Source organism: Drosophila persimilis, unplaced genomic scaffold (genome assembly GCF_003286085.1).
Source record: "Drosophila persimilis strain 14011-0111.01,24,50 unplaced genomic scaffold, DperRS2 tig00000191-arrow-pilon, whole genome shotgun sequence".
In the NCBI taxonomy this organism is placed as follows: domain Eukaryota; kingdom Metazoa; phylum Arthropoda; class Insecta; order Diptera; family Drosophilidae; genus Drosophila; species Drosophila persimilis.
Window position 1 is genome coordinate 4,442,126 of NW_020825298.1, and position 283,364 is coordinate 4,725,489.

General features: G+C 43.5%; 24 protein-coding genes across 28 annotated transcripts; 10 read left to right on the forward strand and 14 right to left on the reverse strand.

Annotated features, from left to right (window-relative positions):
- The first annotated feature begins 19,721 nt into the window (after positions 1-19,721).
- Positions 19,722-20,958, forward strand: LOC6589040 (putative gustatory receptor 22a). The gene is made up of 2 exons (XM_002015316.1): positions 19,722-20,729; positions 20,797-20,958. Exons 1-2 carry the CDS (start codon positions 19,722-19,724, stop codon positions 20,956-20,958), a joined length of 1,170 nt encoding a protein of 389 aa, XP_002015352.1.
- A 157-nt stretch (positions 20,959-21,115) lies between these two features.
- Positions 21,116-22,328, forward strand: LOC6589039 (putative gustatory receptor 22b). The gene is made up of 2 exons (XM_002015315.1): positions 21,116-22,123; positions 22,176-22,328. Exons 1-2 carry the CDS (start codon positions 21,116-21,118, stop codon positions 22,326-22,328), a joined length of 1,161 nt encoding a protein of 386 aa, XP_002015351.1.
- Positions 22,329-22,577: 249 nt separating this feature from the next.
- Positions 22,578-23,783, forward strand: LOC6589038 (putative gustatory receptor 22d). Its single transcript, XM_002015314.1, has 2 exons — positions 22,578-23,573; positions 23,631-23,783. Exons 1-2 carry the CDS (start codon positions 22,578-22,580, stop codon positions 23,781-23,783), a joined length of 1,149 nt encoding a protein of 382 aa, XP_002015350.1.
- A 4,327-nt stretch (positions 23,784-28,110) lies between these two features.
- LOC6589037 (gustatory receptor for bitter taste 22e) lies at positions 28,111-29,350 on the reverse strand. Its single transcript, XM_026988199.1, has 2 exons — positions 28,331-29,350; positions 28,111-28,263 (listed from the first exon to the last, which is right to left on the reverse strand). Exons 1-2 carry the CDS (start codon positions 29,348-29,350, stop codon positions 28,111-28,113), a joined length of 1,173 nt encoding a protein of 390 aa, XP_026844000.1.
- A 21,489-nt stretch (positions 29,351-50,839) lies between these two features.
- LOC6589643 lies at positions 50,840-51,315 on the reverse strand. The gene is made up of 2 exons (XM_002015311.2): positions 51,240-51,315; positions 50,840-51,185 (listed from the first exon to the last, which is right to left on the reverse strand). Exons 1-2 carry the CDS (start codon positions 51,307-51,309, stop codon positions 50,938-50,940), a joined length of 318 nt encoding a protein of 105 aa, XP_002015347.2. The 5' UTR covers positions 51,310-51,315; the 3' UTR covers positions 50,840-50,937.
- A 6,934-nt stretch (positions 51,316-58,249) lies between these two features.
- LOC113565763 lies at positions 58,250-58,962 on the forward strand. Its single transcript, XM_026988849.1, has 3 exons — positions 58,250-58,354; positions 58,413-58,661; positions 58,719-58,962. Exons 1-2 carry the CDS (start codon positions 58,274-58,276, stop codon positions 58,644-58,646), a joined length of 315 nt encoding a protein of 104 aa, XP_026844650.1. The 5' UTR covers positions 58,250-58,273; the 3' UTR covers positions 58,647-58,661; positions 58,719-58,962.
- A 5,878-nt stretch (positions 58,963-64,840) lies between these two features.
- LOC6589642 lies at positions 64,841-65,348 on the reverse strand. The gene has a single exon (XM_002015310.2). The coding sequence runs from the start codon at positions 65,338-65,340 to the stop codon at positions 64,900-64,902; it is 441 nt and encodes a 146-aa protein (XP_002015346.2). The 5' UTR covers positions 65,341-65,348; the 3' UTR covers positions 64,841-64,899.
- A 290-nt stretch (positions 65,349-65,638) lies between these two features.
- Positions 65,639-67,027, forward strand: LOC6589641 (glucose-fructose oxidoreductase domain-containing protein 1). The gene has a single exon (XM_002015309.2). It carries the CDS (start codon positions 65,683-65,685, stop codon positions 66,835-66,837), a length of 1,155 nt encoding a protein of 384 aa, XP_002015345.1. The 5' UTR covers positions 65,639-65,682; the 3' UTR covers positions 66,838-67,027.
- A 456-nt stretch (positions 67,028-67,483) lies between these two features.
- Positions 67,484-89,813, reverse strand: LOC6589640 (ATP-binding cassette sub-family G member 1). 2 transcript variants are annotated; one of them, XM_026989175.1, is made up of 12 exons: positions 89,749-89,813; positions 77,644-78,072; positions 77,461-77,578; positions 76,043-76,238; positions 75,814-75,959; positions 73,984-74,222; positions 73,767-73,907; positions 73,051-73,373; positions 71,001-71,169; positions 69,463-69,563; positions 68,589-68,747; positions 67,484-68,522 (listed from the first exon to the last, which is right to left on the reverse strand). In XM_026989175.1, exons 2-12 carry the CDS (start codon positions 78,020-78,022, stop codon positions 68,178-68,180), a joined length of 2,316 nt encoding a protein of 771 aa, XP_026844976.1. In that variant the 5' UTR covers positions 78,023-78,072; positions 89,749-89,813; the 3' UTR covers positions 67,484-68,177. The 2 variants fall into 2 exon arrangements, with proteins under 2 accessions (XP_026844976.1, XP_002015344.1); XM_002015308.2 differs by lacking the exon at positions 89,749-89,813 and adding an exon at positions 83,117-83,782.
- Positions 89,814-90,497: 684 nt separating this feature from the next.
- Positions 90,498-91,534, forward strand: LOC6589639 (rRNA-processing protein UTP23 homolog). Its single transcript, XM_002015307.2, has 3 exons — positions 90,498-90,624; positions 90,685-90,885; positions 90,939-91,534. The coding sequence occupies exons 1-3, from the start codon at positions 90,505-90,507 to the stop codon at positions 91,350-91,352; spliced, it is 735 nt and encodes a 244-aa protein (XP_002015343.1). The 5' UTR covers positions 90,498-90,504; the 3' UTR covers positions 91,353-91,534.
- LOC6589638 (dehydrogenase/reductase SDR family member 7) lies at positions 91,524-92,658 on the reverse strand. The gene has a single exon (XM_002015306.2). It carries the CDS (start codon positions 92,578-92,580, stop codon positions 91,615-91,617), a length of 966 nt encoding a protein of 321 aa, XP_002015342.1. The 5' UTR covers positions 92,581-92,658; the 3' UTR covers positions 91,524-91,614.
- Positions 92,659-93,002: 344 nt separating this feature from the next.
- LOC6589818 (exosome complex component RRP40) lies at positions 93,003-93,800 on the reverse strand. Its single transcript, XM_002015305.2, has one exon. It carries the CDS (start codon positions 93,739-93,741, stop codon positions 93,043-93,045), a length of 699 nt encoding a protein of 232 aa, XP_002015341.1. The 5' UTR covers positions 93,742-93,800; the 3' UTR covers positions 93,003-93,042.
- Positions 93,801-94,189: 389 nt separating this feature from the next.
- LOC6589817 (enolase) lies at positions 94,190-96,960 on the forward strand. Its single transcript, XM_026989006.1, has 3 exons — positions 94,190-94,312; positions 95,055-95,778; positions 95,848-96,960. Exons 2-3 carry the CDS (start codon positions 95,062-95,064, stop codon positions 96,430-96,432), a joined length of 1,302 nt encoding a protein of 433 aa, XP_026844807.1. The 5' UTR covers positions 94,190-94,312; positions 95,055-95,061; the 3' UTR covers positions 96,433-96,960.
- Positions 96,961-97,400: 440 nt separating this feature from the next.
- On the reverse strand, positions 97,401-118,170 carry LOC6589812 (serine/threonine-protein kinase grp). 2 transcript variants are annotated; one of them, XM_002015303.2, is made up of 7 exons: positions 118,014-118,170; positions 108,283-108,609; positions 107,600-107,823; positions 101,656-101,833; positions 99,987-100,129; positions 98,990-99,199; positions 97,401-98,358 (listed from the first exon to the last, which is right to left on the reverse strand). In XM_002015303.2, exons 2-7 carry the CDS (start codon positions 108,405-108,407, stop codon positions 97,682-97,684), a joined length of 1,557 nt encoding a protein of 518 aa, XP_002015339.2. In that variant the 5' UTR covers positions 108,408-108,609; positions 118,014-118,170; the 3' UTR covers positions 97,401-97,681. The 2 variants fall into 2 exon arrangements, with proteins under 2 accessions (XP_002015339.2, XP_026844448.1); XM_026988647.1 differs by lacking the exon at positions 118,014-118,170 and adding an exon at positions 114,000-114,660.
- Positions 116,565-117,701, reverse strand: LOC6589810. Its single transcript, XM_002015301.2, has one exon. It carries the CDS (start codon positions 117,553-117,555, stop codon positions 116,719-116,721), a length of 837 nt encoding a protein of 278 aa, XP_002015337.2. The 5' UTR covers positions 117,556-117,701; the 3' UTR covers positions 116,565-116,718.
- Positions 118,171-118,547: 377 nt separating the features above from the next.
- Positions 118,548-119,190, forward strand: LOC6588883 (mitochondrial import inner membrane translocase subunit Tim9). The gene is made up of 3 exons (XM_002015300.2): positions 118,548-118,690; positions 118,781-118,876; positions 118,946-119,190. Exons 1-3 carry the CDS (start codon positions 118,631-118,633, stop codon positions 119,072-119,074), a joined length of 285 nt encoding a protein of 94 aa, XP_002015336.1. The 5' UTR covers positions 118,548-118,630; the 3' UTR covers positions 119,075-119,190.
- Positions 119,191-119,271: 81 nt separating this feature from the next.
- Positions 119,272-122,033, reverse strand: LOC6588882 (RE1-silencing transcription factor). Its single transcript, XM_002015299.2, has 3 exons — positions 120,561-122,033; positions 120,064-120,501; positions 119,272-119,997 (listed from the first exon to the last, which is right to left on the reverse strand). The coding sequence occupies exons 1-3, from the start codon at positions 121,992-121,994 to the stop codon at positions 119,674-119,676; spliced, it is 2,196 nt and encodes a 731-aa protein (XP_002015335.1). The 5' UTR covers positions 121,995-122,033; the 3' UTR covers positions 119,272-119,673.
- A 3,724-nt stretch (positions 122,034-125,757) lies between these two features.
- On the forward strand, positions 125,758-138,145 carry LOC6588881 (transient receptor potential-gamma protein). Its single transcript, XM_026988646.1, has 16 exons — positions 125,758-125,797; positions 132,642-132,820; positions 132,880-133,248; positions 133,313-133,645; positions 133,704-133,886; positions 133,952-134,186; positions 134,274-134,569; positions 134,636-134,904; positions 134,963-135,079; positions 135,146-135,341; positions 135,412-135,606; positions 135,672-135,897; positions 135,977-136,327; positions 136,389-136,667; positions 136,726-136,847; positions 136,905-138,145. The coding sequence occupies exons 3-16, from the start codon at positions 132,898-132,900 to the stop codon at positions 137,133-137,135; spliced, it is 3,384 nt and encodes a 1,127-aa protein (XP_026844447.1). The 5' UTR covers positions 125,758-125,797; positions 132,642-132,820; positions 132,880-132,897; the 3' UTR covers positions 137,136-138,145.
- A 3,112-nt stretch (positions 138,146-141,257) lies between these two features.
- LOC6588880 (fibronectin type-III domain-containing protein 3A) lies at positions 141,258-184,575 on the reverse strand. 3 transcript variants are annotated; one of them, XM_026989060.1, is made up of 6 exons: positions 183,586-184,575; positions 170,056-170,106; positions 151,154-151,326; positions 145,630-145,930; positions 142,099-145,569; positions 141,258-141,999 (listed from the first exon to the last, which is right to left on the reverse strand). In XM_026989060.1, the coding sequence occupies exons 1-6, from the start codon at positions 184,529-184,531 to the stop codon at positions 141,596-141,598; spliced, it is 5,346 nt and encodes a 1,781-aa protein (XP_026844861.1). In that variant the 5' UTR covers positions 184,532-184,575; the 3' UTR covers positions 141,258-141,595. The 3 variants fall into 3 exon arrangements, with proteins under 3 accessions (XP_026844861.1, XP_026844862.1, XP_026844863.1); XM_026989061.1 differs by lacking the exon at positions 170,056-170,106; XM_026989062.1 differs by lacking the exons at positions 151,154-151,326; positions 170,056-170,106; positions 183,586-184,575 and adding an exon at positions 146,002-146,276.
- A 12,317-nt stretch (positions 184,576-196,892) lies between these two features.
- LOC6588879 lies at positions 196,893-198,907 on the reverse strand. The gene has a single exon (XM_002015296.2). The coding sequence runs from the start codon at positions 198,840-198,842 to the stop codon at positions 197,019-197,021; it is 1,824 nt and encodes a 607-aa protein (XP_002015332.1). The 5' UTR covers positions 198,843-198,907; the 3' UTR covers positions 196,893-197,018.
- Positions 198,908-198,995: 88 nt separating this feature from the next.
- Positions 198,996-200,395, reverse strand: LOC6588878. The gene has a single exon (XM_002015295.2). It carries the CDS (start codon positions 200,377-200,379, stop codon positions 199,003-199,005), a length of 1,377 nt encoding a protein of 458 aa, XP_002015331.1. The 5' UTR covers positions 200,380-200,395; the 3' UTR covers positions 198,996-199,002.
- Positions 200,396-207,036: 6,641 nt separating this feature from the next.
- Positions 207,037-255,444, reverse strand: LOC6588877 (transcription factor mef2A). Its single transcript, XM_002015294.2, has 2 exons — positions 253,263-255,444; positions 207,037-207,155 (listed from the first exon to the last, which is right to left on the reverse strand). Exons 1-2 carry the CDS (start codon positions 255,283-255,285, stop codon positions 207,037-207,039), a joined length of 2,142 nt encoding a protein of 713 aa, XP_002015330.2. The 5' UTR covers positions 255,286-255,444.
- A 10,823-nt stretch (positions 255,445-266,267) lies between these two features.
- LOC6589490 lies at positions 266,268-266,987 on the forward strand. Its single transcript, XM_002015293.2, has 2 exons — positions 266,268-266,484; positions 266,539-266,987. The coding sequence occupies exons 1-2, from the start codon at positions 266,301-266,303 to the stop codon at positions 266,790-266,792; spliced, it is 438 nt and encodes a 145-aa protein (XP_002015329.1). The 5' UTR covers positions 266,268-266,300; the 3' UTR covers positions 266,793-266,987.
- Positions 266,988-274,212: 7,225 nt separating this feature from the next.
- On the reverse strand, positions 274,213-274,681 carry LOC6589489. Its single transcript, XM_002015292.2, has 2 exons — positions 274,545-274,681; positions 274,213-274,492 (listed from the first exon to the last, which is right to left on the reverse strand). Exons 1-2 carry the CDS (start codon positions 274,653-274,655, stop codon positions 274,313-274,315), a joined length of 291 nt encoding a protein of 96 aa, XP_002015328.1. The 5' UTR covers positions 274,656-274,681; the 3' UTR covers positions 274,213-274,312.
- Between the last annotated feature and the right edge of the window lie 8,683 nt (positions 274,682-283,364).

Below are 283,364 nucleotides of genomic sequence, written 5' to 3' on the forward strand. Positions count from 1 at the left end.
CCTTTCCCACTCTCCAACCCTCTGCCAACTGTTTGAGGAACCAACAAACCAATCCCCATCCTGGTGCCCACTTTCTCCTCGGATCTCTTCCCCTGTTTCACATCCGTTTTATGGTTTTGCACTTAGCAATTAACGAGTTTACTTTTTTAGTGCTGCTCCCAGAACCCGCATGAAGTGGACATCTCCTCCTCTTCCATCCTCATCCTCAACCACATCCCATCCCCGTCTCTACACCACACCATCAGCTGCTGCTTCACCTCTCTTTCCCTCTCTGCCAGGAACATCTCCCAGTTGGCTCGTTGCTCTCAATTAGAGTGTCACTTCCGTTTGGAATTTAGCTCGCTGCTGGACAAATTTACCTATGTGCAGGTGCCACCACTTGCTCCACCTGTATCTACTGCACCACCTTCTCCTGCCTCTCCTCCTCTTGGCATCCCTCTCATCTGCCATATAACAGAACTCGGACACGAACTGCATTGCGGTGTTTGCCTCTTTGGGGGATGTCCCACGAGGATGCGGATGGGGATGGAGATGTGGATTTTGAGGGACTCCAACTTGGAATCCTCTTTGGCATTTTACTGAGGAATTATCACAGTTCAGGGAAGGATTTAGTGCGTGGTTTCCATCAAGTTCAAGGTTCAAGGAAGGACGATCCCTTTGCACACCTTATTTCCTTCCCTTTGAGAACTTTGTCCAGTTGGAATTCCCTTTTCAATTGCATTAAATTCTGCTCGCGAATAAAGAAAACTTTTCACTGTTTTCTCCAGAGGTCTCCTGGGTACAAATGAATGCACATCACTCTTAGGAGAGCTTATTCTTTTCTCAGATTTCTCTCTCCTGTCCTTCCACTTTTGAGTTGCTTTCCTTCTCGGTGGTGCAGAAGCTGGTGGAAGAGAGAGGGCGATGGCGATGGGCGCAAAGTGCAACGGAAATTATTTCTAAATATAAATTGCACGGCGATAGCAAATGGGAAAATGTCAAAGAAAATTTAAGAAGTGGAAAGCAGACGATGATAGGGAAGGTGCTGAGAAGTCAGGAAATACCGAATCGGACTCTGATTGAATTGGCGTCAAGGAATCGAACGACATGGCCCTGGCAGGAGAGAGGGAGGCAGCGTAAGAGAAACGAGAGCAGATTCTGCGAAATGCCTGTGGATTCCAGTGGCATGTTTTTCCTTCCACTTCCGGCTAGAGTTGCAAACACATGTCGGCCTTCACCTTCCCATTTAATTTGTTTTGCGGCTTTTCTTGGGCCTGGCTGCCTTAACTTCCTCCTCATCCCTCTGTGAGGTTTCTCCCCGGGAAGTTCCCATTAATTATAGGAAAAGTGCTTGGCAAAACATTTTCACATCATTAAAAATTATTTATGTGGGCGGACCTCAAGGATAACAGGAAGCCAAGGATACAACTCAAATAGAATTAATGTCTGTCTTCAGCTTTCTGACTCCCCGCTCCTCTGGTACGTCTGATTAAGGAAAGAGTAGGAGGAGGAGAAGAAACTTTGGGAGGAAATATTTCTGCAGAGTACTACAAGGATCTTAAAGATCGTTCCATTCAAATTTACATAATTCGTTGCAAGTTTTGGGGCCAACATTTAACGAGCCCCACAATTTGTCAGCGGACAGCGGACAAGGCATTCCACAGTCCTCGAATTATTCATGGGAAAAGGAGGGGGACAGCGGGGAGACAGGTGGAACAGGTGTGAGTGTGATGGAAAGGGAAAGGCACTCTGTCTGCGGCAGCTTAAGAACAATCAACTTTTGGGTCTATGAATTTGTAATTGGAAAGCAGACAAAAGTTAAATGTCTGGAAGCAGAGAACAATCCTTCAAGGAATGAGGATGGCTATGGGTGGAAGTGTAGGGGGTATTTAAGGGTATATTCTTTGGATAAATGAAGCATTTTAGGCAAAAAATCAAATGTAGATATCATGCGTTAATGGAATGGTAAAAGCTTCAGGCTTTATCATTGTCGACTTTGAAATAAGAGACTCGTATGTATAGGAACCTATTCTTGTGTAATACCTTTGATATATCTATGAATTTTGAATTACTAAAGGATAATATATTCATCAAGTGTAATTTCTGTGACAATACTTGTGCCCACTCCTCTATCTCTTCGCTTTGTAGTTTCCACCCTCCCAAGAATATTCAGCTCCATGGCAGGAGTAAACCGAGTGTAAATTCTAAACAATCAAAAAGCGATTTATGGCCAATTAGAAACGACATTTAACCAAGCCAAAAACACAAATGGGGATTCGAATGGAAAGAAGAAGGGTGCGGTGTGTACCGAAATGCGAAAACAATTTCCGAATTAATTGGGAAATACCAACAACCAACCGTCGGATGGAGGAAGTCCGCATTTCATTTGCGGCCATCGGTAAATAATTGAGACCTGCTGCAGTTACCGCCAAAGTGGGAAATGTGTGTCCACCCCCTCATGATATATTCCGGTATTACCGACCTAGTCAGAGCTATTTAATCACCAAATGATATGGGCAAACAAGGCAGACGGCCGATATGGATACAAAAAGGGGCGTGGCAGCATTGACGTTCAATGAAAATTGTCAGAGAAATGTGGGATGAAGGAGATCTATGACAAGGAGCTTCGATTGCCGCAGGACTTTCAAATTTGTATCAATTTCGTTGCCGCTGCTTGGATCTCGTTTTTGGCATTTTTGGCAACTTTTCGTGGTTTTCCGCGCGCTTTTCCAATGCGATTCAGACAATATCCTGTCACAATTGTCGCTGTCTCTCAGCCTTGTCTCTCTTTGCCGCGGGGCCTTTTGTTTGGTTCACGCAGGTATCGATTATTTCATTCGATAATAGAATGGGATAATAGAGGCTAAAGTCGGTAAGAGGAATATTCACTATCTGGAAGAGATGTTGTGTCCCATGTCTCTTCCATTTTGCGGACTGCAAGGACTGCAACTCTTCAAGTTTCGCGACTGTAGCCAGAGACGTTCCCCACTTTAGGATCCGAATGTAAATTTGCAAGAGGAAAGATGTTTAAACAATCATGATATGTTCCCTAAATTCCCTTTTCTTCATCCTTTAGATGGAGCAGATGACAAAGTGACTTTGAAAGCATTTATTTCGTCTCATTCGGGATTCTTGCTGGATTCCCGCTTTCTATTTAAGCGCTGAGTAATTGTCTTCAAGCATTCGGCAGTTCAATCCACGCATTTTTCGGCATTCCACAGACAACCTCCACGTCATCATCATCATCCTCATCGATGAGGTCGCACGTGACCCAGTGCCACATGGATCCCCTCGTTTACCCTCTCTATCCCTCGAATCGGAAACAAAAGACCCGGAAAATGTCAACAAACAGAAGCGAAGAAATCGAGAAAAGAGTGTGGAAAAAGTGTCAGGAGAAGTGGAAGGGAGAGGCTCCTCAGTCAATTCGCCAAGTGAATATTTTGTGTCGCTTTGTATTTTGCATGCGTATGCCACAATCCCCAATCCCACTGTCAATATGTTCACAAGAGAAAGATAGAGAGAGAAAGAGGGAATGCGAGAACCACATGGAAGACTTGTTCCTCACGTAGCCGTAAAACATTTTTGGCTCGACAACACCCAAGCGGAGCGACGCGTAAAGCGAAGGACAAGCAGAAACTACAAATTTTGCATGAAGGATGCCAAACCGTGCCCTGCTCTGCCCTGCCATTCCTCCCCTCTCTAACAATGCCTGCCGTCCATACTCAATAGGGATAGGCGCTTTCAGGACCTGATGCGACTTTATTATTGCCAATTCTTCCCTCAGGGAGAGAGTCATGAAAATACGGAAGAAGAATTCAGATGCACGCGACATTTCAACGAAATTAAAAGAAGGTCGAATGCTCAGAATGTCTTTCAACCAGAACCGTGGGGAGGAGCAGGCTGTAGTGGGGACGAGCCACTGAGGCTGCCAATTTAATTCGTTTCTGAATTCCGAATTCAGTTTCTTGGCCTTCGGCCAAAATAATTTACAAGATTACGGCGAAACAGCAGGAGCAGCAGCACAAGGAGATGAGTAACGAGACCGATGGGAGGGAGAAAATATGGGCAGAGGAAAGAGGAAGAGCGAGTGTGGAGGGAGTAAATATGAAATTAATATGGGAAATGGAAACATTCATGGGAAACTCGCATGCAAATCGGAATGAGAATTCGGCTGAATTATAAATTCGAACAGGAAGTAAGGAAGCAACGCAGTCAAAACAAACTCAGAGACAGATTTATACTCTTAAAAGTACAAATTGTGGACTATTTAAGGATAGACTGCACCAATAGAGCATAAGGGGAATGTTGAGGCTGGATGGAAATTTTCCAAATTTTTGATTCGATTATTCCATGATCTTAGTGGAGAACACAGATAATATCTGCAGAGAGAGCTGCATAAGAGCTATAGTTGGATCTGCCCGATGTTTTACTTAACTATCTTAGGCAGGTAGCACAGACAAAAGCAAACGAGGCTGGAAATCCTTCTGAATTCATTCGACTTATGTATGCATGCAGGGAGCTTCAGTCTCCACCTGACCCCTGGGCATTATCCCTCCCATAACATTTCCTTTCCTGGCACTGAACCAGCCTTAGTTCATTTGAAAACTTTCGACGCAACTACACTAAACTACGAGTAGAACTGGAACTGATGGCACTTGAGCTTGAGCCTGATGAAAACTAATTTGTGATTCAAAAGAACCCAGACGGTGATTACTACTGGCCCCATGCCCCAAGCCCTGTGCCCCATGCTTCTTCCACATTCACTTCCCTTCTCTGGGACAACCTGAGCAGCAGATTGTCAACGTTTTGAGTTTCGGCCAGAGGCAGTTTCCCAGCTCCATTTAGGGGCATCTATCCGAAGGATTCTGGAACTTGGATAGGAAGTGGGAGGTGGGAGTGGAAGGAACCGCAGACAAATTTGAAACTTGCACCGCGAAATTACGCGGACTGATGAGCAAAGTTTGCCCAGAGAGACATTCGGATTCAAGACGGTTCTATTCTCTCATTTGTAGAGAAGAGAAATTACACGCAGAGAAAGCAGAAGGTATGGAATGGGCATGCGAATGGGGAGGACGATTCGTTTCGTGCTCAAGTATCGTGTAAATGGTAACAATTTACTCTGAATGCCACAGCAACAGCAACTTAGCATCAAATTTGGAATACCCTTACTTACACGCATGCAGAGACGCCATACATAAACACGCACACACATACAGGAAACACACACCAACACAAATGCGGTTTATGGCGCATTATTTAAATTTTCATGCTTTCAAATTTATTTCGCCGCAGACTCATAATTTAATTCAACTTTTTCTCTGGGATGTTAATGCTCCTCTTTATATCTCCTTCTGTGCGTGTGTGATTGTGCTAATGTGTTGGTGAGCGTGTGTGTGTGTGTGTGTGCTGCTTCCTTTTAGCGGAAATTTTTCGCTTCCTTTTCTGTGGCTTTCTTGTTTTTGGCTGCTGCATATTATTTGGTAGCTGAAAGTACCCAATGGATGACACGGGGGACGAGGTAAGAGTCAGTCACCCACTACCACCCCTCCACAGGAACCACAACAGTTACCTTTCGGCTTAGAGGCCCTTTGTCTCCGACCCACATCGCTGTAAGCCCTCCTCTCAGCATACAAAAGCAATTACGATGCGTCCTTCACTGTCGCAGGAGGAGGCCCCAAACGGTTCCCCTATCGGAGATGGCGGAGGGAATCGCGAGAAAGTCAAGGGATTGGCAGTACTCCGCTCCTCTTTCCGCAGCCTCATTCCACTCCTACTCCCCGGACGAGGCCAAAATGTGTTAAAGTGAAGGGAAATCTTTGGCAGAGCCACAAATGTTGGCTCGTCGGCTGCCTGACAGATTTGTTGTTAGAGGGGAAGCTGCAGGAGGAACACAATTGAAAACTGCCGGCTCCCCTCGTGCATTTCATAATTAAGAAGAGGAAGCAGGAACTTTGTTTTTCCATTCGGGGAAATCCCACAAATCTGTTGAAGGAAAAAAACTGTGACGCGACCTCAAATTCGGGGATGGGGAAAAGTATTAAAAAAGTGAAAAGGGACCAAGAAGAAACGGAGAAGGGAAAATTACTGCTGACTTTGTTTCCATTTATCGCAAACTTTTTTTTCATCCGCTACTTTGTGCAGAGTGTTCCTTTGTCTGTCCCGTCGGAAAACCGATACAAATGATGGAAAGTGACCCCGAATGAAGAGGCAATTCAAAGAGAAACCTCTGCTCTAAGCTGCTCAAAGGAATATCAAAAGAACAGCAATAGCGATTTTAAAAAATATTTGTGACATGAGCAATAAATATTTCCCAATAGTAGCAGCATTTCATATCCCTCTCGTGTATTTAAGCCATTCTTCCTTCTTATCCTTAAAAAATAAACAAAAATAAATTCTGCACATTTCCTTTCTCCTGTTTTCATTCAGATTTTCCTGTAAATATTTTTCCAGGCAAATGAAAATATTTATTTACTCGATAAGTTCTGTTTCCGCTTGGAGAGGAAGTAAAACTTTGGCTAAAAATCAAACTAAAAGTTGGAAATTTTTTGTGGCAGTCTCAAAGAAAGGAGAGGGAAAGAGAGACAGGATAGGCAAAATATTAAATACAATTACCAAATTAATTTACATCTCAGAACTTGAGAAACAATTAAAAAGTTAAGAAACTATCAGCCCAAAATGGTATAAATTGAACTATAAATATTCCCGTGATACGAGAATGTTTTGCATTGGAAAGTTTGCCAATAAAGAGAGATGTGTTTGCGGAAATCCTATCCTAATCCTATGTAGAGCATCCCCGCATTTCACTTTTCCGATCCCAAAAATATTTCAATTGAATATTCCGTTTGCTCTGCGGATTCTAGGAATCAAAGAACCAAAGCAAAAGAACCACAAAGGTCTGTGTGTAGCGGAGTTTTCATTGGGGCTTTCGTGTTTTCCCGGAGTACTTCCCAGGGAAATAAACATGGAAATTGCGCAGTTTTCCTTCTGTTTGTCTGTGGATTCTTTGTCTGCTTCTGCATCTCTTCTATTCGGGGGCAAACAAATTAACAGAAATGTTGAACAATATTGTTCGACGACAGACAACAAAAGGAAAGCAGAGAGAAAGAGAGCGGAAGAAGTTTTCCTGCCACACAAATCAATTAAAAGTTTGCCCCAAGCTCAGACAGAATCTCTTCAATCTTCCATCTTCATCGGGATTTAAAGGAAACTGTCTCCTGGTATGGAAGGGGATCGGGATGCCTGTCCATGGATGGGATAGGATGGGATTCGAGCAGCTGATGTAAAGGCAAATCGAACATTGATTGATGTCAGGATCCACTCGACTCATTCTCATACTCATCTACTTTTCATCCCACCATTTCTAATTGACAATTAAATTGAGACTTTTGTTATCTTGAGGCACCGATGGGCAAGCAATCCCATTCTCTAAACAAAATATATTTAAATTTCCTTCCATTCCACCATTAATGTGCGAATCGTTGATATGAATAATAAGAGCATTTCGGACAGAGCCCTCGACTCGCGGCAGACTCCTTTCGGAGGGCCACTGAAAGGACTACTGACCTCCCCCAAATGGTGGCCCTCGAACGGATGTCGGGCATCCTCAGCCAACAAATTTATGGCAACAGCAGGAGAGAGGATAAATGAGAGTGAAAGCTCCTTCTCCGAATTATCAGAGAGACACTCCCATTGAAAGAGACACAGATAGAATGTTGCTGGCGGCATGCCACCGTTGTCTGGCAACATTTGTTGCGTGCGGTGTGGTCGAAGGGGCAGGCAGCATCCCTTGGAGCTCCCTTTGCGAGTCCTTCATATTGATTTCTCGCTCTGTTTGGGCTTCGATTTTGTGGTTGAAAGAGGCAGAAAAAAAGGACAATGTTGAAAGGTAGCAGGAGATGAATTTCTGGGTCAATTGCTTTTCGTGAGCGTATTTTTGTTCTCAGGAAAAGCCACATGGTATGGTGTGTTCAACATGGAGCTCTCCCAGTCATCCCCCTCTGACAACACTTAAATCCAATTACGAACTTGGCCCAAACTGAGCATCAAACAGGTTATTGAGTTTGAGGCCTTGGTATAAAGTTTTACCTGGCACTTAGATGGGGATCCCAATGCCAACACAGGACTCACCCACAAAATATGTATGTTATTTTGTTTGTCGTTGAGAATATCCAACAGCAATCCGCAGACAACGCCAAAATTTAATGAGCAGATGCAGGTCAAAGTGCAACGAAGAATGTCCTCTCTCTTCCCACGATGGATCTGCTGCCATGCCCCACCATCCATGATAGATGGAGCTGACTGTTTTTGGCACCCATTTAAAATTCCGTGCACGCAGAACGTCAGCGCTGCTCCTCATTCGCATTCCCGTCCTCGTCCTGGCTGTGGTCCGGCTCCGGACTCGTCCTTTGCTAAACTGAAGGGAGCTGTGGTCGCCATGGATGGGGCTCCGGTTCCGTATCAGGGATCAGGGGAGTGGCAGGGGGCGGATTGTGCAGGAAGCCGACAAGGTGCAGCTGCAATTTGGGGCCTGGGCTCGGTTCACATTGTCAGCACTTTCATTATTGCCCGCATTTTCGACGAGGACGGGGGCGGTGGCGGATGAGAGAGGGATAGGAATAGAGATGGCAGAGCGGCAGCGTGCAGCTGAATTCAGTTGATTGGAACATTTTTCCACGCCATACGTTTTCCTTTGGGCCAAAGCGAGTTCCAGCGAGATAGCAAACAAACCATTTTCCAGGCATCGGATGATGAAAGGCATCCAAATTGAGATGAAATCCGAGCTGGGCAATGGAACATCCAAGAGAAGGACGTCCATGTCAGATGTGGAACAAAAGATTTGATCGATTTACTTAATTTGTTTTAAGGTAGATTGAATAGAGAGCTCGAAATCATGAGATTTTATTCAGATAAACCATTTGATAATCCTCTGGGAGTGGATGGTTACAATAATTTGTTATCCCGAGCTTAGCCCAATCTTGTTGCAATGGTACATGGGGTTACTCATACGCAGCGGTGTCCACATCGCATGCTCCCCAGGGGAAAAGCTTTTCCATCTGATTGGGAACTGCTTTCGGTTGCCGTTCTGCTTCTGCTCTCACAATTTTTAATGAGTTTTCGGTCCGAGACAAGTTCGGACAAATTCGAGGAATGTATTCCCCATCCTCTGCCTTCACTCCAGCAGAGTTCAAGGTTTCGTCCTGTCCTTGAACTCACAGATGAAGAAACTTAAATGGAAATTGGAATGGGAATGGGAGTAGCAGACTGGGAAAGTATTTCTATGAAAGAAACTATGCCACAGAGGCAGAGGAGATGTCCCCACTTCACACTTTCCATTTCTAATTCATTTCCCGTATTGTTTTTCTTTCGGAATTTTCTTGGCCTACAAATGCAAATGGAAACTCTTAAATAGAGTGGAAAATCCTCACGATATTCCGCCCCACGCATGCCCGCGGTTCTGCCAAGGAAAGCGTGATGCCTCCATGCTTCTCCCTGAACATTCCTCTCCTGAAATGGCCTGACCCCAATGCATGACTAGTTGTGGTTCTCCTTTCCGCTCTCCCTCTCCATGCAACTACTCATTCTCCCACTCGGATGTGCCTTCAACGTAGGGTTGGGTCTGGGGTCACATAAATTTGAATGTTTTGCCTTGTTTGAGATGCTAATGTTGGCTATGGAGAAGGAGTACAGCATCGGAGTATGGATGGAAGTCCGGGAGAAGGTGGGCAACGAGGCAAGGAAACATATCTCAGTTCTCGAGAGGTTAACAGGAGGCCAGAGGGGAAATTCAAGTTGCAACAGCTTCAAAGTCACGTCTTGCGGCGCTCAATTGTGCGACAGACTCGGAGAACTTCACAGAATGGGTCGAAGGTGCTGCATGATTTATGGAAGGATGGATGGATAGCGGGGGAATATAGTGAGCAGGGAGAGGGGCAAAACTGATGCACTTGTTGTAGCTGTTTATCTTCCAGTTGGTTAATATCCTCCGAGAAGGGAGACACAACACAGCGACCAGAACCCGGGAAAAGGACAACTCTCCTGAATGGCATCATTATTTGCATATGCCACACTTGTACCTGCCCCTGCCCCACTGAGCCACTTGCCGCGACTTTGCACAGAATCCATGCAAATGCGATGGAGATATATTTCATATCCCCCAGTCTCAGTCTCAGTCCCATTCTCCCGTTTGCTCTGCTGCTCGGAGAATTGTTCAGTGAGCGCCCAGTGGGGCATGCATAAAATATGTTACAAGGCAAACCGACCAAGCCCACATCAATGCACGGGTAGGGTAATGGAAGGGTGGGAAATGGGAGGTAGCAGAGGAGGATGTCATCCATCCATCGATAAATTCGTTAAAATCTTCCCTTCTTTCAATTAAAAAGAGGAAAACAGAATAAACCGAGAAAATTTAAAGCCAAGCAAGTAAAGGCCATGTAAAGTGAAATGTCATCAGAGATGGGGAAACAGCAGGGATGGGTGGCGAGAGCTGGAGAGTAAAAGAAGGCGGATGGCAAACGATATGCCACGACTCCACGCCTTCTGTCCAGAAGATCAGATGATGGACAGAACGGAGCTGGAGCTGCCATAATGAAGATATAAATGTTTCGATTTACAGATTGCGTGGAATGGAATTAAGGAATCGAAGTCTGGAAATGTACAGGGAGAAGGCCAACTCCTTCTCCTTTACATTTCCCAACTGCGACTGTTGCAATGAAACTATATAAGAGGAGAACCTCTCTCTCCCTCATCTTCCAGAGTTATTTCATGCGAAAGGAGAAGGAGGTTGAGGAAGTGTGACTGAATGTTAATTAAATGCAATTTCATCGCAAGTTGAAAACTTCTCCACGACCCACTGGAGAGAAATTTATACGTTGGAGCGAAGGATGATAAAATGGAGAAATGGCAGAGTTTTCCTGTCTATATTTCAGTTTCAATTGCCCTTTCCTCTGCCTATTTTCTTTCTCTCTTTACCGCATCTTAATCATTTCTCTATTTCTTTTTTTTCTTGTTTCTTATTCACCATTTGGCAACTCCTACAAGTTGAGAGGTCTCTCTCCCTGATAAATCGCAATAAGTCGCAATAAATCTGCTTCAGAATTGTTTTCTTCTCTCAATCATAGAGCTTTTCCATCAAACCTTGTCGTACCATCGCCTTGACTTTCGCCCTTTTTTCACCTCATCAAAAGAAAATATATCACTTCGACCCCAAATCAGGCCAAATGGAGTCTCGAGCCTCAATTCATAGGAGGAGGGGATCCAAATGTGATTAAAATTAGAGCCGCTGCAGGCGCTGGAACGCTGGATTGGATGCAGCACATTACGGAAATTAATGGGTGCCGGTAGCGTATGAGTAATTTAAGACGGTTTCTCATTCCTACTGCTGTCGAGGCTGTCGAGCCGGGTGGAACACTTTCTCGTTTTCAGTTTTCTCTGGGAAATGTGTGAAGAGGTTCCTAATTAATATTGTATGACTACGCAAATGTAAAGGAGACTAGGGAAGGAGGGAACATGGTGTTCCTGGTGGGACTGGGCAAGTCATGTGAACTAATGATAAACACTTTCGGAGGGATTCAGTTCCGGAAGGGCAGGGGAAGTGGCGATGGGAGAGGAAACAAAGCAGAAGCGGAAGCTCCGATAACGGACAGAAGAACATGCAACGCTGACAGGAAGTGAGGAAGGAGGGAGGGGGAGCAGTCACAGTTACAGGATGTTGATGGAGTACCCTATCCGATGTGGGGTCTGCATTTGTAGAGCTAAATATTCGAGAGTTTAATTGAAAATACAAATAATTTGCAAATGTTTTCCCCAGGTTCAACTTCAACTGCAGTCGAACCAGAAATGGATAAGGGAAAAGGGATCCAAAGTGGGTCAAAATGTATAGAAAAATGTATAAAAACAGTTCCAATTGATTAAGGGCTAGCGAACCCACAGGCTGGCTAATGAGGCATCCACATGGAACACATTCCAAATGCTGTAAATGATGTAATTCTAATTCGAATTGAAACAGAAATGGAAATCGACTGGAAATGTAAGCAATGCTAACGAGGGAAAGCAGAACAATCAAATGGTGCGCCTCATTGGAGCTGCCAAACGGAAAATGGGAAATGAAGCTGTCAATTATGAGTCGGAGGATCCATCCCCCATCGATTCTCCTCTGGAGAGAGCACCAGAGTCTCATGAAGGGAATCCCCGATTGAATATGCAGCCAACTTTGTCCAGGATAAATATTTGGAGCTGGCCAAATGAGGCGGAGGTGGCAAAAAGGGGTGAAGGCGGAGGTGGAGCGGGGTAAACGAAGCAAATGAAAAGGAACATGAAAAGCTGCCGCAATTTGTTGCAAAAACAAAGAAAACTTTTCCAAACTGGAAGGGAAATGCAACAAAGTGAGTGCCAAAGAGTGGGGGAGAAAGAAGAAGTGAAATGCAGCTTGGGAAATATTCAAATGCCTTCCTCTTGGCCCCCTTTGGCCTGTGTCTTCGGATCTCCCTTTTCTTCCCTCCGATGTAACTGCAATCAGCCACGCCTTTTGCAGTTGCCTCCCCCTTTTGATGGGGCTTTATAAAAAAGGAGCAGGGAGCGTTGACAGGAGTAGGCACAGAAGAGAGAGAGAAGGTAAAGAATAAATATATTTCTCTTTTCTCTGAACTCTTTCTGTCTCGCTTGCTTTGTCTGGCGAATAATGACGGTGAGAGAGGAGTTGGAGGAGACACTTGCCCCATCTTGTTTACAACTTGAGAGTGACTTTTATTGCCTCCCATTTTGATTTGCATTTCGGGGGAGTCCCCAAACGGCACATAATTGAATGTTGAAGGAGGGAGAGTGTCGCAGAAAGGAATAAAATGGGTTCTAAGTGATGCTGCATATAGAGATCGATACATGATCGCACTTCCATTCAAATCATACACATCCAAGGAAAGAAGCATCTTCAGAGTAAATGAAATGCGTTTCTCTCCATGCGATTCTCCTCGAATCAGTTTGCTTTGGCTTCATTTGCTTCTGCCACATGGAACAGTAGCTCTGAATGTGGAATCATAAAACTAAGTGCTCCCATTCATCCCTCTCCCTGTCTTTATCCCTTAAACTATTCCCCCCTCCCCCTCGCCCCTTTCCGACTGTCCTGAAACTGTACTTCCTGCGATGCTTGTGTGAATCCTTTCATATCATATTCAACCAAAGGAAAACGCAACTGAAAGGAAAATGCGGCTAGACGGGAGCCAGGAGGTGGGAAAAGGGAGCAGCAACAATGAAGACGACGGGGAGAGAGGTTAGTGGGCAGCGGGGAGTGTGGCAGGCAGTGAGGCGAATGACTCCAGACGGGGAAGGGGAGATGTGAGGCAGTGTCAGGATAGTAGTCAACATTTGCTGACTTAGCTGCAATTATGGCAGATATTTTTATGAACTTGATGTTAACCCGAACCCACACTGAGATACAGATACATTCTCACACATGGAAAGATATAAAGAGAGAGACAGAGTGAGAAGAGGAGAGGGGAGATATGGCAAGTGTCCTGAATGGGAGATAGGAGTGTGGCTAAAGGCGAAGCGATGCATGGAAAATGAAGATGGAAATGTCAGTTGGAAAAACATCCTCTTCAAAAGTTGGTGGAGTTGCTACAGACCTTATGAACATGGCGAAAGAAAACATTCTGTAGTCTTGCCGTTAGAAACATAAAGGATAACAAAATAGGATATATTTTAGGATTGATGACTCTTCATATTCCTGATTGATCCCTGCAACAATGTAAGAAGCGAAATCTCTGTAAAGATTAACCAAATTATCAAATGACCAACATTTCTGTGGTGACAAAGTCTCCTCTACATACATGTAAGACATTGTTTAATTATGTAAATGTTTATTGATAACAGAAGATCGCGGTCGACTGAAAAGTGCAGCAGCAGTCAACGTTAAAGGCACGGCTCGATCGCGGCTGATTTCTGCCTATACTAGTGCTGACTGCTGCGATTCCTCTTCTTCTCTGCTGTTGTTCTCCTTCTGCTGTTGCTTCCGATCTGCTGTTGGTGTGCTGCTCTGGTGATGCTCTGCTGCTCTGGTGTTCTGCCGTTGATATTGTCCTGTTGTTGCCGCTGTTCCCCGGCGCCAATCGCTGCACCCTTTTTAGGCCAACTGACCCCATCCTTCTATAATGCATAATGCATCTCCTTTTCATTGAGGCAAGTATTTTCAATGTTTCATCATTCCACAAACATAATGGGTAATTTTCTCATTTCCCTATGCTCCTTCTCACCTCCAAATTGCATAATTAATTCCACTTTGTTGCCGTTTTTCTTGTGATGGATGTTGCTGTTGTTTCTGCTGTGGATTCTGGTGGCATTTCGAATGGAAATAAAAGAGGTGTCCACCGGAAAAAACCACACAAATTTCCGCCAGCGGCCGCCAACAAAAAAGCAAAAGTTAATTGTTCAAATATTTCCAGAGCACACATGCAACGCCCTTTGACCTGCTGCCACCCTCTTCCTCTCAATCCAACCTCCAAAAGCAACAATGAAAAGAGGAAAATCCGAGCTCCGCTTGCGTGTGCCACAAAATGTTGCACCTCTCCTCCTGCGTCCGCTCCTCCTCCTGGAATGATTCACGTACCCGTTGAACAGCGAAAATGTTGGTTGTTGTTTTTGTGCTCATAGAGGAGGGGGGATGAAAATGAAGGGGAAAAGGCCTCTTCCTTTGTGGCACACTACATTGGAGAGAGAACAACAAGTTTGGAGTGGGGTTTCATCTCATTTTCCATCACATTTTCATCGCTTTTAATTCGAGTCTCAATAAAAATCATCAGCAATTCATTTTCACGGCGCTCCAAACCGGCGACCGAATTTCTGGGAGTTCTCCAGTTTTATTCCTCTTTAAGCGCCGCTGAGAGCAGAGCAGAGCCATGAAATTCCGTGTCATAAAATTAAATTTCTCTGCTATTAATTCCATTCTACAGGACTCTTCCTCAGGTCCTTGGCTATTGGACTTCTTCAAGGGAGAACTTTTGGTGGAATTTTATTCGCTGACCCGGAATGACCTTCGCTTCGATTTCTCCGCCTCTCTCTCCTGCCCTCATTTTGTTGTATTTTCTTTTAAATTATTTATCTTTTTTCGGCCATGTTTCTCCACATTCTCTTTATCCCTGTCTCTTCTTTTCTGTTGAACTTTTCTCTATTCTTCGTCGCACTTCCTGTCGCCTGTTAATTGTCTTTAAATTGCTGTTGAAAATGTAGGGAGGAGAGGGAGAAAACTTCGATTTCTGTTTATCTTTGGCCATTTCAAATGAATTTTTCTCGGAAATTTATTGCAGCGGAAATTAAAGGAAGTTTTCCACGGGAAAAAGGGGCTCAGAGAGGGTGTCTAGCTGGGGGAATTTCAGGATTAACGAGAGTCATCTCTTATATAGAAATAGTTCGCCATTCGAGGATTCATTGCTCATCTGCAATCATCGAAATGAACCACCCAGCAATTGCCAAATTATCCACCAGAGTTCCCATAAATATATAGGATCCATTTATGGTTCTTCCTCTCTCTTCTCTAGTTAGAGTCCCCGTCTCTGCGCATAAAACACTCTCCGAAAAACAACAAGGAGAGGTTCTATATATTTCTATTTCTTTGCTGCGTTTTCATGGCCGATTTTTATCATCACGAACATTGAAAATTTACGAGTTTTCACAGAGCATAAATTCTGGGTTTTTTCTCGCAGCTTTTATTATCTGCAAAATATTTTATACGCAGCAAGTGGCGCATCGTAGGGATACTAGAGAGTGGGGGGTATCTAATGGATACATGAACCCAAATTGAGTCACTTTGCATAGACCAAAGCAATCATCATCCCCGCGTCATCTCGATGGAAAGCTTCATTTGGAAAAAGCAAGGAAAATGTGCGAACAAATAATGATAAAAGGTAAAAAATGCACTCAGAAGGGAGGGGGGCAGGGGCAGGGGTAGAGGAAATGCTAAGTGTAACTTATTATGGGAGAGGTTTCTCCCCCCTCAGAGATGGAGGAGTGGCAAACTTTTCGCTCAACTTTCCCAGCTCTCAGCTGCATGTGTTGCATGCTTTGCGGCGGTCGAAAGAAAGCATGAAAAATGGCCCCAAGGGGAGGACGAACTGGGAGGAAGGCAGGAATATGATGGGAATCTTTAGAGCCAAGTAAACAGGCAAAACAAATTTTTAATGTCCTGCATAGAGGGAGGAGAACTCTCTCTGTCGTTTGATAGCGGTGCAAAATGTTGGCACTTTGTCTCCTGACAGCCCGGATCATCAATTCCCGCAACTGCTGCACTCGCTCATCTCTCTCTGAACGATCTCTGGGAGACTTCTCCCAAGTGAAGGTGGAGAAACACCCAAGAGACAGAGTAAGTTCAAGGAGCAGCAGTAAGAGTGGAAGGAGGAGGGGACAACCGTTAACAACTTTTTCTTTTGCCAATAAATTTTCAATTTCCGCCCTGAAATTTGCAATTTACTTCACTGCAGCAGAGCTAATTTCCCCCTGACCCGTCACCCACAGTCGCTTTTCTCCTTTGTAAGTCAATTTCTGAGAGTTTTCCGTGTCGGACTGTACGCCTTGCCATCAGATTTCCCACACGAGTAAAAAGGGGCTTACCGGGGGAAAAAAAATACACCTGCAAATTGCATTGTTTGCAGAGGGGATTGCAGAATGTGGAGATCCCAACAGGATGGAATATAAGGAGGGGGAGTCCCGTACAATCCTTTGCCAAGTAAACAACTGCAGGGGGGCCTTCGCTGTGGCACTCCAAATCCCCCTCATTCCTATCATAAATCACGCGGACAGAAATTTGATTTGATTTGCAGAATCTGCGAAAATATTTCGTAAATATTTACCATCGCACTTTTTCACGCTTTTCCAACAGTTTTCTGGCATCTCCCGCTTCAGAGAGGGAACTTTTCCAACTGTGAAAATATTTTTCACGTTTCTCGTTTGTTTTCTTTTTGCTACTTTGTTGTGCAAATATTTTCCCACTTCGTTTTGCCCCGTTTTTGCACTTCATTTGTGTTTGAAGGGGAAGAGGGGAGTGGCTGTTTGCTTTTCTTTGATATGCGAAATTTATGCACCGATTGCATTTGAGACGAGATTTCCCATCCCTGAAATTATGAAGAGGTCACTTCTCGAGTGCCATCTATAGAGGGGAGGCACGATAGCAGTGGGCGGAATGTCTTTTAGCTACTACAACTCTGAAGAGATCGTCCTTCTCCGCTACGAGCACAAGAACTCCCTCCAGGAGGCAGTTTCCATTTGATTTTAACGACTTCAGAGTTAAGTTTTCCCGCAGTCTCCGGGAATCCGTTTCCAAGCGAAACATTAAACTTTGGCCCTACAGAGGAGGAAGCAGCAACAGCAGGGAACAGGGCGTACAGCAGCTGGGATAATGGCAAAACAGAACTCGACAGCAATAGGAGAAAACATTTCCAATAACGCAGTGGAAAAGGTTAGGGACATTATACTGCTCCCCTCTGGTGGTGTTCTTTGGCTCAGGGACATTAAAAATAACATTCTGAGAATATAAGCCCCGAATCACTCAGAAAATGTTGATCCTAAGCCAAAAATGGGAAAGAATAAAGAAGGAATTATAAATCGTATTACATTGCTCCATAGCCACGCCTACTACCCCACCCACCTCTAACCCTTTGCTAACTCAATTTCTCTAATTAACTTAATTTTGGTTTGGCCCACCCCCACCCTCGAGGAGCACCCCTCTCCGGCTGAAGGCCTTTCTTATCTTAAGTCAAAGTTGGAGATTGGAATGGGAATCCCTGGGATCCTCCATTCATATTCCTTTCGGGTCGTGTCTGCCTGTAATTATGTGGGCGGCGTTGCCTAATTGCAGGCGACAGTCTTGGGGGCGGCTCACGTGGCGTATGCGCAACGCGGGACAACTTATTCCCGCATTTTATTTTCCCTTTGAGATGATGGTATTTTTTCGCGCCTTATTTAAAAGAAAATCACGCACTTGGGTGGAAGAGGGTTGCAGATGGACGGAAAAGGAGTCTATTGCCAGCATTGTCAACGGAGGAAGGGAACCCCAAGGTAGAGACGTGCCTAGATATGTGCGTTTGACGCTTCAATGCTGCGTTTAATCAGGGATTTATACGTAGATGAGAACGAGGATGGAGAGGGGCTAACAGATATCTGACAGATAACAGATATAAATGAGGTGGAGACAGGAGCAGAACCCTCAACCAACTCTGGCCACAAACATTTCCACGTCTCCTCTCAGCTGCAATCGTTTTGTGGTTTCTAAGAGGTGGAAGGAGGACTCCCACAGTTAGGTGATGGCGAGATACCAGCCACAATTGGAGACCATTTCGTGTTAAATAAAGCTGCAAATGCGAATGGTTGAAGCTATTTTCAGGCTCCTTCCCCACGCCAGCAATAGAAGTCCTTGCCAGAAGTCATTCCAATTATGCAGCGATGCAAATTGGATGAGCCGCAGGATGTCCTCCGCCCAAAAGGATCCTCGCAGGTGCGCCTGCCGTTTGCAGTTTGTTTGTTGTGGTCAGCAATTAAAAATTTAAACTGCAATTGTGTCGTGCCGAGACTCCGTATACTAATTCCAATTGCAAATGGTTCAAAGGATACCCCCTTGGGCACAGGATGCAGCTCACTTGTTATGAGTATGCGGTTGGATAATGGATTGAATGAACTGGCCAGAGGGCAAATATGGAGAGTACTTGAATCCTAATTGAATTCCTCTTGGACAACACTAAACAACGATTTAATGTGACTTAACTATTCCCCCTGACGATGGAGTGGACCCAGCTTAAAATGTTACCAAAGGTTCTGGTTCCAAGAGGAAGAGAAACCTCTTGCCTATCACTCGTCGAAATGCTGCCAAAAACAAACTTCGAAAGCAGGAAAAAGCACACAAAATTAAGAGTGAAGCGGGAAAGGAAAGGAAAACGGCGTTTACAGGTGACAGGTGCTAAAAGTTTTCCAGCAAACATAACTGCCACAAAAAGAGGGGGCAGGAGCAGGCTAAGAAGTGTTAACTTTGCAACAGTGTCAAAAACTGTTGTCGCATCGGCATCGGGGGAACAAGTTGAAGCCATTTGAAAGTTTGTTGCAGCCATCAGCGGCCAGAGGAGGTACCAGTCCAATCGAGTGACATCGATGGGATGTCTCGATGGGGGGTACTTTTTCTTTTTCTCGAGGGAAATGCAGAGCGCCAGCTTAGCCTGAGGTCATCGGATGCCCTCTCAAGCCCGGCCATCAATCGAGCCTAATTAAGCGAATATTTTCTAAGAGCTTCGAGGATTTAACTGAACTAACATTCTTCTGCTCTCATCTCTGTTCGCATCTCAGCTGCTCAGTGAGGCATCAAAATTGTCATCTGATATGTGAGATGTCAAAAGCGATATTAATTGAATGGCATTTAATTTGCACAACTTCAGAGACTTACACAGCAGTGCAGGCCATCAATTTTCCACTTGAGAGGGAAATCATCTTCTTTTGGTTTCTGCTTGTGTGCTCCAAGAAATCTCCCAATGTGGTGTAGTGGACATGGCGGGGAAAAAATCCCACTCCAGTTTTATGTTCTGTGTTTTCGAAATATATTCTGATGTGGAATATGAATCACTCTTTATTAAATTTATCCTCGAAACTAATAAAATGGGAAATTAATTTAGTGTAATAGTTTTCTTATCAATCTCTTTCATTTGCTATCCCATCATCAGCACTCGACATCGAACATTTCTCAGCACTGTCAGCACTTTATTTGGATTCGAACTTCAACAATGCCACAACAACCGCATCGCGGCTATCGCCAGCGAGTGGCTCACTTCACTCTGAAGTCGACTCTGTACGCGTCCTGGGCTCTGGGCCTGTTCCCGTTCACCTACGACTCCCGGACGAGGCAGTTAACACGGTCCCGATGGCTCCTATCCTATGGCCTAGTCCTGAACCTGGGCTTGATGGGGGTGGTGCTGCTACCGGGCACAGAAGACCACAGGGACGTCAGGATAGACATGTTCGAGCGGAATCCAATTATACAGCAGGTGGAGAATATGGTCGAAATTATCAGCTTCCTGACAGCCGTCGCTATGCATCTGGGAATATTTTGGAAGAGCAGGGAAATGGTCACCATCCTAAATGAGCTCTTTCTTCTGGAGAAACGACACTTCAGTAACCTAATCCTAGCGCACTGCCACCAGTTCGACAAGTATGTAATCCAGAAGTGCATACTGGTGGTATTAGAGGTCGGCTCCTCCTTGCTGATCTACTTTGGAGTTCCCGACAGCAATCTCGTGGTCACGAGAGCCTTTTGCATATACCTGGTGCAGGTGGGCGTGCTCCTCGGCGTGACCCACTTCCACCTGGCCGTGATCTACATCTACCGCTTTGTGTGGACCATCAACGGACAGCTCCTCGAGTTGGCCAATCAACAAAGGCGGGGCCAGAAGGTGGACCCGGCCCGGATCAAGCTGCTGTTCTGGCTGTATAGTCGCCTCCTGGAAGTAAACTCACGACTGGCTGCCATCTATGATATTCCGGTGACCCTCTTCATGGTCACCCTCATGTCTGCCAACATCATGATCGCCCATGTGCTCATCATTATATGGATCAATCAGTTCTCGCTCCTGGACATTCTTCTGTTATTCCCCCAAGCCCTACTCATCAACTTTTATGATCTTTGGCTAAGCATAGCCTTCTGCGAACTGGTAGAGCGCACCGGCAGACAGACTTCTGACATTCTGAAGCTATACAATGATGGGGAGGATATGGACGAAGAACTGCAACGAAGTGTAAGCTATGAGACCTATCTTTAATGTTGATACTTAAGGGTTTCCGTGTCCTTCATTCGTATTGCAGCTCTCGGACTTTGCTCTGTTCTGCAGCCATCGCAGACTGAGGTTTCGCCACTGTGGACTGTTCTACGTGAACTACGAGATGGGCTTTCGTATGATCATCACCAATATCTTATATCTTGTTTTCCTGGTGCAATTCGATTATATGAACTTGAAGTACAAATAAGAATATCCATCAATCGATATATCAATACAGTTTTTGCTCTTCTAATTAGCTTAAAAGCTTTTCAGCCAGATGGTTAAACTTTGATATAAATATTAATAGCATAGCCAACACACGGGGCAATGTCACCAGAAATTACATTTGGGGTAGGCAGTCAGAAATGTTGCGGCGACGTGAGGGTTTCGCCCCTAAACTGTGTCGGCTTGTCCTGCAGGTAACACTGTACGGCTCGTGGGCTTTCGGCCTCTTTCCATTCACCCTCGACCCGCAGACGAGGCAGCTGAGGCGGCACAGATGGCTTCTGGTCTATGGCGTGGCGATAAACCTCTTCCTGCTGTGCATTGTTGTGCTCCTTAGTGAGTACAGCGAAGAAACCGCGCAGAGTCTGGAGGTCTTCCAGCGAAATCACCTACTAGGGTTGATGAATGTTATCATAGGGGTCCTCGCCCTAATTGCCAGCTGCGGGATAATACTCATTTCCTTCTGGAAGAGCGGACAAGCTCTGTGTATTTTCAACGAACTGCTTGGCCTGGAGCATCGACACTTTGGCTGCCTAGATGTGGAGGATTCCTCGAAATTCAATTTGTATGTCATCCAGAAGGGTATGTCCGTTGTGGGGGAATTGATGGGCTTGGTGGTGGTGAACTATGGAATGCCTGAATACACTATGTCGTACCTATACCTGGCCCTCCTTTGTTTGACACAGTTCTGTGTTAATTTGGTGGTCACGCAAATCTACCTCGCCATCCTCTACATATATCGCTCTGTGTGGCTTATCAACCGACAGCTCCTTGGTGTAGTGAGTCGCCTAAGAGTCGACCCTTTGTCAGACTCTTCTCGGATTTGGTTACTCCTCTCTTTATACGGGCGCCTTTTGGCGCTTCATAAGCAAATGGAGACCACATTTAACGGCCAGATCACACTGATCCTGACATCAGCACTGGCTGGCAATATTGTGGTCATCTACTTCCTGATCGTGTACACCGTAAGCCTCGGCCAGCTTTCGATTTCCTTGGCGATCTTCCCATACTCCTTGATTATGAATGTGTGGGACTATTGGCTAAGCATTTCAGTCTGTGATCTCACCGAAAGAACGGGCAGGCACACTTCAACCATCTTGAAGCTCTTCAGCGACCTCGAGCATACCGATGAGGACCTGGAGAGAAGTGTAAGTAAGTCAAGTCCTACTCTAAATGATCTTATACCATTTTACCCAGCAGATTAATGAGTTTACGTGGCTCTGCAGTCATCGTAGATTTCAATTTGGTCTCTACGGACTGTGCTCAGTGAATTCTGAAACGGGTTTTCAGATGATCGTCACCAGCTTCATGTATCTGCTGTGTTTGGTGCAGTTTGATTTCATGAATTTGTAGGAGAGTCCACGGTCCATGAACAAATATGGACAGAGGCCTATCCCTGGATTTTATCACATTAAATATTGATACAGAAACAATCTTACAAATATAAAAAATTAATATTGATAGTGCTTCTTCCCCTACTTATTTGGGAAAGCATTCATGCATCAGTAGTTTATTTCAACAAGTCCATACGTGGCTACTCTTCATAGATTTTCAGCTTTTTTGTGGGCCCCCGGTAGGATGGCAGTCAACAGTTGCTTTACGATGTTCCGACCACATCGAGGCTGTCGTCATAAGTTGGTTTATATTATCCTCTATTCGATTCTGTACAGTTCCTGGGCTCTTGGAATATTTCCATTTACGTATGTCTCGAAGGAAAGAAAATTGCGGCGTTCCAAATGGCTCCTGGTCTATGGTATTGCCTTCAACGCAACTCTGGTTGTCCTGATGCTGCGGCCTCATGGGGGGGAAGGTGAATCCATGGCGAATGACCCCAAGCTGGACGTGTTCCAGCGGAACTTTGTGTTAAAGCAAATCAGCCTGCTCCTGGGGATTGGCGGCGTAATCACAATCTGCGCGATGTATCTGCGAACCTTCTGGAGGAGCAGAGACTTGTGCAGGATCTACAACCAGCTGCTGCATTTGGAGGTGACATACTTTAAAGATTATTCAGTGGAGTGCCCAACCTTCAATCGATATGTGATCCAAAAGGGATTGCTCGTCATCGGAGGCGTGGCATCCACATTGGTCATCCATATGGGAATGCCCAACGAGTCCGTTTCCCTGGTAAAGCTGGGCAGCTTCCTGCTGGCCATCCACTTCCACCTGGGTGTGGCATTTATCTACCGTTTTGTGTGGCTCATCAACCGTGAACTTCTGGACCTGGCCAATCGACTAAGGGTCAGGCTGGAAGGAAGCTCCTCTCGTGTCCGCCTCCTCCTCACACTCTACGGTCGCCTCCTGGACCTCAACACACGACTCACCGCCTGCTATGACTACCAGACTGCCATGATGATGGCCATCTTTTTGGGCGGCAACATCATCGTCTCCTTCTACATGATCGTCTTCAGCGTCAGCCTCAGCAAGATGTCCGTCTTTGTAATGTTGATCATGTTTCCCCTGGCGCTGATCAACAATTTCTTGGACTTTTGGTTGAGCATTGCAGTGTGTGATTTGGCAGAGCGGACTGGCAGGCAAACCTCCATGATCCTGAAGCTATTTAATGATATGGAGATATTGGACAAGGAGATGGAACGAAGTGTACGTTGGCAGGCAATATTTTGTGCTGATCCTTAAAGGTTTTCTTTGGTATTTCAGTTCGCTGAATTTGCTCTATTCTGCAGCCATCGCCGGCTAAGGTTCCATCACTGTGGACTGTTCTACGTGAACTATGAGATGGGTTTTCAAATGCTCGTCACGAGTGTCTTGTACTTGCTTTTCCTGGTGCAATTTGATTATATGAACTTGTAATTCCATCTAAGCAGGACACATCATTAAAAGTAACAGCCAGGCATTATGCCTCCCCAGTCAACGGGAAATAAACTCTAAGCCCTAAGCTGTAAGTTGGCTCAAAGTGAATGACTTGCAATCAGAGCCCAAGCTAGGATATGTAAAGAAATCGGAACATGGCCGCAGGACAGCAATAAAAGAAAAACTCCCTTTCAAAGAACACTTTGTAAGAAGCCAAAAAGAGGAACACAAGTCAAAAGAGTCTAAAGTCTAAAGAGAAGCATGGAAAAGCAGTGCAATTAAGGCCAACAAATGAACGAGTTTTCAGCTTTCAGTACTTTTTGGCTAGCTAAGGCAGTCCATGAAGGCAGTCCTCTGGCGATTCCCTTCCTGCTTTCCTTCTCTAGAGAACAATGCGGAGAAGAGCGTGCACAAAGCAGAAACTAACATGAGCAGCCCATGAGCAGTGCATTTTCTCCGCTCTCCACTTTCCTTTGTTGGCCAAGTTGTGTACTGGCTTTTCTTTGGATGTGTGTGCTCGGTGCTCTGCTAATTTCCATGACTGCGATTTTCCAGTTTCATACGCTTTGCCCTCTCCGCCCGGTCAGTGCTTGATTTATGCTTTTCTATCTGTTATTTTATTCTTGGTCTAAGTGGAAGATTCAATTTAACATTTGTCCAGACATTCGGCTACATTTAGGACAAGCGGCTACACGAAAATACTCGAACAACTGACAGCAACAATTAGGCCAACAATGGGAGACACAGTTCTGGACTGAAGCCACACAATGGCAGACACAAGCACACAGACACACACTCATACTCATACTCATACCCATGCCCTCTCCCAGATAGAGAGAGGATACATACGTTTGTATGTGGGTCCTTGGCAGGAGGCAGCCATTGCTGTCAGTGACAGGCCTCTGGTCCCCGTCGAGGGACCCAGCCCCATTATCTTCGATTATTGGGAGAGCACAAAGCCAGAGGCGATAAGAGAAGCAGCAGCAGCAGAAGAACTCCAAACAATCGCGTAAATTGATTTTTATTATCCTGTGTAGGGGATTCTCTTTTCCACCCATTCAAAAGGCTGCTCTCCTGCCAAGTTTCTGGCAAATTTCCTGCTCATCTGCACGGCGGGCAAACAAAATATAAGCCATAGTGTGCACAGGCATTTGATTTATTGCCTTCGTCCAGGACATCCGCCAATTGTTGGGCCACGTGGCCTTGCTCCTGCGCTCCTGCTCTCTTGCTCTCCCGCTCCTGCTCCTGTAATCCTGTCCCGCTACTTCTGTTTCCTCCGCTCCCTTGTGTTCACAATAAATTCCCCTCCATGGGTCAACATTCTGGCTGTTAGCAACTCGTCAAATGTTTCAGATAATTCGATTCGATTCGTTCCTTCGTTGATTTCTGCCAGCTTTCAATATATTTTTATTAAAATGACAGCATCTGGTTATGGCTCTCGTTCCGAAATGAGATGAGAGAACAATGCCGAGGACAGCAGTTTCCCCGGGGCCAAAAAATCATAAAAATATTTTCTTTTATGATGATTTGCCCTGTCATCAGAAATATGTACATAGGTCTGTTATGACACCTATGTACTCCACTCATAGTTATAATAGTCGTCGCATAGTGATAAGTTCTGTAATCGGCCTTGCAGGGGGTACTATCATTTTCAAAATCATAAAAGAAACATTTTCGTTGCTATAAGGATCTCTCTTTTTTTTTTAAAGGTCAAGGGAAGTTCTTTCAACAGAAAAATAAGTATGTCCAGTTGCAGTCCAGTTTTTTGAACTGCTGGAACCTTACAAACTGTATGACGGAACGACATAACATAATGGACCGTTGATTAAAACACTCTCCAGCCTGATGGTTTCGTTTAGAGCAGATAATAAATATGTGGTTCACTATCAAGGACTTACTGTCAGCCGTCCTTCGTTTTCTTCTTTCATTTCCTTTCGATTAAACTAAAGTTTTTCCAACAAAAATTTCTCATTAAATAAATATTTAAGCAGAATTTGAGACTTGCCACTAATTGCTTTGCTCCTCTTGACTTTTCCACTCCCCTTCTCCCAACTGTTTCTCTATTTCTCTACCGCTGGAGACACACAAATCGGCTTTTGCTCGTCGCTGGATTGTTGTTTAAACTGCCAGCAACTTGCAGCAAATTGCCAATTATTTAATTTCGCAAAACTTTTCTTTGGAGCTGAGCTCAACTTTGGTTTCCAACTCTTGGGCCGATCGGCTTATATAAATTGATGGCAGGGGGCCAAATTATAACGCATTGGCAAACTAATTAAGGCAGTTGGGTTGATTCCATGGAACAATTGGCGGGCATTTATCGTAATTAGAGAAAGGGCTGCGGGCTGAGGGTCGCCTTTGTTGCTGCTCCTTTCATTACGAGTACTCACTCACATCCCGACCGGCCCCAAAGCTTGGTTCCAAGTTCAAAGGAAGTGTACTGTACTGTTCCCCTTTCTCTCGCTCCCCTCGAGAGTCAATCAAATTTCTGCCTGTATTGGGCTTCTGTGAAAACATATAAATTTAAATTAAAAATTCGCTGATAAACTTTGGCCTTTCGTGCGGGCCCGCAGCAATCCTTTGGGTCATTGAACGTCCAACTGAGAAACCTCAAAAAAATACGAGTACGAGGCCAAATTTGGGCTGCCGTCTAATTACAATAAATGGCCAGTCAGCTCAATTTCGTGGAAAGCCCTGTGGCAAATTTTAATTAATTTTCTGTACAAATTGTAATTTGAGGTGAACTTGATCTCCGCAAACGGGAGGGACGCGATAAAGATAAAACCCCAGCAGGGAAAGTCTTATCAGATAGAAAAGAGAAAGCGAAATGTTCAAAAAATGTTTCTTGCTTAAATACTGCTTTTTAAAGATAGCAAAAATGTTCTTTCATATTATAAAATAATTCCAAAGATGAATATCAATTTGCAGTACCTTAAACCAATTTCGTATAATCGTAAAATAAAAATAATCCGTCAGTGAAAAACAGAACAAAACGGAAGCGAGATGAAATTATCGATGGAATTTACGAGCGCTAGAAGGGAACATTTCGGGGAACTAATGCGTTCATCAGGATTTTTATGGTGTAAACAAAGCAATGAACAATTTCAGGCCCGTCCGGATAAAGCCAATAAATCAACTATATTGGGAATATATTGCAGATAAAAGAGAGCAGAGTGAGAGGGAGAGAGAGGAAATGGAGAGTGGCCGAAACTTTTTGCGGAGCCAAGCAGAATGAATCGACGAAGTGCTGTGGGAGGGCTTGGGGGAAGGAGAAGTTTTTCTGCCTGGGATAATAAAAATCAATTTACGCACTTTTGCTGTGAGGGACGAGGCCTTTATTGCTGCTCCACTCGATGTTGTCGATGTCCCCTTTGGCGTTGTCTTCCTGGGGTCTAATCGGGGCTAATGGGAGTAGCTCCGGGGGGAGGGAAAGTGCCTGGCTTTGACAGCGGTTGGCCCCTGTCAATGAGTGGGTAGGATGCAGCTTATCTCTGGCCTTGAGTGTTGATCCTTCACAGGACTTTTTGGCACAGCCCACATTAATTGTTGCTTTCAATTGGTTTTCTTTCCCCGGGGTTATTTCTGCCTCTATCAGGCTAATAGAATTATGAGCAGATATGTATGTATTTCTGTGCGTGGTACAGACTTTTGTTTATTTGAAAGGAAAAAGCCAAGCTAGCTGGAAAATAGTAGTCATGCAGATCAGCCAACACAGCGAGTCCCTAGTCAACAAAGGAAGGTGGAGAAAATGCAGTGGGCTATTCCTGTTAGTGGCTATTTTTGTGCATGCTTTTCTCTTCATTTTTCTCTAGAGACCCTGTGGAGATTACAGCCAGAAAATCCATGTATTCTTAGCCAGCTGCAAAGCAGAAAACTCGTTCATTTGTTGGCCTTAATTTCAGTGCTTTTCCGAACCATTAGTGCTCCCTTTTTGACTTTTGGCTCAGCCTTATTTTGGGAGAGCAAGAATTCTGCTTTTATTTCTGAAACTCGTTCTCCATTGAAGCACAGCTGCTGATGGCCTGCGGCTGTGTTTGCATTCCCCCCGCCACATGCAAATCTCACCCGGAGATGGCTTCAAAAGTCAACAAGGCGTTCACTTAGACACGACTCCTTTCGCATCTCTCGTCGCACGTGTGTTCCCCCCGAACATGGAAAAGTCGCGTGTCATCCCCTACAGACATCCCCCAGTCACATCCTCAGTTGTCACTTGTAAGTCCTTTTCATGGCAGCAGTGGTAAGTCCTTTTCCTCGCGAGAAGGAGAGCTCTCGACTCCAGACGACACAAAGAAGTGCGAACCAATTAGAGGGCTTCTTTAATATTCATTCTTCAGAGATTACTAAAATCAAACTGGATAAGAAACAGAAGGTAGAGGAAGCTGGTAATGGCCATGCGGAAACCCATCTCATAGTTCACGTAAAACAGTCCGCAGTGACGAAACCTAAACCTTTGATGGCTACAGAATAGGGCAAAGTCCGAGATCTACGAAAGAGAAGTATATAAATCTTGAGGATCTGTACAGTAGAAACCCTTGGTAGATTAAGCTTACACTTCGTTCAAGTGATATATCCATGTTCTCAATGTCATTGAAGAGCTTGAGGATCGTGGAGGTCTTCCTGCCCGTTCGTTCTGCCAAATCGCATACGGCGATGGCCAGCCAGAAGTCGTACATGTTGATGATCATGGCCTGAGGCACAATGAACAATAGGATGGCGTTCATCTCCTTGTGCAGGCTGATGCTGAAGATGATATAGTAGTAGATACCTAAGACGTTGGCGGCCAGAAAGCTCACCATCACCATAACCATCTGGTAGTCGTAGTTGCCGGCCAGGCGATGGTTCAGCTCCAGCAAGCGACTGTACAGGGAGAGAAGTCTGTCAACCTCGCAGGACTCGACTGTTTCGCCCTCTGCCAACTGGTTGGCGAATCGAAGCAGCTCTCGATTCACGATCCACACACAGCGATATATGTAGACCACGGCCAGGTGGAAGTGCGAGGCGCCCAGAAGGACCACAAGGACCATAACGCATAGGCCAGTAGTCCCTAGAAACAGCTGCGGGCTGTAATTGGGAGACATTCCCAGTTCCATTACGAGCATGGAAAAGAGCTCCAGCACCACGGACAAACCCCTGTGCAGGACAAAGTCATCGAAACTGCAGCAATCCTCCAGGGGATAATGTCGAAAGTGGCGCCACTGGAGATCCATCAGCTCGTTGAGGATCTTGGCAATATCCCCGCTCTTCCAGTAGCACCGCAAGAGCATTAGGGCAACCATAACGAGGCTGTGATAATCGTGAATGGAGTTGACCCGCTCAGCCAGAGGATTTCGCTGAAAGACCTCCATCCGCACTGGTGCCTCCGACTCCGTGTCGTTGGCCAGGATCAGAGCAACTATGCCCACATTCAGGACGATGCCATACCCAATTAGCCACTTTGAACGATGCAATTTCCTCGTCCAGCTGTCGTAGGTGAACGGGAACAATCCCAGGACCCATGAGCCGTATAGCGCTCCCCTCAGGGTGACGTGAACTAATTTCTGTCGGAAGCCACCATCCCGACGGCGAAACATCCCGGTCCGGAGAATCAACCTCGAATGGGAAAGGCAATTTCCCTCGTTTCGGGCAACGAATGTGAGCAGCGATAAGGATGGCTGGACAGATGGATCGGGGTATATCGTTCGGGTTGGGTGGTGAAATGCTGATGAAGGGCTTAATTACACTGGCCAACAAACATTTTCCCATCACTCCATGTGCGGGCCTGTATGTCTCCCTGTTTTGCTGGCGAGTATATAAACACTTTCTATTCCGAAAAGACCTCTTTGGGTCCTGGCTCATAATGCGTACAACGTTTGCTGCGATTAAATCGTTTAATTAATTGGATGGACACGGAGTTGGAGTTCCTCCCCTCCTGCCCCATACTCGTAAATGTCTTCGTGCTGTCATTCCTGATGGTCAGCTCATCAAAATAGTTTCAAGAGGAAAAAGAAAACGAGAATTATTCTTAGAAGAGGCATAAGTACCCCAGCAAAAGCACTTAGATCAAAAATCTGTGAAAAATACGTAGCATAAGGCTTCGAGTGCGATTTTATCCCCAGCGATTTCCACTTCACATTTGGAGTGTTCTTTGAGCACACAAGCAGAAACCAAAAGAGGAGGATTTCCCCCTTAAGAGACATCCCAAATTGATGGCCTGCACTGCTGTGGAAGTCTCTGAAGTTGTGCAAATTAAATGCCATTCAATTAGTATCGCCTCTCACATCCACATCTCAGACGACACTTTTGATGCCTCACTGAGCAGCTGAGATGCGAGCGCAGATGAGGGCAAGAGACTGTGATGAGGCGAATGTCAGTTCAGTCGAGCGATGGAAATCCTCGAAGCTCTTAGAGAATCTTCGCTTAATTAGGCTCGATTAATGACTGGGCGTGAGAGGTTATCCAATGACCCCAGGCTGACCTGGAAATCTGCATTCCCCTCGAGAAAAGAAAAAGTACTCCCCATCGAGACATCCCATCGATGTCACTCGATTGGACTGGTACCTCTTCTGGCCGCTGATGTCCGGAGCAAGCTTTCGAATGGTTTCAACTTATTCCTCGATGGCGATGCAACTGCAGTTTTTGACACTGTTGCAAAGTTAACACTTCTTCGCCTGCTCCTGCCCCCTCTTTTTGTGGCAGTTATGTTTGCTGGAAAACTTTTAGCACCTGTCACCTGTAAACGCCGGTTTGCTTTCCTTTCCCGCTTCACTTTTAATTTTGTGTGATTTTTTCCTGCTTTCGAAGTTTGTTTTTTGGCAGCATTCCGACTAGTGATAGGCGAGAGGTTTCTCTTCCTCTTGGAAACAGAACATTTAGTAAACTTTAAAGCTGATTATTTGGGGAGTCACTGTCTCCTTGGTTCACTCCATCGTCAGGGGGAATAGTTAAGTTCACATTAAATCGTTGTTTAGTGTTGTCCAAGAGGAATTCAATTAGGATTCAAGTACTCTCCGTATTTGCCCTCTGGCCAGTTCATTTATAAGCAGATTCAATCCATTATCCAACCGCATACTCATAACAAGTGAGCTGCATCCTGTGCCCAAGGGGGTATCCTTTGAACCATTTGCAATTGGAATTAGTATACGGAGTCTCGGCACGACACAATTGCAGTTTAAATTTTTAATTGCTGACCACAACAAACAAACTGCAAACGGCAGGCGCACCTGCGAGGATCCTTTTGGGCGGAGGACATCCTGCGGCTCATCCAATTTGCATCGCTGCATAATTGGAATGACTTCTGGCAAGGACTTCTATTGCTGGCGTGGGGAAGGAGCCTGAAAATAACTTCAACCATTCGCATTTGCAGCTTTATTTAACACGAAATGGTCTCCAATTGTGGCTGGTATCTCGCCATCACCTAACTGTGGGAGTCCTTCTTCCTCCTTCCACCTCTTAGAAACCACAAGACGATTGCAGCTGAGAGGAGACGTGGAAATGTTTGTGGCCAGAGTGGGTTGAGGGTTCTGCTCCTGTCTCCACCACATTTATATCTGTTATCTCTCAGATATCTGTTAGCCCCTCTCCATCCTCGTTCTCATCTACATATAAATCCCTGATTAAACGCAGCATTGAAGCGTCAAACGCACATCTCTAAGCACGTCTCTACCTTGGGGTTCCCTTCCTCCGTTGACAATGCTGGCAATAGACTCCTTTTCCGTCCATCTGCAACCCTCTTCCACCCAAGTGCGTGATTTTCTTTTAAATAAGACGCGAAAAAATACCATCATCTCAAAGGGAAAATAAAATGGGGGAATAAGTTGTCCCGCGTTGCGCATACGCCACGTGAGCCGCCTCCATGACTGCCGCCTGCAATTAGGCAACGCCGCTAACATTTTTATCCCGCTCACATAATTACAGGCAGACACGACCCGAAAAGGATATGAATGGTGTGAAGTATCCCAGGGATTCCCATTCCAATCTCCAACTTTGACTTAAGGCAAGAAAGACCTTCAGCTGGAGAGGGGTGCTCCTCGAGAGTTGGGGTGGGCCGAACCAAAATTAAGTTAATTAGACAAATTGAGTTAGCAAAGGGTTAGAGGTGGGTGAGGTAGTAGGCGTGGCTATGGAGCAATGTAATACGATTTATAATTCCTTCTTTATTCTTTCCCATTTTTGGCTTAGGATCACCATTCTCTAAGTGATTCGGGGCTTATATTCTCAGAATGTTATTTTTAATGTCCCTGAGCCAAAGAACACCACCAGAGGGGAGCAGTATAATGCCCTAACCTTTTCCACTGCGTTATTGGAAATGTTTTCTCCTATTGCTGTCGTGTTCTGTTTTGCCATTATCCCAGCTGCTGTAAGCCCTGTTGCCTGCTGTTGCTGCTTCCTCCTCTGTAGGGCCAAAGTTTAATGTTTCGCTTGGAAACGGATTCCCGGAGACTACGGGAAAACTTAACTCTGAAGTCGTTAAAATCAAATGGAAACTGCCTCCTGGAGGGAGTTCTTCTTCTCGTAGTGGAGGAGGACGATCTCTTCAGTGTTGTAGGAGCTAAAAGACATTCCGCCCACTGCTATCGTTCCTCCCCTCTATAGATGGCACTCGAGAAGTGACCTCTTCATAATTTCAGGGATGGGAAATCTCGTCTCAAATGCAATCGGTGCATAAATTTCGCATATCAAAGAAAAGCAAACAGCCACTCCCCTCTTCCCCTTCAAACACAAATGAAGTGCAAAAACGGGGCAAAACGAAGTGGGAAAATATTTGCACAACAAAGTAGCAAAAAGAAAACAAACGAGAAACGTGAAAAATATTTTCACAGTTGGAAAAGTTCCCTCTCTGAAGCGGGAGATGCCAGAAAACTGTTGGAAAAGCGTGAAAAAGTGCGATGGTAAATATTTACGAAATATTTTCGCAGATTCTGCAAATCAAATCAAATTTCTGTCCGCGTGATTTATGATAGGAATGAGGGGGGACTTGGAGTGCCACAGCGAAGGCCCCCCTGCAGTTGTTTACTTGGCAAAGGATTGGACGGGACTCCACCTCCTTATATTCCATCCTGTTGGGATCTCCACATACTGCAATCCCCTCTGCAGACAATGCAATTTGCAGGTGTATTTTTTTTCCCCCGGTAAGCCCCTTTTTACTCGTGTGGGAAATCTGATGGCAAGGCGTACAGTCCGACACGGAAAACTCTCAGAAATTGACTTACAAAGGAGAAAAGCGACTGTGGGTGACGGGTCAGGGGGAAATTAGCTCTGCTGCAGTGAAATAAATTGCAAATTTCAGGGCGGAAATTGAAAATTTATTGGCAAAAGAAAAAGTTGTTAACGGTTGTCCCCTCCTCCTTCCACTCTTACTGCTGCTCCTTGAACTTACTCTTTCTCTTGGGTGTTTCTCCACCTTCACTTGGGAGAAGTCTCCCAGAGATCGTTCAGAGAGAGATGAGCGAGTGCAGAATTGATGATCCGGGCTGTCAGGAGACAAAGTGCCAACATTTTGCACCGCTATCAAACGACAGAGAGAGTTCTCCTCCCTCTATGCAGGACATTTAAAATTAGTTTTGCCTGTTTACTCGGAGCTCCAGTTTCCCAACATTTTCCTTGCCTTCCTCCCAGTTCGTCCTCCCCTTTCGGGCATTTTTCATGCTTTCTTTCGACCGCCGCAAAGCATACAACACATGCAGCTGAGAGCTGGGAAAGTTGAGCGAAAAGTTTGCCACTCCACCATCTCTGAGGGGGGAGAAACCTCTCCCATAATAAGTTACACTTAGCATTTCCTCTACCCCTGCCCCTGCCCCCCTCCCTTCTGAGTGCATTTTTTACCTTTTATCATTATTTGTTCGCACATTTACCTTGCTTTTTCCAAATGAAGCTTTCCATCGAGATGACGCGGGGATGATGATTGCTTTGGTCTATGCAAAGTGACTCAATTTGGGTTCATGTATCCATTAGATACCCCCCACTCTCTAGTATCCCTACGATGCGCCACTTGCTGCGTATAAAATATTTTGCAGATAATAAAAGCTGCGAGAAAAAACACAGAATTTATGCTCTGTGAAAACTCGTAAATTTTCAATGTTCGTGATGATAAAAATCGGCCATGAAAACGCAGCAAAGAAATAGAAATATATAGAACCTCTCCTTGTTGTTTCTCGGAGAGTGTTTTAGGGGGAGAGACGCTGACTCTAACCAGAGAAGAGAGAGGGAGAACCATAAATGGATCCTATATATTTATGGGAACTCTGGTGGATAATTTGGCAATTGCTGGGTGGTTCATTCCGATGATTGCAGATGAGCAATGAATCCTCGAATGGCGAACTATTTCTATATAAGAGATGACTCTCGTTAATCCTGAAATTCCCCCAGCTAGACACCCTCTCTGAGATCCTTTTTCCCGTGGAAAACTTCCTTTAATTTCCGCAGCAATAAATTTCCAAGAAAATTCATTTGAAATGGCCAAAGATAAACAGAAATCGAAGTTTTCTCCCTCTCCTCCCTACATTTCCAACAGCAATTTAAAGACAATTAACAGGCGACAGGAAGTGCGACGAAGAATAGAGAAAGTTTGGGAGAAAAAAAGAGACAGGGATAAAGAGAATGTGGAGAAACATGGCCGAATAAAGATAAATAAATTTAAGAAAATACAACAAAATGAGGGCAGGAGAGAGAGGCGGAGAAATCGAAGCGAAGGTCATTCCGGGTCAGCGATTAAAATTCCACCAAAAGTTCTCCCTTGAAGAAGTCCAATAGCCAAGGACCTGAGGAAGAGTCCTGTAGAATGGAATTAATAGCAGAGAAATTTAATTTTATGACACGGAATTTCATGGCTCTGCTCTGCTCTCAGCGGCGCTTAAAGAGGAATACAACTGGAGAACTCCCAGAAATTCGGTCACCGGTTTGGAGCGCCGTGAAAATGAATTACTGATGATTTTTATTGAGACTCGAATTAAAAGCGAAGAATATGTGATGGAAAATGAGATGAAACCCCACTCCAAACTTGTTGTTCTCTCTCCAATGTAGTGTGCCACAAAGGAAGAAGCTTATTTCCCCTTCATTTTCATCCCCCCTCCTCTATGAGCACAAAAACAACAACCAAAATTTTCGCTGTTCAACGGGTACGTGAATCATTCCAGGAGGAGGAGCGCACGCAGGAGGAGAGGTGCAACATTTTGTGGCACACGCAAGCGGAGCTCGGATTTTCCTCTTTTCATTGTTGCTTTTGGAGGTTGGATTGAGAGGAAGAGGGTGGCAGCAGGTCAAAGGGCGTTGCATGTGTGCTCTGGAAATATTTGAACAATTAACTTTTGCTTTTTTGTTGGCGGCCGCTGGCGGAAATTTGTGTGGTTTTTTCCGGTGGACACCTCTTTCATTTTCATTCGAAATGCCACCAGAATCCACAGCAGAAACAACAGCAACATCCATCACAAGAAAAACGGCAACAAAGTGGAATTAATTATGCAATTTGGAGGTGAGAAGGAGCATAGGGAAATGAGAAAATTACCCATTATGTTTGTGGAATGATGAAACATTGAAAATACTTGCCTCAATGAAAAGGAGATAATGCATTATAAAGGATGGGGTCAGTTGGCCTAAAAAGGGTGCAGCGATTGGCGCCGGGGAACAGCGGCAACAACAGGACAATATAAACGGCAGATCCTATTTTGTTATCCTTTAAGTTTTTAACGGCAAGACTACAGAATGTTTTCTTTCGCTATGTTCACAAGATCTGCAGCAACGCCACCAACTTTTGAAGAGGATGTTTTTCCTACTGACATTTCCATCTTCATCTTCATTTTCCATGCATCGCTTGGCCTTTAGCCACACTCCTATCTCCCATTCAGGACACTTGCCATATCTCCCCTCTCCTCTTCTCACTCTGTCTCTCTCTTTATATCTTTCCATGTGTGAGAATGTATCTGTATCTCAGTGTGGGTGTGGGTTAACATCAAGTTCATAAAAATATCTGCCATAATTGCAGCTAAGTCAGCAAATGTTGACTACTATCCTGACACTGCCTCACATCTCCCCTTCCCCGTCTGGAGTCATTCGCCTCACTGCCTGCCACACTCCCCGCTGCCCACTAACCTCGTCCCCATTGTTGGTGCTCCCTTTTCCCACCTCCTGGCTCCCGTCTAGCCGCATTTTCCTTTCAGTTGCGTTTTCCTTTGGTTGAATATGATATGAAAGGATTCACACAAGCATCGCAGGAAGTACAGTTTCAGGACAGTCGGAAAGGGGCGAGGGGGAGGTGGGAATAGTTTAAGGGATAAAGACAGGGAGAGGGATGAATGGGAGCACTTAGTTTTATGATTCCACATTCAGAGCTACTGTTCCATGTGGCAGAAGCAAATGAAGCCAAAGCAAACTGATTCGAGGAGAATCGCATGGAGAGAAACGCATTTCATTTACTCTGAAGATGCTTCTTTCCTTGGATGTGTATGATTTGAATGGAAGTGCGATCATGTATCGATCTCTATATTCAGCATCACTTAGAACCCATTTTATTCCTTTCTGCGACACTCTCCCTCCTGCAACATTCAATTATGTGCCGTTTGGGGACTCCCCCGAAATGCAAATCAAAATGGGAGGCAATAAAAGTCACTCTCAAGTTGTAAACAAGATGGGGCAAGTGTCTCCTCCAACTCCTTTCTCACAGTCATTATTCGCCAGACAAAGGAAGCGAGACAGAAAGAGTTCAGAAAAAAGAGAAATATATTTATTCTTTACCTTCTCTCTCTCTTCTGTGCCTACTCCTGTCAACGCTCCCTGCTCCTTTTTTATAAAGCCCCATCAAAGAGGGAGGCAACTGCAAAAGGCGTGGCTGATTGCAGTTACATCGGAGGGAAGAAAAGGGAGATCCGAAGACACAGGCCAAAGGGGGCCGAGAGGAAGACATTTGAATATTTCCCAAGCTGCATTTCACTTCTTCTTTCTCCCCCACTCTTTGGCACTCACTTTGTTGCATTTCCCTTCCAGTTTGGAAAAGTTTTCTTTGTTTTTGCAACAAATTGCGGCAGCTTTTCATGTTCCTTTTCATTTGCTTCGTTTACCCCGCTCCACCTCCGCCTTCACCCCTTTTTGCCACCTCCGCCTCATTTGGCCAGCTCCAAATATTTATCCTGGACAAAGTTGGCTGCATATTCAATCGGGGATTCCCTTCATGAGACTCTGGTGCTCTCTCCAGAGGAGAATCGATGGGGGATGGATCCTCCGACTCATAATTGACAGCTTCATTTCCCATTTTCCGTTTGGCAGCTCCAATGAGGCGCACCATTTGATTGTTCTGCTTTCCCTCGTTAGCATTGCTTACATTTCCAGTCGATTTCCATTTCTGTTTCAATTCGAATTTGAACTAGAATTACATCATTTACAGCATTTGGAATGTGTTCCATGTGGATGCCTCATTAGCCAGCCTGTGGGTTCGCTAGCCCTTAATCAATTGGAACTGTTTTTATACATTTTTCTATACATTTTGACCCACTTTGGATCCCTTTTCCCTTATCCATTTCTGTTTCAACTGCAGTTGAAGTTGAACCTGGGGAAAACATTTGCAAATTATTTGTATTTTCAATTAAACTCTCGAATATTTAGCTCTACAAATGGAGACCCCACATCGGATAGGGTACTCCATCAACATCCTGTAACTGTGACTGCTCCCCCTCCCTCCTTCATCACTTCCTGTCAGCGTTGCATGTTCTTCTGTCCGTTATCGGAGCTTCCGCTTCTGCTTTGTTTCCTCTCCCATCGCCACTTCCCCTGCCCTTCCGGAACTGAATCCCTCGGAAAGTGTTTATCATTAGTTCACATGACTTGCCCAGTCCCACCAGGAACTCCATGTTCCCTCCTTCCCTAGTCTCCTTTACATTTGCGTAGTCATACAATATTAATTAGGAACCTCTTCACACATTTCCCAGAGAAAACTGAAAACGAGAAAGTGTTCCACCCGCCTCGACAGCCTCGACAGCAGTAGGAATGAGAAACCGTCTTAAATTACTCATACGCTACCGGCACCCATTAATTTCCGTAATGTGCTGCATCCAATCCAGCGTTCCAGCGACTGCAGCGGCTCTAATTTTAATCACATTCGGATCCCCTCCTCCTATGAATTGAGGCTCGAGACTCCATTTGGCCTGATTTGGGGTCGAAGTGATATATTTTCTTTTGATGAGGTGAAAAGTGGGCGAAAGTCAAGGCGATGGTACGAAAAGGTTTGATGGAAAAGCTCTATGATTGAGAGAAGAAAACAATTCTGAAGCAGATTTATTGCGACTTATTGCGATTTATCAGGGAGAGAGACCTCTCAACTTGTACGAGTTGCCAAATGGTGAATAGGAAACAAGAAAAAAAAGAACTAGAGAAATGATTAAGATGCGGTAAAGAGAGAAAGAAAATAGGTAGAGGAAAGGGCAATTGAAACTGAAATATAGACAGGAAAACTCTGCCATTTCTCCATTTTATCATCCTTCGCTCCAACGTATAAATTTCTCTCCAGTGGGTCGTGGAGAAGTTTTCAACTTGCGATGAAATTGCATTTAATTAACATTCAGTCACACTTCCTCAACCTCCTTCTCCTTTCGCATGAAATAACTCTGGAAGATGAGGGAGAGAGAGGTTCTCCTCTTATATAGTTTCATTGCAACAGTCGCAGTTGGGAAATGTAAAGGAGAAGGAGTTGGCCTTCTCCCTGTACATTTCCAGACTTCGATTCCTTAATTCCATTCCACGCAATCTGTAAATCGAAACATTTATATCTTCATTATGGCAGCTCCAGCTCCGTTCTGTCCATCATCTGATCTTCTGGACAGAAGGCGTGGAGTCGTGGCATATCGTTTGCCATCCGCCTTCTTTTACTCTCCAGCTCTCGCCACCCATCCCTGCTGTTTCCCCATCTCTGATGACATTTCACTTTACATGGCCTTTACTTGCTTGGCTTTAAATTTTCTCGGTTTATTCTGTTTTCCTCTTTTTAATTGAAAGAAGGGAAGATTTTAACGAATTTATCGATGGATGGATGACATCCTCCTCTGCTACCTCCCATTTCCCACCCTTCCATTACCCTACCCGTGCATTGATGTGGGCTTGGTCGGTTTGCCTTGTAACATATTTTATGCATGCCCCACTGGGCGCTCACTGAACAATTCTCCGACCAGCAGAGCAAACGGGAGAATGGGACTGAGACTGAGACTGGGGGATATGAAATATATCTCCATCGCATTTGCATGGATTCTGTGCAAAGTCGCGGCAAGTGGCTCAGTGGGGCAGGGGCAGGTACAAGTGTGGCATATGCAAATAATGATGCCATTCAGGAGAGTTGTCGTTTTCCCGGGTGCTGGTCGCTGTGTTGTGTCTCCCTTCTCGGAGGATATTAACCAACTGGAAGATAAACAGCAACAACAAGTGCATCAGTTTTGCCCCTCTCCCTGCTCACTATATTCCCCCGCTATCCATCCATCCTTCCATAAATCATGCAGCACCTTCGACCCATTCTGTGAAGTTCTCCGAGTCTGTCGCACAATTGAGCGCCGCAAGACGTGACTTTGAAGCTGTTGCAACTTGACTTTCCCCTCTGGCCTCCTGTTAACCTCTCGAGAACTGAGATATGTTTCCCTGCCTCGTTGCCCACCTTCTCCCTGACTTCCATCCATACTCCGATGCTGTACTCCTTCTCCATAGCCAACATTAGCATCTCAAACAAGGCAAAACATTCAAATTTATGTGACCCCAGACCCAACCCTACGTTGAAGGCACATCCGAGTGGGAGAATGAGTAGTTGCATGGAGAGGGAGAGCGCAAAGGGGAACCACAACTAGTCATGCATTGGGGTCAGGCCATGTCAGGAGAGGAATGTTCAGGGAGAAGCATGGAGGCATCACTCTTTCGTTGGCAGAACCGCGGGCATGCGTGGGGCGGAATATCGTGAGGATTTTCCACTCTATTCAAGAGTTTCCATTTGCATTTGTAGGCCAAGAAAATTCCGAAAGAAAAACAATACGGGAAATGAATTAGAAATGGAAAGTGTGAAGTGGGGACATCTCCTCTGCCTCTGTGGCATAGTTTCTTTCATAGAAATACTTTCCCAGTCTGCTACTCCCATTCCCATTCCAATTTCCATTTAAGTTTCTTCATCTGTGAGTTCAAGGACAGGACGAAACCTTGAACTCTGCTGGAGTGAAGGCAGAGGATGGGGAATACATTCCTCGAATTTGTCCGAACTTGTCTCGGACCGAAAACTCATTAAAAATTCTGAGAGCAGAAGTAGAACGGCAACCGAAAGCAGTTCCCAATCAGATGGAAAAGCTTTTGCCCTGGGGAGCATGCGATGTGGACACCGCTGCGTATGAGTAACCCCATGTAAAGCTGTTCATTGGCAGAAAAATAAGTTAATAGTATGCAAATGGACCGAGAGTATGGATATGTACCATTACATCAAGATTGGGCTAAGCTCGGGATAACAAATTATTGTAACCATCCACTCCCAGAGGATTATCAAATGGTTTATCTGAATACAATCTCATGATTTCGAGCTCTCTATTCAATCTACCTTAAAACAATTTAAGTAAATCGATCAAATCTTTTGTTCCACATCTGACATGGACGTCCTTCTCTTGGATGTTCCATTGCCCAGTTCGGATTTCATCTCAATTTGGATGCCTTTCATCATCCGATGCCTGGAAAATGGTTTGTTTGCTATCTCGCTGGAACTCGCTTTGGCCCAAAGGAAAACGTATGGCGTGGAAAAATGTTCCAATCAACTGAATTCAGCTGCACGCTGCCGCTCTGCCATCTCTATTCCTATCCCTCTCTCATCCGCCACCGCCCCCGTCCTCGTCGAAAATGCGGGCAATAATGAAAGTGCTGACAATGTGAACCGAGCCCAGGCCCCAAATTGCAGCTGCACCTTGTCGGCTTCCTGCACAATCCGCCCCCTGCCACTCCCCTGATCCCTGATACGGAACCGGAGCCCCATCCATGGCGACCACAGCTCCCTTCAGTTTAGCAAAGGACGAGTCCGGAGCCGGACCACAGCCAGGACGAGGACGGGAAAGCGAATGAGGAGCAGCGCTGACGTTCTGCGTGCACGGAATTTTAAATGGGTGCCAAAAACAGTCAGCTCCATCTATCATGGATGGTGGGGCATGGCAGCAGGTCCATCGTGGGAAGAGAGAGGACATTCTTCGTTGCACTTTGACCTGCATCTGCTCATTACATTTTGGCGTTGTCTGCGGATTGCTGTTGGATATTCTCAACGACAAACAAAATAACATACATATTTTGTGGGTGAGTCCTGTGTTGGCATTGGGATCCCCATCTAAGTGCCAGGTAAAACTTTATACCAAGGCCTCAAACTCAATAACCTGTTTGATGCTCAGTTTGGGCCAAGTTCGTAATTGGATTTAACTGTTGTCAGAGGGGGATGACTGGTAGAGCTCCATGTTGAACACACCATACCATGTGGCTTTTCCTGAGAACAAAATACGCGAACAAAAAGCAATTGACCCAGAAATTCATCTCCTGCTACCTTTCAACATTGTCCTTTTTTTCTGCCTCTTTCAGCCACAAAATCGAAGCCCAAACAGAGCGAGAAATCAATATGAAGGACTCGCAAAGGGTGGTCCAAGGGATGCTGCCTGCCCCTTCGACCACACCGCACGCAACAAATGTTGCCAGACAACGGTGGCATGCCGCCAGCAACATTCTATCTGTGTCTCTTTCAATGGGAGTGTCTCTCAGATAATTCGGAGAAGGAGCTTTCACTCTCATTTATCCTCTCTCCTGCTGTTGCCATAAATTTGTTGGCTGAGGATGCCCGACATCCGTTCGAGGGCCACCATTTGGGGGAGGTCAGTAGTCCTTTCAGTGGCCCTCCGAAAGGAGTCTGCCGCGAGTCGAGGGCTCTGTCCGAAATGCTCTTATTATTCATGTCAACGATTCGCACATTAATGGTGGAATGGAAGGAAATTTAAATATATTTTGTTTAGAGAATGGGATTGCTTGCCCATCGGTGCCTCAAGATAACAAAAGTCTCAATTTAATTGTCAATTAGAAATGGTGGGATGAAAAGTAGATGAGTATGAGAATGAGTCGAGTGGATCCTGACATCAATCAATGTTCGATTTGCCTTTACATCAGCTGCTCGAATCCCATCCTATCCCATCCATGGCCAGGCATCCCGATCCCCTTCCATACCAGGAGACAGTGTTCTTTAAATCCCGATGAAGATGGAAGATTGAAGAGATTCTGTCTGAGCTTGGGGCAAACTTTTAATTGATTTGTGTAGCAGGAAAACTTCTTCGGCTCTCTCTTTCTCTCTGCTTTCCTTTTGTCGTCTGTCGTCGAACAATATTGTTCAACATTTCTGTTAATTTGTTTGCCCCCGAATAGAAGAGATGCAGAAGCAGACAAAGAATCCACAGACAAACAGAAGGAAAACTGCGCAATTTCCATGTTTATTTCCCTGGGAAGTACTCCGGGAAAACACGAAAGCCCCAATGAAAACTCCGCTACACACAGACCTTTGTGGTTCTTTTGCTTTGGTTCTTTGATTCCTAGAATCCGCAGAGCAAACGGAATATTCAATTGAAATATTTTTGGGATCGGAAAAGTGAAATGCGGGGATGCTCTACATACGATTAGGATAGGATTGCCGCAAACACATCTCTCTTTATTGGCAAACTTTCCAATGCAAAACATTCTCGTATCAGGGGAATATTTATAGTTTAATTTATACCATTTTGGGCTGATAGTTTCTTAACTTTTTAATTGTTTCTCAAGTTCTGAGATGTAAATTAATTTGGTAATTGTATTTAATATTTTGCCTATCCTGTCTCTCTTTCCCTCTCCTTTCTTTGAGACTGCCACAAAAAATTTCCAACTTTTAGTTTGATTTTTAGCCAAAGTTTTGCTTCCTCTCCAAGTGAAAACAGAACTTATCGAGTAAATAAATATTTTCATTTGCCTGGAAAAATATTTACAGGAAAATCTGAATGAAAACAGGAGAAGGGAAATGTGCAGAATTTATTTTTGTTTATTTTTTAAGGATAAGAAGGAAAAATGGCTTAAATACAGGAGAGGGATATGAAGTGCTGTTACCATTGGGAAATATTTATTGCTCATGTCACAAATATTTTTTAAAATCGCTATTCCATTTCTGTTATTTTGATATTCCTTTGAGCAGCTTAGAGCAGAGGTTTCTCTTTGAATTGCCTCTTCATTCGGGGTCACTTTCCATCATTTGTATCGCTTTTCCGACGGGACAGACAAAGGAAGACTTTGCACAAAGTAGCGGAAGAAAAAAAAAAAAAAGTTTGCGATAAATGGAAACAAAGTCAGCAGTAAATTTCCCTTCTCCGTTTCTTGGTCCATTTTCACTTTTTTAATACTTTTCCCCATCCCCGAATTTGAGGTCGCGTCACAGTTTTTTTCCTTCAACAGATTTGTGGGATTTCCCCGAATGAAAAAACAAGGTTCCTGCTACCTCTTCTTAATTATGAAATGCACGAGGGGAGCCGGCAGTTTTCAATTGTGTTCCTCCTGCAGCATCCCCTCTAACAACAAATCTGTCAGGCAGACGACGAGCCAACATTTGTGGCTCTGCCAAAGATTTCCCTTCATTTTAACACATTTTGGCCTCGTCCGGGGAGTAGGAGTGGAATGAGGCTGCGGAAAGAGGAGCGGAGTACTGCCAATCCCTTGACTTTCTCGCGATTCCCTCCGCCATCTCCGATAGGGGAACCGTTTGGGGCCTCCTCCTGCGACAGTGAAGGACGCATCGTAATTGCTTTTGTATGCTGAGAGGAGGGCTTACACCGATGTGGGACGGAGACAAAGGGCCTCTAAGCCGAAAGGTAACTGTTGTGGTTCCTGTGGAGGGGTGGTAGTGGGTGACTGACTCTTACCTCGTCCCCCGTGTCATCCATTGGGTACTTTCAGCTACCAAATAATATGCAGCAGCCAAAAACAAGAAAGCCACAGAAAAGGAAGCGAAAAATTTCCGCTAAAAGGAAGCAGCACACACACACACACACACGCTCACCAACACATTAGCACAATCACACACGCACAGAAGGTGATATAAAGAAGAGCATTAACATCCCAGAGAAAAAGTTGAATTAAATTATGAGTCTGCGGCGAAATAAATTTGAAAGCATGAAAATTTAAATAATGCGCCATAAACCGCATTTGTGTGCGTGGGTGTGTGTGTGTGTGTGTGTGTGTGTATGGCGTCTCTGCATGCGTGTGAGTAAGGGTATTCCAAATTTGATGCTAAGTTGCTGTTGCTGTGGCATTCAGAGTAAATTGTTACCATTTACACGATACTTGAGCACGAAACGAATCGTCCTCCCCATTCGCATGCCCATTCCATACCTTCTGCTTTCTCTGCGTGTAATTTCTCTTCTCTGCAAATGAGAGAATAGAACCGTCTTGAATCCGAATGTCTCTCTGGGCAAACTTTGCTCATCAGTCCGCGTAATTTCGCGGTGCAAGTTTCAAATTTGTCTGCGGTTCCTTCCACTCCCACCTCCCACTTCCTATCCAAGTTCCAGAATCCTTCGGATAGATGCCCCTAAATGGAGCTGGGAAACTGCCTCTGGCCGAAACTCAAAACGTTGACAATCTGCTGCTCAGGTTGTCCCAGAGAAGGGAAGTGAATGTGGAGGAAGCATGGGGCACAGGGCTTGGGGCATGGGGCCAGTAGTAATCACCGTCTGGGTTCTTTTGAATCACAAATTAGTTTTCATCAGGCTCAAGCTCAAGTGCCATCAGTTCCAGTTCTACTCGTAGTTTAGTGTAGTTCCGTCGAAAGTTTTCAAATGAACTAAGGTTTGTTCAGTGCCAGGAAAAGGAAATGTTATAGGAGGGATAATGCCCAGGGGTCAGGGGGAGACTGACCGAAGTTCCCTGCAAGCATACATAAGTCAGCAGGATTTCCAGCCTTGTTTGCTACCAGCTCTGTCCTACCTGCCTAAGATAGTTAAACAAAACATCGGGCAGATCCAACTATAGCTATTATGCAGCTCTCTCTGCAGATATTATCTGTGTTCTCCACTAAGATCAAGGAATAATCGAATCAAAAATTTGGAAAATTCTGATCTGAACTTTGGAAAACGTTCAGTTCCATCCAGCCTCAACATTCCCTTATTTGTGCAGTCTATCCTTAAATAGTCGACAATTTGTACTTTTAAGAGTATAAATCTGTCTCTGAGTTTGTTTTGACTGCGTTCTTTCCTTACTTCCTGTTCGAATTTATAATTCAGTCGACTTCTCATTCCGATTTGCATGCGAGTTTCCCATGAATGTTTCCATTTCCCATATTAATTTCATATTTACTCCCTCCACACTCGCTCTTCCTCTTTCCTCTGCCCATATTTTCTCCCTCCCATCGGTCTCGTTACTCATCTCCTTGTGCTGCTGCTGCTGCTGTTTCGCCGTAATCTTGTAAATTATTTTGGCCGAAGGCCAAGAAACTGAATTCGGAATTCAGAAACGAATTAAATTGGCAACCTCAGTGGCTCGTCCCTCCTACAGCCTGCTCCTCCCCACTGTTCTGGTTGAAAGACATTCTGAGCATTCGACCTTCTTTTAATTTCGTTGAAATGTCGCGTGCATCTGAATTCTCCTTCTGTATTTTCATGGCTCTCTCCCTGAGGGAAGAATTGGCAATAATAAAGTCGCATCAGGACCTGAAAGCGCCTATCCCTATTGAGTATGGTGGGCAGGCATTGTTAGAGAGGGGAGGAATGGCAGGGCAGAGCAGGGCACGGTTTGGCATCCTTCATGCAAAATTTGTAGTTTCTGCTTGTCCTTCGCTTTACGCGTCGCTCCGCTTGGGTGTTGTCGAGCCAAAAATGTTTTACGGCTACGTGAGGAACAAGTCTTCCATGTGGTTCTCGCATTCCCTCTTTCTCTCTCTATCTTTCTCTTGTGAACATATTGACAGTGGGATTGGGGATTGTGGCATACGCATGCAAAATACAAAGCGACACAAAATATTCACTTGGCGAATTGACTGAGGAGCCTCTCCCTTCCACTTCTCCTGACACTTTTTCCACACTCTTTTCTCGATTTCTTCGCTTCTGTTTGTTGACATTTTCCGGGTCTTTTGTTTCCGATTCGAGGGATAGAGAGGGTAAACGAGGGGATCCATGTGGCACTGGGTCACGTGCGACCTCATCGATGAGGATGATGATGATGACTGGGAGGTTGTCTGTGGAATGCCGAGAAATGCGTGGATTGAACTGCCGAATGCTTGAAGACAATTACTCAGCGCTTAAATAGAAAGCGGGAATCCAGCAAGAGCATCGAGAATCGCGAATAAGACGAAATAAATGCTTTCAAATTCACTTTGTCATCTGCTCCATCTAAAAGATGAAAAAAAGGGAATTTAGGAAACATATCATGATTGCTTAAACATCTTTCCTCTTGCAAATTTACATTCGGATCCTAAAGTGGGGAACGTCTCTGGCTACAGTCGCGAAACTTGAAGAGTTGCAGTCCTTGCAGTCCGCAAAATGGAAGAGACATGGGACACAACATCTCTTCCAGATAGTGAATATTCCTCTTACCGACTTTAGCCTCTATTATCCTATTCTATTATCGAATGAAATAATCGATACCAGCGCGAACCAAACAAAAGGCCCCGCGGCAAAGAGAGACAAGGCTGAGAGACAGCGACAATTGTGACAGGATATTGTCTGAATCGCATTGGGAAAGCGCGCGGAAAACCTATGTGAAAAGTTGCCAAAAAATGCCAAAAACGAGATCCAAGCAGCGGCAACGAAATTGATACAAATTTGAAAGTCCTGCGGCAATCGAAGCTCCTTGTCATAGATCTCCTTCATCCCACTTTTCTCTGACAATTTTCATTGAACGTCAATACCGCCACGCCCCTTTTTGTATCCATATCGGCCGTCTGCCTTGTTTGCCCATATCATTTGGTGATTAAATAGCTCTGACTAGGTCGGTATCCCCGGAATATATCATGAGGGGGTGGACACATATATCCCACATTGGCGGTAACTGCAGCAGGTCTCAATTATTTACCGATGGCCGCAAATGAAATGCGGACTTCCTCCATCCGTCGGTCGGTTGTTGGTATTTCCCAATTAATTCGGAAATTGTTTTTGCATTTCGGTACACACCGCACCCTCCTTCTACCCATTCGAATCCCCATTTGGGTTTTTGGCTTGGTTAAATGTCGTTTCTAATTGGCCATAAATCGCTTTTTGATTGTTTAGAATTTACACTTGGTTTACTCATGCCATGGAGCTGAATAATCTTGGGAGGGTGGAAACTACAAAACGAAGAGACAGAGGAGTGGCCACAAGTATTGTCATAGAAGTTAGAAGAATAGGTTCCTATACATACAAGTCTCTTATATCAAAGTCGACGATGATAAAGCCAGCAGCTTTTACCATTCCATTAACGCATGATATCTACATTTGATTTTTTGCCTAAAATGCTTCATTTATCCAAAGAATATACCCTTAAATACCCCCTACACTTCCACCCATAGCCATCCTCATTCCTTGAAGGATTGTTCTCTGCTTCCAGACATTTCACTTTTGTCTGCTTTCCAATTACAAATTCATAGACCCAAAAGTTGATTGTTCTTAAGCTGCCGCAGACAGAGTGCCTTTCCCTTTCCATCACATTCACACCTGTTCCACCTGTCTCCCTCCTTTTCCCATGAATAATTCGAGGACTGTGGAATGCCTTGTCCGCTGTCCGCTGACAAATTGTGGGGCTCGTTAAATGTTGGCCCCAAAACTTGCAACGAATTATGTAAATTTGAATGGAACGATCTTTAAGATCCTTGTAGTACTCTGCAGAAATATTTCCTCTCAAAGTTTATTCTCCTCCTCCTCTTTTCTTTATCAGAAGTACCAGAGGAGCGGGGAGTCAGGAAGCTGAAGACAGACATTAATTCTATTTAAGTTGTATCCTTGGCTTCCTGTTATCCTTGAGGTCCGCCCACATAAATAATTTTTAATGATGTGAAAATGTTTTGCCAAGCACTTTTCCTATAATTAATGGGAAGTTCCCAGGGAGAAACCTCACAGAGGGATGAGGAGGAACTTAAGGCAGCCAGGCCCAAGAAAAGCCGCAAAACAAATTAAATGGGAAGGTGAAGGCCGACATGTGTTTGCAACTCTAGCCGGAAGTGGAAGGAAAAACATGCCACTGGAATCCACAGGCATTTCGCAGAATCTGCTCTCGTTTCTCTTACGCTGCCTCCCTCTCTCCTGCCAGGGCCATGTCGTTCGATTCCTTGACGCCAATTCAATCAGAGTCCGATTCGGTATTTCCTGACTTCTCAGCACCTTCCCTATCATCGTCTGCTTTCCACTTCTTAAATTTTCTTTGACATTTTCCCATTTGCTATCGCCGTGCAATTTATATTTAGAAATAATTTCCGTTGCACTTTGTGCCACCAGCTTCTGCACCACGGAGAAAGAAAGCAACTCAAAAGTGGAAGGACAGGAGAGAGAAATCTGAGAAAAGAAGAAACTCTCCTAAGAGTAATGTGCATTCATTTGTACCCAGGAGACCTCTGGAGAAAACAGTGAAAATTTTTCTTTACTCGCGAGCAGAATTTAATGCAATTGAAAAGGGAATTCCAACTGGACAAAGTTCTCAAAGGGAAGGAAATAAGGTGTGCAAAGGGATCGTCCTTCCTTGAACCTTGAACTTGATGGAAACCACACACTAATCCTTCCCTGAACTGTGATAATTCCTCAGTAAAATGCCAAAGAGGATTCCAAGTTGGACTCCCTCAAAATCCACATCTCCATCCCCATCCACATCCTCGTGGGACATCCCCCAAAGAGGCAAACACCGCAATGCAGTTCGTGTCCGAGATCTGTTTTATGGCAGCTGAGAGGGAAGCCAAGAGGAGGAGAGGCAGGAGAAGTTGGTGCAGGAGATACAGGTGCACCAAGTGGTGGCACCTGCACATAGGTAAATTTGTCCAGCAGCGAGCTAAATTCCAAACGGAAGTGACACTCTAATTGAGAGCAACGAGCCAACTGGGAGATGTTCCTGGCAGAGAGGGAAAGAGAGGTGGAGCAGCAGCTGATGGTGTGGTGGAGAGACGGGGATGGGTGTGGATGAGGATGAGGATGGAAGAGGAGGAGATGTCCACTTCATGCGGGTTCTGGGAGCAGCACTAAAAAAGTAAACTCGTTAATTGCTAAGTGCAAAACCATAAAACGGATGTGAAACAGGGGAAGAGATCCGAGGAGAAAGTGGGCACCAGGATGGGGATTGGTTTGTTGGTTCCGCAAACAGTTGGCAGAGGGTTGGCGAGTGGGAAAGGAACTATAATGCGGGTCTGGAGTCGGACGCTGTCGAGTGCCACAAATTGACTAAAATTATATTAAGGAATATGCATTCCAGAAATGATTAAAACAGTGAAATTGCTGCACAGAAATTTTATCAATCCTATCCAATCAGAGTGAGAGATCCAATCCATATCACTTACATCGATTGTATCATATTTTATATCGGTGGATATTGGCAGAAAAGGCCAACTCATTTCAATTCAACTGATTTGCATAGCCTGAAGTCTCGGCGAATATTCGTGGAGATGTGTTCCAACTGGATTCCCACAGAGATTCAGTGTCAGCCACACCTTCGAAGCATTCTTCTTCGACAAGTCTGTGCTCGCATTTTCTTTCGCCTGTCATAGACTGTTGGGGAACATTTTCCACAGAGCCCAGAACAAGACGGCAAATGCGTTGCGTATTTATGAATAATTCAGCAAAAGGACATCCCACCCTTCCATCCTTCCTCCTGACTTTCCTATTTGTTTACCACAAATTGTCAAAATGTTGCCGGAATGACATTGGCAGCACGTGTAAGCCCACATCCTTCCTTCTCCTCCCATTTGCCTTCCACACCTGAAAGTTTATCCGAAATTGTCCATTGGAATTTATTCATGTGGATGCTGCAGGAGAGAAGAGCAGCATGTGAAGCATCATCATGCAAATCACTCACTCGGATCCATCACCCTTAAAGCTGTCGGTTGGTCAGTTCTCCTCTGGAGTCCCTTAGCTGGAAAACTTCCCCCAGTGACAGCTGGAAAAATTACTTCAATTTCATAATTATCGCGGGTGGCCATGTCTTTTCCCTTCGTCTCACTTCTGACATTTTTATTAAATTTCTGCCCCTGTCGAGCTCCCCGCTCAGCGGGAAAGCAACTCATGTCCGATGCGAGGCGACTTTAATTAAAGAAAAATCAAGGGGAGCTTGCGCTTTGTAATATATCAAGATTTCCTTCTCCACCAATATAACTTTTTGGGCGTGACAAATGTGGGTGGTCCGAGGGGGGATGTGAATTGATTAATGAATGGAAAAAGAAAGGCGAAAGGTTGACCACTTATTGGGAGAAGCATACTGGACAGGGTCGCATTAAATCTCTGAGTTCTGTCCAATTAGCAATCCCAACACAATCCTTCCTCTTCACTAATACCCGTACTCACATATTACATAACATTTTTCTGGGAAGTGATTCTCCCTTCTTCCTGCGGCACATTGCCAGATGAAATTTTTGTTAGCCTCCGTTTTATGATTTGTCTTTCGAAATTTTACGACTGCGTCTCCGGCGTATTTAAAATTTATGTCGGAATATAAACCAAAATCTGCTCTCAGCCTTCCTTCCGACGGACGCTCCTTCCCATTATTACCGATAAAAGTCGGAGCTAAGGGGGAAAGAGTGCCTTTCCGTGGCCAAATCATCTCGATTGGTGCATTTTTAAAGGTTTAATCAGTGGCTGAGAGCAAACAATGTGGAAACGTTGTCCATTGGCAAGAAGAATAAACAAAACTGGAGCAAGAAAACAATTAAGGAAACAGAACCACAAAAACAAAGTCAAAGGAAAACCACCAGGATGAGAGAGAAGATAAGGAATGCAAATTAATTAACAATCGAGGCTTTGAGAATGCAACGACAATGGATGAAATAGAGATTGCAGATCTCTTTCTTCTCCGTTATTCTTCTTCGTTATTCGCCGCTTTTAGTGCGCTTTAACAGCGCCAATAAGCATTCATTCATTCAAAGCATAAAGAACACGATGTAGAAATGTTTGAACAGTATGAATTTAATAACAATTTGTAAATAAGTTTTTCAAGAGATGTTTAGGTGTAATTGTCGCCGACACAGTCCACACAACGCCGCCATTTAGTACCAGAAACGCATCGTAAAGTCATATTGTGGAGCCGAGATAAGTCGACGCCGAATCTGACGCTCAATCTGACGCCCAATCTGTTCGCCAATCTCACGCAACTGGCTTTGAGAATATCGATATCTCTGTCCGTGGGTCCCTTCTGGGCCCTGCTGCTCATCCGAATCGGAATCTATGGTCGCACTGGATCCATCTGTCTCAGCTCCATCTTGTGTTGCGGCTGATGCTACTTCTCCACCGGCCGCTGCAAGTTATATAAAATTACGAAATGGAGACACGCACATCGATTTACACATACCTTGTGGTGGATTGCAATGTGCATCTTGTTGGGTGGATCCAGACATGTTTCCTTCGGGTTGAGAGTTCATATTTACTTCGACTTTTAATGTAGTTTTGTAATTTGACTTTGCGAACAAAATCAGGGCCTCTTGATTGTTTGAAAAGTCCGATCGACAGTATACATATGTCTATCGGAAAAAATCTAAGGCGTGTCATAAAAAAATCGAAATTAGTTCGGTGGATCAGATGTTTCGTATGAAGATTCAACTACCAAATGGCTATCCAAATGGACCCCAGCTATCAGGCGAAGCGCAAAGGAAGCCGGCAGCCAACGAGCCTGACCTGGAATATACCGCTTGCTCTCCTCTCCCATACCTCCCAACACCTCACCTATTATAATAATTGTGACTACAGTTACAGCACAGGCTCGAACAGTTTCCATCACAGCGCTCTCCCAATCGGAACCACCCAACCAGGTCAAGTGAAATGTGCTCCACAAACTTTTCTTTCCTTCCCTCTTTCCTTCTTTTCCTTATCCACACACATGCATCAAAGGAGGAACATACAATGAGTGCTCCGCCTGCACAAGAGAAAGTGGAAACTGTGACCCGATTCCTCGGCCTCTCCTACTTGGACACGTTCCAATGCAGTGGCGTTGGTTGCTTGTATCTGGACATTAGGGATTTATGCCACGCCTCCACTCAGAAATGTATGCAGAAACTCCCAACTTTGCAATGAAATTTTTGACAAATGCTTCCAATTAAGTGGAGCTCGTTGGACGGACGGGGAGCCGAGTGGGAGTGGCAGATTTCCCATGATACCCCCGAAAACACAGAGCGCTCACATGATGTGGCCAGGCATATTGATTCGGATTTGGACTCGGATGTTGGTCTGCCATGGGGATTTGGCCCTAAATGCTTCTCATTTATTTTAACGCCCAGCGAGAGTCGAAAGCCCAAAGCTCAAATGTGATACGGGGACTGTGCGGACTGTGGATGGTGTTTCCAAGGAGGCGGACCTGTGCCGCAGGATACATTTCCGACTTGAAGCCGCCGCCTGTGGCGTAAATATCTGATTAGGCTCCTGCCCACGAAGCCTCCTCCTCTTCCTCCTCAGCCATTCTCCTTTTCTAGGCAACCGAACAAAGGGAAGCAGGAAAATGGTGAAAATGAAAATAATCTTGGGCAACATCTGGGGGAGCATGGGGCGGGAACACTGCACGAGTTGACTGCTCCCTTTTCGATTGGGGACAAGGTTAAGCATTCGGCAGTAAAATGGCAACTTATTGTTTGGAATTGCCTGGAGTTGTGTTTGTCAAAAGGAAGACCATGGGATGGTGGAAAATGCTAGAACCTTGAGGTTTTCCATTGAGAAATTTGCTTGAGGGGAGGATGAAAACTGTTTTCAGGACGTATTGAAAATGATTCAACCAATCAAATAGATAATCTTGGTCTAAAGCTGAACAATTAGTTGCATTATTGATATCTGTGGTTCCTCATCCTATGTCTTTCTCAGCCTATGGGCTTTCAATCCTGTAACATGTCTTTTATCCTTTCTATCCGTATCAGCTGCTTTCTCCCTTATTCAGTCCCTCGTTTCAGACCTGTTCACTGCAAGGAGTCCTGCTCTGGAGAGCATCCTCATCATGAGCTGGCTGTGGTTTCTGTGGTCATACTGTTTACTCCTTCATGTTCTTCCTGCCACTGACACTCCAGTCCATTCAAGCTACCGCTCTCCTCATTGTCTAGCTCCGTAATTGTCCTTGCAGCAGTCCGGCAGTGTTCTGTGTCTGTTATCCTTTTGATGGCTGTCCTATCCTGGCCTGACTGTTGCTTCTTTGTGTGCTTCTCTAATAACTGACGAATGTAATTTGCTCATTTCATGTCTGCAAAGGGAAGAATTTCATTTAGTTTAATTGGCAAAATATAAATTACAATAAAGAGGAAAACTAATTGGAAGATGGAGACCAACAGAGTGGAGAGATTATTAAAGTTGCATCCTAAAGAAAATGCTTTCATTGCCGAAGCCGATTTGCCGCATGACATTTATTACTTTTTAATGAGCAATTTTCCCCCGAAACACGGAAACTTCTGTGTTTCAAAGTAGGACCAAAACCAAAGGAAGGAGCAGCACCGAGCACTCCACGTGGCTGGCATTAGGTTGCCCCGAAAAACCTTGGCCATGCCAAGTAAAACTTGCAACACTTACACAAACTTTTCAACAAGTTCAAAATGAACTCGATAAAATGGCCAAATCATGGCCCTATACAGGACACTCTTGGCCAGATTAGTGCAGAAGTCATAAAGGCAAATGATGGCTAAATAAAAATGGTAAATGCGAGTTTCCTGCCAACTCATGCAAACGTTTTGTCAGCGTCAGGGGACGAGCGAAACTTGCCTAAAATTATGTCTCAGCGCCTCAAGCCTGAGGTTAGGCGAGTGGCAGTGGCATGCCCCACAAGCACGTTGCAACATGGCTCCAAGTCAGGCTGTGGTTGGGCCCACGCCTCGTTTCTTGAGGAACTTTAACCGAGGAAAAACTTCCACTGGAAAGAAACTTCAGTTTTTGTCAACATGTTGCGGCTGGCAGAATTTCCACAAGAGAAGAGACAAAAAATAAACTTTTAGTAAAGTGTGGAGTAACATTTGGATAACATTTTTAACGAGATATGAAAACGGGAAATGGAAAACCATGTGATTCTATGAAAGTTTAACAGAATTAAGTTTGGTCTTAACTAAATTAAGAACAGATTAAATTGTTTATCTACAAGTATGTATATGAGTTTTGGACAAAGTTTAATTTCTTTCCTTTGATTCTAGTGAAACCTACTAGAATAAGACGGTGGCCTTATATACTCATAATGGTTCTAATGAAATCTATCTACGACGAAATCTCTCTTTCCAACATGGCGTGGATATAAGGTCTGTCCAAAGAGTAGCCTGAAAAGGATTATATTAAGCCCTTTGAAGATCTTAGATTATTTCCAGCAGTAGAATATGTATATATTCTTTTCTAATATTTACGATGCATAAAGAAGAAGGATCTCAATTCCATAATCTTCCTTGTAATTCCATAATCATAATTTCATAAAAAAAATTTCTTAAAACTATTCTCAATTTAAACAAACAAAAATCCTCAACAAAATGGAAACAAATCAATTCAAATCCACGCTGAAAGATTTCCTCTTACACATATTCCAATCCCGTATAACTTAAATCCATTTAAAAAACATTTTTATCGCCGATAGAGTCTGAATGCATTTTGGGATAAGCGACGCTCAACAGAACAAACTGAACTTTTTGTGAGAAGAGAACAATTTCCATTCGGGGAAAAAACAATTTCTCTATTGCACTCAATATAAATAACTATTCTCTTTTTTTGTGGGATTTCCTTGTTAACTGAAAGCGTTGGCAATAATCCTTTGTGCATATCCGAGGCAAACAAAACTAATTTCGTGTTTGTTTTCCGAGCTTTTGCTCGCAGCCAGGATTTTCCTACCCTTTCAGAGCGAGTCGGCCATAAGTGAAGTCGGTAAATAAATCATTTTATGCAACTGCAAATGGAGTTTGTAATGCAAATCCTTTTGCCATGCTGAAAGGGATTTTCCAAGCTCCTTAAGCTATTCCTCTCTGTTTCCCATTTTCCTCTCACGTATCCCTGTGGCTGGGGCAATTGGAGCGCTAAAGAGACCGCGGGGAGAAATTAAGACAATTGTCGATCCGCATCGACGCTTCCAGCGTTTGAAGCGCCACGCAGCCGGAAAAATGCTTCTCCCTGTCCCGTCCCGTCCCCCTTTTGACAGAGACTTCGACTTCGACTTCCAGTTCCACTTGGAGACATCTCCAGTTGCATGCGAAATGAAGCTCTTGCTCCATGGATGGCTAATTGGGGGATAGACCAGACTCAAGTCGACAAACTCAAGTCTCACCAACGCGATTAGCTGGCATGAAAGTTTAAAGTTGTTGAAACTTTTAAGCCAAGCACTAGGCAAAAACTTATTCCAAAGACAAAAAATCTACTATGCATTGAAATATACATAAATAAATAGGGGAAAATGGGGAGACGGTACCAACTGGACTTCACAAATTGGTTGGCAAATTTCAGTTTTCCAAGTTTAAGTGCAAAAAGAACTGGGGCCATTTCGCTAGACTACAGCTTTAGAGGACTAGGAAGCTGGAATCCAGGTTGTTCTATGATTTCAGGATTACAATTTTGTGATCTACTATTCTTGATATACCAGTAAAAAAAATGTAAGTTACGAGAACTTAAAGCGCAAAAAACAGTCCAGATCTCAATGTATTCAAAAGCAGATTGAATATATCAACACCTCCCCGGGCCACTGCAACCTCATGAATATCTCAACGATTTCCCCCAAGTAAAAAAGAACAACGCAACGCATCGCATGACAGAGTTTTCCTTCAACCCCGAAGGCAGTCATGGCAACTAATCCAATAAGTTCCACTTGCACTATCCTAATGAGCCATTTTATTTGCCTAGCCCTCCTAGTGAGCCCCATGGAACTGCTTGGATGGCCCTATCCCATCACCAATCCCCTATCCACATCCTGTTGCTGGAACAAAAAGTTTTCTATGCCGCCTTCCGAGACAGGCGACAAAAGTTACATTTAATGAAGCATCAGGACACACACAACGCTGGGGCTTCCTGCAGATTCAGATAGAGGGAGAGGTGATAGAGGGGCCAGGACTTTCAACTTGTTGGCTGGCAATTTTCCATGTCGCGCAATTAGGCAAAAAGTTAAATTGCTTGTCATAAATGTGAAATTTGCAACACAAAAATTGACTTAAGTGAGTGCAGTGCAGCGGCAGCTCCAGCTCCAGCTCCAGAGCTAGGGCCAGGACCTGGACCAGATCTATCTTGAGCAGCAGCTCGAAATAAATTTAAGCGGCTTTTGAATTTAAATTGCACTCATAAGCGTCGTAACTCCTTGAGCTGTAAAAAGCGCTGAGCTGGTCTGAGCCAAAACCCCCCATAAAGATTACAAAAAGTCGTAAAAGGCCAGAAATATGAATGCGATAGTCATACTCTAGTACTAGTCCTCGTTCTCCGCTGCGAGGGCACCGAAAAATGGCTTAAATAAAATAAAACAGCAGACTCATGCGGAAAAGTCAACGCTGCCAACATTTTCCTGACATTTTCCGCTGTCAGCCAGCGGGGTATTGGTAGGGGAGAGGGTTGTCTCCACCAAATGAAGCCGGGGGGTGGAGGTTTGGGGTCTCTCGTGTAGTTGTTAAGCTGCTTGGGGAGGAAGGCTTAAAATATGCGCCGCTGGCTCAACATTTTGTCATATTTTCCAGCGGCTACAAGAAGCTGGCTTCATTATAGAACAGCTTGAAGCAGCGCCCTCCCCTCTGCCAACCCACCACCCCTTGCATAAAATATAGAATTAAAAAGCTCGCCAAAAAGTTGGGGCACAAAAAAAAAACAGAGCAAAAGTTGAAAAGCGACGACAAAAGCGAAAAATAGAAACAAAAATGTTTGTTGACTTGTTGGTCGCTCGAGTAAGTGTATTAGTGCGGGGTAATGGCGAAGAGGGGAGGAGTGTGTATGGTTAGAAGCTTAAGTCACACCTGCTCTGTGTCTCTCTATCCCTGTCCCGTCTATGGATGTGTGTGTTATGTTAAAGTTGCAACTTAATGGGCAGCATGTCCGGGTTATTTTGTTGCCCAAAAGTCATGGCTAGTTGAACCTTACGTTATGGCCGAAGACAGTGGTATAATTGGATGGATTCGTGCGTAAAATGAGTTGAAAGTTCGAGGAAAAGTTTTATTCAAGATAAAGATACAAATTAAAATAGGTTCTAAACATCGAAAGACACATTCTGTGTCCGCTTAGTTTTCAGTTGAAGCCCACAGCCCTACATGTACCTGCCCTTCGAAAAGATTCCATTGTTGCTGTTTGTTGTTGCTGGCCGCAATTCAAGTTGACATCTCTCTGACCCCTTGGAGACCACTAGCATGTTCCATGTAGCTCTTACTAGCATTTCTCCCGGACAGCACACACACCGAATATGCAGGAGGCCCGATGGAAGCACCAACACTATCCAGCACAAACAAGGAGTGGTGTGGAGTGGCAATAAAATGCAAAGAGGCAAAAAACAGTGAGGGGAGACGAGACGCATCAACAAGCCCGGACAGCTTTTGAGTCAACTCGAATTTCAGATGGTTTACAACTTTTGTTTATTTATGGAGGCCCTCGGCTACGGGACTGCCTTTCGTTGCTCCTCCATTTGGGCACTCAAATTAAAGGACCGACAAAAATGTGATTTTTCGAAAAAACATTTATAGGCGTACTCCCCTAAAACCCTACACACTTTAGGGAAAAAGCTTTCACCTGCAATTTAGTTTGGCTGCACTTGCCATAAAACGAAAATTTCATTAGGCCCCTAACCCCAAAGAGAGAAAAACATAATGGAAAAGGAGACTTTCCCTCCGATTAGTACTGGACCACTGGCACAGCTCCATTTGCAGTTTGGCTTTTCTCTCAACTTTCCCACTTTTTCTATTTTTTGCTGTTTCTTTCCTGTTGTATTTTGCCGTAAATTCCAAACCATTTCCATTTTCCACAAAACGTGACTGAGTTTCCGGGCTCTACCCACGCTACGGCCTGCCCCATTTCGTTCGTTTCGGGGGAGCCTTCGGCAGAGGAAACTGTAAATAAATTTTATTTTTTGGCCGCCTGCAAAGTGCATAGAGGAGGTCTGGAGTCGGCCGGAACGGGCTGGCTGGCGGCCGTACGGCAAGGCCTTAAAATTGGAAACTTTATCTGCATTTAGTACATAAATAATCGAGGGGCCTTTTGGATGGGGCTCGGAATGGGAGGTGCAAAAAGGCTTTTAACTGCAGCGGGATCAGCCTTCCCTGGATCTAGTTTAGTTCGGTCGGCAATTTGGATGGTAATTTGTTTTATCATCCCTACGTTTAATTTGTCTCGATAGATATTAGAGCCAGTTATCGATTTGATACCAGCACTAAGGGACCCCTGAGTCGACGAAAGAATATACAATTTACAAATATTCGTAGAAAATTGCTGTAAATGTCCACGTTTAAGTTTACGGAAAGCCATTTCAACTGTCGGAAACGCGCTCACAATGCAGAGCTTCAAACAAACTACGAGGTAGGAACAAGTTAGCTTTTTACTCAAACCGTTTACTAAAGTTACCTTCGTAAATAAGACTCCGGTTCCAGCTCCCGAATGGGATCGCATTCCAACTGCAGACTTTGATACTTTCGATGGATTGTCGAACTTGAATGCGCCTCTGGACAATCTATCCCTGCAGGAGCGTCATCGCACCAAGCTGACCAACCGTAAAAAAGTGTTGGCCTATCAGAGTAGCCACCACCAGCGCCTCGCTGAACTTTTGGCCTCGCAGCAGGCTGCTGGCAAATGTGATACATCCGAAGCTTAGCCCCATCGGAGGCACGTAAGTGGATTGACGCACAGTCGGGCATAAGTGAATTATCCTCTTCTATTTCCCCAGCTTTGTCCGTGTCCCAGGGTGTCTCTTGTGATAGCGTATAAGTGTCTCCACATGGCACGAGGCTGCCGACATTGATTGATGGTCGACATGAGACTCTTCCAAGGACCAAGCTATGACGGATAGTGCGATTCGTTGGACTAGCATCTCTACTGTAATAATATCAACAATTACCAACACAAAAATACACAAAATGTAACAAAATACAAACAAATTTCAGTGCGCTTCAATAAAAGTGGCTGCTGTGGCACACATCCAGCGAATTCGTCTACGTCTGCATGTGTGTATCGATGATGATAACGATGGAGTGAAGCAATGGCATTTTATTAGTTTATTTTCTTAAAACTACGCGAATTTCACAGAGCAAGCTAGGGATGCGACACGATAAATGAAGCTGTTAGATCAGCTGTTACGTTAACAGCTTCTGGATTGAACCTGGCTGCGGCTGTTAATGCACTATATATTTGCAGATTTTATTACAACGGCTGCAGAACGATATTTGTATTGATTAACAAGTCTTAATAATATTTAGTCCTATGGGTAACTTGTAACAAAATTTTGTTTGTTTTTATGCATTTGTGTAAATAGCTTGCAGAGCCGCCATCTTACATTAACATGCGCAGCCAACTTTGCACATTTCGTGCTGTTGGCGCGCAATCAGTCGAATTGTATAATTTAAAATTAGTATTAGCAATTTTACAAGAAAAAAAATCCAATGAGATCGCCTTCTATGTCTAGGGGGCTCTAGATCATTTTGTTTTCCAGAAAATCGTACTCTAGTTTGCCGTTTCTGGGCTCATGCAGTAGATTTTGGCGAACTTGTGAGATTTAGATCAGGTGGAAGGCTCTTTAGATGTGCGCTTGGCAACGACAATCTGCTGCGGCTTTATAAATCGTTTCACAAAGTTGGAGGAGCAAAAAGCAAAAATGTTTTCTACTTCCTGATCGTCGAACTGATAGCGCAACATGATGAGGGCGCCTGCGGCTTCCACTTCCAGGGCCCCGTACGTGACTCCGGAAAACTCAGGGTGAGACATCAAATTGCTGGGTAGAGAAATTCCTTCGGTTGTATTTTTATAAGGTGTTACGATTAATTGGAAGGATAGTGAATTGATCTTCTCTGCTGTTACGTTAAAAGCGTGTCAACCAATTTTGCCAACCGATCACATACATTACTGTAAGGTGGACGGGGCTATTGAGACAGCTGATTTTTATTGTGCGTGCGACGATTCTTGTCAGAGAACTGTTACTCCCAGTGGATGCTATCTAATTTAGCTTTGAGCTAATTGTTAACAGGCGAATGAATACGTTTTAAGCAATTGCCGTTTATGCTTTCAAGTGATTAAAAGCCTACTCCGTTCAGTGGATTGCTTTTAGCTTGTGTACACACAATATGCACATGTCACCAGCATCAACAGACACACAGCACACTCAGAGAGGGAGAGGGAGAGGAGAGGGGTAGTAGAGACAGGACGAACCATGACAATGTCAGATGCATTGAAGGCAATGAAGCACTTTAAATGCAAAACTCACTCAAAATGTGTGCCTACAGAATTGTCATTGAGTTTCCATTTAACGAGCTTGGCAAATAACCATATGCCAGAGGGATCCATAGAGCTGCAGACAGAGAGTCGTCATCTCTGGCCAGGCAGGATGTACAATTTGTGTCAGGATGCATTGATTTATGTCCAGCACGAACCTGAGAGTGGGAGTGAGCTGGGAGACTGACTGCAGAAACATGAATCTTCGTTTGTGAATTACATTTTATATGGGTGTGCCGTGCCGTGCAGCCGGCAGCCCTGCATATATGTATACATATGTTTCAATTAGTGCACAAATGAAGGGTCCACCAAAGGAACACATCTCCTTTCGCCTGGAGCTTAATTAAAGCCAGCCTCACAGCTTTATATATGCAGATCCTGTATCATACGGCATAGGACAAAATCAAATCCATTCGACTGTAAAATTTCCTGTTTATGTGGCCTCTGATGTGTCTGCCTGTGGATTCTGTAAATGGAATTTTACAGTTGCCAACGAAAGACAATGGGCAGACTATTTGGAATAAGTATTGGTTCTTCAGCACTTTGTTTGCATCTCTCTCTCTCAATTATTTAATGAAGATGTCTTTTCTTCATGGAAATTGTTTTGAGAAATTGAATTCAATTTTATTTGCTAGCAAAACGGCAAACACAGCTGGTGAGAGTGTGTCAGACAGAACATAGCTCTTAATTAAGACTAGAGTTGAGTGTAAATAAAAGAGATAAAAGAGCTGGGAATGTACTAAATGCCAGGTGCTGTATACTTTCTTGTAATGTTTATTTTGCAACAGCTTATAAAATGTATGTCCGTCTGTGCCGTACTAGCAGTAATTGCTATTGAAATTGAGATATTTGACTTCAACAAGTCCTGACAGAACTTATAATCCAATCTTGATGAAAATGTGATATTTAAGCAAGCTTCCGAAAAGTTCTAGTTCCTTAGCCCATAAAATGCTGTACAAATATGGCCCCCTTCTTACAATCGCTTTTAAACAGTTTCTTCCTTTCCCATGAAATATCTCTCATGGTAGTCCTGCCTGCATTTCTGAAATATTTCACAAACCCCTGCATGCGCAATTTTGCGCCAGAAAAGAATCTGAAAGTTGTTGAAAATTAGCCGGGAATGGAATAAGTTGGCTGCCGTCGAGGCTGGTCGAGGGAGGCACAATTGAAATTCATAAGACTCGAAAAATTCCATTCCCCATGCAGTTAACTATGGAAGGTAACTTGTTCATAACTTCATGTTATTTCCTTAATGAAATTCCCCCGTCTGCAGCACAGTCTGCTCGGGGTGTACCCCCAATTTCAGCAGTCCCCTTTCAGAGGCCGAGCCGGAGCTTTAGCTTATTGAAATACTGAACGTTGAGTCCCCCCCCATCCCCATTGCGAGCCCCAGCCCCAACCATACTTAAGTCCCCCCTTTCAGCTACAACAATGCAAATATTATTCCTTGACACCAGCTGTAGCCGAGGAGGCTTTGGCAGCGGCTGTCACAGCCAAGCACCAGCCAACGCTTCATCTCAGGAGGGTGGCCTTCACCTTCCCTTCACCCGCCCCTTGCTTGTGCCCCACCCACGTGGCATTTCCATTTTGCTGCTAATAACTTGTTGCATAACCAGAAATCCCTGACGCCTGCCATAAAGCACTTAATCAAGTTAATAAAAATTGATGGCTGGCACGCAAGCAATTTGTATTTTATCTGCCAAAAGGCGAGACATTGGCCTGGGGCTTCTTTAAATATTCGGTAATATTGGTAGAAGATCTAATCGTTATTGACTAATGGTATTGCTAGCTGATAGATAGTATTTTTAATGGCACGATAACTTTTTTGGAAAAATTTGGAAAAATAAAATATTGTTGGTGAACCCTTCTTCATACCTCCTCGGGATTGATTCTCCCATCTTAAGGTAAGTTATTGTTTCTAAATTAATGAATACTTTTTATGATTTAATAGATTAAACAATTCCAATAATGAAATATTGTTTTTGTTTTATTTACAATTTTCGTCCGGAGCTCTGGATCTCTTAATTTTGAAATACCAATCTAAAACACATGTGGAGAATAACAAAGGGACGACAAATCGAATATAGGTATCCTTGTACACCTGTAACCACGGATGGACCCATTGAACAGATTGTTATTGCATTGGATGCTCTCGGGACATCATCAGATTGAGTGAGTACTTCCATCTTGATTTACGATTCATTTAAGACTTCGAATGAGTATTTGCTTGATTGTGCATCCATTGTTCGTGAACGATGTTGACGTCAATAGAAACTGTTGAATGCATTACCATAAGTGATATTATATTGTCAGCAGCTTTATGATTGTTCCCCACTAATTCCTGAGCATGACTTATGCGTGACTTATGATTATTTCGCTTGTAGTGCGCGACAGGAGCGTGACTGTGACTGCCTTGACCCCTTCACCATCCCCATCCCTGAAACCCCTTCGTGAGTGATACGTGATTGGAAATAATTTAAGCTCTTCTCTTCGGTGCTGTTCTGCTGCGTTGTGCTGTGCGGCTGTCTTGCCTATCAGCGCATGATAAACCAATTTGCGCAAATTTAAGATGAAAGAGAAGACAGGACCACAGCAGCCCCATGCCATGCCGCACCAGGCCACACCACGCACACATACTCGTTCGTATTCTCCTGAAATGGAAGCATTTTCACAACTGTCATTGAAATGTCAACATAAATCTACTGACAGCCACTGCCCCCCCCCCCCTGATTTCGCACGCTCACTCGCTCATCCCAGCCTTTTCTTCTGGATCTGCCTCTGCCCCTCTGTGGCTCTGGCTCCCCTTTCCCCAGCGACTTTTGCGCGCTGCGTGACGTAAATGCTGATGAATATTTCTCATCTGTTGTCTGTGGTTCCCCGTCTGATGCGGGGCATCGAGATTGTGGGCCAGCTCGATGCTGGTGGCTGGGTGGGTGGGTGGTCGAGGGTATCCTCGGTTTGCCCTGCAGTTTTGTTATATGTCGTGGATTTCAGAGTTGGCTTCGGACTAGGACCAGGACGAGGACGATGAGGAGAACTCCTCATTCTACAGCGAAATGGGCTTGTCAGTTTTGATGAACTATCTTTGGGTGCTCGCCGCATGGCATGGTCCTTGCCGTCCGCGCCGTCCTCATCGTCCTTGTTCATTGCTAATGCTAATGCCTCTGACAGAGATCTATGTGCGGTCTGATTCATTCGAGTCGCAGTCTTAGTCTCAGTCGCAGACCCACTCCTAGTCCCAATCCCAGCCTCAGGAGCACCACAAGATGAGGTCACGTACAATTGCGTCGACGCTGACTAGGACTCTTGTTTGGCTTATTATATGTTTAGTTGTATTTTGCAATTCCAGACAGTTTTTGGTCCTGTCTTGCCCATGCATTTAGTATTAATCTGGCTTAAATGTGATTAATGTCTGGCCGAAAAGGTTCCCATCCGGCAAGAGTCGTGCGGTCAGACACCCAAGTCCCTGTTAAACTAAGCCTCGCTTAGCAAATCTAATCAATATCACCCCCCCTCCTCCCATCAACATACAGTTTTCAATTAAAGAGTATGTTTTGTGGGACAGCTGGAGATTTGCTAGATGTTTAGGATTTAATTTAATTTGTTGGAGACCAAAGGCAGCTGCTGTGGGAGGTTCTTAAATCGGTGCGATTTATGCTGCTTGAGAAATAGGAATGTACTGTTTTCTAGATGAATAGCTTATTTCACGATCTTTTATGCCTACATTTGCGCCACGTTTAAAAATGATCCTTTGATGGTTTACAAGATATAGTTTGAATCATAATTGTGTCCTATGAGTTCGCTTCGTCCTTCGATCCTTCTGAAGCACGACCCTTTCTACAATTCCCTTATATGAATCGACACCCAATTTAATATTCCATCTAGAGAACCTAATCAATATCGCCCTTAGCCGATTCCATCTTCGATAGCTCTATCGCTACTACCTTTGCAGGCGTTGCCATAACTTAATGATATCGTAACTTGCGAGTATGTATGGCTGTAGGGTGGTGGTCCATGGCAACATTCATTAGCTGTTTGCTGGGGCCAGCGGGTTTGCTTTAAAGTTGTTTGCCAGCTGCTGCTGCTTTTGGTGCTATTCGTGCTGTTTGTACTGCTGTGCACTTTGTGTGGTTTAATTAAAGCTCCGCAAGCAACACAACACAACTCCACACCAGTGGGGACACAGAGTGAGATGGCAGTCGACAGGCGGCAGCTGCCTTAAACCAAATTACACTAATTGGGTTACCATATGACAGGGCAATGCGTCGACTGTGACATTTGTTTGCCATGGCTTGCCAATGCGTGCATTATATCCTGCCATATCCACCTCACAGTTGCGACACCCACAGCGCCGCCCACATGTGTGCGACGAGGCGTGGCATAAGCCCAGTCGCCAGTAAGTCCTTCACTTCCTCCCTGCTTGTAATAAGCTGCAAAATGATTTTCCGCATGCCGGCTGCTTTGACAGCTGGAATAACACCCATATGGCTCAAAGCAAAGGCAGTGGCAGTGGCGGTGGAGTGCGGAAATGCCGTCTGAAAGGAGCTTCAAAAGGGAGAACCCCACGAAGATCGTGTGGTCTCATTTGTGTGTGGATCAACCAGGCAGAAACTTTAATTTATTCGAATTCCTCATCTTGAAGTTTAAACATTTGCAGGCGGTTCAAAGGACACTCGCTTGCTGGGGACCCCACCCGATGGTGTTTGTAGTCCCTCCAGTATGCGATTGAGTGCCTCCGAGCCGAGGGTATACTCCTGTTTATTGGCATCATTGTGCATGGCATCGATGTAGACACTGCTGCGATCCACGCTCCGATTCTCTTTGCTACTGAATAAGCGCTGCAACGCCGCATTGACCGCCTCCGAGCCAAGAACTGGCGGTTCGGTCAAGTCGGAGTGGTCTATTGCTGCGAACTCCTCGTTTGACGTGGGCGAGCTGTCGATTGCCGCCGTGTTTTTAATGCTGACAGTCCTGGGCACAGTCTCTTTATCGTTTGCGACATTCACGTGACGCACCACATTGGTCACCGTCAGTGCACCCATGGCACAAGACACCAACCACTGAGCAATTGAATTCATTGCCATTTTAAATGGTTTTGATCTGTTTTAAAATATAAATTTCCAATATTAAGGCTAAGGGATTAGCAGCGTACTAAGCGCATACTTATAAAATCTAAAATTTTTACGAAATTCAAATTTAAATTTAAATATCCGCCTCAAGTGCTCACTGACGGAAGCTGTATTTTCGACGCACATCGCTCTTATGCTTTTGAGTATTTTTCGGTATATTTTGAAACCGTGACGTATATTTCGGTATATTTCTGAGGGTCAGACCGTATATTTTATCTGCGGGCACACTGAACATAAACTTTGTTTTGGTTGTTGTTAACACAAAAAAAAGAATTTTTTTGCAACCGCAGCTGGAAGATGCTGCCGGGCGTGGGTGTATTCGGAACGGGCGAAATAGCCAATGTGCTGGTGCCCCTGCTGCGCGAAAAGGGCTTTGAGGTGCGCGCCATTTGGGGACGCACCCTAAAAGAAGCCAAAGAGACAGCCACCGCACAAAATGTTTCGTTCCACACGAACGTCATCGATGACGTTCTTCTGCGAAAGGATGTGGACTTGGTGTTCATCGTGTGCCAGCCCTTCCTGCATGCGGAGATCTCTGTGAAAGCTCTGGGCATTGGCAAGCACGTAGTGTGCGACAAGCCCGCTGGACTGCATCAGCAGGATGCCTTGAAAATGGTGCGGGCCTCGCAGTACTATCCCACTCTGATATCGCTGGTGAATCATCCTCTGCGCTTTTTGCCGGCCTTCACGCATATGCGGCGCTGCCTGCAAGAGGAGCTAATAGGACCGCTGCCCGAGGTGGTGCTGATGGATGTGCGCGTGCAGATGGGCACACTCTTCCCGGAGAAATACAACTGGATGTGCGATGCGCAAATGGGCGGTGGAGCCCTTAATCTGGTCGGCAGCGTCGTGGATCTGGTTACCTTTCTGCTGCAGCAGCAGGCGGTGCGAGTGCATGGCGTCCTTAGAGCCTACACCAAGACGACGCCGGCCATCAATGGTATTCGGCAGATTACGGCCCCAGACTTTTGCAACTTTCAAATGGAGCTGGCCAGCGGCACCCTCGTCACGGTGGCCCTGCACAGCCATACGGTGCCGGCCAAGGCCTTCTCCCAGGAGGTGCTCGTCTATGGCAGCAAAGGACACCTTGTGGTCCGCGGCGGAGATCTATTTGTGCTGAAGGAGGGCCAGCCCAAGGAGGAGGCCGTCTATGTGGATGTACAGGATCTGCATTTCGCCACAAACAACTCCCTCCTGCCCAGACCCTATATCAAGGGACTCTGTAAGATGGTGGGCGCACTAAAAGAAGCTTTTGGTAGCAAGGAGTCCTCGTGGGTAAAGGCGCCCGTCTCCACGGCCGCTACCTTCGAGGATGGGCTCTACGTCCAGGCCGTTGTGGAGGCCATACGCAAATCCAACGAATCCCGGCAATGGCAGCGCGTTCAGCTCTCCACCGATGCGCCCCTCAATCATGACCAGATCATTCGATATGCACGCATGTCTACCATGTAATGTAAAGCGGGATCTGTGCAATCTCCATAAATCACTAATATATATTCATATATATTTGATGTGTTTAATCTATAAGCATTTACCTGATTTGGGGACTATCTATCGGATATATTCCTTAATCGCATCCATCAATGTATTGTATTTAACTTATTTTCTTTGGCATTTACATTTTTGATACTAATAAAATCGTTTTATTTAGTTTGCTAGACTCTTAAATATGGAACTCTTCTGATATGCCTTAGTACAGTATACGATTGATATAGTTTTGTTGTAAAAAGTTTTGATTTCTTAATGTAGGGAAATGTTTTGATTATTCGTATAGTTTGGAAACCTTTACGGGTCTTTGGTGCTCACTTCTTTGATCTATCATCAATATCTATCAATACAGTTCATTTTAATCAGAACAGTACACAGTTTCCTGTTCTGATATTCCTGTAAATAATAGTTCTTCTTTCTCATATATAAATTGTTCATGGCTTAACTAGTACGCATTAAAATGCAATCTTCCTTTTGTACTTCAAAATTCCAGTCTTCAGGAACAATACCTTATGCATATTAACCTTATAAAAACTTTCCCAGAATTTCTTAATTTGATCTATATTCCCAAAAAAAGCCAAAACAAAATCGAAATGAAAACCATATAAAATTATATATCAAATTTACCAAAATGTTTTTATTTAAGAAACTAAAACAAATCGAAATGTAATGTAAAAGATTTGCTATAGAATTTCGATCATCATCAGCCGTTTTAAGCATACAACTCGAACTTAAAGTAAAACTAAAGCTAATCACTAAAGAGACAAAACAAAAATGTTGATCACAAATGTATCTTTGTTGTGCAGAACCTTACGTACTTAGATGATGATACTCAAGATTTGGCATAGCCCGAATTCCAGCAGGAATCCCAGCTCGGTTGATGGGGGGCTGTTGTAAGGAAATTTGTAAATCGTAGGAAAATGGCAAGTTTTGATTGCTATGATGGAAACTGGGCGATTGACATTGTTTATGGGTAATTTTCGTTGATTTGTTTTTTTGGTATTCAGCACTTAAACTGGAATAAGCTACCCTAAAGCCTTCTTGCATACAATATTTCAATGAATATTTAAATAAATAATTAAGCTAGCTTCAACATCTACGATTGGGTCGATCAGTAAAATATAAGCAAAGATCTCGCAGACGAAATATGTAGATGCAAGACTTAACCAAAGATACGATACAGGGAGATACAGAGAAATAAAAACAGAGACTTGTTGATGGACAAACCCAACTATGTACATAGGGAATAAAACGTAGACTTAAGAACGTAAAAGAATTAAACATAGAATTTGTAGGACTAGCTCCTATCGTTTGTTCAGCTTGCGCCAGAGCGTGAGGATGGTCAGGACATGCATCACCCCGATCACTATGCCCATGAGCAGCAGACAGTCGGACATGTGCACGTCCGAGATCATCATGTACTTCAGAAACACTTTGGGACTCCTGAAATGACAGTACATCGCATTCTCCGGACACTCGAGGAAAGCGCGATCCATCCCATAGATCGCATTCAAAGCACCATGGAATCCGGCCCGGAAATAGCTCAAATGCCACATCCAGCGGAACAGCGGTGTGATGTCTATGTATCGTGTACAAAAGCCAAACACAGAGAACATCACCGCTAATATGGGTCCCAGAAATACGGCAAGCTGTCGGATTAAGATAATATATCAATTAACTTTAGTTTCATTAATTTTGAGGTGTGATTAACCCACCTTTGTTGGCAGCGTGGCTCCCACGAAGAAGCCCCAGGCCTGGGCACTCAACGAAGCCATTATTCCCAGCAGCATAAAGTAGTATATGCGAAAAGACTCTACGCTATCGTTACCCGTCAAATGAACGCTGATGATGATGTACAGGGCGGTGCAGAGGCTCTGTAATAAAACCACGAATACATAGGAGGTTAAGTAAGAGAATAAGAAGAGATATGCCTAATGTAAGGCAGGTGCATGATCCGTAAGATCATATACTTTAGCTCTACTATTCTTCTACTCCTATAACTATTTATAAATTCAAATGATCATCTGATCAGTGCATCTATTTTCCTCCAAGCAGCACTGCAAAATCTTCATGTCGGTATAATTACCCGTAAAATGTAGCTCTTTTGATTTGATTCCCTCGTTGATTTCTAGCATGACTAAACCTATAGCTTGCAAGCTTGGATTGCATTCATGATCGGAAGCAATTGAGAATGCTTTGATTACTCATTCTACAGCGATTCTTAAGATTCTCGGACCAGTAGCAATCGGAATCAGCAATCCATTAAGAATAACGAAAGCAATTCTTTTGAAATCGAAACAACAGAACGTGGAAATTTCTCTCCGTCGGTGAACAATCGTTTCGGGGAATAGCTGGTAGCCAAATTGTCAGTGGAGTCCACTGCACGGGGCCACTTACGCGAGTCTGTCACGCAAAACAAACCTGAAAATCAGCGATTTCACGTCGCTAATTTGACTTAATGACCGGACCAGCAATTCATTAAACAAAAGCCCACCACCATCTATGATTGTTAAACATTAAATAATGATTGATGATGTCCATCATGGTGATGGGCGATGCGGAATGACGATGCGGGTGGGGATTACTAACCTGAAAGGGTATCTCGAAGGAGATCAGCGATAGGAAGTACGGCCCGAGTTTATACCAGCGATTAAAGTGCTCCCTTGTCAGCATGTCTATTTCCAGCGGAACTGCAAATGAAAAAAATTAATTGAGAAATGTTATTTATTTATTAAATTCGATATGTGCACGAAGGTGATATGTGTATGTGCATACACATGTTTGTACCGTACCTATGTAGGTCAGGTCAGTAAACCGAAACCGGTAAAGATCTTAACTCGTATCCCCCTTATCCCGTTGATCTCTCTCTCTCTCTCTTTCGTAAGAGAGATCCCCAGACCCTGACACGGACTCATTTATTGTAAAAACGCTTCGAGAATCGTTCATATACCGGTTTTATTATACAATAGCCGTAGCCCCCAAGCTTGTGTCGCTTGTCCATACGCTCATCGTCTGGTACTTTACGATTATTTACATTTTAGGCTTCAGGATTGGTTTTATAAAGGTGAGAAACTCATTTTGGGGTAATTTACATGGAAATTATAAATGATAAAGTGGTTCGACATTTTACATTTTATCAGATCTCCGACCTTGCTACGAGGTTAATGTGCGAAATCGGTGTGGATATAATCTGCGAGTGATACATATCATTCCGCAAATATTTCCCTAAGAGACTAATATCATAAGAGCTTTGAAGATTGTAGATATTTGATGTCAATTTTTCTGTTCAATTCCGTTATGTCAAAAGTTATAGAGTTTAAAGTTGAATGATTTGTTTGACTATTCTTTTCTATTGCGAAACGAGTTTCCGCTTTTGGCTTTAAATGCATATTTATGCATATTAATTTGATATATTAATCCCTTATAAATTGTATGATATTCATTTTAGATAATTATTTTCCAGTTCCCAAGTTGGAGTACCTCTCCTCACTTCCACCCGTCGATATCTTCATTATTCGTATATTTATATGTATATTCATAAGTTCTCCAGTTTTGCCAATTCTCTCGAACAAGCCTTAAAATTCAATGATATCTTCAAACACTGATCTCCAGATTTAAGCCGACTATCTTGTCCACTAATCTTCGCTCTTTTTGCCAATTAAAATTTAAAACTTTTGTGCAAATGTTAAGACAAATGTGTACGTGTATAGGCCAATCCGCATTCCGAGAAATACAAGCAACATAGTAGATACATACAGAAACAAGACAGTTGACAATATACACATAGAATTGCCGAAAAAAACAACAAGAGAGACAAAGCAAAGCCAAAGGTGGCCAAGAAAGATAAATAGCCATTGCACAAGACCCACCAAAGAACAGCAGCAGCAGCTGCAGCTTCGTCCAAATTTGGGGACAACTTTTGCATATTTTGTTGGCCACATTTTGTGGCCACAAGAATCAATGAATAGGAAATGTTGGCCGAAAATGGGAGAGTCTCAGTCTCTGTCTGAGGCTGTTTGCCAGTGGCTGCCTCTGAAACACGCGAAATACTTGAACAGACCCCCATTGACCAGCACCATTGACTATACATATGTACTATCTTGGCGATACACAATCCCACTACTTACATGTCAAGACCACAGCCATTTTGCCCGTGTAGACCAAGAGCAGTGTCGAGCCGTACAGATAGACGTAATTGCCCAGCACGCTCTGTGCATTATTGCCCACGTTCAGGTAGAGATAGCCAAAGACGACGCCAATGAAAATGTGCGAAAAGATCCGAGCTAGAAGCAGAAACTGAAAAAGATACAAGGCGTACATTAGATATATTCATGTGGGGGCGGGGCAGCAAAAGTCGTGCCAAAACGACTCATTGATACCTGGGAAACAGGTATTATAAGATTTTTGGCAGTTTATAAAATAACTAGATATATAGTAGGCACCTTCCCCAGAAGACGATGACATCTCAAGGATTGTGATTTCTTTTCCCGTTTAGTTAACTTTTTGAAAGATAATCTTCTTTTGCTAGAGCTTAGTATTCAGCATTCTTCTGTAAGTTTTGGTTTGCCTGATAGATGCTCTTACATCTCCAATTCTACTCGTATCTATGCCCTTCGTTTCCGCCTGGTAGCTCATACCAATCTTCGAGTCAACGTCCTTGTAACACAATATACCCTTCCCTGCACCTGCAGCTGCACAGGGTAAGACACATGCACTCGTGCAGTCCGAGTGATGTTGGTCATTAGAACTCGCTAAAAACCGAAATCTATGTGAAGGTTAGAGCTGTGGAATAGCTCGTTGAAGTTATGGCCCGGTTGAGTGGTTCTCTGCTGCTTGGAGAGATCTTGAGATTCTCTATCGTCGGTCTACGGTCTTCAGTCTGCGGTCGGGGTGTTTGACAAGTCAATAGCATATTGGCAAGGTGCTAAAACATTCACTCAAACGCAATTGCAATCTATGCAAATCTGTATTAATCATTTTGTGCAGCGGTCGGTGGGTTGCAGGCAGCAACAAAATTATGGCCGGATGCTAATGCTAATTATTCATTAAACAATTTGTTCAATTTCACATTTAAAACAAATGCCATGTGCTAATTGCTCACATTCAGATGATAAACGTCATCCATCAATCTTGTGAGAATCGCTTTTAGCCGCTGCCGCTGCCGATGCCGCTAGCGCGGTAATTGATTCATTTGCCATGGTAAATATTTAAACTTTTGCCCCCACTCAATATTTATCACACCTGCAGTACAATAAGCGCAAATAGGCAAAGAAATAAAACTAAACGAGCTCTAAACTGTGACATATAATGGGTAAATAATTCTAATTAGGTATAGGGCCTTTGATGAGATTTATTCACGTGAATCCGATGTGAGTATCTGTTGAGTACTTTCTGGGGAATAAGCTCTCAAGAGTTTCATTAGAGTTGAACAAATATTTTTGTATTAAAATGAAGCAGAATACTTCAAGTAGTTTGCAACTTCCTAAGCCCCGAAAACAGCTTTAAAATATTAAAAAATTAAATAAATTGCTTTGAAGCCACGAAACGCACCATTATATTCTCTTAATGTGCGCACATATGGCAATAACAATTATAATTATGATATGATCATAAGGCCACGAAGAGCCTCTGGAAACCTTCAGCAATTACCTGCTAGTAACATCTATGGATTATACCCGCATATTATATCACTTGAAACCTCAGACTTTAAATTAAAGCCACACATAAATCTCATTTTTTGTGGTTTTGTTTTTCCTTTTATTTTTTTTGTTTTTTGTTTTTTTGCAAAATCCGAAAGCGTTGCAAAGTGCCAACCCTCCAAAAAAAAAAATACCTTTGCTTTGGCAATAAATTAAAATGGCAGCACGACAAATGACAAACGACAATTAAATGAAATTAAATTATAAAGTAAAGCAACAATAATTTGTCACCAAAAACAAGAGATACAAAAAAATTAAATAAAAGTAAAAACCAGCTATTAAGACAATTAGAAAATTAAAATGAAAACAAGATAGGAACTGGATTTCACTTTAATTTCGAGGACAAATTACCAGAGAGACAAATTACCAAATCAAAGTGACAGACCATCCAGGCCTGGCCCTAAAACCGGCTTATAAAAGCAATGGCTAACCATATTTTATATAATTTATTTTATTTATGCGTTCAAGTATAACTCACGTAGCTGCGACGGGCACAGATCAAGATGCGTTGCATCAGGAGGAGATATTGCATGAGGAACGAGGCCGAGCTGGCGGCATTCGGTGCAGTGGCAAGCTCTTTGACGGTTGCTTTGACATTGGCGAGTGGCAGCTGCTGTTGCTGATTCTCTGATTGCTCTTGATCCACCAGCTCCAGCTCCGAGGGGCCACTGAGTGCCTTGATCTCCTCCAGCGCCAGTTCCTGCTGTGCCGGTTTCACATAGTCGTAGCTGGAGAATTGCGCCAGCGCAACTGTTGGCAACATTTGACTCGAAGTGCTCAGCTCTTTGCCGCCAATGTTGTCTGTAATTAAGGTGGAGAAACCAAAAAGCCGGTTAAAGTGTTTATGCTTAAAGAGATGTAACATAGATCACACTTAAACTGAAATGGTACTTTCTTAGAGCTAACCGCCGCTGTATCGGATTTTTTAAAGCAGCTCCAGATGCTCCTAAATACCATTAAAGGACCTAAGGTCATATATCAAATGCCTGACTGACAAATTTCTTTAAAATTTCTCAAGCACAAAATATGTTTGGTAATGCTCAATTCAAATCACAGATGGAGATAATTACATGGGCCTTTAAATAGGAAAAGTACCAAGTAGACCTATTTATAAATTCAAAGTGTATCTCCATCATTGAACGAAAAAAAGCTTCCCCCAATTCTCGACAAGAAAGCGACACAAAAAACTCTTACCATTTATTGTTGCCATGAGCCGTGAGACATCCGCACTGCTCATATAACGATATCGATCAACATCCTCGTAATACTTTTTATTCGCAGCATGGATCAATTCATTCAGATCACGTTGATGCTCGCCGACGGCCACCTCCAGCACTGGATACAACATACAAATGAGTTGTACAAAAAATATATGCATATAGATTAGAGATCTGTATAGATCTCGACTTACGGTAATCAGCTGGATTGTGATAGCTGGGACAGACGAGCTGCTGTTCGGCAAGGAATGGCACGAGCTCTCGCACTGGGCCCTGGTACATGCAGTGACCATCGACCACCGTATAGAGCTTGTCGAACATCTCAAAGATCAAAGCACTGGGCTGATGAATGGTGCAAACAATGGTGTGGCCCTGGGAGGCCAGTTTTTTCAGCAGCGCCACACAAGAACTGCACGACGAGCTGTCTAGACCACTAAAAATGAGAGAAAACAAATTACACTTTAAGTATGGTATGACTCAACGGCTTTTAATGAGTGTTCACCTGACCTATGGCAGCAAATTCGCAAGTCGGTAACTCATTAAAACGTATTATGGCGAGAGAAAGAGAGAACAGAACCCCTAATGCCAAAGAAAGACATTACGAAATTCGGCAATTTCTTACTTTTATGGGCTGTGCACGAATGAGCGATTGTTGTTTGAACTTGATTTCATAAAAGTACAAAACTCGTTTGTACCCAAAAGCCATTAACCACTGCAAGTCGAACGGCAAATCGGCCTGATTGGCATTGCAAAGGTTTGAGGTGTTTGAGGTGTACATGGAATATAATTTATTGATCCGCATCAGGCGAGACAGACTAACATCTATCAGTGGCTCTGCGGCTCTGTGGCACGCTGGCTCTGTATATCGATTAAAACTGGTCTCTCCCGCAGTGTTTTGAAGCCATTTACGATGAAATGTTAGACAGAGTCTGCCCTTTAGCTGAGCTGATGATTTATATACAATAACAAGTCGATAAGATCTGTGCACTATTTAATAATCATATGTACATACATATATACTCGTAGTAGTCGTTGTGGAAATCTGATTGCTTGCAACAGCAATTTTCATTATGAAAATCGACATCTAATTTGCAGTTCAAAGTTTTCCATTCCCTTAGGTAATATATGCACAGTCAGCGAATGACTTGAAAGTTTATTTCGGAGAACGAAAATCCGGGGAGTCATTAGAGTACATTAACAGGAACAATTAATTGGACTAAGTCTCTGTCTAGACGGGTCGGAATGCTACAAATAGTTTATGTCCCCAGACCCAGACAAAACTTTCATAGAGGGACTTTGGTAACAGCTCTCTACAAAAAAGAGCTTGATTGGATTGAGAGTAAACTTTGATCTACTAAAAGCTAATAAAAGAACACTTGCCCCAGTGTGAACCCGGATCTATCTCTCTACAGGGTAGACTTCCAAATTCCTTGGAATCGAAAAGGTATACGACTGTGTGGCCCTAGAGATGTTTTCAGTCAATGAGTAGGGCATTTTTCTTTTGATTATTCAAATCAAATTGCATTAAAACATTTATTGTGTTTAATAAACGACTCCAAACCATTAATTGTGCACTTAACTGTCAGATAATCCAATAATTATAAGATTGATAAACTCATCAGCCTACAGATATTCAGCATATAAAACAGAAAAACTCAATCGGTTCTAAATAATTAAACGGCTTAAACGTTTGCCGCAGCTTCCTGCTCAATGAACCCAACCGATCAAAACAAAAACTAAATAAGTAGCTACATAAAATATAAATTGTATAGAAAACAGATAAGCCCGAAGCAATATAGACATGCACAAACTTGACTTGTGGGTCAGGCATTGGGTGGATTTTTTGCTGAGTTTCCGCTAATAAGTACGCACATATGTACATATGCACATATAAATATGTATTCTATAAAGAACTTCATCAGATGACGATCATTATCATGGCTACTTCAATTACATAAGTGTAACCATATTTAGCCTATACGTGTATATAGTACACTCATACTTGTATTCGTATTCATACTCACGTCGTTGGCTCATCCAGATAGAGTACTGGAGGATTGCTTATCAGCTCCAGGGCAATGGCGAGACGTTTCTTCTGTCCACCCGAAAGCTTTGCCGTATGCACATTATACCGATGCTCCAGACCCAGCAGCGATAAGATGTGTTTGATCTGTGAGAAAGATAGATGATACATGCGGAAAGTATTTGTTAAAAAACCACTTAGGTAGAGATTTTTTGATTGCTTTTACTCACCAAATCCAATTTGTAGGTCTTGCTGAACTTAAAACCGAGTTTAAGATGTGCAGCCAGGAGCATTATTTCGCCCACCATTAACTGGGGACGCAGCAGATCATCCTGATGGATGTAGCACAACAGTTGACGGAATCTCTCGGAGCTGGGAGCCATGGGCTTGCCATTAACTCGTATATTGCCCGACACTCCAGTGGCACTGTCAGAGAAAATGAGTGGAAGAAATCACAAATGAAAATCAGCAACAAACAAGCAATTAAAGTAATTATTATAATTTTAATGAGCTCACGAGTCCACGAGCCTTCAAAAAAAAATCAGCAAAAAATAAATATCTCCGTGAATGTCTGGAAACAGAGGCGAGGCACTACTCTCAACTCGAAACGAACCGAACTTAAAATAAATGTATATGCGTACATATTTCAAGTTCATAGTTTACTGACCGATAACGTTTAGCAATGAAAAGCTGTGGAAACGCCTCGCAGTTCCTCTGGCGGTGGCTCTTTGCCGCCCAGCATCCACATTATGATACTTTAATTATGATACTCTACAGAGATTCGATCCGTGCGATTTCCCTTTCGACACGTGCATACATTTATTTATTAATTATATAGCTGAAAATGTTATATGCTGTAATAGCTGTCATTTAGCCATCAAAAATATAGAGAGATTACATTCAGAATTCAGATTTCCTTTCAGTTGCGTCAGTGGAGGGTCGTTTCCATTCCGTTCAACGGACAGGGAATGAATCACTCATCAGAGTGCATTCGAATCGGTCTGAAGTTCTACTTATGCAATGGCATATGGGAACTTGAACTGTTTTGATGTCAGCTGATGTCTCGACAGTGGGAGAGGAAGTAATGCGATTACGTCCGGGATGGGAGGCCAAGTTTCAAACTACATAAACAGCATTTTATTCGAAAATACACGAAAGATTGTGAATCGTTTTGAGAAGAGTAAAGGGATAAAAAAGAGCATATTTTATTTCTGCATAATTTTATATGCTCCATTTTTATGTTTGCTGCTGCATTCCTGAGGTTATAAAATGCCGAAAATCTAGGACCTAAGGCAAAATCTATTGCTGCTCTAGTCCCTCTTTAAATTGTATAAATCCATTAGACACCACTTAACATGCCGCCCCTTCTATATCCTATATCTATATTCTATATACATATTCATATTCAATCGTGCCATACAACCAAGAGCAATTTGCCCGGCATTGCTGACATCTGAACAATGTGTTGATTGATGGAACGAATGCAGCGTCTGCGCTTTATATTCCGTTGCTCGTACGATATGAACAACATGTAATTAAATCGACGGAAACTTGATTGCATATTCAGCGATACATCAGTCACAGCAGAGCTCAGAGCAGTAGGAAAATATAATTTTCAAGTTCAAGTGCGAGTGCGAGGGAAACTCACCAGAAGCCAGACATGACATTCAACAGCGTGCTCTTGCCCGCCCCCGAGGGACCCATGATGGCTGTCAGTTCTCCAGAACGAAAACTACCATTCAGACCATGGAGGATTTCCTTGGTCACTGCAATTAGATAAGGCCATAATTGAGTAATCCTCTTTAGCATATCCTTTCTAATGGTTACTCACCAAATTTCCTTTCTGGAAATGAGAACTTTTTCACTTGATATCGCACATCGGAAAACTCAATATCAACCTTCTCGCAGTGATCAAAATTAGCATGGGACATTCCCTCATGATAGTTTGGCCTCTGGAAGACGTTCAAATTGTTGTTCACCTTCTCTGCCAGGGCATCCGAACCCCGGGATGATGTGGAAGATGTCTCATCGATGGAAAGCGCCGAACTGGCGGCTGTGGTGCAACAATTTATGCCGAGGCAGCCACTATCCTGGTGCTTGCCATGGTGGTGTCCCTTGTGACTGGCACCGGAGGTGCTGCTGGCATCACTGTGTGCCCCACCGCCACAGCAGGCGGCATCTGTGGGTTTTATATCGGGCAAGAGTGTCATATTTATGGGGATATTCTACTATGTGCTTCTTCGGGAGAGGTTCTATAGCTCTGAAAAGGAAAGAAAAGAGAAATATAGATATAGAAGGCTTTTTGAATGGTGAAAATATGGGTTAACAGTATCACAAATTTGTCATTATTAGTATTTATATAAATTTAAGTAAAACTCTCCCTTAAATCCATTTATATAAATAACATCCGATATCTTCCCATATTTTCATTCCATTTGTGGAGTTCCAAAGATCAACGGAACAGCCAAGTGATGAACTTCACATATTATCCCTCCCCATAAATTATTTTGCAATTTTCCTCACCCTAATATTCAGCTTTAAGCAATCATTCCCTTTCCCAGTTTATTCTCCAGATGTTGTAAGTACTGCCTTACGATAATAATAGTCAGAAACCCTAACGACCTGTTGGCGCTCGTTAGGAGGGGCGTTAGATGGTGTTTTTTTTATATATTTCAAACAACAAAAGTAAATGGCGAATTGTACATATTTGTGGGGCGTTCTATCGCTTAGATTTCACAATTTAGAGCTGCGGTACACTTTATTAAGTCTACATACATATCTCTCTGCTGCGACAGATGCGTCATTTAATGATTGTATGTACATATATATAATTTAATGCTTTGTTTCTTACGAACAAAGAAAGTTATTGTAATGTGAGAATTCTGTGAGTAATGTGAATTATAAATACTCGTACTATTGTTTTTATGGGAGAAGTCTGCCCATATTTTGCGGAATTTCAAGCTGATGGATAGACAATCTTCTGTGGACTTTTCTCTCCATTTCAACGATATTCAATCAGATGGATAGACAATCTTCTGTAGCCTTTCAATCTTATCTAATATTCTTTGGACTTTCAAACTAAGAAATGGGCGGACAATATGCTGATGTATACACAATCTTTGGTACATCTGATGGATCTGATGGATAGACAATATTTGAAAGACTTTCAATCTGACACCAATCGCTGGAATTTCAAACTGATGGATAGACAATATTCTTCAGTATTCGGTATTCTAAAGATCTGTTATCTAGACATTCTGTCTTGGAGTCTTGGAGGCCATTATTTTAATTTAATGTAAATTATGCACAGACTTTGGTCTATCGGGAATCACTTATCAGCCGACTACCCAAAAATATGTATTCTCGGCATGTAACCAAAATTCAAATATTTCAGCTTGTCATTTTTTATGGATTCTTTTTTGTGGTCATAGGATGACTGGACACTATGCAAATGTAGTGAAATTCGTGGCTTAAGTTCTTACTTAGATCATTTCTGGAATTGATTTTATATAAACCATAAACGCTCTGATATAAATAAGGTAAATATTTGTCAATTCAGCTGTCAAATTTTAATTAGGATAGAGATAGATTTTTTGTTATTTGCCGTCCGATTAGCTAAGCTCTGTTAATTTGTCAAAACCTTGTCATAGGTCAGGTTCGAGGCCTATGTTCAAACAAATCAAATAAACAAATATTGGGAATACTATGTAAAAATGGTCTATGCACCTCTAAAGTTTGTTAAATATTTGTTTAAAGCGGGATACTGGTATTTTTAGAGCATTAGAAAAGAAGATAGAAAAAAGGTTTTCAAAGTGAATTAGAATCTAGATCAAAGAAAACTATCCCAAATAGTGTAAGAGAAGCATGAAATATTTGTCCAGAAAATATCATACTTCCAGGAGTCTATTTGATGTAATTTTTCTTAAAAAAGTATTGCCAAAAAATGGCCTTCAACATGTCATTCAACCAACCAAAGAATATCTAGGCTATACCGCCGATAAGTCTGTCCATAAAACCATGCAAATTACCGCCACAAAGTGCTGTAAAGTCGTTTTACATCTTTTGCGGCATATCTCACTATACTCGTATGTATTTTTTGGCCAAGTATAGATATTTTGTTGTTGATGTTTGCCAAACAACTCCTCGAGTGGTAAACTGATATTGACTTTGATGTAAAGAGGTTGGTGTCTGGCGGCCCGGCCCGGCCGCCCCTCAACAGAATGTCAGCCTCAAAAGTAGGCAAAGACCGAGAAAACCAGTTTACAAGAAAATACACCAAAAGAAACTACAAAAACTGCCAAATCATTTTCTTTAGAGACCGAAAATTAGCCAAAAATCAAATCAAGATCAAGTCTGGTATGATCTTGATTCAACTATCATACATAGTTCTCTGTTTCGAGTGCATTTCGAGTGCAGTTTCATTGAGCCTGTGGCGATATACTGGTATACCATTGATTGGGGCAGGGCACGACAATTGCTGATCAATTTATGGTGTTCGCCGTATGACATAATTATTTAAATATGTAAATACTCAGACAGACGGGCATACATATGTATAAGTATATATGTATGCATTTATGTGAACATGAAACTGAAAGAATGTTAGCTGAATGAGTGAGAATATTACGTGAAAGGAATGTTTGCTCTTAAAGATTGTTTACTCTTAAAGAATTTCTTGCATAAATTATTGAAGCAAACTTGATGGATAGGTTACATTATGGATATTAGATAGAAGTTATGGTTGTTATTCCATTCTTCAGCTCGATATGTGTGTTTTTTAAGTGGAGTTTGAATATGATTCAGCAAGATTCTTAAAGAGTAGATAGCAGGATATTTTCAACTTATAACATTATGGAATTCCTCACGGAAATTATAGATACATATATGTATACTTTTTTTGCAATGGTTTCCAACTGTTATTTATATCCCTGACATTATAAGATTTATGTTGCTCAAACGCCACATAATTTTCAACGAAAAAACCCCCGTAAATTGCTTTCAAAAGTAGTTCAGAAGCACCGAACCGAAACGTATTACTGAAAGACCCCTCACGACGTCCACGAGTAAGTAATTCACGTAATTTAAATTTTGGCAAACTCTCAACAGCAAACTCTCAGAGGTAGGTTGTTGTTTGTGGGACCTTTAGACTCTGGGCCTGGCTCATAACTCACTCAATGCAAATTGCTCATTTTCTGCCGTTCTCTGCCGTCTGCTGTTTTGACATGCAAATACATAAAACTCACAGAAGGAAAAAACACACAAACGAAAAAACGATCACCATTTCCATTAAAGTCACGAAACTCGGAGAAAACATGAAACAACTTCAGAACACTACACAATAAATAATACTACTGAAACTGGAAGAGTAATACTCGGCACAATAGAATGAGGCAATTGATCGTCTCAGAAAGCACGATAAAAAAAAACTGAGAAGCATATTTTTACGAGCACTACGACAATACGACCCCAAGAACCACGTTTGGCAAGCGATAAGGAAAAGTGACATGGTCAGGGTCAGCACGTGGTCAGCACGGATCAGGGCATATACATAGTATACATATATTTATATACTTGTTAGTACTTTAGGGGGGCGTGGCTGTAGAGGCTGACTCAAAAGAACTCGTTCCACGAAATGTCGCAGTAGCCGGCACACAAATGTTTGTTTGGCTTTCTGAAAGCCAAATATTATTCTGATCTTCTCTCTTTTCGCATTTGTTGATTGTGTAGTCGATCCATCAGTCAGACAATGACCGCTATATTCGGTTTGTATATGATATATGATACGTATTGTATGTGTATATTAGTTCTCAATTTGTTTTCATATGTATTTACAATCCGTAAAGGTATGGTATGTGCGATCACGTAATGAGACAAAATTGGTGAAAATTAAGATGATTGAGTGGAAATTTAAAGGGGAAATGAAGCTACTTTAGAGATGGAGCTAGAGATACTACAAAACACCAGCTCAAATTGGTTTAAAGCGAGATAAAATTTAATTTACATTTTGTTTAAATTCCGAAAAAAGGCTATAATTAGCTGAAGTGGGCTTCCCTGTCAAAAATAATTATCTTAACCGCTACTGCGCCCAATTAGAAACACATTTTAGATTAGCCACAAAACTGTATACATTTTAGCTGGGATTTGCATCGGAGACAATCCAGTGACTGCTAGAAGTGCGCCTGCTCCTCCCGCAACAAATTGTAAATTGTAATTCCATGCACATGTCCCATACCCCAACCGTCCAGTCATGAATACGTTAAGCGAAACACCAGATCGAATGATATAACTGGAAATGTGCCGACTAGTCGAAGATCGGATAATCAAGTCGATGTCCATTGTCCGAGTAGTCGCACTGTAGTCGCACATTTGTGGCCTACATTTTCAAGTTCTTTCTAAGAGTGAGAGTGAGAGAGCGAGAGGAGAGGATAGAAGCTTTTCTGCCCCATCCCATCGATCGGGCAGTCGATTGAGCAACCGATGCCCAAAGAACACATGTGCAGCAGGCATGGAAGCTATATGGCACTTACTTAGTATTCACTCCACTGTGAGAGGCAACTACTTACTATGCAATCAAGAAAATATGACTAATTTGATTGTGGAATAATTAAACAAGCGGGAGACTTATGTTTGAAATTGTTTAGCATTTTCTAATTAAAATATAATGGTTGAGAAATATAACACCGTCCATTGCTTTGAAATCAGCTGTTTTGTGACTTGCAAAGCAATGCGCTTTACAACTGAAAGCAGTTCATGTAGAAAGCAGCTGATTTTTGGTGACCAACAATCGAATATAAAGACTAGTTTAAGCGGTACGTATGTACATACATATGTTTGTACATTGTTTCGTTCAGTCAGTTTTTTATTTACGAAATGAAAAGCAGCTGAATCTAAAAGGCAACTCATTTTATTTAATTTCCTCTAACCACTACGCTTTTTCTTGGAAGACTAGATTTTTTGCTCTTGTTTGGGGTAGCAATAATACTTAAGAACTCCTTCTTCAACTTATCTTTTTCAACCATAAAAAAAAGTTTATTTTTTCGAGGAATCCCCTGTTTTTTCAGCGTTTAAGGCCATTGACGAAATCAGTAAATGTCATACGGGCTGGGCAGGAGTGCACTCTCATACGTATACTTTCGTTCTCCCATACGTATCGTTCTTTCCTGCACACATTCATACGCACATACATATGTACATACATATGTATGTGCTTTAATTCGGTCCCTCTCTCTTTTTGGTTTCAACTCTTCTACATTCTCACACTCACTCTTTTGTTAGTGGGTCAGAGGTGGGTAATGTTAACGAACCTGTTGACTGCACTCCCGAATGACGATTCTCACACACGCGATGCACTCGGAAAGTTCTTTCTTTCTTTCGTTTCGTTTCGATTCGATGCTTCAGCTGGTCTTTGTTGTTGAAAGTTTCCTCTTCTTGTGACTGCTATAGTTACTAATAATATTGTTCTCTTTGAGACGCAGAATACGAGTGCGCATATGGACCAAGACAATGCGACGTAGCAATTGACAAGTGGAAAAGCATCGACACAGAACGCAATTCATGAATGAACACACATCACTGGGAAAATTTAAGAAAACTTGAGCCCAAGAAAACTCATTTCCAGTCTTCGATTTGCATGAACACGCGATTGTTTTTGGATTCTTCTTTAACTCTTTTGCGGTTTTATTTTTTGTATTTTTGTGCAATTGAATTCGATTTGGTATTGCACTTTCTTCCTTTTCGGACTGACATTCACATGAGTGGAAACGAGAGGGACGACGACGACGACACTGTATGTTTGCGCGGTTTTGTTTCACTCTGCTTTTGCCTCCTTCATTGAACTTATGCAGATGGGCAGCGGCGCGTAAATTAATTTCAATTGTTTTTTTTGCCACTGTGCATTATATACTTTTTTCGATTTTGCTTTATTTTATCTCTTTCTAGGCCTCCCCCTTTCGCTACTGTTTCGCTTACACGTGCGCTCCAAACGCGACGCTCGCCACAAATAAACGGTAAAGTGCTCTCCACATGGCTCTTATAAGACCCCAGCCAACTCGAACAACAGCTGCTCCAGCGCACAGCTGATGATCGCTTGCTCTCACTCGCCTGGTCTCTCGCGCACGCTGGGCTCTCTCTCTTCGAAGATTATTGCGCTCTTGCCGGCTGCTTACGTTATTACATTACGTTAGGCGGTTGGCTTTCTTATTGTTGTAATGAATGCATTGTGCATTTCCAGGCCCTGACCTCCATATCTGTACCGTTAACTGTTATAATCGGATATCTCGTAAGCCCTCTCTCTCTCTGTCTCGGACTGGGTAATTCTCGCCTTTTCTTGGGGCTTGGCTCCGTGCGTGGTTTGGCATAAGTTTCCCTGGTGACGTCGCTTGCATATTTGATTCGCAATTTTCTTTCTTTGTGATTCATTCATTTGCGGTTTTAACAACTAAAATTCCTTTGATTTGGAAAATCTCTTTGGGATGTGGGTTATTAACCATATTGGTTATTAAGTGTTATTTGGATTTTATTGATGGCTGAATCGGAAACGTGTGTTATAAATAAATTAATTAATTATTGGCTTGCAGCAATTAACTTTCAGCAGTAATGGCCTTTTAATACTAGGTTTTGAGGAGGGTTTCGTACCTAATAGGGTTTGCGGAATTTACTCAAATCATCAGTTCGTTAAGGAATTCATTTGGAACGAGGTAATTGGCGGGGAACACTTTCTGTACTCCCATTATAGACTATCTTCATCTGTAACTTTTTCTTGTTCTAGTTTTTATTTGGGTTCTATAAAATTAAGATAAATTTCCTATGCACGTGGTATCTTTTTGTAGAATTGTATGGGTGGGATACCAGTAAGATAAGATAACAACTCTTAAAACTAATATATTTTTTCTTTAGGATGGTCGTTCCATTTTGGGTGAAAGAAGAATCCTCTAAAAAAAACATTTTCCCTATTGCTTTGGGAAACATTTTCTTTTAGCTTTATCAGCTATCCTACATACATCTCCAATGCCACACCCCTTGACATCAACTTCGAATACATCGCATATTGGTTCCATTTAAGCATCTTTAAAATGCTGCTCACTCAGGGCTAAACAATCCCTATAACCAATCAATTAGTCAATCTATTCCTGACACGAATTACTCAAAGATTTGATCTGAGTTCATAGTACAACTCGCAACCCTACCCTAGCGCTCTATAGCACCTGTCCCCATCTCAGGAAACATACCTTTAGCCCTAACACTCTGCCCAACGCTTGCCGCGTTCATCTCTCCACCTTTCTGTCGACGACTGGTTCTCATCCCGAATCGACTTACATTGTACACACAGACAATTCCTAACTGGCAATTAGACGATAGGCAAATCGCGTTCAACGTATCGTATGAGCATTTTCCGTCGATAATTGATAATTACGTGATCTGCAAGCCGGATGGACTCTAAAGCCAGTCGGGCAATCGATTTTTATAACATCAAATTATGGTGATTGAGTTGGGTTCGTGAACCCAGCAATTGCAATCCATAGCTCGGATAAATGGCGCAGTTTCCCTCTGGATGTTGATGCGGATGAGGTGGCCTTGGATGCCGACGGAGGGAATGCGAGTAATTAATTTCCAAGCTACAGGCGGAAGATAAGCCTCATTGGATGGGACAACAAGATAGCGATCCACCGCCCAGATAATTTAGATATTTGGCCTGCTTATCAGCACCCCAATTATGTGGGTTTTCCAGGCGATGATGCCAGCGATGATAGTAATGTGGTAGATAGGATATATTCTCTGTACATCAAATGATTAGGCTACCAATTGCGTATGCTCCACCCCCGACTCAACACCCCAACATTTGTAGCGATTCCCACGAACTTTGGCCAATGAAAATTTACTTGTTCATCGTCAGCTCGCAATATTACTCAATCCTCTTCAGATGATTTATCTCAGTTACGTGGATTCCCTCCGAGCTGTGGGAGCTGCATTTGAATTTCTAATTCGCGACTCGCGACTCGCGAGACAACGTCGCGATATTTTCCCCCCTCCAATAATTCTCGCTGGAAAAACTACAATAACTCAAAGATCTTGTGGGAGTTGCTTCAATCTCTGGTTGGGTGATTCACATATTGATTTCACGTTAAACGTTTTTGGTTAAACATTTCAGACATCTCAGAGTTCACAGAGGAATTTCCGGAAATTTTGTATACCATTTCGCACTGCTGATTAGATCTTCTTAAGTGTTGCTTTCCAAAAAGATTTGCCCTTTGGTTTTTACGAACCCTATTTTTGTACCAGTCTGAGTAAGTAACGACTAATTAAGCGATTAAATGATTCCCTGAAAATATAATTTGGTGGAACCCAGGGCAACCTAGGGGAATATAGCTTCGAAGAAAGGAATGGGACTAAGGTCCAAAGCTTATCAGAAGGGCCCCAAAACCATTAAGCTGATTTAATTGAATAGGAAATCTATTTGCTTATTCAATTCGGTTGACAACTTAGGCTTTAATGCACTGAAAGCTAACGAACAAATTACACTTTGTCGTCGGAGGCAAACTACGCAAGCAGAGATCACGTTGACGGTATGATGATGATGATGATGATGATCGTCATCAAGGGGCTGTTGATTCCTGTTGTAAGCCCGACCGTTAGCTGATTAGACAAAGCGTGTCGCTCCCCGATTAAAGGTGACAAATTCATTTGGGTTCTTTTCGATCTATGTATGAACTATATAGAACTTATTTTAAATACTATAGATTCCAAAAATATAGTATAAAAACCTTGATAGCAATCCGGGGACAGCACATGAGGATAGAGCGTGTTCGACGGGAAACGAACCCAAATAAAATATGAAAACTTACCCCACGATTCAGTGCAAAACTGTGCTAAACAAAGGGTCAACATCTGGGTTCAAGATCATTTATTTTTCCAGGGCGACACTTTTACGCCAGAGAGATTTATTCCAAAACAAAAATGTTCAAGATGATAGCATAGCAAAATACTATAGAGTACAATAAATAAACAAATTTATAAAAAAAATGAACCGAAAAAAAGGGAAGAATCATCGTCCAGCAATAAGCAATAGGAAAATAAGAAGTCTTTCTTTATGCCGGGCCAGAAATCGCAAGAAAATAAAATCGCATTATTAAAAGTCCACTTTGGACGCCAAATGTTTCGCTAATGAGATATAAATATATACTTTACAAATATACTATATACATATATATCCAAAACCAAATCGGCTTACGTACCAATATCCACAGCACTCGGACTCAACTCGGAATCCCCTCCATTTGGGAACTAATTAAGTCTGACAGGGGGTGGAAAGGTACCATAGGAAGAGTCTGGGCCCTGGGTTCTGGGACTGGGACTGTCTTGGAAAGACACTGAGCCTGATTGGCATGCACACCACTGCAGGCCACAGAGAGGTGGGAGAGCGGGAACGTGCTCGGGGGCAAGCCCATTTGGCGTGACGTTAGATAAATATGAATGAATCCAATGAATGAATAAATGAAGTGAAGTGAAGCCGGCCTCATGCTACCTCTCTACTTAGCATTTTGGTCTGCTGCCATCTCCCTATCGTATGATAGAGCGATCAATCGTTTAATGATCGTATCAGATCTCGGCTAGGAGATTCTACGACGGGCGTACATGACGATGGTGGCGTAGACAGACGAGAGCGAACCGGACCAGAACTGAATGAATCAATTTGGTTCCAGAGACGGAATATAGTCCACGCTTTAGCGATGGGATTTATTGGGATGGGATAGAAATTAAGCGAACCAAAACTAATGCCGCACTTAAGTAGCCCTCTAAGTGAAACTATTGCAAATGAGCAATGAAAACTCAAAATTACCTTCCTTTTCTGTTGCAGGCAGAAGTTATACAACGAAAAGAGAAATCAAATCGGAGCCCGATTTTCATGTAAGGGTATAATTATACCCATAGGAAAAATTAAAGTAAAGAGAAAACTTCATGGAATTTTCTAATAATTCCAAACCAAAAATTTGGAAAAAGACAGCAGGGCTTCAACACACACAATCTCAAACGAAATTTGAAAGATTCTGAAAGCTATAGCAATCACAAAACTATCCAGATCTTACACTGTAGTCATTCATCGTATTCTCGGATCTTTAAAATTATGGGTTTTATGCAGTTTTTCGATTATAGATTTCTATTTTGAATTATAGTATTCAATTATTCATTTCCAGTATAACATATTATTACATTCACTATAAATGTAAGCTATTTGTGGGGACGCAAAACTATAAGTTCCTGTTAATCATCAAGTGATTCATGCACATTCAACAACCATTTTATGCTCCCCCAAAAGAACATTGAATTAACCATTAGTTACTACTACTATTTCTGGTTTTTCCTTCCCATAGTAGCGTTACCTCCCTCAACCAAAGTTTCATCTCTAGCCAAAACCCATGCGTCACTTTCTTTCCACCCACCATAACAGACATAAGCCAACAACAGAGCGACGTCCAGAAAGCCACCGGAAACCCGCGAAAGAGCAGAACAGAACAGAAAGGAGGAGTAATTAGAATTCGAGACACGCGAGCCAAGTCCATATTTTACGATGCCATGTTCTCGTATATTGTATATCGAAAGGTGTGTTCTGAAAGAAAGACAAGACGCGCTCAGATCCGCTCACAATGGATTGTTGCATATGAATATCAATATTCTTTTGGTCATTTCATTGTTTCAGTTCCTATAAGACTGCTGCTCTTCATGGAATCGAGTTGAACAAACTGTAAGAATAAACTGTAAAGTGGTGGAAATCGATGATGATGAAATGATGATCCTACAGAGAGTTGAGGTGATTGCACTCTACCTCCATGAGACAGCTGTCAATGGCACTCAACCTTCGCAGATTAAGTCGAAGCGGCGGCAAAAATGAAGGAACAGAACAAAAAATAATAGATCAAGCAGCTGCTGCATGGATGCATATGCGTCTTTATCGGCTTTTATATGACATTATGCTCAAACTTGACCGATATAGCTTATCATAGGAAAAAACCAGTGAGTTTTTATTATAAATCCCCCTCCAATGAGAATGATAAGCAGAAAACTTATGGCTGCAAAAACGGTTCCCCATCAATTGAATGACAATTGAGTAGATTAAAGAAAAAGACAGATAAATGCTTATAGAAAAAGAGATAGAATGTACAGAAATAGAGAGATGGAGAAGAACTATTGCGATGGTGGTGGTGCAATTAGACACTTCCTTAAAATGCATTTAGGATGTTATAAAAAAACAGCGAAAAGAAGAAACCAAAGAAACAACTCTATCAAATTTACAGACAATGCTCTCCAGGAAGATAGTTCAAACCCTTTCAAATCTATCCTTAAACCAACCCTAATGGACAAAAGTCTGCCTAGGGCTGAACCAAAACAAAGGAACAATGGTTGTCATGTTTTAAGAGAAGTTGTGCTGTATATACGCTGCCCTAGACAAAATTGATATTCCGTTGAAGAGAACTTGCACTGTATATATTGCACTATGTACTCGTACGTAGACATTTGATTTGGTATGAATGAATAAACCATCTCCAAAAAGGCCAGACGTTTGCTGAAACTGAGTATGTCCGATCCAGAGAGCTTGTGGTGCATATACTCATATGAATTATCCATATCCGACCCTGTAGAAGTCGGACGTGTCTGCCAAAAGCTGACCAAAACACACCAACTGTTGATGTCCACGCAAGTGAGATTGTGGGATACACTGCTATATGGACATTTTATATTCATATGAATAATCCATATACGCACGGCAGGGTTCACAAAGGCAAAGGCACTTACATAGCACTTACAATAATTGAATTGCACTAGCCATTCAAGACTATTCTTTGAGCGCACAATCATTGAAACATTGAGCGTTTCTCACTAATTAATTATTGTTTCACATTTACATTTAAGCTCTTTCTGTTAAAAATAAACTTAAACTTACACAGTATATAAAAAATATGCATCTACAAATGCGGTGGCTTGTCTTCCCACTACTTGTTGTGCCCGCAACTGCAGCACAAATAAAATATAAACTACTATATGGGAAAAAGGAAACGAAAACAAAACGCGTAATAGCCGCACCGAATGAGGGGTGAAAGTGCAAAAAGGGGGTTGAAAATGCATTGCATTCTGGTCACAGCGCGCCAACAGTTGGTGGTAACATATTTAAATTCTGTATTAGTATCGAAAAATTTGCCATGGTACACCAGATGGCGATAGTATTGCAAGCCAGCTCTCGGGAATGAGCATTTGCCCTTTTTGTTTAAACCTTATTTTATAAACTATTCAGTTAAGATGAGTCATTCAAATTACCTCATCTTGCAGAAAATTGATGAATTGATCGGTTAAAACTATGTGGGCAAAGCTGCGAGACTTATTTACCTGGTAATATTCAACGGACCATCAAAATGGCGCAATATGGATTCCAATGCTCGACGGAGAACGATTAACCCATTGTAAGCCAAGGGGTATTCAAATATGTCCTCGAAAATATCTAAACTTGAAGAATTTTTGCACAGTTCAGTTGAAAGATATAGTGGGATTTTTTGCAAGTAAAGAGGTCGGATAGGATGGATCTACAAGAAGAATTTACAATCAGTAATATTTTCAGCCATTTACCTGAAGTAGTTGAACTATTTAAATATAGGGGGCTTAAGTGGGCTAAGTAGCACGCCAATTTTTATTAAATTTATAAACAATGAAAATATCAAGATTTAAGAAATCCCACAAAACTTTGGTGTTTTTTGCAACAAACTTCGACTATCGGGAGCCCTACCAGGTCCTGGTTGACGCCACCTTCTGCCAGGCAGCGCTGCTGGTGAGTTTCCATAGAAGTGAAAACGGAACTTGTTGAATATTGATGCATTTTAAATTGCAGCACAAAATTGGTATTGACGAGCAGATTAGGAAGTATTTCCAATGTAGTGCCAAACTGCTGACCACCCAGTGTGTGATTCTCGAGGCGGAGGCTTTGGGCGCACCTCTGACAGGAGCCACAACGCTTGTCAAGAAGTTCCATGTGCACAAATGCGGACACGAGGGCAAGCCTGTTCCTGCCGCTGATTGCATCAAATCAATGGTGAGATTGACAGGAATCCAGGAATTAATAACTAATGCCACACTTCCAAACAGACCAAAGACAATCGCTATATTATCGCCTCCCAGGACCGCCTGCTTCAGGAGAGTCTGCGCAAGATTCCCGGACGGTGCCTGCTCTATCTGCACAAAGCCACTCCCGTGCTGGAGGCCCCCTCGAAAGCATCAAAAAAGTGGGTGCTAAAGCAGGCCAAGGACCTCATGCTGGGCAAGCATGCCGCAAAGATTGACTACATGAAAGAAAAGCAGGGCCTTAAGCCAGTAGAGGCCACCAGCAGTTCAACAAAACGCAAAGGACCCAAGAATCCCAATCCTCTGTCCTGTAAAAAAAGCAAAAAAGAAAAGGCTAAGTCGCCGCTACAAGGAGTAGAACAAACAGCACTGACAAAAGCAAAGCGGAAACGTGTCAAGATCCCGGCTCATGTCAAGGCAGCTCTTGGGAAAGATTAGGCCTTAAAATAGTTGGTTATGTGATTTAAGCAAGATAATATCTGAAGAAATCTTGATTATAGTGCGTTTCGCAACTATTAGAATGTATATAGCAACACCATCAAGTGATTCTACTTGAAATCGAGTGTAGTCTCAACCAGATTACCAGGAAAGTAAACAAACGCAATTCACTTTATCTTGTATACATATTCATATATTTGTATAGTTAAATGTTGTACATGTATAAAAGTTGTGGGAGCACCGAGACGGGCAACGCCGCATCTCACAATTTACCCTCGCGAATTTTGTTGAGCGTCTGTTCGGTCATGAACTGGCCGAGGATCTTGGTCAGTGTCGGATTGCGGGCACAGTAGGCCAGTAGATTGACGGGGAAGAGGCCACACCAGGTGAGATCCATCTTGTTGGCCAGTGCGACGGCAAAGAGTTCGCCGCAGCGATCCGCTGTCATCCGCTTCTGATTTGCCGTACTTTGTCCGTACTTGGCGCCCTGCTCTCCGGTGAAGGCCTCCTGCAGGAAGTCCGTGGCAATGGGCCCCGGGGCGAAGATGGTCACATCCAACTTACGCATCTCCAGCTTCAGGGACAGCAGATAGGCGTTCAGGGCATGCTTGGCCGCACAATAGGTAGCCGAGAATGGCACAGGACCGAAGCCGGCGATGCTGGAAGTGGCGGCCACATGACCACGACCACCGTTCTGCTCGATGAAGTAGCGCACGACGAGTCGCGTCAGATGGACCACGGAAAAGACATCCAGCTCGAACAGCTCCCGATCCACCTCGATCTCGATGTCCGTCCAGCTGGCACGCTGCGATCTTCCCGCATTGTTCACCAGCACATCCAGGCGATCGAAGTGATTGAGAACCGTGAATAGGTTGGACTCATGCCGCTGCAGCTGCAGCATATCCATGGGTAGAATCAGCACATCCTTGGTGGCCAGTAGGCCACGAGCCGCTGCCAAGCACTCCTCCTGGACCACCTCTAGTTGCTCCACCCGCCGGGCACTCAACACCAGTCGAACACCATGGCGGGCCAGGCTCAGTGCCAAAGAGCGTCCAATGCCGCTCGAGGCGCCCGTTATCCAAACCACCTGTCCGCGCATCGACGACAGCGAGACGCCGAACTTTGATTTGAACCACAGGGCCACATTGCAGTCTAGCACGATCCACAGCAGCACATAGATCACATAGTACGCTACCAACAGTAGCAGCAGGAACTCTAGGAAGCTCATTACGGTGCGGTGCGGTGGGCTGCGGCCTTGTTTGCTACCTTTGCACTTTGCCGTAAGCCGTAAGAGAATCAACTGCCAAGCAAAAGTTCCGACTCTTATGGGTCGCCGCCGCACAGATAAGCCAGATCAGCTGTTTCCCACGCACACATCCATATCTTTTGGTTAACATGCCTATGCGATGAGGAAGATTGCTCCGGTGTGGGTTGGCAGAGATGATTCAGTGACTTGGGGTGTTAATTATGTGATTTCTTATAATTATTTGATATTTACATTGTTTTCCCGTTGGTATGTTAAATGAGTTCCAATGGGGTGGACCATGGACCAGGAACACACACACCTGCTCATCTCCGACAGCAAACAGAAGAGGCTTTCACATAAAAGTAGCATGTAAGCAGTTCCATCAGAAATATTGAAAAAATTGCTTTTGTGGAAATGTAAGTAAACTAATTTTATTTGTACGGACTAGGCCTGCAGCACATCGCCCAGACTGTCGCAGATTTTGTCGATCTCCGTGTAGCCGGCCTGCTCCATCGTCAGGATGGCATTCGACAGAGCCATTGTCTCGCGCAGGGAATTAGCCTTCACCCAGATCCGTCCGTTGACGCCGATGGCGATCTCGTAGGGCAGTTCACGGGTAAGGGCGGCCAATGCGGGACAGTTCTCCCGGAGCAGCAGGCGTCCCAAGTTGAGGGTGCATTTGAAGAAGAAGCCATCGGCCAGCAGACCAAGTTTGCCGCGCTTTCCATTCGAGTTGACGCACACCAGCTCCGGCTCGATGTCCGCACTGGCGTTGAGCACACGGGCGTAGATGATATCTCCCGGATTGAGGTCGGGCCGGTTCTTCTTGGTAGCCGCCTCGAAGGCCAGATACGAAATGGATGCAATGTCCGCCGAGCCAATGTCCACGCGATACTGGTCCCCAGCCTTCCCCTTGATGATGCCCAGAACCAGATCTCCGCGAGCGGGCACATAGCGTCTCTGGTAGTTGTCAATCCAGTAGGTTCCAGGCTCCTTGTGGCGCAGAGGACCCGCTTTGCTGGCCACCACCGTATCGTCCAATCGCCGCAGTCCTGGTCCCAATATAACACGCTTCTCCTTCGCCACCTCTTCTATGATCGTGATGCGCTCTCCAGGCATTACAATTGCGTTGCTGCTGTCCATTTTATCAGTTTAACGCCAAATCGAAACGAAATCCAAAACAAAAGCCGGCCGCGTGTGTTGTTTGAAACATATGGTCACAGGCGGTGCGTTTTGCAGCACTGCTTTGGCAGCCCTGGTTGCTGGAAATGTTAGTTTAACGGAAGATAACATAGCCTGTTTTTCTCTTTTCCTGTTTTCCGCCCAATTTAATATTTTCCTTGCTTTTTTTTCCGCCCCACAGTTGGCGTGTAACCTTGTGCGAAGGTCGATTCTCCCCCAAAAAAACGGAAAACCACCCCCCACCACCCCCTTTTCAAAAGCGGCGCAGCACCTGGAAACGCACACATAAAGAGAGCGATTCTCTCCCAAAAAACCCACCCAGCATGTTTGCGAGCATGCTAGCTTTCCGTGGCGCTCTCCGCTGCTGGCCCCAAACTGCGCGAGCAGCGAGAAATGGCGAGGCGGCCTCCTCCGTCATTTTCTCGTCCACGGTTTTCATTAGCAAAGCAGCCAGCAACAGCAGAAGCAACGCCGGACGCACTCTAGAATCGCTATCATCTGGATTTAAGTTTATCAAGTTTAAAAGTTCTTGGTATGTATCTGTGTGTGTGCCTAATAATATTTAATAATTTGATCTGCCAAGTGTGTTTAATTGTTCCATCAATTTTTCAATCAAATCTGCTCTGCCACAAAGTTTCTGCGATTATCTAACAAAAATGTCTGTGCAAATTTTTCAAGTGCCCCTCCTCCTCCGCTGGCTTTTTTCGATGATTCAATTTCATCTAAAACAATGAGAAATAATGTTTATTGCAATTATTTCCACAAATCGTGTAGTTTCGCTTTTTTCTGAGCGCCCCCAAAATGGCGAGGCGGCCTCCCCTCCCCTCCACCGTCATTTTCTCGACCACACCGAAAGTTACTTTTGTTGTTGGAAATAACACATAACAAGGATGTCGAAAATCCTTATTTTATCGATAAAATAATATAATTATATTAGAGATTAGAGTGGCAAAAAGTCGATAGTTCAGCAAAAAAGTGCAACGAGATCGATAACTAATCTTTCTGTTTTGTTTTCATTTTTTTCTTCCACCGCATTCGCGGTGTAACTTTACATTCACATTTACTTTACTTTACATTTTACATACACACACGTCAGTTTGCGACATGACCTTGATTTGACCTGCGTTTCGACACGCCAAAAATGACTTTCATTTGACCTTCGTGCTTAAAACACTTAATTCAACGCTTTCCAACACTGTTTTTCTGAGCGCGCACATTTAAAATGCAAAACAGCTGATAACAGAGATAACAAATAGTTCCCCTTGCATTTGCAGCTCCAACATGACCATCAAGGCAATCAAGGCCCGTCAAATCTACGATTCCCGTGGCAATCCCACCGTCGAGGTTGATCTGACCACCGAGAATGGTCTGTTCCGGGCCGCCGTTCCGTCTGGCGCCTCCACCGGTGTCCATGAGGCCCTGGAGCTGCGCGACAACGACAAGGCCAACTACCATGGCAAGTCCGTGCTGAAGGCTGTGGCTCACGTCAACGATACCCTCGGACCCGAGGTGATCAAAGCCAATCTGGATGTGGTTGATCAGGCTGCTGTCGACAACTTCATGATCAAGCTGGACGGCACCGAGAACAAGAGCAAGTTCGGCGCCAACGCCATTCTGGGCATTTCCCTGGCCGTCGCCAAGGCCGGTGCCGCCAAGAAGAACGTGCCCCTGTACAAACACATCGCCGATCTGGCCGGCAACAAGGAGATCATCCTGCCCGTGCCCGCTTTCAACGTGATCAACGGTGGCAGCCATGCCGGCAACAAGCTTGCCATGCAGGAGTTCATGATCCTGCCCACCGGCGCCACCACCTTCACCGAGGCCATGAAGATGGGCTCCGAGGTGTACCATCACCTGAAGAACGTGATCAAAGCCAAGTTCGGTCTGGATGCCACCGCTGTCGGTGATGAGGGTGGCTTTGCCCCCAACATTCAGTCCAACAAGGAGGCTCTCGTCCTGATCACCGATGCCATCGCCAAGGCTGGCTACACTGGCAAGGTAAGGAGAGATCTTAAGAGTCCTCTATGTATGAAATCTCTATAATTCCACTTCCTATTCGCTTGCCAGATCGAAATCGGCATGGATGTTGCCGCCTCTGAGTTCTTCAAGGATGGTCTGTACGATCTGGACTTCAAGAACCCCGCGAGCGACAAGGCCCAGTGGCTGTCACCCGACAAGCTGGCCAATCTGTACCAGGAGTTCATCAAGGAGTTCCCCATTACATCCATTGAGGATCCCTTCGATCAGGATCACTGGGATGCCTGGACCAACCTGACCTGCAACACCAAGATCCAGATTGTCGGCGACGATCTGACTGTGACCAACCCCAAGCGCATTGCCACCGCTGTCGAGAAGGGTGCCTGCAACTGCCTGCTGCTGAAGGTAAACCAGATCGGTACCGTCACCGAGTCCATTGCCGCTCATCTGCTGGCCAAGAAGAACGGCTGGGGCACCATGGTCTCTCACCGTTCCGGCGAGACCGAGGATTCGTTCATCGGTGATTTGGTTGTGGGTCTCTCGACCGGCCAGATCAAGACCGGTGCTCCATGCCGCTCGGAGCGTCTGGCCAAGTACAACCAGATCTTGCGCATTGAGGAGGAGATCGGCTCCGGTGTCAAGTTCGCCGGCAAGAACTTCAGGAAGCCCCAGTAAGCGTTGCTACTTCAAAATTCCAACCACACCGAAAGCACCCGCTAATCCAGCACGAGACCGCATGGACTGGATGAAGATCAGCAGCAGCTGCAGGAGAAGACCCATCCTGGGGTGGTGCTGATATTTGGTGTACGTGTTCGTCAACCCTTTTTGGATTTTGTGTCTGGCGCACAAAAGGCAACAGAAACCGTTTGCTGTCTCTATGCTTCGTTACTAGACATTATTATTAATGTTAAAACATTATTTATATAAAACCAACAAACAAACATCCCTATGTATCAGATATTCTGTCAGCCGCCCCGCAACATCTTGGCCAGCGTGGATATCCGTATTTGTAGTCGTTGTAATTCATTTGAAATTATATACACACTCAATCCCCACTCCTACCATTACAGAGAACCCACAAAATTATTGTTGAGACATAGAATTAAGCATAAAATCGTTCAACTCAAATAAAGCGAATGCCCAGGTGTTCCAATAGTCGATCCCACAGAGAAAAAACAATACACAAAACTGGAAGAAAAACCACCACAAAAGTTTCAATCAATAATATATATTCAATATCGCTAGTTCATGTGAAATAAAAAAATAAAAAAGCTTGTGGAAAATGTCATTCTTAGTATTGGCGGCATCTGTGGGAAGTCTGCTGCTCCAAGACTCCCCCTGTCGAACGGTGGGTGCACTGCAGCATTGCATGTAAGATACACGTGTCTCTCATGTAAAATGTAGAATATTGGGAGCAATAAATTGCAAAATTTAAAAAATATAACCAATTAAGGATGTTTGGGCATGGTATAAAGTGACGTTGCTATCGAGGGCCATTTAACATATATTCTTGAATTACATCGAAACCCACATCAATGGACTTATAAAACACTCATTTTATAATCAATTTAGAATTCTGTTTCAATTTCCACAAAATGAAGTAGTACTTCTTATTCTTAAGTTTTTATTTTAAAAAGTAAATATTTATTGTTTCATAACGTTTATTTTACTAATCAACTACACTCAATACGCGGTATTCATTTTAAAGTCAACAAATTTAAAATCATAGTAGAGCTATAAGAATAGGCAGTATACATAATACAAAACGTAATCGTCGATAATGCACGAGCACATGCTAATAAAATATTTAAGCTATTCGAAGATCGATAGTGATGATGAATGGGAGTGCTGTGAACACAAGTTACATAAACATAATGTATCCAAATGAAACAGAGTCAAGTCTTAGGTTAAATTTCATTAAAAACTAAGGCACCGAATTGGTTGCAATCGCAATGGGCCATGTGGTGGGCCCCTTCATGACAATATCCTCCAGCGCGTTCTTGATCTTGATGAAGCGCCGCTTGAATTCTAGACCACAGCCTTTGGACAGCCGAAAATCGACTAGGATCTTGCCGTCCATCTCGATGATGTGAGCCTTGAACACTAGCCGCAGCTTGTTCCGATCGATGGTGGACACTGTGACCACACCCTCCTCGCTGGCCTTGCAGGTGTATCCACCCAGCCTTTCGATGGTTCCCACCAGTCGCTTGATCGTATCGTCCCACCGTGTGGTCACAAAGAATCGCGTCATGCGTCGCACCAGGCGCTGGAAGTAGTTCTGCGAGGCGCTCTGCGTCTGGTTCATCTGCGTGGCCAACAGTAGATCATCCAGCAGGGCCGGCTGCGAGAAACAGTAACTGAGGCGAGCCTCCTGGGCCACGGATTGGTTCTCCTGACCCCCAGTGGCCCGACCGCTGCGCAATCTCACATCAAAGTCGTCGTCACTACGCATCGTGGGCATCGGCTGGGAGCAGTAATTCCGCGATATGGAGTCATCCAAACCATTGCTCAGATGAGCACTGGACTGCAAACGCTGTCGCTTGGCCTTGGGCGAGCAGATCTCCAACGCAGCCGCCGAATCCACCAAGTCAAAAGAGCGATCTTTGTGTGGGAGAAGAAAAGTTTTTTAGTAAGCATAATCTTGATTTCTTCAGATTTTGTTGACAAAAAACATTTTAAAAACATAAGCAACTCAAGCGAAAAAATGCAAAAACCATTTGGGTTTTGGTGATAAAGCTCTATGGATCTTTGATATACACCATACAGCTAAAATCACCAAAGATCAAATAATGTGCAAACAAAAGATCAACTCATAAAGAAAACATGGCCAAAGTAAACAAAAGCTGCAAGCAAAATATAATTAGATGCACACGCAGATCGGATTTCATTGTTTGGATGAAGTTTCCACAGAGCCAATGCTTTGGTAATCTAGCTTTATGAAGTATTTTAAATCTATCATACAGCTAAAGCGCCAAAGCAGAAGCAGAGCAGGGCTTAAGCACAGATTAGATTGTCGTACTTTTAAACACTTTCGATATAACACTCTAAATATAACACTTATTAGGAACACCCTTAATCGTTGCAGTTGCACCACCGCCAGTGCAGGCACAGAGAGACTCTCAAGATGTCGAAAGCATTGAGAGTCACTAAGTACCTGAGCCGGCAAAGTGTGCTTGTAGATAAATCACTCGATAAACACTCGAAGGCGCCCGCATCAAATTAACACCCTTACCATGCTCGGCGAACTGCATGTTGGACCATTTGTGATCGAGAATCTTCTCCAGGGTTAGGCGGGTGCCCGGACTAGTGGCCAGTACTTTGCGCAACAAGGATATGGCCAGTGTGTCCAGTTTGCTCCATGGCGTCTGTGTTTGCCAGCGATCATTGTCCTTCCAGTTGATGAACTCCGGACAATTGGCCGATGGCTGATCCCATGGCAATTCTGTGCAAAAATTAAATTGTACAAATTATTTTAGCATTATGCAATATTTGGCAAGTGCAAAAAGGAAAACCAAAAACGTGCGAAACGAAAAGCAATTTCAATTAAATATGTAAACGAGTAGAGTATTCGAAACGTGCTTTGACTGCGTAATGATGTTTGTTTTATTTTTTGCATGTTATAACTGTACTATCATTCGATTCGGGGTTCGTTTTCTGATTACTGTAGTTACTGTTGTTGTTGTTGGTGCGTTGTTAAGCAATTTAAGCTGGAGCTTTGGTATAAAAGCTTTAGATGATATACAATGTGCAAAAAACAATCTACAGCTAGAATACCAAAGAAACAGCAAAAATTAAAGGAGAACAAAAAGTGCATGGAAGGCGGCAGACAGCGAATGGGAGAGAGATAGAGAAGTGAAACACAAACACAAAAAAAAATAACGATAATACATATGCATGTGCGTATATGTACATATGTATATGGATCCCGTTAGATGAAAGCGAGACGAGATGCGTGGCGTGACGATGCGAGAGGAGCTTAGCCGATGATGATGCGTGTGTGACAGAGAACGGAAAGCAAGGCAGGCGAGAACGTGCGGGCGAGCGAGCGAGACAAATATGCTTCAAATTTGCAACTGTTCCTGTCACATTCTTTTGATTTATAATGTTTCGGTGCACAAAATTATAAAAATTGGTCAAAAAAATTAAACGGTGCATTAAACAGTGTTTTTTCCACACGAAACACGCAAACTGACGGTTATATCACTTGTTTCCACCTGATTTGCACTTACCTCCTGCCAGCATTGTGACCAGTATGACGCCACATGACCAAATATCCGCAGGCTGTGCATGATACGGCTTCAGGAGCACCTCTGGGGCCACATACGGCAAAGTGCCGCAACGTTTGTCCAACAGTCGCTCCTTTCCCTTGCATCTGCTTGGCGGAAATGACGAACAGAGCAGAGGGAGCGAAGCGCCATCAGCAAAAGCGCAGAGTTCGGCCAGAAAGGAGCATGTGAAGGAGAAGAGAAAATAGAGAATAAGTTAGTCTTCGTGATCTTTCGTGTGATTGTGTTTGTATGTGTGTGTGTGTAAGCTTCTCCTTATCTATTCTAGTGCAGGCTTCCCGAGCATGGGCTAAACGAGTAAGCATAAGCATTTTGGGTGCACTTAAAGCGGAGTACGCATGAGAGATCAAAGTAGGCGTGATATTTTTCTACAACAGGCTGTCCCTGAAATTCTCTATCCTCAATCAAAAAATCTACAAGATCTGTTTGCATATTATCTGCCTCGTTTAACCATCGAAAAGTGCATAGCAACAGAAAATTTTTCAAGCGTAGGCTAAAAGAGAAGCCAAAAGCAAAGAAGAACAAAGATATGAGAGATAACACTGCCTCAAGCTCCAGTTGGAGTGTAAACACATGAGCTTTATGGTGCAGAAACGATGATTTGATAAAAAGTTGAACTAGAAATAATTATTTATGCTTCAATTTTTCAGCACTTTCCCCCCATCTGCACTTTTACACATTATTAGCACAGTCCAAAGCAGAAGCAGAAGTGCAATTAGCAAAATTGAGTTTCTGTTTTAGCCTCAAGGCAGCAAATCCTTGGGGGTTTTTCAATTAACAATTCTGTTTGTTGGTTCATTTTCGCCCAAAAACTTTTCTTTCCTGGTCAGTCAGTGGCCGCGCTAATGGATTTTCCATGCTAGATATATGTAGTACCCCCTGAAGGGGGCATTATTCATTTTCTCAATAGTTCTTTCATGCTTGAAATGAAGTTTTTTGGCGCACATAAAGGTATTTCTAAATCAGAGTTCAAGACCGATTGTTCTTGTTTCTGTCATCTTAAACCTAAACAAATGGACATGTCTTTATATCATGTTGAATGCTGGTATTTGTTTTTTGTAAAAAAAGAATTACATATGAGCTCCGTTGGGATCGGACATATACATCTTCAAGGATTCTTAAAAACAAAAGGTTTTAAAATCTGAGTTAGGAAAATTAACAAAAGGTTCAAATTCGTCAAAGGGATTTCCGTATTCGTTTTTTCATTCTTCTTCATTTCTGAAGCAGGATATTCAAACATTCCTTTTATCATGATTAGACTACTTTTATAGGAATTTATCTACAGGCAACTATTTCTTTACTATTCTAAGCAAAACTTTACATGTCCCCAGCTTTTACTTTGTTTCCGAGTTCCAGCATTATCTGAGAAGATAAATCTATGGTAAACCAAATCTAAGAAAACAAATCTATGGCATATGGATTCCCAGAAACAATATATTGTTTTCCTTACGAGATGAATGCTGCAGACCTACACAATCTTTAAGCAAACAAGACCATCCTTCCCTATACTTCTACCATCATCAATTATTCTCCCAAAACCAAATGGGAGTTTCGGGTCTGTTTTTGTTTTGTCAGATGTTTCCTTGAAATGCGATTTCGTTGTACCTAATACCTAAACATGGTGGCCATGCCAAAGTCGGAGATCTTCACATTGTCATGCTCGTCCAGCAGCAGATTCTCCGGCTTGAGATCACGATGGGCAATGCCACGCTGATGCAGATAGTTCAGTCCGGACAGGAGTTGGGTGAAATAGCGCTGGGCCTCATGTTGCGGCATTCCCACATCGGGTTCTGCAAAAGAAAAATGCAAACAAAATACGATATAATAAATACTACTCGGTATAAATGTGCAGTTTAAGAGGTGGTTAAATGGTGTCAGTCAGGCGAAGTAGCAAAAAGAAGTCACGGAAATTGAATTAAATTTTGTGACACATTTAAAAAATGGAATTTATGTTTCAACCGCCTCGCCTCGCACGTTCTCTCTTTTCGAGAGTGTATCCTCTATCCCTATACGTATGTGTTTCCCTCTCGAGAGACACGCAAAAACTGAAAATGGAAAATATGTGCAGCAGAGCACAAAACCCGGGTGCCGTGCCCCGGTCAGGGGTCAGACAAGGCAGGTGGAAAAACAAATGTAATGCGAGCGAGAGCATCATCCTTCTGCCTGTATCCCACATCCTGGCTGCCTGCATGCTGTGCGTGTCTAAAGGATTTATGGGCTTAGCCACGGCCTCTCGTCTAGTAGAACACCAAAAACAACAGCAACAACGACAATGGGTCGTACAAAAATGCAATCAACAGTTTTATGAAATTTTAATCAAAGCCTCTGGACACAAACAATGCGTCCAAAATGTTTGTTTAGTTTCCACTTTTACCTGTTGAGATTTCTCTCTCTCCCTCTCTCTCTCTCTCTCAACTCTCGGGGTTTGTTTCTTTTTCCGAGCATTAGAAAGTCTCACGTAAGGAGCTAAAAACCCAACAAGTCTTGCACTCGGAAGTGCAGCATTTTCGCCTTCCAACTCAGCTCTCAAACGACATAATCAGAAAGACAGATACGAGAGATGGATGGAAAATACTAGAAAAACCTCAAGAGAAAAAGCCTTCAGCTGAGGGAACTACTCGTAAAAGCTAGACAGATTGTATTTCCTCCTGTCCCTCCGTTCACCTGATTGACTGTCAAAGGCAGGTCCCTGAACATCCTATCCTGCTGCATCCTGTTCGGATGAGTCTCCATTCCCATATCTTTAGCCCCACAATTCCCATCATTTTGTTGCTTATTGATTTTGCTTTTTTTACCATTGCCATTGACTCGACTCGACTCCCCTCAAAGGCAAAGAGCAAAATTATGTTTAGACATTTTCAATGGACGGACTTGATGGAATTTTCCATATTGATTGAATTTTATAGTTTTCCCAATGAACAAAAACGAAACGGAAACCCTTTAAAGGCAAAACAGTAGCCCTGGAAAGGTAGTGAATTTTTTTCTATTTGCAGAAAAAAAGTTGATGCAAAGTTTTGTGCAAACAGAAAATTCCAGAAGTTTCCTCAATTTTAATTGTCTATCATTCATTCGAGTGTAGCTTTGATAGAGAACAGCAAGGGAGGAAAACATTGGAAAAACTTGAGCTTCAAGAGAGGAATTCAAGTGGCTGGGATTATATACTGTTTGCTGGTGCAAAAACGTTCGATTTCCTTTGGAAAATGGATTACCTTTTGGGCTTCTTTGGTTGCAAAAGCTTCACAGTAATTAACTTAGATTAAGGGAAAACTCGTTTCGCAAACTCTGTTAAAGTTTTTGGCCTTCAGGCGACGCTCTACTTTTTAAAGAAAATTGCCATCTATTGACTCAGGAAGGTTGTGGCCTGGTCCGTTAGCTTAATTCGCTTAAATTCTTTGAAAGTTGAGATGCACTTTTCATGAGGATTTAACCACTTTCTATGGTTACAAATTAGTTGGGAAATTCATTCCAATTAAATTCACAAACTATGAATTACTTCAGTTATCTCTTTATCTCCTTAAGGAGCATAAATTTAATTGGCTTTATTTGTTAATTTGACTAACATTTCAGCAGTTTCAGCATTGCGCATTAATTTAACTTGCTGCAAAGTTCTCTTTACTCTGATTCGGTAATGGATCTTCTATAGATCCTCAGAAGATTTATATTCCGAAGTATTTTTCCACAAAAAATCCAAAAACGTTTAAATAAAATTATCCTTATACTTGTATTATTACCTATATTCTGGATTCCACTCTACAGTAACGAAATAAAAACTTTTATTGAATAAATTCCATTTTCAACAGCATGAAAACTACTTGGAAAACCCCCATATACTTAGAAAAACTGTAAATATATACACACTTTAGTGAATATAAAAATAAAAACTTCTAGGTAATCATTTTTCTCCATTTTTATAGAATTTCCTGAGAAATGTTGGACATTTTGCTTATTTTTTGATAGTCTTCTTCCAGACATTTCCACCTGCTTTTCCCTCTCGGTTTTCCCTGTCTATCCCTTCAGTTGGTTGGCTTCTTGTCACTCTCAATTTGTAATACCTGAAAAGTTTACAGGGAAAAAGATAAAGTTATAACAGGTGTACACCCTCCCCGAGACCATCAGGGACTCGTTCATGGCCCCCATCTATAAGCTGCTGGCATGGCATCCTACTCTCTTGTTGTCAGCATTCCGTGTGGCGTGTGGCACACACACAGAGAGAGAGAGAGAGTGTGGCACATTGTTTGCCATTCATTTATCATGTGGCATGTTGGCTGTTTCCTGCCATCCTGATGCTCTGCTGATGCTGGCGCCATTTGCACAACTCTTTGCGGGTTAAAATTAAATGGAAACGAGTGGAAATCTTCTGCATATACATATATGTATCTGTTTAAGTGTAGAATATTGACTGACTTTAAGCTGGAGTGGCATTGCCACCAGTGCCATCAACAAAAACACATAATTTGCATACATTTCACAAGGACGAAATGAAGTCGCTGAAAATACGCCTCAGATGATCATGATGATGATGGTGACGGGACAGGCACTGTCAGCAGATGAAAGCTATAAAATTGCATGTCAGTAACATTTTAGCATAATTAATTGCATTTCATAAAGCGAGAGAAAAGAGGAAGGAGGCTACCGACCATGTCCTTTTGCTCCAATCACGGGGCCGCCACATTTATGATGGGGAAATTATTCGAAAATTTCATTTGTAATTGAAGTATAATTTATATATCATACTCCACCAGCAGGGCAGGGGCTTCGTCGCTCTCCCCCTCCCCAGGAAAGGACGTGCCGATTGAGTGAATGACCAAATAGGTTCAGAATCTATATGTCCTTCTGCTCCTGCTACTCCTCGCTGTCTCTTTCATCTCTGGGTGGGTATAAGCTTAATGAATGCATTTCTGTGCAAACAGACACAATTAAACACACACACACACTCGTACGCACACACGCATCACAGGCGGGGCGAAAGGACATCACATCTGTTTCTGGGAGAGTGCAGTAAATGGGCAGTTGTGTGTATGTGTGCCTTTCCATTATGTTCCATTTGCATATTGAACCTATTTATGGCAACCCATTCATGGCACTCCATGCCATGCCCTCTCTTCCTTCTCCCTAAAAAAAGGACTTTTTGTTGCATGCCCAACAGGCGCTAGACCACATCCAATGAGGAAGAGAGAGCGAGAAAGAGAGATGCAAGTGTTACCGATTCAGAAGCTTGTGATGAAAGCTCGTGACTAACAGGAATATCGGATGATTAAGTATTCAGTGATGCTTCTGTTAACAGACGCACATATGTAAATATATGGTGCAATTTGACTGATTTTTAAAAGAAAGAGGATTAATTTGAAGTTCAGTTGCACTTAGGCAATACACACATTTTATCAAGCCATCGTGTTTAATGTAAGCAAAGAAAATTTTTAGATGCGACATCTAGTTGATTCCATTGTTTTTGATATTAGTCAGTAAAAATATTAATGGCCCTATGTAGGCAACCCCTTTCCAGGAAAAAAAAAATATAATTATTAACACCACACATAATTTATGAATTTTGCTTTGATCTCTCTCTCTCTGTGGCCCACGCTCTCATCACTAGATATAATTAAAAATGGCTTAGCAGCAAGGGACTAAATATGGCTGCCACATTGATTATTGCACTAGCTCCCCGATGCAACCGAACCGACACATCCCCCTCCTATTGCCCATCCCACACAGATACAAACACAGTAGCAGGACGAGTATGATGGAAAGTACAATGACGATGACGGTGTGATTGGGAATAGGAGAAGGAAAATGAGGTATGAGGTGGCAATCAGTGCAAGGATGCCACTTCCATTAGTGGGAGACCATTTTCTCCCTTCCCCCCTCTCTCTCTCTCGCAGTCTCTGCCTTATCATCCCTCTGATGCGAATAGTACGCGCTGACCTTTTGCCAAGTTGTTAATATTTATGAAAATGCCACGAACTTTGCACCTACTACTCCTCCCCCACTTATATTCTCTCTCTGTGCCACATTCCCTTCCGTCTGTTTTTGGCAAATTGTCATTGCAAGTGGCAGGCAGGCCAGAAGAGGGAGGGACGAGCCCCTCCTCTGTAATCAAGATCTGTATCTTGTCAATGTGATTTGTCGGTGGCCCACCACCAGGCTCCCAACTGGTTTTTGGAATGTGTTTTCCATCCATGCCACATCAATCCTCCTCCGCTTGTCGTATGTCTGTGACATTTTTCTGGATTCACATATTGGCATATTTGCGTCTGGGGCCGACGTCTATATGGGTTTTGGCATGTGTCTACTCCACGAGTCGAGTACGAGTATTCTTCCATAACTCTGAGCTGTCTGTCCAGCTGTCTGCTGTCTGTTGTCTGTTGTCTGCTGTTTGTGTGGGTTGCACGGATTGTTAGGTTTTGTGTGGACACATAAGGATTCTAGGACACACATCATCCGAATGGCTGGTAAACCCCGAGTCTAATGAGCAGTCCACTCGGAAAGATGCAGTCCTCTTTTCAAGACAGTCTCGTTTTCTGTGTGGTCTCTCTGGTAACCGCTTTGAGGGATCATTTATGTTATTGGATCTTGTTCCTGCTCGTCGTTATTTGGCAAAAGTTTTATGCGAAATTCGGGCTTATAGCCAGTTGAGTGGCCAACAAACTTTAAGTAGTTTCTCCAACAGGCTTTTGTAATACACAAAAAAGAGTTTGACTACTGTTTTGGTTTGTGGTGCAAGTGGGATTTCACTTTGGTTTTGGAAACTATCCAAAGATAGAAGAAGATTGGTTTTGGCCATGAAATTTCAGTTTCAATCTAGCCATTCGAGCTGTCTTTTTAATGGCATTTAAATGGGCGTTGAATGTCAAGCCAAAGGGGGTTTCAAAGTTTTAGTTCTAGTTTTATTGTGCTTTTATTAAACCGTGTCTGTTTAGAATTTAAGAACGGTGTAAGAAAATCGCAAAATAAATCTGGAAGTACATTTACTGCCTTAGAATAAAATGATACTTTAATCAAGGCATTAAATTAAATAAACTTCATCTTTTGAGTGCTGAAAACCAGTGGTGGGTAGACTTTTTTAAATGCAAACCGATTCTTTTTGTAGATTTGTACGCTCTCAATTTACGACCAAGACGATGCTGAGATTTCGTGGTTCGAAAAAATGTCACTGCCTTTAACCACTGAAATTTATGTGCGTTACGCATCCTTGCTCCACTTGTGCAGAGTGGTCGAATGAGGCATGATGATAACATTGATTCGCTGTACCAATTTCCCCTAAGCGAATAGATGACTCGCACAGATACCATTCGGCACCAACGATTAGGTGTTTGTATAAAATAAATTTGCAAAAATATGTATATCGAACTTCAAACTATACATACAATTTTAAAGTTTTCCATGAATTAGATTAAACATTTTCCATATTATCGGTGGCAAAAAAACGATAAATTTAATACAAACAGAAACAGCAGGTTTTTATCTTTTCCACTAAGTGCCTATATACAACCGGTATATCATTGATACCTTAAATCCGAGTTAAGCATTTTAAAATCCCACTTCTATTCCGTACTCACCAATTCGATCGAATAGCTCTCCGCCGGCGGCATATTCCAGGAAAATGTACTCCACACTGCCTTGCGAGCGCTTGCCAAAGAACCGGAGAATGTGTGTGTCCTGGAGCATCTTTTGGATGCATACCTCCTTCCGCACCGATGTGACGGCATCCGGATGCTTTTTTAGATCCACCATCTTCATGGCCACAGCTTCGCCCGTCTGCCGATTGATGAGCAGCTTCACTCTGCATTTCCACACAGCCACACGGAAAAGGGAAGTAAGGAGATAAAGCGCAGGGATTAGCTATTGCAACAAATCGGGAAAACTGCATTGCTGCACTTGCAACTCGGTTCGGTGTCGTCTGTGCAGCGACTGGTCCGTGTGGCAGTGCCGTGTTCCCCGTTTCGGCGGCGGGATGTCAGGATGCCGCCGCCATGGGACATGCGCAGTGCGGCGCCTGCCCGGCAGGGGGCACATCAGCAGCAGTCGTCGTATACAGCGGGAATACGCCGGAAAAGTGCGTTTCAGTTTCAGTTACAGTTCGTTCGTTTTTTTGCCACTGCTCTGCGGCAGAAGCATTTCCGGTTTATTGACTTCGACCCACACACATCTGAATCCACGAGTACACACACGGACACACACTCATACACACGAACCCAAAGTGATGCCAAAAATTGATGAAATTTTTCGGATGGTAACTTACTCGCCATAGGCGCCCTCGCCCAGGGTCTGGGCCAGTGTCCAGCCCTCGACAAATTCCCGAGTGGCTCCGGCACCGGCTCCCGCTCCCCCGGCGGCTGTTGCTGCTCCTGCCATGAAAGCCGCCATTTGTTTGCTTAGTCCTACCGATAGGCTCCTTTCTCTGGGTCCACGGTTGGAGGAGGTCTAGGTCCTGTTTATTTTGCTGCGTGCCTTAATATCCTGTTGGCCGTATCCTGTGTGTTGTATTGGTGCCTTGCCGCCATGTGGTGTCGTTGTAGTCGTCGTCATCTGCCGCCTGCTAAAGCTTCTGCTGCGACCTCGTGCATAGCTGTCAAAAAGGCAAAAACAAAGATGGCTATTAGTGGAAGGACACACAGAGTAGAAAGGATATATAGGGGAATGAGACGGGAAAGCCGCCAAGCGCCGAACTTTTCTAATTTGTATTGCGATGTGTTCCGCACAATTCCACAACGTTCCGCCGCCGCGCGCTGTCATTCACATTTACGCTTTGTTTCACACGCATACATATACGCCACGCACACTTCTGCGAACGTCAAGGATAGAGAGTAAGAGAGAGAGCTCGGAAAAAGCACATGGGGATGCTGACTGCCTCCTGCCTGCTGCTGTTGAAATTTTGTGGTGTACACAGCCCCCCCACAGCCCGAACAGCTTCAACAACGCTTTCCTGCTCCTGCCTGCCGCCTTTAATATTTCATCCTTTGGCATGGTCATGGTTCGTTCGGCTCTCCATCGGGCAGCCGGCCGACAGTCGACACTTTAGCCGGCGCAGGCGCTTCAAAGCTTTTGCGACAAAAAAAAGAGCGCGCAAGCTTCGCTTCGACGAGCAATTGAAGGGAAGAAGGACATGGGGAGTGGAGTTGAGTGAATCATGCGAGTGTGTGTACATGAGTAATAAGGAAGGACAATGGAACATACTAGAGATTATAAAAAAATGAATATACAAAGGAATTTCAAAGAAACAAGTTCATAGATCTATAGAAACCACTTTCATCCCTACCTATCCTACCTACCCTTTGAATTGGTTTTTATTGCATTTGTAGTCAAATATGATTTCACTGGTGGTATGTGGGTAAATAGAATGATGATCTGGTTTCAAGAGAATATCGTAAAATGGTATAACAAAGACTTCGACAAAGAAAACATGTTGAGGAAGTTCAAAGGAAGCTCATAGCACTTAGCAGCAACCCTTTAATCTCAATCAACAATGATCATAATTTGACAGATCTAATACCATTTACACATTAAATGCACCAATCTAGGTCTCCTGGCTTTCACACATGGTATTGCTGTTATATTTCAGTTATTTCCCACTGTGCCTGTTCTATGTACTCCAAGTTGTGTGTACATTTGCGTAGGCGTGTATCAGTGAGTGGGTGGTACAGCACAACACCATCAACAGTCGCAGATTTTCGACTCCCTGCCGCAGTGCACCTTCCACTCCATCCCACTTCCTTCTCCCTGCGACAAGCCCCCATGGCAGCATATTGCGTATATTAAACTAGCGCTGGAAAAAGCTCACCACTCATCATGCACCATCTCCAGTGTCGGTACAATCACCCCTCCTCTCTCTAGCTTCTGCTCTGGCAATCACTATTCCGCTCTTTCTGGCTCCATCTCCGTCGGTTCAGATGTCCCAGCTCTCTCTATCTTCATTCTTTCGGTTACTCCCCCTCTCTGAAACTCCATCTCTGTCCAACCGCCCTTCCTCTCTGGCGCTGGAGCTCTCTCTTCTGCCCATCAGCGCAATATGACGTCGCCGTTATGCTTGACTAGCTTTAATTTGCTGCCATTGCTCCCTCTCTCTTGTTCTCTTTTAATATCTCAACGAGCTTGCGCTTGACAGGGCTTGAGTGAATTTTATAGCTCGAGAGGATGCTGTGTTCGCTCAGAGAATTCTGTTAGTTTGGAGTCTGTTCTGCCGCTGCTTCTACTTATTTTGCCGGTGAAGGTTCCTCTGCTCTGCTCTCTGCTGCTGCTGCTGCTTCTTTTGCCGGCAAAGCTTCTCCTGCTTCTGCCTCTTGTAGCTTTGATTTCTCTGCTCTTCTGCCTCTGCTAGCTAGGACTGCGCTGCCACTGTTGCTTTTGGCTTGTTCAACAGGCCACCATTAACATTTCTTATGGGGCATGTCTGTACATCTGTCCTATCTGTACTTTTTCTTTGTACATTCAACAGAGTGGAATTTTTTCCTGCGTAAGTGTCTGTTTGCGTTTGGGTACACTCGTATCTCCGTGTGTGTGTGTATTTGAGTTTCCTTTTTGTCTGTTCTCTTTTTGTACTTTATTTTTTTCACGTCAGTTTTTCTTTGGGCTATTTTTAGGTTTAATGCCACAGGGAAAACCATTTTTTGCGTGTTCTCTTCCTCCTATAGTTCTTCCTATTCTTATCCAGTTATTTCCTTTTTTTTCGGTGAATAATGGAAAAGTTTTTTTTAAATCCAATTTTTGCATAAGAACTGGGTTTTGATTATCATGCAAATTGTATAGCAGATTTGTGGATTATGGCTGTGGGATAAATGATATCCTATGGATTTCCAAGGTACATATTTCTAGATTACTAAGGATATCTGCACCTACTCTAAATGTCCATCCTAAAGTATTATAATCTCTAACACTCCCCAAGAAAAGTTGAGTTAATTTCCCAAAATGATGAAATATCTTTTTCTAAATTATTCATACCACCCCAAACCCTTTTCATAGCAGAAGGTGTGCAAACAGAGGGTGTGGAAGATAACATGTGTTGCACCATTCAAGCTTCAATGAGAAATGGGGGACAACGGGGCGTGTCACACAGCACGTGTCGACAGCCTAAAGCCAAAACCTCAAAAGTGATGGAATGAAAAGGGAGGCTGGGGGAGTGGGAGATACCGGATGAGTAATGAAACTCCACTAAAAACTTTGACAAGTTTTTCACAAAAAGTTTCCACAGCGGCGAGCAAAAAAAAAAAACAAAAGGAAAAAACTTCCACAAGAGAGATATCAAAGTTGGAAAAGTATGTTATGGAGGCCATACATTCATTCATTCATTCCTGTAGATGTGTGTATGGAAAGACACAATCCCAAAAATTAGTTTCAAGAGAATTCCTAAGTTAAAGTTTAGGCAAAAGGAATAGTTTAAGAATTCTAGATAGAAGATTCTTAGCAAAGTTTTGCTCTGAAATGGAGAGTGTTCCTTTACATATTCTATGAATATGAAAAAGTCTATGCTGTCTAAACATCTCCCTTGATAAAAGACCCAATCTTTCAACCCATTAATTCAGGGGTTTTAATTCTTAATTAAAGAGGTTTAAAGTACTGTATTCCACAATTTCATTCTATTTCGCTTGTGCGTCTCGAGTCTAGGCATCAATGTGACGCGTCATGTACATGACGCGACAAGTACAAAAAAACCACACATTTAAACCGCAGAAATTCTCTGACTATAGAAAATCTCAATCGAATGGCATCATAAAAACCGCACTGATAATCGTATTTGGACCCAAATCATTAAGAAATTGTCACCTGTCAAAGGCCTCTCATAATAAATGATAAGAAAATTTGTGTGTAATGGGGGAAAACCCATCAATTTGTGCTGCTTTTCATCGTGCATCGTTTCCCTACTTATCAAAACAATATAAATGACTACGGGGTCGGCATGACAAACAAAAGTAAATTGTAGGACATTTTTAGGCTCCTTTTTTTGGCCCGATCAGATAAATGCATCTTGATTAACTTCTGTGTAATGAAATCTAAGGATATTTTGCTATGACTAAACAGTTTTACAGGAGCACGAAATTGGATGAGAATGAGGATAATATTCATGTAGCCAAAAGGCAGACCAGGACTCCCCACAAAGGAACCAAAACGAAAATCCTAAACAAACAGAACGAGAGCTTTACAGTAAAAATCAAATAAAATTAAAGAGTCAATCGAAGCGCACCAGAAAAGGAGGAAGGGGGATGTTTAAACGTGTCTTTTGTTGGAACACTAGCAAACACACACACTCACACAGATACACACAGAGTAGAACCATTTTCATGGATTAGTGGAAAGGCAAAAAGCGAGTCAAGAGAAGAGCAAAGCAGGCCAGCCACAGAGGACAGGAGTCACTAGCCCTGGACACAAGTGGGTGTGGGGGCATGGGAATACCATCCCAGGAGGACAGTTGAAGTACAGGAGACAGGCAAAACTAGTCGCTGGATGAGTGGGCAGAGAGCAGAGCAGAGACCAGGGAAAGCCAGCCAACAAGCGGCTACGAAATTAATGATATTGTGGCAAGTCGAAATCCAGTCTAGCGAGAGTCCAGTCCAAGTCCAGGCCATGGTCAAAACCATCTGGGTTGGCTTATTGGCTAATGCCAAATACAAAAAAAGAGAAGAAACCCTGTAATGATGATGGTTGTTGGTTAGCCAAGCCATTAGCCCCGCAGGAGCCAAGATTTCCCGCAGCGGTTTCGGGTTTCGCCCAGCTCGAAGGGGGGAGGGAAACATTGAGGATTGCAATAAAGAAATTTATGAATATTTTTTATGGCTTGACTGAGACCAAAAGACAGTGCAAAGGAATGATCCAAAGAAACTAATAGTAATAGCTGTTGGAGCAAGCTAGGGCTCCGCATTCACGATTCTATTTTGAAAGAGACAGTAGACCAAGAGAGAACTGAAACTGAACACTATGATTGGGATTACTAATCCATTCCAATTCTTAAAAAATGTCTTCTTCTGGAAGGTATTACTTTCAATATAAAATAATATATAGCATCTCATTTTTAAAATTTTGGACAGCTTAAAGAACTACAAGCCTACACGATGAGAAAATTCTAGAACAAATTTTGTAGAAATGTCAGTTACTTGTGAGGGATATGAAGGTGTACAAAGCAATCTATAGTTTTCAGGAGCGATGAAAAGGGTATATGTAGTAGTTTAAGACAGAGTCCAATATCTATTTATAGCACGCTCTTCAACATGTATCACCGTTCAAACCCCTTCCTATTTTACGGTAATCGCTATATTTAAGCTTCTTCTAATGATTTATTCTTCCTTATTGCCAGAGGATCCTCTGGTCTGATCATTTTGCAGATAGTAGGCAGATATCCCAGCAGCAGGCGGCTTTCCAGAGTAGAGGCCTTTGCGACTCGTTACAGCACCACCTCCTCCTCTGGGCCAGGGGGGCACATAGCAACAGCGCGAGTTGCAGAAAAACTTCAGGACAGAGTCGTTGCTGAGGTGTGTGTATCTGTAAGCGTGTGTGTGTGTGTAGTGTCGGTCTGCACGGCGGCCGATAAGGCTAAGCAAATACGAGTTTTGTAAAGTATTTCAATTTGAACATTCGCTTTTTTTCGTGCGCCCTGTGCATGAAGAAGGAAGGCTCCAGCGGCCGACTGCTGTTGCTGCTGCGAACAGGAAAGCAAGAAATGAAAAAAGATATTGCATGGCTATAAAAAAAAAGAAGAAAAGAGACACAGGCATCGGAAGGATGGACCGACGGACAGGCATAACAGGCTGGCAGACGGACAGACAAGTGGCAAGACCAGCGTTGCAAGTTTTTTTTTCCCTCAATTTATTTTTTTCTTTCTGTTAACCTCGAGTTTTTCCTTTTTATTTTGCGGGCGTTGCAAAATGTTAAAGAGCGGGGGGGGAAAAATGCCGCATATGCAATAACGTTGTTTATAAATTGCACGCTCAAATAAAAGTTTATTTAATTAATATGATAAAGAGCGATTACCGTCGTGTCCGCAGAAGGGGGTTGGACTGGAGACATCAATGGAATCATTCATCTGCCCCCTTTTCAGAGCGAACACGCGTTTGCGGTTCCTTTTGAGGTTATTTGTTCACATTCTGGCGCTTCCATCTTCATTCTTTTTCTCTTTGGACTGGATCCTTCTTCATCATTCTCCTTGATCCGCTTTATTTTCCTTCTCCTCGTGTCTTTTTGACGTTTCCTTCTGCACTCTTCTCCTTTTCCCGCTACCTTTGTCTCCATTCTCCTTAGAAGCTTTCCTAACAAGCATCACATCAGGCACGACGGCAACAACTACCCCAAGGGGGTTATAAGAAAAGACGGTCCGCTCCGAATCTAAACCGAAACGAACCGAATTGAACCGTGTTTTGTCGAAAAAGTCACCACTGAAAAATGTCTCAGCCCGCGTCTTCGTCGAAGCTTAGGACACACACACACACACACACACACACACGCGCGCAGAGACACAGACGGTATCCATCCGGCATCCTGTGAGCCGCGTTGTGTCTGTATCTACACCGAAGTCGCCATCTCTTGGCAGGGGCATCCTCGTGGTCCGTCTGTTTTCGACGCCTCTCCATTCTGATTCGGCTTTTCATGAAATTCGATTGAAAAGCGTTTACTACAATAGTACAACTACTACTACACGGCACTACTATAACAGCGAGTAAAGTTATTTTCGGGTTTTTCTTTTCTAGCTTTTACAAGTCCTGCTGAAGGCCGTTCGTCCTGTTTCACCGTTGAAATGACTCTGCCACCGCCACGCCGCTGTCTTCGAAAGCCTGCCCATAGATTCGGAAACTACCAGAGTCCAACCGGAGAGAGAGAGAGAGAGAGGGAGCAGAGCGAGAGCTTACGCTTGCGCGCGCCAAAACGGTGGAGGATGATGAGGGAGAAAGGAAAGCAACAGCCACACACGGACACACACACGTTTCGTTTATGGTGGTGTGGATCCTCTCTGCAGCCTCTCGCTCTCTCTCTCTCTCTCACTCGCCAAAATCTTTCAAGTTTAACTTGCTCTCAGCGACGTTGACAGCATAAAGCCGGCTGCCGGCGAGGGCTGTTGCTCCTTTTTTTTCCTTTGCTTCTGCTACTTCTCTGCGTCTTCTTCGTCTTTTATTTGCCTACCTTTTCCGCCTTTGCGTCTACCTAACTAACTATACCTTTCGGAAGCTTTGCTAACGTCGCTGACTCTTAGGAATAGAGTGAACCATACAAGAAATTGCGAAACTCGATACTGCCAGTTATTGAAAGCAATTGGATTATAGAGAACTTCAAATAGATTGAACAGAATTTCAGTAAGAACAAAATCAAATCAACTCACAGTCTGGCGCGCAACTGGTCCACCCTAAAGAGGGAGCGAGGCAGCCACATGCTACTTATTTACACTCGGGCAAATATTTATTCATAAACCCTCTAGATGTAAACAGATAAATTGTTTCTAAACCATTTTTGAATATAAAAATATAAGGTTTCTAAACATATTCCCTAACGATAAAACTTCTGTTGAGTGCATGTGCAAATACATTTTGCAGTAACTGTGGCTTCTCCTTTCGAGCCTCTCGACTCTTCTATTCCCGCTCCACTCTTTCTCTGTTATTCCATCTCCTTTTTTCCGACTGGACTCACTACTGCTTCCATATTTATTTATTTATTTGTGTGTGTATTCTGCGTAACAGCAACAAAAACATGATTTCAATGCAAAAAACACAACCACAGCAGCAGCAGAGCGACAGCAGCATCCATTTCACCAGCAACTACAACTACATCAACTTTTAGCTTGACAACCGAAAGAAAAGGAGAGAGCTAAGAAAAAGAATAAAAGTAAAATAAAGAAAGAAAAAAAGAGACAATAGACGCACGCGGTTGCCGGGGAAACTGTGAACTTGCAGTACGAGGCTTTGCATGTGCGAGTGTATGGGTGTCGTGTCTCGTTCACACTCTCAGGCGAGAAGAGAAGCTGAGGACAAAACAAGATGAGAGAGAAGAGCCGCGCTGCTGTCGAAAAAAAGGCTGACTGAGCAATGGAAAATTAAGATAGGGTGAAGCAGATTTTATTTTACCATGCAATCTATTGCTTTCATCGTATAACGTGGTTCACATGTAACCATATCACTTAACACTTGCACAAATCTGAAACAAAATATGGTCTCTGAAAATGCATCACCCTATATAAATACACCTTGTCCTCTTCTGTCGAAAGACAGACAGACATACTCCCTCTGCCAAGCTGTCTTTACGAAATGTCTTCTGGCGACACTCAGGGACAGATTATTAGGCTTAATTGATTGGCTCAGCAAATTAATAATAGTTCTATACACAGAAACAATACCATTAGGAAGGGGGTGTGGAAGAGAATTGATTAGGGAATTATTTGCGCATTGCTTGGACATCTGATAAATGGGATAAATATTGTGTATATGGCAAAACAAGCTATTCTTGAAGTTTTCCTCTGTATGCCAATATAATTTTTTTACTTTTAATGTTGGCTGTTGAATATTGCAGATAAAATTAAGATAAAATAGTGTGTTCTTTCCGTGTACTAATAAACTATTTTATACGAATTATACATTTTATTTTATTTCTTTTGACAAACATTAACTCTAACTTTGCGAAATGGTGACCAAAAGAGGGATATATATTTGGTTAAACCTTTGAGAGTCTATAATCCACGCTTTTGACTTTTTTGGAAGTGGGTTTCAGTTCAGTTCAATTCAATTTGGGGTTTCTCGGTCCGACCCAGGAGACGACGTTGACGCTGCTTCAGACGCCGCTGGGATATCTGTCCCGTACGGCCTTTGTTGGCTTCTGCTGCTAGAGGCTTCTTCGGTATTGTCGCTGGGATCTTTTTCGGTTCTAGTGTCGTGTCATCCAGCAGTTTGTATTGTACACCGCAATTATCATGACTGCTTACTGTTGTTTCCAGCTCCGATACAGCGGATCCGTAGAAGCTGCTGTCGTTGGCGGTGTGGTAAGAGCCAGAATCGTTGAAGCTTGTTTTAGTGGTCGAGAGACTGCTGGTGGTAGTTTTCTTGGCTAGGCGTGTCTTGCGGGGCCGAAAGTATTCGGGATCCGTGATCAAGGGCATCCTACGATGGCCGTTGCAAAGCACGTGAATTGGACCCTTGGGCTCGGTCTCTTCCTTGAGCGGAAGCGGTTTCATCGATTCCACACCCATGGACATCAGGCCAAAGTGGCGCATCATGGCAACGGCCTCCCGCTCCACGGTGCTCGTGTCGTTCCAGTCTTCCATGGTGGCGTGCTCTCCCAACGGCTTGGTACCGGCGATCTGTTGGATACGCTCCATCATGGCCAGGCAGTCCTGGATTCCCTTGGTCTTGGAGCTCGCCGGCCCGTGCAGCTTATCAATCACGGCGTTGCGCTTGTTGCGATCCGCTAAGAAGTCGTACGTGTCGCTGGGACGTGGAGTGTACTCCGCCTCGCGCTTCTTCTCATAGGCCATCTGGCCCAGCACAAAATTACAACCCGGCTGTGAATCGAGAAGATCGTCCTCGAAACGTGTAGACGGTTTCCAAGCCATTTTGTATCAAAACTAACTGATTTTCAGATGTAAGATTTACAGTTAGGCTGAGCCAACAGAAAGTGCGTAGCTTACTTGTAGCGTTCTAGCCCCCCGACTAAACTGGCAATCGTACAACTTAATTTTAAAAATAACAAAAACTAGGGGAGGGGTATTTTAAAACAAAAAACGCAACTTAAACTGCGTTTTAAAAAAGAGTTGCCGCACGCCGCGGAAGGAGAACACGCGTTTGGGCAAAAATTGCGCATTGGGCCACCATGCTGTGGGGAGTTCTCTCACCGGTGTGGTAGATTATTTTGCGCCAAAAAGTCAAACAAAAGGAAAATGTGTAAAATGCACAAAAAACATGCCAGACAAGACGGCTCCAAACGGGCGTACAACTGCTCGGCAGAGGCGGGGATTCTCCACACAATACATATGTCGTGTGGGCAAATTAATGTTTATTTAAGCAAACTTACCAGAGGCGTCTCTTTTTGCACACCTTCCGGCTGCCTTCTTTTGGGTTGCTACGTATACACAAAATGCACTGGCTCGCGCACAAACGCCCGGCTGACAAATGGAGTTTTCCACTCAGCACTCACTTCAATTTCGACATGCACATGCTTTCATTTACGAATTTAATTAAAAATTTGCGAAAAATGGCCAGGCTGCAAGTCGTCAGTGTGACCGCAGAGTTGTCAACAGTGTGACCGCGGATTTATCGTTAATATATACCGTCCGACCGTCAGAAATATACCGTGAATATACTGAAGAATATTTTCGAGTATTTTTCGGTATATTTTTAAAATGTCAAATGACATCTGTTCGTTATCGGCATCGATACTTTGCATTCGATAAAGAGAAATTGTCGACTAGGCGCTAATAGGGACGGACAGACGGACAGACAGACGAACTCAATCGACTCGGCTATTGATGCTGATAAAGAATATATATACTTTATGGTTCGGAAACGATTCCGATCTAATATACCCCAATACTCATTTTGAGTATCGGGTATAAAAATACTCATTTTGAGTATCGGGTATAATCAAAGCAATCGCCGTAAGAAAACTTAAATTAAACATAGCAAAAGAAAATGGAAAAAACACATGAAAAAATTGATATCAATCAGCTGGACAAGGATCAGCTAAAAACGGTGAGTGCAGCGGCATTATTTGCGCCTAATTTCCGCGCAATCAGCTGATTTAGCCGGTCTATTCACTAATCGCTGATCCACCACATGTAGTTCTCCGACTTTCTGATATCCTACAACCGCTTAACCGAGATGTGCTTCAAAGACTGTGTTCGCGATTTCACATCTCACGAAGTAAAGGAGACCGAGGTAAGTGAGATGAGATGCGATTCGCTCAGTCCATTGACCAGTATCCATCCGCCTTGGTGTTTTTTGCAGGTGAAATGTTCGCTGAACTGCATGGAAAAGTACCTGAAGATGAACCAGCGGGTGTCGCAGCGCTTCCAGGAATTCCAAATGATTGCCAACGAGAATGCCATGGCCATGTTGAAAAAGACTGGTAAATAGAAATAGAGCTATTAGTTTTAAGCGGCGGGCCACATCATGGACGCACACCAATAACTATAGAAAATAATGAATTTTTGGTGCAGAAAAAATAAAGAGATGACAAGCAAAGAACCAGAGAACCAACAGCTATGCGCTTTAAATTGTATTAATATTCGATGGACCTGTGTGCTTTATTGTTGATTTATTTACGGGCTAGAGATCTCGTTTAAAAAAGACACAAATGTGATTATTTAAGGTTGATCTGTTCGGATCAATCGTTTGGTTAGCTCGCCTTTTGTATCCGATTGGTTTGTAAATTGTTTACAAAATTGGCTTATTTTAAGGATCTTTATTGGTTTAAACCCTTTTCTTAAGCAAAAACGGTCAACAATTTCCACTAAATTAATTTTTTTACATGGTAACTACAATGTGGACCTTATCTTGTTTAAACATTTTTCTTAAGCATCCGTTTTGATTTAATTCAATAAGATCAGTTGCAATATTGATAGCTTATACTCGGAAAAATGTAGAAATAATAAAGAAAAACTTAAATCACTTTCACTTCCCGAAAAAATAGCTTACAATACTTAGTAGTACATATAACTATGTACGTATTTTGCCTACGTGCCTAGCTTGGAGTACATATCTTTAATAATTTGCATTCTTGTCATCCGTGTGGCGCAGAGCCATGAATCTTTGATCTGAAAGACATCAAACATCTTGCGATCCTCCTTGAACGGCTTGTAGTACAGGTCGTAGATGATGCGGAGGATACGCTGGATGTTTTCCTTAGTAGTGCCGTTGTGCTCGCGATAGGTGGTGTTCTTGTGCATCTTCGTGTATTCCCCGTCGTCCCACCAAAAAGGAAAGTCATCCTCTATGATAGTCTCCAAGGTAATGGTTATTGGATGGTCCGTGGCATTGGTCAATGTTTCGTTGGCCGCCTTTGAAGGAGAGAGAGACAGCGTTTTGCTTAAGGATTGCATTGGATTTAATATACAATCACTTACTTGAGGTACACTCCAGCGCCAGGACAGTACTGGTTTCTGCTCCTTGGGTGCTGTCGATGGTGATGGCTGCTGCTGAGTAGGTTGGGGCACCTCTGTTGGAACCTCTATCGTCACCGCTGTCGGGACCTCTGTCGTCACCTCTGGCGGTACCTCTGTCGTCACCAGTTCCACGTACTCCATATTCTGATCATCCCCCTGGACGTCGTGCTCGGCCATCGACAGAGCCAGCTCATTGTCCAGATCCTCCATTTGCATCTTGTCGGCATCGGCCTGTTCCTGCTCCTCGATGAGGGCCTGACTCTGCTCCTCGACAAGGGCATGCCCCTGCTGCCGAACGACTGTCAGCGGCTGCTCGTCGATGAAGGCCTGCTGGAGCGCTTCATCCGCGGGTTGATCAATGGCCTCGTACCAGTGCAATTGGCCATTTAATTCGACAGCCTAGAAGATTCAAAAAAGAATTAGTGCTTTCCAGAGATATAAATGCTTCCAGTACTCACTATCAGCTGCTTTTGGCCAATGGTGTCCTGCGTTCGTGCCAACGTTTCATCAGCCTCGGGGCATTCCACAACTATCATATCATCATTTTCCAATTCCTCAAATAACTCATCGTACAGTCGTTCCTTCTTTTTCTGTTTTGCTTTTTTCGTCTTCACTACCACTTTCTTTCCCGTTTCAGCATCAGCCAAATTCGGCACTTCCTGCGGCTCAGACTCCTTATCTGTGTATTCTACATCACTCAAGCCATTGTACCGCACATTCCGCCGCGGCCTCAGAGTGGACTTCCTGTCCGGCACAAAGCTGCTTTGAATTGGCTCCACCTGCTGCCCTTCGTCCGGTTCCGTCTGCTCCTCTTCTTGATGTGAGACCACTTTTCTACTCAAGCCCCTGTGCCTTTGCTCCATATGTCGCCTCAGATTTGGTTCCCTGTTCGAGCTGTAGTCGCACAGCGAGCATGTATGGATGGTCACAATCGGTTTCACCTTCTGCCGTACGTCCGGCTCTGACTCCGACTCCGCATCTTCTTCATGTGAGGACTCTATATCACTCATCCAATTGTGCACTGCATCCACATGACGATCAAGGTTCGCCTGCCTTTTGAAGCTCTGGCTGCACAGCGAGCATTTATAGCTCACAATCGGCTTCGGCTTCCGCCGTTTTTCCAACTCCACCTTCTGCCGTACTTCCAGTTTCACCTTCTGCAGTACTTCCAGCTTCACCTTTTGCAATACTTCCAGCTTCACCTTCTGCCGTACGTCCGGCTCCGCTGCTTCATCATTTGAGGACTCTTTTCCACTCTTGACACTGTGCACTTGCTCCAAATGCCGAGCAAGATTCTGCTTTCTTTTGGAGCTGTAGTTGCACATGGCACATGAATATCGGAATCTCGGCACATTCGGCTCAAACTGTGCAAACGGCACCGTACTAGGTCCTTCGTCTAGCTCCGGCTCCGGCTCCTCTTCTTCGGAAGAGTTTTTTCCACTCAGGCCACTGTGCCGCAGATCCACATGCCGCCTGAGGTTCCCCTTCCTCTCCGAGCTGTAGGTGCACAGCAAGCATTTAAACGCCTTGTCGCCTCTCAATGGATTGTTGTGCACCGTGAGGTGGCGCCTCATGTCATATGGACGATTCGTTGAGTAGGTACATCCCGTCACGTAGCAAACGATAGCGGCGGGCTTAATGGACTTGTACGCCGGTGCCTCGCAACCCGGATGTCGATTGTTGTGGTGCCTTTTTATGTTGGATGCCTTGTCCGAGCTGTACCAGCACAAATGGCACTTGAACGCCCGTGCCTCCAAATCCACCTTCGAGTGACTCGCCTCATGACGCCACCTGTTGTAGGCACGGTCGGTCTCGTAGTTGCAGTTGTCAAAGCAGCACTTAAACTTCCCGTTTTCCGTGTCCTCAGGCCGCAAACTCCTATTATTTTCCATTTAGGAGACGCGAAAAGTTGTTGTGCATTTTCCAAAACAAATATTGCCAACCAGTCTCGATAAGAAATCGAACTTCGTCCACTTTACCCCCTCTTTTTAAACAGTTCAACGATTTGAAAAATATGACGTAAAATATTACTGGTTGTAAATTCTCCATGTAGATCCACAATATTTTTTACCTAAGCTGCGCTAAATGAATTAAATTTTTTATTTTTTCGGTGGAAAATTAAAATTAAAAAAATTGGCCTTCAATGGGTTAATTGTTCTCCGTCAAGGATTGGAAACCATATTCCTCGTTTTGCCATGCCCACATAATTTTATACGATTCATGAATAGTTTTGCTACTTAACTGGCTTATTCTAAATACTTTCTTTTATTGCACTTTGCGTAAAAACAGGATTTAGCGTAAATGGTCAAGCAAATGAAACGTACTAAAACGTAAGAGAAAAATCGTTCCAATTGTTCAATTTCTTTATTCCGTTGAATAATTCTGCCTAACTAAAACCATTAGCTCTGCCCACATAATTTTAGGCCATTAGTGAATAAATTTTCTACCTGATTGACTACTTTTAAGTACTCTCTTTTATTGTATAGTGGATAAAACAAGGTTTAAGCAAAAAAGGCCAACAAAAAATCAGTGGCAACGTAAGTGAGTATGAAATGTCACGTTAACCGGAGTTTGGGCACAGGTATACCCTTTTTCGTTGATATATATGTACATATAAAGAAGCTGTTTTTCCAAACTGATTTTAAACCGTAATTAATAAAGATATTTTAGACATATTCATGCATATGATTATTATCTTGTATTTATATATATCCTTACACCTATTCGTGGTTACTCAATAAAAATCAAGAATAATAATTATTGAATAAAAATAAAGAATAATAATTATAATAATAATTATACAATAAAAATCAAGAATAATAATTATAATAATAATTATACAATAAAAAATAAAATAAAAATTATTGTAGTACTGTTTATAAAATAATGTTTAAACTAAACAAAGTCGACCACTAAATTTTAGTTCTGTTACATCGTAACTACACATTTGCTACATGGCAATTTGACGTTGTCAGCTGTCAAAATTTGACGTTGTCAGCTGTCAAAATTTGACGTTGTCAGCTGTCAAAATTTTACGTTGTCGCTGTCATGTAACCGTTAAGTTACGTCACGTTTTACGTTTTATCCAGCGGTAGCAACATTCTATTTGTATACGTAAATTGTGATACTAAACGGTATCATGTTTCTCCACAGTAGAGCTGGAGAAACATCGATGTTTGCGGACATCGATGTTGTCGATGTTTGGAGAGCAAAACATATATATTTACTTATTTTATATACCGACTAGAAACTATGTACCGTTGTCCCTGCATTTAGGGTCTTATGCTCGGTTTTTGATTCTCTCTACCACATTATATCCACCACTAATTCCCTTTCTCTTATTCAATTACTAATACTCACGTACCTTTCCCGTATTTAGTAATTGTATTTGTACTTGAATTTTGAATGCATGCTTAGTTCTTTTAGTTCTAATTTCCTCGAATATTAGTCTAACAGCTATCATTCCTGCAGCGTTTTTGGCTGAAATGCGCGCGTAACAGCCTTCTGCTGGTGTCAGAAAAACATCGATGTTTGAGAAAAAACATCGATGTCTGCTGTGTACACGCGGGTATTTCAAAAACAAATTTTTTTTTTTTTAAATTTTGCATTTGCTGTTTAAATACAGCTAAAGAGAAAATAAGTTAAGAGTGCCTGAATAATTTGAACATCTCATTGGATTATTATGTGCTGCATTCAACCGCCTCTGCCCACCACTCCTCTTTGTACTATGACCTGGTGCCACAAAGTTCATTATCCTGGCCGCTGTTTACTACACACACATGCGCTTTGCGCAGCATGCAGCCGGCTTTCCGTTTTCATTGAGTTTTCATTAATGGAAATTCTCCCTTGAGCCGCTCCAGTCCCCGCCTCGCCCGACGCTTCGTGACGCGGCTTCGTCTTCGCTGCAATGTTCGTGGGAGTCCTTGCAGTTTTAGCCATTCCGTGCTTTCCGTTCCGTTTTTGGGGCCAGTTGCAAGTCGACAGCTGGCCAAGGCACATGGAAAACTCGTCGAGAGGAAATCGCGGCAGCTTCAAATAAAAACCCACATAGAAGTAAAACCACGACGGGTAGAAATATATTCCCAATTATTAAAGTGAAAAAAACAAACATTATTTTGGCAGGCAACAAGCGGCATATAGAGGGGGGTATAGAAAGTAAAATTCTAATGAAAAATGGGCTTGCCTCAGTCCCTTGCTCTTTAACTCGTGTGTGTGTGTGTGTGTGGGCGTCGCATGCCATTAAAATAATTGCACAAATATATCCGGTTATGTTGCTCCGAAAATGCTGTTTGCTCATGGAGCCAGCGACCCCCGACTGGGGAACAAACAAGCAACCATTCCACAATAAAAAAAAAATATGTTTTAATTGGTTAGCCAACGCCCCCATCCCATCCTTCATAGAGCACCCCCCTCTGACTGTAATTCCGACCCTCCCCTGGGGAGGCACAATGGTGTTAGCCCTTCTAAATTGGCATAAATTCATTTATGGGTCAAACACCCTCTTGAAAGTTACGAAAACCAACAGCACGAAAAAAATCCCCTGCACTCGAGTGTGCCTGTGTGAGTGTGTGTACCTTTGTGTGGACTTCCGGTTGCACTGCACGTAACGGAAATATGCAGCCCCCGCGCCCCCAACTCATTCCGGTTGCTGCTATAACAAATTCCAATTTGTGTAAGGTTATTTGTAGTGAAAGAGAAACGGAATGTTGCCCAAAATATCTCAAAATCTCAAAAATAAGTGAGATATTCTAACAAGCTAAATGAACTAAACGTTAAGAATCATTCAAAACGTCCAAACGTGTAATTAAAGCCAAAACAAAGGAATCATGAAAATCCAATGAAAATATTGAAAAGAGATTTGCAATGCTAATTGTTTATAATTAAAACGAAATGTTTTTCATCTTTTTCGCGCCGCTCCTCGAGGGGCACTCGTAAACAACCAAAGCGAAGAGAAAAGGGGGAATGTTTGACGGAAATTCGAGCGGAACCGAACGTGGTATACTCTTTGCAAGAAGGGGGAGACTTTAATTCCATGCCATTCCAAATATTTGTTAATAAAATGCCTCTCCTAAAATGGTTTTTAGTTCAGGTCCCATTTCTACTCCACTCTCCCTGTAAGCAATTCCAAAACGATCAAACAATCAACAAAATTCTTCAAACATTCCATGCGTTACCCATTCCGTAAATTCTTTAAACAACTCTTCTCATATTTCATTCTATTCTAATCATTCAGAAATCAATGAATTCAGCCATTACTTCATTTCTGTTTTCTTCTAAACATACCCTTGAAATTCCTATTAATTATACGCCCCATCAACCACTTTTCAAGTCCCCTATAAATTGAATATCCCAGCTATTAATACCCCCTTCTGGCAAGAGTATTTCCCAAACAAAAGAATGTAAAAATATGAAAACAAAATCTGATTTCGTGAGAGTTTAAGCAAATGGTATTCGCGCCTCAAAAATCGCTACTCTTCTGTCGATTACAGTTTTTGGCAGGAATCATTTTTCAGAAAACTAAATACAACTGAAAAACGAAAATAATTTTCAACTCACTGTCGCTGTCAACGTCAACGTCGCTGCTTACGTCGCTGCTAACGTCGCTGCTAACGTCGCTGCCAACGGAGGTGCACTGGAGGTTCTACGACAGCAAACCCGTTCAATTGCCGCTCTCAAGAGGAAATCTCAACTCAAGGTGAGTCACAAAGTGGGGGGATGGAGATACAATGATAAGGAGAATCATTATTTGCTTCTTGCCACTTTTTTCATTGTTTGCCCGGTGGCCTTTGACCCGGCCAGGTGGTCGTTCTCCTCCACATCTTGCTGTCGATGACTCTTCAGTGTCGTCCACTTGTCCCAGTTTCTCAATTTCCATGCAGCTCTATCGTTGGATAGGGGTCGATGGGTGGCATGGGAGAGGGGTTTTCAAGAAGGATAAGGAGTGATATTTTTCATCTAATTTGCTGTTTTCTAGAAGTTGAAGGAGTTGCTTGGCACTCGAGAGCTCTTTGATTAGCTCAACGGAAAATAAATGTGAAAAAGAAACAGTTGGAGGACAAGAGAAGCGCATATTTCTGTAGATGCTTATAAATAATTGTAAGTTTATTGCGATACTCTTACAGGAGTGAGCACAATGGTGAGAATAAGCCAAATACCGAAATATCTGAGCAATGTAGGAATGTAATAGATAGGGTAGGGACAAATCAGAGATGATGGAGGGATATCATTCAGAGAATTAGAGGGAATACTAGGAATAAAGAAAGAAATAGATCATTTTATGATAATATGGGATGTATAGAAATGTAAGAGTGTCCTTCGCGTTTAATTTAAACTTCTTGTGTCCATATTAATCATCTAATATCTTGTGTTAAAATGTCTGAAGTCTTGTCTCTACTCTTCAAGTTACAATAGATATAATAACCTCATTGAATAGCCGTCTGGCAGGTGATTGGTGTCTTCGTAAATGCCAAGGTAGGGTCGGACGTGCTCCCAATATTTCAAAAGAATCACTTACTAATTAGCGTTCTCGCGTCTGTCCCGTGGAATTTTGGAATAGAGATTATGTTTGGTTGGTTTTTGAGCAAACATTTTGTATATCCCTTTATTTATGATTCACATTATTTTAACAGTCACATGTACATATGTCTGTAAATCTTCATGACCATCGAACTTTATCCACCTGCACTTTCTTTCAGCTTTCTTCAGAAAGCGTGCTTTTACCTTTCGTGTATTTTCAACAAAATTTAACCGTAAAAACTAGTTAACCTACTTTTTTGATGCAATGGTGTGTGTCTGTGTGAGGGTGCTAGTGTATGCATGTGTGTGTTTGTGTCATGCACACAGTTGCAGTTCAACTGTTGTTAAGCGCCCCTGCTCCCCCCTCGACGTCTGCGTTGCATGCAAATAAATGCAAGAAACACAAATACAAATACGAACACAGGCAAGAAATTTGATTCATTTGCCTTTGCATGTTGCGCCCTCAACGGAAGCGGACACACACACACACATTCAGAAGACGCACACAAAGGACCAAATACATATAACAATCCGCACATAAAGGATTGAGTGCAGGGACAGGGAAACAGCTAAACAGCTAAACAGCTGTTAGGCAAAAACAAAACATCAACACGAAAGGAAGCTTTACTTTGAAGGCCGAAGATTTTGTTACCCTTTAAGGTAGTAGATTGTTTTTTTGCTGAATAAATGATATAGTTATTCGATGTGAATCAGCTTTGGAGACACAGAAAACTTTGCAGGCCAAAAACAGTTCTATACGGCTCCAATAGAAGATCTCCTAACCCCTGAAATGCATTCTCCTAGGCAGTGCCCAACATCGAGAAAGAATCAGCATATCCTTTTGGCAAAGGGCATAATGAAAGGGTTGAAACATGTGGCAAAAAAGTGGTGGCACGAAGAGTGGTGGCGGTGGCATGGCAAAGGGGTGCCTTGGGGTCACCGCCGACCGAGTGCAGTGCCCTCAATTAGAAGGCGCTCAAGGACAGCGGCAAACAGCTGCAACAGCAACGGCAACAGAAAACACCAACAGCAACAACATCTGGTCGCTAAGTTCGCGTTTAATTGCTAGGAACACGGCGTATACGTAATGCCGACCTGCATTTCCATATGAAAATTGGGTGCGTGTGTGTGTGTGTGTGTGGGGGGGCCTTTTCTTACATTGAATTTTGATTTGTATGGTCGCCGTCCTACACTTTGAACTTTTCCCTTTTCTCAAGCAGCTTGCGTTTGGCCTTCTCCTAAACACAGGGGGAGAGATGGCAGGTGGCAGTATGGAGGAGCAGCAGCAGCAGCAGCAGAGAGGGGAGAAATAGTGAAGGGGGCGTGACGCGTCGAGAGGCGGCGCCAAGTAGTTGCCGTTGCCTTGGGTTGCATCCTCTCAGCCTCATCTTCAGACTCAAGTTACTGCCGCAAACAAAAACAAAAACACGAAAAGAACGTAAACAAAGTTGGAAAAATTCTGAAAATCTCTATTGCTTTCGCATTGGGGTCTTCTTTACATACCCTTTTGCCCGATGCAGATTGGGATTGAGTACCATATCATGTTGTACAATAGAGATTTCTTTAGCTTTAAGGAATGAGAAGCATTTGATGCGTGAGGCATAATTTTTGCATAATTTTCCTTTAACTTTCTGCGACTTCTTAGGGCTTTTCAGAGTGGTATAGATCTACGTACTTAATCTTAGTCTTATCTTAATTTAATACTTAAGTTCTTCGACTCTAATTTTTAACCTTTCCTAATGTATCCTTACTTCATTCCACGCATAGAGTACCATAAAAAGCCCATTGCATTTTTGCAACGCTTGGAATGCCGCCTTTAACCCTTTTCTTCTCCCGCTGACCCTCTAACCATCTCTATCTATCTATCTCTCTTTCTCTCTACATTTTGCTCTGCCTATCTCTTTCTGTGTCGAGTGTTGCAATTTGTGCAATGTTTGTCCGGAATCCTCCTGCTTTCAGCTGCTGTTTCTGTTGTTTTTGCTGGCTGTCCTCGACGTTGTCTTTGCCTGCTGCACGAGCCAAGGACACGCATTTTATGTCTGTATTTGTAGCTGTATCTGTGTGTGTGTGTGTGTGTATGTCTGTGCGTTGGGACCAGAGGAGCCACAAGTCGTTGGCGTTGTTGCCCGCAACAAGGACACTCGAGGCATGCATGCCAGATTTATGCCATTCTGCTTCTCCTCCCCATTCACGGCTCCACCTGGGGCCTGCCACTGCATCTGCTTTCAGCTGCCGAGTGCATCAGCATCGGCAGACCCCAAAAGCAGCCCCCAACATCAGCCGGATGTGCGAGACCTTCGCTGGAGGTGAAGCGACAAACCTGAACCTGAAGCTCGACAGGAAATTAGTGCGCGCGAATGGGAGGCTAACGACGTAGTGTCTTCCCTATCCGCCTACGGATATGTCTGGGCTTTAAAGAGTGTACTGGTGGAGAGATTAGGTAATGCCAGATCATTTATTATGCAATATTTGAACAGGAGGGAGTACGAGTATCTGGCCACAATCAGCATCAGTTTTAAAAACTTCTGTGTAAAACCTTACAGACTTCCATACAAATCGGATGGTTTTGTGATATGTATATTACCAAAAGAAAAGATGGATCTGCAAGGGTATCTAAGGCTGCTTCTACCACCAAAAGTTATCTTTCCTTCCTGCTTGTGTGTGCGGTTTTTGGATGTGGCTGCTGGTTTGGTCAGGCGTGAAGGCAACAACCAATGTTCAGTGTCTCCTATCCCACATCCTCTGGCACCGCCCCCCTCTCCTGGTAGTTGTTACTGCAATCTTGACATTTAATTATCTGCTGTTTGTTGCTGCCACAGACACTGCCATGGCTCTTGCAACTGCAACTGAGGCTGTTGCTGTTCTTGTTGTTGTTCTCTGTGTGTCAAGGTTTTGGTTTGTTTTTGGCGGCAGGAAGGAACAGCAGCAGGGACAGAGACTGTGGCAGAGCCTGTGGCAGAGTCAGTGGCAGGGACACAGAAAGAGACTGTGCCAGAGACTGGGAGCAAGCCTGGTCTAAGGGTAAGGTGAACCTGCTGTCAAGGTCTGTCGTCTGTTTGGGAAATTCGAGAAAATTTCCAAGGCGGAAATCATCAATTTTAAATTTGCAAAATTTTCGATGATAGTGACAGACAGACAACGATTTCAATGGGAATCTCAAAGAGGGAAATGGGTTTTAGAGATTGATTTGGATGGGGCAGGGAGTTTGGAGGAATATAACGAGATTATCTCCCAGAGATTGATTGGGAAATTGATAACCAAAGCAAAAGTAATTTACTAATTAATTTCAATACTAATAAGTAGGATATATTTAAGCGGATTATCTACCGGATTCACCATAGTACATAATACTAGATAAAATGTGCTTGAAAATTGTAAAAGACACCATTTATGAATTGCTAATTCCCTGAACTACCTTAACTAACAAAACTAACTAACTAATATGCATATTCTCTCTCTCTCTCTTTTTGTTATTTTCTCCCATCTCAGTTGTCGAAATGGAGCGATGCGAAAACCGGCGAAGAAGGCGAAGGTAAGCAAAACTTGCCAAATCCCTCGTACAAAATTCGCATTACGTATGCGCCACGTACGCGGCAGTTGCACGAAGACAATGTCTTTCCTTGCTGGATTACTTATGCCTTGAATAGCCAAATATCCCATAAATGGGTCAAACAAACTTGGGGGGAATTTTTTAGACTTAAGTTGAACAAATGGCAAGTCCTAAATATCTGTTTAGAGCGGATTTTCATCAATTTTTATGGGAGAAAGAACATTGAACGTTGAATTATGGAAATGGGGATAATAAGATGGAAAATAGTGGCACATATTTTTAAGGAGGTAAAGAAGATAAACCTTATAGCCCCAACCTTGTTAGGTGGGAGTCATATGGCTTTCAAGGATTAATACTGAAGTGTGGGTAAAACTTATCGTTTTGACTCGTTTTCAGACCAGTCCTTAGCCCATTAAACGAGCTCATCATTAAGTCAGCTAGTGACAATGGCAAATGAATATTAAATGTACTCCTAACCAGGACAAATCGCAGCTGTTTGAGGTTTGATGTTGGCTAATACGAGTACTCGTACTCGGTTTTCAGGTCAATCAATAGCATTTCGATGGTTCAAGCAGGTGATTAGTATGCCAGCCGTGAAACGAGCAAAATGTCTATGTGTATGTGAGTTAGGGTTGGGTGCAAAATGGCGGCATAGCCGTCGCCATTTTCGCTGTGGTTTCCTGTGCACACGACCTACGACAACCCAAAACGGAATTGTCCTAGGTTAGGTCCTGCGCAGACTCACACCACAGGAGGCACCCATGCGCGCATACATGTATTTTGTATCTGTGTGTCAGACACACATGTATTTAATATCTATGTGTGTGTTCGTGTGTGTGTTGTAGGTGCAATCAATGAAAGTTCAACGCACGTGAAACGAAGGCAACGAAGAAGGCAACCACTTTGCCTTGTCCGAAAGTTCTTTTCTGTGGAAAAGACAGAACATTTCAAAGTTAATTTAAAAATGTATGGGTTTAACCAAGTTGCTGAATAATGAATGTATCCTTGTATGGCGCTTCTATTGGAGATGGCGTGCAAACACACATATTTATTTAGCTTAGTTTTAGTTATGACTGAAATTCTAATTATTTTCAACGGATTCAACAGTTAATCATTCCGTATATATACACAACATATCACTTCGTAATAATCTACAGTCTTTATCCTTAAGTATCCTTAAGCTTCTTCTGTAAGCATTTATTTCTAAATTTCGTTTTTCATCACACTCAAAGCGTACTTCTTTTAGCCTGTTTAACCATTCTCTACCCACAAGCTATAACTTTCCCCAATATCCAAAAATATTTCAAAAATGTTTGAACAAATCCTACACGCCACCCACCCGCACCACCAAAACACTGCCAATGCCAAGTCTAGGGCTCTGCAAACAACGTTGCATATTTTATGGCGCATGTGGGTGTGGATGCGAATAAGGTTGGGGGGTTTGAAGGAGCACCCAGGCATGGGGAAAAATATGTTTGGGGCGCAGTGGGCGCTGGGTGCTGAGGGTAGTGGGGGTTACTTTGGGGTGTTGATGTGTGTTAGGCTACCGATGCAGCCAATGTCATTTGAAATTAAATGCCAAAAACTGACAACATCAGCGAACCTCACACAACACCCACACACCCACACACGCACACACACATACGCAGACAGGCAGCTTTTGTCACTGTCTGTGTCTGTGTGTGTGTGTGTGTCAGTGTGCGTGCATTGCTTTTAAATATGCAAGCAATAATTGACCCAGATTTCTCTTGCCACCCTCTAAAGGAACCCCCCACATCGCGTATACGCCGCGTGTTTGTGTTTGCTTTTGCGCTTTCACTTTTTTCTTTTTGCTCTTTGTATACCCTTTGTAGGGGAATGATGATTTTAAGGAGATGTTTGCAATGCAGAGTAAGCAGAATAACAAGACGGGTTAAGCCAGAGGTGGGCTCTGAGCCGTCACTGTTACTGCGGCAAGGGCCGCGGCTCTACTAATATACCCGCTGTTCCCAAAAGGATTTAGGCTAATTTATTTATTGATTTTCTCTCAAGGAATTATAGTTTATCTCTATAGTTTTCAAAATAGTCGTGCCATGACAATGTAGCAATGCATCTGTAAGGGTATCCAGCATTTCGACCGAACATTTGCGAGTTTTTCCGGCGTTTTTGTCTTTTCATTGTTTTCCTTTTGCGTTTGCATTTTACGCTTGGATATTATGATTTCATTTGCGGCTCAGCAAAGGCTATCGAAAATCAGTGCAAATAAGTGTTAATGGCAATTTGATGATTTCCATGGAGTTCTGCCGGGCGTGTGGCCTTGAACAGAGTCTGTCTGCCTGTGTGGAGTGGGGTGGGGTCGGGTCGGGTGTGGTTGTTCAAGGCCGTACGGGTACTGTGTTAACTCGATTATCTCTGCCAGACATCTCTGCAGAGTGTGGAGGGAGGTGTGCGGCCTGCAGTGGTACTCATGAAATGTAATTCTGTTTACCCACAGAGGACGGAAAAAAGCTACACTTTGTGAGCCCCGCACGAAGGAAATCGGTTCTGGCGCCCATCCTTAATAAGATCAAGAATGGAGCGGATGCCTCGGAGAATGCCGACAAGAAATTGGGCAGCGAGAGCAGTGGCAGTGGCCACATAGCAGTCCAGATCGAGCCGGCCAGGCGTGTCAAGGTGGGTCCAACTGTCTGATCGCTGAAGGCAGCTCCAAATACCTTTCTGTATCCCCACAGCGTCACAGCATCCACGGCATGATGGAGGAGGAGAACACCATCCGACCGCATCAGGAGATCCGACAGCTCACTCTTGAGGAGAAGAAGTTCCTGCTGGCCGTGGAGCGCGGTGACATGGCCGGCACTCGAAGGATGCTGCAGAAGGCACAGGACACGGACTACATCAATGTGAACTGTGTGGATCCGCTGGGACGCACCGCCCTGCTGATGGCCATCGACAACGAGAACCTGGAGATGGTGGAGCTGCTGATCAACTACAATGTGGACACGAAGGATGCCCTGCTGCACTCCATCTCTGAGGAGTTTGTGGAGGCTGTGGAGGTGCTGCTGGACCACGAGAATGTCACCTTCCACAACGAAGGGAATCATGTGAGTGGATTCGACTCGTACCTTATTTTTCGCCTAAATTCACTGAATATACTATTCCCTTTAGAGCTGGGAGTCTGCCTCGGAGGACACTTCCACATTTACTCCGGACATCACGCCGCTTATACTGGCTGCCCATCGGGACAATTACGAGATAATCAAGATTCTCCTGGATCGTGGCGCCGTCCTGCCCATGCCCCATGACGTGCGCTGTGGCTGCGATGAGTGCGTCCAATCACGGCAAGAGGACTCTCTTAGGCACTCGCGATCGCGCATCAATGCGTACAGGGCCCTGGCCAGTCCCAGCCTCATAGCACTCTCATCCAAGGATCCTATACTCACGGCCTTCGAGCTGTCCTGGGAGCTGCGGCGTCTCAGTTTCCTCGAGCACGAATTTAAGGTGATTATTGGGTTTCTCCAAGGCTAGGATATAACGATTCTTGATGTATTCCCTGCAGAATGAATACCAGGAACTGCGTAAGCAGTGCCAGGACTTTGCCACTGCCCTGCTGGACCACACCCGCACCTCCCACGAGCTGGAGATACTGCTTAACCACGATCCCACCGGTCCGATCTACGAACATGGTGAACGGATGCATTTAAATCGCCTCAAGTTGGCCATCAAACTGCGGCAAAAGAAGGTTAGTGAGGCTATACCCCTTTCTCATCTGGGATAATAATCGAATGCTCTGCTTCTCCCTACCAGTTTGTGGCCCACTCGAATGTGCAGCAGCTGCTGGCGAGCATTTGGTACGAGGGTCTGCCCGGATTCAGGCGGAAGAACATGGCACTGCAGGCCGTGGATATCATTCGCATTGGGATTATGTTCCCCATATTCTCGCTGGCCTACATCCTGGCCCCTTACTCCGGCATTGGCCAGACCATGCGGAAGCCCTTCATCAAGTTCATCTGCCACAGCGCCTCCTACTTCACCTTTCTCTGTGAGTACTCGTTAAGCGCCGCTCCGCTCCCCTCCCGAAACTCTCAGCAACCAATCCTCCACTTACGATACCATTCCACCTATGCAGTTCTATTGATGCTGGCCTCCCAGCGCATTGAGACCTTCATTGGGGGCTGGTTCTTTGCCGACGACTCGAACATTCTGAACAAGGTGGAGGAGGTGCCCACCAAGCGGGGCGCCAAGCCCACCTTCATCGAGTGGCTCATCCTGTCGTGGGTGAGTGGCCTTATCTGGAGCGAGGTCAAGCAGCTCTGGGACGTGGGTCTGCAGGAGTATCTCAACGATATGTGGAATGTGATCGATTTTGTTACGAATTCCCTGTATGTGGCTACTGTTGCTCTGAGAGTGGTGTCCTTCTTTCAGGTGAGGAATTCTCCATACCAGTCACATTCGATTTAGTTATGAAGAAAACCCTTATGTCGCTTTTAGGTGCAAAAGGAGATGATCTACAATTCCCATGCCACCGATCTGCCGCGCGAACGTTGGGATGCCTGGGACCCGATGCTCATATCGGAGGGCCTGTTCAGTGCGGCGAACATTTTTAGTAGCCTCAAACTGGTATACATCTTCTCGGTGAATCCACATTTGGGGCCACTGCAAGTGTCGCTGTCACGCATGGTAATGGACATCATGAAGTTCTTCTTTCTATATGTCCTGGTGCTGTTTGCCTTTGGCAGTGGTCTTAATCAGCTACTATGGTGGGTACACCGTATCGTCATCCACCAATCCCCATCTATCATCTATCGATTCTTCCAGGTACTATGCGGATCTGGAAAAGAAACGCTGTCCGGAGGTCTCTCCAAGCAGTGTGCTGCTCAATATGAATGGCACCAATGATCCCAATGCCTGTATTGTATGGCGTAGGTTCTCCAAGTGAGTGCCTCATCATCTCCCTAAGAAGATGTTCGTATAAAGATGAGCATCACTCTTTACTTTCAGTTTATTTGAGACCACACAAACCCTCTTCTGGGCTGTGTTTGGTCTGATCGATTTGGACAGCTTCGAGCTGGACGGCATCAAGATCTTTACACGGTTTTGGGGCATGCTGATGTTCGGCACCTACTCGGTGATCAATATTGTTGTGCTGCTCAACCTGCTCATAGCCATGATGAATCATTCGTATCAGCTGATTTCGGTGGGTAGCTCGAAAAGAGTCCCCAGAGATGGCTATTCGGATAACTGAAGTTTTCTTTTGCTTATTGCAGGAACGTGCCGATGTGGAGTGGAAGTTTGCTCGGTCTAAGCTCTGGATTAGCTACTTCGAGGAGGGTGGGACATGTCCACCTCCGTTTAATATTATACCCACTCCAAAGTCCATCTGGTATGCGTGCAAGTGGATGCGACGGGTCTTCTGCAGTGGTTCATCGGCGGCTCGTAGGGAACATCTGAAAACCATAAGGGTTGGTGGCTTACACATGGAAGCGTCTGAGTTAATTTGTCTGATCTATCCTTAAATCCCCTCCAGCGCAAGGCTCAACAGGCCAGCGATCGCGATTTTAAGTACCAGCAGATCATGCGGAACCTGGTGCGTCGCTATGTGACGGTGGAGCAGAGGAAGGCCGAGTCCCAAGGCGTCACCGAGGACGATGTGAACGAGATAAAACAGGATATATCCGCCTTCCGCTGTGAGCTGGTCGAGATACTGAAGAACAGTGGCATGGACACGAATGTGACGGCCGGACAAGGTGGTGGTAAGCCCAAGAAGCTGACTATGAGGATATCACGTCTTTCTCTAAGAGTTCCCTGCTATATTTTCATATTCTGCACCAGGAGGCGGTGGCAAAAAGAATCGTCAGAAGGAGCGCCGCCTGATGAAGGGCTTCAATATCGCACCACCGGGCTCAACGGGGTCCTTGGCACCCGTGGCTGAGTTTTCCACATCGCTGGACAACTATGACAATCAGCACGAGATTCTCAGCTCAACCATTTCCACTCTCTTCACGCCCAACTTTATGCACAAGCGACAGCAGAGCCAGCAGGCGGGATGTGGGGGCTCCGAGTCCCCGACATCGCCCACACAGGGAACGGCTGCGGTGACGCCCAATGGCCCTGTCACCAAGTACAATAAGTCCGCATTGAAGCCGTACAACAAGCGCATAGCCGGACACAAGAAGCGATGGGGTATTGGGAACCTTATCTTCGATATTAGAGCAGTTCATTAATGGCCGAAATGTTTTTCCAGGAACCCTCATAGAAGCCGCCAAGGTGGGCAACGTGAGCAAGATGCTGGGACGCTCCAAGTCGGAGGATTCTGTGTGCAATAACTCAAACAATACCACACCAGTGCATGGCCAGTTGCGGGTCACATATGCCCAGAACTCACCTCAGCATGGCTACGGCTACCATGGAGAGTCCACTCCGCCAGCGGCAGCAGCCACGCCTACACCAACACCCGCTGCCTCGATCAATCCAACACCCACGCACGTGGGAGTGGGCTCACACTTCTTTCACACAACCAGCGGTGGGTGAACCTTTAGATCGCAAGCATACCCCTCCCTCGCTACATGTTTCTCCTACAGGTCTAACTGCCATTGCTGCGCTGAAGCGCAAGCGCAAAAAGTTCTCCTCCAGCAAGAACATTTGTCCGGTCACAGAATCGGTGGCAGCTGCCACGGCCGCTGCAGAGCTATTGAACGATAAGGTTTGTATTTGCCTATGGATCCTAGAAGCCCATAATTGATGGGCTTTTCTTTGCCAGACCCTTAAGCGTGTGTCCAGCTATCCGGCAGCCACTGCCGAGGGCGGAGTACAGCACAAGGATCCCGCCCAATTGGTGAAACCGCGTCGACACGAGCAGACCCAGAGCCAGCATGATTCGGTGGAGACGTCCACGTTCACGCTGTCCATTGATCCATCCAATACGTCGGTCAACTCAAGGGAGCCCCTGATCAGCACCAGCTGCGTCTCGACCATGGGAGCCGTGGGCTGAGGGAACGCGTGGGGGCATTCTCAGCGAATTGGGACGATGATTGTCAGAGATACCAAAGATATAGCAGCTAACTACTTAGATGGCGCACCTGATGCAGATACCTAGAAGCAGAAGCAGAGATGATATGAAGACATAAACAGTCTGGCGCTAAACTAACCAAAACTTAAACCAACACAGCCTAGATCTTAAAATACCTCACACCACGGATATAGCATAGATATCACTTACCAAATATCAAATAAGAAAACTCTATAGAAAACTCGATTAGTTAGCCAACCCTGGGTTTCAGGACTGCCACCACATCCCTGCAGCTTACTAACTACTCAGTAACTCTGTAACTGTTCACCAAACCAACAATACCTTTCATAGAGCACCATTTACCGTCATCAGAAGTTCAAAGTATCCTCTTACTCAACACGTTTTCTCAGTGCTGGCATTGTCAGAGATTATCCAACCCTAAACCTAAATCATCACCTGAGACTCTACTACTATCTCTCTAGCACCCACACATATCATACGATCGCTTTATAGAGAAACCTTTACAAGAAAAGAAAGCCACTCGAGGTCCTGATAGAAATCGAGTTGGAAACAAAGATCCGAAAAAGCCCTTTACCAAATACCGAATACAAATACGAAATACGGATTAAACTAAAACTAAAACTATCCCATATCGATGTTGAACGTTGCCTTAGCATGAAACATATTTTTTATACACATAAGTTTTGGATGAACATTGAATTACCGTATTGTACTCGGAACTGAAGGGAAGCGCGCTGTGTATTTGTTGATTTGAGAGAATGGATTTGAAGCCAAGGATTTGTTGTTCAAGCAAGCAAGCAGTAGAAGTAAATAAATCAAGATACCACAAATTTTATACACCGATTTTAACCAACAACACAGCAAACAATAATCGATATTGCAGTACTACTAAAGTGTATGCATTTTATGGATACGAGATACATTCAAGTGTATCCATATCCATAATCTTCACACACAAAACGATTTTAGCATAGCATACAAATATATAATATACATATACCTAAACTATACCTATATATAGATTACAGATATGAAACCAAATACGAATAATCAAAATTTTTAGATGATTTTTTGCGTTCAAGTAGACAAACACCCACACACGAACAGTACATACATACTATATATGGAATATCAACGAAAACAATAACGAATAATGTCGTATAAAATTTTATATCATTCGATGCAATGAATCAACAGATATATGTACATACATCTAGTAATATAGCAATGCAATGCATCCGAGTACATACATATCTCTGTTGCCTCAAACGAACAAATGCAGGAAGCCGAACCGAATACGAAACAAATGTTAGAATAAATACAAATAATATTGTTATTTGCACGGACAAAATAAAAATAATACGAAATATCTAAACGAAAATAAAAGAAAATACTAAATCTTATCCTTTTTTACGGTTGGTGGAGTTAATTCCTTAGTATGAAAAGTATTTTTCAGGAATAAAAATTGCTTAGAAATCCACTTTATTCTTAGATATGTATTTCAATCAAAATTGCCCGCCTCTGCTTTATATCTCGTTCGATTGAGCCATAACCTTTACTTTTTGGAAAGTTCCCTAAACAAAGTTTCTTTTAAATTGTGAATCGCTGAGATAATGCTTCCAATTCTTTCAAATCAGTTTCTGTACGATAATACGATGTTAAAATCTGATCAGAGATATGTCGTTATCCCCTCGAACTGGCTTTTGATCGCTCTGGCTATTATAGTCTCATCGGGACGGACAGTCAGACATGTCTCGATCGACTCGGCTATTGATGCTGATCAAGAAGATATATGTATACTTTGTGGGGTCGGAAACTTATCGCAAAAATCTATACTCATTTTGAGTATCGGGTATAAAAATCGTGTAGTATTGAAAAGTATGGGATCCTACCTTTATATTGTTTTTGCCTATACTTAAAGTACTCTTACCAAAGTAACGTGGGAAATTATGGGGACCCAGAAGTTTAATAGATCAGATACTGATGGAACTTGTAGTGGATGTATCCTAAATGCCGTCGACATATTTAGGGTAGGGCTAGTGTCACAGCGTCACGAGTGGAGACTCCTCCGACTCCGCTCAAACTCCAGATTCAACATCAGAATCAAGGAATAGAAACTCTTCTTTCATTGGCTGTAAGATTTCTCAGACACAATTAGGAAGATTAAGGCATGGGCATCTCTGAGATTCAGTTTATCTGTTTATCCAAGTGTGATTTCTTCCCAAATCAAGGTGAAAGTCAAACCCCACTTCCGGTCATTAACAACACAAGCTGCATGTTTATTATTTGTATATCGCATTTATTTTAAATGTTTCATATATATATATATTTGCAAATAAATTTTATATATATATTCATATATATATACATACATATATGTATATGTATATAGATTTTTTTGTTTCATTTATTTTTGTTGCTGTTGTTGTTGTTGTAATGTTGCGTTGTCGTCCCGTCATTTATATGAGATAAACAAATAAATCGACACATAGGTATATAATTAGAAATATTTTTTCGGCATTCTCTCCGTGTTTCCGCGTTTGTCCCTCATTGTTCATTCTTTTTTTTTTATTTATGTAAAAAACAAAATAATATACATGTATATTGTTGTATTTTTCGTTCATACACACATATATAATATATATTGTAACCATTTACCGTTGTAAACATAGAAACATACATAATTTCCATTTATTTATCATTTGATTCCGATTTAAGTTTATTTATTTATATATATATATATATGTATATCTGGTGTTTTTTTTTTAACTTGCATCAAGCAAATTTGTATTTTTTACATGAACAAACATTTGTTTTTGTTTTTGTTTTATTTTTTTTGGGATTTTTGTTTGTGATTTTTTGTAGATAAGATTCCGTTTTTGTATAATTCACATTAAATGCTATGGAAAGAAACAATTACATTTATTTTAATTTATTTAATTAGAAAAATAATAATAATTGGAATATAAATCACTTTGCGTTGCATTAATTAGGCTATAAATTTCATATATATTCATATATACTAAATAATTTTTCGTTTTCATTTTCCTCTCGTTTTCCCCATCATCATATACTATACTATACATACATACAATACATATATGTATATGTATATATATTTAAATGTTTTTGTGTAAAAAATATATGTATATTTATTTATGTATATGTATATATTTATATAGATTTTGAAGACCTTTTTGCCCAGTTGGGACTGCCATAGCTGTGGACAAGCCTACAAAACCAATTTTGGATTCAATTTGTTTAGTCGGTTGTGAAAAATGCAACAATTAGCCACGATATAGCAGCCCCAACTGGGCATCTGCCTTGGTTCTCCCTCTTTCCTCCTCTTGTGGTTGTCCTTTGAATATGTATTAAATGTTTATCGTAATAAATTGTGTAATAATTCGTATAAAAAGGTTGTTGGTTTGTGAGAATGAAAAGAAGCGTCTGCCGTTTACATATACATTTATATATCTATGCAAGTGTGTATATATATATATATGCATATATTTTGGGGAAACAATTGTACAGCACGGAAATACTTGTTTGCTGGTAGTCTAATAAATTCATATATTTCGTTTTTAAATCGTTTTGCATTTGCTCTACTATCTTTGCGGCCCCCTATACCACCTTCATTGGAATATTCAGTTTCTTTTCTAGTTGGATGTAGCCTGATACATATATTATTTACAATCCTATGGTGTGTCTGACTTGGTTTCAAAATTCGGATGTGGTTCAAGAATGTATAAGTATTTCTGAGCGCTGGGGCACGCCACCAAATGCTAGTTTTACACGTCGCCGAGCAAATGCAAATATAGCAAATGTCTTGCCAAAGCTGCCTGCATACGCTCAAAAAATGAACAGTTTGAGAAGCATTTCAGAACAGGTTTGACAAGTACTCGTGAGCCTTACAGAGGGGGGTTTACAAAGTTCTTTATATAGCACATATGGAGATTATTCTTTTGCTTTTACTTTAGCTTTTCCTTTTCTTTCGTTTCGTTTTGTTTTGTGACAATGATTTTAGCAACAACAAATATTACATATACTCGTAAGTAAATACCATTATTGTAACATTTACAAACATTTAGACGAGACGTGTGAATGTATTAGTTTCGTTTTTTTTTGTGTACATTTAAATACAGTTTATTGTGTGTTTTTCTTCTAGGTTTTCCTGTTCTTATTCTGCTGGTTAGTTGCTTGTTTTGTTTCTTTAAAATTAGACAATTTACAATTTGATTTCTTTTGATTTTGTTTATATAAAAAATACATAATTACAACTAATTGTTTGAATCACTTCTTTGAGACATAAAGTGCATTTGTTTTTCTTTTTTTTTAGTTTTTTATCATTTTCCTTACTCTTCTTTCAGTTTTCGATTTGCATGTCGCGTGTTGCATGTTCCAGTTGGAGGGCGAGGGCACCATTAGCCGCGCAGCATGTTGACCAGCATCGCCGCCAGGATGGTGACAAACAGGAATGAAACCACAATGCAGACGGCCTTCTGCTGGTCGCTCAGCCGCTTCCGATTGCAGTAGAGCGACGTCATCTTGGCCGCAAAGCGACGCAGGGTGCCGCCCTGGCTGGCCAGTCTTGCGGAGATGGCCGTGGAGGAGCTCCCGCTGATGGCACCGACGCCACCGCCGCCGTGCGGATGATGGGCATGGTGCATGTGATGGGAGTGGTGCATATGGTGCGTGTGATGCATGTGGTTGCCGCGCAGAAGGAGATTGGAGCCGGCGCAGCTGGAGCCCGCCGTGGAGGAGCCAGACGAAGCGTTGCCATCTCCGCCGCACGGTTGATGGTGATGATGGTGAAAGTGAGCCATTTCTACATTCGAAACAGAAATAAATGCAAATTAATGGACGTTGTAAGTATTTCCAGACCCGCACTGGGTACTGCTGCCTGCTGCATGGTGGGTGTACATACCACATCTCATTGCGGATTCATTTCCATGATGATGACGCAGTGGATCGCCGCAGGCGTTGAAGCTCGACAGCTCCTGCTGCAGCCGGCCAATGGCGAGGGGATCGGCTCCCACGCCGCTGCAGCCACTGATGGCCGAGGCACTTACGGACCTCAGGTGCAGGCCATTGGTGGAGCCATTGCCCGCCGACAGCTTCCGGCTGCTGCGCTGCGAGTGTGTGGCCGTATTGGGGGACGTGGAGCCATGCAGGTGGTGGCAGGTGGCCGAGCTGGGATCCAGCTCGCTGGGCACCTGATACCGCAGCGGACTCGACGGCTGCCCGTAGAGCAGCTCTCCGCCGGAGGCTATCCGCACGGGACACACGCGGAACTGGTAGCAGGTACCCGCGGCTAGATTGTCGATGGTGAACTTGGTCTCGGGGCCGCGGTACAGCTGACGGTAGTCCTGGTTGGCCAGATTGAGGGGAGCTCCGCTGGCGCTGCCGCTGGAGCTGCTGCTGCGTCCCTTGGGCGTCTCCGTTTCCAGCTCGGCGGCTCCCAGGACCGCGTACTGCAGCTCGTACTCGACTCGGTCGTGGAAGGAGTTCTTCGAGTGCTGCCACTCGAGGGTCAGCTGCATGCCCAACTGGCCGGGCAGGTCCATCAGGCACACGCTGTTCTCGTGCACCACACGCGGCGGCTTGATGTTGGCCGGCAGCGTGGCGCTCGTCTCGAACACGTAGTCCTCGGAGTAGTCGCCGTCTCCAGCCCTGTCCGTGTGGGCGTAGATGCGGAAGGTGTAGCTGCTGCGCTCCTGCAGCTTGTGCACCTTGCACATGCAATTGGTGCCGGAGTAGACGGCCTGGAACTGCTTCGCCCGGGTCACGTACATCTCCACAAAGTACTTGGTGAAGTCGGCGCCTCCGCCGGCAGCGGCTCCATTGGTCTTGCCGCCCGGTCCGCCCTCGCCCCACTTCAGTTTGATGTAGTTGTGGCCCGCTCCGCTGCACTCGAGCCGCGGTGGAGCTGGTGGCGCCGGCTGCGTGGTCAGCTTCGCATAGGCACTGAATGCTCCGGCTCCGATGGCGTTCACGGCCTGGACGCGGAACTTGTAGCTGGTCTCGGGCATCAGGCCCGTCACTGTGTACCGGGTGCACGCATCCGGTGTGGCAATGGTCCGCTCTCCGTACTCGATGTTGTACGAGCAGATGGGAGAGCCGTGCGCCGCCGGCTGGGTCCAGTTGAGGGTCACCTCCTGGGCGGTGAACTCGTATCCCTGCATTTGGGGGGCGCCGGGCACGGCGGCCGGGGTGCTCACGCTCACCACCTCCGAGGCGGAGCCAGAGCCGGCGGCATTGCTGGCCAGGATGCGGAAGAAGTAGCGTGTGAAGGGCGCGAGGTTCCTCAGTTCGGCACACGTCTGTGCTCCCTGGTAGCAGTTGTGGAACTCCGTGCTGGGTGGCTCTCTCGGGGGCTCCTGGTCCTGATCCTGCTCCTCGCTGCGCTTCTCTTGGCTGGCACTTTTCAGGATGTAGTTGGTGACTGGGGCTCCGTTCTCGTGGAGCGGCGCCTGCCAGCTCACACTCAGATGGGTGGCCGACTTGACCAGCACTCGCAGCTCCTCGGGTACGCCAGGTGCGGCTGCTGCGGCTGTGAATTTCATCCACTGGGACCAGTTGCCGGCTCCGATGCGATTGATGGCTCGCACTTGCACCTCGTACATGCCGCCCGGCACCAGATCCTGGGCCACGAAGTACGCCTGCTTGCCTCTGTACACGATGTGGGGTGGCTGCACCTGCTCCAAGCGGCGCATTTGAACCTCAAACTCTAGGATGGGGGCGCCGCCATTGTAGTCCGGCTGGAGGAGCTTCAGGAGGGCTGCATACGGCGAGGGCGGGTCACTGGAGTACGGCGGAGGCGGGGCCGCCGGGGCCACAGCCTCTGTGGTGACATGTCCGATGTCCGAGAACGGACTTTGGCCGGCGGGACCCTCGCAGCAGGCACGCAGCTGATAGGTGGTCCCCGGCTGGAGGCGCTCGCACATGGCCTCCGACTCGGAGCCGCTGTAGATGCGCTCGAAAACGGACCCCGAACTCAGCTCCAGATGGTAGCGAAGTATGCTCGCTCCGCCGGTGTCCGAGGGCGTGTCCCAGCGCGCCTTGAAGTGGGTGCCATGGATCTTGCCCTTGGCACTCGGCTTGCCCGGCCTGCCCGGACGCTCGGCGGCCGTTCGGTAGCTGACCTCTGGCGACCAGGGCGAGACTCCGGCCTCGTTCTCGGATCGGAGACGGAACTGGTAGCTGCACGCCCGGCGCAGCTGCAGGCACTCGTAGTGGAGATCGGTACCCTTGTAGGTGTTCAGGTAGCCGTGTCCGGACTCTGCATCCTGCAGCTGCAGCAGGAAGTCCCCGTCCTGGGTGCGCCTCTCCCAGAACAGCTTCAGCGAGCTGGGGCTGCTCGAGTGCAGCTGCGGGGGCTTGGGCACGGCCGGGGGATTGCCCGCGGTGCTGTAGCTGCTGATGGGCGAGTACGGGGACTTGCCCACCTCGTTGACGGCGGCCAGGCGGAAGCTGTAGACAGTCGTGGCCTGCAGCTTGCTGATCACATAGTGCTTGGCCTTGATCTTGGCCAGTTCCACGAACTTGAGCGGCTGGCCCTTGCCCTCGTCGTACTCCAGCAGATAGTGCTGAATGGTTGCGCCATTCGCAGGCGGTGCAGCCCAGCGTAGATTAATGGAGCTCTTGGTGCGCGACACCAGTTTGGGGGGCAGCGGCGGCTCCGGCTCGCAGGCTGGCGTTCGGAACTCTGTCGGCTCGCTGACGGTGCCCTGCAGCTTCTGGTAGTGGACTTGCAGCCGCACCAGATAGTCCTGTCCCGGCTGCAGATCCTGGACAATGCATTCGTGGGCCTCGCCTCGATAGAGACTCTTGTATTTGCACTGTTTGCCCGAGTCGCTGAGCAGGACCTGGTAGTGCAGCTCGTGCATATTGATGAGCAAGGCATCGGTGATGACGGGCGACTCCCAGATGATCTTCGCTGCCTTCGAGGTCACGTCAATCACCTCGGGCTTCTCAATCGCCGATATTTGCTCCACAATCGTCGACTGGTAGTCTTCCTCATCCTCTCCGGCCAGACTGGAGTTGTCTTCGCCATCCTCCGATGTGCCCACCGAACTGGCGCCGCCCACACTGCTGCCCGTTCGCTGGGGCAGGGGCGTGGCTGGTCCTTGCGTGACATTGGGATTGCCGTTCCTCTGCGTCAGCGGCTGCGGCTGCTGCTGTTGCTGTTGTTGCTGCAGCTGCTGCTGCGCGAGGCGACGCACATGATTGTTGTTGTTGTGCAAGTGGCTGTTGTTGTTCATGTGATGATGATTGTTGAGGTGCGGTGGCAGGGGCAATACACCCACCGGAATGTTGTTGTTGTTGGTGTGATGGCCATTCAGATCGTTGACACCCCTCAGCGAAGGCGAATGTGTGGGCGTGGACAAGGCGGGATCTGAAAGAGAAACACTTTAGTATGGGGAAATCACTTCAAGAGCTGGGACAGGACACTCACTGGACTCCCTCTGCTTCTCCAGCTTCCGCAGCAGCTTCGTATGCTGCCTCTGGCTGCGCTCATCCCGATAGTTGGGCGGCGACGGCGAGTGCGGGGAATGTGTGTGGACTGGCGGCGGCTGCTGCTGTGCAGCATTCACAGGTGGCGGCGGTCCCCCTCCGCCTCCCACGCTGGGCGGTGGCTGCTGCGGTGCACCCTGTGGCTGCTGCAGATGATAGTGCGGTGGTCCGTTGCCAGCAGGACCTGGTGGATAGCCGGCCATGGCCGGCGTATAGAAATGCGATGTACCATTGGCGCTTATCTGTGGAGTGGGACATCAATGTAAAATGTTTAATAAGTGCTCAAAACGGAGGCTTTTCAGTAGGTAAATACTTTAACCACAACAGTTCTGGAACTGCTTGTGGTCGATGATGTGGTTGTCGTTTTTTTCTTCTTGTCCGGCTGTTGCTGCTCCATTTTCCCCATCCCAACTAATGGCTGGCCAAGAACTACCACGTCAACATCTACAAGTCGTCTATAAATAACATTCGTGGTACGGAGAGAGAGCGCTGATAACAATAACTAATTAATTTGCGGAATGTTATCAGCGCAGGTAGAAGTTTCTAGCGAAAATTGCACTGGAAATTGGTAGGACAGCGCGCAAAATCTTTGTCAGCTGGCGCAAAATGTTTTCCACAATCAGTTAATATTTGAAGTTTGAAAAATACTGAATACAACAACATGTAAACGAATATTTGTAATTTTTTAAATTAGTTTTTGCTGTTGTTGCTCTCCAGTGTGACCAGATAACATATACCGTCTGACTCTCAGAAATATACTGTAAATATACCGATGAAAACACCGAATTAACCTACTAAGCCTCCCCCTATTTAAGCAGTTAAGGAATTTCAGTTAAGCTGTGGAAAATAATACTGTTTGTTTATGTAGATTTAGTTAGAGCTGCACTAAAATTATTCAAGATTTTTCGTTTAGTGCATTAATATAACCACTGGTCGAAAATGGGTTAATCGGTATCTGTCCATGATCGGAAATTATAGTCCTCGAGGTTTATGTTCGGTTGAGTACCCTCAGCAACGAACATATGTATGTTTTTATGCGATTGGTGAATAAAGTTTCTGCAAGATTAGCGAAACAAAACGTAAGTGGCACATAACAACCAAAAAAACGGGTGAGTGTCTTATTAACAAGCAGTGCAGCGTTGAATTTCATAGCAAGCAGCTTCTACTCAGCGCTGTCTGTTTGGCGCGCCCGTTTGAAAGTAAAATTTGAACTAAATTCCAGTCTGATCTGATTTCCACAGCGAATCATTAACTAAATTGGTTTCGCTGTTTATGGGCACTGGCAATTATCCACGCCCGCATGCTGTATTAAGCAAAAATTACCCCCAGATGCCTGATGATTGATAATTTTTTTGCGCAAAACTGAGGAAAATGAATGCTTCACTGAAATCAAGCTAATTTCAGGTTTTTTGCATGTCCAAAGTTGCGTGCAACTTGCGCAATATATTTGACGACTTTAAAGCATTTTGCACCTAATTGTTGGCACTTGGCTCGCGCTCGGCCCAAAATGGCCGATGCTGCACGGTTATTATGGATGATCATAAAATATTAAAAAGCCGCCCAGGCCACAAATATGGGTCAAAGTTAATGAGTTTCTTCTTTTTCTGTTGTTGTTCGCGGGCCAGCAACGGAAACAGCATAGCTGAGAGAACAAAAGAAGTGGCGGGATTAACACACACAAAAGAGAAAAAAAAAAAACGTGGAGATGAAAACTCATTCGGCGAGGGAGTTACAGAGCGCTCTGTGGCACAGAGTTTCGGTTTCAGTTGGAGCTTCTCCTACGGATATGGTGCGACAGTTACAGTTATCCGAGCGCATAGCTCAAGTTGCATAATGGCAATGCGATTCCGCAGATGGAGACTATCCGACTATGCTATGTAAATTAGCATACAATCAAATTATAAACATTTCAACATAAACACACAAGCGGAAACTTCCATTTTGTGCGGCACTGTGCTGTGCGAATATCTCTGCGAGTGTGTGTGTGTCTCTGTGTGTGTGTGTGTTGTGGCAGCAAATTGTTAATTAAGTCAAGGAAAATTCAGCTCGAGTCAAGCAACCGCCGGGCACTTTCATTTCAGCAACAAACCGTGACGACGCCACATGTGTCCGAAGCTGCACCAACCACAACCGGCAGCAACGGATGAAGTTGTTGGCGCTGCATGCATTAATCAAGTTTTCCACTGTCAAAATGGCATTAAGAGAGCCAGAGACAGACTTAGAGACAGAGCCTGGCTGAGGCTGAAGCTGCAACTGCTGACTGGCAAGTTATGTAAAAATGTGACAAGCAAAAGTTCAACTCAAGTGGAGTTCAATTAAAAGTCATCGAGCGGCGAATGGGTATGGAGTTTGGAGCCTAACCTATGGGCAACAATGTTGCCCGATGCCCGCTGCCCGTTGCCAGCAGCGGGCACGACCAGCCAGCCAGCCACAGCCACAGGCACAGCATTTACTCGTAATGGATTGCATTTACCAGATAAAACAACAGCAACAACCATTAGCCTGGCTCTACAAATTGTTATGCAAATCGAAATTGTTTAAAGGTAAACGTTTGTCTTCTCGGGTTGACAGTTCGCGTTGGCAACCCTGCCACAGCCCACAGCCCACAGCCCAGGCCCCCCTGGCAGCACAACAGTTAGCTGGCTGCTGGGAAATCCAACGTGGAATCTCTTGATAATTACGTTTTCAATTTATTAACCCCTAAAAATAAATGCCTTTTTTATGCTCTGACTGTCGCTTTAATTGTCTGCTTCTCTTCTTTTCTCTGTAATTTATGTTTATTGGGGAAAACTGTTACTGTTTGATTTTTCTGCTCAAATAATATAAATCAACCCAAAAGTGTCAACGATTGCTTCAGAGCATAACCGGAAAGCGGAAAGCGGGTAATCATTGCAAATTATATAATCCTCTGAATGCAATTAATATCTTTTTTAATTGAGAGATTGATAATATTATAATAAATAACGTCAGGCGGTACAGGTGGGGGGTGGGGTTGGGGGTGGTTGAGGGAGAGGGAGAGCAGCGTTGGGTAATAGAATTTAAATTGCGCTAGGCGCTAAGCCAGAACCGGAATGCCAATTTAGAGACTGCGGGCCGAGTCACGAACTCGTAGAATTAGCAGAGCCTCTCTATTCCCTCTCTATTCAAGCATCATCTATCTCGTTTTTCCGCAATGGAAATGGAAAATATTTCAATCAAAATTCTGTTAACAACTTTCTGCACATAAAAGAAATGATGGGAATGTTTATGTTGTACAATGAAATTGTTATTATTAAATTATTAGACATAAGTGGACCGCAGTGGCAGTGGCAGAGGCAGGAGTGGTCCGAAACGTGATGTGAATGGGTAACGCTCATCTGCTTTGGTTAACAACCATCTTTTATTTTCTTTTTTCTTGTTTTTTTTTTTTTGCAAATTAGCGAGCCAATTTGAATGGAATGCATGTGCCTCTGATGCCGCCGATCTCATGGGAGCCGAACTAGTTCCGAATGGTAATGCTAATGGAGGCAAAACTACATATAATAAAGCTAAATTTAACGATGATTTGAAATGCCAGCAATTTGTAACATTTCAAGAGGAACTACAATGTAATTTGTCTATTATTGAAAGCGTTTACATTTTCTGGGATAATTGTTTCAGAGAAATGTGGAAAAAAATACTGAAAAATGTATGAACATATTGGATTATAAAGATCTTTGGGTAGCCTGGTAGCCATAAAATTCGAAGAAAATCATGTAAATTCAAAGAAATGTATTTAAAAAAGGCACATAAAACCCCAATAATATATACAGTTTTCTAAGAAACTTGAAGCCACTTTGAACTTTGTTTTGAAATGAACCCTGGGCAAACAACAAACTTTGTTCGGCTTGGCCCCTCCGGCCGCGTACCCCACCCAAGCCCCAACCGGCAATTAGCATTCAAAGCAAACATCTTCGTAGGCCCCCACAGTCGAATGATTGTCAAAGCTCACGCCTAAATGACAGATTGCGAAACGAGCGGCAGAGCAGGCGGTGAGTGCATTTTTTGTGGCACTGCATATTCAAATATTTGCCGGAGAGGACAAATGGGTGACTCACTCACTGGGCCGCAATTGGACTAATGCGAGCAGCTAATTAGTTATGCAATTTTCACGCTTTTCCCCCCCCGCCCCGGGGGCTCTGCCCGAGTCAGAGTTAGTCAGCGCAAATGCTTATGGAGAAAGGCAAACACAACACCAAAACGCAAACACAAACACAATACTCGTAGATGTGGGAGCACGATAGGCAAACAAAGCGAAATTGCAGTTTATAAACTAACTATCCAATAAATAAATAAATTATAGATGCAAAGCGTTGTCGGCCGACAGCTTGCCAGCTGTTTTTCCACTTCCATTTCCATTTCATTTTTGTGTTTTTGTTTTGCTTAAACTTTATATTAATAGTTGTTGCATTTTGTAATTGGCATTTAGCTAAAAGTTTAGCCATTTTAGATCGTCCGTCCGTCATTTGCGGGGCGTACTGTTTCCATTGTTTTGCTGGGTTCTGTTCTGGCATAAACACAGAGTCTCCTCCTTTTGTATCGGGCCCATGCAATTGAATTGTTTTCTAGGAACAACTTTACCCGGATCCGATCCGGTGCACAATAAATTATATTACCAGACGACGACGACGACTCTCGGCTCGCCCCCATGAAAATTTCACTTGAAAATCGAATTAGCATCGGGGAATAATTGTTGTTGCATTCGCATTCGCATGCGGATTCGCTGATTGCAATATTGTTCGCTCAATTAGCTGTAAATCAATTGATAAGCTGCCCTGGGCCGTCGGGAAGTCGGGGAATCAATTGGCAATCGAAACGGCGACAGATAGCCAATATATCGCACATTTTGATGGGCTGCCAAAGAAACAATGTATCTCTTACAGCCTACATTTTTCATTTATCAAAATTTGAAATATACCAGACCGCGTGTGGCACGAAACAAAGTATTGAATGGGCACTCTGAATAGTTCTTTAAATAATCCTCTGGCAAAGAGAACAAAATTTCATTCTTCTTTGAAATACTTGTACTTAAAAGTTGCTTTGTTTGAACATTGGCAATTATTGAATTGAATTTTTGAATAGCTTACAAAAATCTCCAGAAAGTTGCGAAACTTCTGTTGCCAGTCATTGAAAATGTATGAAGGTGCGTTCATAAATTATAATCAATTTTAAACAGAATTTATGAACACAGCTTCGGAAAGTTCATGAAAATTTATGAAGCCAGCTGATGCTTATCGATGTGTATTCATTAAATAAATACTTTCATTAAAACAGAAGCAAAATGGGGTCAATGGAAGCATAGAAAACCAATCAATTATACAGAGCCCAATGGTCCCAGAACTAGTTTGTTTAAAGCCTAGATTTCTGTACTCTTTTCATGCGATAAACCACAAGTTAATTACACTTAAAGGCTAACTCTAGTGGGTGTGGCTGTGGGTGGTACTTACAAATGGCTGTGGATGGAGGTGTCCCTGTCCGGGATGGAGCTGTTGGTACTGCTGCGGCGACAGCATCACGTGGGTCACAGTCCCGTTCTCGCTGACGTACTGCGGCACCTGGACGGGCACCGTCATCGGTGGCGGCGGTCGACTCTGGGAAACCATTTGAACGGTTGCGGGACCTGCAAAGAGCACAAGAGTGATGGTGGATAAAATTATTTAAAGAATGCTTCAACAAATGGCAATATGCTGATGATACAGATACAGATACAGATACAGTATATATATATATGTATATTCATATGTGTGTGTGGTGTGGTGTGGCGTGGTGTATGTAAAGCTTGAAGGCAAATGCTAAAGCAGTCGACAGTTGGCGCCAGCGAGGCGACATCGAGACAGAGACAACGCCAGGACATGGCCAGGACATGGCTGGGAACGGGATGGCTGGGGGCACGGGAACGGGAACGGGGACAGTCATGGCTGCTTTATGTCAGCGGCGATTTCACTGTGTTTGTTTAATGGATATCTCTCTTTTGCTCTGACTCTGGATCTCTGTGTATATCTGTACGTATATGTATATGGAAATGTGTGTGTATGTGTGTGTGTGTGTGTTTGCTGCAGCCAACAAAATGCTTGACAGAGTCTGCCAATTTCCCTCACCCCTGTGGCACTCTCCACATCTCCCTCTCCCTCTCCGCCTCTCGAACTACTCCACTACGATACGCATACGCACCGTTGCCCAATTCCGATTTCATTTGCAATTTAAGTCTGCCCGATGATTAATATCCAACCCATACGCCCCGTACCCCCCAGCCATAGGCTGCCTGCATTGTCCCCATCTCTCTCCCTCTCTCTCTCTCTCTCTCCATTTCTCTTTAATAAATGTGTAGAAATCTCTAGAGCAAACATTTTTTGGCAGCTTTTGGCCAAGAGGCACAGGGCAAGAGGGCAAGAGGGGCGGGGCAGAGCAGGGTGAACAAACGACAAAGGGAGCTAAAGTTGTCGGGGTTCTTGGCACTGGCCTCAGAGCCGCCTCAGAGCTTCGTCTTGCATTGTCTGGGATCTGTTCTGTTTCTGGTTTCTGCTACTGTCATTAGATACAGCGAAAGGGGAGCCATAGAGGCAGGGGATGGGTAGGGGGCTTCCATTTCCATTTCCATCTATGGATCCATTTCAGCTGCAACTTTGTCGCATGTCATTGCCACAGAATAAACGACAGCAAGCCGCCCCATAAGTCGAACCCCCCTACCCCCCGCCCCACGAACCATCCCTTCAAACATTTCAGATATATTTTGATTTGTGGATTTGTATTGCTTTTCAATTCCATTTCTCTTCCTTCCTTCCTTCCTTCCTTCCTTCCAGCCTGCCAGCCTTCCAGCCTTTTGGCTGCATTGCGACGACTAAAAGCCAACAAAAAGGAGCACTCCACGAAGAATGAGCAATCATTTGGTGGACTTCCCCGGCGATTTGTTAACAGGAGATGTCTGGTCGAGATTAGCGTATCATTTGGGGGGCACAAAAGCCATTCAATTGAAATAAATAATCTCAAATTAGATTTGATTCAAGCCCCCAACAACATAAATTGAATGAAAATATTGCAGATACAAAATCTTCTTCAATTTTAAATTATTCTCTTTCACATTCGTGCATTTTCGTAGCCAAATGTATGGCCATAAATATGTAGATATCTGTGTTTTTGGCCCCAAAAAAACAAAGCGAGAGCAATTCATGAATTTTCGTGTTCATCATAAAATGCATTCCGTGTTTGCCCATCAATATGGATGGATGGGGGGGCTCAAATGCTGGGAAACCAGCTGCGCTTTGCCGAGGCGCCTCCATTGCCGTCATCATCATCATCATCATCATCATCATCATAGATGCAGTTGGCAGCTTTGCACTTTGCATGCCCCGGCACGTAAAAAGAATGTTGCCCTGCCCCTGCCCCCTCCTGCCCTGCTCTGGCGGCTACTTTCGCATTTCTATTATTTTTTTCTACATTTTTCTAGAATTTTATGTAGGTTGTTGTTCCTGTGTTCTGTTTGCTAAACAATGCAGCGTTGCATTTTTTATGGACACCACGCGGCGTATGCGTAATATCGGCTAATGGATCGTGGGGGGGGCGCCTTCGTTCTCCGGCCCTCGCAGTCGCTTTTATAGTTAAACTGTAAACTTAACGGTAATGCGGCCTGGTAATACGCTTAGCCATGTCTCGCGTCCATTCAGGCCGAAAATGCGAGCGGCAGACGTACCATCCCCACTCTCTACTGAGGCGGGGGCTGTCACGTCCCTCCTCCACGAGGGTACGCGGTCTAATCAACTGTTAAATGCTGTCCGCCAGCCAGTCAGCCGTACCGTACTTTGCCATTGCCCTGCTCCGCTCTGCCCCGCTCTGCTCCGCTCTGCTCTTTATCTGCTCTTAGGTGTAAAAATGTTGGTTTAGTGCGCTGACGCATAACGCGACAAAGCAAAAAACTGATGATGGCTGATAAAAGCAAACACCACCTTAGTTCTCGTAGCTCCCTTAGTTCCTGTAGCTCTGCACTTTAGACCAATGCCTGATGCAGTTAATCATCCAGCTAAGGGCTGGGGGGGGGCCTCTGTCTGGGTCTGGCCAGGAAATGCACACCGAGGCAGCAGCGCATTTGGCCAAGTGTTAAAAGGCAGCAATTAGTTAGGCGAGACTTTCAGCTCCCCTTTGGTTTAGGACGTGGGCTGGTTCAGCTTATCACTTGGCAAGCAGACAGACAGTTGCCCCACCCCTCCACCCTACCCCCCTCTACAGGCAAATGTCTGCGACTTCAACTCAAACTTAATTAATGCTAAACTGCTTAAGAAGCGACGGCCTGCTCTGGGGAAAGGTCTGCGGGAAGAGTCATGGCTGGGACTGGCGGAAAGCGTAAGTCGGGCAGAAGATATATATTTTTGGGGCAAGTTTCAAGTCGAAATTAAACGGGATAAAGTTTCGCATAATACTTCCTCTTCAGTAGATCGTTGGAATGTATCTTCTGCCTAATCCTAGCGCCGAATGTGCTTCATTTTTAGCTGTATCTCTTCCTCTATAAGTCCTTTCCTTTCGGTTTCTCTATAGACTCCCACGTCAGCCCTCGCTGGCAGGCAGATCATCATCTTCCACTTTAATTTTCTGCGCTGATGCCTTGACCTTGTCCGCCCCCCAAACACCCCCCAACACCCCCACTGGCTTACTATCACAGTGTCGAAAATAAAGTTGCGTCCCCCACGCGTTTTGGCTAATTGCAAATTGTTATTGCTTTCCTGTTTTGTTACGCATTGTTGCCTCACAGGCCTCCCGTCCTCCCGTCCTCCAGACGACGCTGCCTCCTGCCTGTCTGTCATCCACTCCTCACTTAGACATTGTCTAGAGACCGCGTCTGAGGTCAGGGGCACCACCTCAGAGAGCTGTTGTCTGGCAGGTTCCAATGTGTTCCGACACGCACACGCAAAACACGCACCAAATGTCTATAAAATTAATAACAATTCGGTTAACTTTGTTCTGTTCTGCCCGGAAAATCGTCGGAGGAAGGGAGGGGATTTGGGTGCTCTGCGGTTTTGGTTTCGAGTGCCATAAGTGAGTTATTGATGTTGATTTAATCGGACATTTGTTATAATATACATTGCCATAGCCGAAACACTTATTCGTATTCACATTCATATTCATATTCACTTTCGCTTAGAGTTGAATAAACTTTCGATTTGCTGTGGCGATGATTTGTGTTTACTTTTTGGGGACATTGACAGGCCCAATGATGATTTGTGGGGCCTCCCAATGGGGGCGTCTCCTGTTCTTTCTTTTCGCTCGTTGGTTTGCCCCTCTTTTGTTCTTGATAATTACCGACCAAATCTAGACCAATTTGCGGTTAGTTGGCTCATTATAATCGACACTTTTCCTCACTTTTCCTCACTTATCTCACATTTTCCGCTCATCCCCCCCCCCTCCCCTCCGTCCACCATTTATTCGACTCCAATTAACGATGCGTGCGCAATTATCTCGATAATTATGGCGACTTTTGCAGCTTTAAATACAACTTTCGCAAAATGCAATTAGAGCAGAAAATTCACGAGTTCTTCAATGGAAAGCTCTCGTTTCTTAGCTTTTCGTACAACAAATTCCTCGAGTGTTAAAGTGTTCTCTCTCTCTCTCTCCCTCTCCTGCGAACAAATCGCATTAATTGCGCATACGCCCCGTTAAACGTTGCCAACAGAAATCGACTAAGACCCATTGATTGATGGGCGGGCGGGCCGCAAAGGGGGGCGGGGGGGGGGGGGGGGGGGTAGCCTGCTGCTGGAGGCTGTCGGAGGGAGGGCGTGGTAGATGGCAGTGGCTGTTGGAGGGGGAGGCTGGCCGGAGGGGCGGCAACTGTCTGAGGGATTGGGAATGGGTATTTGACTTTCCCCCGGTTACGGGCTGGGGTGGCGCCATCCAGCGCCATTTGACAGTCTGCACGTGTCGCACGTTTTGTTGATTGTGGGGCTTGGTGGGGGATTGGCATCGGCTGCTGTTTTCGCGCCTCCTCTCTGTTTATTTGAATTTCCAATATTTTCCGCACCCAGTAGCCCCCTCCGTGCGCCCAAATTCTCCATCTTCCCCCGGTAAATATTGTCATTTTGTGTGTCAACTGAAGTGACGTCCTCATAGACAACGACACAAATGGGTCCCGGCACCAAAAAAAAAAGGAAATACCAAAGATAAGAAAGATTCCAGAGCCGAAGGTTGAAATACTCTTCCGCTGAACAGATCCCTTGTTCATTCCGATAAGACTTAATTGAGATACAAAGTCCGTTACTCGAATCTTTAAGGATCTTTGCCCTGCAAACACCTCTCCAAAGTCGTTCTACCCCATTTTCAAGGGCATGAAAAACCTTGAAACCGGAAAAATGTTGAAACAGTCGTGAAATTTTTCGTCAACGCCCCCCATGGGGCCGCCGCCCGTAAGCGTTACTCTCATCATATCGCACAGATACAGATACAGCTACAGCCACAGATGCAGATACAGACATAAATACATGCGGATATCTGTATATATATCACGTCAACACATTATGCCTTCATTTATACTTTATGATGAGTAAATATTGTTATTAAAACGAAAAATTGCGCGTTGTCTGAGCGATAAACCATGCCCTCTGACACCACCCAAAAAGGGGGGGGCGAAGGCTGTTATTCAGCATTTGCTTTATTGGTTTTGTCGCTTCAGTGCAGGGCAAGAGGCGGGCAGGGAAAGGACAGCAAAGGAAGAGAGGGCTTTAAATTAATGTCTGAAGGCATGAACGGCTCTGAGGTCTCGCAGTATCAGGTGCATAATGTATCAGGTGGGCGAGCCAAGTTAATGACGGGCATTTTCGGTTTAGTTACAGGATTTATACCGATTAGTGAGATATTTAGATGGTCGGTGAAAGAGGGAAGATGTGCCAAAGGTGGGTGAAAGAGGGGGGCTACTTACTTGGCTCTGTTTAGCCAGTCAGAAACTGATTGGATTAGAGTCGTTTAATTATGTTTTTCCAAGTGAAGGAAGCAAAATTACACAACTGATGCCCGTGTGGAGAGGCATTTGATATGTTATGGCAGGAAAAGTACTTTAATACTTTATTAAAATCACTAAAATTCTTAAGAATTAAACACTCAAATGGAGGCTGTTTATAAGCAAAAAATAATCATTTAACACCTCAAAAACCCATTGAAATTTCTGAACTATCCAACTATTTCCATACAATCATCATGGCGAAACTTTCCTTGACTCCTCCGCGCTTTCCTTTTTCCCTTTCCATTTTTATAGCCCTATTTAATCAACAACCTTAATTATTCCACTAACTGGCGTCGCTACCGCCCCTCCCGCTCCCCTGGCCCATTACCATTTCTAGCCACAATCGTTAACACTTTCAATTTGTTGCACTTTCGGCCCTGATCCGCACTTCAATTCGCCTCATAACAGGCACCCCCCCCCACTCTACCCCACCCGCTGTGTTCGACATTACCATAAATGCATGCAGGGCTCCACCCCCCTGCTCCTCCCTCAGCCATTAACAATTAGCAGCAAGTGTAGTCCCCACTGTCCACCCCACGCACAAGCCCCAATTCAATTAACTTGCACACTTAAGCAAAAACAAAAAAAAAAACAACAACAAAAAAACCAAAAAAAATAAAAGAAGAAAAGAAGAAAATTTCGTTGTTCTGGTTTCGTCTGGCCGGGGGGGGAGAGGGTGCTGCCCCTCCGGGGTTCGGTTCAACTGAGAGTTCGCCAATTTGGTTCTGCTTCCCCCGCCCCCCTCCCCCCGGCTCACCCCCTCTCAGAGCTCGGACTGTTACTTCTCTTTCTGCTGCTCATTATTCTTGCTCTGGCGAAGCATTGCTCTGCAAAATGGCATTGACATTAAGAAATGCTAACCCGCAATTTGCAATTTGCCAGTGGGAGACCCAGAGAGAGGAATAAGACCCCTAGAAGCCTAGAAGTGCGACGATTTAGATACCCTTTAAGGCATTTAAAGCAGATTTTGACCAAAAAAAACGATCGTTTCAATGGGATCAAACGATGGAAGTGATTATGTGGAGTATGATCATATTTCCTACAATCTAGACAACTTCTTAAGAGCCTTAGAGCTTATATGACACCAAAATTAGATCGATTTGGATTAAATTTTGTTAAAAAGTGGTCGGTTTTAATTATTAGAAGACCGATGGTTTCTAGTGAAGCCAATATATGGATACCAATGGTTACCGGGTTTGATAAAATATATTAAAATATTTCCAAGGCTTTGTGCCTAAAGAGTTCTTTGAAGAGTGGTCTAGAGCTGAAGAAAAGGTTCTGTAAAACCCTTAGATTATATATTTGTTTAATTTAGGTTATATTTTCTAGAGGAAGTAAGAAATAAAGACGCTATCCACTCGGCCAAAGATTATAGGAACCCAAAAGCTTCAAGGCTGCTTTGCAAAAATATGCCACCCTTTGCAAGTGTATAGCAATTAAACAAAAAAGACTAGGAGGATGGAGAACGAGGGAGAGTAAGTGTGAGGGGGAGAAGCAACAATAATAATAACAAGCCAAAAGCGAAACAAAGTGTGGAACGGAAGAGCACGAGAAAGCGAAATCAGCGTGTGGCGCATGAAGCTCATTAAAACACGAAATGGAAGACGAATGACCAAGGCAATGAGCAGCTACTGCCCTCCAAGAGGGGGCGAGGGCAGGACAACAGATGCAGGCAGACCCCACACAGACCTCCCCCCCCCGAAACTGGGCAAAAACAAATGAAATCAAATTTAAAGCGTGCTTAATTAATTTTTCCTTCCTCGAGCGGGCTGCACGGCAAGAGGGGCAGGCAGGGGGGTAAAGGTTAACTGTTGTTTGGCTTGGCTTCGCTTTCCTTTGCTTTCCTCCGATTTACTCTCCTGTTTTGTTAAGACATTAGCAGGGAAGGTGGAAAAAAGGGATTTATGCCAAGTAATTGCTGTGGGAGGTGCTATCCCCACCAAAAAAGAAAGCAAAGCAAAGGGAAGGGAAGACAGCCCCAAGTGAATGATTAATGCACAGACGAAAGCTTAAGCCCTGATTGGAATTTGTTCTCTCTCCAGTTCTTTCTACCAAGGATCTAAGGTTACTTTTCTGGGAATTCTTATCCCTTTTCTCGATGATTCTCGGAAAACTGATGCCCGAACGATTCCACTCCATTGCTTCGGATCATGATCATTGGCAGGTCTTTACTCAAGGAACAATGAAAACTTTAAGCCTGAACTCTTTTCAAATGTATATTTTCATTTTGGAGCAATAATTGCTTAGCCCAGAAATCGGGTAATATATTTTTAAAGCTGCGACTTTTGCCTTCGGGCGTGGCGGGTACTTAAATTTCAATTCGTTTTTGCTGTTGTTGCCGCTTGACTTTTATGGCTTTGGTTTTCGCGTTGGCTTGGCTTTTGTGGACTTTGCCAGTTGGCCATTTGGCCATTTGGCCATCTCGCCTTGGCCACGGCCATAGCCATAGCCAAAGCCAAAGCCGTTGCCTTTTTGCCTGAATAATTAATTTTATTTATGCCGCGACAAACGATGGCAGATTCTGTTTTTTTCATCTCGCTTTTTTCTCTCGTTTTTTTTTTGTTTCATTTATTTTATTCTGTTATTTTTTGTTGCTTTTGTTCTTTGGCTGTTCTCTTGCCTGTGTCTCAGCCGCAATGCTCATAAATTGTTGAGCAAATGCAAAGCAATATGAGAAAGGGGGGGGGGGGGGGGGGGGGGGGGGGGGGCCGCAGGCGTTGATACCCTGGCAGAGGGATAGAGTCCTATATGATACATCTTTTGCTCAAAGCATTCCGATTACGTCTTCTATATCTTCTATACTTTGCCAAAATCTGAACCAAGTCCTATTACCCTTCTCTTTAAGGGTATAATGAGGTACACAGCAGCTGGAGGGTGGCGGGAGGCCGGGGGACCGGGGGTGGTGTCGGGGACAAGACAATTAGTTGGCAAACACGGCTAAAGCAAAACAAAAGTGAAAAGACAAAATAAAGTTACGTTGCGCTGATAGTCCAACCGGAAAATAATTTATTTCCCTTTTGCCACTGACAAAGACCGAAGACGCACACACATAAGTAGAGATACGAGCAGACGCACAGATACATATCTAAACAAAGGCACACACACACACACATAGATACACCCATATACCACTCCACGTGCTCTGCGCCATTTTGTCCAAAAGAAGATTTATAAGGCCGCAGCCACCGTTGGACGCCGTCGTCCCTGTCGCTGAGGATACTTCAAGGACAAAACATGGAAAAACTCCCCAAAAACAACAGCAGATACGGCAAAATTCAGACTTAACTCAGACGCAGACCAATAAAACTTAGACAAAAAAAAAAAAAAAACAAAAATGGGGCCAACAACACAATATACACAGATACAAACGCGCATATAGTGGGGCACAACAAAAGCAGGACCTGAGGGGCTGAGGACCTGCGGAACTGAAGACCTGAAGGGTCTGTGTGACCTAGTACAGGTGCTAAGGGGCGACAGACACGCCACGCGTCCTGCAAGGGAAGTTCAACAATTTGCACCTGTCACGGTTTGAGCAACACTGAACCAGGCCGGCAGCCAGATCAAATATTTGCACAGCTGTTGTTTCAATCCCTTCGACGATATGTGGCCCAGGTGTTGGCTGGGGATTTGGGTCACTCAGTCAGTCAGTCAGTCAGTCGGTCGGTGGTTTGTAGGTGTCTGGTGTACATATATTTATTTGTGTGTGTTTGGGTCAACGTTTTGTGGTCATTGTTTTTGTCTTCTGCCCGTTACCAAAAGGTTCGCTCGTTCATTCGTTCGCTTCGTTGATTTGTTGGGGCCCTGGGCTGGGGAAACATTAATCAAAATACCCTTAATTAATCATCCTTTTTTTTCGGCGCCGAGGCTGATTGTCCCAGGAGCAGACACCAGTGCAAAAGGAGCCACAGTCAGGCGTGAAATTCAAATTAAAACGCATTTAATTTTGCCATTTCTTTAAGAGGGAAAGTCTGAAAAATTTTCGGTTAAAAACTGTTTACATTTTCCTAAAAATTTGGTATATATTTCACTATTTTTTTTCGCTCCAACAGTCGATTTATTGACAGCTTGCGAGCAATTTTAACTGCCATCCACATATGTCACTTCACATACTCCCTGTTCATCCCCCTCCCCGCCCCGCCCCCACCCATCAAGCCCCTAGACAGACTAACGACGCCTTCTGTTATTGTTGTGCTTGTCAAACCGTAAATGGCGTCACTTTGACAGCCTGTGCTCTGCCCCAAAAACACACTCCCCCCACACCCCCCCAGGGAGTCCAACCTAGTGTCCATCACCGCTGCCTCTTTGTCTTTGTCCACACTCGACTCGTGTGTTTGTGGATACCAATTTCTTTTATTTAACATATTTTATGCGCATTTTATGGCAATATTAATTTTTGTTTTCCATCTTGACGGTCTGCTGCTGCTGTTGTTGCTGTCATCACGCCTTTTAATGACCATTGATTGGACACGAGATCGTACAGAAATCTTAATAAAAAAAAATTAATCATTGGCACGTGGGTAGCAAAAAGGAGATCCTAGTGGTTTTAGAGGTATTTAAGAGAGAGCTGAGGAGGGTTTCTGTACCCCCAGTGCATGCCTCGGAAGAGGAAGATCATAGGGGCTCTATCACAGCTTCTAGAGTCCCTAGGATATGATCCCAAGGATCACGTTGTAGTTCTAGCAGATTGACAGGCTCGACAGTCCTATGGAAACAGAACCTGTAGAAGTTTTAGAGGCCAGTGCTTGTAGCTTTTAATGATTTCAGCTGTCTATCAATTTTATGAACATTTTAAACTTTAGTTCTGTAAGGCAACACAAGAGTACGCTAACCAATCCCATAATACCCTTACCGATATCCCAAGATTAACCCTGACCGATCCCGATACTCTAGTGCGATAAGTTCTATGCGATAAGTCTGATGATATTCATTCGACGATCGACAAGAGGAAGGAATAGACGAAGAATAACAAAAATTAATGAATCTAATACCAAGAACTGTCCCAGAGTTTATTATAATTCCTTGAACAATTTCTATTATTTTTCATTGGTATAATAATTCCAATTGCCTTTTACTCGAGTAGCTTTCAATTTCGATTGAAACTCCCCAAAGGTTGAACATTCTTTGGGGACACTGCACCCCCTGCTGCAACCCCCATAAAAGTGGCCAAATAAAAACCGCTCGCATACATGTGTAAAAAAAGCCATTAGCTGCCGCGTTATAAAACCAGTATTAATTAAATTTTTTTTTACTTGTCGAACAAATTAAAGAAATCTTTTTTTTTTGCCAACAATTTATGGCAGGATTTTTTTGTTAATTATTTTTGTTTGTTTTGTTGTTGTTTGTGTATGCGACATTCGTCAGAAGTTTTGAGCACAGTTACTTAATTATTATTTGGTTTGTGTTTGTTTTTGTTTTTGCTTTTGTTTTTGGTTGCTGATTGAATGCGTTTTTGGGCGCAGTTCCGCTTTTATTCGTTTATTCGTTTATCTGTTTTAATGTTTTAATGAAGAAATATGTATGTATAAAAAAGCTATTCATTTTTCGCTGGAATTCTTTGGAGGCATTTTGTTTGCACGTTTTATTTATGGGAACGTCTGTTCTGTCTTTTTCTTTCAGCGTATTTCCTGCGTTTTCTCTGGGATTTCGCAAGTCTTTGGCAAACATCTCCAAGTTTTTTTTTTGTCTTCTTTTTTTTTTCTGGCTGCCAAGCAGAAAATTGTTAAACAATTTTTTATTTCGATTTCTTTGCTGCTTACTTCTGCACTTCATTGTGTTAATTATTTGCTTGCTTTTTATAGCAATTTTTGTTGTCTTTTTGTTCGTCTCTTTTTTCGAGACCTTTTCGGTTTTGTTTAGTTTTTTCGTTTTCTTCATTTGCGTTCGTTGAACCCTGATTTTTGTCGGAGATTTTGTTTTACGAGTATTATGATTTCTGTCTCTTTTTTTTTAGCTTTTTTCTCTCTCTCTCTCTCTCTCTGTAGGGTCTTGTGCACGCGCCGCGTTCGTCTTTGCCAGAAATATGCCAAAGTTGATCGCTCTGGAGAAATATTTGTAGTTCCATTGTGGTCGAAATGTGAAAGTTTTTCGGCTTCTTTCAGCCCACAGGGCTCTGAGGGGGCGGTGGGGTGGGGCGGCCAACAGTGAACTCTTGACACACAATTGGCAGCGTTTAATTAACGAACCTTTGATTCAAATCTAATGAGTTTCTGATTAATGCTGCGAGTATAAGGCAATTTCCACATTCCCGTGACGGCAAGATTTGAAGTTCAACTTTTGGCAAGCCTCTGGCCAGGTTTTTCGGTTTCTCTTTTCATTTGAATATCGATATCGGACACCTTTTTAAGCTGAAGAGCCAACAGATTTGGCAGATCAAGTTTTTAAATTTTAGACACGCGTCTTGGCGCCCACAGCTTTTCATCACGCGCCTGCTTTTAGATCTATACAAAATTGCTATCCGAAGACATTGTTTATAGATCTGTTCTCGTCTGGCCCTAAAAAGGTCATATAGAACTGAGCATAGAAGCACCAACCTGCAGCGGAGACTGAAAAGATATTCCAAGCCCATTTCCCTGAATTTATCAGCCTTTTTTATGGTCTATGGATTTTTCTAGAATTTTTATCTTTTGCTGTATTTTATTTTATTGCATGAGAAATAAATCCCCATATTTATTTTTGAAATAACTCTTGAATTTATTTCCAGATAGCCTTTGGGCTATCTTCGGTCCAGCACCCAAGAGTTCTAGATGGAAGTATCTTTGTCCATTTCTTCCCTTAATCTCCTTGCTGGCTAGCTGTTCCCTGGACTTCGAGTCCGCATCTTGTTTAATTAAATTTTCAATTTACTTTGTCCCTGGCCTGATCCGATTCTATCAGGCCGTAAGACATTCCATATGCTTTTAGGGCCCTGCTTTGCTGAATAATTTTCAATTAATTTCTATATATAGCCGTCTTATCTGTGCAAGAAATTGTTTTTGCTTATCTTGGCTCCTCTCTCCCCCTCTGCCTCTCTCTGTCTTTCTCCATTTTCCATTCATTGTTTGCACCGCCCTGCCCCTGCCCCTGCCCTGTCCCCTGCTCCGATCTGGTGCCAAGGCAATTTTCCATGGCGTGTTGTTGTTGCACAAAGTTATGCGCGTTGTAATTGCAAAAGTGACAATATCCGCTTCGTGCTTAGTAGCTGCAACAGCAGCAGCAGCGGCAGCGGCAGCAGCAGCATTGGCAGCCGCACGAAAAGTATGCCACAAAACGGATGCAATAAACACGCAGTCCACAGCCAAAGCCCGAAGCCCGAAGCCCGAGAGTCCAAAGCCAGAGCCAAGTCATGAATGGCAAAGTGAAAATGCCAAAGCAAAAGCCAAAGCCAAATGCGCAGAAATTAGCAAAACGGAAAACGAGAAAATTCCAGGCGGCAGCAGCAAAGATGGAAACAGGAGAAAGACCAGATTTTCTCCAAAAAACTAAAGTTTTTTTTTTTTATAAACAAAAATGTTAATGAAATTAAATCAGGCGTCCACACAAAAGTGTATCCCGCAGATACACACACACACACATTGATTGTATTTCTGCATAATTAGACAAAGTGGAATTCGTTTTGGCGATTCTCAGATACCATTCTACGAGTATCTATAAATTGCAGTCTCAATGTTTATGGATGTGGCCGTACAGCCTGGCGACTGGTGGTGCCTGCCTCTAAAATATTCAAAGTCACGTTGTCCCTCTTTAACAATACAACAAATGATCTCCGTTTGAGCTTTCCCACGAACCCATTACCAAAAATAATAGATAGATGGATAGATAGATATATTCCACAGAAATCCCACACACAGCTTTAGGGGCCATAAAAAGCGTTCAACATTTGCCCATATCACACTGTGCTGCGATGTATCTGATGGATAATTTGGCAAATGACCTTGCGGTTTATTCAAGTGGAGTTTGCTGCAAAAACACGACAAAGATACCATAAATCTGCAGCAGTTGCCATGAAATAAACTGAGTTTAGATTCCTGCGAAGATTTTCCCATGGAAAATCTTCCTCAAATGTAGGCCCAGAACTTTCCACAAAAGAATTCCCTCTGTTCCGAGGCATACAACTATTTAATACGCAGTTACACTTTTAGATAGTTGAATATTTTGTTGTAGGCAAAAAGTAGAGCGGGCGAGCATTAGTCATTCGCCGGCAGTTGGGCTTTTGTTTTGCATTTACGGATAGCCCCAGAGCCTCTCCCGTGTGGGCGTAATCTCGAGGCATTGTCACTCAATGCCTCACTTAACGGCACTTAACAAAGCGCATTCAACACGACCAGAGCTGAGCAGAGCAACATTTGAGCTGCATCCCAGAGATATTCGCACTCGTACTCGAGCGACAGCGAAAAGATACACAGATTCAGATACAGATACAGATACAGCACTGCCCCGTAACCGTAAGTGGCTGCCGTCAATTATAACATTTGTGACAGTTGAAACTTTCAAATTAACCCACACATAGAGCATTTGCTTATCGCAGTAACCCAAAAAAAAGACTACAAAAAACTACAAAATATACACTGAAGCAAAAATGAATGCGAAATTTTTGTCTTCTTTTGCATCAGCCAAAAGGTAGTGGTAATGGAGTGAATACGACCTAGAAGATACCTTGTTCGTAGATAAGATCTGGCAGGCAGTAGGTGGGGGACTATCTGGAGTTCTAGAGCTAACAAATAGTTCCTTAAAACAAGAAGAAAAGAGTGCTTTATCTGCAGACCAAGACAATATACAATACTCCTTCATATCTGCTCTCTTCCACCCCTTTTCGAGGTATCCCATGGCTTCTTAGACCCTATCTTCTCCAAGCCAACACATTATACCCTTTAGTTGCTCAAGTACAGGGTACACAGAGACAAGCCAACCCGCCATGGCCATTGGAGGAGGCATTAGACGACTTCAAGTGGCAGCCAAGCGGCAACGAGTGACCCAAATACTTCAGCGACTGGCTTCAGCTTCGGCTTCGGCTTCGACTGCAACTTCAACTTCAGCTTCAGCTTCAATGTTGGCCTGGCTCTTAGCTCTTAGCTCTCTGGCTTGGCTCTGGCTAACGGTAAATGGCAAAAAACTGCGTCTGCTGCCAATGCTGTTAACCGCATTTCGCATGCACTCGCACACTCGTATCTAATAGATACATTTCGCATGCCGTGACTGCCACGCCCCTCCCCACTCAGCCCCACTTTTCGCATGCAGGCACGCACATGACATTCTTTTCGCTTCGGCTACAACAATTTTTCCCCCTTTTATTTTTTTGGTTTTTGTTTGCAATATTTTTTTTTTTGTTTTTTTTTTTGTCAACAGCAATGACACTTTTATGGTTTTTGTTGGTTTTTTTTTTTTTCCTGTGGCCAGTGGCAGTGCAACTATTTTTTAATTATTTCATTAGCAGGGCCCAAAGGCTGTTAATTATGGAAGAGTGAAGCGTGGGGCGGGGGCGGTGAAGGAAGTCTGTCTCAGACATCTTGACACCGATATATGTACATACGTGTAGGCCCATGAGGGAGGGCGAACCGCACCGCCTCGACTCTGGCAGGTCTTTGAACTTGAATTTAATTAAGAAACTTAAAAGTCGGCCAACAACCTTAAGAAAGCCGAAAAGTAAAAGTTGATCCACGAGTGAATCATTCAATCCAGCGATGAAAAAGAGTCTTTATTCATTCTTCGATAAACAAAAGGTGAACGAAATAAACACATAAAAGATCGTGATTAGGGAGATATATGACGGTTTTAGCAGGCGTGAAAAGATACTAGGCATTACTGGAAGGTTTAAAGATGCAAAACAATATTTTATAGACGTATAAAAAGAGTGGCAAATAATGCTTTCGGAGGCACAATTAAAAGTATTTGGCCACAGTATATTTTTTAGAATTTAATGTTCCATTTAGAGAGGCCTTAAGGATGTCGATGAGGCGTGTCTTTGGCCTTCCCTCGCGGACTGTGGATCCCACAAGCAGCTCAAATTCTTTAGAACTCAAGAGTCAGTAGAGAGGTTAAAATATTAAACCCTTTGTGTGTTTAGACCGGACATACCTGCCTCGACTTTCCACCCGGACATACCAGATTTAGGTGGAGATTCTTTGGGCTTTTTGGACTTCGATTTGTATGAATCATCATCTGGTGTTTGATTTATGGGGGATTTTTTGTAGATCTCAAAGTTGTTTTGCCACCTACTGACGCAGTTTCGGCTGGCATTCCGCGGAAATTCATTAGCGAAACAGCCTTTATCTGGAGCACATGCATTGTCGTCATATGTTTGCCGATAAGGTAGCTGTTCTCCCCACCCTGAGATACATTTTTTATGAATGAAACAGAAGTAACCTCAGGCGATCGAAACGAACGTAAATTGAGGATGTGAGTCATGCTGGAGCCCAGGGGCAGGCAATGGCATTTATATATGGCGCATCTCTGGCATCTCAGTCTTAATTTGTATCTCAAAGATATCCCAGAGCTCTTGCAGATACAGATATGCAAACAGCAACAATCTAGCAAACAAATAAGCACACAAACACCAGAGTCGTGACAAAAACAATAGTTGTTCTCTTATAATTTGCATTTCGGTCTTAGATTCCGTTTGCTCTGCACGTATCTGAGTATCTTTCCACCTGCCTGCTTGGCCTGGCCTTTCGGTTGTATTGATAAGAAAATTAGTTGCCCAAGCAAATGCCAGGGAAGACAACTTATCGGCTTTGTCTGGCCCCAGGCGCTGGCCCGGCCCCCGGGCTGGCATTCCCGGGCCAAAATTCTCGCAAAATTAATTATAATCAAGCTTTGCGAGAGTGCTTATTGAACGTGCTGAATTATTAATTATTTATTGGTGTTTAGCAAAGATATATTGAATGAATGCCTGCAGGCCCGAGAGGTTCCACACATTTGCCCAGACAATTGGAAAACATAACGAAGAGGCAATCAATGTTTAATTAAGGCTATATGTAGTTGGGCAGAACTATTAGAGACCTTTGGAAAGAGCCTCTAAAGGAAGATGGACTTGTTTTGTGCAGGGTTTGCATTGAAGAAAGGCTTTAGTTATAGATCCTTCTTATAGCTTCTATGCCAGTCTCCTTCGGCAAACCGATTAACGTGAGATTCAAGTCAGGGAAAGCTTAAATATTCGTGGTACCCATTACCTCCAGTTTTAATGCCGAAAGAGGAAAGGGATCAAAAAACTCAAGGCCTTGAGAAAGGGCCTTTTAAATTGTAAATCTTACGAGTGTACTCCTCTTTTAGAAAGTTTATTTGTATTATTCTTTAAGGTGTACAGGATATGGCTTCATTTGAGTGTTTGGAACGATATAGGGGCACCCTAAACACATCATTCGCCCTGCACTACATTTAAGCTACTCCTCCAATTTATTGGCTTTTAAATACCTAATATTTCAGGGCTTTTCTGTACCTTTTCAACCTCTTGCGAGGGCCCCGGCAATGGAGTACTTTTTAGTTCTGGGGCCACCTTAAAATACATGATATTCCAAGTCTTGCCTTGAAAATACTTATACCTGGCAAAGAGGCACCCTCTTCCTCGTTGGATCGCCCCTCTGCTTCCCTGATTCGCACCCTTTGTGCAACCGCAAATGCAAGTCAAGTTGAAATGAAAGAAATTTCCATAATTAGCGTTAATTGCTGCTTAGTTGTGCAAATAGAACACAAACCGAAAGGGAAAGTGGGCGAGGGAGAGCTAAGAGGGGCCCTGGACGGGTCTGAGAAAAGAGTGCGGTCTACTCCTCTCCTCCCCCTCCCCCAAGCGAGAACAGTGCAGCGGCATTTTGTGAGTCATCAAAGAGAAAAGTGAACAGCTTGCGGTCCAAAGGGGGGCAGAGTGGGGGGGTGAAACCTCAAGTGACCGCCATTCCCAGTGCTATCCGGCTCCCAGCTCCCAGCTCTCGACCGTTTTTGCGCCCCTCTGTTTGCCAGGGGCAACCACCTCCATTTACTGCGGAAAAGTGAATGGCAACCTGGGCCGACCAGTGGATAATTTGTGGCAAGTGCTGCACGGCCACTCCCTGTACACTCCATTCCATTGCACGGCCCCTCAAAAGAGCGAGAATCAAATACACACACCCCATGAAATGTCAAAGAGGTTGGAGTTGGAGTTGGAGCCACTTTAGCCCCACAAATTTTCGCACAAAGTTTGATCAAAAAAGCAAACATTTATCAATTGAAATTTGCTCGGACAAATCGAAAAAAGGCAGAGGATGGGGAGTAGATATCGCTGATATGAATCTGCAGAGTAAAAATGCTGCTGCTGCTCCCCTTTTGGAGAGGGGAGTTTCTCTAGGGAAACCTAGAGAAAAGTAGTCGAACAATATCTCAATATCTATCAAAAATCAAAAACTTCTTAAGACTTCTACAACTGCAATGTCTGTGCTTTCAATAAACCCTTGAGACTTACTTTTGGCATCACTTGTAATGGTTCCAGGGGCAAGGAGTATCCCCATTCAGCCCCAAAGTAGAGCATCAAAGTTGTCGCTTCGATCGACTGCCCCAAAAGCAATCCATCGAACGAGTCTTTGAGTCGTTGTCTCTTGGTTTTTGCGTGCGGCGTGTGCTGGCTTTTAATTGAATTGAATTGAATTGAGCGTGGCCAGACCCAGAGCTCCACTGAGACAGCCAGACAGTGTCTGTCTAACCCCCAAAGACAGTCGGCAGTGTAAGACACACTTTGCATGTGACTTTGGGGCGTCTAAGCAAAATGGTTAGGGCGTGGACATGCCAAAGTTGTTGACGTTGTCTTGGATTTTGGCTCTCTGGGATCTCTCTGGCAGTCAACAAGTGCCAACCACTTGAGAGTTTTGTCAGTTTGCAGTTTTGTGGAATTTCCATGCAAATTTCAATCCAGCAATGCCCCCCAATCCTCCCACTTCCACTCCCACTCCGCCGCCTCATTTTGTTATATCAAATTATTTCACTCAAGTGACATCATCATCAGCAGCAGCAGCAGCAGCATCTTCATTGGGGCAAAGTGGACGTAAGGAGCTCCTTCGAGCACAGCTTCACCCTGACCTCGTAAAACTTTTGCCGCATTTTCGCACGTGGCCATAAAAAGAGCAGACCGGGGTCTGGTCTGCGGGCTGGCGGAGGAGGTGTGGCCACTGCAGGATATGGTGTGCCTTGCCAAGACCCAAACGAAAAACGATGCAAAGATGGACTTCCTGCCTTTGGCATGAGGGCGAAAATCCTCCAAAGATTGCATAACTGCAGAAGTAGGAGGACAAAACGAAACTTTTATGTCTGACCTTGTTGCACGGTCAGTTGCTTACACACACACACACACACAGATGTTGGGGGTGTTCTTTGGAGGGTGGAGGGGGGGCCTTAATTGAAATTGAAATGGAACTTGTTGTCACTTGCACTTACACTTCACGCCGAAACGGTTCGTATACGTAATCATCGTTGATTGTTGCTTACCTGCAAGGAGAAGAGAGGGCAAAGAACAAGAATTAGCCAAGAATTTACACAGATTTTCCCTAGATTTTAAGGCCTAGAAACATATTTTATATGGCCATAAATTTAATCATAATTTTCATGGCTCTAAAAACACTTGAGGCTTCATTTTCGTGGCTCAAAGATTACTTGACGCTTCATTTTCACGGCTTAAATTATATATTTCCATACTAAAACCATAATTTTCCAGGCTCAAACACCAGTTAGAGCATCATCTGCTTGGTTTGAACACAACTGAATGCTTTTAATGCATCATTGACTGCACTTCGATGATTGCCGGCGTATTATTAATTCATAAACCTCATTTGGGGAAACACGGCTAAATGGATATACAATATACCCGACCAGTAACCGACCAGACTCTCGTCTTTTTTTGGATGGATGGATTTGCAAACAGCAGCGGCCCGGCCCCAACAAATATAATTGAAAAGCGAAAAAACAGAGAGCGTCCATGTTGATTGCCATCTGTCGAGTATACCCTTCGAGCGGAATAAATTGATTACATATTTGCTCATTTCGCTATGGAATATTGTATTCGTGTATTTATTTGTTTCCCGAGAATACGCATAAATTGTGCATTATATTTCTTGTGAAGAAATGCGAGTGCGGGCAAAGAGTTATTGGAAAAGAAAATAAATCCATTTGATATTTCTCAGATACATTTCCATGGAATATATCTCTTATTTTAGAGGCAGTTAAGGGGAATAAAATTTGAGAAATTAGCAAGAAAGAAATTTATAATGGAAAATATATTTTTCCTAAAGAAAAGAAACGTCTGAAGTTCTTTGAAGGCTTTACAAATACCAAAGTATCTATAGGATACATTTTTCACCATTTAATTAAGCCACAATTGAATTCAATACGAAATTTTGAAATAACGCCTTTCGGGGGGCTTGGTCAACGAGGGATAATGCAAATTTCCTGAATATTTCATGGCTATATGAATACATTTTCGAACAACACCACAAATCAACACAGTGGCGTGGCAGGCAGGGGGGGCCTGCCATTCAGAGTCCTATATCAAAACTTTCGACCGTCCCTGCTCTCAATCTTGGCCAGACTACGTTTCTGTTTCCGTATATATCCATTATATTACATTATATATATTTTTTAACCACCAGTCTGGCCTAGCCAGCGGCCTGTGGCCTGTGGCCTGGGCATGGGACTGCCAAATTAATTGCATAATTTAGTATTTCAGCAATTATGGATGTGTTGCATGTTCCGCATGTGCGGCAAATAATACCGAAAAAAATTCCGGGAATCCATTCGCGGAGCGAGATCGGGGCCATGGGATTCTATGAACCAGATTTAGAAACAGCAAAACAGGCAGCCGCCAGGCAAAAACTCTCCAACGACAAAACATTTAATATGAAAACAAATTTGTAAATACATTTTTTTTTTTTTTGCTGTTCTTTTCAGACAACATATGGATTTGATGTGATGTCGTTGAATGTACACGAAATACATGTATCTATATGTATTATTATGACGAGCCTCGACACATTTTGTGGCTTCTTTTTTTGAGCTTTTACGAGGCATCTGGGCGTGGCACAGTTTTGGTGCTTTTTTTTCCCGTGGTAAGTGCCAGAGTCATTTGGCGGTTTATGACTCCATACAACACAGTACCATATATTACAATAAGTCTTATGATTTGCCCAATAAATCCTTTGTCGCCTGAAATTTTGTTTTATTTGTATTTATTATTTATCTTTTTTTATGGTAGCCAGCACTTGGGGGCCTTTTGTGGGGGGAACTACAAAAATATATGATCTCAAATTAATTTAATGCGTGGCACGTGGCTGTGGAGCACAGAGGGAAAATGATGATGACTGTGCTGAGGTTCCACAAGAGATCTTATCTTTTTGGATCACAGGAAATTATGACTATTAAATGTATTACATTTTTTAATCAACTTATAAGAATTGACTGCCCATAGAATCCATTGAAATTTCCAGAATTATCCGCTTAGTCCGCAGGAAATTATGACTTTTACATGTATTCAATTTTTTAATCAAATTCTTAAAAATATTCGCGTATCTATGGACTACCCATAGAACCCACAGAATTCCCAGAATTATGATCACATTTTTTAATCGTGATATATTTCTCAAAAATATTCTATGGATATCCACCCAAAGAATTCCCAGAATTATCCGCCTAGTCTGGAGGAAATTATGACTGTTAAATGTATTAAATTTTTAAATCGTAATATTCTTTAGAATAAAGTTCTCAAAAATATTCTCTTAAATACATATCTATGGATAAGGTTCCACCTCTTGTCCACCAAAAGAATTCCCAGAATTATGACTATTAAATGTATTAAATATTTTAATCTTGATTTTATAGAATAAAGTTCTCAAAGGTATTCTCTTAAATACATATCTATGGACACGGTGGACTCTTGTCCACCCATAGAACTCGCAGAATTATCCGTCCAATCAATTTCTAATCACGTTTCAATTATAATCAACCTTGAATGGTCAATAAAACCGCAGGACATCATCATTTAGTCGCAACCTTTGGCATTGCACAGCGAAGTACATATAATAAAAGTAAATATACTTGGATATTTATCTTTAAACAAATTGGTTTACTTAACAAGCATTCCCAGTGAGCACCATTTGGTCCAACCCTTTCCCCGGCCGAACAATTGACCTCGGAATTCCAACAGCGCCACAGAGCCACCCACCACCCACCACCCCCCACCCAGTGACCCACCAACAGAACTGAGCACATTAACCGCTAAAATCCTCTTTCGACCACAAAAGTCACACACAAATGACCAGCAAACAAAAGAGCGAGAAAGAAGGAAAAACCAGTGGGGAAAATGGAAAAAATGGTAACCGAAATGTTGTTGGCAATTTATTTGACTGGAATTGGGTCCGGGACTGGCAGCCAGCGTCGAAATCGGGCAATCGAATGGCATCCAATCGAACGGAGTCGAGACCCCGTCGCGGGGCGGGGGGTGGGCCGGAGCAATTACAACAATCATAACGTGCCCCCAAACAGGCCTGGAAATTTTTTATATGAAATACAGCAAACAATGGCGAAATCAATATACATCGGCAGATACAGATACAGATACAAATGCCCCAACAGATAGAGGCTAGACAGTGCGTTTAATACACTTAAGGCTTTAGAAGGAGGTTATGGTTTTTAATGGCTTCAAGAATGGAGTCCTTATCTAGTCCTGATTTTTAATTAAAAGTTGGCTGAAGTCAACATTATGGCTATGAAACGCACTGTTCATCTTTTGTACATATAAAATATTTTAATAAATGAAGCAAAGCAGAAAAAAGCGCACAGAAAATTCTGGAAACAAAAAATCCAAAAAGGACAAACAAGAGCAACAAAAAAAGTTTAGGATCAAAAAGGAGAAAAGATACAAAAAAAAAAAAATTCAAGAAGCAGCAGAGAATCACATGAATGGCACTTAACTTGGCCAGAAGGGGCTGGGGGCGGGCAGGAGGGACATAAAGACAAAGAGAGAGAGAGAGATGGGGAGGGGGAGGGGGAGAGGGCGAAGTGAAGTGGGCCTCGAGGCCAGCAGACGGGGCCAGACGGTGGTGCGAGCGAGATAGCGCTAGCGAGATGGCCATACAAAAAACGTTACAGTTACAGTTACAGTTACAATTTTAATGCGCATTGCATGTGTGGCCCCCAGCCTCCATCACCCCACCCCTCCACCCCTCCGACACCACCACATCCCTTGTCTAAAAGTTTCTGTTGTTTGATGCCAATTTTTTGCATTTGCTTTTTCTACACCCCTTGCCCAGCCCTACCCAGCACTGCCTTTCGTTTCGTTTCGTTTCGTTCTGATACCCTTTCACAGAGAGGCCTTTACGGTTCTTAGATGCTTGCCAGGCAGAAGGGGATGGCATTTCAAGCGCTTAAAGTATAGATACATTGATTCTGAGTCGATATAGCCAGGCTCCTCAGTGAAGATATTGAAGAAAATTTGATATTAAATTTCTAGAGGTTAAATGTCAAGATCTAGGACTCTCGAGGCAACTCTCGAGGCTTTTGTGACCCAAAAAATATGAATTAAATCATGGGAAACATCAGCTTTATATATATGCACATATTTAAGGTCTTAACTCATCTGAATACTACCAAAACTATATCCCCATATTATATAGCTGTCAAAGCAGCGATCCGAAAGCCTCTCTTTGTAAGAAAATCCTCCACTATTTGTTCTTTTGTGTGTTTCTTTATACTTCAGATCCATTTAAAGATCATAGATTCCATTCCCTGGTGAAAAACGTAAGCCAAGGGTATTCAAAAGCCTCCGCCTCTGATATTCCCTCCCTGTACGTTTTGGTTCTTTTTTTTCGGGTGCTCTCTTCGGTTAGTAGTGTCGCTCTGTCTCTGTCTCTGTCTCTGTCTCTGTCTCTGTCGCTTTCTGTTCCTGTCGCCCTCTGTCCTGTTGGCTGCATTTGTCGGTTGTTGAACCCGCTCTCTCTCGCCAGAAGCTTTTGGAGTCCATAAGTGGCTCTGGCCAACAACAATAACAACAAAAGCAATACAAATCAAATGAAAGCTGCTGTCGCTGTCGCTGCTGCTACTGCAATTTTTTTCATTAGAGGCAAAAGAAAAATGCGACGAAATAAATAAAAATGCATACAAAAGCCACATAAAATGCGAAGGGCAGGAATCGTTGGAAGGTACACTCAAAAAAAACCCAAAAAAAACAAAAACAAATATATATTTGGGGAATCTTCTAAGCGATCTGGCAAAATCTCCAGATTTGGATCGGATTTAATGAGACTAGAATCTATTTTCGCATATTTAAAGATCCACCACAAATCTTTTTCTGTCAGTGTAAGGACTCCCCCAGTTTTTGTTTGTAATTTATGTTGTGCTCTGTTTTAATGCTGTCAACCGATATTGTTCGATAGATATATACTTTGTATCTTTTATAGCCACCGACGGACGGGGCACGCCTCTTGGCGGCCCATCCACGCCCTCAACGGCACGGCAATGACGGCAGCAACTCATTAAAAAGCAATTAAAAGAGTTTTTTTTTTGTCGTTGTTTTATATTATTGCCGGCTGCCACGGCTACTGGTGGCATTTACGTGACACAGGAGGCGTCTGAGGAGACACTCAATAGCCGCTGGCTATTCACAAGGTCAACACGCACAGCAGTGAAATATATATGCAGCCGTGTAGCCGTGTATTGTCTGGCGTGTGTCTGGAGGCCTGTGGCAAACAAAAACATATTACGCATACGCCACGAAGGACGCGCCAGGCAAACAAACAAGCCGCAGAACAAGGACAAGGTAAGATGGACCAGACAGGTCGGGAGAAGGGCAGCGGGGGCAGCGAGATACAGAAAGATATAAAGGGAAAGATGAAGGAGATACAGAATGGGTTCTCATACAAAAAAAGATGTGTAATTTGTTGAATATGTGGCCAAAGACTCCGCAATCCCTGGCGAAACATAAATCTATAAATCTGTGCTTATAGGAACAGATTCTGCCTAAGCTTTAACAAGAAATATATGCCAAAATATGACCAACATCCGCAGCACCGAAAATAAAGCCCCACTCATAAATTCAGCCCCCCCCCACCTACCCCACCTACCCCGCCTACCCCTTCTAAACCCAGACAAAAAATGGTAAAAAATTCCCCTCTGTTTTTGTTTGTTTGTTTCTTGTTTGAGGCTAACGAAACGTAGACAGAAATGGCCAAAACGTGTTGACAGTCTCTCCTGGTCTTCGTCTTGGCTCTGATTTTGAGTTCGAGCCCGGAACACGAACAGGATTTGGCCATTGCCTTAAGCATGTCCTTGAGCTGCAGAATTTATGGCCGCTTTAAGTTATTTTGTCATTTTGCAATATTCCGTTTAGTTTTCTTCCTTCCTTCTCTCTTCTTCCTTCCTTATTGCGTTACAGCAGAGCGGGGGGCGGCAGGACGTCCTGCCACGCCCTGATTTCAATACGGAATTGCGCAATGTATTAAGAAAACATTTTCGAGCAATTTAAAGGCAATTTTCCTCTCACTCTTTGCCAGTGGCTGGAATTTATGCAGAAATTGTTTTTTTTTTTTTTTTTTTCCCCCCATTTTGAGATGGCCCACACCCAGTGATTATTTGGCCAATATTGCGGCTCAAGTGTGGCTTACACAACGCCTGATATATGGCAGAGCCAAAGGTAGGCACTCTTCGAGAGAGAAATGGAATTCGTGTCAATAAATTTCAAGTTAATAGACTTCGCTTTCAGTTGGGTGGAGCTTGGGGGCTCGGGGGCTTGGGGGCTTGGGGGACGTGGGGACTATGCAAATGTCACAGTTCCGAATCGAATGATTCAGCTTTAAGAATTTAATTAAAAGTAAAACATACAAAACCCGAACAAAGCTTTATTAAATGACAATCGAGATTTTATAGAATATTTTTTTTGGTTTGTTCTTTTTTGATATATTTATGGGGCACCAACAAAGTTCACGGTCACGGCAATTTTACCGTTGGTTTTGCCAAAAAATAATTTAACGGTGTGTGTAGTAGACGCACACACACACACACACACACACACGCGTACTTCTACGAGCATTTGCAGCCGTAGTATTTCTCCAGAGAATTCGCACGAAGCAAATCAAATCAAGTGAAATTCTCATTTGTCACGCAAACAGTGTTCTTGTTGTTCTTTTGATACCCCGTAAGCAGAGATATTAAGGGTATATTGTGTGGCTGGAAGTACTAGATATGTAACAGGGCATAGTCCCTATGCAAAGGGACGTAGGATCCACTATTTCGAGGAGTATATCACCATCATCAAATCCCTTTCCTTCTGTGCCTTTCCCCACAAAAATCAGCTTAAAGGGTATCCAAAAGTCCTTCGAATTTTGGCCCCTCAGGCCATACGTATTTGTTCTTGCTTTGATTTGCTTTGCAGTGCTCTCGGGCTCTGAGATTTTCGTAGCAAACAGGAGGCGGGGCGGGAAAATCAATTACGTGTACGCGTCGCAAACGGAAGTGGCAGACGACACCGCCAACAACAACAACAACAAGAACAACAACAAGAGCCACCAGAGTGGCAACGTTGTTGCCGCTGCCACTTTAAGCCGGAAATGTGCGACAACCACAAAAGCTCGACGGGATTAGGCAGCGGACCAACTCGAGGGTCAAACGATAGCTCTCCCTCTCTCCCTCTCTCTCTCTTTGTGTGTGAATCTCTCTCCTGACCACGTGCCTGACATTTCAATTAAATTGCCAAAAAATATCGTATCTATATGCTGGTAGATTTATATGAACGGTCATGGCATACCCAAACCCACGGCACAGGCACCGGCACAGGCACAACTTTAAGCCCCGAAAAATGCAAACGAATAAATTTCACTTCTTTGCCAAAAAAAAACGAAAAGAATATAAAGAAAAATGTGGAAAAAATGGCATTTGTATGCACATATAGAGGGAAAATCGGGAAACAACTTCCGTTCGATGAGAGTTGCATAAAAATTCGGATCAAAATGGATAAATATCCCCCCCTTTTTTTTGTTGGGCTGTGAGAGCACGAAACCAATTGCCGGCCATAAAGAGGGGGGGATATTTGATCTTTAAAATAATGGATGAGTACAGGTACACCCCTGTTAGTGATTGTGGGTGGAGGGGGATACTTCACCTTTAAATTCTTCATTAAAAAGAAAAAGGAAACGAATGTTCTTCGACACAGATTGAACGATTCAATGGAGCTGAATCTTCATGAAGGATGGACTCTACTACTATAGAATGTCATTAGGTATATGTTTCTCTTATTATATTCTAAAAATCTGCATCTTTTTTAGTAAATCTAAAACTCTAGAAACCAATTGAGAGTTTTGCCATGGAACTGCCTCTTAAAATTACTCAGTAGCTCCAAAACCCGCTGGAAAAACCAGGTGTTCCACCTGTAAATGATTTATTTATACAGCAACGTAAAAAGTCGTCGAATGAGTGATTCCCTCACACATTCACTAGACAATCTACAGCTTTAGAGTGATAAGTGACTCCACCTCTATCTCTAGCCTCCTCAGCAGAGCAGAAAAGACAGTCACAAAGATGCTCTAAAAAACAGCCAAGTCCACAACTCTGAAAGAGGATTTAAGAACCCTTAAACTCTGGCTGCCTCAGGGCTTCTCGGCTACGGCAAATTGAATCTCTCTCAAAGTATAGTTGGCTGATTAAGTGGCCCTTAGTTAGACTCCAGATGCTTGATAGATGCTCAAACTATGGAGTTTTTTGATGATGCTATAATTTTTAGAGCCACAGACTGTGGCTGGAAAGTATTTTAAGGAGGAAAAGTCTCCAAGTTTCTCTAACATCCACCGCACAGGATTACAGGAAGAGCCTTTAAGAGCCTGAGCCCAAAGCCTCCACCTCTTCCTCCCGTTGGGACTCGCAAACTGTGCAGCCCAGAGAGTTTCAAACTGTGCCAATTGCAATTAGTGCCTCGTCTCGTTGAGAGTGTGAGACGCTGACTGACTGCCTCGTGCCCAAATGATATAATTACGTTTCAATTAGTGCAGCTATCGCACAGAGGCTGGGCACATGTAACAGACGCCTGCCACATGCCGCATGCCGCAAAACTTGCAACAAATTATATTAAATGAGGAAACCAAATGCAGGCGAGCGGAAGTGGAAGTAGCTGGTGGGGGCAGAGTAAGCCCCCCATTAAGCGAATGATAAACTGACATTGATAGTGCCCCAGGAGCTGCCACTGCAAGCTGCAACTTGAAGTCTCCTGTGCAAAAATCCATGTGTTCTACTGGATGGGAAAATTCATTTCCCAAAGAGGCGGCACACAACGAAAAAGGGAGGGTTCTTCGATATTCCTGGAACTTCAGTGCTCAAAAATGTGGGTCAACAAAAGTCAATTGTCCGATGGACCGCCACCGCCGCTGACAGCCAGAGTTCATCATTCGTCAGAAGGAAAACTAAACTAAAGCGGGGGGAAATATTTATGTACCACTCCCTGTCAGTCACACAAAATATGCTGCCACAATTTATGCCGCCGCACGGTTCTTTCCCCCCCCCCCCCCCCCACAATCCCCAGAGAAGAGCTCTCCAACCCCCAAACCAGGGGCAGGAGCAGGAGCTGGAGCAATTTGTCATTTAGAGCTCTGACAGCATCGTCTCTCTGTCATTAGCATCGAAGGCTATGAAGGAACCACAAAAATGCTACCCATTCGTGGCATAATGTTCTCCACTTCAAAGTGAGGCATAAAACTCAACCGTCGACAGAAACTCGAGTCAAGTTTGAGCAAACTATAAAGCGGAAAAAATATATGTATAAAAAAGAAACGAAACGCAACGCGGACAAAGAAGAACTTGGCTAACCTTCGAATTTGGCGTAAAACTCAACGAGGCTTAGAGGGGGTGAGGGGGCGGGGAGGGGAGGGGGGTGCTCCACTGAATATGCAAATGCAATGAGAGACGAGCAACAATAATAAAATCGAGTAAAGCGAGGAAGCCAATAAATCTGTGCCGCCAAAGCGGCTCGTAAAAATGGAAAACTTTATGCTGGAAAGGGTATGGTGGAGGGGGGAGGGGAGGGGAGCAGCTGCCACTTCCTACCTGTCGCCCGACTGACTGCTTACAGTTTGACATTCACAGCGAAAATACCATTTTATGCACTTTTCTTTTTTTACGACCCGCAGGAAGCGAGGGGGGGACGGGGCGGGGGCTAAGAGCTTGTAATATGACATCAGAGCGTGGAAGTAGAAGCCAGGACCTTCGAGACGGAACTCTGACAATGTCCTGGCCTGGCCTGGCCTGGAATGGAATGGAAATGTTTGCTTATGCCTCACTGAACAATTGTGCGGGGCCCTTGGCTGGGCAGAGGAAAAACGTTTTATGTGCGAATAATAAGTAACAATCATTTGTGGTTCTCCATCAGGGCCGACTCCATGTTGACTCTGGCCCTTTTGTTGGAGTGCCCCCGCCCCCCCTGCCACTCCCACTCCCCCCGATTCTTTGATTTGTATTACTTTGTGACACAGTTTCTGTTGGGGCCCTTCTCCTTCTCTAGCAGGTGCCTCTTGGGCACGCTCTCGAATTACTTTCCCGAGAGGACATTCACATATTGTTTTCTGCTTTCTTTTTTTATGGCCGGGTCAAACAACTTTTGGCAGTGACTGTTCTACAGTACTAGCTTCCGCTCAATTAAAGAAAACAAAACAAACAAAACAAAAAACCGAAACGAAACGAAACGAATTTTATTCGAGTGCTCGTAAAATTGTTCCAGCTTCTTGGGCGTCTGCCTTTGGACATCTGTTGGGCATTTGCTGGCTGGCAGTTCAAAAGTGCAAAGTTCAGATCCCCCATAACCTCTCGCCCCCTCCCCCCTTCCAGGCCGTAATAAGTCTTAATAAGTTGAGGGCGTTCAATGTGCGGGCTTTGGGTTAATTAAAAATTATTACCAAAGAGATTAACCGAAATGTGAAGAGGAGGAGGCCAAAGAGGGGGTGGGATGTGTGCACTCCCGCCCTTCCTTCAGCATCCTTCCTTCCTTCCTCCCTCCCTTCAGCATCCTTCCTTCCTTCCTCCCTCCCTTCCTCCTTTCATTGATTACGATCTATGGGAAAGTGTTGATGTAACGCTTAGATTGGCTCTGTTTCCCCCCACTACCCACTCCCTCACTGCCTGGAGTTTCCCCCTCTTCACTCTGGGGTTCATTGACATCCAGGCCTTATTTATGCGTGCCATAATGGAGGCACACTTTCCTATAAAATATTCACCCTCTCCCTCCCTATATTTATTGGCAAAATCAGTTCTTGAACTCAAACGTGCTCCAAGCTGAAGAAGATGCGCACTGAGTGGCAGGAGGAGGAGGAGCCCCTCAAGCCCTGCCAGAAGGGAGGGGGTGGGCACCCACTTACGTACACACACAAATACATTCGATTGCAACTCAATTTGTAAGGCTTTCAATTGAAAGTGGTACAGTTGTGCACAGGGCCTTGGGCAGGGATGTCAACGAAAGGTGTCAAGACATTTCAATGGGGCCAGCCATTGAGGGAATACAATGGCGGAAACAGATCGTTCAATCAGGGATTAACTTTGATTGAATACAAATATAAATAAGCGAAAGTATTCGTATATCAAAGAGATCTACTTGAAATCTCTTTGAAAAGACTTCACAAAAAATCTGTTCCACTGCCTCTGCCACAGTCTTTAATACATTCTTTAATATTCAGCCACTTCCTTTCGCTTTGCTGGCCGATCTTCCGAAATATAACCCAGACTTGACTTCCTTTAAGAGCGGCCTTCAGCCACGTGCCCCGCTTATCGGCCTTTTTCATTTCCATTCATTTCAATTTTTATATATTCTTCCTCTTTTCTGCTCATTTGTGCTGCTGACCGAATGAACGTACAGATAAAATAATAGGAATTATGTTGATTAGGGACTGACTCGCTCGCCGGCTCTCCAGCAATCAACACCACCCTCTACACTTTTTGCACAACCCAAAGGGGGAGTGGGGGAAGAGCATGCTCAGCATTCTTATAATTATAACATGCTCAGCATCCATATCAATATACTAAAGTTGATGTCGACCCGGGCGCAAATTCCATTAGACCAGCGCCAGCAGCCATGCCATCGCTCTGTCCCAGGACCCAGACCCAGACCCAGACCAAGACCCAGACCAAGACCAAGGCCCAGCACGCACTCAGGGCCCATTTCCTGGGCAAGTTTATTCGATTAACAACAATCAGGGCAAACCAGACCAGCGTCGGGCTGGGGCTGAGCATTTGCCAAATGAGCAAAGGAAGCGGGAGACGACCTGCCAGGCTGGCTCTAGGACCGGGGAGGGGGGCGGTGGGGGGAAAGTGTGACCTGATGTCGAGGTAGAAAAGCCATTTACACTTCCCCGTAATTGTAAATTATGTTCAAGCTGGCGGTGGATGTACATAGTGCTCCCCCGATGATGACATCCAACTAGTTGACAGGAGTCGCCCCACAAGGGGGCACAAGGGGGCACAAGGGGGCGCACAGGCAAATTCAATTAGCACACACACACACACACACACACACACACACTCGCACACACACACTCGCACTCGTATCGTCTGCATTTTAGTGTAAATTAGTGGTTATCCCGCCAAAGAGACAAGAAGTTCAGAAGTTTTCTCTCTCTCAGCATCTCATATTTCAAAAGTTCGCTTCTCAATCAATGGAGGGCCTTTGTTGGCGGCTCCTCCCCCTCCCCCGAATCACAATTAAGGTTAATGACATTGATAAATTGAAAATGCTGGCTATTGGGGTTTCTGGGTTGCGCCAAACTTGATCAAATTCGATTATATATTTTGCCAATACCCTCTCCTCCCCCATCCCCGATGATCTGGCAAATGAGTGACACATTTCTGGTCTGCGGCTGTCTCTCGGCCAGTCTTGACCGAATGGCTAGTGGTTTCTGGGCTTGGCCAAGGCCCAGATTCGAGTGGGCGAAATGCTTTTTGGAATACAGGGTGTTTGGAATCGGTTCCAATTACAAATATCAGATTTATTGATAGCTCAATTCCCATGAAATATTCTCGACGCATTCGCGGAACTGGTTGCGCTTTCCCAAGGGCTAGATTTACTCCAAATACAACGGAAAACCCCCCTGATAGCCTGTGACTTTTGTCTGTTGATTAAAACGTAACCTCTGAGGCAGAAAATTTCTTGGAAATCTGTCTTCGAAATAGGGGAAACATACGACACCCTGTAATGTTATTTTTTTCCATTCCTCTGGCCCGCTCATAGGCAAATCTCATGAGATGGGCGTACCAGCGGGAACTAGAACTGGATGGCATATCAACAACTAATACTCGAGTGCGAGTGCGAGTGCGAGTACGGGTGCGAGTACGGGTACGAGTACGGGTACTCATCGTACTACCGGATAGAGTGCAAAAAATAAATAAATAAACGAGCGATTTCAAGCTAATTTGTTGCTTGATGATATTAAATGACTGGCTTTCGAGGGCGGGCGGTCGGGGAGTGGGTTGGGCGTGGGGGGGGGTACTCCGGGTACTCCGGAGAGATAAATCAAATGCAAAGTTTACTTGTTGACTTTGTGGGTTACAGTGGGGGGGCGGCTGGGTGGCTGGGCGGCTGGGCGGCTGAGGTTTCGTCTGGCAAAAGCTTTAAATGCCAAATGTATACAACTTACTGCAGGGTAGACGAAGGCCGCTGCTGGCTGGGTGGCTGGTGGTGGGGCGGTGGGGCGCTGTGGCTTTCGTCTATTTTTAGGTTCGGTCTTACCATTTTTGTTTGCTTCTTGCCAAGTTTTTGGCAGCTTAAGAGCTTGCGAGACTGCATCATCGTCATCGTGGGGGGAACGGGGAGAGGGGAATGTGGAAAGGCTTAGCAAAGTATCTTTTGACGAATTGAGACACTTAGGGAGGGGATTAGTTGAGCTGTAATTAGCTGGCTGCCTCGCGAAGGAGTCTGGTGATTGTGGGGCCAAGGAGGCACCCTGTCTGAGGACTCACCGTATTCCGCTGACATGGCGCACATGGGCTGGTGGTGGTGCGCATGCGGATGCGGATGCGGATGATGCGGATGCTGCGGACAGATGCCCTCGTGCGGGTGCGGGGCGATGTAGTACTCCGGATAGAACTCGCTCGGATACGGGATGTACAGCTGCCCCGGCGGCAGCTGTGCCGGCGGCGGTGGTGCCACATTCGGCGGCCCAATGCCGTTGGTGCCGTTGATGGAGCCGTTGCCCTGACTCCCGCCACTGCCGCTGGAGATGCTGCTCACGCTGCTCGCCGACGACCCGCCTCCGCCGTTGGGGGAGACGCCTCCGCCATGGCCATTCTCGTGCGGCTGCGGTGGCGGCTGGTGGGGCTGCTGCTGTGTGCTGGGGGGATGCGGCGGCGGTGCATGGTGGAGAGCGTGCGGCGGCGGCGGTGGCGGCTGCTGCAGCATGTGCTGGTGATGCTGCATGGCGGCCATCAGCGCCAGTTGCTGCTGTGGGTGGTGCAGCGCACAGACGGGCGGCACAATCTGTGCCCCCTGCGGCGGCGTTGCGGTCTGCTGCAACAATGGCGGCGATGACGGCAGCGAACAGTTCGAGGAACCGCCGTCCGAAGGTGAATGTTGCTGCTGTTGCTGCTGCTGTTGCGGTTGATGCTGCTGCTGCTGCTGCTGTGGCGGCGGTTGGGTGGTAGTCGCCACTATTTGTTGCAAGTGTGGATGTGGTCCTGGTGGTGGTGGTGCTGCTGCCGCTGCCACTACCACTGCAGCTGGCGGTGGGGCCTGCAACATCACCATGTTGCACGCTGGCGAGGCCGAGTTGCTGTTCAGGCTCGTTGTCGATGATGTGGTCGAGGAGCAGCTGCCACCCGCATTGCTGTTGTTGTTGTTCTGGATGTTGCTCGTGTTGCTGTTGCTGTTGTTGCTGCTGTGTTGCTCTGCAACATTCAGTCGCACCATTGTCTCGATATTCGCTTTTGATTGTTGTCCCGTTTTTAGTATTTTATCAACATTTTCGCTGCAACTTTGTTGCCAGCTTGTGGTTAATATTTAATGTATCTTATAGTTTGTTTTTTTGTATCTGCAAAAGATTGTTTATCTGCAATTAATAGGGGGAACAAGGAGGAGGAGGAGGAGGAGAGGGGGGGCTCTTCTCCCATTTGGTTACCAATCCAAAAACGTTATCTTTCCTCTCGGCTGCGATAAGGCCCCCGCCAAGGTTATCTAGAGAAATTTCTTGGAATTCCCCATGGGTCTTAGATTTTTCTAGACTTCAGGGAATATGTTCACCTTTTAGGCTTTGATATTCGTCTGCCCCACTTCGCGGCCCAAAACTTTTGACCATTTCATCTTCGTTCAAAGGGAAAGACCACACATGCTCGTCTAATGCATATTTGACTAAATATTTAGAGAGCAAATAGCGTAGTCCCGGGGTCTTCCGCTCTAGATTTCCTGGAACATTAATCCCAAACATTAAAACAAATAATCGCCATGAAATCTAGTGCAAAACATAAATCAAATTGGAATTATTTCTCAACAACAACACTGAATATTTCAACAACAACAACAACAGCTACGGGGGAAGAAAAAAAAACCACAGCTGCAACAATAGACACCACAAAAAACCAACAAACAAGAGAAAAAGAAAGAAAAAAATCTACAACAACAGCTTCAACAACAAAATCAACAACAAACTCAACAACAACAATGTGTGTATGCACACCAACAACTGATCAGATAACTGCGCCATTGTGTCAATTTGACAAATAATTGAAATACTTGCACAAAAGGCACAAAAAGATACAACCAAAGAGGCATGTGGCATGGGGGAACGGGGAACGGGTACACCACCCACATTCGGACGAATAACAAGGGAATGGCATAAGAGATAAGAGTGAAAACTAACGGCAGCTACAATAACAGCGAAGCAATGTTAATAAGAACTGTTCGTGCAACAACAGCAACAAACAGCGACGGCAACAGCCACAGCCACAGCAGCGGGCACTTAAATGAAACCCCGCAAATAACAAACAGAAAGTGAAGGCAAAACAGAAACGAAACTGCAGGCAAAAACAACAACAAACAAAAGGGGGTACTCCTCCAAGGGCTATACGATGAGCGACTAGGGGTTACTCATCAATTGGTAGCATATGGGGTAGCATAGTATCTATAGTAAAGCATAGTATCTATCCTAAGAGCTGTAGCTGACGTGTTGGGGCCTTTTTTAGTGCCGATTGTAAATGTAAAATGTGAAATGTAAACCTTTTATTCCCTTTTTATAACCAATTCCTGCGATAAGACCACAAAATAGGTTCTGCACGATCTTCCAAACTATAAGCCAAGCCCCTTTGGGTTTTCTAGGTCCAAATTCCAAAGAACAAACTTTCTCAGGGAATGTTCAAGTCTTCGAAACAAAAAATTCATACAAAATGGATCTTCAATAGATCGTCTTTCACTCCTCTGTTGACACCTCTACTCCCAAGGCACGATCTGCCTGCCTTTTGAGGTCTCATAAATGCCAATCTACAGGGTATTCCAAGCAACAACAAAATTAAAACGTAAGCGTGTCTTAATCGTTCGATTTGGTATGCCCTCCATGCCCTCCTCCGCCGCTCTCGTATCTTTGCCTCTGTCTATCTTTTTGACCCACGCTTCGACTGTCTGTGTGGCGAAATTTGATGCCTGCGCTTTGTTGTTCTTGTTGTTGTTGTTGTTGTTGTGGGGTGTTTTCATTTAGCTGTTAATGCAGCTTTACTTTAATGGGTTTCTTTTTTGGCCCTTTCGCTCGTTACGTCTGTCCGCATTTATCGCACCTTCCACCAGGCGGACAGACGAACCGACGACTGACTGAACACTTTTTTTTCTGTTTTTTTTTTTCGACAAAGGTGTTGGGTGTTGCATATCCAAATACAAAGAGAGAGAGGGAGAGAGACGGGGTTCAACGACCCGCAGAAATAATTTCCATTTCGGGGTGCATCGCCCCAAAACGAAATCAAAAACAAATTTAAGAATGGCATTCCGCAAAAAATTCTTCAAGTGGTTGTCCCGCGATCGAGGCAAACATCAAAGAAGAATTGTAAATGGAATTCGGGAGAAAACAATATGGGGGGAACCTCTCAGAATATGCCTCAGAATTCCTTCATCGATGCACAAAAGATGGCTGGTTAATACTTTCTCCAAGTCTTTATGGAGGCATTTCAGTGGGCGTTTAACCTGCAAAGACCTTGGTTTTTCCTCAGGGAATCGTATAATTTTCTTGAATTTTTGAAGAAAATATAAAAATCTTCTAAGCACATTTTTGAAATATAATTACCCACAACACCTAGAAAATTCCCTGAATTAATAAAAATGCAATGAAATAGTGTTATTTTCCATGGCTGCATATAGTTTATGCCATTTCCCACAGCCATTAATGTAATTTCCAAAGTCTTATTGTATCAGAAAGCGTTTCCCACACTAGATTTTCCATTCCGACCATTAAGTGAGTTGAAACTCATTTAATTCTTGGAAAAATGCTCGAGATGCTCTTCAACACTGAAGATTTCAGTGTGAATAGAGTTGTAAGGCTGTGCCCCCCCCCCCCACCCCACAGAAGGCAGGCAAATTATCATAAAATAAAACTAGAAGTAGAAGTAGAAGTGGAACAATTTTTCCGTATGCTTAGAAATTTCCATTGCAAATGCTTCACGTGGGTTGCATTCTAATTGATTTAGTGCGTCTGCGGCAGCAACTACAACAGCAATTACCACCAAACAACGACGGCAACAAAATGTTGCAGCAAAGCAGCAGAGCAGCAGCAGCTGGCAAAGAAGTAGGGGAACTGCAGGTTGCAAGAATAAGAAGAAGCAGACGAATGAAGTGCGACTGTTGTCACCTGTCTCAATATGCACTCTCATGGCTGTCTCAAGTACTCCCAGAGACCTCGCCACACTCCACACCCCAGCCCACATGCCGCGTCACACACACACACACAGCCCGCCCGCAGACAATGCTAGACACACGCACCTCCAACGCCGACGCCGACGCTGACGTCGACTGCAGACAGCCAGAGGGAACACGGCACAGGTGTGAAAGAGGGTGGGCCTCAGCGACTGAGACAGAGGACACCACGCGGAAATCTACGCAGCTTAGCAATCTGCTTCTTTCTCTCTTCGGCATACCCTGTAGACGTGCGAGAGCAGAGGGGTATATGGGCTGGCGTGGGTGTTTGGAAAAGGAAAGGTTTGCCAGGGATCCAGGCCAGATCTGTGTGATCTACTGCCACGTCTGCCCCCAGCCTGCCCATCAGGTATCGCCTTAGTCTCCATATCGGACTATGACTGGTTTTGTTTATGCTGCTTAAATGGCAGACAGATGAAGAGGAGACATTTGTGGACTTTTTTCTTAACACCCGCCGCATTTGTGTCAAAAGCGTCTAGACCGGGTTTAGGTGCTTCCAGAGCTGCTGCTGCTGCTGGGGGGGGGGGTGGGGGGTGGTGGACACCCCCGTGTCAGGCCACTCAACGGCAACGCATTTGCGACACGTTGAACGTCTTGATGAGGCCATTTGTTGTGCCACAGCGTGCGTGTGTGTGTGTGTGTGTGTGCGTCTGCATTTCTTGAAGTTAAATCCAAAGTGTCAACAGAATCTGAAAGTGTTGTCAGTTCAGTCGGTGCCGTCCACGCTCCAAAGGTGTCAAATGTCTAATGAATTATTGAGCAGCTATAAAGCGAAGCCAGGCCCTGCCCCCTCCACCCACAACAACCCTCCTCTAGCTGCTATAGAACCCAAATGGCAAGAAGTCGTGATGTGACATAAAAAGCTGCTTGCGAAGATTCTGGAAACGTGTTGGGTAACTGTTTTCAGAGGGGTCTCATCTAGCGCTGTGGAGCACTAGTATTTGATATGCAGATTTGCAGATTTCTAAGATTTTCCGAAGGTTTTTTTTGGAAAGACAGAAAACCAATTGGAAAAGGAGTAAATATTAAGAAGAAATTTCTAAAAATTATAATAATATTTATATTATAATAACAATCTTTAAATCCAAAAGAATATCCAATTTAGGGGTTCTCATCCAGAACTATGGAGCACTAGGATTTAATACACAGATTTCTTGGATATTTAAAAGGTTTTTTGGAAACATTTGAACACAAAAACAATTGGAAAAGGTGTAAATATTAAGCAGAAAATTCTGAAAAATTCTAAAAATTATAATAATATTTCTTGTATAATTTCCCATATACCATTGCGCCTTGGATTCCGATTAAAAGGGAATACAATGCTTCAACCCAAAAGAATTCCTACTTTGAGTCGAAAATTAAGGAAACCCCTCTTCGATCATCATGGCTTTGGCTATTTACCACCTAATGAGCATTTTCCATGTTCGCTTTCCCACATGGAAGACTCTTGCCAGGTAAATTTACATTTTTTTGTTGCCTCCCTGCGGATCTGTGGAGTTAGTGGAAGTGATAAATATTTCAGGGCAAGCCCTGGGCCAAGCCCCAGCAAGTCAACACTTTCCCATTCACAGAAGCCCCGAAGACAAAGCAATTGAGTGAGTTCCTCCACCCTGCACCCCCCTAGCTCTTTTTCATCAACCTGGTGATTCCTCTTCTACTTCTGCGTCGTCGTCGTCGTTGTGGTCGTTGTTTTTTCTTGATTTTTCCTGCTTCGACTTAACAAATGGCTTACTTTGTGTGCAAATAGCAATGGCAGAGGCAATTTTTCTAACGGTAATTTCTAACATTTACCTAGTTACCGTTAATAGACAAGTTGGCCAAGTTGGCGAGCCAAGACATGAAAAAATGCCTGGCCAAAGACGGTCTGCTGGTCTGCGGCTGTGTTGCAGCCACGAGAAGGTGAATGCAGTCAATGGCGACCATTTCACAGCTTTCTTTGTGCGCCGCGCTCGAGTGCCTCGCGTCTGGTGCCCCAATGAGGGTGGGAGCAGGGGGGGTGGTGTGGGGCGAAATGTGGAAAGTGGGGGAACTCCCAGTGCGTCTCCCCATCTTGGGCCATGTTCAATGACTGGTTATTGGTTCCGTTTAGAATGATTTCTGGTTCAGCGTCACACGAATATCCACCGAAAAAAATTACATAAGCAAAAAGCACACACATGCCACATGCCACATGCCACAAGCCGGGAAAAATCCCCCCAAAAAAAAAGGCGACACACATGCCTGTGCCACCTGTTGTGGCAGCTTCTTCTTCGCTTAATTACTGCGGTTGTGGCACACAGATACACGGATGCGATGCATATGATAATGATTTCGATGGTTTTTTTTTTTTGCATTTCTGGTTATTGTTTGAATTTTTTTTCTGTGCTTTTTGTTGCATAAAAACAATGCAGCCACAATTTGTGGCAGCGTTGGTGGCTAATTACTCGGCAGGCGATTGCATAAAGACCACGCTGGGCTGGCAGTGTGGCACGCCTGCAGGTCGATGACTCAGGGCCTCAGATACTTCGGGAAAGATCTGTGCGGTAGGCGGTTTTCCCCTTCACAAGCAAATTTCCATTTAAAGTGGTTCATTAAATTCCTCATTGAGCCGATATTCCAATTGCCGGGATTCCGGTTTGCCATTAAGTGCGGGCTTGAAGGATCCTTGTGGAGCACCTACTACTCTACTAATTAAAGCGTTCGTGTGAGAGTCAAGGATATCTGGCCGTATCAACACCCATGATGGGCGAGAGTGAACGAATGAATATTCATGTAAAACACGCCCCTTGGCGCCCTCGGGCTGTCACCGGAGTATGCAAAAATAAACCCCGAAACCAAATGGCATGGAGTTGAGGATTGCTGGAGAGGGGGGGATGCGGTTTCTCAATTTCCCCCCGATAACCAACTAACACTGGGCGTTGAGCGTTGGGCGTGGCATGTAAGCCGCATAAATGACTAAATGAATGCCCTTGGAACACACACATTAAATGCGGGTGGGCGTGACCGATGCAGTCATAGGCATTATGACAATGCTCGAACACACACCAAAAATATAGTACATATTTTCCACAATTTTCCAGATGCGGGCCTGGGGTGCGTTGTGCGCTATGCGATGTGGGTGCCAGGGAAAACCTTTGCCCCTAATGATAATCAATTTGTGCTTAAAATTAAGTGCTACTTCCACCTGGAGAAGAACATTGGAACTCACTTTTTGCAGGGCCTTACAGATACATTCCTTACCCACACACACACACACACTCATAATCGGGCACACACTTTGGCAATGAAATAAATTATACGAATTTATTGAAGTTGTGGCGACAGAACCAACTCGAACCAACTCGAACCATCCATGGGTGCTGGCCATAAACTCTAAAATGTAATTTAATTGTTGTCGGCACTAAAAACTTATCTCATAAATGCAGCGCTATCATTGTGCCGCACATACTAGTCTCCGCACAGAGCACAGAGCACAGTGCCATTTGCATTTTAGTAATTTTTACAGACTCTGATGGGACTCTGAATGTGGCACAGGCAGCTGCTCGTTTGGCTTTTTTGATAATTGCATTCCTTGACTGTAACTGTAACTCCGGAAAAACTCTCTGAAATCCCCCTTTTACGACTTTGGGTGGGGGGGCAGGGCACAGCACTCTTTCTCGCTAATTGGTAGAAATTTTCATTCCGCCTTCGTTTTTTTTTTCTTTTTCCTGTTTTTTATTTGGGTTTTGTAATTTTAAAATTGCAGTTTGTTCGAGTGAAAAAATGTAAAACGGCAAACAAAAAAACCAAATTAATTGTGGGCAGGCATTGAGGCGTGTAATTAGCGGCATGTGGAAAGCATGAACGTACCCCCCAACAAAAAAAAAAACAAAGCCACAAAAATATTATTCAGAAAACTTCAAAAAAATTAAGGAAATTAGAAGAGAAATTTAAAGGTCTTTCCTTTTGGCTTTTTTCAAAATAAACACTCAATTAATTTGCGTTATTTTAGGCACAAATTTGGCAAAATATTTGCCCTCGGTCTCGCCTGGTCTTTGATTTCTGGTAATCAAAATAGTCATAGAGCTTCTGCAGTTTCAACGGCAACTCAATCAATTTCCAATTTGTTGGCCATCAGAAATGACAACAAATCCCAGAGAATATTTCTAATACCACACTCCAAAATGCCTTGAGGTGTTCCTCTCTCTAGGGGGGTGGGGCAGGGGGGGCATGCATATGGCAAACGACAAACGATGCATACGATTTCCAGACTCTCCCACTCGAAAAAGCCAAACCAATAACCCCAAAAAAATATAAAAATTCATGGAAGAGAAGCCCCAAAAAAAAAAAATTTGCAGAAATATTTATGAGGCACACACAAAAATTGTTGGTGGCGTTGCAGCAGGAAATTCTCCGATTGTTGAGGGAAAAACCGGGAGAAAATAAAGGAAATACCTAAACAAAATTTAATCGAAACTCGGAAACCGAGGGGCAACGCGGCTGGGGGGCTGGGGGCTGGGGGCTGGGGCACTCCACGGATTCGGTTGGGTTTATTAGTTTATAAAGTTTGGATTTTGTTTGCGTGTGCCATTTCGGTTCATGTGTGAAAAAATACAACAAAAAATTCAAGGTATAAATAAACTAAATAAAACCGAAAACTAGGAAAACTTCAAACTTGGGGGGGGGGGGGGTTTTTTTTGCCGGCAAACGTTACCAAACAACTGTTGCCCCGCCCCCCCCCTGCTCGCCGTCTCTCTCTCTAATTGGAAACTTTGCCTAGTGTGAGGTTTTTCCTCCAATTATAACCAAACCGACGCACAGTTTTTGTTGTTCGAAGGTGCTTTTGGCCCACATGTGTGTACATACATATATAGACCCTTAACCCGCCATCTGTTTTAGTTGGTTTGTGGACAATTGTTTTTTAGTTTTTAGTTTTTAGTTTTTAGTTGAGTTTATTTTGTACTTATTCGAAAATCCTCAGGCATACACAATAATTTCTTGCTGCCTCAATTTGTTATAAATTTGTACAGGCTTTTTGCTTTTTGCTTTTTGCTTTGCCAATTGAAATGAATGAGTTTTTGGGGAAAACTATGTGGAAAGTTACCCAAAGTTGGTTCTGAATAAAAGTTGGGAAAATTAAAGGGCACAAAGTTAAGTAGAAACGTCTAAATTGGGGCATAAACCAGAGTATATATTAACGAAATAAATGAAAATAATTTTTAATAATTCCCCAAATACTCCCCGCCAAAATGCCCCCAAAATCCTCTCCGCCAGCTCCACTCAATAATCTCTCCAGAAACAGCACTTATTCTAGCACATAATTACGCCCTGATTAGATCCGATTATTGTTAATCTTTTTGAGTATTTCTTTATTTGCTGCTCTGTGGGCCATTGTAAAATCTCGGCACGCAATGGGAATAAAAGGAGTATTTACGAGTGCGTGATTTCTATATTAATGCAGTGCGGGACGGTAAAGGGGAGGGGGGTGGGGGGACGCCACCACAAAATTGGCCGCACAAAAGACGAATCAGCCTTTGCAAAGATCTCACTCGGAGAAATGTCATAAAATTTGTTCAACGATTTATATGTTTCCTTTCTTTTTTTTTCCTTCTCTGCTAAATATTATTTTTGCCACCCTCCCTCCCTCTTTCCTTCTTTCTATTTTTTTTTTTTTTTTTATTATAATTTGTCATATTTTGTCATTTAGCATTATAGTTTGCCCTTCCCCCGAGGGCATGGACTGGGCATGGACTGGTCTCCAGCTCTAGCGGGCATTTTCCTACTCATATCTCATTTGGTTTTTGGTTTTCGGTCTTGGAGGATGGATGTGGACCGCTCCAATGTCGGCGCCTATGGGCACACACACACATATGTCTGTCCTGCTGTCCTGCTGTCCTGCCGTCTCTCTGATCTGCTTGACAACAGTGGAATACGAGCAGAACGGAAATGCTGCTGTTGCCCGGGCCCAGACCCACAAAAATCTATGGCATGGCTGGGGGTAGCCCCCAAACAATGAGCCTGGGCCAAGTCCATGCCAGAACGGACATGCCAGCAGCAACAACAATGTGCCCAGCACAATTTCAGTGTCCGCTGCCAAGAAAGGCACAAAAAAGAACGCAAACGAGAGGCAAACAATCCCCAGTGAGACAGCAGCGGAAGAGACTTGACAACATACGCAACATGGGCGAAAAATGAGTGGCGACGACGACGGCGCACATGGCGTATGAGTGACGAAACGAGGCAGAAAGAAAACTCCAGATTCCAGACTCCAGACTCCCAGAACAGCCCCGAAAACGAAGCTGGGGCACACGCCCCGCACAGATTTGATAGTTTTTATCGATTTAAGTGGATTTTTCCAAGGGGGAAAAAGGGAGGCACAGGGCCCGCGGCAGATTCAGATATATAGACAGACAGCCTTGATTTTTGGCAAACGTCGCGGCCCCAAACAAATAAACATAAAACAAGCAAAAATGTGCCTGGCGTTAATTTCCCAAAGACGAACCCAGGGCATACCCTAAACAAGGGCTGCCCATGGACTCCTCTCTGGTGTGAGGGCATACGACCGTCGTTGTAGCTCGTTTCTGAGTGTGTGTGTGGCGCGTGTGGCAATGTGCGTTGTCTGCGTCTTGGCAGCCGGCATAGATAAGCGTTTCTACAACCACACAAAAAAGAGTGTGTGTGGCAAGCATTGCTGCCGCCGCTGCCGCTTCTCTGACAACCGAAATCAAAGCTCAAACTTTTGCGTATAAAGCATAAAGCTTCGACCATGAATTGTTCAAGTTTTTTTCTCCTCCAAGCATCTTTAGCATTTAGCAGGAAGTCTGTGCGTGTGCCACGCCCAGCCCACACCATGGCCCCCACCCTTTTCTTTATCAACACTTCTGGGGCCATGGCGACCCCGAGCAAATGCGTAAAAATTATGCCACAGCTTGAACGACGACGACGACGACGACGAGGAGGAAAAAATGTGGGGAAACCAAATGCGGAACTAGCGCTACGGATGTTGGGGAACGCCAAAAACTGGACAACCAATTTACTTTTATTTTTATAGAGGCCCGCTTGAGGTTATCCTTAGCCCTCTCTCGCTCCTCGCATTTTTTGTGTGTGTAGAGGCGTTAAATATTTCCCAGATATGTGCATAATTTATGCGTACGGGCAGAGCCAAGAAAAAACTACAGAAATAATAAAAGGGAGATAAAAAATGTATTTATTTTGCGCATATTTACGCATGGGCCAACTCCCGAAGAGCGCCCCGGCTAAATGCGCATAAATATTAAATGAGCTGGTCGCTGGTAGATGCTGGAAGCTAGATGGTACCAGAGAGTGTATCAATTGTTCCCCCTCCCTGGTCCCCGGCCCCCCCTGCTATTGCTATTGTTACTGTTGCTGTGGCCGAAGCCTTAGACTGGAAGATGATGATTTAGTTTTCAGCACTCTATTGCAATAAATTCCATTTGCCAGGCCATTTCCAACTGGTTTTGTCAGGGCGACTCTTGTCTGTCTGCCTGCCTGCCTGCCTGCCTGCCCGTTTGGTTACTCTCTCCCAGCGCTATATACCATCGCACATACATATATAGATATATCCCTCCTAACTGCTTGGCACTCAACATTATAAATTGCCGCATGAGTGGGGTGGTGGGGCGGTGGGGTGGTGGGTCCACAGCCATTGCAGCCAAACAAAAACTTATTATTTATTTTGTATGTTTGTCCGTTTGTGGGGGGGGGGGGGGGGGGGGGGGGGGGTCTGTATCGTATACAAAGTACTCGAGGGTACTAGAGGGTACTAGAGGGATTGCAGAGAGAGCGCCAGAGCTCCACTCTAATAAATAATTATCGTATTGTTTAAGTCTCGAATGGAATGCCATAAATCATGTCTTGGCCACTAGACGTCGCGAGATATTTGACTCTGAATTATTATCATCACAGTCCCATCAGACTGATAAGAACTATGGCGACAGTGCAGCCAAAAGGGCGGATGGAGGGACCAACAAACTGTTGGTGGCACAGCCTCAAGTAACTTGGTTCCTCTTGGAGGTATCCCAGTGAAACTTTGTATTCAAGTAAGTTTTGAGATGCTAAAGCACATATGTGGAAATGATGGATATTCCTCTAAGGAAAGTGTAGATATCATACCAAAATAGTAGTTGTACCTAGAGATTACCTAAGTAAAGAGTCGAAGCAGTCGAAGAACAAGCAACAGTAGTCGGTTTTTTAAGTTTTGGTAAGATTGACCTCAAGTAACTTAGTTCCTCTTGGAGGTATCCCAGTGAAACTTTGTATTCCCGTTACTTTTGAAGTGCTAAAGAACATATGTTGAAATGATGGATATTCCTTTAGAGAAAGTGTAGATATCATACCAAACTTTAAAGAAATGATGTTGTATATGGAGATTACCCAAGTAAAGAGTCATAAAAGGCAACACTGGTCGGTTTTAGGCATATTGACCTCAAGGAACTGGACTTCCCTTTATTCTATTCCGATGAAATTTGTTATATTGACGTTAATCCACTTCAAATCAAGGGACATACCACCATAGAACACATCTACCTACTGCCAAAGCTTGAAAGAGCTTCTTAAACCCTTTCCGCCATACCTAAGCATCCCCTATTGAAATCCAAGCTCAAGATTGCGCCAAGATAGAGTAAATCTCTCAGAAACTTGAAGCTCATTCCGCTACACACACTTGAGACCATTTTCTAACCATTTCATAGGCAATTTATTCAAAATTTATACAGAAAACTCTGGGATTTGCTTCACTTAAATCTCATATGAATATCTAATCTGTTTGTCTTAAATCCACTCGGCTCCAAGCCTCCCGCCCAAACCCCAAAAAGAGCTGGCAAACAAGTTGATATGCCTGCCCGCCTGCCGGCCGGCCCACTTGGGGTCTAAACCCCACTCAGAGGCCAACAAAGTAAGCGGCACTTGTTACCAACACGCGCTCCTCCGTCTTTACCAGCAAAATTGCGTTTTGGCCGCAAACCGTTTGCCCTTTGGCTTATGGCCTCGGCTCGGCTTGGGGCCGGGGGGGCTGGGGGCTCGTGGCTGGGGCCCACATTATGGCACCCCAAAGCAAACTAAACGCGTCAAAATGAGCAAAAGCGAAGCTCAAACTTCTGCGTAGTGCACAAAAATATTCAAATAACCGCCACCGACAAAGAGGAAAAAATAATTTAAATCAGTACCGCCCCCCCGTCCCCCCCAACACCGGGGGGAATAGTAAACTCAACTAGATGGATGCAGTAGGCTTAGAGGAATGTGTTTTGTGGGGGAAATGCTTTTAGGGAAAATCCTGGCGCATCATGGACCAGGCCCGAACGAAAAGCGGGGCAGACTTTGCCGCAACTATGCTGCAATGTGGCTGCCACAGGGGACTAGGGGGCACTAGGCTGGTCCCAAATAGAGCCATAATTACCGCCGAGGCTCATGATTTATGGACACTTTATTGTTGGCCTTTCAAAAACAATGAACCACTAAATAGAATTTTCAGATTATAATTTGGGCTCTTAAGATCTTCTGGCTTCTGGATCGAAATTTTGCTATCAGATGTTTAAAATTGTATCTTAAAAGCGAAGCGTTTGTGTAGTTTTTCCCTGATCTCATCTTCCACTGTCCAGATCCGTTCCTGCTGGCTTTCGGTTGTCTTCAGACTCCTTTGCTTTCTCTTTTGGCCCTCATCTTTTTCCTTGGCTGGGAGTCCTTGCTTTGGTACCTTCTTTGCACTTGTAGGATCCACAGGCTTGAGTGGTTTTCTTCGGGCATCTTTCTGCTTCGATTGGTCCTTTCTTTGTATGAAATTCGTTAGGAAACTTTCTTTGATGGAATCGATGAACCGGACACGCTTTTTTGGTTCACCTTTCTTGAGGCCTTGGGCTGGTGGCCCAGTCGATGGTTGGCGCCGACGTTTCTCCGCGGAAGGTTGTCTTTGATAGACTATTTTAGTCGAGTGTTCGCTGCTGGAACCGCTTTCCCATCTCCGTAGAAAAGATCTTAGCTTAATGAACGGTGCCTTATCAATCGCTTCTCTTATGGGGTCCCTGGTGTGCCTGACAGGCGCCTCCACCCAGTCATCGCTCGAGGACTCCATATCGGACTCCATGTAGGGGTTTCTCCTATAGTCAGTGTCCTTTCTGTATTCAAGGTCCTGCAACTGCCTGTGGCGGAACCTGATCCTTTGGCTAATCACCTCTAACCAGTCATCGCAGGACGTGTCCTCGGATGGCACGTACGGGTATCTCCGGGCCTCAAGGTCCTGCTTGCTATCCGTTGAGGCAATGCCGTGTCCATTATTGCTATTCGGAGGGTCCTCATCAACGGACAACAGGTGTTGCTCGTTGTATCCACCCACGGCTCGAATCATCTCCTGCTTTGTGCTGTCTGGAGGCATCAAGCTCCGGGATAACACCACCGGCATGTGTCCGCCTTCAGCTCGTCCTTGGTTGCTCTTCTCGCACGGACTTATCGCTGGCTTGGGACTGCCTTGAGGACCAGCGGGCAGCAGCCGGGGTTTGTATTTGCCCTGGCCCACGACTTCGTAGAAGTCGGAAAGGGCCTTCATCTGTAGTTTCACGACTTGCCCGGGACTAAGCTTCTTACAAACTGGAGGAGTGTGATCTCTGGATACCTGGTAATGCTTTTCGCAGGCCTGTTGAATCTCACTCTCCGGTAGTCCAGCGCCCGGAGCGGGTCTTTGACTCATGGGCAAGGGTCCCGAGGGGCCGGAGACATTGCAACAGCACAAGGCAGGTGCGTATCCGTAGGGCATGTCATCCGAATCCAACGAACACTCAGACGAAGACCTGGGCATTCCCAGTCTCCTTAGCCCTGCCCGTATATCATCAGACGCCGGGACCTTATGGGGCGAGCCGAAGGGGTTGGGTCCCACATTCGGATTGGTGAACACCCCCATCGTCTTCGTGCAGAACATTATGGGACTGTGTCCGGTCTTGTCCCTGGGCCGCATCATGCGACAGGGGAGGCACAGGAAGCGCTTCATCATGATGAGCAGCAGCACGAACGTCTTCATCGCCATGGGTCGCCGCAGGTCGCCATTCTCATCGAAGATGCCGTAGTACAGGTCAAAGGTGTCGGACATGGCGAAGGGCACCTTCAGCGTGTTCCAGCCCATGACCAGTGGCCCCAGGATCCGGCTGAACAGGTTCAGGGTGAGCTGGTAGAGGAACGTGCAGACATTCCCGGCGGACTGGTCGACGGCGTTGGCCAGCAGCCGGACGATGACACAGTTCCGGTTCCACCACTGGTGCTGCGGCGACGAGCAGGTGCAGGCCTTCATCGGCTCCAGTCGCGGACACCAGGGAATGCAGGTCGTGGGATCACCGCGCTGGGCAGCGGCCCGACAGCACGATCGAGACATTTTTAGGCCACCAACAAACAAATTCCAAAAAAAAGATGCAAAATTTTGAAATTTTTGTTGAGGTTTTACTTTTGTGTGCCCTCAAATTTTGGTTTAGTCTCGACTGAGGCTCCCGACAAACTACTAGAAAGGAATCCAAATCCAAATCGGAATTGGAATTCTATTTCTTGGGCTTCTTCTGTCCCAGCCTGGAATTGATAGAACTTCGTGCCTTTCTGGGAGAACTCGCCAGACTAAAGGCACTGTGTATCGACCATCGGGCACGGCCTCTTTCCATCTCATTCTCCACGGACTCGCGCCTGTAACGTTTGATCATGTCGAATCCTACCTTGCCGTCGGCCAGGAGCCGGCCCTGGCTGGGATGGCGGCGTATCCACGTCCACTCCTTGGCCGAATCGAATGGTTCGTGGTACAGAACGGGTATCGGTTCTCCGTAGTACTTCCTGGGTAGTGGCAACGCATGGGGGGGCGTCCTGCTCTTTGGCCGCTCGCTGCTCACGGTTTTCGTGTAGAATTTCGAGAGTTCAGCGACCGCCTCGTTGCGGCGGGTCTTCTGGTCTTGTGCCGGCCCGCCGTCCTCCAGATCGAGCTGGCTCAGGGCCCGCAGGACCTTCTGGGGATCCCTTTCCAGCCGTCGCCTCTCGTTCATTTTCGCTATGAGGCGTTTCAGGTACAGGGCCTGCTCGGAGCGCAGATTGCCGAGCTGAGCGGAGTGACTGCCCATGCCGCGACGTCTGCCCTTGTCGTCTATCATCAGCTGGTACCTCGAGTCGTCGCTCAGGTCTTGCGAGTAAAACGACACAGCATCCCCGTCCTTGCCGGGCACTCTGTAATGCGGGGATATCTCCAGGGATCCGCGTATTTCCGCGTATCCCTTGGATTCTTCCGATTTTTCGTCGTCTTCCTTTCGTTTAAGCTGTCCTGGGGATTTCTTTCCCTTTTGTTTGCTTTGCATAGGCCTGGAGGGTCCACTTAATTCTGTGACTCCCCATCTGGAACATCTTGTTTCGATCATGGATCGGTGGCGCATAACGGGTGCTCGTTCTTCTTCTCTGAGGCTGGAATCGAAGGGCAGTGAAACACATCCTGGAGTTTGGCCCTTGAGGAAGTTCTGCAACAGTTTCAGGAGCTGGAACAAACTCCTAGGATGGGTGGGATCCCTCAGATTCCCCTGGTCATCGAAGATGCCCATGTATCGTTCACAGACGTACGGATGACAGTACGGCACGTGGCAGGCACTGTAGCCACATCGCCTGGGATGGAGCAGCCGATTGTAGTTTTGAAGTGTCAGATCGAATAGGAAGCCGGCAACTTTCTCGGGGCATCCTTCAAGCAGCTTCGCCAGCTGCCGCACAGCCAGATCGTTGCGATGGCTCCAGTAGTGCCACCGGCACTCATCGGCGGACCGTTCCAATCCCCGCCGCTGGAGCTCGTCGCAGGTCGCCGGATCGGGCGGGGGGCATCTCTTTCGCGGCCATTCCATGCACGGTGGGAGCTTTTCATCGCTGTGCTTGAGTCGGCGATGGCTGCGGCACATCCTCTCGCCGGATACATGTAAATTTTTATATTTTTCCCAAATACATTCTATCGCTGAAGCGAAATTCAAAGCAAAGCTGATCTGAAGATACATTGCAAACCCACAGATTAAGCCAATTCCCCACAAAAAGAGGCCTTTTCGGGCCTTCCACCGCCTGACACCAAAATTAAATAATAGTTTTTACTTTTCTCTCTTTCCCAGCGAAACGAAACGTGTTTGCCACGTAAAACTATATTTTGATTATGTTAATTTTCTCGTTCTTTCATCTGTTTGGCCCTTTTTTGGAGGGCACGCCCTGAAAGCCGAAGAAACGACAAAGATAAAGCGAAAAGAATGATGATTGAGAGGCGTGTGTGTGTGAAGAGAGTCAATAGCCGCTCTGCCAACCGAAGATCTGCTGGGACTTTGGTTGGAGAGGAGGGGCAGGGGGCGTGGGGGTTCACTGACCTCAGACACTGGTTCGGACAACAGTTGGCCAAAATAAAAGAGCTCCCAGCCGGAAATGATCAACAGTTATGCTGCACTGCAAGGAATGTGTCTGTATCTGTATCTGAGCAAAATATTCTCAAAGCTCGTCTCAAACAGACCGTAAAATGTATAATTACAAAATTGCATGTTCTTTGTTACTGTTATCATGGGCAAAAACAATCAACTAGATGGCTCTCGGAATCTCAGCTCAGATAAAAGCTCACACGAAAGGCCCCAACAACAACAACAACAATAAAAAATGTTAGCCATTGGGGATTGTTTGGGCCAATTGAGTTAAATTTATGGGGCTGGCCTGCGCCCAGAGCGGGGATTTCGTTTTGGTTGTGGGAGTCCCCCCTGGGAACCCTTCAAGGGCTGAAATGGGCCAAGTTTGATTGGGTTTCAATTAACAAATCGGCAAGTGATATTAACACTAGGCCTCCACTCCCCACTCTCCACTCCCCACTCCGCTGTTAAATGAATGTTCAAAGTTTAGACGTTTTCTCAGAACTGACAGCAAATAATTCCCAGAAAAAAAACCCCCCATTAGACAGCAGAGGCTTAACGTTTTTGGATTGGTGGGGAATATATGTATTTTTCTGGAAGAAATACTTACAAAGATGGAAAAAATTGCAGTTAAAGTCTTAATTGTAATCCGTCTCTGCAAATTGTATTTTAACTGTATTTATTTAGCACTTGAATAGTTGACAAAATTTGCTTGTATTTAAAATTTTAGAAACTTTTCTTTTTTTATATAACAATTTATCTAATTTAGAAAGTTTTTTGTTTTTATTTTGATTTAGCAAAAATCTTTAGACCTTTTTAAGGCGTTTTTTTTTTATTGCACAAAATTGTGTATTTTTATTGCAGCAATTGTTTGTTTAAATGCTTATTAAGTTTATAATATATTTTTTGTTTTTTTTTGAAGAATATAAAAGTTAATTGGTTTTTGATTTTTGTATTTATTTTTTTATAAGCAAAACAATGAACACAGCGTCACAAAAAACTTTTCGTTGATTTTTTTTTTGTAGTGGATTTTTTGTTTGTTTTTAATTGCACTTGGATCAAGGGTTAAACGAGTTTTAGTTGGAATGTTTTTTAGTGTTCGACTTGGTATTGCACTGAAGCCCACAGACTGAAAAATAAACGATAGATATAAGATACGCCAAGGCTTGATCCGCACCCAAATTGAGGTAAATCTCTATTGTTTATAATTTATTTTTTTGGCAGCAAGTATGTGCTGTGAGTGTTTGTGTATCTTCTCTTTGTGCTACTGTATCTATTGATAGAAAGCTTCATTTATGCACGGCTGGCTGTCGACTCTATAAATTCTGGAAAACTTATGCCTCCGCCTCCCACCAAGCGCAGCGGCCCTTCTTCTTTATCTGCGGCAAAACTTTTGCTTCAAGTGAACCAAATACATACATATATATGTGCCTCGTGGGGTCGGAAAAATTTCCATGTTAATTAGCCGACAGTTGAGGAGAGTTGAATGCTTTTTCGGGGCACTGTTTAATCAAAGTTTCTGCGGCCTTGGCACAAAGTTTTCTTAGCCTGCTTAAAGTATCTACCAGATAAATCGTAAAATATGTTGCCCCACGCCGGTTAAAGTTTTACGCTTCGGATAAATAAATATTGGGCCTGTGATTAGGTGAGGTCAGTGCAGGCAAAGGGCAATTCAAGTTGAAGTTTATGGCCATTTATTGGTGGGTTATTGCAGATAAGTCTTCGTAATTGATGGGTTTTTGGTGGGAGCAAAGTTCAAGTTGGGTTAACAATTTAGATAATGGAATTGAATTACAAACATTCGTTTTCGAATCTAAGTCTAACCTCAAACTAAGTTCTTTTCCAGTAAAGGCCATAAAAATCTCTCCTCAATTTCCCCTTCTATTTATTTACCTACAAAATTTTATCTATTTACCAAACATGGTTTATGCTTGTTTTATTTTCAATTTTTGTTTTGTGGTATGCTTAAAAAATATATTTGATATTTTAGGATTTTTATATAACCTCAATTTGGGCAGGGATAAAAATTCAAAAAAAAAAAAAACTGGCGACCCTTTTTGGGGGGTGCTTAAACATTTATTTGATTTGTATTTTATTTATTGTTCGGGTTTTTCCCATGATTTTTTGCTCTGTTTATATTTTGTCACTGCTCTTCTTTAATGTTTTTCTTCCAGTCTTCTTCTTGGGTTCGTTCTCGATGCTCTCTCACTCCCACACACACAGTTAGACAGAGACAATGCACAGTGAAATTCCGCTACACCGGAAATTACAATTGAAAAATGTTTATGGTGGATGGCTGGCCTGTTTCTGTTGTTGTTGTTGTTGCTGCCATTCTGTGTCTGTGTGGTGTTTTTTTTTTGTCACACGAAAATTGTTGTTATTATTTATGATTATTACGATTATTATTATTATGTAGTAGTATCTTTTTTTGTGATGCGAATTCCAGCACAAAAGAACAGGATGTCAGCCGAAAATAACAATACTCGTAAACAGTTATTATTCGAAATTTCGGTTTCGGTTTATATTTTCAAAGATATATTTTCGCATTCAAGTGGATTTTATAGCTCTCTCTCTCTCTCCCTCTCGCAGTGGATTAAAGCCAGTTTTTGTGTTCTACTTGATTTTACTGATGTATTTTTTATTGTTATTTTTATTTTAATTTAGCTTTTGTGGCATTTAATTTTATATTAGATTGAATTCTAGTTGTTGTTTTTTTTGCACTTTTTCCAACACTCACTTTTAATTGTTTAAACTTTTGGATATTCTCTCTATCTCGCTCGCTCGCTAGCTCTCTCTCTCTCTCTGGAACAACTGTTGTTGTTTTTTGTGGCAGTGTGGCAGATTTGTTTAAGGAAGAAAGAAGAAAACACACGACGCGCTGGCTTGCCCTGCCTGCCCACCTCTCTGCACTCTCTCTGCGATACTGTTATTCTGCTAACAACTGCGCTGCTGTCAAACCGTACAGTTTGAGAGTAAAATTCGGACTAGTCGGTCTCCGGCCGAGCCGCAGGTCTCAGAGTCGCAGTCGCACTCGCAGTCGAAGCGGCGGAAGCGACCCGAACAAACACGAACGACGCTGAGAGAGAGAGAGAGAGAGCAGCAGCTGGAACGGCGCACTGGAAGGGAGAAGGCCGCCGCAACGCTAGGGGCCCCGCATATGTCGTGTCGCACACACACACACACACTCTCGCCCAAAAACCGGCATTCGTTCGTTGCATTTTATGTGGGAGAAAGAGAGCGCGCGGCAAAGAGAAAATGTAACTGCTTAAGAGAGACCTGCAGCAGGGCCCGCTCTTTGCTCGGGCAAATACAATTGGTAACTTTTGGGGCCAACATCCATCCTTGGTATTTGAGTTTTGAATTCTGTGTGAATTCCCATTTTCGGCACTTTTCGCCGGGGCGGCGCTTTGCCAATTATAATTGAGTGCATTTTGGTAGCATTCCGTTCCGTTCCGTTCCGTTCTATTGTTGTTTCTGGGCAAATCACGATTCCCCCATGTAATTGGATATTCAAATCAGTGGCAACGAATTTACATGCATGGGCTTTTGTTTGGGCAGAGATTATCGGGGTTTAAAGGTTTAACGGGAAGAATTATAAAATGTAACCTTTGATTGGCATGACACATCTTCCGGCATCGAACCCAGTTCCCCGGACATCCCAGTCGGGGCCGCAGCATAATTGCTTTCGTATTTTTAGAGCCGCGCCCCATGATAACCCCCCCAGAAACCCAGACCCGAAAATCTATGAAAATACAAATGAGAGCATTGTCTTTATCAATTATGATTCGGCGGCTCAAAGAGATAACATTTTGAACTCTGACACAAGTCCGTTTTCTTGCGGAAGATCCATGCCAAAAAATGAAAAGTAATCCGAGAGCACCATCAGCACCGCCCCCTCTGGGCCCCCACCCCTCCCGAAGGCATAGTCTACGTCTCTCGACCGACAATAAGTCAGCGAGACAAGTCAAGTCCGTATCAGTTTTCCCCCCACACGAAACGAAGGAGGAAAAAATAAATTGAAAACTTTTTGAAAAAAAAAACCCACAAAGAAATAGTAGAAGAGGCGGCAAGAAGCACAAGTAATAATAATGTGTGGCCTTTGAAATGCGAAACGTTTTATGGGTATTTTTTATACCCGGTAGTGCCAGGGTACAACGGGGTATATTGGGCTTGGGGAAGAAGGAGGCGTGAGCCCTAAACCTATCCTAAAACCAGGCCATTAAGAGAGGGTATCGCCAGAGTTGGCTTATGCCCTTACCAGGTCTTTACTTGTTTCGTGCAATCTTCTTTTATTTTGAGTGAGTAAAACACAAAAGACATAAGCTAAAATGCAAACTAAGTAAAATTGTGTTAGGTCGCATCATCATCGCCATCTGCATGGGGATGATGATGATGTTGCTTGGGAGTCGCTCGGGGGCACTGCCAGAATGGGTGGAATGGGAGGGTGGCAACACTCTAATAAAATTTACGACAATGCGAATGGCAACGGCAACGGCAGCGGGCAGAGAGTGAGACTTTAGACTGGTCCGGAGTCCGGACCAAGACCGAGAGTCAGTCGTAAGCCCTGCAGTCAACTAACCAAAACTATCAAAAGACGGCCCAAAAACGTACATACCTCTCTCTCTCTCTCTCACTCTCAGTTGCAGTGTCTCTGTCGGTCGCCGTCTCTTTCTGGCACTGCTTCTCTCTCTCTCTCTCTGTGGGTCCGTGTCCCCTCTCCATATCTGTGGCATGCTCTTTGTCTGGTTTTGGTGTGGGAAAGAATGCAGTGAAGGGAATTTCCAAGTCAAGACTTGGCAAGCCATGGCCGTAATGTGTAATGTATCTCTTGGATACATTTTTAAATTGTATGCCATACGCTGTTTTGGAACGTTGACAATGTATCTGTATCTGTGTGCCTCAGCCAAAAGGCCAACAACATTTGCATTGGCCATTGCCAATTAATCAACACAAAAAGAAAAAAAAAACAACAACAAAAACCGAAACAGAAACCTGCAATTGATTTCAATATTTCATCAGCAGTGTATCCTACACCGAACGAAAAAAGAGTATCTGTATCTGTGGCTGTTTCTGTGCATTTTATCGTTGCGTAAATCAATATATAGTATTTCTTTTCCTTTTTTTTTGGGGATACTACGCCCGCGTCCAATTGCATTTCGAGTGCCAGACCAAATGGCCCAAAAAATGTATCTGAGCAGCGGCTATATAGATGTATCTTTGTCTGCTACCACGAGTGTATGTGTGTGTGTGTGTGTGTGTTTACCTTTCCCTTGTTGCATGCCTCTTGTTGCACTTTTCGATACGTTTTCGTATCGTTTCCCTTTTTGTCTTTCGTTCGCCGACGCGTCGCTCGCCGGCTATAGATATGTGGGCTAGGTCAGTTCAAAGTTCACGTGTTTCCCCTCTATTGATTGAATCGCCTTCGGAATTTTTCGGTCATTTTTGGTTCAGCGCCAAAGCAACCTGTTCTCCAGCCAGCCCACAGATACAGATACAGATACAAGGAGAGAGATTTAGCTTAGCTTAGATTTAGCTCTTCTTTGTTGCATTCGAAATGAATTAATCGCTGATGAATATTGCAAATGTTATTCATTGGAAATTCAAGTTTCGATTGAGCTATGCAAATGAGAAAAATGCTATTTTAGATGCAAATTTAGTGCGGATCGAAATGTAATGCTCTGATGAAAGGGGGGTATCGTCTAGGCATACAAAAGTCCCCTCTTTAAAGAGTTTAAGAACAAGTATTCCTCCTTCTGGGTTTCGTAATTTCAGAGCTCGAAATTTCCATTTAATTTCCATAAAATATATTGACATCCCACCCACGCCCCCGCCCGCGCCCCAAAAAAGATGAAGGAGCAGACTTAATAAAAATGTTATGTAAATGGTAAATAAAACCACCCCCCCTCCCCACCCCATTGCCACCCACAAATTCAGGTCAGGCCGACAACAGATGGCGCTGCATGATGTACATGTATATATTTTCGCACAAGGCATACGCATAATTTCAATTGCATCAAATGTTATTTTTAACCAACACAATTTTGTAAAGCCACAAGGAAGGAGCCACAGAGAAGTGGCTACGGATGGAGCAGGGAGCTGGAGCGGGGAGAAGGGAGTGGGTGGGGGTGGGCAATAAATTTCAAATGCACAAAAAAGAACCTACAACCCAAGAAGCAAGAAAAACTAAGCAGAAAGGAGCAATGGGCAAATGGTCTTAGTCTTGGTCTTGGTCTTGGTCTTGGTATTGGGTTCTGTGGCAGAGCTCATCTTACAGCTGCTGTGGAAGTTGCTCTGCTGATACCCTGTAGCAGGTAGAGCACAAAGGTATATTCTACAAGAGCTATGCAACAAAATACCATTAACATGGGTTTTTCCATTCTATAAAGGGGTATTCTTGAGTCGCAAAATCATAGTAATCCCCCTAGTTGTTGCTGCTGCTGTTGCAACGATTTAGTTGCAGGCCACTTGTCATGCGAGGAGGCAGCACCAACAGCCCCAACAGCCCCAACAGCCCCAGCAGCAGGCTTCTCCTCCAGAGCTGCCTTGGCCAAGTCTTCAAATTGCCAGTTAGCCAATCTGCTGCTCTCTCTCTCTTGCTCGCTCGCCCCACTCCAGCCCCAATGGCAAACAATTCTCTCCCCGCTGCCCTCTATCAACACACCGCCTTGTCGTGGGGCACATTGGCCACATTTTTGCAGTCGTCGAGTGGCTTTGTTAGCGATGCAGCGATTGCAACTTGTTCTGAACCGAACTGGTAGCCTCCAAGAAGGGGGCTGGACGGCTTGAGAGGGGCCGCATCCAAAACTGGCCACTTTACGGAGCTCTGGATGGGGCTGGACCCGCGCGCTGCGTGTGACCAGCGGAGAGAAAGACAAGAATTGGAGGGACAGAGATAGAGACAGAGACAGCTACAGAGAGGGGGAGAGAGAGGGAGAGGGAGCTGGGAGATTGCAATTTGAGGCGCAGCATCTGTGTGTGTGGGATTTCCAGTTGTTGCGACTGTGTTGCTGCTGCCCCTGTTGTTGGGTGGCATTTGAAACAATTTGAGCTAATTTCTGTAAATTGTAGATCTTATCAGGCACTGCGAATGCATACAAAAGGGATCCAGGGATCACTCCGAAGTTCAAATGGAGCTCAAGAGCCTGCAACAAAATAAGACACTTGATGGCACAGAGAGCTTAGGGTAAAGAAATGGGGGGACATTTAGGGGAAAACATTTGCTAAGGGAACAAATGATTAGGAGCAAGAAACCCCTAGATGAGAGCATAACTTGGGGTACAGGGAAAATTGTGAGGAGAATTTAAAGATCTTCGACTTATTTTGGGTTTGGAATTTTATAGAAATATTCAGAAAAATGGAGGGGTAGAATCTATCTATAATTAATGCTTAAAATACCTGAAAAATAAATCTTTGAATATAATCAAAGATTGCACACATCACAGATACTTTTTTCAGTCATAAATTTTTATATAAGGAAATATTTATAGTAAAATATAATAATAATTTATAGCCAAGGAATCAAAAAAATAAATTTTATTATGAGATTTAGAGTCTTTCCACTTAAAGAAAATTTTAATTCGAATTTTTTTTTAGGTTTAAAATTTTATAAAAATATTCAGATACATGGAGGGGTAGAAACTATATAAATTTATACCCAATTTCCCTTATCAATTTTTATATACGTAAATATTTATTTTACAATAAATTAATAATTTATCGACGAAAAAAAAATGTTATTTAGAGGTTAAAAATATTGAAAATTGTAATTCAAAATTTTTTTGTATGTTCCGAATTTTATAGAAATATTTAGATACATAAAAATTAACAAAAAACAGATAAACTCTATAAATTTATACCTAAAATACCAGAAAAAGAAATCTGGAAAAATCTTAGATTATGATCAAAGATTGTTCACTTCATAGATACTTTTTTCCCTCATCCCTCAGTATTTACATATATAAGAAAATATTTATAGCCGACGAATAAAATAAATAAGTTTGTAATTAAATAAGCATTTAAAATGCAATTTAAAATTACCATATTGCCGTTTATTTTAATCAGCGTTTGATGTATGTAATGGCTGGGAAGAATCATTAAACTCACCTGAAAAGAGAGAGAGAGAGAACCATTAGAGTATATGAATAATTTCCGGTACGATCAAGGTCAAATTTTGGTTAGAAAAACCAAAACCACAACCAAACTTATTCCTATTCAAGACTATCTTTCATGTGCAAAGAAAAAAGCAAAGACAGCGACAGCGACAGCGACAACGAGAGCAACAACCAGAGGCAGAAGACGGAAGAAGATGGTGGAGAAAACTTAACCCAATTCAATGAACATATCTATGTCAACATGGTTGTTGTTGTTGTTGTTGTTTGAGTGTTATCAGGCCATAAATGTGCTTTGCGCAAAAAACAAGGAAAGAATTTAGAGGCGACACAGAGAGAGAGAGAGAGAGGGAAATGCCAGGCGGACAATCTATATTTGAAACAGTCAAACGGCAGGCAGGCAGAGCAATAACAAGAAAAAAGGCATCTAAAACTAGTCTGGCCAGATATTAGAGTATCTGTGCATCCAGCGGGTGGCTCTGCGGCTCTGCGGCTCTGTGGCTCTGCGGCCTGTATCTGTGTGAGACCCATTTTGAGTTCAAGATTCTTTTGTTGCTCCAATCGTTCTCTCTGTCTCTTCCATTTCTCCACCAGAAAAGAGAGAGAAAGAGCCCCGAAAATGCAACTACTGTATGCATTGTAGAGATTTCAATTTGAATTGCATTTGATGTTTGAAGCTTAGTTGGATTTCCATTCGACGAAGGAGCCCACACCCCCACCCCCACCCCCGCCCTGTAACTAGTTGTGCCTCTGTCTAGAAGGAGGAAAACCCAAAGCCATTCATGTCTCGTTCCTTGTCCTCGTTCCTGGCTGCCTTTGAGATATTGCCAGAGCTGCCACACCAATACAATCGGAGAGGCAACTACACTGTCGAACACTCTCTAGCACGCCACACGCTTCAAAAGTTGCAACAACACTATCACTCGGCTATGGCCACACCAACAACCTCACAGATACACACACACACACATGGCCACACTCTGGTCTTGTGGAGCCACGAATCCCACCGAACCAAACTGAATCCATCTATCTGCAGCTCTGCCTTTGGCTGCTGTTCTCGAGTAGAAGATGGTTCGTTGAATCGGCTTGTGCTACATATTTTGATGGAATGTTGGTGGTCTCCCCCCCAACCCCCTCTACCCCAGCACTGCCCCCCACTGCAGTTTGAAGTTTTTTAAAGTTTTAGCACACACATTGAATGAATTTTGTGGGTCTGAAGTGGGGAGTGGGGAGTGAGGAGTGGGGCTCTTGTTCTCAGCTTGTTTCGCTCCCCCCTCATCCAACTAAGCCGTAAAGTGTTTGGCAGGGGCAGGGGCAGGGATTTGTTGCGGATTTGTTGGCTACTGGCTTCAAGTGTTGTCAGAAGTCACTATGAGTATATCAAGGAATTAGTTTGAGGGGAGTTTTCGGGTTTATCTGCAGAACATGGCAGCCACAACTTTCGATGTGTCCTTGAGGAGAATCCTCAACCCCCTTCCCCATCGAAGGGGCCGATAGCCCATTAGGTCTACTATTTATATCTGCCCATCGTTCCCCAGATATATTTGCCACATTTGTAATTACAATTTTATCGCCATCCGACAGCGCAAACGAGTTTTCGCTTCAATCAAGGGAATCAGTGTCACTTGCTGGGACTCGTTTTATTTTTTCTATATTAAGAAAGAGCGGAAGGGTAACTTTTCAAGGTTCCTAGCTGCCAATCCGTGCAGTGCTATGCCTTGGAAAAAATAAATAAAAAATAAAACTGGGACAATTAAAACGATGCGAAAATCGTTAAATAAAGATCAGGTTTTGAGGCCCTTCGGATATCAGTTGCAGCCGCGTCTTTGTCTGCCGGACGGCGCTCGAGTTGCTTTAATTAAAGTCGAGTTGAAAGTGGAAGAGTCCTGGCCGAGTGTCAATTGGTTATCACTCATAATAAGCGATCATAACGCCTGACAGGCAGACGGGCAGCGCTTGTATCTGTATCTTTGCATCGGTTATTAGTTTGCATTACGTTTTGGTCATTGAACTCCTTCTTCTGATGCTCCGCTCCATCCAATCGTTCAGTGTCAACGTCATCTGTGCACACTCCAATTGGCAGAGTACGAGGAATTCTTTCTTTTGATTCGGTTAGGTGTACTCGTTTTTTGTATCTCCCAGATGCATCTGCATCGCTGCATCGCCGGCTCGCATCTTGGATATTTTTAGCTGACCAGCATCTTCGCCTTCTTCATTATCATCATCTCCACTCTCTTTTTTTTATAGGCTCGAGGCGGATTTTACCTCATTTAAACTTGTTCCTCCTCCTCCTCCTCCTGTTGCTGCCGCTTGCTGCTGCTGCATGCCTCCGCTTCTGCTTCTGCTTCGGCTACTTCTTTTGCTGTTGGGCCCGGTCTCAGCTTCTTCTTTCTGTGGCTCCTCTGGCGACTGTCTACTTGCTTAATTCATAATAATATGTTACTCTAGGGGGGTCTATACGACCCATATGGCATACCCTTGCTGGCAGATTTCCGCAGAAATCAATGGTTTTTTCTCATTTTTACAAATGGTGACCCCGATTTTTTATCACTTCTTTAATTATTCTATGATTTGATACTTATTTCCTCTTCAAAGCTTCGAAATGTATTTAAATAAAGATAAATATATGATATAAAGGCATATCTTTAGGCAGATTCTGCTTAAAAATAGCCTTAAGATCGGGGTCACCATTTGTAAATAAATCTGAAATAAATGTGAGCGATTAACACTCTCTTAAAGAAACTTTTTTCGGAATTTAAAAGGTGGAAATGTTGAAAAGGTATGAAATTAGAAGGTTTCGAAAGTTTCTTCTTTTTCAAAAATTGTTCAATACGTTAGCTAAGGAAATTGCTTCAATCAATGAGTACCCATCATACTTCCCAGGTCTTCTCCTCTATCATATCTCGTACTTCTTACCCCACAAAAGAGTATCCCCCCAATCCGTAGGCTGTTCTTTGTTTCTTCTCATAATCTTCATCATCGCCATCGCTCGCCCCAACGCCAGTCACCATCATCGTCAGCGTCAGCGTCAGCGTCATCGTCATCATGTTGTAATTGTTAGACTGTAAAACTTTGGCTTTGGTATGCGCACTTTCTCCTTAAATGCTATTTTTCGTTAACATTGTTTTCGCCGTCAGCCGCAGAGTCGACGAGCCGACGAGCCGACAAGCCGACACGGAGCTGGAGGTGGTTTCCCCCCTTCCCCCCTTCCACCTTGCCCCTTTCAGGCCCCGATTAGCTGCGAGCGGGAGCTGGTGTTCGAGTACGAGTGTAGTATCTCTCCACATCTAATTTGTGGCTTTCCTCGAGACGGTTCCGTCTTCGCTCGACGCTACCTTGTTTCGACTCCCTCACTTTTTTTCAGCTGCTTGTTGATTTTTTTCTTCCTCCTTTTTTTTTGACATTTTTCGTAATCTGTAATTTCTTGTTTTCCGTCCCCGTCTCCACGACGGTGGCGTGGCATGGAGTGGTATCTATCTATTTCACAGATACATATATATATTTTTTTTTTTTGCGGAGGTAACTGTGAAATTCCCATTGGTGTTTAATTGGCATTTTTTAGTGTCGCAATTTTAATGATTTAATTTTTGTTTTTCCTTGTGATGTGTTGTGTTTTTCATTCGTGTTTTGTGTGTTTTTCGCTTTGTGTTGGCTGTGTTGCAAATTGCTGAAAGTTGCAGTTGAAGTTGCAGTTTTCCTCTGGGTGTGTGTGTGTGTGTGTGTGTGTGTTGACATGCGTCAGCCACTGGACACGGACAATGGGATGGAAATCGAAATGAAAATCGGTGATTGGGGGGGACTCGACTCGACTCCTGGACCTGGAATGTGTGAACTGTCTGGGGGGAGCAATTGGCATTGCTAACGATTTGGATTTGGATTTGGATTTGATTTTCTGTGTATGTGATTAGCAATTGGAGCAATTTGGGTAGAAAAATGGGCGGATAGACAGCCAGACAGGCAGACAGTTGGAGCAAGAGAGAGCGGCACTTGACTTGGTTTCGTTTCGCTTTTGGCTGACGCTGCAGGAATATGGAAATAAGAGGTGAAATGAGAAATCTTTGGGGGATTTTCCATGGGTTAATTTACATATCGAATGGCCATATACATACTGTTATGAGTCAGTGTTAAGTTATGGCCACATTCTCAAGAGACAAAAAGAAAAGCGTTGTGGGATCTCTAGACCGCATTTCAAACGGACAAACGATTAAGTATAGTCCGTAATACCTTTCAAAAATCTTGTTAAATTCAAACAATAGAGGAAATTAGATTCGTAAATAATAGTTCGTGCAGAAAGCAATGAAAGTCCTGATTTTCCGAAAAACCCACCTCCAACGATGATTCAATTTCAATTACAATTACAATTCCCTTCGAAACGTACTCGAAAAATCTGTGAGCCCACTTCCAATCGAAGTGGAGCGTGCCCCAATTTGTAATCGATTCCCTTTACTGTAAAAACACCGACAAGCCAATCTATTGCTCCAGCTCCAGCTCTCCGTCTCGGTCTCCGTTTCGGTATCAAGCTACAAAATTCAATCAAAATATCACTTGCTCTCGACACTTTACCACAAGTTGCACAGACCACAAAAGCGCTCGATGAGGGGGGGGGAGGCACAACAACACACCTACGGAAAGACCTTGAAAAGCATGCGATGCGATTGCAGCCCACAACTTTCACCATTGCATTGCCGCCGCTGTCGCTGTCGCTGCGTTAATTTTTCATGTCACAGTCACAGACAAGCGAACGGGGAACAGGGAACAGTGAACGGGGAACAGTGAACACCCCGAACCGAGAGTTGCCCCAATCTGCACGGCAATTGCAGGCTCCAATCAGTGGGACAGCGACAGCGACTGACTGGAGTCGCCTCGCCTCTCCACATGCCACAACCGAGCAGCGGCATCATCATTACGAGTCTTATCATCAGCGTCACGAAATGCAACCGCAAGGCCTACCAGTAACTACACTGCGAAAAATAAACTTTAGGAAGGGAAGAACAATCGTGAATCAAAGCCATTTGCATGGCATTCTTGTGGATTGATTGAAGAGCGCCTCAGACAAGCTGGATTGCCCTCGAAGACTTGGAAGTTTCTGGAGTTATGTTTCACCAGCTTCCCATCGGATCTGGGCAAGCTTTTCCTCAGTGCATCTCCACCTCATACTGGTATCAGTGCACTCCCCGTGCCTTCGTCAGCTCCTCCTTCAGCTTGTCTTGCCACATGCAATTAATGTTTTCTGTTTTTTTCTGCTGTAGTCTTTCACCTCGCGATACGCTCGGAACCCAAGTCAGAGCTTAGCCAGTTCTAGCACCGGCAGCCGCTTCTTCAAGGCAACACAGCAATATGGCCGGGACAGGCTGGGCCCCAACTGTCCCCCGAACTCCGCAGCATAGGTAAAGATTTCTTGTGCACACATACGATACGATATATACATATATATAGAGATGTTTCTGTGTGGGTAAATCCACTGCAAATTGCATATTTCTCCTCGGCTTGGCTCACGTTTCTCGCTCGTTTCGCAAGCTGTTGAAAAGTTTCCTTTGTCTAGCGGCCTCTCTTTCTGGCACTCTATAGTGCCATCTCTTTCCGCAGCCCCCCCTCTCGGCCTTTGTAGTTCCGTTTATTTTATTGCAAGCTGCGGTGCATCTTCGTTTTTTACCCTCAGCTGATTTCTGACTCCATCGCTTGGTTGAGGTCTCCCGACGGCTGGGGAAGATTTGTGCCACCAAATCGTCTTTGAAATCTAAAGCTTATATCGAGGGGTGTGCTATTCCATTCAAATTCCCAGAAATATTAGCATTTCTGTTGCTTTTCTAATGAGAACCAGTCTAGAACCAGTTATCGACACTTTTTCTGAATAATTCGTATAAAAAAAAACTCAATTAAAAGTAAAAGTTATACAATACTAAACCCTTACCCCCTGCTTACCGCCTGCTTCCCCCTGGTTGTAAAGAGTATTTCCACTTCTTTGTGCCCATCTTGTTTTTTAATAAAAGTTGTATCTGTTGTTGTGGTTGTTTCAGCTGTTTACGTATGGAGCTCACGGCCCGTCGTTCTGTCTGCCTGTCCACCCTCCTCCGAGCCCCCCCGCAGGCAGGCCCCCCCAGCAAAATCTGTGCTTGGGGATTGTCATAGGACCTTGGGCACGAAGAGCTCACTTTTGCTGTCTGTCCCCCAGAACCCGACTCGAGGCGAGGCGACTCGAACAAGGTGTGCAACAGTTGCAGCGAAATTCTTGTTTCTTTTCTTTTCTTTTTCGCCCCCCCCCCCCTTGTTTTTATTGTATTTTTTTGGGGGGATTTCCCAGTTGTCTATGGTAAGCGATTTATTTTTATTGTTATGGCACAGGGACAGGGACTGGCCCAGAGATTTATGCGCTTACCGAACAGATTTATATATATACTATATATTTCTCATAGGTAGAGGTACAGTGGCATGCGATTTTTATGACGAAATTTATTAAAAGTGATTTTTTATGGATCTGGATTTTAATATACGAGCACGCGGGCAGAGGTGAGGCAGTCGCGGGGGCGGGGGGGCTGGGGGCCGAGCATGGAGTAAATATATCCAGTTAATGGCGATCCAAGTTTTGGTTCACTTTTTGCTGGCCCCACATAAAACCCGTTGCATACAGGATGCACTCGAATGTTGCGCAAACTATTTTATTTTTTTCCCCCATCCAGTTTTCCATCTTCTTGGCCCCTTGATGTTTGTTTGATGTTTGCTGCTCGATGGGATCGCCGCATAAAAACAGCGGAGGCAAACATTCGGCAGCGAAGGAAGCCCAGGCCCGGCCTGATGTCTGACAGCCACCGTCAAACACATTAAACATTTCAAAAAGTTTCCGCAAAGAAAAAATAAAGAGAAAAAATCAGAGGAACAAATTTATTCAAACATTCATATATTTTTGCTTGAAATAAACGAAGAGGGATTGAAAAAAGTTCAGCGGGCATTTTTTGTAATGTTTTTGAAAATATTAATAAAAAGCCTTTAAAAAAGTGTCCTGGAAACCACAAAATTTCTAGCTATATTAACAATGAATCAATCAATGCAAAAAACAATATATTTATTTCATATAAATCGTTAAGTTGGTTAAAAAGATATAGCTATAGATATAGATAATTGTTGAACCTATTCAGTTGAGCGGCACTGTATATTAATTTTGGTTTTTATTTCTGTCATGTAAATTATTTTTTTAATAATTAAAAATAATTGTACTTCAAGTAAATACAAAAAATAATACTTATTTTTTTAATATTTTCTACAAATATTATAATCTTTAAGGTCCCTGACTTTCAATTAATTGCTTAAAAAGATATAGCGGTTTGACTTTTGAAATAAAAATTAATTATTTTTAATTAATTTTTTTTGTTTTTATTTCTATCACATAAATTAATTATAACAGATAAAAATAATGTTTTCTATGTAAATAAATAAAAAATGCATATTTTTTAATTTTTCTATAAATTTTATAATCTTTAAGGTCCCTGCTTTTCAATTAATTTTTGAAAATTGTTGAACCTATTCAGTTGAGCGGCACTGTATGTATTGAGGGGATTAATCCGAGAACTACAAGTGAATATTATTAGCTTATGCAAATTATTGAACCTAGAATGGATTAAGGGGGCTTAAAATATGCATAATTCAAATTAAAACTGTCTTAATCCAGAATTGATTGCCCTTGGGCAGGTTTTCGTATTTGTATCTCCCAATAATGCCTCTGTAACGTTTGGTCACTGTCTTGGCGGACTCTTGAAGCCACCCTCTTCACCCGTCTGTCAGTTTTTTGTCTTCTTTTGCAAGAAAACTGACTTTTGGTATGCAGTACCTACTCGTACACTCGAACACACACACACACAGGCACACACACACATGGGAGTGTGTGCGAAAAAAGGAAACTGCATTGAAACTCATAAATCGAGTTTTTCCAATTTTATCCAAGCAACCAACAGACTCCCCTCTTGCCCCAGCCTCCCCCTCCGACCCGGAGACGCGACGCGACACGACACGACGCGCTTTTTTCCAAGCAGATTTTTCCTCATCGACTAATTTTTCTTTTTATGTTAGACGCTGCGCAAGTGTGTGTGCGAGTGGCTTGTGTGTGTTGTGTATTTTCAGAGACTTAATCATTATTTTTCCAGTGCTTTGCTTTCATTACTTGTTCACAAAGAGATGCACCTACAGTCGTGGCTAAAATATTAGCCACTCCACCGTCAATGGCTCTCAAATTGAAATATTTCTCTCGGTTTGTTTTCATTTTATTTGTGGGAATCAAATATTGAAATGCCAAAACATTCCCCTTTATACGAATTCTATGTATTTTTTTTTATTTTTTTGAGGTTTTACCGATGCATGAGATTTTGATTGGCTTGTATTTCATATTATTATTTTTTTAAGACAATTTTATGCGAATTTTTCTGAATTTAAAACAATTTTTTATCTATGTTTTTTGTACTAAAAACGTTTTTGGTACTTCAGGCGCTTGAAACGGAAATAAAAATGTGTTTCTCGTGTTTTATGGCCATACAATTTATAATCGTTTAATATTTAAAGGGAAATTTACAGTTTTGTAGGCCTTTGACTTTGTTTTTTGATGCTGTAATATTACCCATAAAGGAATACCCAGCTAAACTCTGTTTAAACCATTAATAGATCCTTCTTTTCAGAGATTTCTCCCCCCACTAGATACTGAGAAGCCTGTAGCCTAGTGGTGCCTAGTATTTTGGCTATAGCTGTGCCTGGGAATACCTTTTTTTGTTGGCAGTAGGTTCTACTTGGTCATGATGTCTCCACTTCTTCTGTTGCTTCTTCTTCTTCCTCTTAAGGGCACTTCGTCGTCGTCGTCGTCTTCGTCTTCCTCTTCTTATTCTTGTTTTTCTTAGGGTTCTTCCCTCCGTTGTACTTGTCTTTTAGCACTATTCGGTGTGCATTGATTTCTTTGTTTGCCAACAACAACAACAACAACAAAAACAAATACCAACCGCCACTTGCATCCACGTACGTATGTATCTGTGTATCTGTGTATCCGTGTATCTTTGTTTGTATCCGTGGCTGTGTGAATGAATCTGTATCTGTAAGTTGACTTGTTGACTGCTCAGTTCGCTCGATTCAACAGCAGCGACAGCGGCAGCGACGGCAGCGGCAAGAACAACTAAAACAACATTACATACCTTACAAACACCCTCTCTCTCTCTCTCTCCCCCTCCCTCTCCCACTCCCTCTCTCTTTTCACTACACTCTCCTCCCTAACACATTCCTCTCCCTTCGCCCCCTCCCAAGACACTTTGGTTTCAGTTCAGTTTTTTTCTTCTTTTATTTATTACTTTTTTATGCCTTCTCCCGCTCTCTCTACCACCACTCTCTCTCTCTCTCTCTATCTCTCTCTCTCTCTTTCTCTCTCTCTCCTGCCTGCCCGCCGATCAAGTGCTCAATTATTTTATGCCTCTTTGGCTGGTGTCTGGTCCCACTGCTTCCATTGATTCCATCCGTGATTCCGAATATCGCATACCAATGCTTCCAGTGAAACCAATTCCAGTTTTTGTTTTGGAACAAGCAGCTCTACCATCGAAGACACCTCTCTCTCTCTCCCCTCTCCTCTCTCGGGCTCTGTCCCGAGTTCAGGCACCCGTAAACTAAGAGCCCGACTTAAGAGAGCCACGCCGAAGAGCAGGCGACTTAGAAAGAGAGCAAGAGATCGGAAATTACTGAATGGTTGAGCACTACAGTGGGGATTGCCTGCACGGAATGATCTCTTAACGAACAGCGTCTATAAATTAGAGAAATATAAGAAAAATCTCCACTTTTTAGCTGTCTTTCCTTTAAATCCCTCAAGAATTCTGAGGATTTTGGTTTATTTAATTTCCCAATAATTTTGAGGTCTGTTCTAGAACCTCCAAGCACATTTCATAGCCACAAATCGGTATTGAAATAATATTTATTTTATTGATTCCTAATTTGATTATCTCGAAAATCATAAACCTTTTTGTTTGCGAAACTCACTTAAAATTAAGTATTTTATGAAGCCATTTTCCTGCCTGTTGTGGTGGCGAAATCTATACTTAAATGTATTTAAATTATTCAAGATACCGCAATCAATTTGCGTGCTAATGAAAACTCATTAAATGAAGTGCCAGAGCTGTGGGCAATCAGCGATGGCTGTCATCTCACTGGCTCTCAGTACCTTTGTCATAAATAACCGACAACAGATGCCAAAAGACATGCAAAAATGAGTAAGAAGTTAATATAGACGATACTATACAGACCAAGGGATACCCTGTAGCCTAGTTCCATGGCTTTAAAAGAAGAAAACTGAATAAAAACCTTCCATATCGACCCTTTTGAAAGGTTGGAGTTCTAGTTAGCCTCCTTTAAATCCAAGATATTCCTCCCTTGACTACCCCTTTGGCCCCGCGATTACCGGGTAAGCAAAAGCCCAAAACCTTTAGGCGTGGGCCCGCCCCAGACTCCGGCAACCTTCCTCCAGTTCGATGGGGGCCAACGGAGGCCAAGACCTCTGACGTTGCCACAAAGGAGGAGAACGAGCTGCGATTTGCTTTTGATTGCGGCCAGTATTATTCTTAGTCAAAAGCTAGCTTTCTGTTGTGGCTCTGTGGCTCTAGTCGTTGAACTCTCTTGTCTGATCTCTGCCTTGACACATTTTCAAAAAAAAACGAAAAACCAAAATAAATAAACACAAAACAGAAAACAGAAACCGCAATTGAAGAAACTGCACAAAAGGCTTGAAGTTTGTCAGCACTTTGACATGTTAATTACATTTACGTTTGGCCCCTGATCGGAATCATCATCATCATCGTCGTCGTCATCATCATCATCATCATGATGCGACAGCCCGCATTGGAGTGGCTGGCAGGCTAGCAACTTGGCCAACTGACTGAATGACGGACTGACAATCAATTTTTCTGCACACCCACAGATCGGGCGCCTGGCAAATTATGCAGCTTCTCCTCTGATGAGAAGGCCTCTTTGTTGCACCAGAGAAGGACACGTGACACGATGCTGGCGGGGAGGGCGGGGATCAAAAGATGTGGGAAAATATTCTCCAGATCTTAACGTTATTGAAAATTTATATGAAGGAGGAAAGCAATACGAAAAGCAATTCAACGTGCCTGGAGGGAGATCTCCCCAATCTACATAGACTCCCTGTTTTATAATATGAAGAACCTTATATATATGGAGTTATTTCGAACAAGGGAGGCAGTAGTCATTATTGAAATTTATTTTTTTCTTTTTCTAATAAATCCAAGATTTACAATATCTGAAAATTAAATTTTAATATAAGTAACTTTTGCTTCAAAAAATTATCTATTTTTAGTAACCAAGAAAAAAGTGCCTTATTTAACACAGCTTTAAGAAATTTCATATTGCTAAATTTCTCTACTTTTTCGAATGAAATACTTGAAGAATCATAAAAAAGGCAAGGTTTTTGCATATAAACTTTTTTTCAATTCTTTAAAAATAAAAAGTTTTAATTCAAATTTTAATGCAAGAATGGGTGTAACCTATTGACGAGCAGTGTATGTCTCAGCTAACAGTCGCTGGCAAGTTGAGACTCCTAGAAGACACGCCTGGGAGTCTCGGAGTCTCGTTTTTGATGGAAAAAGAACAGACGGAAGAGCTCTACACACAAAAGTGCTAAGAACTTCTGGATTCGGGCACGGATCTGCTGTAACACTTGGATTCCTAGGATCTACCATTTGACTCCTAAAGAGTACAAACTACAGAGCTATAAGATATGAAATCCGTCAATAAAGAACCAAAGAAGAATAAATTACAATAGCATGGATTATCCAGAAGCAACAGCCTGAGAAACAAGGCCGAAACGTTCCTTAAAAACCTCGTAAAATAAACCTCGTAATAATAATTTCTCTGATTTATTGTACAACCATTTACGAGTATTGTACTCCACTCAAGAGATCTGCCACCTGAAACGCACCCATCGCTAGCTGGCACCCAATGCCCGGAGCGAATGCGTCACCTGCTGCTGCCGCAACAATCCCCCAGTCAGAGGCCGGCCCAGAGTGACGGGTGAATCTCCTGGGCTGGCCAAATCTTGATGGATTTTTTTGTTGTTTTTTTTTGTTTTTGCCCGTGGGCAGATCGAGGGCTCAGCGTTGTCATTTGATGTCATCGTGTGATATGCAATTTAAGCAACAATTTATGATAGCTGCCTAAGCACGAAAACAACGATGACGGGGCAAGCTCTCCAGAGGCTCCGAGGAAGCGGCAGATTGAAAGAGATGGCCCAAGAGATGCAAATCTCTCCCACTTGCACTCCCAGTCCCCCTCTCCGGGGCTTGTCTTGATGCATTTTGATGCACTCGTCTGTGCACAATTGTTGTGTGACATTTAATGGACTCGAGAAGTTCTGGGCTTCCTGCCTCATGGATGCCATTTAAGTATGGAAATTTTCAAAGAAATATTTGATCAACTTTTAATGGCCATAGTTTCGGGAATTATCTAACAAATCCGAGAGAGAAGAAAAAACCGAATTTAAGCAGAAGCTCTCCGTCTGTCATTGACATGACTTTCCAGCTGCACTTTTCGGATGCACAAGACAAGAGTCCAAACACAGGGAAGGAGCCAATCTATACACATCTCTTAGTGCATGGGAATGAAGGATATATTAAACTAAATAAGTGTGCAGAGTGTGCGGCACGTACAGGACACGACATCTTCGCTCAGCAGGGCCCTTCAAGGAGGAGACGAGTCCTCGTAAGCTCGTTAACCAGAACCCCCGACGCGGCAGACAGGCAGTCAGGCAGGCGGTGGCGCATCCATACATGTCAATGCCAGATGCCATTTTGTGCCACTTATCAGCTTAGTGACAGCTTCCAGGATACACTGCTCGAGGCCTGGAGCATGGCAGCTATGCGATCCGCTTGGCCCAGTAATGAGGAAGCCTTTGGAGACACGTGCAGGTATAAAGGATCCTTCCCTTCCTTTTAGAGGTCTGTGCCTGGGCAATCTCTAGCCTGGGATTCTTAGTTTTATATGGATTGAATTGCGATGATCCTACAATGCCTTTTGTCGGAGAAAAGGCTTTGAAATTGTTCTTTTCTTCTATAGAGCATCGCAGCTTCCTTGTGGCTTTGTTGGCCATTGATTTGCCTCCATTTTAATAAACCAAACTGAAGCATCTGTTGCAAGAATGATGTATGGCTCTGCCCCAAAAGATGTCAGCGCTTGTGTCGTCTCTCAATTAGTTGCATCCATCCGCCATCCGCCATCCGCAATCCACCATCCGCCATTCCTCATGAGCTCAAAGCTGTCCCAAAGTCCAACTTTATTTTTAGCCCAGATCAAGTTTTGAGCTGGATTTCGGTGTTGTTGTCACCTGCCCCGAAAAAAAGCACCAGAAAAAGTTGCCAAGGCTTCAAGGCAAATTTTTTTAGTTGTGCCTTCCGCCCACACCAAGGCGTAACCCCTCCCCCCACCCCCCTCCGTGGAGGAAGCGCAGTGACAAGAGATTTAGTTGACTTTTGTTTTGCTACGGAAATGGCAAAATGGCATGACAAAAACGAGGTATGCACAAAAGGCGGAGGCACCATGGAAGGGGGGGGGCCATGACTGGGTGCATTTGGATGGTGACTGCCTGTGGACGTGCAACGTCGCTTCCTTTTGTCTAGGTGCAGCTCTGGGTCTGTCTCTTCTTTTGCAAATTGCATGCAGGCACGCCAGCAGGCCCCCTCTATCCCCCTCCCCTCCCCTCCCCCACTTGAAGGACAGCCAAGGACCAAGTCCAGGTGGTAGGTGGATATTTTTTTTTTCTTGTGGTGGGCCCTGCTTCCGCTTGGCTTTATTAGAAATTTCTTGACATTAGACATATGCCAGCAGATGGAATGGAAAATGGCCTTAAAGCAGGATTTAAGTGGGAATTTTCCAGAAATTATTACGACTTAAACGACAGAGTTATACGAAAATTATAGAAAATTAAACTTCAATTTGCCTTGAACTTTTTTTGATCCAATCAAGCGGCGGCCCATCTAGATAAAGAACTTCGTCTGCTGCCAACTAAATTGAAGTTTCCCCAGTGCATATTTTCCGGGGAACAGTGTCAAGGTGGCTGGGGGAAAACTTCTCCGGCGTTTGGCAAAAGAAAATTAGATTTCGTCCCAGCCTCCTAGCCTCCCAGCTCCAGCCTGTCTCCGGCTGTCCCCAGCGGGTCGGAGAGCCCCTCAAGCTCACTCAATTTCCCCGGCAATGTGTCAAAGCATTTTCCATACCTGCCCGGCGAAATTCTAAAGTATTATCAAAGGCAAAGTAATTAATTTTAATTACAAATATGCCAAAATGCCGTCGACAGTGACGTCCAAAGTTGCTGTCCAAAGTTGTCCGGTTTGTATATTTTTTTAAAAGAAATACACTTTTATTTGACCTAAGCATAATTAAGAAATATTTTCATAATTTTTTAAGGCATATTATTAGCTGTGTAATCGTATATTTGATAGCGAGGGAATATATACATATAATTAAATAAATATTAAATATATATTTTAATAAATATTAAATATATAATTTAAAAAATATTATATATATAATTAAATCAGTATTAAATATATATTTTAATAAATATTAAATACATAATTTAATAAATATTAAATATATAATTAAATAAATATTAAATATATAATTTAAAAATGTTAATTAATATTATATTAGAATTAATCACTACCACTTTCCACAATTTTTAAGCAACCAATCACAAGACGTAATCCTTATAGTAAATCCTTCTACTTGTATCTCTATGAAACTTTATTTTCAAATATAATTCCATTATAATCCCGCCTGTACCGTAATAGGATTCCAATGATTTCAGTTCGTAGACATTTTGTTTTCAATCAAAAATTCGTCATAGATAGATAGATACAAAGATAGGTAGGTAGATAGGTAGGTAGAGAGATAGATAGATAGATAGATAGAGAGATGGATAGATAGGTGGATATATAGATAGATAGGTAGATAGATAGGCAGTTAGTTAGATAGATATATAAATAGATAGATAGATAGTAATACCATAAATAATCTATATTTGGAAGTGCATTTTGGATGGATTTTGGATGGATTCCCAGTTCAAGGAAAAATTTATTTCTCGTAGGCCCCCAAATCCGGGCTTGAATACCTTCTAATCGCAAAGACTTACAGCCCAACCAGAACCCTAGACACTGGTATTCCAGGAACCAATTCCAGCTATATGTGGAGCCTACGAGTCCCCCACTAAATCGCTGGGTTCATACCTGAAGCTCTTCAGAATTTTATTGCCCAAAAAAGCACACCTATCGACTGTAAAAAATCCCTTCGGCTTTGTTTGTCTAAGCCAAAAATAAGGCAAGAATTGAATTCTTAAATACTTAAGATTTTAAGCCGCTTATTCTTGTTTATCTGCAAAATATTTAAAGGGATGAAAGCAGCCTTGTAAGCGGCTTAGACATTGATACAAAGAACTCAAGAAAATGGAAGCCCTGTGGAAGTCCCTGCCGATATCCTGGCAATCAAGCCAAACATGTTCCCCGTTTGGTGGCAATTAAACTGCCAGGCCCCCACAACATAATGCATCTCAAACTGTAATCATAGAAGCAGGCAGGCGGGGGGGCATGTGATGCAATTACCAGGGCAGGCCGAACCCCCCCGAAACTGTGGCAGCAGTTGGCCCAAAACTTTAATCAAGAGCCGGTAAATTTGTGTTTTTAAACAGCCTGAAGCGACTGCTTCTGACCAACCGAAAATTGCCATAAAGTAAGCGAATTTAAATGCACAAAATAATCGCACAACAAAATTAAAGTCAATTAAATAAATGCTGGCAATAATTAAGCCCAACAACAACGGCAGCTGTGGCACTCCCCCCCCCCCCCCCTGGCTGTAAAATGCAACAATTATGCGTTTGCCACAGCCAGCCACGCCCACTAGAATAAATTTATTGAATAAATGGGGGACTGGGGGAGGAGGACGATTGGTGCCCGATAAGAAAGCGGAAGAGGGAAAAGCTTTTAGCGATTTATGGCCAGAAAAGTTCGTTAACCAACACTGAGGCACACACACACACAGGCACACACATAATGGCATGGCATCTCTTCTGCTGGGGTCAGATTACCAGCAAATTAGCGGTTTATTAAAGCGCCATTAACACTTAATAATTTAAAGCCCGCCCCCTTCCCCCAAAGAGAGCACAAACACACACAAAAACCGCCAAAAGGCAAAGGCCAGAGTGCGGAAAGGGGGCGGGGGGTGGGGGAGGGGGCGTGGAGAGATGATCTAAAATGCAGGCGACCAAAAAATGTAAGGCCAGCGGGCAGGGCCCGTCAGCTAATGAAGTGGCGCCAACAGAGAGAAACCATTCAAGAGGGGGGCAGCAAGAGCAAGGGGACTTAAGGACTAAGGGAATACCCTTTAATTGGAAGTATTTTCTGTAAGTGTGGAGCCTTCCAAGACTTTTAAGATGAGAGGGAAAATGTGTACCAAGGGAAAAAGTAAAAGAATTTATGGGATTACAGTCCAAGATATCCAAATATTAATGGAGAAATCTATAGAATCCTTCCACCCACAGCCAGGTATACCCCTCTATACCTCTGCCCCAAGCCGCCACTAATAAACCGAAGAAAAAGGCAGGGTAAAACGATGAATAGAAAACGGTGGAATGAAAGGTACAGCACAGTCAGTTTATTATTTATTTATGATGTATTTACACAGGTTCTGAAACTGCTGAAAAGGAAGGAAGGAGCACAAAAAAAGGACATGCCCAACCAGCGAGATGAGCTATGGCCTGAAACGTTGACTCCGACCTCAGATTTGGCCTGAAAGCGCAGAGCGGAGGGAGGATGTCTGCTGTTAAGGGCTGACACAATGGCCTGGCGCCAGGGCCGCCTAACCTTGAACCTCTTCTGGGGCTCGAGAGGGCCCCGCGTTTAAAGCTGGGGAAAAAAAGTGAAAGACAAGATTTAATCAGGCTCCCAAGGCCTGGCAGGCTCCACTCCCAACCCACTCCCCACTGAATTCAATTGGAAATCCATTGATTTGATTGTTATTAATTTCATATAATTTAAGCACATCAAATAAACAACAGCAGCCGATAATTTGGCCACAAAAAAAGTAAAATCGCCACAATAAACATAATATTATCGCGGACAGAGCAACAATCAATGGCAATAGCAATAATAACAATGCAGGCAAATGACTGGTGCGAAAAGGCCAAAAGCGCAAAAGACCAAACCACAGACAAAAAGGCAATAAAAAAAGGAAACCAACAAGACAACAAATGCTGTGTGTGCACATATTTTGTGTTTCTGATTAATGTGCATTTGAAATGCAAAGGTCAGAGAGCGTTATCTGTGAGATACAAAGATTGAAAAGATTCGGTATCGAGTGGAGACAGCAAATCGCAAGCAAAACCTATTCTTGGGCTTCATTTAATTTTTATATGTTTATTTTATTATTTTCATTCTATTATTTGTATTTCATTATTTTTATTTAAATATTTTTATTGCATTATTTATATTTTATTATTTATGTTTTATTATTTATAATTTATTATTTATGTTATATTATTTTTATTTCATTATTTTTATTTTTATTTTATCACTTTTATTTTATTATTTTTATTCTCTTATTTTTATTATATTATTTTTACTCCTCTATTATTTTTCATTTATTTTTTTTCATTTAATTTATTATTTATATTTTAGTATTTTAATTTTTCTTTTTTTATTTCATTTATTATTATTTTAATCGTACGCCAAATGAATTTAATTGCCTATAATCAATCCCCTATAATCAATCAATTGATGCGAAAATATTAGCGCCCATTAAAATAATAATCTATTTTAAATGAATTTATTAAAATTTGTGTACAAATTGGCCTTTAAAATAATCATAAAATCATGATTTAAATAACCAAAGCGGTTAGAACAAAAACAAAAAAAAAACATATACGGCGAGAACGCACTTTGCAATGAATTTGCAATTATTTAAGCAAATTTGCAATTAAGTTTGTGACACCGTTTGACAGGAACCACAGCGTAGTGCACCGCAGCGCACCACGTGGCGCATACTTGATATCCGCTCATTAAATTGAAACGCTCAAAAGCGGGCAACAAAATTTCCACGAGATTTGGTGCCCGTCTGTTTATTGTTTTAAATGCAGCACACAAAAATATTTCACAAATTGATGGCTTTGTTTGTTCCACTGCGTTCCAGCCATTAAAAAGAAAAATAAATACGGCACCAAAAAAAGAGAAAAAAGAAAACAAAAACTAATTTCATTCCATTTTCAGCGCGGGAGTGCATTGTTGTGCGCAATTTAACCGCCAAATTGTCCAATTTTAATGCGCTTACACAAATCAATGGCCAAGAATATTGAAAGAAATGTATAATAAAATATAGAGAGAGAGAGAGATGCTTGGAAAAATACATGCAATCAATGAGAGCATATTTAATCGTCTTAAGAAGAACAATGTGCTATCAAGAGAGGAGCAGCAAACAAAAGCAGAGATGGAAATCCTATCAGAATAGTCAATAAATCAGGGAGCCAGGGGCCCCGAGGCAACACAGACAGTCGAAAGCCCTCTGTTGGCAAATTATATCAGCATTTCCATGTTTTTGTTCAAGGTGATCCCCCCCCCCCCTCGACGACCTTGTTGCCCCAATTTCCCAACTTTTTCTTAAACCTTCAAATCAGTGCAGTTGCAGGCGCCCCAACATTTGGGGGAGGGGGAAGTGAAAAGCACCTATAAATATGAGCATTAGAAAATTCACATTCAACTACTTGTCGGGGGGAATAAATTGCGATGCAAACTCTAAAAGTTATCCGCTCTCAGCAGATTGCAGCCATAAACATTTTAGTTATTCGCTGGCATCAGTACTAGTGCTGGTACTAGTGCTGGCCAATTTACGAGGCATTGCCCAGCGACGCCATGCAAATGGACTGTCAAACTGTGAAAGTTTGAAAGAGATGCTAAAGGCATGGGCTTTACGCGATTTTAATTGGGTTGTAATTGAAATCGAAGGACGCTCCGCGGTGCTTGATTGATTAGAGCTCCTCTTGGGCACCCCCTCACCACTTTTGACCGCCAACTCACTCCCTGCCACTCTCTGGCACTTCTTTTTTCGCTTTTTTCCGCGAACAAGTCCTTGCATGCCATAAAAATTAAACTAACTTTGCCGCTGCCCCATTACCTCGGCACTTGTCGCAGCCCCTTGTCCCTGCCCCTTGTCCCTGCCCCTTGTTCCCAGCCCCTTGTCCCCAGTCCCTTGTCCCAGCCCCTTGTCCCAGCCCCTTGTCCCCAGCCCCTTGTCCCTGCCCCTTGTCGCAGCCCCTTGTCCCTGCCCCTTTCCCCTGCCCCTTTTGCGAGTGCTTCCTTTGCTTTTGCCCTTTTTTTTTGTGACAAACGTGCTGACATTTTTCGCTCCACGCTTCGCATCAAATTAATGTTAGGAAAATATGCATATGCATGTCGAGTAAACGAGTATATTGTAAGCAAAATATTTGCACAAGGGGGGACGGGGGGGGGATCCTTCGAGGGAGAGTAGGGTGGTGGCAGGGTGGTGGCAGGGTGGCAACATGCTAACGAGTGTCACTAATAGCAGCAGTAGCATAAAATGTTTGCTTAACAATGAAAATGCATTGGAAAACTGCGTGCCTCAGTTTTCCCCCCCATCCTCCCCGCCCTCCATTTTGGCCCTCGCCCTAAGCTGAAAGGCATGTACAAGCGCTGCTGGGGCAGCCATCAAGGCGGGAGCTAGGGGAGAGAGAGCTCTAACTGACATTTAGTTGGCAGTCGGAGCGGCAAAGGCATTACACAGAGGCAGCACCCAGCTCCCAGCCAGCTCCCAGCCAGCTCCCAGCCAGCTCCTGGCGCCAGCTGCCGGCAGCTTTTCCAGCCAGGACCCTATCCTTTCTCTCTCTCGCTCTCCCTCTCCATGCAGCTCCAGCACGGATCCAAGGGCCAAAGTGCGTGCTTAAATTCACAAGAATTTACGTGATTTTAAATGAAAATTTCTGCCAGTTCTGACCATTAAATAAGCCAAAAAAAAACACACGCACACACACACACACAGAAAAAAGAAAGGAAGCAAACTACGAAATTGTAAAATTTCTTTTGGGTTCTAGCGGAATTCAAGTCCTTTTTTAGAAGGGGGTTTCCCTCTAGCGAGCTTTTGTTATTCCATATTTTTCTACACAAGATTTTTTCACTGATATTTTAATTAGGTTTTTTTTTTTAATTATTCTTAATTAAGTTTTTACTGGAGTTAAGAATTTTTGGAATTTTCCGGCATGTGTTTCAAAGGCAGAAAAAGTGAGAGTTTTTCATTATAATTATTTAAAAATAAAAATAAACATTTATTATTTTCTAGAGAATTTTTTCTTGCCTTTTATAGCTAAAAAACTCTTTCTAATTCTCAGAAAAAATTGCAAATTATTTATTTAAAGGCAATTCGATCAAGGAGCAACCCAAAAACCGAGGAAAACCCCCCATAAAAAAAATACATAATTTCCTTAAATCCCTTTTGTGGCCTTCGTCCTAGAAAAATAAGCATAAGGCAAAACAATATACTTTTGATTGAGTTGTGAAAGTTTTCGTTTGCTTTTTGTTGATTTTTAATTTGGGGAAATTCCTCCGCAAACAATAACAAAAACAACGTTCGTTATTAAGTTGTTAGGAAACTTTGTGCCAGGGTCGAAAAAAATTAGCGTCACGCGAAAGGCCAGCTTTTCAATTAACAGTTGTGTGCGTGTGTGTGTGTGCGTGTGTGTGTGCAAGTGGGAAAATCGTTGCATACTTTCATGCGCTCGTAAATCAAGAACGAAAAGGCAGGTGCCCCCCGGGCAACACCTGTTGGGCGTTGCATAAAAAAAAAGAGTCCAAGGAAGGGCAGGATAAATTTGCCCCCCCCCCCCCCCCCCCCCCCCCTTTAAAGCCATGTGAGGCACAGTTTAGGCCCAGTTATCCTCCAATTAAGTTGGTAAACATTTCCCCCCCGAACCCTGAAAAAGCGTATGTGATATTCGTTGGTCTTTTCAAGGCGGCGGGAGTCTTTCTATTTGGTTTTTTCTTCCGCTCCCTTTCCCATGGCTGCTCACATAATGAGCTCCAAGCCTCAAGCCTTTGCCGCTGCTTTGGCGTGACTGAAAGACGTTTTCTTGGTGTTTTTTCCGCCTGTTTTTTGTATGCGCTAATTGTTTAACTATGAGCTTGGAGCATGGAGCATGGAGCATGGAGCGTGGAGCATGGAGCATGGAGCATGGGAGCGTGTGGTTCAGGAAGAGCCAACTGCCAGGGAGAGCCTTGATTAAGCGCCGAAATTAAAGACTTTTTGAGTGGGCCAGAGTTCCATTTGACTTGTGGTTGAATTAAAGCCAGAAAATCCAGCTATATGTGGGAGGTGCTACCATTGTTTCCCGTTTTAACGAACTATAATTCTCCCTCCTGGCTTTTATTCGAATTTCCCCCCAAAATCAAGAAATAAACAAGGAGCAAAAAAGCAGAAAACAACTCTCCCTATTTTCGGAAAAAGCACCAAATTTCACACCAATTTCATCCACAAGCGGAAGTGTGGCAGACGCCTCTACTTCCTGATTTGCAAATCAACAAAAGCAGGTAGAAGCAGGGGCCAGGGGATACCCTGCAGACCCAGAAGGAGGCTCCCAAGGACCAAAACCAATACTCCCCACTTGGCCGAGAAAAACAGGTGACCAGAAACAGAAAACAACAGCAAAAAAATAACAGGCAGGTGCAAAAACAGCACTAGACCTTGGGGGTGGGGGCGGGACCAGGATCCCCCCGGCAGAAATGTTGTGCAAAATTTGTGGCATTGTTGAATGGCCAGGCAATGGCTGGGAGCTAATCAAATAGTTGAACCAGATTCGCAGTTGAACGCTTCATTAGTTTTGACGCAACTTGGGCTGGAGGCAGGCAAGGACAGGCGACAGCTGCCACTGCCACAAGGACAGCTGCGGCAGCGACTGCGGCTAGGGCCACTCCCTTTGCACCACTTACAGCCAAAAGAATTGAAATAAATGCGCACTTTCAAAGTCATTTGCAGGCAAATAGTCGCCCTGGGATTTTCCACACACACACACACACACACACACACACAGACACAGGGAAAACTTATCCAGCGCTTTGGAGTTGAAGTTTCTTTAATTTTTTACTTTTCTCCGTCTCTTGTGCTTTGCTGAGCGGATTTTCCGCACTGTTATTTTTGTCAGGGGGTCCTCCCTCCCCCCCTCCCCTTGGGGCAGCAATTGTTGCTTCGCCTTTCCTTAAACTTCATTCGTGACATTTATTTGCGGTTTTTTTTCCTCATTTTTTGCAGCTTCATTTTTGTGCCGGCTTTCTTTCTCTGTCTTTCCATTGAAGTGAGTTTTTCGTGGCGCAGACTTTTCCCTTTCGCAGCGCATTCAAGTACGTGCAACTTGTTTTGGGGCACACCCGCTCCCCACCGCTCCCCACCGCCTCCCCCCCTGCAGCTCCACTTACCCCGGTCCATTATAATAAGCGAGGCGATGCGGCACCTTTCGCTTTTGGTTTACTCTAGCAGCAGGCGAGGGTCTTTGGGATTTTCCAGGAAGTTGGGAAAAGCTTCAGGGGTTTTTCGGAGCCTGTAAGCCCAGTGAATATCTCAGATACAACTCCATTTAAAAGATTACTTCAATCAGAAGTAGTAAATACCTAAAGATACACCTTTCAAACGGGCCAGAACCTATCTATCATCAATATTTTCGCCATCTATCTCTAATTTGTGTCCAGAAATTCGATCTTCCTAAGAAAGTCCCATTCAAAATTCTTGAAAACCCAAGTTTCCCTTTCAATCTCGAAGAGTATTTAAAGGCCTTGCCTTTTCCTTTCTTTGCTTTATTTTCCTCTGGATCTTGGGCAAAACTTGGGCGGTTCAATGCACGCGCCTGGCTCCGCCTGGGGAGAGGCGGGGGAGGGGGGGACTGGTACTGCTTTGAGAAAGTAAATTCATAGCCGAGCCATGATTTGGCAGAAAGGAAAAAGAGTACAGCAGTTTTACTTTTAATATGCACTCTGCCGGGGCCCTGCTCTCTCGATGGCTCCACGCTTAGATGATGAATGGTCTTTCGCTGGCTGACTTTTACGTAATACAGTTTATGGGTTCGATGGTATTTATCGGGGCAAGAGAGAGTGCAGTTTAAGTGGTTTGCAATTGTTTTGAGTCATTTTTGGGCCACAATAGCTGGGGTTTATTAGGGAGATCTATAAGTGGCATAAATATAACAATTGTCTATGGGGAAACCTTTTTTCTAAGCAGAAATTGCTCCCATTTTGTAGGTATTTTCTTTTGTGAGCTCCTGCACCTGTTTAAATCTCTTCAAGGACATTCTTTGGCTCACTTTTTGGCTCTCAATCACGCTCATCTCCACACTCCATCAGGCTTCCATCTAATCCCCATCATTATTCCCATATCGCCCTTGGGATTCCCCCACAGACGAAGCCTTATTTAAGGGAGCTTCGATTACCTTTCGAATATCAATTTATTATCTAAGGGGAGGAAGCCTCTGTCCTGATTATCATCTGAAAAAGAACTAACCACAAAATGAAAATGTCCTCGCCATCTGTTTAATGTTCACACCAGTCCCCCCTCTCCCCTCCCCCTCCCCCCACACACTTTGCCTGAAGCTTTAAGCACACGCCTCTGCTCGAAACTCAACTCAATTACAGTTTCAATTGCAATTTGAAACATTTCCCTATTCATTTGCATTCATTCGGCGGCTAGGGGGGCCGGGGGGTCTCCCAGGGATACTCCCCGCCAAAAGCCAGCAGGCAAACAAAAGTCAAAAAGCTCATCACACACACACCAGCACACACACACACACACACACACACCGGCAGTGGAGTCTCAGCTTTCGTGGGCGGGGGGGAGCTCCATTGAAGCAGAAGCTTAAGCCGATAAGGCATTTGAATTTTTTACAGTTGATTTAGCCCCAAAATGAAATGAGAATTTTCACCTGTTGCCAGCTCAAAGGCCTACGAGAGCCAAGGACCAGATAAGGCCAACAAACAGAGCTCCCACGCCTCCCCCCCCCCCCCCCCCCCCCCCCTCCCCTTTCAAATGGAGGCAAAAGCCATGCCAAAAAAAAAAAATTTCAAAGGCCGAGCGAAAAGTCATAGAAAGCGCTACACAGAAAAAAATTCTGCAAGAAAATATATAAAATATTGAATGAAGTTTGCATAGGTTTTTCTGGCAGTGTAGAGGGGGGAGGGGGGACTGGGCTATAGATAAGCAAGCAACGTGGAATGCCAAAATGTAATTAGGAAAACTTTTGCATTAAGATCACATTAATGCATTTTAAACGCCAAAAGTAGAACTTTCCGCCCAACCCCCTACACCCCCCACTGGAGGGGGGCGAAAGACGAGTGCAAGGAAAAATCTCCATTTAAATTTTCACTTAGCCCCCGTCCGCCCAGGCCGCTGCTTTTCGGACAGACCCCCCTCCTGCTCCCCCTGGGCTCCACCCCCCCTGCCGTTGGTGGCGAAGTTTCGCGCAGTTTTTGAAAAATTGATTGCATAATGCGACACAACAACTGAAGTTGATGAGCGGCGACAGCAGACGAAACAAGAGAACGACAGGGGGGGCCGGGATGGTACGAGTATGTGGGGAGGGGGGAGGGGGTAGGGGGGAGAGCCCTGTAGACAGCGCGATAGATGAACTGACAAGCGTGGAGTGAACAGCAGACGGCATCTGTTGGCAGTGGGTTTATGCGGGATTAGAAGTCGTGTTTTGGGAGTTGGTGGGGGGATGGGATAGATGGGCCTACGAAGGGGTCTACGCCGAAGCCCCACAGCTCCAACTGGGGCTCCAGGCAGAGCAGGTCAGACCCCTACCACAATATTTCACATATTCCTGATATCTTTGACCGCATAAACCCCAACTTTGTTGCAACTTTGGTGCATCGCATGCGAATATCCCCAGCAAAAAAAAAAAAAAAACCATCAGGCAGCGTCATCTTCTTCTGTCATGTTCGCGCAGACTTTGGTCGCGGTCGGTGTTGCCGCAGCAGCAGCAGCAGCAGCAACGTGACAGCTGTTGCTGCAACAACATCGTGCTGGTGCTGTAGCTGGTGGCAAGTGGTAGTCATAATAACAATGCCGTCAACACCAAGCGCCAGTCGCAGCCTCTCAGCTTCTTTCAGCCCTTCGTTGCTAAAGTTGCAGTTGTTGTTGCAACAAATTGCAACAGTCTGCCACAAATTGCTGCAGCCAGTGGTGGTGGGGCAGGGGCAGGGGCAGCGGGGACTATTGTTTGCCAATAATGAAATGCAATATATTTACATGCCAGCAACAGGAATCATTTATTGGGCAACACGAATTACTTATAATTCAAGTAATTTCCCCCCCACCACCCCCCCATCGAAGGGTGACCCCGTTTGACTTGGGAAAATATGTAGAGTTGTGGCCATAAATGAAGTTGTTAAAAGTTACCGAATATCCATCAAGAGATGGCATCCAATTTAAAGGTGGACTACAATTGGTGACCCCGACTGATCCTCCGCACTCTAATGGCTTGATTTCCCGGCCCTCGAGGCCCTCTCACTCAACACTTAAATATTTTTTTCACTTTACCCTGCAATTCACTGGCCAAAAAAACAAAAACAAAACCCCCATCAGCCATGAGCCATCAGTCGGCAATTTGGTATCAGGGCACTATCAAATTTAGGCATTCAACCCGCAATTGCGAGGCGGAGGGAAAAAAGCATCAATAACCTTTCACTCGCCGGAGCTGTAGTCAAAGCCATCAACTTTTCGGACCTTGTTTCGGACCGAAAACCCTCATCAGTCATGTTTCCAAAGGAAAAACTCTTTTCTCTGCTCGTCTGGGGCTCTCCTCAAAACAATTTGTAATGCAACACTTGTTGACCGAAAGCCATCAAATCAAAAGTCCATGCAAAACCCAAAACCAATAATTTCCATCCATAACAAATCAGGGATCCAGGGCTGCAGGGCTCCAAGTATAATTGCCAGAAGGCACGGGGGGGGGCATACAAATTGTTTACTTGGCAACCCACAAAAATATCCTACAGATTTTGAAGATTTGTATTTCCTGGTTGGTCCCCCCGTCCCCTCTGGGGGGCCGGATATCCACAACAATTACACACTCATGGCACCACCGAAGGGGATACAGGATTCCGTTGGCAGGACCTCTCTCTCTCTCTCTCTCTCCAATCAGGATGATGATAATTCAATACGCTCAAGATGCTCGCAAGTGTTGCACTCGACCATGGTCGGTGTGGGCCACAAAAATCGGCTTGTAAACATGGCATAAAGCATGACAGGGATAACAATGCCGATGACATAGACACGAACAAAGCCACAGTCCTGGAACTGGGATTGGGCTTCATATGCCTGAATGGCAATACGATTGTCCGCCTCCTGTCCGCCGCTGTGGCAGTGGTCCTCCGTTGAAACACTTTCCCATTGAAGCTAATGAATGTCAGCAGCAGGACCGCACAATTGTGCCAGGACCAAAGCATAGCGTGGGTTGATTTTGTGGTTTATGAAAGTCCACAACTGCATCGGCCATTTAGAGACCTCTACTAAGGGGACGGGTGCCCCGAGAGACATTCGTAGAAGGCCTTGAAGGACTTTGATTCGTTGTGCGAGTTTCCCCTAAGCGAAAGGACTGAAAGGGAACCTGGGAACCCATGGAACTATGGTTTAAGATTCCATCTGAATTTTGGGTTCCATTCCAATCTATTTTTATCCTGCCCCCTAACGAAACCCCTCAACCACCCCTCGCCCGACTAGAACCCACATTTGTGGCCATTATTTTGTTGACGATTATTATATGATATTCATGGCAGTCACTTTGGACTGGCCCTGGACTTTGATGGAGACTCAAGGCGTTCTTTATCAGGGGGATTGGGGATTGGGGATTGGGGATGATGTCGATGCACCACTCATCGGACAATGGACAAGGCTAAGCCGCTGGCACATTGAGCATTGAACACCGCACAAATGAATGAGATATCAGGCCCCCCTCCACCCCCTCCACAAACCAAATGTCAGACCTGTCTCTGTGTGCGTGTGTGTGTGTTGGCCATGTCATACAACCTGTCACAAAAACAGAAGGGGGAATGGGCCACGTCAGAGGCATAATTGAAAATTGACAGTTTATTGCCATAGACACGCCCACTTTTGGCCTTTCCTCTCGTATGGTTGGCCATGATTAAAATAACAAATTTACGCACAAATGGAGGGCAAAATAGCCAGTGAATAAGCTTTAATTTTCACATAATAGCCAGCAAATTTCCCATTGTTCGATGGAGTTACCGTTTGGGGGGGATAGGAAGGTGCTTTTCCCCCCAAAATGCACTTTTATTTAGTGGAAATTTCCCCTTGTTACTGTTGTTTAGTTTCTCTTTCGGGGGACTTTCCCGAACCCCCAGGGAGGCGTGAGGTACTACCTCTTTTTTTTAATAAAAATTCCTTTGCTCTTGCCGAGCTTAAGAAGTGGTAATCCTAGACTATATTTTGCACTAATTAGTGGCACTAATTGCTGCCACTAAGCCGTCTGTGGCTGCCAGTCTTGTTGCAGCCGAGATGCTGTCGGAGTTTCCCCACTTTTCGCCGTTGATGTTGCCATGGTTTCCATTTCTATGACTGATACTTCGCTCTGAGATTTGAGGTTTCTTCTGCGGCCTTTGTGGGTGCCAGCGCCGTGAAATCTGTGTTGTTTCTGGGCTGATGATTAGGCCTTCAATGCCATTGCAAGTCCTGCTGTTGGGTTCCGCCACTGTAAAGTATCCCCCAGTGTTTGCCACACCAGTTTTGTTGCTGCCACACCACTGTTGTTGCTGCCCCGCCACTGTTGTTGCTGCCACACCACTGTTGTTGCTGCCCCGCCACTTTTGTAGCTTCTGTTAACACTGTTGCTGTTCTGTCGCTTTTGTTCCATGCCATTGTTGCTCCTGTAATTTGGTTCATGTTGCTCCTGTATTTATTGTGGCTTTGCTCCTTTTTACCCCATGGGGAGCAACAGTTGGAAGCAACAGCTTTTGTTCACACCACAGCCCCCCCCGCACAGCCTTTGAATATTTGATGTTCTACTTAAACAGGCCCCAACCCCACCCCCTACCACCTCCCTCCTGGTGAAAATCCCCCCAAAATCAACGTCGAGTGCTTCGCAGCCCAGAAATTTATTTGTGGACAGGTGTCGTGTTTATGGTTAAACATCCGCATGGGAATTTCAATTGTAATTGAAGGGTTTTTGTTCCCCAGCGGGGGGGCTGCCTGTTTGCCGTTGTTACCTCTTTTGTTCGGGTAATTACAGGGCGCCGAGAGAGAGGCGTTGACGAAGCGCCAAACCCCAGGAAATTGAGGCAAACAGCGACTACTCCATGGCTTATGTTTAGCTAAACTTTGGGTTCGAGATACACTTAAAGCGGGGAAGTGGGGAAGCACGAATCATCCTCGGAGCACAAACAAAAACACCTCAGATCCAACTGCCAGATCACCCTTCTAACCCAAAGGATTAACTTAATCTTAGACCTCTCCGGTGGTCAGCACAGTGGTCGGCAAGGACTTGCCGGGACTCCGCCTGGAACAGCCTCAAACTGAAGATTAGTTTGGCCTTTAATTTGCAACTTTCGAGTTGCCTTGTAATCATTGCTAGAGTCCTAGAGTCCTGAACCAGTCCTTTCCCCCAAGCCCAAGGAGGAGCAGGAAAAACTTTGGCGCCAAGACGGCATTTTAGGCCAAAAGCAAGGAACAACTTTTCCGCAGACACACCAAACGGCGAGGGGGGGGAGGGAAAGTTGGTCGGGGGGCGGACTGTAACTGTAACATATTTGCATAAATTTTTGCTGCCGAAACGCGACCAAATTGTGAAGCCTGTCAGAGCGAGCGACTCTCCCAAAGAGAAACGAAGGCGAACACCGACAGAAATATATTGGTCTCCACCGACAGATGGATACGAAAATCGATGAAATTCGCACCTGAACAAAAGAAATCCCGTGAAATAAATCACACACTCGTATTCTATTCATCGCAGCAATTAGTGTCGTGCAACGAAAAAGCGACAAGGCTTACGGATGGATCCCTCGGGGAATAAAGTGAATGGAAAAATGTGTACAGCGAAGTGCAACAAAATTCTAATGGTATAACGAATAGAAAATAAGGAAAGGGGAAAATACACCCACACAACAATATTACAAAAGCCAAAAAAAAACTTAATCTTGTAACAGCTTTTGTACAATATTTTATATTTTTTTTTTTTTTTTTTTTTGTATATTTTTATGTATTTATCTTTATTTATTTGTATTTATTTATTTATTATTGTTACTTTTGATGTATTTTTTATCTTTATTTATTTGTATTTATTTATTTATTTTAATATCTATTTATTTGTTTTTATTTATTTTTATTTTTTTATATAGCTTTATTTATTTATTTTAATTTATTTATCTTTAGTTATTTTAATTTATTTATCTTTATTTATTTATCTTTATTTATTTATTTTTATTTATTTTATTCTATTTCGTTATTTTTATTTTTTCATATTGTCATTTTTATTTTGTTTTTTATTTTTATTTGTTTTTATATTTATTGTTATTTTTTTTAATTATTATTATTTATCTATTTTTTTATTTATCTAATTTTATTAATTTATTTGTACTTATCTATTTCTATTTATTTGTTTTTATTTATTATTATTTATTAATTTTCATTTATTTATTTCTACCTATTTATTTATTTATTCTTAACAATCTCGACCCGTTTTTTCTTTCTCTGTAGGCCAAATATTCTGCCATCTAACAAGTTTTAAAGTTGAAGGTGGGCTCGGCAAAAATTAGCAAGCTGTCGAAGGGGAGGGAGACGGGGACGGCGAAAGAAAGTGCCCACAGAGACACTGTAAAGACACAAAGAAGGAGCGAAAGAAAGAAGAAGGAGGGGGAGGAGGGGGAAGAGGAAGAGGAAACCCCTGAGACACCCACGGAGACAACGAGACCCGAACAAGTGACAGCCGCTCCAGCAGTTCAAAGTTGAAATCATGAGAATTACTTGGCAAAAAAGTTTCTGCCCTTTCTCTCGCAGTTTTTCCCGTTTTTTTTTTTTGCTTTGTTTTCCATTTTCCATTTGATTATCCATCGGTCTGGTGGCTGGTGGCTGGTGAAAGGTGCGAGATGAGTTTGCCACTCAAATTATTTGCCATTATGCATTTGTACTCGCACTTGTACGGAAAATGTTTTCAGTTTTTCCTTTGCCGCCCGCCCAATTTGTATTTTGTTTATTTGATGGCTTTTGTTTACCTGCCTTTGATTTATGCATTATGCAAACGATTGCCAGCACAGGCCCCGAAAATCATTTGTCACACTCGTGGGCGGAGATTAACATTGCAAATTGATGAATGAGACGTATCTGGCAGATGGGAATCGTAGTTTCTGGGCGGAAGGCAGGGTGTCACGAAAATGAACTTGGCTTATCTTCAAGGAACTTTTCATATCATGGAATGGTGGGGGTAAAAGCTCCCCCAGCAGTACTCTTTTGTATGTGAGATCTTTGGAGGCCTACATCATATATTTTTTGATGTGGAATCTCAGAAATGAATAGCACAAAAACAGCCAAAGAAAAATGACTCTGAGCCAGACAAAAAAATAGAAATATCTTAAAAAGTTTCGAAAAAATATCGCAAAAGACTCGCCATCGATGCATTTGCGACGCAAGTATTATATTTTTATTTTAGATTTTGATTAAAAATTTGTTTTACGAATTTATTAGAAATAAAATGAAAAAAGATTTTTGAATACATTTTTTTTTAAGGTCAAAGGGATTTTTTTTTTTATTGATAGGTTTATTTTTAATAATAATAATAATAGAATATAATAATATATTTAATAATATTACTGTTTGCTATTATTTTTGAAGCAACTTATGCAAGTCAGAAAAAAAAATTGATGATTTCCAAAAAAAATACAAAAAAAAAGCGTGTTTTTAAGGTCGAAGAATTTGGAGGGGGATGTTATTTGGATAATTTCACTTTGTTTGTACATAAAAACCGAATATTCAACTTAAATATGTGTGTGTTTAATATGTAATTTTTCTCTCAGTGTACTTAAGTAACATGCCTATCGAAGCCAAAAGCCAACTCCTACACCCGAAAAATACCAGACATTCACTAATTTCCGCCTGGGCATTAAACAGTAATGATTAAAGAGAACCTTTAGTGGTTTAATTAGACCAAACTAAGTAATCATTTAGCTGGGCAAAACCACAAATCAAGTTTAAGGCATTTCCATAACGAAACCAATAGCCAAATATGCCTTCGTTTGCGCCCAAAAGTAAGCCACCAAGAATAAATCCACTTAAACTGCTTCCCTTTTTCGCTAAATCAAGTCCAAGTAGTTCAGCTCTTGAGAACCACTCGGGCGAACTAGTTCACACAAGTTCACAGTTCTTGTTCCACTCTCGTGCCGTGTGGCAAGTGGCACAGCTTAGAGACAAATCAAAGTCAGCTCAGGCGGCGCTCAACTCTTAGGGCATTTCAAATTGCAATTAGCCACACAACACAGAGCAAGCCAAGGCGATTAAGACATGTTTTTGATGAGACACATACATATGTATGTATGTATGCTCAAAGGAGGACAGAGACAAAGGAGGACAGAGAGAAAGGATAGAGAGGAGCCAAATGGAGGTAATAAACGTGCGATTACTTAACTCCATACAAATGACGATGTCGAGGAATTGTCGCATTGACAAAACTCAAATGGCGGCAAACACGCACACAGAGAGGGAGAGAGAGAGAGAGAGAGAAGAGATAGAACATTAAACAATTTGTTTCACATTTGTGGAACCATTCACTGTCCTGCTCTGCAGGCTCCCTAAAGCCCTCCCTCTCTCTCTCTCTCTCCCTCGCTCTCTGGCATGATGAAAACTTTTGCCAGGCATCGTCTACGACTTTATCTTGTACACCAGTGTGCTTCTGTGCTTCTGTGTGTGTGTGTGTGCTACTTGTATAACATTACAAAACGGTACACATGTGCAATCTGTCCACGGGTTAAATTTGTTACGTTGCACGCCATGCGAACATAAAAAGTGCATTTTCAACTTGGCACCAATCGACACTAAAAATTGCTTAGAGGAGCAAAACGAAACGGAGCCACATATGCAGACAGCCCCCAGCCCCCAGACCCCTGCAGCCAGGCCCCCCTCCTCTACCTAGTTTCGTATGCAAATTGTCGTTTAAGCAACAACAAAAAACACGTGACCCTTGTTCGACAATCGCTTCATATATTATTTAAGAACATGCAGGTAAAGGATTTCAGGCCAAGAACATTTTCCAACAATATTTCAAGTGCTCTTACATTAAACGATATCAATGCCACCAGTTCAGGTGAAATAATTCTCAGGTATTTTGAGATTTTAATGAGTCTCTCTTAACGAAAATCAACAAAGATTACATGGTATCAAGTGGCAGCCACAGATAGCTAATGAAATTCTACGAACCAATTATTAGACAAGTATCGTTGAGGCTAAAACCACAACTTAATTTGGTTGCACACATCGACATCCACATCGACATGCACTTCACTTCTGGGACTGTGAGGAAGCGCCTTAAATTGAATATAAAACGAAACATTCTGCTAAATCGGAATCACAAATGGAAGAGCAAGCGACGAGCCAAGGATGGGTTAAAGTTACATATGCATCCCATACTGCTTGCTACCCGTTATATTTCTCTCTGTCTCTGTCTTTCCCGCACTCCCCTCTCCGCTCTACACCCCTCTGTTAGACATTGCTGCCAGTTGTCGTCGTGTCAAACTGCCAACAGCTAAAAGTCTTTGGCTAACTGGGGAGAGAGAAAAAAATCAGACAAAAAACAAGAGACAGCTTGGATAGATAGCTCCAAGGAGAGAAAAGCGAAGTACCTATTAGATTTATGTGAATATTCGTTATTTAATCGATGACTTTCATCAGTCTTGGTTTTTCTACGTGGCATTGTTTCAGAAGATTTATCAGAGGAAACAGCAATATATCGATCTCCCTTTCAAGGATTTCTCTGCAAATATATTCAATTTTTTACTAAAAAATGCGTTCCCTCATTTCCAAAATTCTAAGACCCTACCCTAGGGTATCAACATAATCGAAACATCAAAATTTAAATCCCTTTAAGAACTGCTGCCGAATTCAAAACCCCACAAAATCCTACAAAACCCGGCGGCAACACAAAAAAAAAAAAATGTGTGAAAAAATAGAACGAAAAAAAATAGTAAGAGAAAAACTACAGCAACTGTCAAATGCATTATCCTGGCATCTCTTTGCCAGAAGTTCAAAAGGTAAAAACCAAAGGAAATGCAGTCAAGTGCTTAGCGTAGAAGGACCCACCCGATCTTTGGTGAACTTATTTAAGATTGAAAACGGGACAACAGACTCCGCCTGGACTCGGGCAAAATGATGAAAGTACGGGTAACTTTGAAAGTAAGATGGATATTTTAAGATCTCATCAGAGTGATTTTATTTGAAAACTTTTCGAACAGGTGGAGAAACTTTTAAAGCTGCTATGGCTTTCAGGTGTCATCAGATGCGAAATCCACACTCTCTTTATTTGCCATAAAATATACAATTAATATTCAATAAAACCCACACGAAATCGTTGACTGAGAAATGCTGTTCAACTTTAGCAATTATGGGATTTGTTAGACTTTCATTCAATGGTTTTTTATTATTTTAATAACCTTTTTATTACCGAGAGCTTTCATTGCAAACAAGATTAATAAACAAGTAAGTTTATAAACAATTTTATACTGAAATAATTCAGGTTTTGTTTCAACATTTCAAAATGGCAAGCTCCAACATTAAACGAGGGCGAACGTTGTACATTTACATATATATGTATACCCGATACTCCCCTCAACCCAATGGGGGCGCATACTGCACGATGAGCGTCAGTTCTTTTAGTCTGTGCTATCTAGACAAACGGACAGACAAACGTGGCTATATCGACTCGGCTCTTGATTCTGATCCAGAATATTTATGGTTTATGGGGCCGAACAAATCTAATACACCCATATTCCCTTTTCGAGTATCGGGTTTTAAAATCAAGTGCATATGCTCCTATAATCATTGGTAAGAAAATAAAAGTAGAAATGGTACAACATAATTTCTTTAGTCTCTTTTCTCACTTACCCATAATCTTGCTGCGCTTCTTACGATTCTTACGATTGCGAAGTTACGACAAAACCGCGCCAAAACCGCAGTAGAAACGCACAAAATGACTTCCAATAAGAGCACAAAGTTTAGGCATTCTTTATTAATGTAAGGTGAGGCACATGAGGTCGCAAGTTCGTGTAGACACACGTAACAAGAGAGAGTCAGATCAGCAGAGCTGGGTATGCCTCACCCTTTTACGAACTTCACTTGGAGCGAGAGCACTCTCTCCTTTTTGATTCTCTTCTTCACTGCATACCGCTACTACGTGAGAGTGGGAAAGGAACAAAACTTGACGAATTTTCAAGCACGCACACACACGCATATGGCTGGAACTCACGTGATCAAACGAAAAAAAACGAGATGAAAAAATAACACATTTTAGATTTTGGCACATAAAAAAATAAATTATGCAAAAATAATATGTTTATCTACATATAAATCAAACATTTCACATATGCAGCACATATTGATGCGCTTTTCCTTCATCGAGCTGCCTTTTTGTTGCCATTTTCTTTTCTCTGCGCCCCCGCCCTTGACCAAACACTTGTCTTTGCCTTAAAACACATTTCCTTGCACTGAGCCATTTTTTTTGTACACCAAATTTCACTACACACCTCCGCGATATTTTACCCGTTGTATTTTTCACCATTTTCCAGGTTTTAACGAACTAAAACGCAGAGCCGACTTACGAACCGTGCGTTTTACCGACGGAAAAATTAAAGTGAGAGCGGTGCAAATGCGTTGATTCCTTGATCTCCTTCTCCTCTTCTTATTTGCTCTCTCTCCCGCGCTCTATTCGGGTACTATTACAAAAACGAAAAGCGAAACGAAAAAAATGGGATAAAACGGAACATTCACACATTTTAGATTATTTCACATGAAAAAACTGAATGTAAGCAAAAATAATATGTTTTTCTACATATATATAACATATATTGTATACATATATACACATATCACAAATTGCCGCACTTTTCCTTCGTAGATCTGCATTTATGCCGCCATTTTGCCTCTTTTGCGCCCGCGCCCTTTATTCAACACATTTTCTTGCACTAAACACATTTATTTTGTACATTTGTATATTAACTTCATTTCACACACCTGCGCGACATTTTACCCGATAGATTTTCTCCATTTTCCAAATTTTCTTGAATTTAAGCGCGGAGCTGATTTAAGAACGCACGCTTCGAGCGGTGAAAAAATGAATGTGAGAGCGGCGCAAATGCATTCGTTCTATGCTCTCCTGCTACTCTTCCTAATTGCTCTCTCTCTCCCACGCTCTATTCGGGTACTTTTGCGAAAACTAAACGAAATAAAGCGACACAACGGAAAAGAACAAACTTTAGATTTGGGCACATGAAAAAAAAGAAATTATGCTAAAATAATATGTTTTTCTACATTTATATTAAACATTGAACATACATAACTATCACCCTTTGCCGCACTTTTCCATCGACGAGCTGCCTTTTTGTCGCCATGTTGCCTCTTACTGCGCCCCCGCCCATGATCAAACACATTTTCTTGCGATAAAAACACATTGTTTTTATATAGTCACTGCATCACAACACTAAACTTCACTTCACACACCTCCGCGACGTTTTTCCCGTTGGATTTTCACCATTTTCCCCGTTTTTCTCGAATTAAAACGCGGAGCAGTCTTACGAACGCACGCTTGGCCCGGGTGAAAAAATTTGAGTGAGGACGATGCAAATGCGTTCATTCTATGCTCTCCTACTCTTCTTCCCATTTGCCCTCTCTCCTACTTTTCCACGGCTACTTTTGCTTAGCTGCACTCCTTGTCTTTATCCTCTGCTACTGCAATGCGAGATCAATTAATTTCAGTAATTTCACCATGCGCTGCACCTGAACCACGCACTGTAACACTCTCAGCAGTCACTCCATTTCACTCCCACACTCTTTTGACCGCTCTTTGATCAAATTATCCGTTAGTTTGCTATTGAGTCTTATATTACGCTCTGCACTGCTGAGAGTGATTGTTTGGTGAGAGAGAGAAGCACCAAGTTTGCTGTTGTACTGTGCAAAAAAGTCCCGAGAAGAGAGCGAGTTTCGAGTGAGTGTAATATCATCGTGAGCCTAAGCTGTTGACGAGTGCGTGGGAGGAGAGATGAAATTTAGGAAGAGTAGCAGGCAAGGGCGTACCCAGGGGCCAGAAGGGGCTAAGCTGTCCCCCCCTTCAGCATGCTTAATACAGGAAAACAAATTTGTATTTAATTTTCGCTGCATATTTAAAAAAAAGCTTTTACCGAATCAATTTTTCCAAATACATGTAACAGCATTATCTTATGCGTAACAATCACAGGTCCCCTTCGCCAAATACGCCCTTGGCAGCAGAATGAGAGATCAAAGAATTAACGCATTTGCTTCGCTCTCACTGCAGTTTTTTCACCCGGGCCAAGCGTGCGTTCTTAAGTCAGCTCCGCGCTTAAATTCGAGAAAATTTGCAAAATGGTGAAAATCTATCGGGAAAAATGTCGCGCAGGTGTGTGAAATGAAGTTAATATACAAATGTACAAAATAAATGTGTTTAGTGCAAGAAAATAGTTGAATAAAGGGCGAGGGCGCAAAAGAGGCAAAATGGCGGCATAAATGCAGATCTACGAAGAAAAAGTTCGGCAATTTCTGATAAGTGTATACATATATGTATACAATATATGTTATATATATGTATGTATATTATTGTTGCTTACATTCTTTTTTTCATGTGAAATAATCTAAAATGTGTGAATGTTCCGTTTTATCCCATTTTTTTCGTTTCGCTTTTCGTTTTTGTAATAGTACCCGAATAGAGCGCGGGAGAGAGAGCAAATAAGAAGAGGAGAAGGAGATCAAGGAATCAACGCATTTGCACCGCTCTCACTTTAATTTTTCCGTCGGTAAAACGCACGGTTCGTAAGTCGGCTCTGCGTTTTAGTTCGTTAAAACCTGGAAAATGGTGAAAAATACAACGGGTAAAATATCGCGGAGGTGTGTAGTGAAATTTGGTGTACAAAAAAAATGGCTCAGTGCAAGGAAATGTGTTTTAAGGCAAAGACAAGTGTTTGGTCAAGGGCGGGGGCGCAGAGAAAAGAAAATGGCAACAAAAAGGCAGCTCGATGAAGGAAAAGCGCATCAATATGTGCTGCATATGTGAAATGTTTGATTTATATGTAGATAAACATATTATTTTTGCATAATTTCTTTTTTTCATGTGCCAAAATCTAAAATGTGTTTTTTTTCATCTCGTTTTTTTTTCGTTTGATCACGTGAGTTCCAGCCATATGCGTGTGTGTGCGTGCTTCAAAATTCGTCAAGTTTTGTTCCTTTCCCACTCCCACGTAGTAGCGGGATGCAGTGAAGAAGAGAATCAAAAAGGAGAGAGTGCTCTCGCTCCAAGTGAAGTTCGTAATAGGGTGAGCATTCCCAGCTCTGCTGATCTGACTCTCTCTTGTCTAGTGTGCCTACACGAACTTTCGACCTCTTGTGCCTCACCTCACATTAATAAAGAATGCCTAAACTTTGTGCTCTTATTGGAAGTCATTTTGTGCGTTTCGATTGCGGTTTCGGCTCGGTTTCGGCGCGGTTTCGGCGCGGTTTCGGCGCTGTTTCGTCGTAACTTCGCAATTCATCAGTTTCCTAAGACTCGAACAGGATTATGGGTAAGTGATAAAAAAGACGAAATTTTGTTCCTTAGCATTTATACTTTTATTTTCTTTGTAAATATATTTATATGTAAAAATTACACCAATTAAATTCTGTTTGGCGGATCAAAAGCAATCAAATCGATTAGTCAAAAATGAATTACAGAACATTGTTTTCCACTCGAAGTAATTTTCGCCTGAATGTCGGAGCAAATTTGCTCACATATTTTCCATTTACCCAACCACCATGCAGCTTTTGTAAGCCGCTTAAAGATTTCTTAACTTAAATTTGCCACAGCATTTGGTGCACATCTAAGCCCTTATCATAGTTCTACTTCCTGCTGGCTAAAACTCAAACAAATTAAATCAATTCCCCATCACGCATACGTGATACTCCTCCTGCTCCAGCTCCTCCTCCTGCTCCAGCTCCTCCTCCTGCTCCTCCTCCTCCTCTTCGCCGTGTTTCAGAAGTTTTCCATATATGCGTGGATATAGGATATATGTACTCTGTGCAGCTTCACGTTGTACAACACCCCATAGACAAAGTAAAGAGTAAAGCATAGTTAGGAGGAGAGTCCTTTTTCCTGGGTTATGTTTTTAGGGGTTAAGCACACACGGTTGTGGCATTTAACAAAGTTGAAGGCAACCGCAGAGGCTTCTCCAACATATGTGCGGCACGGCGTGGCAGGGCACGGCACTCCTGCCTCTGCTGCACTTTTCCTTGGCAGCTGGAGAAACTTTTTGCCCATGACTAAGAAACTTTTACCCCCAGCCCAGACCCTAACCCTTTAGGCAACATTTTCAATTGTTGCACTTGCCTCTCTGTGCATCTTGTTCTTATTAGGATCTTTGGATATATTTCTGTGTTATTTGAGAGTGGAGTTAGCTCCATTTTTTGGTGGGGTGCTCCATCTTTTTGGTGGGGTTTACGGATCTCTTTTTTGGTTGTTGCTACCAATTAAATTGTGGCCTGCAATCTGTGGCCAGACTTTGTGACAATTATAATGGGACATAATTCTGGTTGAAATGTTTTCTTCTAGCAGCAGAAAGCTTTTAAAGGTTGAGATAAATTTCACGCCCCATGGAAACGATGGATGGGGCAAGCTCCTCGCTGGCCACTCGACTATCCTTCGAGCCTGGCCACCACATCCTGAACCACAGAAATACACACAGCACAGCGACAGCACAGCACAGCGACAGCGACAGATAGACAAAGCGAAAAGTTTGCTTGTTTGTCATGTTTGGTTTTTGGTCTACAACTCGCCAATTTGCGAAACAATCCAACCGTAAATGTGCGCCTCTCTCTCTCCCCCTCCCCCCCTCTCTCCCCCGTTCTCTGTGACAAAATCCCTTTTGCATCTCGAGCGCTTAAAGCGCTTTAATTAAGTTCGACTTGAGCCGGATTGTTAGACCAAGTTGTCGGTGTGTGTGTGTGTGTGGGCCAAAAAGCTGATTGAAAGTTGCAAAAATTGGTGTCAACACATGGCCCAAAAACCACCCACCCCACCCCAACCCCCCACCCAATAAAATTCACAGTCAGTCTGTGTCTCTATCTTTATTCCCGTAGAAGTTTTTAGCATTTCATTAAAAACTTTTTCCCCAACTGTTTGTCATTTGTGGCACGTGTGTGTGTGCGAGTGTGTGTGTACCGCGTTGCACGTTGCCCGACAACTACCGACAATTGAGAGTGTTAAAGATAGATTGCGGCTTTCGAGCAGAAAACTTGCAAAGATAAACAGCCCTGGCTAAAAGTCAAATGAAATGAGTTTCAACGAGCCAATGATTTGGCTTGCCGGCAGATTGACATCAGGCTCAATTGGTTTAAATGGGTATAACACTATTAGATAGTTGTGAAACTAATATTTATCCAACAGCTGAAAGCAAGAGCTTAGGGAAACTTTTATGCAGAATGTGTACGGCAATGAAATTTCGAAATCAATAAAAACAAAAATCTGCAGCTACAAAGGAGGAAAGAAAATTCAACGAACCTGGAGAGAGATTTCCCTAAGCTACGTGGACTCCCTGTTTTATTCCATGAAGGACCGGCTAAATGACGTTATTTCGAACAAGGGCGGCAGTAGTCATTATTGAAATTATTTTGTTCTTTTTTTAATACATCGAAGATTTACTATATCTAAAAATTAAATTTTAATATAAATAACTTTTCCTTCAACAAATTAATTATTTGTAGTGCGTCTTTTCTAGTGACCAAGAAATAAGTAACTTATTTAACACAGCTTTAAGAAACATTATTTTGCTAAATTTCTCTACTTTTTTTAATAACATATTTCAAGAATCCACTTTTTTCAATTCTTTAAAAATAAAAAGTTATAATTCAAAATTTTAATGCAAGAACGGGTGGGTCTAACCTATTGACCAGCAGTGTACAAGGAAATTTGGTATATTATGGTCTGCAAAAGGGGAGATTTCTACGTAAATCTGTAGTTGTAGTGGGTTTATGGCTCTGTTTATCTAAAGATCGTTTAATATGTATAGATCTCCTCCTAGATTTGCAGCTTTTGACCTGCTATTTGCCTGGCATATTCCTTAAACATATTTATTTATATTTTTTAATAGATTAATAGAGACTTCTATTGTGTTTCCTTTCTTTGGGACCGACTTTTGTCACTCTATGGATTGAAAATCAAGTCCATTCTGCACCTCTCCAAGGCCCGTGGGACCGACTTAGCCGCCCAAGGCAGAAAGAAGCCCAGTAGGGAGCAGGGTTGCATTCCGAGAAGAAGGTTGGGCCGAGAAATTCAAATGGAATTTGTTACTGGATGCAATATTTGGGTATTGAATAGTCTTTGCCAGAAGACAGACAAGTTCTTGGAGTATAGTATGTGATTTTCCACGATTTTGGGTATATTTAAATACAAATTCATCAAAGAACCACTCGCCACATTTCCTTATTGATGTTCTCAGAGTTTTGGTGAACAGAAACCCAAAGCAAGTGGCAGTTTCCTCAATTTCGACAAGTATCAAGGGAGTTAAGCCGACAAACCCCAGAGGCAAACATGGGGAAGGGGAAGGGGACTTGAGACAGAGATAGGACCACCTCCTAGCCTTGTAGACAGACAGAGAGACAGAAAGAGAGACAGATATCGCAGCAGACAACCCATGACTAATGCCACGCAATGCATTATATAAGTGCTGCTAATGCACACACATGAACATGCAGCAGAGATTGCAAATGGGAGCGGAGCGGGATTCTTTGGAAGCTGGAAAAGCGGAAAATGAGTGGGAAAGAGATGGAGACAGAGACAGAGAGGGAGACAGCGACAGCGACATACCATTGTCGCAATATGACGCATACGCGTATATTTTATGGCCAACAAATATGGTAAAAACGGGAGAGGCCACAGCCACAGCAGAAATAGAGTCAAAGTCGGGGGTAGGGGGGTGGCAGGGGGGGCAGGGGGGGGGCAGATAACTATGACTTCATTATGAGCTCATGCCCGTAAAGTGCAGCAAGTGCGGGCCCCTCAAACCGGAGGCCCAAGCATAAGCCAAACATTAATAATAAACAACTTACAAGCCATAAACCAATGGGATGCCGTCTACCAACAACGAGCCCCAAATAAATTACAACCCGAAAAATAAACAACGACAAAAAACCCAGAGAAAATGACATTAAAAGAGGGAAAGAGAGTGGAATGGTGGGGAGGGGGGGGTTTCCCAGTGCCATTCAAAAAGCTGAAAACGCATTGCCAGTCAGCGCCGAAGCTGCAGCGGAAAAGTTGGTCGAAGGAAAGGAAAGATGGCAATGATACCTTATAGAACCCTTCCAGATGGATCGATGATGAAAACTATCAAAGGAAGACCTAGAACTACAGCTGGCAGGACTTTGTTTTGCACCAAAAAACTCCAAGGGTTTGCCTCCATTCCTTACCCCCAGATTAAAGACCAAAAACTTATTTTAACAGCTGATCAAAACCATCATACCCTCTCTGCAAAAAAGTGTATGAAGCATGCACAGTGAGTGCTAAAATTATGACAACAGGCGGCTGATCCTGCACTGGCTAGAGCCCAAAAAAAAAATGGGAAGGAAAAAAAAACCGGTATGTTAAAAATGGAAAATGGAAAAGGAATTCTCTCAACTGCCAGCCAAAAGCCAATGGAGATGGTACAAATTGACACTGGACATGGGGGACATCGAAGTGGACATGCTACATGGACGTGCCACATGGACACGGACGTGTGGATGGGGATGGGGAAGGGGAAGGGGATGGGGATGGGGATGCACATTGGCGACAGCCGACAGGCGACTGACTGAGGCGAATGATGCATGCCACATGCTACGCACTTTGCACACACACACACACACACACACACACACTCGGGCAGAAAAACTAACAAACCAAAGTGATTCTCAGGTTCCAAAATACCTTTTCTCTTGTGGAAATATTTGGGTATCGCGGTTTTTTGATTTTTGGAATTTCTGGGAATTTTTTTGAAAGTTTTATAGATTTTCTGAAGATTTTATTTTCGCTATTTTTAGTAGATATTTGATGCTCAGTGAAAATCTTAGTTTACAGGGATTCTACTTACCAGATCTTATAGAATGGATCCTTTGGAAGGCCCTTAGTTTCGTAAAATAAGGTTTTTTCCATCCTTTCCTTCCCATCTTCCCAAAAAAAAAACTCTAAACCTGAATTTATTCCAAAAATCCCCTTGATTTTTTTTTTCTTGGAACATCCTTGAAATGAAATCAGCAAAATGGCGACAATGTACAGTAAAAGGCAAATGAAATACAACGGCGAAAGAGACACAAACAGAAGGCGAAAGACAAAGATGGGGATAAAGAGAGGGCAAGCAGGAGAGCGGCAGAGGGGCAGACCGGCAGAGGGGCAGAGCGGCAGAGGGGCAGAGCGGCAGAGGGCCGCTTGATGGCTAAACAGAGATAAAAAAATGGTTTTTGGCAAAAAGCCTTTGGGGTGGCAGCGCAAGAAAAAAATTGCTTAAAAAATTGTAAAACTCGTATGTGTAAGTGAAAATTGGCGAAAAACCGGCACAACAAAAGGGGGAAAATGGACAAACCATTCTCTGTGTGTGGGGAAAGCGCGGTGTGTGCGTGAGAAAAGGGTCAAAAGGGGGGGAGGACGGGGACATCAAGGAGTCCATAAGACCACAGCGTGTGGCGGACCAGTAAAAAGGAAAGAAGGACCTACAAAATGGCCAGAAAACAGGACGTGGCTCTTTTGGCAATGCAATGGCGGGGAGAAGGAGGGTGGAAGGGGGAGCCATAGGCGACTCTGGTGACACAGTGTCATCTGCATACAAACACACAGCCGTCGGCGCCTCGGCGAGGATGACTTCCATATGCACTACGGATTGATCCGAGAGAGAGAGGGAGAGAGATGCCACATCTACAATTAAACAGAGCCGGAAAAAGATACAGATGGGGTTGGGGTTGGGGAAATCCATACCAGGGAACCAGAGAACTCTCGATGCAAATTGAAACAATTCCTGGTTTCATTCACAGCGGAAAAATGGTCAAAAGTGAAACGGATTAGATGACACATTGAGAGGGGGGGGAGAGGGGCAGAGAGCCAGGTGTCGGGCGATTAAAAAGAGTGGAAGGCAGAATATCTCTGATATGCGATTTGAGAAGTGATACTGTTTTCAGGACACGATGGAAAGGAAAGCAGAGCAAAAGGTTATCCCTGACAGAAAGGTGGAAAGACCCTTGGGGGCTCTGTCACAGGATATCCTAGATATTTTAATAGTTTTACTGCCGGCCAAGTCCTAGACAAGCTTTTGTGCATAGCCCCAGGTATATTTTCCACTCCTGGGGTCAAACCCCAGGCAATTACCTCTCAATTTGCAAGTCCACCTTTGACTCTTTCTGTTTAATCTTCAGATGGCACACGCACACACCCACACACACGCACAGAACAGAGTACAGTACAATCTGCCTATGTCAACCCGAGAACTACTTATTGCATAGCCAAACAAACAGATTATTTGGCAAATAAACCAAACAAACAAACAAACCGAAGAACTTACTCATGGCTTTTGCCCCCCTTGGCTTCCGAGAGTGCAAACAATCACACAAAAGGAGCGCCGCACAGCCCCCAAAACGCCCAACGGCTTCGAAATTAATTTTAACCCCTGACCGGGCTGGGACTGGGCCGAGAGAGGCCAGTCCAGGCCAACTCTGTTGGCTTTGCTTAACTGATTAAACCCCTGAATGGGCCAGGCCAGGATGCAGGAGCCCCAACCGCAAAGGGGGACACAGGAGGCGGAGCAGGACTATCTCTCATGAATCAAAGCATAAAGTAATGGCCAAAGTTTTCAGGGAAGAGACTTGGGGATACTCGTGTAGGGCTATTGCAGGCTGGACAAAACTACACATACTATATATACTATATAGTATATGGTATATATATACTCCTATATGGACTCCAAATAGCCCTGGGGCAGGGGCAGGGGCATCATGAGCGTATAAAAAGTGTACAACAAATGTCATAAAACGGCCACTCACCTCGATAAACTTTGCTGCGTTTGCCAGCGGCAACGATTTGTTGCTGTTGCTGTTGTTGTTGCTGCTGCTGCTGTTGCTGGACAGTTGCAACGTCCAGTTGCAGCAACAAACGAGGCGCTGAGGCTGCTGCATTTGTCACAGCGGCCACTGCCGCCGAATGTTGCTGATGTTGGCCATGTTGCTGATGATGATGATGAAGCTGCTGCTGCTGATGATGAAGATGTTGCTGTTGCTGTTGCTGCTGTTGCTGCTGTGCCAGATGGGAATGGGAATGATGGGCATGGGCCTGGCCATGGACATGGGCATGGGGATGATGTGCGTGCGGATGGGCATGGGCATGGGCATGGGCATGGGCATGGCCATGATGATGGTGATGGGCTATGGCGCCATTTGGCCCCGTCCCTGCTGGTGGTCCGTGTGCCGGGCAAAAGCTACGATATTCCCCATTGATGTCTATGTAAATTGGCGCCTCCACAAGTGGCCAAGCGGCGCCAGTCAAAGATGTTGCCGCTGTCGGAGCTGCTGCTGCCACCGCTGATGCCCCGGCAGCGACTGTTGCAGCCACTGTGGGGGCGGTGGCTCCTACTGTTGCTGCCGTTGCAGCGCCTCCTGCTGTCGGCGTCAAGGTAATCAATTGCACGGGCAGCAATTGGGCGCCGTTTCCCGTGCCCGCTGGCAAATGAATGTGCGGCATGCCACCATGTTGAGCACAATGTTGTTGCTGTTGCTGTTGCTGCTGCTTGGGGGACAACTGTTGCTGCTGCAAGAGTGGGAGCTGCAGCTGCTGCTGCATCATTTGCTGCTGATAGTAGACCGTTGTCTGCTCGTAAGCCGCATACAGCGTGCTGGTGCTGGAGCTGCTCTGCGATGTGGTTGTCGTTGCAAGTGACATGTTGCTGGTGCTGGTGGTGTTGCCCCCTGCAGCCGATTGCTGCTTGGCCTTCAATGCGGCTGGCTGAAAGGGCGGCGCCAATGGTGTCAGGTTCGATTTATATGCCTTAATCAAGGCACTGCTGGTGCTGCTGGTGGGCCCGGCCCCTGCTGCCACAGCGGCTGTGCTGCTTGTGGAGGGATTTTGATTTAGTTGCTCCGTTCCATCCATTCCATTCGATGGCTTACGACCCGTCGCTGGGGCCACACGGCTGTCGTTGCTTGCTCGATTATTGTTGTTGTTATCGACTATCGGCACCAGGGCTGGCGATTGGTAGTGGGCGTGATTGCCTGACCTATCGATTACCTGATAACTTTCACCGATGAAAGTCACCAAATCGTGGCAGGCCTGCTGCAGTTCCTGCGAGCTACTGGCAGCCGGTCCTTGGGCCACATCCCCATCCGCATCCCCATCATCATCATCATCGCTTTCGATGACATGTTCGATGATGCGAAAGTTATCGTAGTCTATGATGCGGGCATAGCCCATCTCTAGGGCAATTCCTGTGAGACGGGCCACGCTATCGATTTGATCTTGGTCTTCATCGACTTCTTCCAGCTCCAGCTCCAGCTCCTCCACCTGCCCTTCTTCCTGCTCTTCTTCCTGTGCTTCTTCCTGTTCCACTTCCTCTTCGGCTTCCATATCTTCCAGCCGATCTTCACTGGGTTTTGGAATGTGCTCCTCTTCGGCTTCCTCCAAGGCATGGCCCTCACCAATCACGCTATTTGTTTCGATATCTAGGCTGTTATCGTTATCGATGCCATTACTATCATGTGGAGGGCAACGAACACTATCGCTATCGATATTTCGCATGCCATTGGTGGCTGGTGTGTCCGCCTCGGTCTCCGCTTCCGCCTCGGCCTCCTCCACAATTTGCGCCAATTTGGTCCTAACGGGCTTCACCACCGCTTCACCATCGTCCTCCTCCTCCTCCTCCTCTTCCTCCCCCTCATCGCCGTCCGTTTGAGTGCTGCTATCGATAAGTATCGTGGCCGTGGAGCCGTAATAATCGCACTCCTCGCACACCAGATCCGCTTTGCCCTCGTTCGCCTCCGCCACCGAGTGACTGCTGACTGTGGCTGCTGCTGCCATGCTGTGGCCGTGTGGATTTGCAGTTCTTTAACCTTTTCAGAGTCTCTTTTTCGTACGGGCTTCAATCTAGATTGTTGTCCCTTGAGTTGATAAACAAATGCAGATTTATGTTCTGTGGCGACAACAACTGTTGCAAATTGTTGTGATTCCTGCAGGGCAAGGACATATTGCTGGCCTTTTTGATCAAATTAAGGCACACACACATGCACAGGCACACGCACACGCACACGCCTCATAAGGGCCAAGTTTTGTGCCCTCAATTATTTACACCTGTTGAAAAAAAAGAGAGCAGAAAGATTGTTGTTTAACTAAAGGAGTTTTTCACTTTCTATCAACTTTGCCCTCTCGAAAAGTTTGTGTTCCCCCTTTATTGAAAGCCATTAAATATTTATTTTAATTAAAATCAAATCATAAATTCAAGGAGGCACAGACGGAGGGGGGGGGCAGCCGTCTGGCAATTGTTTGTCTTGTAGGAAATGCCCAACAAATGGAAAGAGTTGAAAGGGCTTAAAATACATATCGAAAGCAGAAAATATTTGGCCACAAAGTCAGCTTTAAAGCGACAACAAAATACAATATTTTCAATTGAATTTTCTTCATAAATCCCATTCGAATAATATTCTTCAATGCAATTAGTTTTAGCCAACAACAAAAAATAAGTCAAAGGGATTTTCTGTGTGTGACCCAATTATAAAGGAATTTATAGCAAATCAAAGCCAGAATAAAAGCCAGTTAATAAATAAAACCAAACAAAAAAAGAAGAGCAAAACAGTAAGCCCTTAATTTATATGCATTTCGCTTTACGAAAATCAAATAAAATCACAGACTAGAAATAATATTAGTAAAATCAGCTAAATCTACACAATATGCAAATTCCAAATACAATCTCTCTCTCGACACACACACACACAAACACAAACACATATCGGTCAATATGCAATATGTATGCGTAAATTGCGTTTTGGTCAACAATTTCAATATTTTATGCGGCCAACCCGGCGTATGAGCAATCTACCGCTCACTCTACATCGCTGTCTGTCTGTGTGGGTGTGTGGGTGTGTGGGTGTCCTTGCGGCCAGAGGCATATGAATAATGCATAAAGCTGAGCGCCACGGAAGTTATTTTCTATGCAATTTACACTACTTAAATACGTTGGAATGCTCGGTTTCTGTTCCCGGCCGCTTCTGGCTAAGCTGTTTGGGGCATCGCCAGAACAAGTGTTCAATCAAGGCCTAATGGCCATATTTAGCTCAATTTTATGTCAATATTTTTTAGTGTGGTCTACTTTCGGGGGACAGGCGGAAAAAGGTGCCACTTCGATAATTATTTAAATGGATTTTTCAAGGATTTTAAACAGATTTTTTCAATAAAAGAATATATGATAAATAAATAAATAAATATATAAAATATACAAAATAAATAAAATATAATCAATACACAAATAAAATATTAAAAATTAATAAAATATAAAAAATAAATAAATAAAATATAATAAATAAATAAAATATAATCAATAAATAATATATAATAAATAAATAAATAAATATAGATAAAAAAAATAAAATTTTTTTAAATATTACAATGTAAATAGTTTTACGAATATTTCTGGAAATTTACAGACTATATAGATCTGGCGATGACAATAAGATTTGTATACCACAATTTAGATAAATGTAAATAAATATTTATGTAATTTCTAGCGTAAAAAAAAGTCTGTTTCTGCATTATAATCCCTTTAAATCCCTTTGAAAAAACCCAAAAAAAACCTCCGCTCGCTGCACATTTTGTCACATAAATACATCAAATTTAGCTAATTGTCACAAACTATTTTCATAATCATTTCAAATATATTTGTGTCTATAAATTTGCAATTAAATTAATTAGTTACCCCCCGAAAGACCCCACAAATATTTGCTTTAGCTTTGTGTGTTCATATTTAATATGATTAAATAGGGCTCATTAAAATAAACCAAAACAATGCTGCTCTCACCCACTTGCCAGGCAAACACCTTAATTGGTCAACAATTTCACCCAAAAAAGGAATAACAATAAAGCGGGGAAAAGTTTTAAAATATTCACTGGATAAGCGAAAAGTTTGCACCGAAAATTAATTAGGCAAAAATTAAATTTATGGCCGCAAAACAAATAAAAACGGAGCCACCAGCAAAAACCAATAGAAAATGTTATCTAAAATATATATTTTTGGGGATACAATTTATCGGGCGGGAAAGCCATGAAAACTGTTTACAAAATATACCGCAAAATATTTTGTTAGCTCATTTCCATTTCCGAATTTACGAATGCAGAATTTCATAATTGAAATGCGGAAAATACGAGCATGTGCCTTCAAATAAAGGAAATATTTGTGGAATCGGTGGTAGAAAAATCCAAAAAGGGAAACCATAATTAAAGTGATTCGTTTTCAATAAAATATAAGCGAAACATTAAACTTAATGCAGATATTATTTAATAAGCGTCAAAGCGCACCCCTCGCCTGGGCGTTGAGTGGGCGTGGCAGACGTGGGGGAGCAGGGGGGGGGGCATGGCAGAAAGTTGCAAAACGATGCGCGCATCGCAAACTTGAAAAAAATGCAATTAAGTTGGCAGCGGCGCCAAAGGAAGAAGGGGGTGTGCAGGGGGGGGCGCCATAAAATATAAAAAGTGATACTCCCAGTGTGCGTGTGTGTGTGTGTGTGTGTGTGTGTGGAAGCGCGTGCATGGCCGCAACAATAAGTAAAGCAACAAATTTAATTAGCACCGCAGGAAGGCAGGCAGCGAAAATTGAATAAAATCCACTACAGAATAAGTTGAGATATTGCCACAGGCAGTGGCTTTAAGACCTTGCGAGGAGCTAAGCATATGGCATATATAGAAGCTCTGAAGAGCTATAAAAGACACGGAGAAGAGAGAGAACCTCAAGGAACATCCAAGAACACAGCTCACAGCTTCACAACTCCCCAAAAAGGATTCATTTCTTTCTACTCACAACCACTTTCATTAATTTCATGACCATTTCCTTGATTCAGATGAAAATATATTTATTTCTCCTTCTATTCCACCTGAAACGTATCTAGGAGATAGCTTTGCGGCCCAGACATCTCCCACACTTTGTAGTCCACATTTTTGCACATCTTTCATTAAACCTTTTGTCTCTTTTTCGCTCAATTTTGGACTCACATTCCATGAATTCCTTTACCAAATATTCGTAGAAGCCTGAGCTTTCGCCATAATTAAACGATATAGAAGAAAGGGCAAATCCATCCTTGAACAGCGACCTTAATCCCTCAAACAGTTCCGCTTCACGGCGTCGTACTGTGGGCCACTTTCACATTGGGGCTTCGTTCGTCTTGGTTAATTTTTCGAGGACTACGAAAACTATTCCGCGCCACTTTCGACGCCAGGGAGGAGGCTGTATTTTGTGGCAGCCACACGGGGCTTCTCACTCAAAGTTTCACTCAAAAGCGTTCGCTCTCTCTCTCTCTTGGCCGCCCACTCTCTCACGACGCATGAGTGAGCGTCGACGGCCCCCCCGAACCGCATGAAAAACCGAAACCAATTTCAAGCTTTCAGCATTTCAGGACACGCAACAAGTTAGACTTCATTTTTATGACCAGCGAAGGCACTGTGGGTGGAGCGGGGAGGGCAGAGGTGCGGGGGGGGGAAACCCATTTACGACTTGAATTTCCATTTCATAGTTTCAGCGCCACCGTAGGGCATCATTTGGATTATGAATCCGCAAAAGAGAGATGATGACCCCGCCGTTTGATGTCCACCCAAGCAGAGCTCTTGATCTTTGGCCTTTGGTGGCCCACGCAGCGTATGATTAATATCTGTATTAATTTGTTTTATGGCGCACACACCGCATACGCCGGGGCTTATCCAACATTCACTGCACGCGCGCCTCCACATGACACAACGCGACATTTGACTAATGACAGGAGGAGCGTCTTCTCTGGAGAAAGCGAAAACTTTAATGGGGGAGTTTTAGGAGTCTGAAAAGAGAGACAAACGAGTCCGCAGGAGAGAGTGGGTGAAGTATTATAGCCTGGCTAAAATGTTGACAACTTGCTAACAAATGAAATGCAAACATGTTGCAGCAGGCAGCGGGGGGGTGGGGGGCAAGAAGAAGGGAACTCGAAGGATGATGATGATGAAGGAGCCTTACAAAAGGCCTACATATGTATGTTTCTGTGTGTGCCCCTAAGCCGCTCTTCTGATAACAGAATGATTGAGGCCGAGAGCCCACAGACCGAAGATGGAATGCTCTCTGGGGGAAGAAAAGAAAAACAAATAAAAGAAGAATTTCCCTCAAGTCTCATAAATTGATTGATGGAGGCAATGGGTCTATATTTTCGATGCCAAATATTTATTTGTACAGAAAAAATCACTACGATAGTGTGTGCTGCTTCAACCCACTCTCTATAGGCTGTATACCCTTCTCCTTTGAGAGTATTTGGTGCAAAAAAAATAATAAAAAAGGGGAAGAAACTCCAACCAAATGAGCGAGCACCGCTTAGCCTACATTTCTCCTTGGGCTCAAACCGAAACCTAGAAAAAAGTCCTGAAAGGAAATAAAGTTTCGACTGTCTAACGGACACGGAAATACCCTACCCCGAAAAAGGAAAAACCATCGCCAAAACCAGCTCCAACAAAAGTACGCGTAATAAGCGTAAGCACAGATGAGCGAACGATGAGCACAAACAACTTTTAAGGCTAATCAAATATATTAAACAATGTTTTAGCTGGCAAACTGCTGCAGGGAATGGTAATGCCCTAGACCAGGGTAAACAGAATCAAATGTGGAAGGAGGCTGACAGACAGGCGAGGCGAGGCAAGGACTGTGAAAGGAGCTTAAGGATTTAAGCCCAAACATAGAATGGAAGCGGGCTGTCGGGCTGGCAGGTGGCGACAACGAGTGGGTAGCGCGACGGAGAAGGGAGGGCTCTGGAGGAGGCTGTGTGGCGCCCCAACGGTGTGAGTAATTAAGACGCAAGTGCGTAAAAGTTGCCCGCATGAAAATGACGCAAAACGCAGACCAGGATAAATGTGTCTGCCGTAGAAGGACGATAGACAGCTGGAGCTGGGAACTGAAGGGGAAGATGGAGCAGCACTGGGCACGGGGTACGGGGTACTGGCGACTGGCTACTGCCACTGAAGGTGGAGCTCTGCAGATGATGCTGTTGATGAAGCCCCCTCAAAAAAGTAAGCACAAGAAATGGCTTCAATTAATTGACTTAAGCAAAGAACAGAAAAAACAACAACAGCAACAAAATAGGAAAGAAGAAAGTGGGGTGGGGGGGGGGCACACAGCGGGAGAGCACAAATTGTTTCTGTCGGAGAAAAACAATTTTATAATTTTATTTCTTTTTTTTCTTCGTGGCATACTTTCAGGCGGGGCTCTCCAGCTCTCCAGTAAGAGCTTCACTTATCTGTGGGTAAAACCTAGGAAAAGGAACTTAAGCCCAAGTCAAAGAACGTCTTAAGCGAAGAAATTTCACTACAAAAACATGGACAAATTTTATTCAAAATTGAGGGGATATCAAAGACATTTTCCTCGAAGAAAGGAAAGAAAAAGAAAAGGTCTTAAGCAGAGAAATTTCACTCCAAAGACATGGAACATTTATTGGAAATTAGGAGCAAATCAAAGTATCTTAAATTAAAGACAATTCACTCGAAGAAAGGAGGTCTTAAGCGCAGAAATTTCACTCCAAAAACATGAAACATTTTTATTCAAAATTGAGTGGAAATCAAAGACATTTTCCTCAAGGAAAGGAAAGAAAAAGAAAGCTCTAAAGCGCAGAAATTTCACTACAAAAACATGGAGCATTTATTCAAAATTAAGAGCAAATAAAAGTGTCCTAAATTAAAGACAATTCACTCAAAGAAAGGGCTGTCTTTCACTCCAAAAACATGGAATATTTTGTTCAAAGTGGAGAGCAAATCAAAGAAATTTCCTTCAAAGAAATGGCAGAGAAATTCCAGGCCAAGATCTTTAGCATCGATTTGCCTTTTCCCTTTAAAGATTGGCAAATTCAAATCACTCGCCGTAACAGCTGTGTCTCCTCTTTGGCCCACCGCCCCCCCGCCCCCAAAAAACAAGTCAATTAAAATTGACAGTCTAAGGATATCAAATTTGTCAATTGCTTGGGCAAGCACGTTTCTGGCATAAAACTAAATTACAAAGGCACCACCCCCGCATCCCCCTCCCCCCCACACACACACACACACACAGAGGAGCACGGAGCACAGGAGCACAATAAACAAAGTGCAATTAGTGATATACGAGATACGAGACACAAAGGGAGTCCTGGAAGAGGTAGAACAGGTCAAAGTTTATGGCAGAATGCAAGTCATATTTTATACAAGGCCGAAACGTCTGCGTTGCAGGACATAAAACATTTTGCTGGGGAAGGAAAAAGCGAGCCAAAGCCCTGACACTGATGCTGACACTTGCACACAACTCATCTGTCGCTCTCCGTGTGGCATGGAGGAGGAGCTCGGTCGGTCTGTGGGCCACTGGCACTAGAGCCCATTGTGCATATAATTTGTCACTTGCATGCTCTTTATACACACTACAAACATGACCAACAGACGGGCGGGAGACACACAGGAGACAGGAGACAGCAGACAGTGGAAAGGAGACACTGGACACTGGACACTGGACAGTGCCACAGTGCCACAGAAATGATAGCAGACAGCGGACATACGGCAGGTCGTCTTCTCGAATAAAACACAGCAAGTATATCTGTCGGAATGGTGAATCAGTCGTTTATCACGCAGTCACATAGTCATTCCCCATATACGATTTCACGCATACCTTTTTGGGGCCCACTGTCTCTCTCCATAAACGTCAAAGAAGATTTAAAATCGCATGTCCTGCGAATTGGTATGTCCTGTGTATGTCCGCTCAATCGAGAATATTTGATTTACTTGAACAAATTTCCGGTAAACAAGGAAACGATGAGAAATAAAAAAAAACAACAGGCAGATTTTCATTTTGGAAATTGATGAGGAGAAAACTTTAATTTTTATTTATTTTAACAGACGCTTAAAGTCCTGAAGGAAGCTGACAATTAATTGTATCTGATTTGGGGGTCTCAAGAGCGAGGATAAAGATTTCATGTATCATAAGTCTAGAGGCATACATTTTATAAAATTACTCTGGAGCATGGAGCATGGTAGACTTGGATATATCTACATAATCTATTCATCGAAATATTCTATCATTTCGATATATCTATTCATCGAAAGATTCTTTCATTTCTATATATCTATCCATCATTAAATCCACCTCTATCTATCTATCTATCCATCTATCCATCCATGAATCTATCTATACATCTATCTATCTATTTATCTATCTATCCTTCTATCTATGTATCTATATATCTAACTATCTATCTATCAATCAATCAATCTATCTATCTATGAATATACCTCTCTATTCATTCCTCTCTCTGCATTAATCTATATCTCTATGTCTATCGTTCTGTCCACCCAAATCCCCTCTCTCTATTAGTCCACTATCTCATCCGTAGCCTATCTACAAATCTTTTAATCTACTCAAACACATATTAATGTCTATTTCGAGGAATTTCCCAGCAATGCATTATCTATTTTTCTATAATTTTGTACTATTTAAGCCCATACCATCAATAAATATCAGAAACACCCCAAAAATGAGTGATGTTTATGGATATTTTCAGTGATCTCCCACTTTCAATAAAAACAATAAATAATATGATTACCACCATTTATTTATGAATTATTGATTGTCGATTGTATTGACAAATGAAAAGGTTAAATATTTGTCTGATATTCGTGATATTTTATATGTATAAAAATACAGCGGCGAGCACATTTTTCACTTTAAACGCCTGTAAAATCTTTAAAAATTAATCAACCCTTGGGATTTATTTTTTCATAGATTCTTTAATTTAGACAATAATTTCAATTCAAAGAGATCTTTTTCCTTAAGATATTTCAATTTGTACCTGTCGAATTTATGAACTTCCGAATACTTTTATATCCCATAGAAAACTTTTTCTTATTGAATTATTTTCTTTTCATTTTTAATTATTGTGAGAGTGAAATAGAAATACTTTTTAGATGTTTTTTATCTCTCCGAACCCAACTTTATTTTCCTGAAACGCCATTGAGAATGATCGAGCGTCGATCTACATCCTTTTTGCCTGGCCGTATCTTTGGTATTTTCCTAGAGGGGTCGTACATTCTTGGATTATTAATATAAACTAGGGAAGCCGTATTGGCTGATGCAGGCTATAATGGGGATAATGATAGGGGCTTTCCCACCACATATAGATACAAATTTATTTCTGTTTATATATCCTTCAATGATGCATCCTGCCTTTCTTCGCCCATAAGATCTTTACCCTTTATTAACATGCATCCCCCTATTTACCTACATATTTACTATTTATCCAGGCTTGTTTCTTTCTTTTTGCTACCCAAAAACCCCAACCATCTCCTTGTATCGATTTGCATAAGCATTTATATGTGCCTGTTACCACAGCTTTTCTTCACTAATATTTTCTCTATTTATTATTTACCCGAGAGACCCATAAAAAGCCCCTGGAAAAAGAAGCCGAAAAACACCTTGTGGAGCGAAAGCATCGACCATTACCTCGGCAGCAACGTTTCTCTCAGTTTAACCTTTATCCCTTGCCATAAATAATAAGCGTGAAGCGTGTCTGTCATACAGGATTGTCACTCTCCCCCTCCCCCCCCCCTCTCCCCATCCCTTTCCTTTGAGCATAAAAAAAATCCTAGTCATGTTTTGTTTGGGCACACTGACAAGTGTTAAAATAACATTTGCACTGCATTTTAAATGGCAAAAGAATTTTCCTGAATTTTCCTCAATTTTCCTGTATTTTCCTTTTGTTTTCCAACTGCAGAAGCGAGCGTTGAAACCAAACAATCAACAAACGAATTTCCTGGCTAGTCGGGGATTTTTTGTTGTTGGTCGGTAAGAGGGAGAGGGAAACATCAAACATGCTAAATAAATGTTCGCTTTGGGCCACGTTTTTCGTTTCGTTTGGGTCTCTCTTTCTGTCTTTCTGGCTTTTAGACGCTGGCTGCTTCATCTGATTTCGCTTGGGCTTGGTGCTATTTTTAGGCTTTATCTAAAGCGGCAATCAAACTGAATTTAACCCGCAAACGCACACACACACACACACACAGGCGCAGCGTGGCGCCTGCTGTGGCCCTAAAGCAAAAATCATAGCATACTTTAATGCGCTGCCCACGGGTCCTGTCGCTTGGGCCTACAAGCTTGCGAAGGATATGATGGGCTTAGGGATAACTTGGAACAGGGTCTATTCTTGGCTCATCAACAGGGTATCAATCATTTGGGCCGCATCCTTCTTGGCCATTTTTTACGCCCATATTGCGTACCGCGGCGTGTCACGTGAACGCTTCGATGGCTGCCATATGGCAGACTCTGTCTGACACTTTTTGATTAAATTACCGTTGCCTGTCAATAAGAGCGACAGGCCCGTCCAGGCCAGGGCACAAAGGCCTCTGCTCTGCCTCTTCCCCCCCCGCACTATCCTTGCATATTTGCAACTGTCAAAGTTTTTGTGCCACACAATTAATATTGTTATTGCAACTCAATGAAAGCTTTTTGTTCCAGCTCTGTCATCGTGCCACGCCTGCCGCCTACCGCCTGCCGCCTGCCGCCGCTGCTGCTGATGCAACAGTAATGACATCTTGACTTGTCATTCAAGCCTGACAGCTGTTTAAGCTCTAATTGCCACTATAAACATGATTGATGCCTCTCCTCGCCTCTGTGCCGAAAACTTTGTCCTTGTTGCTCTCTCGCCCTCCCCCTCCCCCTCCCCCTTCCCCTCCCCCCCTCTCTCTTTGTCTTTTTTTTTTTTTTTTGCAGCCCGTTTAATTAAACCTCCATATGGCAGACGGTTGGCCGGAGAGCGATTGCCAAAGAGTTGTTGGCCCGTGTGTAGGCGGCGAGGAGTGCTATTTTTAGACGCCGCAGCGCTGATTAGAACAGCAGCAGGAAGAGCGTCAGCACAAAGGCGTCCCCTGTCCCCCTGTCCCCCCGTCCCCCTGTCCACCCGTCCCCCCATGTAAATATCAGAAGCCAATATTGAACTGTTGTGTGGCTAAAGTTTACTCTATGCCGTTTCCCCCCCTCTGCCTGTTTGTTTGTTTGTTTGTCGGGGATTATTGATAGATATGGCCAAACTCTCGCTCTCACTCGCCCTCTCTTTCACTCCCACCCTCACTCTCTCTCTGTCTCTCTCCCTTATGTAAAGGCGATAACCGCTTGACGCAAGTCAGCACAAGGAAAATTCTTGTTACCAACCAATTGAATTTTTTTGGTTTTTGTTGGCTTCTGATGAAATATTTGAGAAAATTGCAATGCCAAGGGTTTCAGGTGTGGGAGATGTGTCGAAGGAGTTCAATGGTTACCAATCCATGGCTATGACTTATCTTTGAGATATTCCATCAAGGAAGATGCCTTTGGAAGCAATACAAACAATACCTTCCTACCTATTGGGGAATTTCGTATTCAAGGTCTAACCAAAGACTCAGAGCCATCCAAAAAGCTGTTCTATAGAGTGGTGGGGGCTCCATCTTCACCTTTGTTTCGTGTCTAGCCACTGCCCTTTGAGGATTTTGTCTGTTCTGCAATGCCTTGGGCACCTAAGTCGGTCCCCTGAACACAACAACAAAATACACAGTCTCTCTTTGGCTTTACGGCTCAAAGAATCCAACAAAATATATATAGAAGACTTACTTTCGATCCAAAAAAGAAAATGCCTAAAAGTCGCTTCATTGTGGCAGATTTTTTAAAACAATTTCATACGAATTTAACGTTATAATTTCTATCGTTATCGTTATCGTTATTTCTTATAACAGAAATATTTTTGAAAACCCAGCAAGTCACTAAACAGTCTTAACAACTCTGCTTATTTTTTCATTCATAGAATCATTTTCAGAAAAAATCCTATAGGAATAGAACACCAAAAATCATGCCGAACTTCAACGGTGCCATCATTGTGCACACCCTGCAACTGCTGAAGATACCGGCCACAGTGCGTCAGATCGTGAATACCATATCGAACCACACCGATCTGCCGGAGGAGGACATCAAGAAGCCCGTGAAGCAGACCCTCGAAATGGGCACACGCTTGGGTTTCCTGCAGAAAATGGACGGTAAGTTAATTGAATCTGTAAAGGCTTGAGATCATTTTCCCTGTCGCTACGAAGGTCGCTACTACCTGGTGCCGATGACCTTTGAGAACCTGATGAGCGAAATGAAAGAGCTCGATTTGAAAGCCAAGACCGAGTCGCAGCGGCCAGTCCGCAAGGCTAAAAAGGAAAAGAAGGTAACCAAAACCAAATCAGAGGGAAAGACCACCAAGAAACAGATCAAGAAACCGGCTGAGGAATCCCAAACCTCTACCATCACCATGGTGCCCTCTGAACTGAAAATAAGCTCCAAGCCCAAGGCTGTCAAGTAGTCGAGGACCTCTAGAACAAACCCAAATAGAACCCACTGTAAACCCACCTGAAAGAACGCAACTTAAAGACCCTACAATTGAACCAAAAGAGACCACACTTCCAGCATATAATAGCCAACCAATGAGCCACTTAAATTGTCCGTTTTGTTTAGCTTAAACCAAAATAAATAATGAAATAAATATGTGATAAATAAAATGATTACTTAAAGCAATATTTGAGTGGGTTTTTGGTCCTTGTTTATACAGAAAATTCGCATAATTGTTGCCCCAAAACAAATGATGAATTTCCCCCAAAAAACAATTGAATTTCCCTCTGAAAAACAATTGAATTTCCCCCCCGAGGGATATTCATTTTAATTACAAAATTTCAATCGGGAATTGTGGATATTTCTTTATGACTTTGTAGCGTCTAATGCCACCCCCTGGGGGGCAGTCTCTTCCTTTGAGAAATGATTGCTCATTTACGCAAGTTGACAAATGTCTCAATTAGCGTGGGACGACTGCAGGACTCTGTCTCTCTCCGTTGGGGCAAGGCAAAAGGGATGCCACGTCGCCCCGACTTTGTCGCGACGCTTCCTATTCAATTTGAAAACCAAATGATGCGTCCCCTCCGCCAAGTGCCAATTTGCTCTGTGCATTGACCATATGGTGGGACGCCCCCACAGACACACACCAACACACACACACACACACACAGTCCGTCATGCGACACTTCACCACACTCTGCTCTGCGGCACTTAAACACCACACCACACCGCAACGCACAGCACACCACAGAAGACTCTGAGCCCCAACGAGAACACACTTCAGCCCTGCCTGACTTAGCAAAGAGCTTTGATACCAGTCGGGTGTTCTTTTGCATACCCTGGGAGGAAGGGTAGTCGGGTTAGGGACTCAAAAGGGAGGCCCTTTAGGGGATAGGTACCTGAAAAGTGGCCTCAACAGAAGTGCCTTTCTGTCCTTCTTCTAGAGGGACGGCTTGAAATCTTCTTCTAGATCTTCTAAAAGGAGGCAGTATAGAAATCGTAGTGTATAGTATATTATAGGAGAGATCTAGATACTAGATAGATAGTGGATATTAGAGGGGAGGCTATACCAAATGGTAAAAAGTATCTAGAAGAGAAGTTCCTGCTTTTCCGCACAAACCTCTTCAAGGAAAACCTATATCTGTGATATATTCCTATATCCTATATAATCCTATATCCTATATAAACCTATATCCCATATAATCCTATGTATATCCTATATAATCCTATATCGTATATAATCCTATAACGTATATAATCCTATATCTGTGATATATTCCTATATCCTATATAATTCTATAGCCTATACAATCCTATACCCTATACAATCCTTTATCCCATATAATCCCATATCCTATATAGCCCTTCAATAGGGTATCTAAACCTTCGGTCCTAGCCCGCGTTACCTCCCATATAATCCTATGTATATCCTATATAATCCTATATCCTATATATAATCCTATATCTGTGATATATTCCTATATACTATATAATCCTATATCCTATATAATCCTATATATCCTATATAATCCTATACCATATATAATCCTATATCTGTGATATATTCCTATATCCTATATAATTATATATCCTATACAATACTATATCCCATATAGTGCTATATCCTATATAGTCCTATATCCCCTATAATCCCATATCCCATATAGCCCTTCAATAGAGGGTATCTAAGCCTTCGGTCCTACCCCCCTATACCTTCCTTCCAGTACTTTTTTGTAATATTCTCCTCTTCATTTCTGCTTTGACCTTTGCGATGACGTCGGACCGGCTTCGGGTTACATCGCGAGAGCAACGCACGGCAAATGCAATGTAAACAGAGAGGGGCGACCGAAAGAGAGAGAGCGAGCTAGAAAGAGACGGAAACAGTGAAAGAGAGCCGCCATAGTGTGGTGGAACCCGAGCGCGTGTTGAGTTCCACACGAAGAGTGCAACAAATGTTTGAATGAAAACTGTTGGGCGGAAGGGAGGGGGGCGGTGGGGCACAACAAGGTAAATGTTGGGGCACGTGGGATGCGTAGTACTCCCACGGGGTGATGGGTGAGGGGTGTTGGGTGCGTGGGTGGGCTCAAAGCGAGTAATGTAATGTCTTGTCCTTTTTTTTCGGCACACTGGCACACATAGCACGGGCTGTACGCCCGTATAACCTTTCCTCCGAAAGGACTTTGCCTCGTGGCCAGACAAAAGCCGCCTGCTTAGGCTCGCGTTTTGCTCTCCCAGCATTTTGTTGTGTGCGATTTTTGGTTTTCACTCTTTTGGCATATGGTGGATGAGTACACCACCCACCGCCCACCCCCCACCTCCTCCTCTATCATATCATTGTGTATTGTGTGTTCGCCAGAAAAGCTGTTTTGCCAATTCCTTTTTTGCCCCCTTGCGGGGGGGTTTTCTGGCTAAGTATTTTTCGCAAAACGGCATCGCATTTCCACGATTAGCAGATAAACATATGTTAAGCTGGAAAGTCGGAGCGCTGAGCACTGAGGTAGTGGCTCTGATTGAGCTTTCAAAATGGGCCAGGTTTGGCCTTCGCTGGGGTCACCGGCTGTTTGTTTAGGATGCAACAGCTGTGGCCGGAAAGTCGGTCGAAAATGTTCCGAAAATGTGCCACGCGTTGAAAATTTTTAGTTCCAGTTTTTGTTGAGGAAGGGGCTTTAAATGGCATACAAAATAGGAAGGTACGAACGGAAGGTAGGGGGTTTTTCGTGTATACCATATAGAGAGTTGAAGCTCTTTCATTTGGGAAGCTTGATATATTTTCTAGCTATTTTTGTAGCACCTAAAAATACTATATATACGGCACCTAAAGGTGTCCTCCTCAAACAGGTTTCATTCTGGAATTAAATTTATTTTTTCTTTTATTTAGAATCGGTTCTAAAGATGGGAAAATCATTCAATAAATTTATCTAAAAAGAATCAAGGATTAGATCATTTTCCATAAGGAAATAAAATCGAAGATGAATCATATTTGGTTCCATATTGGGAGTTTTATATATTCTCTTTTCCGATATATATCTGTCCATTAAATACAAATATTATGCTCATATCAGTGGGAGCAAGCGAGGCGAGTGAGTCGGGGGTAGGCGAGTGAAACGGGTGTTTTTTTAAGCAAGAAAGATATTTTCAAGTGAGCTATAATTGAGCAATTTCCAAGTTAATTTTGAACCCAAATCTGCTTCCATATTGAGAGTTTTTTTCAATGTATGTAAAGGCTTTTTAATAAAAAGAAAGATACATGTTTAATTGAGTCATAATTAAGCTCAGAGCTGGTACCATATTGAATGATTTTTCTTCGATTTTTTGTCGCCTTATTGCTGTGTCTTATAAACCACTAAAACCCACCAATACCCAGTGCTGCTACCACCATTAAAGCCTTCTTTGCTTTGGAAACCAAATTTGGAAAATCTGTACAAACTCGCAGCGAAACATGTCCCTAAATCTCCTGGATTACCCGTAGCATTCCCATTTCTAGAGACTACTTTGTACTTTGCCAGCCCTTAATTCAATTAACTTTAATGAACTGAATTATAATTGCAAATAAATTATACCATTTGCGACGCACACACAAATTCGCGTCACACTTTTCGCTCTGGAGCCGAGAGGCAACCCTAAACCCTAAGACGTCGGCCGGGCCAATTAGAAAACTTTGTGCGAAAATGGCAGACGAGACGGAAACTTGTCTTCAGATCAGAGAGAGAGAGAGAGCGAGAGAGAAAGCCCCGCGGAGGCCCAAACGAGTCGCGTAGTTGGATTGGCGGGGGGGTGTGTGGTGAGGGGGGGAGGGGAGAAAAAAAGCTTACCAAAGTCAAACTCGATTAAAAATGCATAAATGCAATTAAAGGCAAATGGAAATCGAACGAAACTCGCAAAAAGCTTTCAATGTAAGCCAGACGGAGGGGGGAGGAGGGGGTGGAGGGTAGCCAAATGCCAAAAGACAGAAAGAAGAGCTCGGCGGGAGGGGGGGGGGGGGGGGGGGGGGCAGCACTGGGCAGTGGGGCAAAGACACTCAAAAGGCGCGACAAGTGTCGAGCTGAGCTTTGCTTTGGTTTTCGCGAGAGGCGCAGCTGGAGAGAGGCAAAAGCAGTCCAAGAAGCGAAGCCCTGACCATGCAACGAGGCAGCAACAGAAAGAGAGCGAGATAGAGAGAGAGAGGGAGAGGGGGGCGGTGCAACACACGCTGGTTGACTGGTTGAGTTGGTTTTGCTGACTGCACTTGTTTTTGCCATTATTATTGTTGTTGCTGCCGCTACTTGCTACGTTTTGTGGCAGCTAAAACGAGAAAAAGAAGGCTTTTTTTGGGCAAAGCGAAGCCTTTGATACACTTAAACAACCAGGGGTTCGATTTTGAGGCGGTTTTGTGGAAATAGTGGGCTATCGGAGAGGGGTTTTCTTACAAAGAATGGTTCTTTCTATAGAAACTTTATGATATGTGTTTTGGAGTTGATCAAAGGCCCTATAGAACCTGTGAAACCCTATAGATTATAGGTTTCCGAAGCTACCTTTAACAGAAAGAAGGTCTGCTTAAAGTTCTAGACAGTCCAAAAGCAGGACAGACTTTTGCCTTGAGGATTCTCTAACCCTTCGAAGACCCCCTGCATTTTTTATAAATTTTTCCAAGCATCTGGCCAAAGCCGCCATCCCCTCTGCAAGGGGGCTTTACCAATTCACCCACACACACACACAGACACACAGACAACGGTTAGCCGGAGACTATCAGTGTCTGTGTGTGTGTGCGTAAAGCTAACATATTGCGGCACTTTTTGGACACTTTTCGTGCAATAAGACCACTCGAAATCATAGAACAAACCCTGTAAGGGGCAATGCCTGGCATTTCTAGCATAAAAACATCATAGATTGTTGTAAAAGCATAAAATTCCAACATATGCTAGCTCGCACACACACACACACATACCCATCTTTGACTTACTTTCAAATGCACTGTGTAGAAACGGTGTGTTTTTATTTTTGTGTTTGTGTGTGTTTCTTTTTTCTTCTTTGTTTTCTTCGTTTTGTGTGTTTTTCTATGCTTTTACTTTTTCCTTTTTCTTTTGGATTTTGCACTCACACACACACATATGCACAACGCCAAGCACACACACACACACACACACACACAGACGCGCGCGCGAACACGAAACGTATTTTGTTATTGTTTGGTTTTCTCTTTTTTTTTGGTTTTTGGTTTTTGGTTTGCGGAAAAACCTTATAAAATGCGTAACAAGTTTGCAATTTTTGTTGTTGTTCCTGCTTTAGCGCTTTATGCGCGCTGTAACGGTAATATAACGAAACACGACATGGGCGCTCATAACGGTAAAACGGTAACGAAACGAAACGAAACGATGACGATGTCTCGATTACGATTATGACGTACGGATAAACGGTAAACGGCCGAAACGGACGACCGCCCACTATTTGCAGATGCGATCCAGAGGAGAAACCGTTGCGACAACCGACTGCAAGCGCGGCAAACGTTTGATTGACGCCGCCGCCATGGAAAATGAGGCACGATAGCTGTTGATGCCACTGCAAAAGCTTGCCATGAACAGTGGGCCACGGCAACCATATTTTGAACCAAATTAAAACTAGAGGCTTGAGATTTTGTACAACAAATATTATAAAAAATATATTAGATCTTAATTTTAGACCCTTCCAACCGTGGTCCGCCCCTAACGCCCTTAGAAGAAAAAATTAACATGCCTTTTTTTTAAATAAATGTCGAAAAATGTTATCGCTGGCCCACTGTGCGCTGGACGAAAAGAGCGAAACGAACGACAAGCACACACGAGACGCGTGGGAGAGAGCCAGTGGCTGCCAATGCGGAGTGAGAGAGAGAGCGAGGAGAGCACACAAAATTGCATGCAAATTCCTTTGCCTGTGGGTGAGAGACAGAGCGAGAGCGAGAGCGAGAGAGGGCGAGCCACAGAGAGTGAGAGTTCGAGTCTGAGTGGGAGCAAAGCATCATCGTTATTTGAGTGCCTTTTGCTGGTGAGCCTGCAACCTGTATGAGGGCCAAAAGGAGCAGCAGCAGGAGCTTTTCGTGGGTGGTTCTGCTTTCACCGAACTGTTGTTGCCGGCTGAAGCTCCAAACAGCTGTTCGAGCAGCGGTTATGGAGCAGACATATGGCAGGAAATTGAGTTAGGCCGAGGAAGGACGTTATGATGGCTTCAAGGGGCATATTTAAACGCATCGATGGGAAGGCCGCCACTAAATGTAGAATTCTTAATGGATTATAAGCCTGAACAAAGACAGGGATGAATTTATAAGAGATTATTAGAGTATATTGATAAAAAAGAATACAACTAATCCTAAACATAATGGTTTCTCTATGATATGCATACATTTCATCCAGTATTTCCTTATAATTAATCCATTTTAGAGGATTTATTTCCATGTCTATTATAGTCCTAGTTGTCATATGATTTCTACCTTTCTACCTTTATCTGATGTTCCATAACTCCATACACTTCCTAGGAAATACAATCGATTCAAACTCTGATAAGATTAACCATATGCCATCGTCCTACGACCAAGCTCTTGAGGGATCTCCCGCCCCAAGACGTCGGCCCACTCCCTGGCCAAAGGTTAACGTGTTACAGCCTAATTAGTGGAGCCCACCATCTCAGAAGGCCAACAAGCTGTTGATATGTCTGATGTCTGACCTTTGCCAACAAACAAAACCGCACACAGAACAGCCAACAAAAGCTGGCAACTCCAATTTCCCAGACCAACGAAAGCTTTTCCTCTAGCGAGGCCCACAACCAGCCAACAAAAGAGCTTTATTTTAGATCATGTTGGAGAAACCGGCAGTTACGATTTGGGTACAATTTAAAAGAAAATTTCTAACGATTGCTGAACATTTTTGGAGGAGCAGTCCTACCCCTAGGAAGGGGCTTTTCCGCCAAAAGAGGTATCAGGCCAAAAAACATTAATGGCCAAAAAAAACAGGATTTGATGCAGAAAAGACTGGAAAGTTCTTTAGATTTAATAAGTTTGAAAATTAACGCTCAATACTACATCCTAAGATCCTAAGCTTATGCCAGGGGAGAGGCGTCGGAACTGTGATTATAAGGTGGCAAGAACCACGTAGTGGAAGGTGTATTTTTTCATGCTTTTGTGGGTAATATACTGATAATTTGTATTATAATTAAATATTCCTAAATTGGTGTAATATAATCACAAAAATTGTATACAGATAGTCCTATCCAAGTCGCAGAGTGTTTCAACCTTAAAGGCCACAAAGCAACGCCAGAATGGAAATGCCTATATAAAGACACCTTTTTCCTCTTTCAGATGCCCAACACAGCAGTCCAAGACCCACAATCACAACCGTGCCAGGTTTATATGTTCATGCTTTTCGTGAATATTATTATTTTTGTATTACAGTCATTTTAAACATTTTTTTTTTGCGATTTTTTGGTGGTTTTCTTGCTGTGCTTTTTTTGAATTTTGAATTTTGCTCGGAAATCTGTCAGCTACAATCTCTATTTAATTTTGCAGAACCGCTTGTTGGTCTTACGCAGCTTCAGCCACCACTCGAAATCGTTCTTGACCGTCTTGGGCTTGGCTGCCTTCTTGTGTAGCTTCACGTTTTCATCGCGTTCCCGCAGCCAAATCCTGGCGTACTCCCAGCCCAGGATCATGGACATTGAAACTGGACCACACTGTAAATATGGGATAGATATATCTTCCAAAAAAAAAGAGCATAAAACTCACCTCCTGTTCAGGTTTTGGTACTAATTTGATGGACCTAATGCCCGCCTCCGTATGCAGGTTATTCTTCGGAAGGCAGGGCTTGGCCCGAGACCAGTCCCTAGTCCAGCTCATTTTTTACTATATTTTTGGATTTTCTTGTTTAGGGGCCAAACAATTTATTACACAGACATTTCTGAATGAAAATTTTAAATTTACTGGATTGATGTTTTTGGAAATGCTACATATTTGGGCAGTACAGCTCTAGGGATCTCAGTATCTTTAAAATATATATTTTATTAGGATGATAATCTGAAAGGATGAATAGGTATCATATATTTATTGATGAGTCTTCAATGTTAATAGATTTTCCGCAACATTGTCCAGGTCCAGGTCCATATTCGAGTTCTGAAAGGATTGTGGTCTAAAATCTAGGGAATCTATTGAGCCTCATTAATTCTTATCATATATTTATAGAAATTTCTTCAATGTTAATAGATCTTCCGCACCATAATGGTCCAGGTGTGGGAAATCCTGTCCGAATCTACCGTAATATTCGAGTTTTGAAAGGATTGTTGTCTAAAATCTAGGGAATCTATTGAGCCTCTTAGTCAATGAACTAAAATAACTTTTAAGGCATTAAGAATATAAAAATACCTAAAATCTCCTATACCTCATATAATATATGTTTTATAGCTTTTTCTAGCATGAACATTATCATATCATATGTCAGGGATATCAAGAACCCATAATGCTACAAAAGAGTACACTATACTATAGTAAACTTGTTGTCTTTGAAATCCTCGAGAGCCACCACTACCGCCCGGCGCTCACTGAAACCGAACTAGATAAATATTTCAGTTGTTTTCGAATAGAGGTAGCCCTATGGATGGCCGGTCGGTCATCCAATGTCCGATGTGAACCCTGAAAGTTCTGACAAAAAAGTACAAGAAAACCGTCCAGGACAAACTTGGGGAATTTCCTTGCCCAGGACCGCCCATTGGCCCCCGGCCCCCTGCAGAACCCACCCGGAGAGCAAACACTGAAATGTTTTGAAGGCGTTTCCTTCCACAATAACAAGAAGTGGAAGAAGCAGAAGAAGAGGCCGAGGCAGAGGCAGAAATGGTGGGCAGAAGAGAGAAGAAATTGAACCTGGAACCTGGAACCTGAAAGACAAAAGGCAAAGAAGTATAACAAACTTTAAGTCAATACAAATACAAATACAACAAAACGGAGGAGGCAAAAAAATAAAACAAAATTAAATAGAAGAAAACGAAAAAGCAGAGGAGTAAGGTAAGGGGAGTGGGAGTGGGAGGTGGAGGGGCAGGGGGAAATGGAAAAAACAACAGCAAACTCTGGCAAACGCCCCAGACCACCCCCTGAAGGAGGAGAAGGAGGAGAAGGAGGAGAAGCAGCACAAGTAAAACAAAACAAAACACGGCGACAGGCCAACAATTTGAGGTGGGTCGGTGGGTGGGTGGCTGGGTGGGTGTGTTGATAAGGAGTACCTCTGGCGTGGGGTATTTCTAAGGGATGTGTAGTGTGACTGTGGGCGGGGGGGGGAGGGGGTTCTAGGGAACGTAAATCAAACAAAAATAAACAAAAATAAAACAAAGCAAACCAAATAAAATAAACAAAACTACGCAAAAGTACGAGTAGCAAACGACGATGACGATGACGACGACGACGACGACGACGATGACGATGGAGCAAACAAGGAGGCACAAACCTAACAAGAAGCGAAGCCCCAAATCATTGATCAATATGGTGGCAATGGAAATGCACTTTGTTTGATAACGATTGTTATCGGTGAGTGTGTGCTATCGATTAGTTATCTACACATTAGAGCCATTAGTATAGCCTCTTTCATGAATGACAGAAAATTCAACGATTTTTATCAGAAAACATTTGAAACATCGGAAAAACATCGATGTAATCGATCATTTCAAGCCTCAGGTATTTTGAATTTCATTTGAAATGGGTTATCGGGGCTATTGGTGGTTATGTGCTATCGATTCAACAGCCTTCATCCTCCTCGTTTCTGAATGATAAAATATTCAAGGAGTTCTTTCAGAAAATATTTGAAAAATCGGGAAAACATCTTCGTATTCGATAATTTCCATTCAATATCATGAGATATTTAAAATTTCATTTGAAAGGGGTTATCGGTGCTATCGGTGGTTATGTGCTATCGATTTAATAGCCTTCAGCCTCCTCTTCTTTCATTAATGATAGCATATTCAACGATTTTTACAAGAAAACACTTAAAAAATCGAAAAACATCGATGCAATTGATAATTTCAATTAATGTCTGAGATATTTACCATATCATTTGAAAGAATTTTCTTCTTTATCAGAGTTTTGGGACAATTTGAATAGCTAGACATCCTCTAATAAAATAGGGTATTTCCACAATTCTGAAATTAAATAAAATATAAGGGAAAGCAGCACCAGAAGGAGAACCCGAACCAGAAACAGAAGCAGAAGCAGAAGCAATAAGCATAGAAACCGAAGGAAGCCAATGAATGGAAGAAAGACAAATACAAATACAAATACAAAGCAATTCAACTCCGATGAAGATGTAGATGCAGATGATAATCATCGTGATGTAAACGATGATTACCATAACGGTAATGATGTACTATGTGGCCACCACCGAGGCATTTTCCGTTTTCTAAAACAAACATTTGCCAATGTTCTCAACAAACTTTTTCCTTGGCCAAAAACGAAACGAAAGGGAAACAGAAACAGAAACCAGACAACTGCGGGTTGTACAGAGTGGGTCTTGGCTTGGGGTGGGGGACTGGCAGTGGGTGGTGGGTGGTGGGTGGTTTGGGGGGGGAAGGAAGTTACGAGCAAACAAACACACAATTACAGTTACAGTTGTGTTTGTCTCTCCGCTCTGTTGCTGTGAGCAGTGCAAACAAAACTTCCTATTTTAAGCCCCTTCCCCTCACTGGTGCACCAGCACCACCCCCCCGGGGCCATGTCCGTTTGCTGTCTCTTACTCTTACTCGGAGTGTGTCCCCGTCTCTGTCCCTGTCCCTGTCGCCCTGTCGCTCCGTCTCTCTGTGTTGTGGGCTGCTCTCTCACGTGAAATTGTATGCGTAAATAAGCATTTTACTATACGAGAACACAACTGTTCCTTGTCGTTGTTGTTTGCTATACCCTGTAGGAGTAGTTTTGAAGAGTGGGTTGCATTTCCGAACCACTTTCGAAAGTCGAACTGGAAAAATTGTGATTTTTTGATGAGGATCAAACCTATATTCGGAAAAGTGTTTGCTAAAATAAAAAAAAAAAATATAGGAATTTTTGAAAGTAAAAAATATGAAAAATATTAATTTATAACACGCAGAGGTCCTTTAAATAATTTAAAAATTTGTACTAGAACAATCATTGTAATGAGTAAATATTTTAATAATAAAATTGTGATGATTAGAAAATTCTCATAATTTGGTAATTATTACAACCAGAGAAAAGAGATATACGGGAAATGGTTATAGAGAAAATTCCGAGGTATCCAGAATTGAAACCTGAAAATTGTATCCCAATTAAATTTTCCTAATGAGGTACAAATGTAAAAAGTACTCGATTTTCGACACCCTTCAAACAAGAAATATACAAAATATCTATAGAAATCTTACTCATATTATTTTTACAAGTCGTACAATATTTTACCCAGAAATCCTCAAGAAATTTCATTGTTTTTTATACATTTTGCTTTTCATTGAAAGAAAGAAATTACAGGATATTCCCTTAGTACAATTGTTCCATATAGTATTCCTAGTTGTGTTTATATTATTTTTACAAGAATTATAATATCTTTTGGCAGAAATCCAGAAGAAATTGCATTGTTTTTAAATATTTTTTTCATTGAAAGCAATAAATTACAGGGTATTCCTTTCGTCGAAATGTTCCATTTAGTATTCCTAGTTGTTTTTAGTTTTATTTGTTTATTGCAAAGCCATAGAACGGAGTGAGGGGCGGAAGGGGGGGGGGGGGGGGGGCTTGGGGCTATGGTTAGGTGACTGTCACGAACGATGTCGACGCCTGCTGCGGCGGACTGCTCTTCCACCTCCTCTCTCTGGTGCTGGTGCTGGCTCTGGCTCTGGTTCTTCCTTCTCCACCTCCACTTTCTCTGGCGCTGTTCTGCCACTGCTTCTGCTTTCACTTCCTCCTGCTGCTCCTGTTCTGCTCCATCTCTTTCTTTGTTGTTGTTTCAGTGCTCATTAGTAGCATTCGTATTCGGCTCCTTGTTGTGTGTTTCGCCCTCTCTTTTTGTTCAGTTCTTTGCCTCTTTCTTGCTCCCTCCCACCCAGTCTGTGTCTCTGTCTCTGTCTTTGTGTGTTTGCATTTGTTTGTTTTAAAATTTTATTGTATTTCATTCAGTTGTTGGTTCGTTTGTTCGTTTTGTTTCGTTTCGTTTCGTTGTCCTTTCGTTGACTTCGAACCACCCCCCCGCAGCGCCTTGGATCCCCAACTATCCACAGGACATGTCTTCACTCCCTGGACCTCTGCCGCTTCTCAATTCAAAATTAAGTACAACAATTTGTTGCCATTTCTTAATTTACGAAAGCATTCATTCCGTGATATATCATTGAAGATGCCTTAACATCAGTGGCATTCAAATTAAAGGAGAAAAGTACCCCCATTGGGATCTAGCCCCCACATACAATCGTAGACCTGGGGCTGCTTTGTTTTGTGCCCTTTTCAATTAAATTTCAAGGCTTCAGACCGCACCGAGCACACGACAGCCATGAAAAAGTGCAGCGAAATATTCGACATATTCCAGATAACCAGAAATACAGCAACGACAGCAAAGACAGCAACAAAAAAGGCCAAGAACTAAGGCTAAAACATAAGCAGACAGCGTGGCCCACCAGCCACCCACATGCAGCTCACGTGTTGGCCACGTTCGTTGGCCAAAAAAATGCTTAATTAATTAATTTTTTTGTGCATTCAGTTGATGTGATGCTTTGTTTGTTTTTTTTCCTGCCATCGGAACGGTGTGGAGTGGAGTGGAGCGGTGCATAGCTGCGTTGGCATTTCTGCTGCTGGTGCTGGTGCTGGTGCTGTTTCTTCTGTGGGAGTGTTTCTATGTCATTGTTATTGTTAACAGCTGTACTTTCGCAAATTTACAGTAATAAAAGCACACGGAACACAAGGCGGACACGAAAAGCAACAAAACAGAGCCAAAAACAGGGGGCAAAACACCCAACAACAAAATAGAGCCAAAATCACAAAACAACATTTACGAACATTTATGGAAGATGCAATCTTTCGACTAGGGGAATACCCATGGAAAAAATCTTCAAAAGGGGGACAAATTTATGAATATGATTACAAAGGAATTCCGTTTCGTATTCCTTGTATGGAAGTTTTTTTTAGGAGAATTTTAATATACAGAAATATGTACAGTGGGGAGCAAAAGTGAGTGCACACTCTTAATCACTGTCTGTCGTCGCCCAAGCAAACGCAATTTTGTTCACCATATAAATAATTTTTTGTTTAACAAATAAACAATAATTACAAGAACGAATGAGAAATTTTCAAAGAAAGAAAAATTAAAAAATGAATTAAGTTTTTATAAAAATTAAAGAAAATTATAGTATTCAAATTTGTTCCATAGACCCTTATTAGATATTACCTTTTTAATATGGTTTGGAATGCTCTCTATTAATTTTGGAATCTTTCGGGATACGATTCTATTCTAAATGGCTCTGATTCGTACTGCCCAAGCCGTTGTTTCACGACTCCCCACTACTGCTCCCCACTGTCTATCAAAAAAATTGTGAAAACTCAGATTAATATGTACATATTTCTTCCGAAATCTAGCAGTCTCTTGTTATTCGATGGCTTTGAGTAATAATAAATTCTGTAATGATAAATTTCTATCAATTCTTCTACAAATTATATCACCCACATTCCTTTCTCTGAAGAAAGTATCTATCAGAAGGCTCTTCAGTATATTAGTAGTAGAATTTTCTTAGTAAGAAAAGTACACCCATCGAAGCGCCATATCAAAAATAAATTTAAAGCATGGAATCCAAGCTGGATTCTGGATGGGCAGCAAAGAGACCTTCATGAAGATATCCTGTAGATAGACCGTCAACATGTCTAGATTTCCGAAAGGATTTGCTCATTTTGCATACCCTTTTTCTTCTGTTTTAGGAGCATAGACGGAGCATACTCTTTTATTGTCCAAATACCGGGTATAATAAACAACAACACCGCATTGGGCGAAACAGAAAACAATTTTTGCTGAATGCACACGAAAAATCAACGAAAGAGCGAGAGACCGACAAAACGAATGCGAAATTGCAACGGGAGTTCTGTTCTGTTCTGTTCTGTTGTTGTTGTTGTTGCTATCCGAATGGAATGGAATGGAAACAACAACAACAACACAAGAGAAGAGAAATAAGCAGAAGAACAAGAGTAAACAGTTGCAACAACAACCAGATGGGTCTCTCCCCCCCACACCACCACCCCCCAGGGTACGGGTCTGGGTTAGTAAATAAATGCGACAAGCGTATTTTTTCCGTTCAGAAAAACAATGTCAACATGGAGGAAACATTTCAACCGAAAATTAAAAAAACTATGCAAAAAAATATATAGAACTCCCCCCACTCCCACACATCCAAAACAATCCAACATTTTTTTTGGTTGCAACATAGTTAAATAAACATTTCATCATAATTATATTCAGGGGTACAGTTGCCTCGGCTGCAAATAAGTGTTGCATACCACAGGGCGTACAAAAGGATGGGGGGGGGGGGCGGCGGCAAAAAGGAAAATAGACAAAGTAGAAGAAGACGAGCGAAAGACAAATTTGTTTACATCCGCTTGAAGTTTTGGCAAGGTTTGCGAATTGTTTTTAAGTGGGAGAGACAACAAAATAAATTAGGAGTCTCCGCCAATCCTCCTGGGAATTTCAGTGCCTCATAAATAACATAATTTTTGTATAATACAAAATTTGACAATTAGTGAAAAATTTTACTTTAATCCATTTCCAAAATTCTCTCATTTTTGTTTGCCTTTGTCGCCTGTGCAACAAAGATACGCAAACGCAGCCCACTATCAAAGCCCACTCTCCAAATCTCAGCAGCCAATCACACACACACACACACACAGGCTCACACGCACTCTCTGGCATTCGCTCTACCACAAAAAGCTCCGCGACAACAACAAAATCAGCAACAGCAACAACTAATTAAGTTCATTGCTTCTATTTGCGTATTTTGCTGCCTTGCATCCCGAACACACTGTATTTCTTGTTGCCTTTGTTGTTATTGTTGCTGTTTTGCATATTTTTTGCAGCCGAAGCTCAACAACAAAAGACAACCGAAAAGCAAAATAACTACAAGAAAGAAATGCTAGCATTTCAGATCGAAGCATTTAATACCCTTGCGGATCGTGTGCATATAAGGGGCTATAGTAGGTCCAAAACAATCTAGTATGAGATGAATTTGTATTGACACAGTTTTTAGATTATCCCTAATAATAATTAAACACTCCTAAACCAGTGTTACGATGAGATCCAAAGAATTGAACAGCAAGTGACTTCTTCTTTACTTAATTTATTCAAATATCACACTATATAATATCCATACTTACTCTATGAAATTGATAAAAATCCTTCTCTTCGTTAAAAACATTTGTGCTCTTTGGACAGGGTATAGAAACAAAAACTCATCAGGCTCATCTTCATTAGCTTTGCTTTCGGTCTTTCTTTCCGTCTCTCTGCGTGCCTATCCTCCCAGGCCCAGTACATGTCTAGTCTTATGCTCGCCCACCCCCCTGCATCCCCTAGCCGAGACCCTACTTTCTTGCATTGTCTCTGGAAAAAAAAAAGAAATAACTTTTGTTTACTCGCATTCCCTGCGTTGCCTTTGTTTTTGTTGCCGCCTGTCCTCTGCTGCCGTCGGCGTCTCAGTCGCTGCTGCTGTCTCTGCTGTTTACACAATTCCACAGCCGAAGTCCAACAAAACAAAAAGACAGGCCAAAAAAACAAGAGTCCAGACTTTTCGAGGAAAGATGAACCAAAAGATACTCCTTACTCCAAAAATTTTACAAAACTATAGGGTAAAAAGCATCTAGTTTTAAAAACTGAGCAAAGAAGCAAAAAATTATTAAGCCCTTAAAGGTACAAACTGCTTTAAAACCTCGATATACCCTCAAACGCTGCATATCAGAGAGTAGACCGTGGCAGAAGAATCGAGACGCGGGCAGCGCAAAATGCGAAATGTATAATGACCTTCAGTTGCGTTCAAATCGGCGTCGTCATTGACGCCAGCAGAAGCGGCAGCAGCAGCAGTAATACTATCGCTGCTGTCGGCTTTGTGGGGGCGGTGTTCTCTGCTTGGGTCAAGACTCGACACGTCTTAATTTCTGCTCTCCATGGCCACACTTTCCCCGTCCCATAGTTTCCCCGCCCCCTCCCACGCACAAACATTGTAAACAAGCGGCGACGTCGCTGCCACGAGCTTCGGTCGACGACGCTTCCTAGTTGTAAATTTACTCACACCCACACATAAACGAAGCTGCCTTTTGCGCCTGCTCTCTCAAATCGTACACTCGTTCGGGTTTACTCTCTCTCTCTCTCTCTCGGTCGTCGGAATTCATTCGCTCCTGTGCAAACAAGTGTTTGTTTGCAGCGTCGAAGTCGACAGAGGCAGAGCAAGGGCAGAACCCGCAGCAGAAGCAGAAAAACACCCACCCGTCTCTTACCAACAAGCACTTAGCCCACTGACCTCCCTCCCCACGAACCACCCTCAGCACGAACCACTGTCGAACTTTCTTATTTGATTATTCGCAAAATAGAAACACAAAAAGAAAGAGAGTCAC

Bases quoted from the DNA above. Each gene is read 5' to 3' on its own strand.
- LOC6589040 (XM_002015316.1), top strand. From the start codon at position 19,722: ATGCCACAACAACCGCATCGCGGCTATCGCCAGCGAGTGGCTCACTTC. The intron at 20,730-20,796 runs GTAAGCTATGAG...TTCGTATTGCAG, and splicing joins ACGAAGAACTGCAACGAAGT to CTCTCGGACTTTGCTCTGTT.
- LOC6589039 (XM_002015315.1), top strand. From the start codon at position 21,116: ATGTTGCGGCGACGTGAGGGTTTCGCCCCTAAACTGTGTCGGCTTGTC. The intron at 22,124-22,175 runs GTAAGTAAGTCA...TTTACCCAGCAG, and splicing joins ATGAGGACCTGGAGAGAAGT to ATTAATGAGTTTACGTGGCT.
- LOC6589038 (XM_002015314.1), top strand. From the start codon at position 22,578: ATGTTCCGACCACATCGAGGCTGTCGTCATAAGTTGGTTTATATTATC. The intron at 23,574-23,630 runs GTACGTTGGCAG...TTGGTATTTCAG, and splicing joins ACAAGGAGATGGAACGAAGT to TTCGCTGAATTTGCTCTATT.
- LOC6589037 (XM_026988199.1), bottom strand. From the start codon at position 29,350: ATGTTTCGCCGTCGGGATGGTGGCTTCCGACAGAAATTAGTTCACGTC. The intron at 28,264-28,330 runs GTAAGCTTAATC...TCTCTTTCGTAG, and splicing joins ATATATCACTTGAACGAAGT to ATCTCGGACTTTGCCCTATT.
- LOC6589643 (XM_002015311.2), bottom strand. From the start codon at position 51,309: ATGAACTCTCAACCCGAAGGAAACATGTCTGGATCCACCCAACAAGAT. The intron at 51,186-51,239 runs GTATGTGTAAAT...TATAACTTGCAG, and splicing joins ACATTGCAATCCACCACAAG to CGGCCGGTGGAGAAGTAGCA.
- LOC113565763 (XM_026988849.1), top strand. From the start codon at position 58,274: ATGTCCACGTTTAAGTTTACGGAAAGCCATTTCAACTGTCGGAAACGC. The intron at 58,355-58,412 runs GTAGGAACAAGT...TTCGTAAATAAG, and splicing joins AGCTTCAAACAAACTACGAG to ACTCCGGTTCCAGCTCCCGA.
- LOC6589642 (XM_002015310.2), bottom strand. From the start codon at position 65,340: ATGGCAATGAATTCAATTGCTCAGTGGTTGGTGTCTTGTGCCATGGGT.
- LOC6589641 (XM_002015309.2), top strand. From the start codon at position 65,683: ATGCTGCCGGGCGTGGGTGTATTCGGAACGGGCGAAATAGCCAATGTG.
- LOC6589640 (XM_026989175.1), bottom strand. From the start codon at position 78,022: ATGACACTCTTGCCCGATATAAAACCCACAGATGCCGCCTGCTGTGGC. The intron at 74,223-75,813 runs GTGAGTATGAAT...TCTCATTTTTAG, and splicing joins TATCTGGATGAGCCAACGAC to TGGTCTAGACAGCTCGTCGT. The intron at 68,523-68,588 runs GTGGGTTAATCA...TTAATCCGACAG, and splicing joins GAGCCACGCTGCCAACAAAG to CTTGCCGTATTTCTGGGACC.
- LOC6589639 (XM_002015307.2), top strand. From the start codon at position 90,505: ATGAAAATATCAAGATTTAAGAAATCCCACAAAACTTTGGTGTTTTTT. The intron at 90,625-90,684 runs GTGAGTTTCCAT...TTTAAATTGCAG, and splicing joins TCTGCCAGGCAGCGCTGCTG to CACAAAATTGGTATTGACGA. The intron at 90,886-90,938 runs GTGAGATTGACA...ACTTCCAAACAG, and splicing joins CTGATTGCATCAAATCAATG to ACCAAAGACAATCGCTATAT.
- LOC6589638 (XM_002015306.2), bottom strand. From the start codon at position 92,580: ATGAGCTTCCTAGAGTTCCTGCTGCTACTGTTGGTAGCGTACTATGTG.
- LOC6589818 (XM_002015305.2), bottom strand. From the start codon at position 93,741: ATGGACAGCAGCAACGCAATTGTAATGCCTGGAGAGCGCATCACGATC.
- LOC6589817 (XM_026989006.1), top strand. From the start codon at position 95,062: ATGACCATCAAGGCAATCAAGGCCCGTCAAATCTACGATTCCCGTGGC. The intron at 95,779-95,847 runs GTAAGGAGAGAT...TTCGCTTGCCAG, and splicing joins AGGCTGGCTACACTGGCAAG to ATCGAAATCGGCATGGATGT.
- LOC6589812 (XM_002015303.2), bottom strand. From the start codon at position 108,407: ATGGCGGCTTTCATGGCAGGAGCAGCAACAGCCGCCGGGGGAGCGGGA. The intron at 107,824-108,282 runs GTAAGTTACCAT...GTGGAAATGCAG, and splicing joins GGCGAGGGCGCCTATGGCGA to AGTGAAGCTGCTCATCAATC. The intron at 99,200-99,986 runs GTAAGTGCAAAT...ATTTTTGCACAG, and splicing joins GGTCACAATGCTGGCAGGAG to AATTGCCATGGGATCAGCCA.
- LOC6589810 (XM_002015301.2), bottom strand. From the start codon at position 117,555: ATGGCTTGGAAACCGTCTACACGTTTCGAGGACGATCTTCTCGATTCA.
- LOC6588883 (XM_002015300.2), top strand. From the start codon at position 118,631: ATGGAAAAAACACATGAAAAAATTGATATCAATCAGCTGGACAAGGAT. The intron at 118,691-118,780 runs GTGAGTGCAGCG...CACCACATGTAG, and splicing joins ACAAGGATCAGCTAAAAACG to TTCTCCGACTTTCTGATATC. The intron at 118,877-118,945 runs GTAAGTGAGATG...TGTTTTTTGCAG, and splicing joins ACGAAGTAAAGGAGACCGAG to GTGAAATGTTCGCTGAACTG.
- LOC6588882 (XM_002015299.2), bottom strand. From the start codon at position 121,994: ATGGAAAATAATAGGAGTTTGCGGCCTGAGGACACGGAAAACGGGAAG. The intron at 120,502-120,560 runs GTGAGTACTGGA...TGAATCTTCTAG, and splicing joins TTGGCCAAAAGCAGCTGATA to GCTGTCGAATTAAATGGCCA. The intron at 119,998-120,063 runs GTAAGTGATTGT...TCTCCTTCAAAG, and splicing joins GGCGCTGGAGTGTACCTCAA to GCGGCCAACGAAACATTGAC.
- LOC6588881 (XM_026988646.1), top strand. From the start codon at position 132,898: ATGATGGAGGAGGAGAACACCATCCGACCGCATCAGGAGATCCGACAG. The intron at 135,342-135,411 runs GTGGGTAGCTCG...TGCTTATTGCAG, and splicing joins ATTCGTATCAGCTGATTTCG to GAACGTGCCGATGTGGAGTG. The intron at 135,607-135,671 runs GTTGGTGGCTTA...AATCCCCTCCAG, and splicing joins AACATCTGAAAACCATAAGG to CGCAAGGCTCAACAGGCCAG.
- LOC6588880 (XM_026989060.1), bottom strand. From the start codon at position 184,531: ATGGTGCGACTGAATGTTGCAGAGCAACACAGCAGCAACAACAGCAAC. The intron at 170,107-183,585 runs GTGAGTCCTCAG...TTCTCCTTGCAG, and splicing joins CGCCATGTCAGCGGAATACG to GTAAGCAACAATCAACGATG. The intron at 142,000-142,098 runs GTATGTACACCC...TTTCGAATGTAG, and splicing joins TGAATCCGCAATGAGATGTG to AAATGGCTCACTTTCACCAT.
- LOC6588879 (XM_002015296.2), bottom strand. From the start codon at position 198,842: ATGTCTCGATCGTGCTGTCGGGCCGCTGCCCAGCGCGGTGATCCCACG.
- LOC6588878 (XM_002015295.2), bottom strand. From the start codon at position 200,379: ATGTGCCGCAGCCATCGCCGACTCAAGCACAGCGATGAAAAGCTCCCA.
- LOC6588877 (XM_002015294.2), bottom strand. From the start codon at position 255,285: ATGGCAGCAGCAGCCACAGTCAGCAGTCACTCGGTGGCGGAGGCGAAC. The intron at 207,156-253,262 runs GTGAGTGGCCGT...TACCTGCTACAG, and splicing joins ACGCAGCAAAGTTTATCGAG to GGTATCAGCAGAGCAACTTC.
- LOC6589490 (XM_002015293.2), top strand. From the start codon at position 266,301: ATGCCGAACTTCAACGGTGCCATCATTGTGCACACCCTGCAACTGCTG. The intron at 266,485-266,538 runs GTAAGTTAATTG...GTCGCTACGAAG, and splicing joins TTTCCTGCAGAAAATGGACG to GTCGCTACTACCTGGTGCCG.
- LOC6589489 (XM_002015292.2), bottom strand. From the start codon at position 274,655: ATGAGCTGGACTAGGGACTGGTCTCGGGCCAAGCCCTGCCTTCCGAAG. The intron at 274,493-274,544 runs GTGAGTTTTATG...CCATATTTACAG, and splicing joins TACCAAAACCTGAACAGGAG to TGTGGTCCAGTTTCAATGTC.